Source organism: Lepidochelys kempii, chromosome 14, assembly GCF_965140285.1.
Source record: "Lepidochelys kempii isolate rLepKem1 chromosome 14, rLepKem1.hap1, whole genome shotgun sequence".
In the NCBI taxonomy this organism is placed as follows: Eukaryota; Metazoa; Chordata; order Testudines; family Cheloniidae; genus Lepidochelys; species Lepidochelys kempii.
In genome coordinates this window covers 44,921,313-45,201,271 of record NC_136393.1, presented here as the reverse complement: position 1 = coordinate 45,201,271, position 279,959 = coordinate 44,921,313, and the positions used below count along the sequence as shown (strand labels likewise).

Below are 279,959 nucleotides of genomic sequence, written 5' to 3'. Positions count from 1 at the left end.
TTGCCGGCACCGAGTGCCAGAGGCAAGCAACAGCGGTGGGGGGGTTCGCTCCCCGATGTGCTTCACCCAATAATCACAACGGGGTGGAGAAGCAGAAAAGTTTATTTGAAGCTTCAAAAAGATACAGGGAGATGAGAATCTCAAATCCTGTACACAGAGCAGGAAGTTACAGAGGCTTTTATACATCCTTTCTTCAGCATACTTATCCAATAGCAAGCTGCCCTAAGTATCCATATAACCAGCCAATCCAGTTCCCAGCTAGTTTCCTTGGTTTTGGATCATTTGTTAAACTATACATAAAGCTGCTTTATTCAGCATTGTTCATCCATATCTGCCCTGTTTGACCTTGTTTAGTGTCAGGCAGTCTGACATGTTATCCTCAGCATAACAGCTGCAAGTGCCTCCTGGTGGGGGGGGCCAAGGACAGTTGGGCCTAGTGTGAGGGCGCTTATCCACACTCATGGTCTTCCATTCCCTTGAGTTACCTAGTGGCCATGCCCCAGTGTCCCCAACAGTCTGAAGAGTCTGGGGGGAATCGGGGTGAGACACGGACAGAACCATCTGTAACCTCCCTCTCGCCCCGACAGGCTGAGGAATCAGGTCCACGTTTCACCAAAGATCGGCCAGTCTTCCAGGGGACAGAGAAGGGAAATGGCTGTGATGGAGCCAGCTCAGGTAGGGGAGTCTCAGGGCGCTGCTGGGTGGGGGAGGGAGGAGTCAGGGTTTGATAAACCTACTGATTTACTTAGTAGGCTCGTTGTGGCAGGGAAAGGGGGAGGGGACATTCCCCCATTTCTCAGGCAGGATATCACCACCTTGGCAGGGCTGGGGACATTTTCAGGCTCCCAGCGCTGGAGCCTGACCTCACTTGCCTGGGGCTGCTGTGAAATACGAAGGGAAGCTGTCGGGATTCCTGTCCCTGTCCCCGGCTCAGAGCTCTGCTTCCTGTCCCAGTCTGTGGCTGGCAGGCATGTGGGAAATGAGAAGATCCTGGCGTGCTCCGTGTGCTGGGGCGGACAGGGAGCTCTCACCTTCTCCGCCCCCTGAAGCCTCCTGGCTGCTCTGAGCAGGGTGGGGGTGGGATTCTGCTACTCTGGCCCTCTCACAGCTTCACGTTTTTTTTTCCTTTCCCATGAGTAGTGGGATTGTGTCTGGGGCAGCAGGTGCTGAGTGGGGGACTCTTGGTGTTTCAGATGCCGGTGACCTTCGAGGAGGTGGCTATTTATTTCACCCAGGGGCAGGGGGCTCTGCTGGACCCCGCTCAGAGAGCCCTCTACAGGGACGTCATGCAGGAGAACTATGAGACGGTGACCTCGCTGAGTAAGAGATTCCCGTCCCCTCAGTTATTAAAAACTGTGGGGTCTGTATGTCTTAATGTGGTCAGGTTCTTCCCTGGTCAGTTGGAGCAGCGGCGAATGGGTTCCATAATGCACAGCTGCCATGTGAGAAATACATGCATTTCGGTGCCTCCTCCACTGGGACACGGGAGTCAAAACCCAATGGACAAGCTAAACCATCCCCACCCCTCCAGCTTTCAAGGGGCATAAATCTGCATTGTCTTGTCTGTCTTGTTTCTTGCCTGCACATAGAATCCCTGTTCATCTCCTGCCTTGGGAATAGCTCCAGCCATGGGGAGAGCTCTGGGCTCTGCAGGTTTAGAAAGAGGCAGGGGCTTAAGTGCAGACCTGTGTTTGAGTCAGCAAGGCCCCCAGAGCGCACAGATCCTGGGAACGCCTAGTGAGGGTGTAGTAATAATTCAACTCACCTCCCCAGACACCGTCCTCTGCGCAAGGGGGCTCAGTGACCCTGTTCCCATCCTCTTGGATTCCACGTTCCTCCAGCAGAGCACAGGGACAGGTTCCACTCACGGAACGTCCTTTGTGACAGATCCTCCACCAATGCTCCATGCACCCTGATCCGGAATCATTTCACCCTCTGCACAGGATTTCCCATTCCCAAACCTGAGCTTATCGCCCGGCTGGAACGAGGGGAAGAGCTGTGGGTGTCCGATCTCCAGGATTTGAAGGACAGAAGGCTTCTGAGGTGCACCAGCACAGGTGAGGCCTGACAGAGAAACGGTCTAGGGAATGAAGGAAAAAGTTGAGAATCCCAAAATACGATGTGAGTAACGCCCTCAGTTCTTCTTCATCTCACCGAGAGCAGGGCTGTGGTCAGCAGATATTGCTCACGCCATTCCACCCTTCCCATCTCTCCTTCCTTGTGAATGTTTGGGTGGGATGTGGAGGCAGAATGCAATTGCTCAGTCTTTGTGTTGGCTTTTCCCTCAGTGCTATTCCTCTTTCTCCCCAGCACAATGACTCCTCCCTGGATTGTGTCTTTCCCAGCAGGTGCTGAGCGAGGGAGTGAGAAGAAGGAGGGGAATCATCATGAGGCAGTTCCTGGGGAAGTGGAACCACAGGGGACCTTTTTGGGAAGAGCTGAAGGGAATTTTTCCCCTTGCTGGAATCAGGGAGAAGCCTGGAGAAATTGGCACAGGTCAGAGAGGCTTCTGATAAACCAACCCAGGAAGAAAGTGGATGAATCTGTGAATGGTGGGGGAGGAGACGAGAATCCCAGAGAGCAGCAGACAAATCCCAAGGAAGAGACACCCTGGCACTGCCTTGAGTGTGGGAAAGGATTCATTGTGAGATCACAACTTGTTACACATCAGACAGTCCATACGGGAGAGAAACCATTTCAATGCTTGGACAGTGGGGAAAGCGTCAATAAGCGCACAGATCTTAATGACCATGGGAGAAGCCACACTGTAGACAAGCCCATTCAATGCGTTGAATGCAGGAAATGTTTCAGTTCAAAGTCAGCACTAAATTCACATGAGAAAAGCCACACAGGAGAAAGACCCCATAAATGTTTAGACTGTGGGAAAATTTTCACATGGAGGTCGGCGCTTGTTAATCATCAGGCAATCCACACAGGAGAGAGACCCCATAAGTGCTTCGACTGTGGGAAAAGTTTCACATGGAGGTCGGTGCTTGTTAATCATCAGGCAATCCACACAGGAGAGAGACCCCATAAGTGCTTCGACTGTGGGAAAAGTTTCGTACGAAGGTCAAACCTTGTTCAACATCAGGCAATCCACACGGGAGAGAGACCCCACAAGTGTTTGCACTGTGGGAAAAATTTCATACAGCGGTCAACCCTTGTTAAACATCAGGCAATCCACACAGGAGAGAGACCCCACAAGTGCTTTGACTGTGGGAAAAGTTTCAAGCAGAAATCAGTCCTTGTTCGTCATCAGGCAATCCACAGAGGAGAGAGACCCCACAAGTGCTTGGACTGTGGGAAAAGTTTCATACGAAGGTCACGCCTTGTTCGTCATCAGGCAGTCCACACAGAAGAGAGACCCCACAAGTGCATTGACTGTGGGAAAAGTTTCAAGCAGAGGTCAGACCTTGTAAAACATTGGGCAGTCCACACAGAAGAGAGACCCCACAAGTGCTTTGACTGTGGGAAAAGTTTCAAGCAGAGGTCATACCTTGTAAAACATTGGGCAGTCCACACAGAAGAGAGACCCCACAAGTGCTTTGACTGTGGGAAAAGTTTCAAGCAGAGTTCACACCTTCTTAAACATCAGGCAACCCACAAACGAGAGAGACCCCACAAGTGTTTGGACTGTGGGAAAAATTTCATACAGCGGTCAACCCTTGTTAAACATCAGGCAATCCACACAGGAGAGAGACCCCACAAGTGCTTTGACTGTGGGAAAAGTTTCAAGCAGAAATCAGTCCTTGTTCGTCATCAGGCAATCCACAGAGGAGAGAGACCCCACAAGTGCTTGGACTGTGGGAAAAGTTTCATACGAAGGTCACGCCTTGTTCGTCATCAGGCAATCCACACAGAAGAGAGACCCCACAAGTGCTTTGACTGTGGGAAAAGTTTCAAGCAGAGGTCATACCTTGTAAAACATTGGGCAGTCCACACAGAAGAGAGACCCCACAAGTGCTTTGACTGTGGGAAAAGTTTCAAGCAGAGTTCACACCTTCTTAAACATCAGGCAACCCACAAACAAGAGAGACCCCACAAGTGTTTGGACTGTGGGAAAAATTTCATACAGCGGTCAACCCTTGTTAAACATCAGGCAATCCACACAGGAGAGAGACCCCACAAGTGCTTTGACTGTGGGAAAAGTTTCAAGCAGAGTGCACACCTTCTTAAACATCAGGCAACCCACAAACGAGAGAGACCCCACAAGTGCTTTGACTGTGGGAAAAGTTTCAAGCAGAAATCAGTCCTTGTTCGTCATCAGGCAATCCACAGAGGAGAGAGACCCCACAAGTGCTTGGACTGTGGGAAAAGTTTCATACGAAGGTCACGCCTTGTTCGTCATCAGGCAGTCCACACAGAAGAGAGACCCCACAAGTGCATTGACTGTGGGAAAAGTTTCAAGCAGAGGTCAGACCTTGTAAAACATTGGGCAGTCCACACAGAAGAGAGACCCCACAAGTGCTTTGACTGTGGGAAAAGTTTCAAGCAGAGGTCATACCTTGTAAAACATTGGGCAGTCCACACAGAAGAGAGACCCCACAAGTGCTTTGACTGTGGGAAAAGTTTCAAGCAGAGTGCACACCTTCTTAAACATCAGGCAACCCACAAACGAGAGAGACCCCACAAGTGCTTTGACTGTGGGAAAAGTTTCATGCAGAGGTCACACCTTGTTGAACATCAGGCATACCACACAGGACAGAGACCCCACAAATGCTTGGATTGTGGGAAAAGTTTCATAATAAAGTCACACCTTGTTCAACATCAGGCAATCCACACAGGAGAGAGACCCCACAAATGCTTGGATTGTGGGAAAAGTTTCATAACAAAGTCACACCTTGTTCGTCATCAGGCAGTCCACACAGAAGAGGGACCCCACAAGTGCTTTGACTGTGGGAAAAGTTTCAAGCAGAGATCAGCGCTGGTTAAACATCAGAGAATCCACACAGGAGTGTGACTGTATAAGTGCTTGGACTGTGGGAAAAGTTTCACATGGAGATCAGATCTTGTTCAACATGGAAGAATCTATACAAGAGAGAGACCCCCACAAGCGCTTAGACTGTGGGAAAAGTTTCAGACAGAGATCATACCTCATTAAATATGGGAGAATCCACACAGGATGGACGTGGTCCACTCCCAATGACTGATGAGGAGGGGTCAATACCAACAAAGGGAAAATTGCTTTTGTAGTGAGCCAGCCACTCCTAGTCCCTATTCAGGCCCAAATTGATGGTGTTAAGTTTGCAAATGAATTGTCGCTCTGGAGTTTCTCTCTGAAGTCTGTGTTTGAAGTTTTTTGGTTGAAGGATGGCTACTTTTAAATCTGTTATTGAATGTCCAGGGAGAGTGAAATGTTCTGCTACTGGCTTTTGTTTGTTACCGTTCCTGATGTCATATTTGTGTCCATTTATTCTTTTACATAGAGACTGTCCGGTTTGGCCAATGTACGTGGCAGAGGGGCATTGCTGGCCCATGATGGCATAGATCACATTGATCGATGTGCAGGTGAATGTGCCCCATATGACATGGCTGATATGGTTAGGTCCTATGATGGTGTCGCTAGAGTAGATATGGGGACAGATTTGGCAATGGAATTTGTTGCAGGGATTGGTTCCTGGGTTAGTGTTTCTGTGGTGTGGTGCTGGTGAGTATTTGCTTCAGATTGGGAGCTGTCTGTAAGCGAGGACTGGCCTGCCTCCCACAGTCTGTGAGAATGAGGAATCGTTTTCCAGGATAGGTTGTAGATCGTTGATGATGTGCTGGAGAGGTTTTAGTTGGGGGCTGTACATGATGGCCAGTGGTGTTCTGTTATTTCCCTTGTTGGGCCAGTCCTGTAGAAGGTGACTTCTGGGTCTCCATCTTGCTTTGTCAGTCTGTTTCCTCACTTCCCCAGGGGAGTATTGTAGTTTTAAGAATGCTTGATAAAGATCTTGTAAGTGTTTGTCTCTGCTTGAGGGATTGGAGCAAATGCGGTTGTATCTTGGGGCATGGCTGTAGACAATGGATCGTGTGATGTATCCTGGATGGAAGCTGGAGGCATGTAGGTAAGTATAGAGGTCAATAGGTTTCCAGTATAGGGTGGTATTTATGTGACCATCACTTATTTGCACTATAGTTTCCAGGATCTCTTGTGTGGATTGGTCCAGGCTGAGGTCGATGCTGGGGTGGAAATTGTTGAAATCCAGGTGGAATTCTTCAAGGGCCTCCTTCCCATGGGTCCATAGGATGAAGATGTCATCAATGTAGCGCAAATAGAGGAGGGGGCGCTAAGGGACGAGAGCTGAGGAAGCATTGTTCTAAGTCAGCCATAAAGATGTTGGCATGCTGTGGGGCCATGCGGGTACTCCTAGCAGTCCCGCTGACTTGAAAGTATAAATTGTCCCCAGATCTGAAATGGTTGAGGGTGAGGACAAAGTCACAAAGCTCAGCCACCAGGTGTGCCGTAGCCTCATCAGGGATAATGTTCCTGACAGCTTGTAGACCATCCTCATGTGGAACATTGGTGTAAAGAGCTTCTACATCCATGGTGGCCAGGATGGTGTTTTCAGGAAGATCACCAATACGTTGTAGTTTCCTCAGGAAGTTGGTGGTGTCTCGAAGATAGCTGGGAGTGCTGGTAGCATAGGGTGTGAGGAGAGAGTCCACATCGCCAGATAATCCTGCTGTAAGAGTGCCGATGCCTGAGATGATGGGGCGTCCAGGATTTCCAGGTTTATGGATCTTGTGTAGCAGATAGAATACCCCTGGTCGGGGCTCTAGGGGTGTGTCTGTGTAGATTTGTTCCTGTGCTGTAGCAGAGAGTTTCTTGAGCAGTTGGTGTAGTTTCTTTTAATACTCCTTAGTGGGATGGAGGACAGTGGCCTTTAGAATGTGGTAGAATCCTAGAATACGAGGGTTGGAAGGGACCTCAGGAAGTCATCTAGTCCAACCCCCTGCTCAAAGCAGGACCGATCCCCAATTAAATCGTCCCATCCAGGGCTTTCTCAAGCCCACTCCACTGCTTTCCCTTCATCCACAGAACCAGTTATCTCGTCATAGAAGGCAATTAGATTAGTCAGGCATGACTTGCCCTTGGTGAATCCATGCTGACTGTTCCTGATCACTTTGCTCTCCTCTAAGTGCTTCAGAATTGATTCCTTGAGGACCTGCTCCATGATATTCTACACAACTCAGAGATAGATGTAGGTTTCATTTTTAGAAGGTACACACTATACATTTTAAAACAGTGATTTATTTTGAAAACTTTTCAGGTTAGTTTTACAGCTATATCAGACAATGAATGATTGTTTGGTTATTTCATTTCATTTATTTGCATTTGGTTATTTCATTGTTTGGTTATTTCATTCATGCCACGCGGTGGAGGAGAACATCACCAGACAGATGTTTAAATTGTTTTATTTCACTAAAACAACTACGTTAAGTATTCTGGATTTTTTTCTTCAACAGCAAAGATATAATATTTTAACAGAAAAGCATATGTCCATCGTTTCTCACATTTATCTGCAGACTTCTTCTCCTTGTCCAGATCTATTCCGCCTCCAACATTCTTCTATTCATTCAACTTTTTGAAACTTTGCACTTTTGGAGAGGGGTAAGGGATTGACTCTGTGTACACAAATTTGCAGGGGGACAATAGAGGTGAGGTCTGTTATTTCTCACCTCTCTATATTAATTGATTTTAAAACATTTTGGCTGTTCACAAACATGTTACCTCTGGAGACACAAAGCCACAGTTTGAGAACTGGGAAACTAAGCATCTCTGATGGGATCTTCTAGACTGAGCACTGAGTCCCACTGGGTAGATGGAAAGATTAACCTAAATAATCTATACAGAAGCCTGTGGAACCCCATAAAATTGGGTCCCTAATCCATCAACTATTGGAACTCATGTACAAAACTTTTCTTAAACATTCCATGAATATATTGTCTCATACTATAGAATTAGAATTTACAATCCCTATTCCAGGATGAGATATCTTTGAGCTGTAATGTATCTTAATTAAACGTATCTTTAGATAAGTTTTTTCCTCAAAAAGCATTTTATCAAAAAAAAATCCAATTTAAATAAAAACACTGATTTTTGTTTAACTCATTGATTTTTATCCAGCCTGGGAAGCAGTGTAAAACGTGCCCTGGGATGGAGAATTAAGCAGTTCAACAGTCCAGATTGTACCCTGGGCTATGTCTCACACCCGCTGTCTCCTGGGCCCCAGCATGGCACTGTTGGGCTTTCATCATCCTGGTCTTGAAAGACACGCTCAGCAGGGCAAACCAGAGAAGGGGAGCCAGCGGACATCCTCAACTCCACTGAGTTTGATTTTGGCTAAATCCTGAACTCCCCCTGGTACGTGAGCAGCTGCTGGGAGCTTCGGGCCCTTGAAATCAGGGCAGGAGCAGTAGCTGCAGCGGCAGCCGGGACCCCCGGGGCTCCAGCGGCGATTTAAAGGGCCCAGGGCTCCGCTGTGGCACCGGTGGCCGGAGCCCTTCACATCACCGGCCTGGGGAAGCTGCCCCCTGCCGGTGCAGTCAGCGGTGTCCCGGCTCTTGCCGGGTCCGCCAGACTGGATCAGACCGGCTTACTTTCACCTCTGCCAGTGGTCTAAACAATTATGCCACCCCCACTTCTGCTCTCTCTCCTTTTGCCTTCCCTCGCTCCCCTCTGCAAATCTGGCCCAGTCAGCTCAAACAACCAGAGGTTTTGGGCCAGTAGCCGGTGACCAGAGAGGCGGTGAGAGCAAGGCCTCTGCCAGCCCAATATGGAAAGAAGTTTTCCGCAGACGGGCTGATCAGCCAGCGGCCCGTGCCCGGTCAGTCGTGCAGGGAGGCTGCGAGCGAGACTTTGGAGGGTGAGAAAATCTGGATTTGTGCTGGAAATGGCCCAACTTGATGATTACTTTAGATAAGCTATTACCAGCAGGACAGTAGGGTGGGAGGAGGTATTGTTTTATGATCTCTGTGTGTATATAAAGTCTGCTGCAGTTTCCACGGTATGCATCCGATGAAGTGAGCTGTAGCTCAGGAAAGCTCATGCTCAAATAAATTGGTTAGTCTCTAAGGTGCCACAAGTCCTCCTTTTCTTTTTGCGAAGACAGACTAACAGGGCTGTTACTCTGAAACGTGAATGCTGACAGGAGAAGTTTGGAGGCGGGATGACCCCTTACTGCTGGGAGAAGCACCCCGAGCCCAGGGGCGGTTGGGTCCCCAGGGGGCAGGAGCTGGGCAGGGGGCTGGATTTCTGTGGGTTGATCGCTAGGACCCAGGAGCGGCTGGGGGGCGGCTCTGGGGGGAGCGATCGCGGGGCTCAGCCCGGCCCCAGGAAGTGACTCGCAGCCGCTGCGGGGACTCTGGCTCCCGGCGAGATCCCCGAGCCCCGGCGGCTGGTGCTGGGAGCCCGGATCCCGGAGCCCGGGCTGCAGCCGGGAGAGGGGAACCTCCAGCCGGGCCCTGCCCGCTGCTCCCCGGGAGCCTCTCCCAGGGCAGAGCCCCCAGCCCGGCCAGGGCCCCTTCCCGGCCCGGCCCCTGCCCCGGGGGGCCCCGCTCGGGGGGAAGGTAAGAGAGACCCTCCCATCCCCCCCTTGCAGCGGCCCCCCCCCGTCACATCTGGGCTGCAGGGGGAGGAGGATAAAGAGGGGCCGGAGGCGGGTGCAGGGGATGCCGGGGGCAGGCTGGGATGGGGGCAGGGGTGCACGGAAGGGAAGATGGGGCAATGGAGGAGCATCGGGGACTGTGGGGCTGAGGGGAGCGAGGTCGGGAATGGGGGAGGATGTGAGTGGGGGGCACAGCGAGGGAAAGGGGGGATGTGGGCAGGCGGGCGGAGAGAAGCTCTTCTCAGCTTTGGGAGTGATCAGGGGACTAACCCCTCAGGGTGCAGAAGCTACAAGGAAAAAACCCAACCCCCCCTCAACTCCCCCCCCACGACACACACACCCGGCTCTGAGTGTGTTATTGTCAGACACCCCTGTGGTGGTGGGGTCTGTGTGCCCTGAGTGTTGGGGGCTGCCCAGGGCCGTGGTCTGATTTCCCTGTAGGGTTCAGATCTCAGCCACACCAGAGTCAGACCGGAGTCACTGCTGGCTCAGGCAGAGGGGTGTGCGGATGGACCAATGGGATCAGCCTCTTCCTGCCTGTCCCTGGGGGCTCCCGGGGAGTCCAGGGCAGCTCAATCTTCAGGTGATGCCACCAGAGGGCTCCAGCTATTGGTAAGGGAGAGGGGTTACACTGCAAAGGGGGGAAATCTCCCAAAGTGGCCTTTCCTTTTGGTTCTTTCCTTTTTTTAGCATTTGGCTCAAAGATGCTGTTACTGGGAGGGCCTGAAGAGTCTGGGGGGAATCGGGGAGTGACGTGGACAGAAGTCCCTTCTGTAACCTCCCTCTCGCCCCGACAGGCTGAGGAATCAGGTCCACGTTTCACTAAAGATCGGCCAGTCTTCCAGGGGACAGAGAAGGGAAATGCTGTGATGGAGCCAGCTCAGGTAGGGGAGTCTCAGGGAGCTGCTGGGCGGGGGAGGGAGGAGTCAGGGTTTGATAAACCTACTGATTTACTAAGTAGGCCCATTGTGGCAGGGAAAGGGGGAGGGGACATTCCCCCATTTCTCAGGCAGGATATAACCACCTCGGCAGGGCTGGGAACATTTTCCAGGCTCCCCAGTGCTGGAGCCTGACCCCACTTGCCTGGGGCTGCTGTGAAATACGAAGGGAAGCTGTCGGGATTCCTGCCCCTGTCCCCGGCTCAGAGCTCTGCTTCCTGTCCCAGTCTGTGGCTGGCAGGCGTGTGGGAAATGAGAAGATCCTGGCGTGCTCCGTGTGCTGGGGCGGACAGGGAGCTCTCACCTTCTCCGCCCCCTGAAGTCTCCTGGCTGCTCTGAGCAGGGTGTGGGTGGGATTTTGCTACTCTGGCCCTCCCACAGCTTCATGTTTTTTTTTTCCTTTCCCCTGAGCAGTGGGATTGTGTCTGGGGCAGCAGGTGCTGAGTGGGGGACTCTTGGTGTTTCAGATGCCGGTGACTTTCGAGGAGGTGGCTATTTATTTCACCCAGGGGCAGGGGGCTCTGCTGGACCCCACTCAGAGAGCCCTCTACAGGGACGTCATGCAGGAGAACTATGAGACGGTGACCTCGCTGGGTAAGGGATTCCCGTCCCCTCAGTTATTAGAAGCTGTGGGGTCTGCGTGTCTTAATGTGGTCAGATTCTTCCCTGGTCAGTTGGAGCAGAGGCGAATGGGTTCCATAATGCACAGCTGCCATGTGAGAAATACATGCATTTCGGTGCCCTCTCCACTGGGACAGGGGAGTCAAAACCCAATGGACACGCTAAACCATCCCCACCCCTCAAGCTTTCAAAGGGGCATAAATCCGCATTGTCTTGTCTGTATTGTTTCTTGGCTGCACAAGCTAGTCAGCAAGGCCCCCAGAGCGCACAGATCCTGGGAACGCCTAGTGAGGGTGTAGTAATAATTCAACTCACCTCCCCAGACAACGTCCTCTGCGCAAGGGGGCCCAGTGACCCTGTTCCCATCCTCTTGGATTCCACGTTCCTCCAGCAGAGCACAGGGACAGGTTCCACTCACGGAACGTCCTTTGTGACAAATCCTCCACCGATGGTCCATGCACCCTGATCTGGACTCATTTCACCTTCTGCACAGGATTTCCCGTTCCCAAACCTGAGCTTATCGCCCGGCTGGAACGAGGGGAAGAGCTGTGGGTGTCCGATCTCCAGGATTTCAAGGACAGAAGGCTTCGGAGATGCACCAGCACAGGTGAGGCCTGACAGAGAAACCATCCAGGGAATGAAGGAAAAAGTTGAGAATCCCAAAATACGATGTGAGTAACGCCCTCAGTTCTTCTTCATCTCACCGAGAGCAGGGCTCTGGTCAGCAGATATTGCTCACGCCATTCCACCCTTCCCGTCTCTCCTTTCTTGTAAGTGTTAGGGTGGGATGTGGAGGCAGAATCGAATTGCTCAGTCTTTGTGTTGGCTTTTCCCTCAGTGCTATTCCTCTTTCTCCCCAGCACAATGACTCCTCTCTGGATTGTGTCTCTCCCAGCAGGTGCTGAGCGAGCGAGTGAGAAGAAGGAGGGGAATCATCATGAGGCAGTTCCTGGGGAAGTGGAACCACAGGGGACCTTTTTGGGAAGAGCTGAAAGGAATTTTTCCCCTTGCTGGAATCAGGGAGAAGCCTGGGGAAATTGGCACAGGTCAGAGAGGCTTCTGATAAACCAACCCAGGAAGAAAGTGGATGAATCTGTGAATGGTGGGGGAGGAGACGAGAATCCCAGAGAGCAGCAGACAAATCGCAAGGAAGAGACACCCTGGCACTGCCTTGAGTGTGGGAAAGGATTCATTGTGAGATCACAACTTGTTACACATCAAACAGTCCATACGGGAGAGAAACCATTTCAATGCTTGGACAGTGGTGAAAGCTTCAATAAGCGCAGAGATCTTAATGACCATGGGAGAAGTCACACTGTAGACAAGCCCATTCAATGCGTTGAATGCGGGAAATGTTTCAGTTCAAAGTCAGCACTGAATTCACATAAGAAAAGCCACACAGGAGAGAGACCCCACAGGTGCTTGGACTGTGGGAAAAGTTTCAAGCAGAAATCAGACCTTGTTCGTCATCAGGCAATCCACACGGGAGAGAGACCCCACAAGTGCTTGCACTGTGGGAAAAGTTTCATACGAAGGTCAGCCCTTGTTCAACATGAGGCAATCCACACAGGAGAGAGACCCCACAAGTGCTTGGACTGTGGGAAAAGTTTCATACAAAGGTCATATCTTGTTTATCATCAAGCAATCCACACAGGAGAGAGACCCCACAAGTGCTTGGACTGTGGGAAAAGTTTCATACAAAGGTCATATCTTGTTTATCATCAAGCAATCCACACAGGAGAGAGACCCCACAAGTGCTTGGACTGTGGAAAAAGTTTCATACAGAGATCAGTGCTGGTGAAACATCAGAGAATCCACACAGGAGTGAGACCCTATAAGTGCTTGGACTGTGGGAAAAGTTTCGTACGAAGGTCACGCCTTGTTCGTCATCAGGCAATCCACACAGGAGAGAGACCCCACAAGTGCTTGGATTGTGGGAAATGTTTCATAAGAAAGTCACATCTTGTTCAACATCAGGTAGTCCACACAGAAGAGAGACCCCACAAGTGCTTGGACTGTGGGAAAAGTTTCAAGCAGAGGTCATACCTTGTAAAACATCGGGCAGTCCACACAGGAGAGAGACCCCACAAGTGCTTGGACTGGAAAAAGTTTCATACAGAGATCAATGCTGGTGAAACATCAGAGAATCCACACAGGAGTGAGACCCTATAAGTGCTTGGACTGTGGGAAAAGTTTCAGATGGAGACCGATGCTGGTTCAACATCAGGGAATCCACACAGGAGTGAGACCCTATAAGTGCTTGGACTGTGGGAAAAGTTTCACATGGAGACCGGTGCTGGTTCAACATCAGAGAATCCACACAGGAGAGTGACTCTGTAAGTGCTTGGACTGTGGGAAAAGTTTCAGACAGAGATCATACCCCATTAAAAATGGGAGAATCCACACAGGATGAACGTGGTCCACTCCCAATGACTGATGAGGAGGGGTCAATACCAAGAGAGGGAAAATTGCTTTTGTAGTGAGCCCGCTTCAGGCCCAAATTGTTGGTTTTAAGTTTGCAAATGAATTGTCGCTCTGGAGTTTCTCTCTGAAGTCTGTGTTTGAAGTTTTTTGGTTGAAGGATGGCTACTTTTAAATCTGTTATTGAATGTCCAGGGAGACTGAAATGTTCTGCTACTGGCTTTTGTATGTTACCGTTCCTGATGTCATATTTGTGTCCATTTATTCTTTTACATAGAGACTGTCCGGTTTGGCCAATGTACGTGGCAGAGGGGCATTGCTGGCCCATGATGGCATAGATCACATTGATCGATGTGCACGTGAATGTGCCCCTGATGACATGGCTGATATGGTTAGGTCCTATGATGGTGTTGCTAGAGTAGATATGGGGACAGATTTGGCAATGGGATTTGTTGCAGGGATTGGTTCCTGGGTTAGTGTTTCTGTGGTGTGGTGTTGGTGAGTATTTGCTTCAGATTGGGAGCTGTCTGTAAGCGAGGACTGGCCTGCCTCCCATGGTCTGTGAGAACGAGTAGTCCTTTTCCAGGATAGGTTATAGATCGTTGATGATGCGCTGGAGAGGTTTTAGCTGGAGGCTGTACATGATGGCCAGTGGTGTTCTGTTATTTCCCTTGTTGGGCCTGTCTTGAAGAAGGTGACTTCTGGGTCTCCATCTTGCTTTGTCAGTCTGTTTCCTCACTTCCCCAGGTGAGTATTGTAGTTTTAAGAGTGCTTGACAAAGATCTTGTAGGTGTTTGTCTCTGCCTGAGGGATTGGAGCAAATGCGGTTGTATCTTGGGGCATGGCTGTAGACAATGGATCGTGTGATGTATCCTGGATGGAAGCTGGAGGCATGTAGGTAAGTATAGAGGTCAGTAGGTTTCCAGTATAGGGTGGTATTTATGTGACCATCACTTATTTGCACTGTAGTGTCCAGGATCTCTTGTATGGACTGGTCCAGGCTGAGGTCGATGCTGGGGTGGAAATTGTTGAAATCCAGGTGGAATTCTTCAAGGGCCCCCTTCCCATGGGTCCATAGGATGAAGATGTCATCAATGTAGCGCAAATAGAGGAGGGGGCGCTAGGGGACGAGAGCTGAGGAAGCGTTGTTCTAAGTCAGCCATAAAGATGTTGGCATGCTGTGGGGCCATGCGGGTACCCCTAGCAGTCCCGCTGACTTGAAAGTATAAATTGTCCCCAGATCTGAAATGGTTGAGGGTGAGGACAAAGTCACAAAGCTCAGCCACCAGGTGTGCTGTGGCCTCATCAGGGATAATGTTCCTGACAGCTTGTAGGCCATCCTCATGTGGAACATTGGTGTAAAGAGCTTCTACATCCATGGTGGCCAGGATGGTGTTTTCAGGAAGATCACCAATACGTTGTAGTTTGCTCAGGAAGTTGGTGGTGTCTCGAAGATAGCTGGGAGTGCTGGTAGCATAGGGTGTGAGGAGAGAGTCCACATCTCCAGATAATCCTGCTGTAAGAGTGCCGATGCCTGAGATGATGGGGCGTCCAGGATTTCCAGGTTTATGGATCTTGTGTAGCAGATAGAATACCCCTGGTCGGGGCTCTAGGGGTGTGTCTGTGTAGATTTGTTCCTGTGCTGTAGCAGAGAGATTCTTGAGCAGTTGGTGTAGTTTCTTTTGATACTCCTTAGTGGGATGGAGGACAGTGGCCTTTAGAATGTGGTAGAATCCTAGAATCCTAGAATATGAGGGTTGGAAGGGACCTCAGGAAGTCATCTAGTCCAACCCCCTGCTCAAAGCAGGACTGATCCCCAATTAAATCGTCCCATCCAGGGCTTTCTCAAGCCTGACATTAAAAACTTCTCAGGAAGGAGATTCCACCACATAGAATCATACAATATTAGGGTTGGAAGGGACCTCAGGAGGTCATCTAGTCCAACCCCCTGCTCAAAGCAGGACCAATCTCCCATTTTTGTCCCACATCCCTAAATGCCCCCCTCAAGGATTGAACTCACAACCCTGGGTTTAGCAGGCCAATGCTCAAACCACTGAGCTATCCTTCCCCCCCCAAAGGTACCACCTCCCTAGGTAACGCATTCCAGTGTTTCATCACCCTCCTAGTGAAAAAGTTTTTCCTAATATCCAACCTAAACCTCCCCCACTGCAACTTGAGACCATTACTCCTTGTCCTGTCATCCGCTACCACTGAGAATAGTCTAGATCCATCCTCTTTGGAACCTCCTTTCAGGTAGCTGAAAGCAGCTATCAAATCTCCCCTCATTCTTCTCTTCTGTAGACTAAATAATCCCAGATCCCTCAGCCTCTCTTCGTAAGTCATGTGTTCCAGTCCCCTAATCATTTTTGTTGCCCTCCGCTGGACTCTCTCCAATATTTCCACATCCTTCTTGTAGTGTGGGGCCCAAAACTGGACACAGTACTCCAGATGAGGCCTCACCAATGTCGAATAGAGGGGAACGATCACGTCCCTCGATCTGCTGCCAATGCCCCTACTTATTCATCCCAAAATGCCATTGGCCTTCTTGGCTACAAGGGCACACTGTTGACTCATATCCAGCTTCTCATCCACTGTCACCCCTAGGTCCTTTTCTGCAGAACTGCTGCCAAGCCTTTCGGTCCCTAGTCTGTAGCGGTGCATTGCATTCTTCCATCCTAAGTGCAGGACTCTGCACTTGTCCTTGTTGAACCTCATCAGATTTCTTTTGGCCCAATCCTCCAATTTGTCTAGGTCCCTCTGTATCCTATCGCTACCCTCCAGCGTATCTACCGCTCCTCCCAGTTTAGTGTCGTCTGCAAACTTGCTGAGGGTGCAGTCCACACCATCCTCCAGATCATTCATGAAGATATTGAAGAAAAGCGGCCCCAGGACCGACCCTTGGGGCACTCCGCTTGATACTGGCTGCCAACTAGACATGGAGCCATTGATCACTACCCATGGAGCCCAACAATCTAGCCAGTTTTCTACCCACCTTATAGTGCACTTGTCCAGCCCATACTTCTTTAACTTGCTGACAAGAAGACTGTGGGAGACAGTGTCAAAAGCTTTGCTAAAGTCAAGGAACACTACGTCCACTGCTTTCCCTTCATCCACAGAACCAGTTATCTTGTCATAGAAAAGTTGTAGGAAAGTTGCCTGGCAGTCTCCTGTTCATAATTGTTAGGGGAAATTAACCTAGTTAGCATATGTGACTCCATTTTGGGTTTCCTCTCCGCCGTTAACTAGAAGTGAGCACATCACGTACCAAGGAAGGAGGATCCTTCAGAGTGGACACCTGGACAGTTTCAAGATAAGGGAAACAAAGGAGACAGGAACTAGCGGACATGCCTGAAATAGCTGCTAATTCAGCGTTTTTGCAGGGGCAAGGTGGATTGGTGATAGATAAGGAGAAGGCCTGTTTGTTGGGTTATGTGCCCTGAGGCTCACAGGCAGGATGTTTTGCCAACAGTATCTAATCTTTGTGTAACCTGTAATCGGGGTCCCGCTCTGCTTAAGAGAACGGTACCACCCTTGAGCGTAATAAACCTACAAACGCTGAGACACTCTGCAGTCTGTCTTTATTTGGTTGCCTCAGCCTAGAAACGAACTGTACGTGTCCTAACTGGAATAATTCGTAACAGTTGCTGTGAAATAGGAAGGGAAGCTGTCGGGATTCCTGTCCCCGTCCCCAGCTCGGAGCTCTGCTTCCCGACTCAGCCTGTGGCTGGCAGGCGTGTGGGAAATGAGAAGACCCTCCCATTCTTTGTGTGCTGGTGGGACAAGGCGCTCTCACCGTCTCCCAGCCCCCGGAGCCTCCTGGCTGCTCTGAGCAGGTGCCTGTGGGATTCTGCTACTCTGACCCTTCACTCTTTTCTTTCTTTGCCATGATTAGTGGGACTGTGGCAGGGGCAGCAGGTGCTGAGCGGGGGACTCTTGTTGTTTCAGATGCCGGTGACCTTGGAGGAGGTGGCTGTGTATTTCACCCAGGGGCAGGGGGCTCTGCTGGACCCCGCTCAGCATCTGATGTGTTCTGACCAGTGTTCCCTCAGTTTTAACGTCCAAGTGCGGAATGAATTTGGTTCTACGCACCAGTATGTGACACATCATCTCCATATTGGCGCACAGAACAAAATTCATGGGGTGGGGGTGGGGCTGAGGGATTTGGAGTGTGGGAACTGGCTCAGGACTGGGACAGGGATGAGGTGCAGGGGGTGAGGGCTCTGGATTCAGGTGCGGGCTCTGGGGTGGGGCTGGGGATGTGGAGGTTGACGTGTGAGAGGGGGTTCAGGGCTGGGACAGAGGGATGGGGTGCGGAGGGGTGAGTGCTCTGGCTAGGCATGTGGGGGTTGGGACTGGGGATGAGGGGTTTGGGGTTCAGACTGCAGTGGAGAGAGGACTCCCCCAGCCCTCTCTCACCACAGCAGTTTGGGGCCAGGTCAGAGGCAGCTCTCCCCAGCCACGGCGGCTCCTGTGGTCCTGGGCCGGACTGAGGGAGGGGTTCCACTCCCCAGCAGCTCCAGTGGACCTGGGCCAAGCCTGGGGAGGGGCTCCTCTCCCTGCCTGCCTCCACGGCCCTCCACAGCCTGCAGTGCAGCTGCGTAGCCTGCAGGGAACACAGTTTCTGACCCCCGACCTTCCGTTAGCAGAGTGATTGCTAGTCCCTGAGTTCCCCCTTTGGGGCCAGGTTGTCTCATTCCCAGATAGTCAAGCATTTACTGTTTCTACATTTTATCCCTTATGGGCCAGAATTAACCAGATGCTAAAAAGGTGGGAGAAGGGACAGTAAAATGTGGAGTTTTCGCTTCTGTGCTATTTCAGGGCAACGGGGTGAGTGCGAGAGATTCCCTCCTTCCCCTCTCACTGTCACGCTCCTCTCTCCACACAGCAGCCTCTGTCCCAGCCATGGAAAGTTTAACCTGCCTCCGTTCTATCCCTCCATCTCCCACGGTGTCACGTACCACCCTGTCCCCGGCTCTCCATGCTTAGGAGTCACAGCTTTGATGTCTATGATCTTAGTCAGACTCCGGAGGGCTGGAGAAGGAAGTGTCACAGACACTTGGAGTGGGCAGGGAAATCTCAATGAACTTCAAAGCACAGTTGGACTTTCAGATCTTAGAGCCTCGTTTCCATCTATTGGTAAAATTACTTCCCGGCTTTTTCTAGGTTTGGTCCAGATCATTTGTAGATGGGAAGGTTGTTTTCTCTTTCGTTCTCTTTCTTTTATGATGATGCTAAAACTTTTGTAACTAATACAGCCGAATAATGAGGCTGGTGGCAGAGGGAAACTGGAGCAGCCGGGAGCAGTGAGCGAAGGGGACCCTGGGCAAAGGGCCCAGGGCAGGGAGAGTCCCTCAACCAAGAGGCCTTGCAGGCCAGACTGGGTGGGGGATCATAACCCTGACAGGAAGCAGCTGATGCTAGGAAGAAGGGTCCTACTACCTGGAGCCTGAGGCCAACACCAGAGTTAGTGTCCAACCCTGGGCATACCTGCAGCACAGCCAGGGCCTGGGCAGGAGGCCTTGGATGTGGGAGGGACAGACTGTGAAGTTCCCTGGCATTCCAGAGAGGGTTGTTTGGGGTTCACCCCCACAGAGCGGGGTGACATGTTTTCCTTTCATCTTTCCCACTTTTCTCTTTGTTTTTGTATTACTTGCTGTTTAATGCATTGTATTTGTTCTTAACTCTGTGCAATGATGAAGGAAGCATCCAGAGTGGAGAGAACACCCCACAATGGGGACAGCTGTCCTGAGTGATCCCTGGGCCCATCATTGGGGTTACGGGGGTCCAGAGTGGAAGCGGGCGGGGGGGAGGGGTCCTCGAGGTCATGCAGGCCTCTGGGTAAAGGACTCAGATCCTTTTGCTTGCCATTTCCTCTGGGGCTCGGTAGAAGTCAGAAAAGTTCCCCACACTAGGAGGAGTGTTCCCCCCTCTTACCTCTGTGCATATTTATTGGTTTCTAGTAAATTAATTGGGATTATAGAGGCAAGTGTCAGAGCGGGCACCAGCGAGAGTTGCTGGCCACCCTCTGAGGCCACCAAATTTGGTCGTGAGAATCCCTGGACAAGATGCTCATGATGGTCCCTTCTGACCTTGGAGCCTGTGAGTGTAACAGGAGCTGGGCACAGGGATGCTGATCCTTTCGTCAGTTGATCGCTAGGACCCAGGAGCGGCTGGGGGGCGGCTCTGGGGGGAGCGATCGCGGGGCTCAGGCCTGGCCCAGGAAGTGACTCGCAGCTGCTGCGGGGACTCTGGCTCCCGGCGAGATCCCCGCGCCCCGGCGGCTGGTGCTGGGAGCCCGGAGCCCGGGCTGAAGCCGGGAGAGGGGAATCTCCAGCCGGGCCCTGCCCGCTGCTCCCCGGGAGCCTCTCCCAGGGCAGAGTCCCCAGCCCGTCCAGCCCATACTTCTTTAACTTGCTGACAAGAATACTGTGGGAGACAGTGTCAAAAGCTTTGCTAAAGTCAAGGAACACCACGTCCACTGCTTTCCCTTCATCCACAGAACCAGTTATCTCGTCATAGAAGGCAATTAGATTAGTCAGGCATGACTTGCCCTTGGTGAATCCATGCTGACTGTTCCTGATCACTTTGCTCTCCTCTAAGTGCTTCAGAATTGATTCCTTGAGGACCTGCTCCATGATATTCTACACAACTCAGAGATAGATGTAGGTTTCATTTTTAGAAGGTACACACTATACATTTTAAAACAGTGATTTATTTTGAAAACTTTTCAGGTTAGTTTTACAGCTATATCAGACAATGAATGATTGTTTGGTTATTTCATTTCATTTATTTGCATTTGGTTATTTCATTGTTTGGTTATTTCATTCATGCCACGCGGTGGAGGAGAACATCACCAGACAGATGTTTAAATTGTTTTATTTCACTAAAACAACTACGTTAAGTATTCTGGATTTTTTTCTTCAACAGCAAAGATATAATATTTTAACAGAAAAGCATATGTCCATCGTTTCTCACATTTATCTGCAGACTTCTTCTCCTTGTCCAGATCTATTCCGCCTCCAACATTCTTCTATTCATTCAACTTTTTGAAACTTTGCACTTTTGGAGAGGGGTAAGGGATTGACTCTGTGTACACAAATTTGCAGGGGGACAATAGAGGTGAGGTCTGTTATTTCTCACCTCTCTATATTAATTGATTTTAAAACATTTTGGCTGTTCACAAACATGTTACCTCTGGAGACACAAAGCCACAGTTTGAGAACTGGGAAACTAAGCATCTCTGATGGGATCTTCTAGACTGAGCACTGAGTCCCACTGGGTAGATGGAAAGATTAACCTAAATAATCTATACAGAAGCCTGTGGAACCCCATAAAATTGGGTCCCTAATCCATCAACTATTGGAACTCATGTACAAAACTTTTCTTAAACATTCCATGAATATATTGTCTCATACTATAGAATTAGAATTTACAATCCCTATTCCAGGATGAGATATCTTTGAGCTGTAATGTATCTTAATTAAACGTATCTTTAGATAAGTTTTTTCCTCAAAAAGCATTTTATCAAAAAAAAATCCAATTTAAATAAAAACACTGATTTTTGTTTAACTCATTGATTTTTATCCAGCCTGGGAAGCAGTGTAAAACGTGCCCTGGGATGGAGAATTAAGCAGTTCAACAGTCCAGATTGTACCCTGGGCTATGTCTCACACCCGCTGTCTCCTGGGCCCCAGCATGGCACTGTTGGGCTTTCATCATCCTGGTCTTGAAAGACACGCTCAGCAGGGCAAACCAGAGAAGGGGAGCCAGCGGACATCCTCAACTCCACTGAGTTTGATTTTGGCTAAATCCTGAACTCCCCCTGGTACGTGAGCAGCTGCTGGGAGCTTCGGGCCCTTGAAATCAGGGCAGGAGCAGTAGCTGCAGCGGCAGCCGGGACCCCCGGGGCTCCAGCGGCGATTTAAAGGGCCCAGGGCTCCGCTGTGGCACCGGTGGCCGGAGCCCTTCACATCACCGGCCTGGGGAAGCTGCCCCCTGCCGGTGCAGTCAGCGGTGTCCCGGCTCTTGCCGGGTCCGCCAGACTGGATCAGACCGGCTTACTTTCACCTCTGCCAGTGGTCTAAACAATTATGCCACCCCCACTTCTGCTCTCTCTCCTTTTGCCTTCCCTCGCTCCCCTCTGCAAATCTGGCCCAGTCAGCTCAAACAACCAGAGGTTTTGGGCCAGTAGCCGGTGACCAGAGAGGCGGTGAGAGCAAGGCCTCTGCCAGCCCAATATGGAAAGAAGTTTTCCGCAGACGGGCTGATCAGCCAGCGGCCCGTGCCCGGTCAGTCGTGCAGGGAGGCTGCGAGCGAGACTTTGGAGGGTGAGAAAATCTGGATTTGTGCTGGAAATGGCCCAACTTGATGATTACTTTAGATAAGCTATTACCAGCAGGACAGTAGGGTGGGAGGAGGTATTGTTTTATGATCTCTGTGTGTATATAAAGTCTGCTGCAGTTTCCACGGTATGCATCCGATGAAGTGAGCTGTAGCTCAGGAAAGCTCATGCTCAAATAAATTGGTTAGTCTCTAAGGTGCCACAAGTCCTCCTTTTCTTTTTGCGAAGACAGACTAACAGGGCTGTTACTCTGAAACGTGAATGCTGACAGGAGAAGTTTGGAGGCGGGATGACCCCTTACTGCTGGGAGAAGCACCCCGAGCCCAGGGGCGGTTGGGTCCCCAGGGGGCAGGAGCTGGGCAGGGGGCTGGATTTCTGTGGGTTGATCGCTAGGACCCAGGAGCGGCTGGGGGGCGGCTCTGGGGGGAGCGATCGCGGGGCTCAGCCCGGCCCCAGGAAGTGACTCGCAGCCGCTGCGGGGACTCTGGCTCCCGGCGAGATCCCCGAGCCCCGGCGGCTGGTGCTGGGAGCCCGGAGCCCGGGCTGCAGCCGGGAGAGGGGAACCTCCAGCCGGGCCCTGCCCGCTGCTCCCCGGGAGCCTCTCCCAGGGCAGAGCCCCCAGCCCGGCCAGGGCCCCTTCCCGGCCCGGCCCCTGCCCCGGGGGGCCCCGCTCGGGGGGAAGGTAAGAGAGACCCTCCCACCCCCCTTTGCAGCGCCCCCCCCCGTCACATCTGGGCTGCAGGGGGAGGAGGATAAAGAGGGGCCGGAGGCGGGTGCAGGGGATGCCGGGGGCAGGCTGGGATGGGGGCAGGGGTGCACGGAAGGGAAGATGGGGCAATGGAGGAGCATCGGGGACTGTGGGGCTGAGGGGAGCGAGGTCGGGAATGGGGGAGGATGTGAGTGGGGGGCACAGCGAGGGAAAGGGGGGATGTGGGCAGGCGGGCGGAGAGAAGCTCTTCTCAGCTTTGGGAGTGATCAGGGGACTAACCCCTCAGGGTGCAGAAGCTACAAGGAAAAAACCCAACCCCCCCTCAACTCCCCCCCCACGACACACACACCCGGCTCTGAGTGTGTTATTGTCAGACACCCCTGTGGTGGTGGGGTCTGTGTGCCCTGAGTGTTGGGGGCTGCCCAGGGCCGTGGTCTGATTTCCCTGTAGGGTTCAGATCTCAGCCACACCAGAGTCAGACCGGAGTCACTGCTGGCTCAGGCAGGGGGGTGTGCGGATGGACCAATGGGATCAGCCTCTTCCTGTCTGTCCCTGGGGGCTCCCGGGGAGTCCAGGGCAGCTCAATCTTCAGGTGATGCCACCAGAGGGCTCCAGCTATTGGTAAGGGAGAGGGGTTACACTGCAAAGGGGGGAAATCTCCCAAAGTGGCCTTTCCTTTTGGTTCTTTCCTTTTTTTAGCATTTGGCTCAAAGATGCTGTTACTGGGAGGGCCTGAAGAGTCTGGGGGGAATCGGGGAGTGACGTGGACAGAAGTCCCTTCTGTAACCTCCCTCTCGCCCCGACAGGCTGAGGAATCAGGTCCACGTTTCACTAAAGATCGGCCAGTCTTCCAGGGGACAGAGAAGGGAAATGCTGTGATGGAGCCAGCTCAGGTAGGGGAGTCTCAGGGAGCTGCTGGGCGGGGGAGGGAGGAGTCAGGGTTTGATAAACCTACTGATTTACTAAGTAGGCCCATTGTGGCAGGGAAAGGGGGAGGGGACATTCCCCCATTTCTCAGGCAGGATATAACCACCTCGGCAGGGCTGGGAACATTTTCCAGGCTCCCCAGTGCTGGAGCCTGACCCCACTTGCCTGGGGCTGCTGTGAAATACGAAGGGAAGCTGTCGGGATTCCTGCCCCTGTCCCCGGCTCAGAGCTCTGCTTCCTGTCCCAGTCTGTGGCTGGCAGGCATGTGGGAAATGAGAAGATCCTGGCGTGCTCCGTGTGCTGGGGCGGACAGGGAGCTCTCACCTTCTCCGCCCCCTGAAGTCTCCTGGCTGCTCTGAGCAGGGTGTGGGTGGGATTTTGCTACTCTGGCCCTCCCACAGCTTCATGTTTTTTTTTTCCTTTCCCCTGAGCAGTGGGATTGTGTCTGGGGCAGCAGGTGCTGAGTGGGGGACTCTTGGTGTTTCAGATGCCGGTGACTTTCGAGGAGGTGGCTATTTATTTCACCCAGGGGCAGGGGGCTCTGCTGGACCCCACTCAGAGAGCCCTCTACAGGGACGTCATGCAGGAGAACTATGAGACGGTGACCTCGCTGGGTAAGGGATTCCCGTCCCCTCAGTTATTAGAAGCTGTGGGGTCTGCGTGTCTTAATGTGGTCAGATTCTTCCCTGGTCAGTTGGAGCAGAGGCGAATGGGTTCCATAATGCACAGCTGCCATGTGAGAAATACATGCATTTCGGTGCCCTCTCCACTGGGACAGGGGAGTCAAAACCCAATGGACACGCTAAACCATCCCCACCCCTCAAGCTTTCAAAGGGGCATAAATCCGCATTGTCTTGTCTGTATTGTTTCTTGGCTGCACAAGCTAGTCAGCAAGGCCCCCAGAGCGCACAGATCCTGGGAACGCCTAGTGAGGGTGTAGTAATAATTCAACTCACCTCCCCAGACAACGTCCTCTGCGCAAGGGGGCCCAGTGACCCTGTTCCCATCCTCTTGGATTCCACGTTCCTCCAGCAGAGCACAGGGACAGGTTCCACTCACGGAACGTCCTTTGTGACAAATCCTCCACCGATGGTCCATGCACCCTGATCTGGACTCATTTCACCTTCTGCACAGGATTTCCCGTTCCCAAACCTGAGCTTATCGCCCGGCTGGAACGAGGGGAAGAGCTGTGGGTGTCCGATCTCCAGGATTTCAAGGACAGAAGGCTTCGGAGATGCACCAGCACAGGTGAGGCCTGACAGAGAAACCATCCAGGGAATGAAGGAAAAAGTTGAGAATCCCAAAATACGATGTGAGTAACGCCCTCAGTTCTTCTTCATCTCACCGAGAGCAGGGCTCTGGTCAGCAGATATTGCTCACGCCATTCCACCCTTCCCGTCTCTCCTTTCTTGTAAGTGTTAGGGTGGGATGTGGAGGCAGAATCGAATTGCTCAGTCTTTGTGTTGGCTTTTCCCTCAGTGCTATTCCTCTTTCTCCCCAGCACAATGACTCCTCTCTGGATTGTGTCTCTCCCAGCAGGTGCTGAGCGAGCGAGTGAGAAGAAGGAGGGGAATCATCATGAGGCAGTTCCTGGGGAAGTGGAACCACAGGGGACCTTTTTGGGAAGAGCTGAAAGGAATTTTTCCCCTTGCTGGAATCAGGGAGAAGCCTGGGGAAATTGGCACAGGTCAGAGAGGCTTCTGATAAACCAACCCAGGAAGAAAGTGGATGAATCTGTGAATGGTGGGGGAGGAGACGAGAATCCCAGAGAGCAGCAGACAAATCGCAAGGAAGAGACACCCTGGCACTGCCTTGAGTGTGGGAAAGGATTCATTGTGAGATCACAACTTGTTACACATCAAACAGTCCATACGGGAGAGAAACCATTTCAATGCTTGGACAGTGGTGAAAGCTTCAATAAGCGCAGAGATCTTAATGACCATGGGAGAAGTCACACTGTAGACAAGCCCATTCAATGCGTTGAATGCGGGAAATGTTTCAGTTCAAAGTCAGCACTGAATTCACATAAGAAAAGCCACACAGGAGAGAGACCCCACAGGTGCTTGGACTGTGGGAAAAGTTTCAAGCAGAAATCAGACCTTGTTCGTCATCAGGCAATCCACACGGGAGAGAGACCCCACAAGTGCTTGCACTGTGGGAAAAGTTTCATACGAAGGTCAGCCCTTGTTCAACATGAGGCAATCCACACAGGAGAGAGACCCCACAAGTGCTTGGACTGTGGGAAAAGTTTCATACAAAGGTCATATCTTGTTTATCATCAAGCAATCCACACAGGAGAGAGACCCCACAAGTGCTTGGACTGTGGGAAAAGTTTCATACAAAGGTCATATCTTGTTTATCATCAAGCAATCCACACAGGAGAGAGACCCCACAAGTGCTTGGACTGTGGAAAAAGTTTCATACAGAGATCAGTGCTGGTGAAACATCAGAGAATCCACACAGGAGTGAGACCCTATAAGTGCTTGGACTGTGGGAAAAGTTTCGTACGAAGGTCACGCCTTGTTCGTCATCAGGCAATCCACACAGGAGAGAGACCCCACAAGTGCTTGGATTGTGGGAAATGTTTCATAAGAAAGTCACATCTTGTTCAACATCAGGTAGTCCACACAGAAGAGAGACCCCACAAGTGCTTGGACTGTGGGAAAAGTTTCAAGCAGAGGTCATACCTTGTAAAACATCGGGCAGTCCACACAGGAGAGAGACCCCACAAGTGCTTGGACTGGAAAAAGTTTCATACAGAGATCAATGCTGGTGAAACATCAGAGAATCCACACAGGAGTGAGACCCTATAAGTGCTTGGACTGTGGGAAAAGTTTCAGATGGAGACCGATGCTGGTTCAACATCAGGGAATCCACACAGGAGTGAGACCCTATAAGTGCTTGGACTGTGGGAAAAGTTTCACATGGAGACCGGTGCTGGTTCAACATCAGAGAATCCACACAGGAGAGTGACTCTGTAAGTGCTTGGACTGTGGGAAAAGTTTCAGACAGAGATCATACCCCATTAAAAATGGGAGAATCCACACAGGATGAACGTGGTCCACTCCCAATGACTGATGAGGAGGGGTCAATACCAAGAGAGGGAAAATTGCTTTTGTAGTGAGCCCGCTTCAGGCCCAAATTGTTGGTTTTAAGTTTGCAAATGAATTGTCGCTCTGGAGTTTCTCTCTGAAGTCTGTGTTTGAAGTTTTTTGGTTGAAGGATGGCTACTTTTAAATCTGTTATTGAATGTCCAGGGAGACTGAAATGTTCTGCTACTGGCTTTTGTATGTTACCGTTCCTGATGTCATATTTGTGTCCATTTATTCTTTTACATAGAGACTGTCCGGTTTGGCCAATGTACGTGGCAGAGGGGCATTGCTGGCCCATGATGGCATAGATCACATTGATCGATGTGCACGTGAATGTGCCCCTGATGACATGGCTGATATGGTTAGGTCCTATGATGGTGTTGCTAGAGTAGATATGGGGACAGATTTGGCAATGGGATTTGTTGCAGGGATTGGTTCCTGGGTTAGTGTTTCTGTGGTGTGGTGTTGGTGAGTATTTGCTTCAGATTGGGAGCTGTCTGTAAGCGAGGACTGGCCTGCCTCCCATGGTCTGTGAGAACGAGTAGTCCTTTTCCAGGATAGGTTATAGATCGTTGATGATGCGCTGGAGAGGTTTTAGCTGGAGGCTGTACATGATGGCCAGTGGTGTTCTGTTATTTCCCTTGTTGGGCCTGTCTTGAAGAAGGTGACTTCTGGGTCTCCATCTTGCTTTGTCAGTCTGTTTCCTCACTTCCCCAGGTGAGTATTGTAGTTTTAAGAGTGCTTGACAAAGATCTTGTAGGTGTTTGTCTCTGCCTGAGGGATTGGAGCAAATGCGGTTGTATCTTGGGGCATGGCTGTAGACAATGGATCGTGTGATGTATCCTGGATGGAAGCTGGAGGCATGTAGGTAAGTATAGAGGTCAGTAGGTTTCCAGTATAGGGTGGTATTTATGTGACCATCACTTATTTGCACTGTAGTGTCCAGGATCTCTTGTATGGACTGGTCCAGGCTGAGGTCGATGCTGGGGTGGAAATTGTTGAAATCCAGGTGGAATTCTTCAAGGGCCCCCTTCCCATGGGTCCATAGGATGAAGATGTCATCAATGTAGCGCAAATAGAGGAGGGGGCGCTAGGGGACGAGAGCTGAGGAAGCGTTGTTCTAAGTCAGCCATAAAGATGTTGGCATGCTGTGGGGCCATGCGGGTACCCCTAGCAGTCCCGCTGACTTGAAAGTATAAATTGTCCCCAGATCTGAAATGGTTGAGGGTGAGGACAAAGTCACAAAGCTCAGCCACCAGGTGTGCTGTGGCCTCATCAGGGATAATGTTCCTGACAGCTTGTAGGCCATCCTCATGTGGAACATTGGTGTAAAGAGCTTCTACATCCATGGTGGCCAGGATGGTGTTTTCAGGAAGATCACCAATACGTTGTAGTTTGCTCAGGAAGTTGGTGGTGTCTCGAAGATAGCTGGGAGTGCTGGTAGCATAGGGTGTGAGGAGAGAGTCCACATCTCCAGATAATCCTGCTGTAAGAGTGCCGATGCCTGAGATGATGGGGCGTCCAGGATTTCCAGGTTTATGGATCTTGTGTAGCAGATAGAATACCCCTGGTCGGGGCTCTAGGGGTGTGTCTGTGTAGATTTGTTCCTGTGCTGTAGCAGAGAGATTCTTGAGCAGTTGGTGTAGTTTCTTTTGATACTCCTTAGTGGGATGGAGGACAGTGGCCTTTAGAATGTGGTAGAATCCTAGAATCCTAGAATATGAGGGTTGGAAGGGACCTCAGGAAGTCATCTAGTCCAACCCCCTGCTCAAAGCAGGACTGATCCCCAATTAAATCGTCCCATCCAGGGCTTTCTCAAGCCTGACATTAAAAACTTCTCAGGAAGGAGATTCCACCACATAGAATCATACAATATTAGGGTTGGAAGGGACCTCAGGAGGTCATCTAGTCCAACCCCCTGCTCAAAGCAGGACCAATCTCCCATTTTTGTCCCACATCCCTAAATGCCCCCCTCAAGGATTGAACTCACAACCCTGGGTTTAGCAGGCCAATGCTCAAACCACTGAGCTATCCTTCCCCCCCCAAAGGTACCACCTCCCTAGGTAACGCATTCCAGTGTTTCATCACCCTCCTAGTGAAAAAGTTTTTCCTAATATCCAACCTAAACCTCCCCCACTGCAACTTGAGACCATTACTCCTTGTCCTGTCATCCGCTACCACTGAGAATAGTCTAGATCCATCCTCTTTGGAACCTCCTTTCAGGTAGCTGAAAGCAGCTATCAAATCTCCCCTCATTCTTCTCTTCTGTAGACTAAATAATCCCAGATCCCTCAGCCTCTCTTCGTAAGTCATGTGTTCCAGTCCCCTAATCATTTTTGTTGCCCTCCGCTGGACTCTCTCCAATATTTCCACATCCTTCTTGTAGTGTGGGGCCCAAAACTGGACACAGTACTCCAGATGAGGCCTCACCAATGTCGAATAGAGGGGAACGATCACGTCCCTCGATCTGCTGCCAATGCCCCTACTTATTCATCCCAAAATGCCATTGGCCTTCTTGGCTACAAGGGCACACTGTTGACTCATATCCAGCTTCTCATCCACTGTCACCCCTAGGTCCTTTTCTGCAGAACTGCTGCCAAGCCTTTCGGTCCCTAGTCTGTAGCGGTGCATTGCATTCTTCCATCCTAAGTGCAGGACTCTGCACTTGTCCTTGTTGAACCTCATCAGATTTCTTTTGGCCCAATCCTCCAATTTGTCTAGGTCCCTCTGTATCCTATCGCTACCCTCCAGCGTATCTACCGCTCCTCCCAGTTTAGTGTCGTCTGCAAACTTGCTGAGGGTGCAGTCCACACCATCCTCCAGATCATTCATGAAGATATTGAAGAAAAGCGGCCCCAGGACCGACCCTTGGGGCACTCCGCTTGATACTGGCTGCCAACTAGACATGGAGCCATTGATCACTACCCATGGAGCCCAACAATCTAGCCAGTTTTCTACCCACCTTATAGTGCACTTGTCCAGCCCATACTTCTTTAACTTGCTGACAAGAAGACTGTGGGAGACAGTGTCAAAAGCTTTGCTAAAGTCAAGGAACACTACGTCCACTGCTTTCCCTTCATCCACAGAACCAGTTATCTTGTCATAGAAAAGTTGTAGGAAAGTTGCCTGGCAGTCTCCTGTTCATAATTGTTAGGGGAAATTAACCTAGTTAGCATATGTGACTCCATTTTGGGTTTCCTCTCCGCCGTTAACTAGAAGTGAGCACATCACGTACCAAGGAAGGAGGATCCTTCAGAGTGGACACCTGGACAGTTTCAAGATAAGGGAAACAAAGGAGACAGGAACTAGCGGACATGCCTGAAATAGCTGCTAATTCAGCGTTTTTGCAGGGGCAAGGTGGATTGGTGATAGATAAGGAGAAGGCCTGTTTGTTGGGTTATGTGCCCTGAGGCTCACAGGCAGGATGTTTTGCCAACAGTATCTAATCTTTGTGTAACCTGTAATCGGGGTCCCGCTCTGCTTAAGAGAACGGTACCACCCTTGAGCGTAATAAACCTACAAACGCTGAGACACTCTGCAGTCTGTCTTTATTTGGTTGCCTCAGCCTAGAAACGAACTGTACGTGTCCTAACTGGAATAATTCGTAACAGTTGCTGTGAAATAGGAAGGGAAGCTGTCGGGATTCCTGTCCCCGTCCCCAGCTCGGAGCTCTGCTTCCCGACTCAGCCTGTGGCTGGCAGGCGTGTGGGAAATGAGAAGACCCTCCCATTCTTTGTGTGCTGGTGGGACAAGGCGCTCTCACCGTCTCCCAGCCCCCGGAGCCTCCTGGCTGCTCTGAGCAGGTGCCTGTGGGATTCTGCTACTCTGACCCTTCACTCTTTTCTTTCTTTGCCATGATTAGTGGGACTGTGGCAGGGGCAGCAGGTGCTGAGCGGGGGACTCTTGTTGTTTCAGATGCCGGTGACCTTGGAGGAGGTGGCTGTGTATTTCACCCAGGGGCAGGGGGCTCTGCTGGACCCCGCTCAGCATCTGATGTGTTCTGACCAGTGTTCCCTCAGTTTTAACGTCCAAGTGCGGAATGAATTTGGTTCTACGCACCAGTATGTGACACATCATCTCCATATTGGCGCACAGAACAAAATTCATGGGGTGGGGGTGGGGCCGAGGGATTTGGAGTGTGGGAACTGGCTCAGGACTGGGACAGGGATGAGGTGCAGGGGGTGAGGGCTCTGGATTCAGGTGCGGGCTCTGGGGTGGGGCTGGGGATGTGGAGGTTGACGTGTGAGAGGGGGTTCAGGGCTGGGACAGAGGGATGGGGTGCGGAGGGGTGAGTGCTCTGGCTAGGCATGTGGGGGTTGGGACTGGGGATGAGGGGTTTGGGGTTCAGACTGCAGTGGAGAGAGGACTCCCCCAGCCCTCTCTCACCACAGCAGTTTGGGGCCAGGTCAGAGGCAGCTCTCCCCAGCCACGGCGGCTCCTGTGGTCCTGGGCCGGACTGAGGGAGGGGTTCCACTCCCCAGCAGCTCCAGTGGACCTGGGCCAAGCCTGGGGAGGGGCTCCTCTCCCTGCCTGCCTCCACGGCCCTCCACAGCCTGCAGTGCAGCTGCGTAGCCTGCAGGGAACACAGTTTCTGACCCCCGACCTTCCGTTAGCAGAGTGATTGCTAGTCCCTGAGTTCCCCCTTTGGGGCCAGGTTGTCTCATTCCCAGATAGTCAAGCATTTACTGTTTCTACATTTTATCCCTTATGGGCCAGAATTAACCAGATGCTAAAAAGGTGGGAGAAGGGACAGTAAAATGTGGAGTTTTCGCTTCTGTGCTATTTCAGGGCAACGGGGTGAGTGCGAGAGATTCCCTCCTTCCCCTCTCACTGTCACGCTCCTCTCTCCACACAGCAGCCTCTGTCCCAGCCATGGAAAGTTTAACCTGCCTCCGTTCTATCCCTCCATCTCCCACGGTGTCACGTACCACCCTGTCCCCGGCTCTCCATGCTTAGGAGTCACAGCTTTGATGTCTATGATCTTAGTCAGACTCCGGAGGGCTGGAGAAGGAAGTGTCACAGACACTTGGAGTGGGCAGGGAAATCTCAATGAACTTCAAAGCACAGTTGGACTTTCAGATCTTAGAGCCTCGTTTCCATCTATTGGTAAAATTACTTCCCGGCTTTTTCTAGGTTTGGTCCAGATCATTTGTAGATGGGAAGGTTGTTTTCTCTTTCGTTCTCTTTCTTTTATGATGATGCTAAAACTTTTGTAACTAATACAGCCGAATAATGAGGCTGGTGGCAGAGGGAAACTGGAGCAGCCGGGAGCAGTGAGCGAAGGGGACCCTGGGCAAAGGGCCCAGGGCAGGGAGAGTCCCTCAACCAAGAGGCCTTGCAGGCCAGACTGGGTGGGGGATCATAACCCTGACAGGAAGCAGCTGATGCTAGGAAGAAGGGTCCTACTACCTGGAGCCTGAGGCCAACACCAGAGTTAGTGTCCAACCCTGGGCATACCTGCAGCACAGCCAGGGCCTGGGCAGGAGGCCTTGGATGTGGGAGGGACAGACTGTGAAGTTCCCTGGCATTCCAGAGAGGGTTGTTTGGGGTTCACCCCCACAGAGCGGGGTGACATGTTTTCCTTTCATCTTTCCCACTTTTCTCTTTGTTTTTGTATTACTTGCTGTTTAATGCATTGTATTTGTTCTTAACTCTGTGCAATGATGAAGGAAGCATCCAGAGTGGAGAGAACACCCCACAATGGGGACAGCTGTCCTGAGTGATCCCTGGGCCCATCATTGGGGTTACGGGGGTCCAGAGTGGAAGCGGGCGGGGGGGAGGGGTCCTCGAGGTCATGCAGGCCTCTGGGTAAAGGACTCAGATCCTTTTGCTTGCCATTTCCTCTGGGGCTCGGTAGAAGTCAGAAAAGTTCCCCACACTAGGAGGAGTGTTCCCCCCTCTTACCTCTGTGCATATTTATTGGTTTCTAGTAAATTAATTGGGATTATAGAGGCAAGTGTCAGAGCGGGCACCAGCGAGAGTTGCTGGCCACCCTCTGAGGCCACCAAATTTGGTCGTGAGAATCCCTGGACAAGATGCTCATGATGGTCCCTTCTGACCTTGGAGCCTGTGAGTGTAACAGGAGCTGGGCACAGGGATGCTGATCCTTTCGTCAGTTGATCGCTAGGACCCAGGAGCGGCTGGGGGGCGGCTCTGGGGGGAGCGATCGCGGGGCTCAGGCCTGGCCCAGGAAGTGACTCGCAGCTGCTGCGGGGACTCTGGCTCCCGGCGAGATCCCCGCGCCCCGGCGGCTGGTGCTGGGAGCCCGGAGCCCGGGCTGAAGCCGGGAGAGGGGAATCTCCAGCCGGGCCCTGCCCGCTGCTCCCCGGGAGCCTCTCCCAGGGCAGAGTCCCCAGCCCGTCCAGCCCATACTTCTTTAACTTGCTGACAAGAATACTGTGGGAGACAGTGTCAAAAGCTTTGCTAAAGTCAAGGAACACCACGTCCACTGCTTTCCCTTCATCCACAGAACCAGTTATCTCGTCATAGAAGGCAATTAGATTAGTCAGGCATGACTTGCCCTTGGTGAATCCATGCTGACTGTTCCTGATCACTTTGCTCTCCTCTAAGTGCTTCAGAATTGATTCCTTGAGGACCTGCTCCATGATATTCTACACAACTCAGAGATAGATGTAGGTTTCATTTTTAGAAGGTACACACTATACATTTTAAAACAGTGATTTATTTTGAAAACTTTTCAGGTTAGTTTTACAGCTATATCAGACAATGAATGATTGTTTGGTTATTTCATTTCATTTATTTGCATTTGGTTATTTCATTGTTTGGTTATTTCATTCATGCCACGCGGTGGAGGAGAACATCACCAGACAGATGTTTAAATTGTTTTATTTCACTAAAACAACTACGTTAAGTATTCTGGATTTTTTTCTTCAACAGCAAAGATATAATATTTTAACAGAAAAGCATATGTCCATCGTTTCTCACATTTATCTGCAGACTTCTTCTCCTTGTCCAGATTTATTCCGCCTCCAACATTCTTCTATTCATTCAACTTTTTGAAACTTTGCACTTTTGGAGAGGGGTAAGGGATTGACTCTGTGTACACAAATTTGCAGGGGGACAATAGAGGTGAGGTCTGTTATTTCTCACCTCTCTATATTAATTGATTTTAAAACATTTTGGCTGTTCACAAACATGTTACCTCTGGAGACACAAAGCCACAGTTTGAGAACTGGGAAACTAAGCATCTCTGATGGGATCTTCTAGACTGAGCACTGAGTCCCATTGGGTAGATGGAAAGATTAACCTAAATAATCTATACAGAAGCCTGTGGAACCCCATAAAATTGGGTCCCTAATCCATCAACTATTGGAACTCATGTACAAAACTTTTCTTAAACATTCCATGAATATATTGTCTCATACTATAGAATTAGAATTTACAATCCCTATTCCAGGATGAGATATCTTTGAGCTACAATGTATCTTAATTAAACGTATCTTTAGATAAGTTTTTTCCTCAAAAAGGTTTTTCATCAAAAAAAAAATCCAATTTAAATAAAAACACTGATTTTTGTTTAACTCATGGATTTTTATCCAGCCTGGGAAGCAGTGTAAAACATGCCCTGGGATGGAGAATTAAGCAGTTCAACAGTCCAGATTGTACCCTGGGGTACGTCTCACACCCGCTGTCTCCTGGGCCCCAGCATGGCACTGTTGGGCTTTCATCATCCTGGTCTTGAAAGACACGCTCAGCAGGACAAACCAGAGAAGGGGAGCCAGCGGACATCCTCAACTCCACTGAGTTTGATTTTGGCTAAATCCTGAACTCCCCCTGGTACGTGAGCAGCTGCTGGGAGCTTCGGGCCCTTGAAATCAGGGCAGGAGCAGTAGCTGCAGCGGCAGCCGGGACCCCCGGGGCTCCAGCGGCGATTTAAAGGGCCCAGGGCTCCGCTGTGGTACCGGTGGCCGGAGCCCTTCACATCACCGGCCTGGGGAAGCTGCCCCCTGCCGGTGCAGTCAGCGGTGTCCCGGCTCTTGCCGGGTCCGCCAGACTGGATCAGACCGGCTTACTTTCACCTCTGCCAGTGGTCTAAACAATTATGCCACCCCCACTTCTGCTCTCTCTCCTTTTGCCTTCCCTCGCTCCCCCCTGCAAATCTGGCCCAGTCAGCTCAAACAACCAGAGGTTTTGGGCCAGTAGCCGGTGACCAGAGAGGCGGTGAGAGCAAGGCCTCTGCCAGCCCAATATGGAGAGAAGTTTGCCGCAGACGGGCTGATCAGCCAGCGGCCGGTGCCCGGTCAGTCCTGCAGGGAGGCTGCGAGCGAGACTGAATGCTGACAGGAGAAGTTTGGAGGCGGGGTGACCCCTTACTGCTGGGAGAAGCTCCCCGAGCCCAGGGGCGGTTGGGCCCCCAGGGGGCAGGGGCTGGGCAGGGGGCTGGATTATTGTGGGTTGATCGCTAGGACCCAGGAGCGGCTGGGGGGCGGCTCTGGGGGGAGCGATCGCGGGGCTCAGCCCGGCCCAGGAAGTGACTCGCAGCCGCTGCGGGGACTCTGGCTCCCGGCGAGATCCCCGAGCCCCGGCGGCTGGTGCTGGGAGCCCGGAGCCCGGGCTGCAGCCGGGAGAGGGGAACCTCCAGCCGGGCCCTGCCCGCTGCTCCCCGGGAGCCTCTCCCAGGGCAGAGCCCCCAGCCCGGCCAGGGCCCCTTCCCGGCCCGGCCCCTGTCCCGGGGGGCCCCGCTCGGGGGCAAGGTAAGAGAGACCCTCCCATCCCCCCCTGCAGCGGCCCCCCCCCGTCACATCTGGGCTGCAGGGGGAGGAGGATAAAGAGGGGCCGGAGGCGGGTGCAGGGGATGCCGGGGGCAGGCTGGGATGGGGGCAGGGGTGCACGGAAGGGAAGATGGGGCAATGGAGGAGCATCGGGGACTGTGGGGCTGAGGGGAGCGAGGTCGGGAATGGGGGAGGATGTGAGTGGGGGGCACAGCGAGGGAAAGGGGGGATGTGGGCAGGCGGGCGGAGAGAAGCTCTTCTCAGCTTTGGGAGCGATCAGGGGACTAACCCCTCAGGGTGCAGAAGCTACACGGAAAAAACCCAGCCCCCGCCCTCCCCCCGCCCCACACACACCCCCACCCGGCTCTGAGTGTGTTATTGACAGACACCCCTGTGGTGGTGGGGTCTGTGTGCCCTTGAGTGTTGGGGGCTGCCCAGGGCCCTGGTCTGATTTCCCTGTAGAGTTTAGATCTCAGCCACACCAGAGTCAGACCGGAGTCACTGCTGGCTCAGGCAGGGGGGGTGTGCGGATGGACCAATGGGATCAGCCTCTTCCTGCCTGTCCCTGGGGGCTGCCAGGGGAGTCCAGGGCAGCTCAATCTTCAGGTGATGCCACCAGAGGGCTCCAGCTATTGGTAAGGGAGAGGGGTTTACACTGCAATGGGGGGAAATCTCCCAAAGTGGCCCTTTTGGTTCTTCCCTTTTTTTAGCATTTGGCTCAGAGATGCTGTTACTGGGAGGGTCTTGTTGCCCGCACCCAGTGCCAGAGGCAAGCAACAGCGTTAGGGGAGGGGTTCGCTACCTGGTGTGCTTCACCCAATAATCACAACGGGGTGGAGAAGCAGAAAAGTTTATTTGAAGCTTTAAAAAGGTCCAGGGAGAATAGAATCTCAAATCCTGTACACAGAGCAGGAAGTTACAGAGGCTTTTATACATCCTTTCTTCAGCATACTTATCCAATAGCAAGCTGCCCTAAGTATCCATTTAGCCAGCCAATCCAGTTCCCAGCTAGTTTCCTTGTTTTTTGTATCATTTGTTAAACTCTACATAAAGCTGCTTTATTCAGCATTGTTCATCCATATCTGCCCTGTTTGGCCTTGTTTAGTGTCAGGCAGTCTGACTCTGCAACATACTGTTGCAGATCCTCAGCATAACTGCTGCGAGTGCCTCCTGGCCGGGGTGGGGGGGCAAGGACACTTGGGCCCTGACACATGAGACTGCACAGCATAAGACTGGTCATACAAGCAATACAGGAAAAAGAAGTTTCAATAACAGGCTAAATAAACCACCCAGCCAAAACGACAAACGCCAGCCTGAAAACAAGGTTTGCAACGAATCGCTCTCTGGGGCAGTATAGGCAACCTATGCTCCAGCTCGGGCATGGGCCTCAGCCTGTACCACCTTTTCATAGATCTCTTAACTGCTATCATTTATATATACACACCATCGGGGCGCGACGAGGGCACAAACCCCTCCTTGGGATGCTAAGAGATAGTCCAAAGCCAGCCTGTTTAGGAGGGAAAACGTCCTGAGCTGCTGTACCTCTTTATTTAATGTTTTTACTGCTGACCCTAAATCACTAACCGAGTCCTTTAACTCTAAGGCAACTTTCTCAAGTACCATTTGCAGCCTTACAGTATAGCGGCCTGTGCATGCCATGGCTGGCCCGGTAAACAGTGGCGCTATTCCCAGTACAGAGCACCCTACGAGCTTCTCGGTTGTGAGGGAATTTTTTTATATTGCCCTCCAATGCCATAGTCAGTCGCCGCAGGGTCTTTTCTCGTGACTCAACAGAGGTGTGTCGGGCATTTCCAATCTTTCCTTTGGGCAGTGTGGCAGTTATGGAAAGATGAGGAACTCCACGAGCTATATAACAGCTACCTGTCCAGTTGGCCAGCAGCACCTTGTAAGCCTTTCGGCCACATACAAAATAGTGACCCTGTAGGGCCCAGTAAGGACTGTTTCTTAAGGGGGTTCCTGGGATATTTAAGGCTGCTTTTGGCTGTTTTTCCAAACAGTTCATATGCCCCTAAGGGGGCATCCCATCCTCCTGATTGGGTACAAGTGGGGGCGTTTCTAATTGTGCCGTTCAAATTACGCTCGCCATAGGGACCACTACAAACCCACCATTGGCTTGCTACATTGGAGATATTAACTGGATGGCAAGTTATATTTTCAAACCCTTTTTTTGTGGTAAGATTATGTGTAAGAGTTTCCCTAAAAGGGGAGGAACCATTATACCCACACTGCTGGCCTCTCCTTTTGGTCTTTATCCAATACCCATCAACCCACTGTGTAACAACACAGGAGCTTTTTCCCACAGGACGCCCATAGTGATCAGATTGGTTTCGGGTAAAACATAACACTCCCTCAGTGAGTACTGCAACTGAATACTCCTGGTCCTGATAGGTGGCTTGCTGTAAAGAGGTCTTATTCCAGAACGGGGAGTCCGTTCTTTCCCGCTCTTTGGTGGCGGCTAATTCTGCTAGGGTCAGGGACAGCATGTCAAGGGGCATTCCCGTTTTGGGGGACAGTGGAGTTGGAGCACATACCCAGCAATGAGTCTGGTTTGTTAAAGTAGCAATATGGCGTGCAAGCAAAACAAAGGAGTTATGCTCCCGATATGCACAGTTTGAAAATACCAGTACAGAGAATAACAATGTTACCCAATTAATTATCACCAGAGTCTTCCCAACCCAGGGTCTTCAGTACCTGGGTGGGCCCATTTTAGCGTTAAGGTGCCCGCTATTTGTGTCTTTTAAACAGTAGCTTTAGCCCAAGATTATTACTAGATGAGGAGTCAGCAGGTTGGACGGTCCACTGTTCTGCTGACGAGGGGGCGGGTACTGCCTTCAGACGAGAGTGATGGCTCCAGTTCTTGTGTCCCTCGATCTTTGCCGCTGTATGGGAGACCAGCAGGCCGGTCCTTTCCACTTTTCGTGGAGAGTCTCGTCTTTCCAGGTACGAACAAGCACGGAGTCACCGGGCTGTAAGGAGTGGACGGGAGAGTCCAAGGGGAGAGGCTGGGAATCCTTGGTATACCTGTGAAGAGACAAGAGAACAGCAGACAGGGAACACATATACTGAGACAAAAAACCATTACCCAACTCCCATTCCCCTGACAGAACCGGGGTGCCATTCATAGGCCATGCCCTTCCAAACATAATTCAAAGGGACTAAGCCCTAATCTACCCTTTGGGAGAACGTGGATACGGAGTGGATGAGGGGCAAAGTATCAGGCCATCGCAGTGAGGCTTCTTGGCACACTTTTGAGAGATGCCGTTTAAGGGTCTGATTGGTACGCTCCACGACCCCACTGGCTTGCGGTCTCCAGGGCGTATGGAGTTTCCAGGGGATCTGTGAGGCATGTGAGATGCTTTGGATGATTTTTGACGCAAAGTGTGTCCAGTGGTCAGATTCCATCCACAGAGGGAGTCCAAAGCGAGGAATGATCCATTAACAAACTTGAGGGCCACTGTTCTGGCAGTGCAATTAAAGCATGGGAAGGCTTCTGGCCATCCGCTGAACCGATCCACTATGACAAGGAGTATTTGAACCCCTGGGGTCCGGGGAAACTCAGTAAAGTCTATTTGCCACACTTGTCCGGGGCCCGGAGTGGGTTCTAGGGCAGCTGGTGGCACAGGATGTCCCGGTCGAGGGTTATTCTTTTGGCAGACTAAGCAGTCCGCTTGTACCTGGGCAGCCAGGGGTCGGAGTCCGGAAGTGATAAAGTATTTTCCCATTAGCTGGATAAGTGTTTCCCTGCCAGCATGAGTGGTTTGATGTAGTTTCTGCAGCACTGGCCGGATCAGGCCCTTTGGTAAGAGGACCTTCCCTTCCGGGGAATGGAGCCATCTCTCCTTTTCCCGGAGACCGAGTTTGTCAGTTAGCTGTCTCTCCTCCCCAGAGTACTGAGGAGTTGGAAGCTCCCCTACTGATGGGATAAGGGCATGCATATGGGCGTTCTCAGCCTGAGGGGATGGCAGGGTGGCAGCATGCTTAGCCTCTCTATCCGCCCGGGCGTTACCTCTGGCCACATCTCGATCTTCCCTTTGATGGGCTTTACAGTGTACCACCGCCACTTCCGAGGGGAGTTGTACGGCTTCTAGGAGCTGGAGGATTTGGGGCCCGTACTTGACTGGGGAGCCTTGGGCTGTCAGCATTCCCCTTTGCTTCCATAGGCCAGCATGAGCGTGCAGCACACCAAAAGCATACTTTGAATCAGTAAAAATGTTGACCCGCTTTCCTTTTGACAGTTCAAGTGCACGGGTCAGGGCTATTAGTTCGACAAGCTGGACAGAGGTCCCAGCAGGCAAACCTTCAGCTTCCACAGTGTCATGGAGGGTCACAACAGCATAACCCGCCCTCCTTTGCCCATCTATTACGGTACTGCTACCATCAGTGTACCACTCATAATCTGCATTTGGGAGGGGTACATCCTTTAAATCCGGACGGCTGGAGTAGTGGGCATCTATGATCTCTAAACAGTCATGTTTCTGTTCCTCTGTTTCTGGCAAGAGGGTGGCTGGGCTAAGGGAGGGGCAAGGCCGTAAGGTGACTTCAGAGTTTTCTAACAACTTAGCCTGATACCGAGCAATCCGAGCCTGGGTGAGCCAAAGCCCTCCCTTTGCATCCAATAAGGCTGGGACCATATGGGCAGTATAGATTTGCATAACCCCTCCCAATGTTAGCGTCTCAGCTTCCTCAAGCACTAGGGCAGTAGCTGCGACCGCCCGGAAACATGCCGGCCAACCCTTTGCAACCTGATCCAGTTGCTTAGAGAAATAAGCCACAGGACGTCTCCATGCTCCTAACAGCTCTGTGAGCAATTCTAGGGCCACCCCCTTTCGTTTATGTACATACAACTGAAACGGCTTGGAGAGATCCGGCAGGCCCAGAGGCGGGGCTCTTATTAACTTTTTGTTCAGGATTTCAAATGCCCTGTCAGCCTCTGGGGTCCAATAGAAGGGGTCATGATCTGCTCCTTTTACACAGTCGTACAAGGGTTTAGCCCATAGTCCAAAAATCTGGGATCCATATCCTGCAAAAGCCTGCCATACCCAGAAATGCCCTGAGCCGTTTACGAGGGCTTGGGGTAGGGACTTGAAAGATAACTTCCTTTCTTTCGCTTGAAAGCTGACACTCCCCTTGCCTTAGATGTAACCAGATCCCTCTCCACCTCAGACAACAGGGTTCTCAGGAGGATATTACAGTTGTCCGAGTCTGGCTTGTGACGACTGAGGCACCTCTCAAAGACTGAAATAAACCGGCTTGGGTTCGTGGAGAATTCCCCAGCCCGTGTTTTAAAAGCTGCTAGGTCTATTGGATTGAATGGCACAAGGGTGTAAACTTGCATGGTGGTAGCCTGACATCCATCTGCCCCTGGACAAGTCACAACAGTCTCAGTAAGCAAAGAATAGAGTCCCACCAAGGGGGCAGTCTCTGTAACCTGAGGCATCCTACCCTTATAAGGTGGGGGTGTGGGGGCCGAAGGGGACACCGGCTCTGCCATTACAGTGGGGGTGGGGGTCTGGGGACTAACATTAGCTACTAACGAACCAGTCGGAGTCAAATTAGAGTGCTGTAAAATATCTGGTCGAGTACATAAAGCCAGAAACAAATGCGCATACATATGTTCATTCCACTTTCTTGTTCTCTGACAGAACAGGAGTAACTGGAGGATCGTGTTGTAATTAATTGACCCTCCTGGTGGCCACCACTCCTGGTCCTCTAGTTGATATTGAAGCCAGCCAACTATACAGAATCGTTTTAATTGGCTCTTAGTCATCGGATCTGCACCAAATACCTTCCAGTTTGCTAGAATGTATTCTAGGGGCGTACACTGTGCCCTAACCCCCGAGCTCTGTCCCTGTCCCATACCTACAGGGTAACTCTGGGCGTCCCCAGGTTCCAACAGAGCATACAATCCGGATTTCAAAGGTTCCTACCTTAGCCAAGGGACCGGTTCCTCACTGTCGCCCACAGCTGCTCCTCCCCTATGTCCAACGGACCAGTTCCTCACCGTCGCCCACAGCGGCTTCTCCACTATATGAGTGCGTTGCACCATTGTACACTCCAGAGTCGATCAAATCGCGTCTCCCCCGAGGCCCCCGATAAACTCACCAGTGCACGCTGGGCGTCGGATCTCGCTGCAATCCTCGACCTCCAGGAGGGGTCCGGGCAAGGCTAAATAGCAGCCTCGTCGCCCACCCAGGGACGCCAAAAGCTCTTGCCGGCACCGAGTGCCAGAGGCAAGCAACAGCGGTGGGGGGGTTCGCTCCCCGATGTGCTTCACCCAATAATCACAACGGGGTGGAGAAGCAGAAAAGTTTATTTGAAGCTTCAAAAAGATACAGGGAGATGAGAATCTCAAATCCTGTACACAGAGCAGGAAGTTACAGAGGCTTTTATACATCCTTTCTTCAGCATACTTATCCAATAGCAAGCTGCCCTAAGTATCCATATAACCAGCCAATCCAGTTCCCAGCTAGTTTCCTTGGTTTTGGATCATTTGTTAAACTATACATAAAGCTGCTTTATTCAGCATTGTTCATCCATATCTGCCCTGTTTGACCTTGTTTAGTGTCAGGCAGTCTGACATGTTATCCTCAGCATAACAGCTGCAAGTGCCTCCTGGTGGGGGGGGCCAAGGACAGTTGGGCCTAGTGTGAGGGCGCTTATCCACACTCATGGTCTTCCATTCCCTTGAGTTACCTAGTGGCCATGCCCCAGTGTCCCCAACAGTCTGAAGAGTCTGGGGGGAATCGGGGTGAGACACGGACAGAACCATCTGTAACCTCCCTCTCGCCCCGACAGGCTGAGGAATCAGGTCCACGTTTCACCAAAGATCGGCCAGTCTTCCAGGGGACAGAGAAGGGAAATGGCTGTGATGGAGCCAGCTCAGGTAGGGGAGTCTCAGGGCGCTGCTGGGTGGGGGAGGGAGGAGTCAGGGTTTGATAAACCTACTGATTTACTTAGTAGGCTCGTTGTGGCAGGGAAAGGGGGAGGGGACATTCCCCCATTTCTCAGGCAGGATATCACCACCTTGGCAGGGCTGGGGACATTTTCAGGCTCCCAGCGCTGGAGCCTGACCTCACTTGCCTGGGGCTGCTGTGAAATACGAAGGGAAGCTGTCGGGATTCCTGTCCCTGTCCCCGGCTCAGAGCTCTGCTTCCTGTCCCAGTCTGTGGCTGGCAGGCATGTGGGAAATGAGAAGATCCTGGCGTGCTCCGTGTGCTGGGGCGGACAGGGAGCTCTCACCTTCTCCGCCCCCTGAAGCCTCCTGGCTGCTCTGAGCAGGGTGGGGGTGGGATTCTGCTACTCTGGCCCTCTCACAGCTTCACGTTTTTTTTTCCTTTCCCATGAGTAGTGGGATTGTGTCTGGGGCAGCAGGTGCTGAGTGGGGGACTCTTGGTGTTTCAGATGCCGGTGACCTTCGAGGAGGTGGCTATTTATTTCACCCAGGGGCAGGGGGCTCTGCTGGACCCCGCTCAGAGAGCCCTCTACAGGGACGTCATGCAGGAGAACTATGAGACGGTGACCTCGCTGAGTAAGAGATTCCCGTCCCCTCAGTTATTAAAAACTGTGGGGTCTGTATGTCTTAATGTGGTCAGGTTCTTCCCTGGTCAGTTGGAGCAGCGGCGAATGGGTTCCATAATGCACAGCTGCCATGTGAGAAATACATGCATTTCGGTGCCTCCTCCACTGGGACACGGGAGTCAAAACCCAATGGACAAGCTAAACCATCCCCACCCCTCCAGCTTTCAAGGGGCATAAATCTGCATTGTCTTGTCTGTCTTGTTTCTTGCCTGCACATAGAATCCCTGTTCATCTCCTGCCTTGGGAATAGCTCCAGCCATGGGGAGAGCTCTGGGCTCTGCAGGTTTAGAAAGAGGCAGGGGCTTAAGTGCAGACCTGTGTTTGAGTCAGCAAGGCCCCCAGAGCGCACAGATCCTGGGAACGCCTAGTGAGGGTGTAGTAATAATTCAACTCACCTCCCCAGACACCGTCCTCTGCGCAAGGGGGCTCAGTGACCCTGTTCCCATCCTCTTGGATTCCACGTTCCTCCAGCAGAGCACAGGGACAGGTTCCACTCACGGAACGTCCTTTGTGACAGATCCTCCACCAATGCTCCATGCACCCTGATCCGGAATCATTTCACCCTCTGCACAGGATTTCCCATTCCCAAACCTGAGCTTATCGCCCGGCTGGAACGAGGGGAAGAGCTGTGGGTGTCCGATCTCCAGGATTTGAAGGACAGAAGGCTTCTGAGGTGCACCAGCACAGGTGAGGCCTGACAGAGAAACCGTCTAGGGAATGAAGGAAAAAGTTGAGAATCCCAAAATACGATGTGAGTAACGCCCTCAGTTCTTCTTCATCTCACCGAGAGCAGGGCTGTGGTCAGCAGATATTGCTCACGCCATTCCACCCTTCCCATCTCTCCTTCCTTGTGAATGTTTGGGTGGGATGTGGAGGCAGAATGCAATTGCTCAGTCTTTGTGTTGGCTTTTCCCTCAGTGCTATTCCTCTTTCTCCCCAGCACAATGACTCCTCCCTGGATTGTGTCTTTCCCAGCAGGTGCTGAGCGAGGGAGTGAGAAGAAGGAGGGGAATCATCATGAGGCAGTTCCTGGGGAAGTGGAACCACAGGGGACCTTTTTGGGAAGAGCTGAAGGGAATTTTTCCCCTTGCTGGAATCAGGGAGAAGCCTGGAGAAATTGGCACAGGTCAGAGAGGCTTCTGATAAACCAACCCAGGAAGAAAGTGGATGAATCTGTGAATGGTGGGGGAGGAGACGAGAATCCCAGAGAGCAGCAGACAAATCCCAAGGAAGAGACACCCTGGCACTGCCTTGAGTGTGGGAAAGGATTCATTGTGAGATCACAACTTGTTACACATCAGACAGTCCATACGGGAGAGAAACCATTTCAATGCTTGGACAGTGGGGAAAGCGTCAATAAGCGCACAGATCTTAATGACCATGGGAGAAGCCACACTGTAGACAAGCCCATTCAATGCGTTGAATGCAGGAAATGTTTCAGTTCAAAGTCAGCACTAAATTCACATGAGAAAAGCCACACAGGAGAAAGACCCCATAAATGTTTAGACTGTGGGAAAATTTTCACATGGAGGTCGGCGCTTGTTAATCATCAGGCAATCCACACAGGAGAGAGACCCCATAAGTGCTTCGACTGTGGGAAAAGTTTCACATGGAGGTCGGTGCTTGTTAATCATCAGGCAATCCACACAGGAGAGAGACCCCATAAGTGCTTCGACTGTGGGAAAAGTTTCGTACGAAGGTCAAACCTTGTTCAACATCAGGCAATCCACACGGGAGAGAGACCCCACAAGTGTTTGCACTGTGGGAAAAATTTCATACAGCGGTCAACCCTTGTTAAACATCAGGCAATCCACACAGGAGAGAGACCCCACAAGTGCTTTGACTGTGGGAAAAGTTTCAAGCAGAAATCAGTCCTTGTTCGTCATCAGGCAATCCACAGAGGAGAGAGACCCCACAAGTGCTTGGACTGTGGGAAAAGTTTCATACGAAGGTCACGCCTTGTTCGTCATCAGGCAGTCCACACAGAAGAGAGACCCCACAAGTGCATTGACTGTGGGAAAAGTTTCAAGCAGAGGTCAGACCTTGTAAAACATTGGGCAGTCCACACAGAAGAGAGACCCCACAAGTGCTTTGACTGTGGGAAAAGTTTCAAGCAGAGGTCATACCTTGTAAAACATTGGGCAGTCCACACAGAAGAGAGACCCCACAAGTGCTTTGACTGTGGGAAAAGTTTCAAGCAGAGTTCACACCTTCTTAAACATCAGGCAACCCACAAACGAGAGAGACCCCACAAGTGTTTGGACTGTGGGAAAAATTTCATACAGCGGTCAACCCTTGTTAAACATCAGGCAATCCACACAGGAGAGAGACCCCACAAGTGCTTTGACTGTGGGAAAAGTTTCAAGCAGAAATCAGTCCTTGTTCGTCATCAGGCAATCCACAGAGGAGAGAGACCCCACAAGTGCTTGGACTGTGGGAAAAGTTTCATACGAAGGTCACGCCTTGTTCGTCATCAGGCAATCCACACAGAAGAGAGACCCCACAAGTGCTTTGACTGTGGGAAAAGTTTCAAGCAGAGGTCATACCTTGTAAAACATTGGGCAGTCCACACAGAAGAGAGACCCCACAAGTGCTTTGACTGTGGGAAAAGTTTCAAGCAGAGTTCACACCTTCTTAAACATCAGGCAACCCACAAACAAGAGAGACCCCACAAGTGTTTGGACTGTGGGAAAAATTTCATACAGCGGTCAACCCTTGTTAAACATCAGGCAATCCACACAGGAGAGAGACCCCACAAGTGCTTTGACTGTGGGAAAAGTTTCAAGCAGAGTGCACACCTTCTTAAACATCAGGCAACCCACAAACGAGAGAGACCCCACAAGTGCTTTGACTGTGGGAAAAGTTTCAAGCAGAAATCAGTCCTTGTTCGTCATCAGGCAATCCACAGAGGAGAGAGACCCCACAAGTGCTTGGACTGTGGGAAAAGTTTCATACGAAGGTCACGCCTTGTTCGTCATCAGGCAGTCCACACAGAAGAGAGACCCCACAAGTGCATTGACTGTGGGAAAAGTTTCAAGCAGAGGTCAGACCTTGTAAAACATTGGGCAGTCCACACAGAAGAGAGACCCCACAAGTGCTTTGACTGTGGGAAAAGTTTCAAGCAGAGGTCATACCTTGTAAAACATTGGGCAGTCCACACAGAAGAGAGACCCCACAAGTGCTTTGACTGTGGGAAAAGTTTCAAGCAGAGTGCACACCTTCTTAAACATCAGGCAACCCACAAACGAGAGAGACCCCACAAGTGCTTTGACTGTGGGAAAAGTTTCATGCAGAGGTCACACCTTGTTGAACATCAGGCATACCACACAGGACAGAGACCCCACAAATGCTTGGATTGTGGGAAAAGTTTCATAATAAAGTCACACCTTGTTCAACATCAGGCAATCCACACAGGAGAGAGACCCCACAAATGCTTGGATTGTGGGAAAAGTTTCATAACAAAGTCACACCTTGTTCGTCATCAGGCAGTCCACACAGAAGAGGGACCCCACAAGTGCTTTGACTGTGGGAAAAGTTTCAAGCAGAGATCAGCGCTGGTTAAACATCAGAGAATCCACACAGGAGTGTGACTGTATAAGTGCTTGGACTGTGGGAAAAGTTTCACATGGAGATCAGATCTTGTTCAACATGGAAGAATCTATACAAGAGAGAGACCCCCACAAGCGCTTAGACTGTGGGAAAAGTTTCAGACAGAGATCATACCTCATTAAATATGGGAGAATCCACACAGGATGGACGTGGTCCACTCCCAATGACTGATGAGGAGGGGTCAATACCAACAAAGGGAAAATTGCTTTTGTAGTGAGCCAGCCACTCCTAGTCCCTATTCAGGCCCAAATTGATGGTGTTAAGTTTGCAAATGAATTGTCGCTCTGGAGTTTCTCTCTGAAGTCTGTGTTTGAAGTTTTTTGGTTGAAGGATGGCTACTTTTAAATCTGTTATTGAATGTCCAGGGAGAGTGAAATGTTCTGCTACTGGCTTTTGTTTGTTACCGTTCCTGATGTCATATTTGTGTCCATTTATTCTTTTACATAGAGACTGTCCGGTTTGGCCAATGTACGTGGCAGAGGGGCATTGCTGGCCCATGATGGCATAGATCACATTGATCGATGTGCAGGTGAATGTGCCCCATATGACATGGCTGATATGGTTAGGTCCTATGATGGTGTCGCTAGAGTAGATATGGGGACAGATTTGGCAATGGAATTTGTTGCAGGGATTGGTTCCTGGGTTAGTGTTTCTGTGGTGTGGTGCTGGTGAGTATTTGCTTCAGATTGGGAGCTGTCTGTAAGCGAGGACTGGCCTGCCTCCCACAGTCTGTGAGAATGAGGAATCGTTTTCCAGGATAGGTTGTAGATCGTTGATGATGTGCTGGAGAGGTTTTAGTTGGGGGCTGTACATGATGGCCAGTGGTGTTCTGTTATTTCCCTTGTTGGGCCAGTCCTGTAGAAGGTGACTTCTGGGTCTCCATCTTGCTTTGTCAGTCTGTTTCCTCACTTCCCCAGGGGAGTATTGTAGTTTTAAGAATGCTTGATAAAGATCTTGTAAGTGTTTGTCTCTGCTTGAGGGATTGGAGCAAATGCGGTTGTATCTTGGGGCATGGCTGTAGACAATGGATCGTGTGATGTATCCTGGATGGAAGCTGGAGGCATGTAGGTAAGTATAGAGGTCAATAGGTTTCCAGTATAGGGTGGTATTTATGTGACCATCACTTATTTGCACTATAGTTTCCAGGATCTCTTGTGTGGATTGGTCCAGGCTGAGGTCGATGCTGGGGTGGAAATTGTTGAAATCCAGGTGGAATTCTTCAAGGGCCTCCTTCCCATGGGTCCATAGGATGAAGATGTCATCAATGTAGCGCAAATAGAGGAGGGGGCGCTAAGGGACGAGAGCTGAGGAAGCATTGTTCTAAGTCAGCCATAAAGATGTTGGCATGCTGTGGGGCCATGCGGGTACTCCTAGCAGTCCCGCTGACTTGAAAGTATAAATTGTCCCCAGATCTGAAATGGTTGAGGGTGAGGACAAAGTCACAAAGCTCAGCCACCAGGTGTGCCGTAGCCTCATCAGGGATAATGTTCCTGACAGCTTGTAGACCATCCTCATGTGGAACATTGGTGTAAAGAGCTTCTACATCCATGGTGGCCAGGATGGTGTTTTCAGGAAGATCACCAATACGTTGTAGTTTCCTCAGGAAGTTGGTGGTGTCTCGAAGATAGCTGGGAGTGCTGGTAGCATAGGGTGTGAGGAGAGAGTCCACATCGCCAGATAATCCTGCTGTAAGAGTGCCGATGCCTGAGATGATGGGGCGTCCAGGATTTCCAGGTTTATGGATCTTGTGTAGCAGATAGAATACCCCTGGTCGGGGCTCTAGGGGTGTGTCTGTGTAGATTTGTTCCTGTGCTGTAGCAGAGAGTTTCTTGAGCAGTTGGTGTAGTTTCTTTTAATACTCCTTAGTGGGATGGAGGACAGTGGCCTTTAGAATGTGGTAGAATCCTAGAATACGAGGGTTGGAAGGGACCTCAGGAAGTCATCTAGTCCAACCCCCTGCTCAAAGCAGGACCGATCCCCAATTAAATCGTCCCATCCAGGGCTTTCTCAAGCCCACTCCACTGCTTTCCCTTCATCCACAGAACCAGTTATCTCGTCATAGAAGGCAATTAGATTAGTCAGGCATGACTTGCCCTTGGTGAATCCATGCTGACTGTTCCTGATCACTTTGCTCTCCTCTAAGTGCTTCAGAATTGATTCCTTGAGGACCTGCTCCATGATATTCTACACAACTCAGAGATAGATGTAGGTTTCATTTTTAGAAGGTACACACTATACATTTTAAAACAGTGATTTATTTTGAAAACTTTTCAGGTTAGTTTTACAGCTATATCAGACAATGAATGATTGTTTGGTTATTTCATTTCATTTATTTGCATTTGGTTATTTCATTGTTTGGTTATTTCATTCATGCCACGCGGTGGAGGAGAACATCACCAGACAGATGTTTAAATTGTTTTATTTCACTAAAACAACTACGTTAAGTATTCTGGATTTTTTTCTTCAACAGCAAAGATATAATATTTTAACAGAAAAGCATATGTCCATCGTTTCTCACATTTATCTGCAGACTTCTTCTCCTTGTCCAGATCTATTCCGCCTCCAACATTCTTCTATTCATTCAACTTTTTGAAACTTTGCACTTTTGGAGAGGGGTAAGGGATTGACTCTGTGTACACAAATTTGCAGGGGGACAATAGAGGTGAGGTCTGTTATTTCTCACCTCTCTATATTAATTGATTTTAAAACATTTTGGCTGTTCACAAACATGTTACCTCTGGAGACACAAAGCCACAGTTTGAGAACTGGGAAACTAAGCATCTCTGATGGGATCTTCTAGACTGAGCACTGAGTCCCACTGGGTAGATGGAAAGATTAACCTAAATAATCTATACAGAAGCCTGTGGAACCCCATAAAATTGGGTCCCTAATCCATCAACTATTGGAACTCATGTACAAAACTTTTCTTAAACATTCCATGAATATATTGTCTCATACTATAGAATTAGAATTTACAATCCCTATTCCAGGATGAGATATCTTTGAGCTGTAATGTATCTTAATTAAACGTATCTTTAGATAAGTTTTTTCCTCAAAAAGCATTTTATCAAAAAAAAATCCAATTTAAATAAAAACACTGATTTTTGTTTAACTCATTGATTTTTATCCAGCCTGGGAAGCAGTGTAAAACGTGCCCTGGGATGGAGAATTAAGCAGTTCAACAGTCCAGATTGTACCCTGGGCTATGTCTCACACCCGCTGTCTCCTGGGCCCCAGCATGGCACTGTTGGGCTTTCATCATCCTGGTCTTGAAAGACACGCTCAGCAGGGCAAACCAGAGAAGGGGAGCCAGCGGACATCCTCAACTCCACTGAGTTTGATTTTGGCTAAATCCTGAACTCCCCCTGGTACGTGAGCAGCTGCTGGGAGCTTCGGGCCCTTGAAATCAGGGCAGGAGCAGTAGCTGCAGCGGCAGCCGGGACCCCCGGGGCTCCAGCGGCGATTTAAAGGGCCCAGGGCTCCGCTGTGGCACCGGTGGCCGGAGCCCTTCACATCACCGGCCTGGGGAAGCTGCCCCCTGCCGGTGCAGTCAGCGGTGTCCCGGCTCTTGCCGGGTCCGCCAGACTGGATCAGACCGGCTTACTTTCACCTCTGCCAGTGGTCTAAACAATTATGCCACCCCCACTTCTGCTCTCTCTCCTTTTGCCTTCCCTCGCTCCCCTCTGCAAATCTGGCCCAGTCAGCTCAAACAACCAGAGGTTTTGGGCCAGTAGCCGGTGACCAGAGAGGCGGTGAGAGCAAGGCCTCTGCCAGCCCAATATGGAAAGAAGTTTTCCGCAGACGGGCTGATCAGCCAGCGGCCCGTGCCCGGTCAGTCGTGCAGGGAGGCTGCGAGCGAGACTTTGGAGGGTGAGAAAATCTGGATTTGTGCTGGAAATGGCCCAACTTGATGATTACTTTAGATAAGCTATTACCAGCAGGACAGTAGGGTGGGAGGAGGTATTGTTTTATGATCTCTGTGTGTATATAAAGTCTGCTGCAGTTTCCACGGTATGCATCCGATGAAGTGAGCTGTAGCTCAGGAAAGCTCATGCTCAAATAAATTGGTTAGTCTCTAAGGTGCCACAAGTCCTCCTTTTCTTTTTGCGAAGACAGACTAACAGGGCTGTTACTCTGAAACGTGAATGCTGACAGGAGAAGTTTGGAGGCGGGATGACCCCTTACTGCTGGGAGAAGCTCCCCGAGCCCAGGGGCGGTTGGGTCCCCAGGGGGCAGGAGCTGGGCAGGGGGCTGGATTTCTTTGGGTTGATCGCTAGGACCCAGGAGCGGCTGGGGGGCGGCTCTGGGGGGAGCGATCGCGGGGCTCAGCCCGGCCCCAGGAAGTGACTCGCAGCCGCTGCGGGGACTCTGGCTCCCGGCGAGATCCCCGAGCCCCGGCGGCTGGTGCTGGGAGCCCGGAGCCCGGGCTGCAGCCGGGAGAGGGGAACCTCCAGCCGGGCCCTGCCCGCTGCTCCCCGGGAGCCTCTCCCAGGGCAGAGCCCCCAGCCCGGCCAGGGCCCCTTCCCGGCCCGGCCCCTGCCCCGGGGGGCCCCGCTCGGGGGGAAGGTAAGAGAGACCCTCCCACCCCCCTTTGCAGCGCCCCCCCCCGTCACATCTGGGCTGCAGGGGGAGGAGGATAAAGAGGGGCCGGAGGCGGGTGCAGGGGATGCCGGGGGCAGGCTGGGATGGGGGCAGGGGTGCACGGAAGGGAAGATGGGGCAATGGAGGAGCATCGGGGACTGTGGGGCTGAGGGGAGCGAGGTCGGGAATGGGGGAGGATGTGAGTGGGGGGCACAGCGAGGGAAAGGGGGGATGTGGGCAGGCGGGCGGAGAGAAGCTCTTCTCAGCTTTGGGAGTGATCAGGGGACTAACCCCTCAGGGTGCAGAAGCTACAAGGAAAAAACCCAACCCCCCCTCAACTCCCCCCCCACGACACACACACCCGGCTCTGAGTGTGTTATTGTCAGACACCCCTGTGGTGGTGGGGTCTGTGTGCCCTGAGTGTTGGGGGCTGCCCAGGGCCGTGGTCTGATTTCCCTGTAGGGTTCAGATCTCAGCCACACCAGAGTCAGACCGGAGTCACTGCTGGCTCAGGCAGAGGGGTGCGCGGATGGACCAATGGGATCAGCCTCTTCCTGTCTGTCCCTGGGGGCTCCCGGGGAGTCCAGGGCAGCTCAATCTTCAGGTGATGCCACCAGAGGGCTCCAGCTATTGGTAAGGGAGAGGGGTTACACTGCAAAGGGGGGAAATCTCCCAAAGTGGCCTTTCCTTTTGGTTCTTTCCTTTTTTTAGCATTTGGCTCAAAGATGCTGTTACTGGGAGGGCCTGAAGAGTCTGGGGGGAATCGGGGAGTGACGTGGACAGAAGTCCCTTCTGTAACCTCCCTCTCGCCCCGACAGGCTGAGGAATCAGGTCCACGTTTCACTAAAGATCGGCCAGTCTTCCAGGGGACAGAGAAGGGAAATGCTGTGATGGAGCCAGCTCAGGTAGGGGAGTCTCAGGGAGCTGCTGGGCGGGGGAGGGAGGAGTCAGGGTTTGATAAACCTACTGATTTACTAAGTAGGCCCATTGTGGCAGGGAAAGGGGGAGGGGACATTCCCCCATTTCTCAGGCAGGATATAACCACCTCGGCAGGGCTGGGAACATTTTCCAGGCTCCCCAGTGCTGGAGCCTGACCCCACTTGCCTGGGGCTGCTGTGAAATACGAAGGGAAGCTGTCGGGATTCCTGCCCCTGTCCCCGGCTCAGAGCTCTGCTTCCTGTCCCAGTCTGTGGCTGGCAGGCATGTGGGAAATGAGAAGATCCTGGCGTGCTCCGTGTGCTGGGGCGGACAGGGAGCTCTCACCTTCTCCGCCCCCTGAAGTCTCCTGGCTGCTCTGAGCAGGGTGTGGGTGGGATTTTGCTACTCTGGCCCTCCCACAGCTTCATGTTTTTTTTTTCCTTTCCCCTGAGCAGTGGGATTGTGTCTGGGGCAGCAGGTGCTGAGTGGGGGACTCTTGGTGTTTCAGATGCCGGTGACTTTCGAGGAGGTGGCTATTTATTTCACCCAGGGGCAGGGGGCTCTGCTGGACCCCACTCAGAGAGCCCTCTACAGGGACGTCATGCAGGAGAACTATGAGACGGTGACCTCGCTGGGTAAGGGATTCCCGTCCCCTCAGTTATTAGAAGCTGTGGGGTCTGCGTGTCTTAATGTGGTCAGATTCTTCCCTGGTCAGTTGGAGCAGAGGCGAATGGGTTCCATAATGCACAGCTGCCATGTGAGAAATACATGCATTTCGGTGCCCTCTCCACTGGGACAGGGGAGTCAAAACCCAATGGACACGCTAAACCATCCCCACCCCTCAAGCTTTCAAAGGGGCATAAATCCGCATTGTCTTGTCTGTATTGTTTCTTGGCTGCACAAGCTAGTCAGCAAGGCCCCCAGAGCGCACAGATCCTGGGAACGCCTAGTGAGGGTGTAGTAATAATTCAACTCACCTCCCCAGACAACGTCCTCTGCGCAAGGGGGCCCAGTGACCCTGTTCCCATCCTCTTGGATTCCACGTTCCTCCAGCAGAGCACAGGGACAGGTTCCACTCACGGAACGTCCTTTGTGACAAATCCTCCACCGATGGTCCATGCACCCTGATCTGGACTCATTTCACCTTCTGCACAGGATTTCCCGTTCCCAAACCTGAGCTTATCGCCCGGCTGGAACGAGGGGAAGAGCTGTGGGTGTCCGATCTCCAGGATTTCAAGGACAGAAGGCTTCGGAGATGCACCAGCACAGGTGAGGCCTGACAGAGAAACCATCCAGGGAATGAAGGAAAAAGTTGAGAATCCCAAAATACGATGTGAGTAACGCCCTCAGTTCTTCTTCATCTCACCGAGAGCAGGGCTCTGGTCAGCAGATATTGCTCACGCCATTCCACCCTTCCCGTCTCTCCTTTCTTGTAAGTGTTAGGGTGGGATGTGGAGGCAGAATCGAATTGCTCAGTCTTTGTGTTGGCTTTTCCCTCAGTGCTATTCCTCTTTCTCCCCAGCACAATGACTCCTCTCTGGATTGTGTCTCTCCCAGCAGGTGCTGAGCGAGCGAGTGAGAAGAAGGAGGGGAATCATCATGAGGCAGTTCCTGGGGAAGTGGAACCACAGGGGACCTTTTTGGGAAGAGCTGAAAGGAATTTTTCCCCTTGCTGGAATCAGGGAGAAGCCTGGGGAAATTGGCACAGGTCAGAGAGGCTTCTGATAAACCAACCCAGGAAGAAAGTGGATGAATCTGTGAATGGTGGGGGAGGAGACGAGAATCCCAGAGAGCAGCAGACAAATCGCAAGGAAGAGACACCCTGGCACTGCCTTGAGTGTGGGAAAGGATTCATTGTGAGATCACAACTTGTTACACATCAAACAGTCCATACGGGAGAGAAACCATTTCAATGCTTGGACAGTGGTGAAAGCTTCAATAAGCGCAGAGATCTTAATGACCATGGGAGAAGTCACACTGTAGACAAGCCCATTCAATGCGTTGAATGCGGGAAATGTTTCAGTTCAAAGTCAGCACTGAATTCACATAAGAAAAGCCACACAGGAGAGAGACCCCACAGGTGCTTGGACTGTGGGAAAAGTTTCAAGCAGAAATCAGACCTTGTTCGTCATCAGGCAATCCACACGGGAGAGAGACCCCACAAGTGCTTGCACTGTGGGAAAAGTTTCATACGAAGGTCAGCCCTTGTTCAACATGAGGCAATCCACACAGGAGAGAGACCCCACAAGTGCTTGGACTGTGGGAAAAGTTTCATACAAAGGTCATATCTTGTTTATCATCAAGCAATCCACACAGGAGAGAGACCCCACAAGTGCTTGGACTGTGGGAAAAGTTTCATACAAAGGTCATATCTTGTTTATCATCAAGCAATCCACACAGGAGAGAGACCCCACAAGTGCTTGGACTGTGGAAAAAGTTTCATACAGAGATCAGTGCTGGTGAAACATCAGAGAATCCACACAGGAGTGAGACCCTATAAGTGCTTGGACTGTGGGAAAAGTTTCGTACGAAGGTCACGCCTTGTTCGTCATCAGGCAATCCACACAGGAGAGAGACCCCACAAGTGCTTGGATTGTGGGAAATGTTTCATAAGAAAGTCACATCTTGTTCAACATCAGGTAGTCCACACAGAAGAGAGACCCCACAAGTGCTTGGACTGTGGGAAAAGTTTCAAGCAGAGGTCATACCTTGTAAAACATCGGGCAGTCCACACAGGAGAGAGACCCCACAAGTGCTTGGACTGGAAAAAGTTTCATACAGAGATCAATGCTGGTGAAACATCAGAGAATCCACACAGGAGTGAGACCCTATAAGTGCTTGGACTGTGGGAAAAGTTTCAGATGGAGACCGATGCTGGTTCAACATCAGGGAATCCACACAGGAGTGAGACCCTATAAGTGCTTGGACTGTGGGAAAAGTTTCACATGGAGACCGGTGCTGGTTCAACATCAGAGAATCCACACAGGAGAGTGACTCTGTAAGTGCTTGGACTGTGGGAAAAGTTTCAGACAGAGATCATACCCCATTAAAAATGGGAGAATCCACACAGGATGAACGTGGTCCACTCCCAATGACTGATGAGGAGGGGTCAATACCAAGAGAGGGAAAATTGCTTTTGTAGTGAGCCCGCTTCAGGCCCAAATTGTTGGTTTTAAGTTTGCAAATGAATTGTCGCTCTGGAGTTTCTCTCTGAAGTCTGTGTTTGAAGTTTTTTGGTTGAAGGATGGCTACTTTTAAATCTGTTATTGAATGTCCAGGGAGACTGAAATGTTCTGCTACTGGCTTTTGTATGTTACCGTTCCTGATGTCATATTTGTGTCCATTTATTCTTTTACATAGAGACTGTCCGGTTTGGCCAATGTACGTGGCAGAGGGGCATTGCTGGCCCATGATGGCATAGATCACATTGATCGATGTGCACGTGAATGTGCCCCTGATGACATGGCTGATATGGTTAGGTCCTATGATGGTGTTGCTAGAGTAGATATGGGGACAGATTTGGCAATGGGATTTGTTGCAGGGATTGGTTCCTGGGTTAGTGTTTCTGTGGTGTGGTGTTGGTGAGTATTTGCTTCAGATTGGGAGCTGTCTGTAAGCGAGGACTGGCCTGCCTCCCATGGTCTGTGAGAACGAGTAGTCCTTTTCCAGGATAGGTTATAGATCGTTGATGATGCGCTGGAGAGGTTTTAGCTGGAGGCTGTACATGATGGCCAGTGGTGTTCTGTTATTTCCCTTGTTGGGCCTGTCTTGAAGAAGGTGACTTCTGGGTCTCCATCTTGCTTTGTCAGTCTGTTTCCTCACTTCCCCAGGTGAGTATTGTAGTTTTAAGAGTGCTTGACAAAGATCTTGTAGGTGTTTGTCTCTGCCTGAGGGATTGGAGCAAATGCGGTTGTATCTTGGGGCATGGCTGTAGACAATGGATCGTGTGATGTATCCTGGATGGAAGCTGGAGGCATGTAGGTAAGTATAGAGGTCAGTAGGTTTCCAGTATAGGGTGGTATTTATGTGACCATCACTTATTTGCACTGTAGTGTCCAGGATCTCTTGTATGGACTGGTCCAGGCTGAGGTCGATGCTGGGGTGGAAATTGTTGAAATCCAGGTGGAATTCTTCAAGGGCCCCCTTCCCATGGGTCCATAGGATGAAGATGTCATCAATGTAGCGCAAATAGAGGAGGGGGCGCTAGGGGACGAGAGCTGAGGAAGCGTTGTTCTAAGTCAGCCATAAAGATGTTGGCATGCTGTGGGGCCATGCGGGTACCCCTAGCAGTCCCGCTGACTTGAAAGTATAAATTGTCCCCAGATCTGAAATGGTTGAGGGTGAGGACAAAGTCACAAAGCTCAGCCACCAGGTGTGCTGTGGCCTCATCAGGGATAATGTTCCTGACAGCTTGTAGGCCATCCTCATGTGGAACATTGGTGTAAAGAGCTTCTACATCCATGGTGGCCAGGATGGTGTTTTCAGGAAGATCACCAATACGTTGTAGTTTGCTCAGGAAGTTGGTGGTGTCTCGAAGATAGCTGGGAGTGCTGGTAGCATAGGGTGTGAGGAGAGAGTCCACATCTCCAGATAATCCTGCTGTAAGAGTGCCGATGCCTGAGATGATGGGGCGTCCAGGATTTCCAGGTTTATGGATCTTGTGTAGCAGATAGAATACCCCTGGTCGGGGCTCTAGGGGTGTGTCTGTGTAGATTTGTTCCTGTGCTGTAGCAGAGAGATTCTTGAGCAGTTGGTGTAGTTTCTTTTGATACTCCTTAGTGGGATGGAGGACAGTGGCCTTTAGAATGTGGTAGAATCCTAGAATCCTAGAATATGAGGGTTGGAAGGGACCTCAGGAAGTCATCTAGTCCAACCCCCTGCTCAAAGCAGGACTGATCCCCAATTAAATCGTCCCATCCAGGGCTTTCTCAAGCCTGACATTAAAAACTTCTCAGGAAGGAGATTCCACCACATAGAATCATACAATATTAGGGTTGGAAGGGACCTCAGGAGGTCATCTAGTCCAACCCCCTGCTCAAAGCAGGACCAATCTCCCATTTTTGTCCCACATCCCTAAATGCCCCCCTCAAGGATTGAACTCACAACCCTGGGTTTAGCAGGCCAATGCTCAAACCACTGAGCTATCCTTCCCCCCCCAAAGGTACCACCTCCCTAGGTAACGCATTCCAGTGTTTCATCACCCTCCTAGTGAAAAAGTTTTTCCTAATATCCAACCTAAACCTCCCCCACTGCAACTTGAGACCATTACTCCTTGTCCTGTCATCCGCTACCACTGAGAATAGTCTAGATCCATCCTCTTTGGAACCTCCTTTCAGGTAGCTGAAAGCAGCTATCAAATCTCCCCTCATTCTTCTCTTCTGTAGACTAAATAATCCCAGATCCCTCAGCCTCTCTTCGTAAGTCATGTGTTCCAGTCCCCTAATCATTTTTGTTGCCCTCCGCTGGACTCTCTCCAATATTTCCACATCCTTCTTGTAGTGTGGGGCCCAAAACTGGACACAGTACTCCAGATGAGGCCTCACCAATGTCGAATAGAGGGGAACGATCACGTCCCTCGATCTGCTGCCAATGCCCCTACTTATTCATCCCAAAATGCCATTGGCCTTCTTGGCTACAAGGGCACACTGTTGACTCATATCCAGCTTCTCATCCACTGTCACCCCTAGGTCCTTTTCTGCAGAACTGCTGCCAAGCCTTTCGGTCCCTAGTCTGTAGCGGTGCATTGCATTCTTCCATCCTAAGTGCAGGACTCTGCACTTGTCCTTGTTGAACCTCATCAGATTTCTTTTGGCCCAATCCTCCAATTTGTCTAGGTCCCTCTGTATCCTATCGCTACCCTCCAGCGTATCTACCGCTCCTCCCAGTTTAGTGTCGTCTGCAAACTTGCTGAGGGTGCAGTCCACACCATCCTCCAGATCATTCATGAAGATATTGAAGAAAAGCGGCCCCAGGACCGACCCTTGGGGCACTCCGCTTGATACTGGCTGCCAACTAGACATGGAGCCATTGATCACTACCCATGGAGCCCAACAATCTAGCCAGTTTTCTACCCACCTTATAGTGCACTTGTCCAGCCCATACTTCTTTAACTTGCTGACAAGAAGACTGTGGGAGACAGTGTCAAAAGCTTTGCTAAAGTCAAGGAACACTACGTCCACTGCTTTCCCTTCATCCACAGAACCAGTTATCTTGTCATAGAAAAGTTGTAGGAAAGTTGCCTGGCAGTCTCCTGTTCATAATTGTTAGGGGAAATTAACCTAGTTAGCATATGTGACTCCATTTTGGGTTTCCTCTCCGCCGTTAACTAGAAGTGAGCACATCACGTACCAAGGAAGGAGGATCCTTCAGAGTGGACACCTGGACAGTTTCAAGATAAGGGAAACAAAGGAGACAGGAACTAGCGGACATGCCTGAAATAGCTGCTAATTCAGCGTTTTTGCAGGGGCAAGGTGGATTGGTGATAGATAAGGAGAAGGCCTGTTTGTTGGGTTATGTGCCCTGAGGCTCACAGGCAGGATGTTTTGCCAACAGTATCTAATCTTTGTGTAACCTGTAATCGGGGTCCCGCTCTGCTTAAGAGAACGGTACCACCCTTGAGCGTAATAAACCTACAAACGCTGAGACACTCTGCAGTCTGTCTTTATTTGGTTGCCTCAGCCTAGAAACGAACTGTACGTGTCCTAACTGGAATAATTCGTAACAGTTGCTGTGAAATAGGAAGGGAAGCTGTCGGGATTCCTGTCCCCGTCCCCAGCTCGGAGCTCTGCTTCCCGACTCAGCCTGTGGCTGGCAGGCGTGTGGGAAATGAGAAGACCCTCCCATTCTTTGTGTGCTGGTGGGACAAGGCGCTCTCACCGTCTCCCAGCCCCCGGAGCCTCCTGGCTGCTCTGAGCAGGTGCCTGTGGGATTCTGCTACTCTGACCCTTCACTCTTTTCTTTCTTTGCCATGATTAGTGGGACTGTGGCAGGGGCAGCAGGTGCTGAGCGGGGGACTCTTGTTGTTTCAGATGCCGGTGACCTTGGAGGAGGTGGCTGTGTATTTCACCCAGGGGCAGGGGGCTCTGCTGGACCCCGCTCAGCATCTGATGTGTTCTGACCAGTGTTCCCTCAGTTTTAACGTCCAAGTGCGGAATGAATTTGGTTCTACGCACCAGTATGTGACACATCATCTCCATATTGGCGCACAGAACAAAATTCATGGGGTGGGGGTGGGGCCGAGGGATTTGGAGTGTGGGAACTGGCTCAGGACTGGGACAGGGATGAGGTGCAGGGGGTGAGGGCTCTGGATTCAGGTGCGGGCTCTGGGGTGGGGCTGGGGATGTGGAGGTTGACGTGTGAGAGGGGGTTCAGGGCTGGGACAGAGGGATGGGGTGCGGAGGGGTGAGTGCTCTGGCTAGGCATGTGGGGGTTGGGACTGGGGATGAGGGGTTTGGGGTTCAGACTGCAGTGGAGAGAGGACTCCCCCAGCCCTCTCTCACCACAGCAGTTTGGGGCCAGGTCAGAGGCAGCTCTCCCCAGCCACGGCGGCTCCTGTGGTCCTGGGCCGGACTGAGGGAGGGGTTCCACTCCCCAGCAGCTCCAGTGGACCTGGGCCAAGCCTGGGGAGGGGCTCCTCTCCCTGCCTGCCTCCACGGCCCTCCACAGCCTGCAGTGCAGCTGCGTAGCCTGCAGGGAACACAGTTTCTGACCCCCGACCTTCCGTTAGCAGAGTGATTGCTAGTCCCTGAGTTCCCCCTTTGGGGCCAGGTTGTCTCATTCCCAGATAGTCAAGCATTTACTGTTTCTACATTTTATCCCTTATGGGCCAGAATTAACCAGATGCTAAAAAGGTGGGAGAAGGGACAGTAAAATGTGGAGTTTTCGCTTCTGTGCTATTTCAGGGCAACGGGGTGAGTGCGAGAGATTCCCTCCTTCCCCTCTCACTGTCACGCTCCTCTCTCCACACAGCAGCCTCTGTCCCAGCCATGGAAAGTTTAACCTGCCTCCGTTCTATCCCTCCATCTCCCACGGTGTCACGTACCACCCTGTCCCCGGCTCTCCATGCTTAGGAGTCACAGCTTTGATGTCTATGATCTTAGTCAGACTCCGGAGGGCTGGAGAAGGAAGTGTCACAGACACTTGGAGTGGGCAGGGAAATCTCAATGAACTTCAAAGCACAGTTGGACTTTCAGATCTTAGAGCCCCGTTTCCATCTATTGGTAAAATTACTTCCCGGCTTTTTCTAGGTTTGGTCCAGATCATTTGTAGATGGGAAGGTTGTTTTCTCTTTCGTTCTCTTTCTTTTATGATGATGCTAAAACTTTTGTAACTAATACAGCCGAATAATGAGGCTGGTGGCAGAGGGAAACTGGAGCAGCCGGGAGCAGTGAGCGAAGGGGACCCTGGGCAAAGGGCCCAGGGCAGGGAGAGTCCCTCAACCAAGAGGCCTTGCAGGCCAGACTGGGTGGGGGATCATAACCCTGACAGGAAGCAGCTGATGCTAGGAAGAAGGGTCCTACTACCTGGAGCCTGAGGCCAACACCAGAGTTAGTGTCCAACCCTGGGCATACCTGCAGCACAGCCAGGGCCTGGGCAGGAGGCCTTGGATGTGGGAGGGACAGACTGTGAAGTTCCCTGGCATTCCAGAGAGGGTTGTTTGGGGTTCACCCCCACAGAGCGGGGTGACATGTTTTCCTTTCATCTTTCCCACTTTTCTCTTTGTTTTTGTATTACTTGCTGTTTAATGCATTGTATTTGTTCTTAACTCTGTGCAATGATGAAGGAAGCATCCAGAGTGGAGAGAACACCCCACAATGGGGACAGCTGTCCTGAGTGATCCCTGGGCCCATCATTGGGGTTACGGGGGTCCAGAGTGGAAGCGGGCGGGGGGGAGGGGTCCTCGAGGTCATGCAGGCCTCTGGGTAAAGGACTCAGATCCTTTTGCTTGCCATTTCCTCTGGGGCTCGGTAGAAGTCAGAAAAGTTCCCCACACTAGGAGGAGTGTTCCCCCCTCTTACCTCTGTGCATATTTATTGGTTTCTAGTAAATTAATTGGGATTATAGAGGCAAGTGTCAGAGCGGGCACCAGCGAGAGTTGCTGGCCACCCTCTGAGGCCACCAAATTTGGTCGTGAGAATCCCTGGACAAGATGCTCATGATGGTCCCTTCTGACCTTGGAGCCTGTGAGTGTAACAGGAGCTGGGCACAGGGATGCTGATCCTTTCGTAAGTTGATCGCTAGGACCCAGGAGCGGCTGGGGGGCGGCTCTGGGGGGAGCGATCGCGGGGCTCAGGCCTGGCCCAGGAAGTGACTCGCAGCTGCTGCGGGGACTCTGGCTCCCGGCGAGATCCCCGCGCCCCGGCGGCTGGTGCTGGGAGCCCGGAGCCCGGGCTGAAGCCGGGAGAGGGGAATCTCCAGCCGGGCCCTGCCCGCTGCTCCCCGGGAGCCTCTCCCAGGGCAGAGTCCCCAGCCCGTCCAGCCCATACTTCTTTAACTTGCTGACAAGAATACTGTGGGAGACAGTGTCAAAAGCTTTGCTAAAGTCAAGGAACACCACGTCCACTGCTTTCCCTTCATCCACAGAACCAGTTATCTCGTCATAGAAGGCAATTAGATTAGTCAGGCATGACTTGCCCTTGGTGAATCCATGCTGACTGTTCCTGATCACTTTGCTCTCCTCTAAGTGCTTCAGAATTGATTCCTTGAGGACCTGCTCCATGATATTCTACACAACTCAGAGATAGATGTAGGTTTCATTTTTAGAAGGTACACACTATACATTTTAAAACAGTGATTTATTTTGAAAACTTTTCAGGTTAGTTTTACAGCTATATCAGACAATGAATGATTGTTTGGTTATTTCATTTCATTTATTTGCATTTGGTTATTTCATTGTTTGGTTATTTCATTCATGCCACGCGGTGGAGGAGAACATCACCAGACAGATGTTTAAATTGTTTTATTTCACTAAAACAACTACGTTAAGTATTCTGGATTTTTTTCTTCAACAGCAAAGATACAATATTTTAACAGAAAAGCATATGTCCATCGTTTCTCACATTTATCTGCAGACTTCTTCTCCTTGTCCAGATCTATTCCGCCTCCAACATTCTTCTATTCATTCAACTTTTTGAAACTTTGCACTTTTGGAGAGGGGTAAGGGATTGACTCTGTGTACAGAAATTTGCAGGGGGACAATAGAGGTGAGGTCTGTTATTTCTCACCTCTCTATATTAATTGATTTTAAAACATTTTGGCTGTTCACAAGCATGTTACCTCTGGAGACACAAAGCCACAGTTTGAGAACTGGGAAACTAAGCATCTCTGATGGGATCTTCTAGACTGAGCACTGAGTCCCATTGGGTAGATGGAAAGATTAACCTAAATAATCTATACAGAAGCCTGTGGAACCCCATAAAATTGGGTCCCTAATCCATCAACTATTGGAACTCATGTACAAAACTTTTCTTAAACATTCCATGAATATATTGTCTCATACTATAGAATTAGAATTTACAATCCCTATTCCAGGATGAGATATCTTTGAGCTACAATGTATCTTAATTAAACGTATCTTTAGATAAGTTTTTTCCTCAAAAAGGTTTTTCATCAAAAAAAAAATCCAATTTAAATAAAAACACTGATTTTTGTTTAACTCATTGATTTTTATCCAGCCTGGGAAGCAGTGTAAAACATGCCCTGGGATGGAGAATTAAGCAGTTCAACAGTCCAGATTGTACCCTGGGGTACGTCTCACACCCGCTGTCTCCTGGGCCCCAGCATGGCACTGTTGGGCTTTCATCATCCTGGTCTTGAAAGACACGCTCAGCAGGGCAAACCAGAGAAGGGGAGCCAGCGGACATCCTCAACTCCACTGAGTTTGATTTTGGCTAAATCCTGAACTCCCCCTGGTACGTGAGCAGCTGCTGGGAGCTTCGGGCCCTTGAAATCAGGGCAGGAGCAGTAGCTGCAGCGGCAGCCGGGACCCCCGGGGCTCCAGCGGCGATTTAAAGGGCCCAGGGCTCCGCTGTGGTACCGGTGGCCGGAGCCCTTCACATCACCGGCCTGGGGAAGCTGCCCCCTGCCGGTGCAGTCAGCGGTGTCTTGGCTCTTGCCGGGTCCGCCAGACTGGATCAGACCGGCTTACTTTCACCTCTGCCAGTGGTCTAAACAATTATGCCACCCCCACTTCTGCTGTCTCTCCTTTTGCCTTCCCTCGCTCCCCCCTGCAAATCTGGCCCAGTCAGCTCAAACAACCAGAGGTTTTGGGCCAGTAGCCGGTGACCAGAGAGGCGGTGAGAGCAAGGCCTCTGCCAGCCCAATATGGAGAGAAGTTTGCCGCAGACGGGCTGATCAGCCAGCGGCCGGTGCCCGGTCAGTCCTGCAGGGAGGCTGCGAGCGAGACTGAATGCTGACAGGAGAAGTTTCGAGGCGGGGTGACCCCTTACTGCTGGGAGAAGCTCCCCGAGCCCAGGGGCGGTTGGGTCCCCAGGGGGCAGGGGCTGGGCAGGGGGCTGGATTACTGTGGGTTGATCGCTAGGACCCAGGAGCGGCTGGGGGGCGGCTCTGGGGGGAGCGATCGCGGGGCTCAGGCCCGGCCCAGGAAGTGACTCGCAGCCGCTGCGGGGACTCTGGCTCCCGGCGAGATCCCCGCGCCCCGGCGGCTGGTGCTGGGAGCCCGGAGCCCGGGCTGCAGCCGCGAGAGGGGAACCTCCAGCCGGGCCCTGCCCGCTGCTCCCCGGGAGCCTCTCCCAGGGCAGAGCCCCCAGCCCGGCCAGGGCCCCTTCCCGGCCCGGCCCCTGCCCCGGGGGGCCCCGCTCGGGGGGAAGGTAAGAGAGACCCTCCCATCCCCCCTTGCAGCGGCCCCGCCCCGTCACATCTGGGCTGCAGGGGGAGGAGGATAAAGAGGGGCCGGAGGCGGGTGCAGGGGATGCCGGGGGCAGGCTGGGATGGGGGCAGGGGTGCACGGAAGGGAAGATGGGGCAATGGAGGAGCATCGGGGACTGTGGGGCTGAGGGGAGCGAGGTCGGGAATGGGGGAGGATGTGAGTGGGGGGCACAGCGAGGGAAAGGGGGGATGTGGGCAGGCGGGCGGAGAGAAGCTCTTCTCAGCTTTGGGAGCGATCAGGGGACTAACCCCTCAGGGTGCAGAAGCTACACGGAAAAAACCCAGCCCCCGCCCTCCCCCCGCCCCACACACACCCCCACCCGGCTCTGAGTGTGTTATTGACAGACACCCCTGTGGTGGTGGGGTCTGTGTGCCCTTGAGTGTTGGGGGCTGCCCAGGGCCCTGGTCTGATTTCCCTGTAGAGTTTAGATCTCAGCCACACCAGAGTCAGACCGGAGTCACTGCTGGCTCAGGCAGGGGGGGTGTGCGGATGGACCAATGGGATCAGCCTCTTCCTGTCTGTCCCTGGGGGCTGCCAGGGGAGTCCAGGGCAGCTCAATCTTCAGGTGATGCCACCAGAGGGCTCCAGCTATTGGTAAGGGAGAGGGGTTTACACTGCAATGGGGGGAAATCTCCCAAAGTGGCCCTTTTGGTTCTTCCCTTTTTTTAGCATTTGGCTCAGAGATGCTGTTACTGGGAGGGTCTTGTTGCCCGCACCCAGTGCCAGAGGCAAGCAACAGCGTTAGGGGAGGGGTTCGCTACCTGGTGTGCTTCACCCAATAATCACAACGGGGTGGAGAAGCAGAAAAGTTTATTTGAAGCTTTAAAAAGGTCCAGGGAGAATAGAATCTCAAATCCTGTACACAGAGCAGGAAGTTACAGAGGCTTTTATACATCCTTTCTTCAGCATACTTATCCAATAGCAAGCTGCCCTAAGTATCCATTTAGCCAGCCAATCCAGTTCCCAGCTAGTTTCCTTGTTTTTTGTATCATTTGTTAAACTCTACATAAAGCTGCTTTATTCAGCATTGTTCATCCATATCTGCCCTGTTTGGCCTTGTTTAGTGTCAGGCAGTCTGACTCTGCAACATACTGTTGCAGATCCTCAGCATAACTGCTGCGAGTGCCTCCTGGCCGGGGTGGGGGGGCAAGGACACTTGGGCCCTGACACATGAGACTGCACAGCATAAGACTGGTCATACAAGCAATACAGGAAAAAGAAGTTTCAATAACAGGCTAAATAAACCACCCAGCCAAAACGACAAACGCCAGCCTGAAAACAAGGTTTGCAACGAATCGCTCTCTGGGGCAGTATAGGCAACCTATGCTCCAGCTCGGGCATGGGCCTCAGCCTGTACCACCTTTTCATAGATCTCTTAACTGCTATCATTTATATATACACACCATCGGGGCGCGACGAGGGCACAAACCCCTCCTTGGGATGCTAAGAGATAGTCCAAAGCCAGCCTGTTTAGGAGGGAAAACGTCCTGAGCTGCTGTACCTCTTTATTTAATGTTTTTACTGCTGACCCTAAATCACTAACCGAGTCCTTTAACTCTAAGGCAACTTTCTCAAGTACCATTTGCAGCCTTACAGTATAGCGGCCTGTGCATGCCATGGCTGGCCCGGTAAACAGTGGCGCTATTCCCAGTACAGAGCACCCTACGAGCTTCTCGGTTGTGAGGGAATTTTTTTATATTGCCCTCCAATGCCATAGTCAGTCGCCGCAGGGTCTTTTCTCGTGACTCAACAGAGGTGTGTCGGGCATTTCCAATCTTTCCTTTGGGCAGTGTGGCAGTTATGGAAAGATGAGGAACTCCACGAGCTATATAACAGCTACCTGTCCAGTTGGCCAGCAGCACCTTGTAAGCCTTTCGGCCACATACAAAATAGTGACCCTGTAGGGCCCAGTAAGGACTGTTTCTTAAGGGGGTTCCTGGGATATTTAAGGCTGCTTTTGGCTGTTTTTCCAAACAGTTCATATGCCCCTAAGGGGGCATCCCATCCTCCTGATTGGGTACAAGTGGGGGCGTTTCTAATTGTGCCGTTCAAATTACGCTCGCCATAGGGACCACTACAAACCCACCATTGGCTTGCTACATTGGAGATATTAACTGGATGGCAAGTTATATTTTCAAACCCTTTTTTTGTGGTAAGATTATGTGTAAGAGTTTCCCTAAAAGGGGAGGAACCATTATACCCACACTGCTGGCCTCTCCTTTTGGTCTTTATCCAATACCCATCAACCCACTGTGTAACAACACAGGAGCTTTTTCCCACAGGACGCCCATAGTGATCAGATTGGTTTCGGGTAAAACATAACACTCCCTCAGTGAGTACTGCAACTGAATACTCCTGGTCCTGATAGGTGGCTTGCTGTAAAGAGGTCTTATTCCAGAACGGGGAGTCCGTTCTTTCCCGCTCTTTGGTGGCGGCTAATTCTGCTAGGGTCAGGGACAGCATGTCAAGGGGCATTCCCGTTTTGGGGGACAGTGGAGTTGGAGCACATACCCAGCAATGAGTCTGGTTTGTTAAAGTAGCAATATGGCGTGCAAGCAAAACAAAGGAGTTATGCTCCCGATATGCACAGTTTGAAAATACCAGTACAGAGAATAACAATGTTACCCAATTAATTATCACCAGAGTCTTCCCAACCCAGGGTCTTCAGTACCTGGGTGGGCCCATTTTAGCGTTAAGGTGCCCGCTATTTGTGTCTTTTAAACAGTAGCTTTAGCCCAAGATTATTACTAGATGAGGAGTCAGCAGGTTGGACGGTCCACTGTTCTGCTGACGAGGGGGCGGGTACTGCCTTCAGACGAGAGTGATGGCTCCAGTTCTTGTGTCCCTCGATCTTTGCCGCTGTATGGGAGACCAGCAGGCCGGTCCTTTCCACTTTTCGTGGAGAGTCTCGTCTTTCCAGGTACGAACAAGCACGGAGTCACCGGGCTGTAAGGAGTGGACGGGAGAGTCCAAGGGGAGAGGCTGGGAATCCTTGGTATACCTGTGAAGAGACAAGAGAACAGCAGACAGGGAACACATATACTGAGACAAAAAACCATTACCCAACTCCCATTCCCCTGACAGAACCGGGGTGCCATTCATAGGCCATGCCCTTCCAAACATAATTCAAAGGGACTAAGCCCTAATCTACCCTTTGGGAGAACGTGGATACGGAGTGGATGAGGGGCAAAGTATCAGGCCATCGCAGTGAGGCTTCTTGGCACACTTTTGAGAGATGCCGTTTAAGGGTCTGATTGGTACGCTCCACGACCCCACTGGCTTGCGGTCTCCAGGGCGTATGGAGTTTCCAGGGGATCTGTGAGGCATGTGAGATGCTTTGGATGATTTTTGACGCAAAGTGTGTCCAGTGGTCAGATTCCATCCACAGAGGGAGTCCAAAGCGAGGAATGATCCATTAACAAACTTGAGGGCCACTGTTCTGGCAGTGCAATTAAAGCATGGGAAGGCTTCTGGCCATCCGCTGAACCGATCCACTATGACAAGGAGTATTTGAACCCCTGGGGTCCGGGGAAACTCAGTAAAGTCTATTTGCCACACTTGTCCGGGGCCCGGAGTGGGTTCTAGGGCAGCTGGTGGCACAGGATGTCCCGGTCGAGGGTTATTCTTTTGGCAGACTAAGCAGTCCGCTTGTACCTGGGCAGCCAGGGGTCGGAGTCCGGAAGTGATAAAGTATTTTCCCATTAGCTGGATAAGTGTTTCCCTGCCAGCATGAGTGGTTTGATGTAGTTTCTGCAGCACTGGCCGGATCAGGCCCTTTGGTAAGAGGACCTTCCCTTCCGGGGAATGGAGCCATCTCTCCTTTTCCCGGAGACCGAGTTTGTCAGTTAGCTGTCTCTCCTCCCCAGAGTACTGAGGAGTTGGAAGCTCCCCTACTGATGGGATAAGGGCATGCATATGGGCGTTCTCAGCCTGAGGGGATGGCAGGGTGGCAGCATGCTTAGCCTCTCTATCCGCCCGGGCGTTACCTCTGGCCACATCTCGATCTTCCCTTTGATGGGCTTTACAGTGTACCACCGCCACTTCCGAGGGGAGTTGTACGGCTTCTAGGAGCTGGAGGATTTGGGGCCCGTACTTGACTGGGGAGCCTTGGGCTGTCAGCATTCCCCTTTGCTTCCATAGGCCAGCATGAGCGTGCAGCACACCAAAAGCATACTTTGAATCAGTAAAAATGTTGACCCGCTTTCCTTTTGACAGTTCAAGTGCACGGGTCAGGGCTATTAGTTCGACAAGCTGGACAGAGGTCCCAGCAGGCAAACCTTCAGCTTCCACAGTGTCATGGAGGGTCACAACAGCATAACCCGCCCTCCTTTGCCCATCTATTACGGTACTGCTACCATCAGTGTACCACTCATAATCTGCATTTGGGAGGGGTACATCCTTTAAATCCGGACGGCTGGAGTAGTGGGCATCTATGATCTCTAAACAGTCATGTTTCTGTTCCTCTGTTTCTGGCAAGAGGGTGGCTGGGCTAAGGGAGGGGCAAGGCCGTAAGGTGACTTCAGAGTTTTCTAACAACTTAGCCTGATACCGAGCAATCCGAGCCTGGGTGAGCCAAAGCCCTCCCTTTGCATCCAATAAGGCTGGGACCATATGGGCAGTATAGATTTGCATAACCCCTCCCAATGTTAGCGTCTCAGCTTCCTCAAGCACTAGGGCAGTAGCTGCGACCGCCCGGAAACATGCCGGCCAACCCTTTGCAACCTGATCCAGTTGCTTAGAGAAATAAGCCACAGGACATCTCCGTGCTCCTAACAGCTCTGTGAGCAATTCTAGGGCCACCCCCTTTCGTTTATGTACATACAACTGAAACGGCTTGGAGAGATCCGGCAGGCCCAGAGGCGGGGCTCTTATTAACTTTTTGTTCAGGATTTCAAATGCCCTGTCAGCCTCTGGGGTCCAATAGAAGGGGTCATGATCTGCTCCTTTTACACAGTCGTACAAGGGTTTAGCCCATAGTCCAAAAATCTGGGATCCATATCCTGCAAAAGCCTGCCATACCCAGAAATGCCCTGAGCCGTTTACGAGGGCTTGGGATAGGGACTTGAAAGATAACTTCCTTTCTTTCGCTTGAAAGCTGACACTCCCCTTGCCTTAGATGTAACCAGATCCCTCTCCACCTCAGACAACAGGGTTCTCAGGAGGATATTACAGTTGTCCGAGTCTGGCTTGTGACGACTGAGGCACCTCTCAAAGACTGAAATAAACCGGCTTGGGTTCGTGGAGAATTCCCCAGCCCGTGTTTTAAAAGCTGCTAGGTCTATTGGATTGAATGGCACAAGGGTGTAAACTTGCATGGTGGTAGCCTGACATCCATCTGCCCCTGGACAAGTCACAACAGTCTCAGTAAGCAAAGGATAGAGTCCCACCAAGGGGGCAGTCTCTGTAACCTGAGGCATCCTACCCTTATAAGGTGGGGGTGTGGGGGCCGAAGGGGACACCGGCTCTGCCATTACAGTGGGGGTGGGGGTCTGGGGACTAACATTAGCTACTAACGAACCAGTCGGAGTCAAATTAGAGTGCTGTAAAATATCTGGTCGAGTACATAAAGCCAGAAACAAATGCGCATACATATGTTCATTCCACTTTCTTGTTCTCTGACAGAACAGGAGTAACTGGAGGATCGTGTTGTAATTAATTGACCCTCCTGGTGGCCACCACTCCTGGTCCTCTAGTTGATATTGAAGCCAGCCAACTATACAGAATCGTTTTAATTGGCTCTTAGTCATCGGATCTGCACCAAATACCTTCCAGTTTGCTAGAATGTATTCTAGGGGCGTACACTGTGCCCTAACCCCCGAGCTCTGTCCCTGTCCCATACCTACAGGGTAACTCTGGGCGTCCCCAGGTTCCAACAGAGCATACAATCCGGATTTCAAAGGTTCCTACCTTATCCAAGGGACCGGTTCCTCACTGTCGCCCACAGCTGCTCCTCCCCTATGTCCAACGGACCGGTTCCTCACCGTCGCCCACAGCGGCTTCTCCACTATATGAGTGCGTTGCACCATTGTACACTCCAGGGTCGATCAAATCGCGTCTCCCCCGAGGCCCCCGATAAACTCACCAGTGCACGCTGGGCGTCGGATCTCGCTGCAATCCTCGACCTCCAGGAGGGGTCCGGGCAAGGCTAAATAGCAGCCTCGTCGCCCACCCAGGGACGCCAAAAGCTCTTGCCGGCACCGAGTGCCAGAGGCAAGCAACAGCGGTGGGGGGGTTCGCTCCCCGATGTGCTTCACCCAATAATCACAACGGGGTGGAGAAGCAGAAAAGTTTATTTGAAGCTTCAAAAAGATACAGGGAGATGAGAATCTCAAATCCTGTACACAGAGCAGGAAGTTACAGAGGCTTTTATATATCCTTTCTTCAGCATACTTATCCAATAGCAAGCTGCCCTAAGTATCCATATAACCAGCCAATCCAGTTCCCAGCTAGTTTCCTTGGTTTTGGATCATTTGTTAAACTATACATAAAGCTGCTTTATTCAGCATTGTTCATCCATATCTGCCCTGTTTGGCCTTGTTTAGTGTCAGGCAGTCTGACATGTTATCCTCAGCATAACAGCTGCAAGTGCCTCCTGGTGGGGGGGGCCAAGGACAGTTGGGCCTAGTGTGAGGGCGCTTATCCACACTCATGGTCTTCCATTCCCTTGAGTTACCTAGTGGCCATGCCCCAGTGTCCCCAACAGTCTGAAGAGTCTGGGGGGAATCGGGGTGAGACACGGACAGAACCATCTGTAACCTCCCTCTCGCCCCGACAGGCTGAGGAATCAGGTCCACGTTTCACCAAAGATCGGCCAGTCTTCCAGGGGACAGAGAAGGGAAATGGCTGTGATGGAGCCAGCTCAGGTAGGGGAGTCTCAGGGCGCTGCTGGGTGGGGGAGGGAGGAGTCAGGGTTTGATAAACCTACTGATTTACTTAGTAGGCTCGTTGTGGCAGGGAAAGGGGGAGGGGACATTCCCCCATTTCTCAGGCAGGATATCACCACCTTGGCAGGGCTGGGGACATTTTCAGGCTCCCAGCGCTGGAGCCTGACCTCACTTGCCTGGGGCTGCTGTGAAATACGAAGGGAAGCTGTCGGGATTCCTGTCCCTGTCCCCGGCTCAGAGCTCTGCTTCCTGTCCCAGTCTGTGGCTGGCAGGCATGTGGGAAATGAGAAGATCCTGGCGTGCTCCGTGTGCTGGGGCGGACAGGGAGCTCTCACCTTCTCCGCCCCCTGAAGCCTCCTGGCTGCTCTGAGCAGGGTGGGGGTGGGATTCTGCTACTCTGGCCCTCTCACAGCTTCACGTTTTTTTTTCCTTTCCCATGAGTAGTGGGATTGTGTCTGGGGCAGCAGGTGCTGAGTGGGGGACTCTTGGTGTTTCAGATGCCGGTGACCTTCGAGGAGGTGGCTATTTATTTCACCCAGGGGCAGGGGGCTCTGCTGGACCCCGCTCAGAGAGCCCTCTACAGGGACGTCATGCAGGAGAACTATGAGACGGTGACCTCGCTGGGTAAGAGATTCCCGTCCCCTCAGTTATTAAAAACTGTGGGGTCTGTATGTCTTAATGTGGTCAGGTTCTTCCCTGGTCAGTTGGAGCAGCGGCGAATGGGTTCCATAATGCACAGCTGCCATGTGAGAAATACATGCATTTCGGTGCCTCCTCCACTGGGACACGGGAGTCAAAACCCAATGGACAAGCTAAACCATCCCCACCCCTCCAGCTTTCAAGGGGCATAAATCTGCATTGTCTTGTCTGTCTTGTTTCTTGCCTGCACATAGAATCCCTGTTCATCTCCTGCCTTGGGAATAGCTCCAGCCATGGGGAGAGCTCTGGGCTCTGCAGGTTTAGAAAGAGGCAGGGGCTTAAGTGCAGACCTGTGTTTGAGTCAGCAAGGCCCCCAGAGCGCACAGATCCTGGGAACGCCTAGTGAGGGTGTAGTAATAATTCAACTCACCTCCCCAGACACCGTCCTCTGCGCAAGGGGGCTCAGTGACCCTGTTCCCATCCTCTTGGATTCCACGTTCCTCCAGCAGAGCACAGGGACAGGTTCCACTCACGGAACGTCCTTTGTGACAGATCCTCCACCAATGCTCCATGCACCCTGATCCGGAATCATTTCACCCTCTGCACAGGATTTCCCATTCCCAAACCTGAGCTTATCGCCCGGCTGGAACGAGGGGAAGAGCTGTGGGTGTCCGATCTCCAGGATTTGAAGGACAGAAGGCTTCTGAGGTGCACCAGCACAGGTGAGGCCTGACAGAGAAACGGTCTAGGGAATGAAGGAAAAAGTTGAGAATCCCAAAATACGATGTGAGTAACGCCCTCAGTTCTTCTTCATCTCACCGAGAGCAGGGCTGTGGTCAGCAGATATTGCTCACGCCATTCCACCCTTCCCATCTCTCCTTCCTTGTGAATGTTTGGGTGGGATGTGGAGGCAGAATGCAATTGCTCAGTCTTTGTGTTGGCTTTTCCCTCAGTGCTATTCCTCTTTCTCCCCAGCACAATGACTCCTCCCTGGATTGTGTCTTTCCCAGCAGGTGCTGAGCGAGGGAGTGAGAAGAAGGAGGGGAATCATCATGAGGCAGTTCCTGGGGAAGTGGAACCACAGGGGACCTTTTTGGGAAGAGCTGAAGGGAATTTTTCCCCTTGCTGGAATCAGGGAGAAGCCTGGAGAAATTGGCACAGGTCAGAGAGGCTTCTGATAAACCAACCCAGGAAGAAAGTGGATGAATCTGTGAATGGTGGGGGAGGAGACGAGAATCCCAGAGAGCAGCAGACAAATCCCAAGGAAGAGACACCCTGGCACTGCCTTGAGTGTGGGAAAGGATTCATTGTGAGATCACAACTTGTTACACATCAGACAGTCCATACGGGAGAGAAACCATTTCAATGCTTGGACAGTGGGGAAAGCGTCAATAAGCGCACAGATCTTAATGACCATGGGAGAAGCCACACTGTAGACAAGCCCATTCAATGCGTTGAATGCAGGAAATGTTTCAGTTCAAAGTCAGCACTAAATTCACATGAGAAAAGCCACACAGGAGAAAGACCCCATAAATGTTTAGACTGTGGGAAAATTTTCACATGGAGGTCGGCGCTTGTTAATCATCAGGCAATCCACACAGGAGAGAGACCCCATAAGTGCTTCGACTGTGGGAAAAGTTTCACATGGAGGTCGGTGCTTGTTAATCATCAGGCAATCCACACAGGAGAGAGACCCCATAAGTGCTTCGACTGTGGGAAAAGTTTCGTACGAAGGTCAAACCTTGTTCAACATCAGGCAATCCACACGGGAGAGAGACCCCACAAGTGTTTGCACTGTGGGAAAAATTTCATACAGCGGTCAACCCTTGTTAAACATCAGGCAATCCACACAGGAGAGAGACCCCACAAGTGCTTTGACTGTGGGAAAAGTTTCAAGCAGAAATCAGTCCTTGTTCGTCATCAGGCAATCCACAGAGGAGAGAGACCCCACAAGTGCTTGGACTGTGGGAAAAGTTTCATACGAAGGTCACGCCTTGTTCGTCATCAGGCAGTCCACACAGAAGAGAGACCCCACAAGTGCATTGACTGTGGGAAAAGTTTCAAGCAGAGGTCAGACCTTGTAAAACATTGGGCAGTCCACACAGAAGAGAGACCCCACAAGTGCTTTGACTGTGGGAAAAGTTTCAAGCAGAGGTCATACCTTGTAAAACATTGGGCAGTCCACACAGAAGAGAGACCCCACAAGTGCTTTGACTGTGGGAAAAGTTTCAAGCAGAGTTCACACCTTCTTAAACATCAGGCAACCCACAAACGAGAGAGACCCCACAAGTGTTTGGACTGTGGGAAAAATTTCATACAGCGGTCAACCCTTGTTAAACATCAGGCAATCCACACAGGAGAGAGACCCCACAAGTGCTTTGACTGTGGGAAAAGTTTCAAGCAGAAATCAGTCCTTGTTCGTCATCAGGCAATCCACAGAGGAGAGAGACCCCACAAGTGCTTGGACTGTGGGAAAAGTTTCATACGAAGGTCACGCCTTGTTCGTCATCAGGCAATCCACACAGAAGAGAGACCCCACAAGTGCTTTGACTGTGGGAAAAGTTTCAAGCAGAGGTCATACCTTGTAAAACATTGGGCAGTCCACACAGAAGAGAGACCCCACAAGTGCTTTGACTGTGGGAAAAGTTTCAAGCAGAGTTCACACCTTCTTAAACATCAGGCAACCCACAAACAAGAGAGACCCCACAAGTGTTTGGACTGTGGGAAAAATTTCATACAGCGGTCAACCCTTGTTAAACATCAGGCAATCCACACAGGAGAGAGACCCCACAAGTGCTTTGACTGTGGGAAAAGTTTCAAGCAGAAATCAGTCCTTGTTCGTCATCAGGCAATCCACAGAGGAGAGAGACCCCACAAGTGCTTGGACTGTGGGAAAAGTTTCATACGAAGGTCACGCCTTGTTCGTCATCAGGCAGTCCACACAGAAGAGAGACCCCACAAGTGCATTGACTGTGGGAAAAGTTTCAAGCAGAGGTCATACCTTGTAAAACATTGGGCAGTCCACACAGAAGATAGACCCCACAAGTGCTTTGACTGTGGGAAAAGTTTCAAGCAGAGGTCATACCTTGTAAAACATTGGGCAGTCCACACAGAAGAGAGACCCCACAAGTGCTTTGACTGTGGGAAAAGTTTCAAGCAGAGTGCACACCTTCTTAAACATCAGGCAACCCACAAACGAGAGAGACCCCACAAGTGCTTTGACTGTGGGAAAAGTTTCATGCAGAGGTCACACCTTGTTGAACATCAGGCATACCACACAGGACAGAGAACCCACAAATGCTTGGATTGTGGGAAAAGTTTCATAATAAAGTCACACCTTGTTCAACATCAGGCAATCCACACAGGAGAGAGACCCCACAAATGCTTGGATTGTGGGAAAAGTTTCATAACAAAGTCACACCTTGTTCGTCATCAGGCAGTCCACACAGAAGAGGGACCCCACAAGTGCTTTGACTGTGGGAAAAGTTTCAAGCAGAGATCAGCGCTGGTTAAACATCAGAGAATCCACACAGGAGCGTGACTGTATAAGTGCTTGGACTGTGGGAAAAGTTTCACATGGAGATCAGATCTTGTTCAACATGGAAGAATCTATACAAGAGAGAGACCCCCACAAGCGCTTAGACTGTGGGAAAAGTTTCAGACAGAGATCATACCTCATTAAATATGGGAGAATCCACACAGGATGGACGTGGTCCACTCCCAATGACTGATGAGGAGGGGTCAATACCAACGAAGGGAAAATTGCTTTTGTAGTGAGCCAGCCACTCCTAGTCCCTATTCAGGCCCAAATTGATGGTGTTAAGTTTGCAAATGAATTGTCGCTCTGGAGTTTCTCTCTGAAGTCTGTGTTTGAAGTTTTTTGGTTGAAGGATGGCTACTTTTAAATCTGTTATTGAATGTCCAGGGAGAGTGAAATGTTCTGCTACTGGCTTTTGTTTGTTACCGTTCCTGATGTCATATTTGTGTCCATTTATTCTTTTACATAGAGACTGTCCGGTTTGGCCAATGTACGTGGCAGAGGGGCATTGCTGGCCCATGATGGCATAGATCACATTGATCGATGTGCAGGTGAATGTGCCCCTGATGACATGGCTGATATGGTTAGGTCCTATGATGGTGTCGCTAGAGTAGATATGGGGACAGATTTGGCAATGGAATTTGTTGCAGGGATTGGTTCCTGGGTTAGTGTTTCTGTGGTGTGGTGCTGGTGAGTATTTGCTTCAGATTGGGAGCTGTCTGTAAGCGAGGACTGGCCTGCCTCCCACAGTCTGTGAGAATGAGGAATCGTTTTCCAGGATAGGTTGTAGATCGTTGATGATGTGCTGGAGAGGTTTTAGTTGGGGGCTGTACATGATGGCCAGTGGTGTTCTGTTATTTCCCTTGTTGGGCCAGTCCTGTAGAAGGTGACTTCTGGGTCTCCATCTTGCTTTGTCAGTCTGTTTCCTCACTTCCCCAGGGGAGTATTGTAGTTTTAAGAATGCTTGATAAAGATCTTGTAAGTGTTTGTCTCTGCTTGAGGGATTGGAGCAAATGCGGTTGTATCTTGGGGCATGGCTGTAGACAATGGATCGTGTGATGTATCCTGGATGGAAGCTGGAGGCATGTAGGTAAGTATAGAGGTCAATAGGTTTCCAGTATAGGGTGGTATTTATGTGACCATCACTTATTTGCACTATAGTTTCCAGGATCTCTTGTGTGGACTGGTCCAGGCTGAGGTCGATGCTGGGGTGGAAATTGTTGAAATCCAGGTGGAATTCTTCAAGGGCCTCCTTCCCATGGGTCCATAGGATGAAGATGTCATCAATGTAGCGCAAATAGAGGAGGGGGCGCTAAGGGACGAGAGCTGAGGAAGCATTGTTCTAAGTCAGCCATAAAGATGTTGGCATGCTGTGGGGCCATGCGGGTACTCCTAGCAGTCCCGCTGACTTGAAAGTATAAATTGTCCCCAGATCTGAAATGGTTGAGGGTGAGGACAAAGTCACAAAGCTCAGCCACCAGGTGTGCCATAGCCTCATCAGGGATAATGTTCCTGACAGCTTGTAGACCATCCTCATGTGGAACATTGGTGTAAAGAGCTTCTACATCCATGGTGGCCAGGATGGTGTTTTCAGGAAGATCACCAATACGTTGTAGTTTCCTCAGGAAGTTGGTGGTGTCTCGAAGATAGCTGGGAGTGCTGGTAGCATAGGGTGTGAGGAGAGAGTCCACATCGCCAGATAATCCTGCTGTAAGAGTGCCGATGCCTGAGATGATGGGGCGTCCAGGATTTCCAGGTTTATGGATCTTGTGTAGCAGATAGAATACCCCTGGTCGGGGCTCTAGGGGTGTGTCTGTGTAGATTTGTTCCTGTGCTGTAGCAGAGAGTTTCTTGAGCAGTTGGTGTAGTTTCTTTTAATACTCCTTAGTGGGATGGAGGACAGTGGCCTTTAGAATGTGGTAGAATCCTAGAATACGAGGGTTGGAAGGGACCTCAGGAAGTCATCTAGTCCAACCCCCTGCTCAAAGCAGGACCGATCCCCAATTAAATCGTCCCATCCAGGGCTTTCTCAAGCCCACTCCACTGCTTTCCCTTCATCCACAGAACCAGTTATCTCGTCATAGAAGGCAATTAGATTAGTCAGGCATGACTTGCCCTTGGTGAATCCATGCTGACTGTTCCTGATCACTTTGCTCTCCTCTAAGTGCTTCAGAATTGATTCCTTGAGGACCTGCTCCATGATATTCTACACAACTCAGAGATAGATGTAGGTTTCATTTTTAGAAGGTACACACTATACATTTTAAAACAGTGATTTATTTTGAAAACTTTTCAGGTTAGTTTTACAGATATATCAGACAATGAATGATTGTTTGGTTATTTCATTTCATTTATTTGCATTTGGTTATTTCATTGTTTGGTTATTTCATTCATGCCACGCGGTGGAGGAGAACATCACCAGACAGATGTTTAAATTGTTTTATTTCACTAAAACAACTACGTTAAGTATTCTGGATTTTTTTCTTCAACAGCAAAGATATAATATTTTAACAGAAAAGCATATGTCCATCGTTTCTCACATTTATCTGCAGACTTCTTCTCCTTGTCCAGATCTATTCCGCCTCCAACATTCTTCTATTCATTCAACTTTTTGAAACTTTGCACTTTTGGAGAGGGGTAAGGGATTGACTCTGTGTACACAAATTTGCAGGGGGACAATAGAGGTGAGGTCTGTTATTTCTCACCTCTCTATATTAATTGATTTTAAAACATTTTGGCTGTTCACAAGCATGTTACCTCTGGAGACACAAAGCCACAGTTTGAGAACTGGGAAACTAAGCATCTCTGATGGGATCTTCTAGACTGAGCACTGAGTCCCATTGGGTAGATGGAAAGATTAACCTAAATAATCTATACAGAAGCCTGTGGAACCCCATAAAATTGGGTCCCTAATCCATCAACTATTGGAACTCATGTACAAAACTTTTCTTAAACATTCCATGAATATATTGTCTCATACTATAGAATTAGAATTTACAATCCCTATTCCAGGATGAGATATCTTTGAGCTACAATGTATCTTAATTAAACGTATCTTTAGATAAGTTTTTTCCTCAAAAAGGTTTTTCATCAAAAAAAAAATCCAATTTAAATAAAAACACTGATTTTTGTTTAACTCATTGATTTTTATCCAGCCTGGGAAGCAGTGTAAAACATGCCCTGGGATGGAGAATTAAGCAGTTCAACAGTCCAGATTGTACCCTGGGGTACGTCTCACACCCGCTGTCTCCTGGGCCCCAGCATGGCACTGTTGGGCTTTCATCATCCTGGTCTTGAAAGACACGCTCAGCAGGGCAAACCAGAGAAGGGGAGCCAGCGGACATCCTCAACTCCACTGAGTTTGATTTTGGCTAAATCCTGAACTCCCCCTGGTACGTGAGCAGCTGCTGGGAGCTTCGGGCCCTTGAAATCAGGGCAGGAGCAGTAGCTGCAGCGGCAGCCGGGACCCCCGGGGCTCCAGCGGCGATTTAAAGGGCCCAGGGCTCCGCTGTGGTACCGGTGGCCGGAGCCCTTCACATCACCGGCCTGGGGAAGCTGCCCCCTGCCGGTGCAGTCAGCGGTGTCCCGGCTCTTGCCGGGTCCGCCAGACTGGATCAGACCGGCTTACTTTCACCTCTGCCAGTGGTCTAAACAATTATGCCACCCCCACTTCTGCTGTCTCTCCTTTTGCCTTCCCTCGCTCCCCCCTGCAAATCTGGCCCAGTCAGCTCAAACAACCAGAGGTTTTGGGCCAGTAGCCGGTGACCAGAGAGGCGGTGAGAGCAAGGCCTCTGCCAGCCCAATATGGAGAGAAGTTTGCCGCAGACGGGCTGATCAGCCAGCGGCCGGTGCCCGGTCAGTCCTGCAGGGAGGCTGCGAGCGAGACTGAATGCTGACAGGAGAAGTTTGGAGGCGGGATGACCCCTTACTGCTGGGAGAAGCTCCCCGAGCCCAGGGGCGGTTGGGCCCCCAGGGGGCAGGGGCTGGGCAGGGGGCTGGATTACTGTGGGTTGATCGCTAGGACCCAGGAGCGGCTGGGGGGCGGCTCTGGGGGGAGCGATCGCTGGGCTCAGGCCCGGCGCAGGAAGTGACTCGCAGCCGCTGCGGGGACTCTGGCTCCCGGCGAGATCCCCGCGCCCCGGCGGCTGGTGCTGGGAGCCCGGAGCCCGGGCTGCAGCCGCGAGAGGGGAACCTCCAGCCGGGCCCTGCCCGCTGCTCCCCGGGAGCCTCTCCCAGGGCAGAGCCCCCAGCCCGGCCAGGGCCCCTTCCCGGCCCGGCCCCTGCCCCGGGGGGCCCCGCTCGGGGGGAAGGTAAGAGAGACCCTCCCATCCCCCCCTTGCAGCGGCCCCCCCCCGTCACATCTGGGCTGCAGGGGGAGGAGGATAAAGAGGGGCCGGAGGCGGGTGCAGGGGATGCCGGGGGCAGGCTGGGATGGGGGCAGGGGTGCACGGAAGGGAAGATGGGGCAATGGAGGAGCATCGGGGACTGTGGGGCTGAGGGGAGCGAGGTCGGGAATGGGGGAGGATGTGAGTGGGGGGCACAGCGAGGGAAAGGGGGGATGTGGGCAGGCGGGCGGAGAGAAGCTCTTCTCAGCTTTGGGAGCGATCAGGGGACTAACCCCTCAGGGTGCAGAAGCTACACGGAAAAAACCCAGCCCCCGCCCTCCCCCCGCCCCACACACACCCCCACCCGGCTCTGAGTGTGTTATTGACAGACACCCCTGTGGTGGTGGGGTCTGTGTGCCCTTGAGTGTTGGGGGCTGCCCAGGGCCCTGGTCTGATTTCCCTGTAGAGTTTAGATCTCAGCCACACCAGAGTCAGACCGGAGTCACTGCTGGCTCAGGCAGGGGGGGTGTGCGGATGGACCAATGGGATCAGCCTCTTCCTGCCTGTCCCTGGGGGCTGCCAGGGGAGTCCAGGGCAGCTCAATCTTCAGGTGATGCCACCAGAGGGCTCCAGCTATTGGTAAGGGAGAGGGGTTTACACTGCAATGGGGGGAAATCTCCCAAAGTGGCCCTTTTGGTTCTTCCCTTTTTTTAGCATTTGGCTCAGAGATGCTGTTACTGGGAGGGTCTTGTTGCCCGCACCCAGTGCCAGAGGCAAGCAACAGCGTTAGGGGAGGGGTTCGCTACCTGGTGTGCTTCACCCAATAATCACAACGGGGTGGAGAAGCAGAAAAGTTTATTTGAAGCTTTAAAAAGGTCCAGGGAGAATAGAATCTCAAATCCTGTACACAGAGCAGGAAGTTACAGAGGCTTTTATACATCCTTTCTTCAGCATACTTATCCAATAGCAAGCTGCCCTAAGTATCCATTTAGCCAGCCAATCCAGTTCCCAGCTAGTTTCCTTGTTTTTTGTATCATTTGTTAAACTCTACATAAAGCTGCTTTATTCAGCATTGTTCATCCATATCTGCCCTGTTTGGCCTTGTTTAGTGTCAGGCAGTCTGACTCTGCAACATACTGTTGCAGATCCTCAGCATAACTGCTGCGAGTGCCTCCTGGCCGGGGTGGGGGGGCAAGGACACTTGGGCCCTGACACATGAGACTGCACAGCATAAGACTGGTCATACAAGCAATACAGGAAAAAGAAGTTTCAATAACAGGCTAAATAAACCACCCAGCCAAAACGACAAACGCCAGCCTGAAAACAAGGTTTGCAACGAATCGCTCTCTGGGGCAGTATAGGCAACCTATGCTCCAGCTCGGGCATGGGCCTCAGCCTGTACCACCTTTTCATAGATCTCTTAACTGCTATCATTTATATATACACACCATCGGGGCGCGACGAGGGCACAAACCCCTCCTTGGGATGCTAAGAGATAGTCCAAAGCCAGCCTGTTTAGGAGGGAAAACGTCCTGAGCTGCTGTACCTCTTTATTTAATGTTTTTACTGCTGACCCTAAATCACTAACCGAGTCCTTTAACTCTAAGGCAACTTTCTCAAGTACCATTTGCAGCCTTACAGTATAGCGGCCTGTGCATGCCATGGCTGGCCCGGTAAACAGTGGCGCTATTCCCAGTACAGAGCACCCTACGAGCTTCTCGGTTGTGAGGGAATTTTTTTATATTGCCCTCCAATGCCATAGTCAGTCGCCGCAGGGTCTTTTCTCGTGACTCAACAGAGGTGTGTCGGGCATTTCCAATCTTTCCTTTGGGCAGTGTGGCAGTTATGGAAAGATGAGGAACTCCACGAGCTATATAACAGCTACCTGTCCAGTTGGCCAGCAGCACCTTGTAAGCCTTTCGGCCACATACAAAATAGTGACCCTGTAGGGCCCAGTAAGGACTGTTTCTTAAGGGGGTTCCTGGGATATTTAAGGCTGCTTTTGGCTGTTTTTCCAAACAGTTCATATGCCCCTAAGGGGGCATCCCATCCTCCTGATTGGGTACAAGTGGGGGCGTTTCTAATTGTGCCGTTCAAATTACGCTCGCCATAGGGACCACTACAAACCCACCATTGGCTTGCTACATTGGAGATATTAACTGGATGGCAAGTTATATTTTCAAACCCTTTTTTTGTGGTAAGATTATGTGTAAGAGTTTCCCTAAAAGGGGAGGAACCATTATACCCACACTGCTGGCCTCTCCTTTTGGTCTTTATCCAATACCCATCAACCCACTGTGTAACAACACAGGAGCTTTTTCCCACAGGACGCCCATAGTGATCAGATTGGTTTCGGGTAAAACATAACACTCCCTCAGTGAGTACTGCAACTGAATACTCCTGGTCCTGATAGGTGGCTTGCTGTAAAGAGGTCTTATTCCAGAACGGGGAGTCCGTTCTTTCCCGCTCTTTGGTGGCGGCTAATTCTGCTAGGGTCAGGGACAGCATGTCAAGGGGCATTCCCGTTTTGGGGGACAGTGGAGTTGGAGCACATACCCAGCAATGAGTCTGGTTTGTTAAAGTAGCAATATGGCGTGCAAGCAAAACAAAGGAGTTATGCTCCCGATATGCACAGTTTGAAAATACCAGTACAGAGAATAACAATGTTACCCAATTAATTATCACCAGAGTCTTCCCAACCCAGGGTCTTCAGTACCTGGGTGGGCCCATTTTAGCGTTAAGGTGCCCGCTATTTGTGTCTTTTAAACAGTAGCTTTAGCCCAAGATTATTACTAGATGAGGAGTCAGCAGGTTGGACGGTCCACTGTTCTGCTGACGAGGGGGCGGGTACTGCCTTCAGACGAGAGTGATGGCTCCAGTTCTTGTGTCCCTCGATCTTTGCCGCTGTATGGGAGACCAGCAGGCCGGTCCTTTCCACTTTTCGTGGAGAGTCTCGTCTTTCCAGGTACGAACAAGCACGGAGTCACCGGGCTGTAAGGAGTGGACGGGAGAGTCCAAGGGGAGAGGCTGGGAATCCTTGGTATACCTGTGAAGAGACAAGAGAACAGCAGACAGGGAACACATATACTGAGACAAAAAACCATTACCCAACTCCCATTCCCCTGACAGAACCGGGGTGCCATTCATAGGCCATGCCCTTCCAAACATAATTCAAAGGGACTAAGCCCTAATCTACCCTTTGGGAGAACGTGGATACGGAGTGGATGAGGGGCAAAGTATCAGGCCATCGCAGTGAGGCTTCTTGGCACACTTTTGAGAGATGCCGTTTAAGGGTCTGATTGGTACGCTCCACGACCCCACTGGCTTGCGGTCTCCAGGGCGTATGGAGTTTCCAGGGGATCTGTGAGGCATGTGAGATGCTTTGGATGATTTTTGACGCAAAGTGTGTCCAGTGGTCAGATTCCATCCACAGAGGGAGTCCAAAGCGAGGAATGATCCATTAACAAACTTGAGGGCCACTGTTCTGGCAGTGCAATTAAAGCATGGGAAGGCTTCTGGCCATCCGCTGAACCGATCCACTATGACAAGGAGTATTTGAACCCCTGGGGTCCGGGGAAACTCAGTAAAGTCTATTTGCCACACTTGTCCGGGGCCCGGAGTGGGTTCTAGGGCAGCTGGTGGCACAGGATGTCCCGGTCGAGGGTTATTCTTTTGGCAGACTAAGCAGTCCGCTTGTACCTGGGCAGCCAGGGGTCGGAGTCCGGAAGTGATAAAGTATTTTCCCATTAGCTGGATAAGTGTTTCCCTGCCAGCATGAGTGGTTTGATGTAGTTTCTGCAGCACTGGCCGGATCAGGCCCTTTGGTAAGAGGACCTTCCCTTCCGGGGAATGGAGCCATCTCTCCTTTTCCCGGAGACCAAGTTTGTCAGTTAGCTGTCTCTCCTCCCCAGAGTACTGAGGAGTTGGAAGCTCCCCTACTGATGGGATAAGGGCATGCATATGGGCGTTCTCAGCCTGAGGGGATGGCAGGGTGGCAGCATGCTTAGCCTCTCTATCCGCCCGGGCGTTACCTCTGGCCACATCTCGATCTTCCCTTTGATGGGCTTTACAGTGTACCACCGCCACTTCCGAGGGGAGTTGTACGGCTTCTAGGAGCTGGAGGATTTGGGGCCCGTACTTGACTGGGGAGCCTTGGGCTGTCAGCATTCCCCTTTGCTTCCATAGGCCAGCATGAGCGTGCAGCACACCAAAAGCATACTTTGAATCAGTAAAAATGTTGACCCGCTTTCCTTTTGACAGTTCAAGTGCACGGGTCAGGGCTATTAGTTCGACAAGCTGGACAGAGGTCCCAGCAGGCAAACCTTCAGCTTCCACAGTGTCATGGAGGGTCACAACAGCATAACCCGCCCTCCTTTGCCCATCTATTACGGTACTGCTACCATCAGTGTACCACTCATAATCTGCATTTGGGAGGGGTACATCCTTTAAATCCGGACGGCTGGAGTAGTGGGCATCTATGATCTCTAAACAGTCATGTTTCTGTTCCTCTGTTTCTGGCAAGAGGGTGGCTGGGCTAAGGGAGGGGCAAGGCCGTAAGGTGACTTCAGAGTTTTCTAACAACTTAGCCTGATACCGAGCAATCCGAGCCTGGGTGAGCCAAAGCCCTCCCTTTGCATCCAATAAGGCTGGGACCATATGGGCAGTATAGATTTGCATAACCCCTCCCAATGTTAGCGTCTCAGCTTCCTCAAGCACTAGGGCAGTAGCTGCGACCGCCCGGAAACATGCCGGCCAACCCTTTGCAACCTGATCCAGTTGCTTAGAGAAATAAGCCACAGGACGTCTCCGTGCTCCTAACAGCTCTGTGAGCAATTCTAGGGCCACCCCCTTTCGTTTATGTACATACAACTGAAACGGCTTGGAGAGATCCGGCAGGCCCAGAGGCGGGGCTCTTATTAACTTTTTGTTCAGGATTTCAAATGCCCTGTCAGCCTCTGGGGTCCAATAGAAGGGGTCATGATCTGCTCCTTTTACACAGTCGTACAAGGGTTTAGCCCATAGTCCAAAAATCTGGGATCCATATCCTGCAAAAGCCTGCCATACCCAGAAATGCCCTGAGCCGTTTACGAGGGCTTGGGATAGGGACTTGAAAGATAACTTCCTTTCTTTCGCTTGAAAGCTGACACTCCCCTTGCCTTAGATGTAACCAGATCCCTCTCCACCTCAGACAACAGGGTTCTCAGGAGGATATTACAGTTGTCCGAGTCTGGCTTGTGACGACTGAGGCACCTCTCAAAGACTGAAATAAACCGGCTTGGGTTCGTGGAGAATTCCCCAGCCCGTGTTTTAAAAGCTGCTAGGTCTATTGGATTGAATGGCACAAGGGTGTAAACTTGCATGGTGGTAGCCTGACATCCATCTGCCCCTGGACAAGTCACAACAGTCTCAGTAAGCAAAGGATAGAGTCCCACCAAGGGGGCAGTCTCTGTAACCTGAGGCATCCTACCCTTATAAGGTGGGGGTGTGGGGGCCGAAGGGGACACCGGCTCTGCCATTACAGTGGGGGTGGGGGTCTGGGGACTAACATTAGCTACTAACGAACCAGTCGGAGTCAAATTAGAGTGCTGTAAAATATCTGGTCGAGTACATAAAGCCAGAAACAAATGCGCATACATATGTTCATTCCACTTTCTTGTTCTCTGACAGAACAGGAGTAACTGGAGGATCGTGTTGTAATTAATTGACCCTCCTGGTGGCCACCACTCCTGGTCCTCTAGTTGATATTGAAGCCAGCCAACTATACAGAATCGTTTTAATTGGCTCTTAGTCATCGGATCTGCACCAAATACCTTCCAGTTTGCTAGAATGTATTCTAGGGGCGTACACTGTGCCCTAACCCCCGAGCTCTGTCCCTGTCCCATACCTACAGGGTAACTCTGGGCGTCCCCAGGTTCCAACAGAGCATACAATCCGGATTTCAAAGGTTCCTACCTTATCCAAGGGACCGGTTCCTCACTGTCGCCCACAGCTGCTCCTCCCCTATGTCCAACGGACCGGTTCCTCACCGTCGCCCACAGCGGCTTCTCCACTATATGAGTGCGTTGCACCATTGTACACTCCAGGGTCGATCAAATCGCGTCTCCCCCGAGGCCCCCGATAAACTCACCAGTGCACGCTGGGCGTCGGATCTCGCTGCAATCCTCGACCTCCAGGAGGGGTCCGGGCAAGGCTAAATAGCAGCCTCGTCGCCCACCCAGGGACGCCAAAAGCTCTTGCCGGCACCGAGTGCCAGAGGCAAGCAACAGCGGTGGGGGGGTTCGCTCCCCGATGTGCTTCACCCAATAATCACAACGGGGTGGAGAAGCAGAAAAGTTTATTTGAAGCTTCAAAAAGATACAGGGAGATGAGAATCTCAAATCCTGTACACAGAGCAGGAAGTTACAGAGGCTTTTATATATCCTTTCTTCAGCATACTTATCCAATAGCAAGCTGCCCTAAGTATCCATATAACCAGCCAATCCAGTTCCCAGCTAGTTTCCTTGGTTTTGGATCATTTGTTAAACTATACATAAAGCTGCTTTATTCAGCATTGTTCATCCATATCTGCCCTGTTTGGCCTTGTTTAGTGTCAGGCAGTCTGACATGTTATCCTCAGCATAACAGCTGCAAGTGCCTCCTGGTGGGGGGGGCCAAGGACAGTTGGGCCTAGTGTGAGGGCGCTTATCCACACTCATGGTCTTCCATTCCCTTGAGTTACCTAGTGGCCATGCCCCAGTGTCCCCAACAGTCTGAAGAGTCTGGGGGGAATCGGGGTGAGACACGGACAGAACCATCTGTAACCTCCCTCTCGCCCCGACAGGCTGAGGAATCAGGTCCACGTTTCACCAAAGATCGGCCAGTCTTCCAGGGGACAGAGAAGGGAAATGGCTGTGATGGAGCCAGCTCAGGTAGGGGAGTCTCAGGGCGCTGCTGGGTGGGGGAGGGAGGAGTCAGGGTTTGATAAACCTACTGATTTACTTAGTAGGCTCGTTGTGGCAGGGAAAGGGGGAGGGGACATTCCCCCATTTCTCAGGCAGGATATCACCACCTTGGCAGGGCTGGGGACATTTTCAGGCTCCCAGCGCTGGAGCCTGACCTCACTTGCCTGGGGCTGCTGTGAAATACGAAGGGAAGCTGTCGGGATTCCTGTCCCTGTCCCCGGCTCAGAGCTCTGCTTCCTGTCCCAGTCTGTGGCTGGCAGGCATGTGGGAAATGAGAAGATCCTGGCGTGCTCCGTGTGCTGGGGCGGACAGGGAGCTCTCACCTTCTCCGCCCCCTGAAGCCTCCTGGCTGCTCTGAGCAGGGTGGGGGTGGGATTCTGCTACTCTGGCCCTCTCACAGCTTCACGTTTTTTTTTCCTTTCCCATGAGTAGTGGGATTGTGTCTGGGGCAGCAGGTGCTGAGTGGGGGACTCTTGGTGTTTCAGATGCCGGTGACCTTCGAGGAGGTGGCTATTTATTTCACCCAGGGGCAGGGGGCTCTGCTGGACCCCGCTCAGAGAGCCCTCTACAGGGACGTCATGCAGGAGAACTATGAGACGGTGACCTCGCTGAGTAAGAGATTCCCGTCCCCTCAGTTATTAAAAACTGTGGGGTCTGTATGTCTTAATGTGGTCAGGTTCTTCCCTGGTCAGTTGGAGCAGCGGCGAATGGGTTCCATAATGCACAGCTGCCATGTGAGAAATACATGCATTTCGGTGCCTCCTCCACTGGGACACGGGAGTCAAAACCCAATGGACAAGCTAAACCATCCCCACCCCTCCAGCTTTCAAGGGGCATAAATCTGCATTGTCTTGTCTGTCTTGTTTCTTGCCTGCACATAGAATCCCTGTTCATCTCCTGCCTTGGGAATAGCTCCAGCCATGGGGAGAGCTCTGGGCTCTGCAGGTTTAGAAAGAGGCAGGGGCTTAAGTGCAGACCTGTGTTTGAGTCAGCAAGGCCCCCAGAGCGCACAGATCCTGGGAACGCCTAGTGAGGGTGTAGTAATAATTCAACTCACCTCCCCAGACACCGTCCTCTGCGCAAGGGGGCTCAGTGACCCTGTTCCCATCCTCTTGGATTCCACGTTCCTCCAGCAGAGCACAGGGACAGGTTCCACTCACGGAACGTCCTTTGTGACAGATCCTCCACCAATGCTCCATGCACCCTGATCCGGAATCATTTCACCCTCTGCACAGGATTTCCCATTCCCAAACCTGAGCTTATCGCCCGGCTGGAACGAGGGGAAGAGCTGTGGGTGTCCGATCTCCAGGATTTGAAGGACAGAAGGCTTCTGAGGTGCACCAGCACAGGTGAGGCCTGACAGAGAAACGGTCTAGGGAATGAAGGAAAAAGTTGAGAATCCCAAAATACGATGTGAGTAACGCCCTCAGTTCTTCTTCATCTCACCGAGAGCAGGGCTGTGGTCAGCAGATATTGCTCACGCCATTCCACCCTTCCCATCTCTCCTTCCTTGTGAATGTTTGGGTGGGATGTGGAGGCAGAATGCAATTGCTCAGTCTTTGTGTTGGCTTTTCCCTCAGTGCTATTCCTCTTTCTCCCCAGCACAATGACTCCTCCCTGGATTGTGTCTTTCCCAGCAGGTGCTGAGCGAGGGAGTGAGAAGAAGGAGGGGAATCATCATGAGGCAGTTCCTGGGGAAGTGGAACCACAGGGGACCTTTTTGGGAAGAGCTGAAGGGAATTTTTCCCCTTGCTGGAATCAGGGAGAAGCCTGGAGAAATTGGCACAGGTCAGAGAGGCTTCTGATAAACCAACCCAGGAAGAAAGTGGATGAATCTGTGAATGGTGGGGGAGGAGACGAGAATCCCAGAGAGCAGCAGACAAATCCCAAGGAAGAGACACCCTGGCACTGCCTTGAGTGTGGGAAAGGATTCATTGTGAGATCACAACTTGTTACACATCAGACAGTCCATACGGGAGAGAAACCATTTCAATGCTTGGACAGTGGGGAAAGCGTCAATAAGCGCACAGATCTTAATGACCATGGGAGAAGCCACACTGTAGACAAGCCCATTCAATGCGTTGAATGCAGGAAATGTTTCAGTTCAAAGTCAGCACTAAATTCACATGAGAAAAGCCACACAGGAGAAAGACCCCATAAATGTTTAGACTGTGGGAAAATTTTCACATGGAGGTCGGCGCTTGTTAATCATCAGGCAATCCACACAGGAGAGAGACCCCATAAGTGCTTCGACTGTGGGAAAAGTTTCACATGGAGGTCGGTGCTTGTTAATCATCAGGCAATCCACACAGGAGAGAGACCCCATAAGTGCTTCGACTGTGGGAAAAGTTTCGTACGAAGGTCAAACCTTGTTCAACATCAGGCAATCCACACGGGAGAGAGACCCCACAAGTGTTTGCACTGTGGGAAAAATTTCATACAGCGGTCAACCCTTGTTAAACATCAGGCAATCCACACAGGAGAGAGACCCCACAAGTGCTTTGACTGTGGGAAAAGTTTCAAGCAGAAATCAGTCCTTGTTCGTCATCAGGCAATCCACAGAGGAGAGAGACCCCACAAGTGCTTGGACTGTGGGAAAAGTTTCATACGAAGGTCACGCCTTGTTCGTCATCAGGCAGTCCACACAGAAGAGAGACCCCACAAGTGCATTGACTGTGGGAAAAGTTTCAAGCAGAGGTCAGACCTTGTAAAACATTGGGCAGTCCACACAGAAGAGAGACCCCACAAGTGCTTTGACTGTGGGAAAAGTTTCAAGCAGAGGTCATACCTTGTAAAACATTGGGCAGTCCACACAGAAGAGAGACCCCACAAGTGCTTTGACTGTGGGAAAAGTTTCAAGCAGAGTTCACACCTTCTTAAACATCAGGCAACCCACAAACGAGAGAGACCCCACAAGTGTTTGGACTGTGGGAAAAATTTCATACAGCGGTCAACCCTTGTTAAACATCAGGCAATCCACACAGGAGAGAGACCCCACAAGTGCTTTGACTGTGGGAAAAGTTTCAAGCAGAAATCAGTCCTTGTTCGTCATCAGGCAATCCACAGAGGAGAGAGACCCCACAAGTGCTTGGACTGTGGGAAAAGTTTCATACGAAGGTCACGCCTTGTTCGTCATCAGGCAATCCACACAGAAGAGAGACCCCACAAGTGCTTTGACTGTGGGAAAAGTTTCAAGCAGAGGTCATACCTTGTAAAACATTGGGCAGTCCACACAGAAGAGAGACCCCACAAGTGCTTTGACTGTGGGAAAAGTTTCAAGCAGAGTTCACACCTTCTTAAACATCAGGCAACCCACAAACAAGAGAGACCCCACAAGTGTTTGGACTGTGGGAAAAATTTCATACAGCGGTCAACCCTTGTTAAACATCAGGCAATCCACACAGGAGAGAGACCCCACAAGTGCTTTGACTGTGGGAAAAGTTTCAAGCAGAGTGCACACCTTCTTAAACATCAGGCAACCCACAAACGAGAGAGACCCCACAAGTGCTTTGACTGTGGGAAAAGTTTCAAGCAGAAATCAGTCCTTGTTCGTCATCAGGCAATCCACAGAGGAGAGAGACCCCACAAGTGCTTGGACTGTGGGAAAAGTTTCATACGAAGGTCACGCCTTGTTCGTCATCAGGCAGTCCACACAGAAGAGAGACCCCACAAGTGCATTGACTGTGGGAAAAGTTTCAAGCAGAGGTCAGACCTTGTAAAACATTGGGCAGTCCACACAGAAGAGAGACCCCACAAGTGCTTTGACTGTGGGAAAAGTTTCAAGCAGAGGTCATACCTTGTAAAACATTGGGCAGTCCACACAGAAGAGAGACCCCACAAGTGCTTTGACTGTGGGAAAAGTTTCAAGCAGAGTGCACACCTTCTTAAACATCAGGCAACCCACAAACGAGAGAGACCCCACAAGTGCTTTGACTGTGGGAAAAGTTTCATGCAGAGGTCACACCTTGTTGAACATCAGGCATACCACACAGGACAGAGACCCCACAAATGCTTGGATTGTGGGAAAAGTTTCATAATAAAGTCACACCTTGTTCAACATCAGGCAATCCACACAGGAGAGAGACCCCACAAATGCTTGGATTGTGGGAAAAGTTTCATAACAAAGTCACACCTTGTTCGTCATCAGGCAGTCCACACAGAAGAGGGACCCCACAAGTGCTTTGACTGTGGGAAAAGTTTCAAGCAGAGATCAGCGCTGGTTAAACATCAGAGAATCCACACAGGAGCGTGACTGTATAAGTGCTTGGACTGTGGGAAAAGTTTCACATGGAGATCAGATCTTGTTCAACATGGAAGAATCTATTCAAGAGAGAGACCCCCACAAGCGCTTAGACTGTGGGAAAAGTTTCAGACAGAGATCATACCTCATTAAATATGGGAGAATCCACACAGGATGGACGTGGTCCACTCCCAATGACTGATGAGGAGGGGTCAATACCAACGAAGGGAAAATTGCTTTTGTAGTGAGCCAGCCACTCCTAGTCCCTATTCAGGCCCAAATTGATGGTGTTAAGTTTGCAAATGAATTGTCGCTCTGGAGTTTCTCTCTGAAGTCTGTGTTTGAAGTTTTTTGGTTGAAGGATGGCTACTTTTAAATCTGTTATTGAATGTCCAGGGAGAGTGAAATGTTCTGCTACTGGCTTTTGTATGTTACCGTTCCTGATGTCATATTTGTGTCCATTTATTCTTTTACATAGAGACTGTCCGGTTTGGCCAATGTACGTGGCAGAGGGGCATTGCTGGCCCATGATGGCATAGATCACATTGATCGATGTGCAGGTGAATGTGCCCCTGATGACATGGCTGATATGGTTAGGTCCTATGATGGTGTCGCTAGAGTAGATATGGGGACAGATTTGGCAATGGAATTTGTTGCAGGGATTGGTTCCTGGGTTAGTGTTTCTGTGGTGTGGTGCTGGTGAGTATTTGCTTCAGATTGGGAGCTGTCTGTAAGCGAGGACTGGCCTGCCTCCCACAGTCTGTGAGAATGAGGAATCGTTTTCCAGGATAGGTTGTAGATCGTTGATGATGTGCTGGAGAGGTTTTAGTTGGGGGCTGTACATGATGGCCAGTGGTGTTCTGTTATTACCCTTGTTGGGCCAGTCCTGTAGAAGGTGACTTCTGGGTCTCCATCTTGCTTTGTCAGTCTGTTTCCTCACTTCCCCAGGGGAGTATTGTAGTTTTAAGAATGCTTGATAAAGATCTTGTAAGTGTTTGTCTCTGCTTGAGGGATTGGAGCAAATGCGGTTGTATCTTGGGGCATGGCTGTAGACAATGGATCGTGTGATGTATCCTGGATGGAAGCTGGAGGCATGTAGGTAAGTATAGAGGTCAATAGGTTTCCAGTATAGGGTGGTATTTATGTGACCATCACTTATTTGCACTATAGTTTCCAGGATCTCTTGTGTGGACTGGTCCAGGCTGAGGTCGATGCTGGGGTGGAAATTGTTGAAATCCAGGTGGAATTCTTCAAGGGCCTCCTTCCCATGGGTCCATAGGATGAAGATGTCATCAATGTAGCGCAAATAGAGGAGGGGGCGCTAAGGGACGAGAGCTGAGGAAGCATTGTTCTAAGTCAGCCATAAAGATGTTGGCATGCTGTGGGGCCATGCGGGTACTCCTAGCAGTCCCGCTGACTTGAAAGTATAAATTGTCCCCAGATCTGAAATGGTTGAGGGTGAGGACAAAGTCACAAAGCTCAGCCACCAGGTGTGCCGTAGCCTCATCAGGGATAATGTTCCTGACAGCTTGTAGACCATCCTCATGTGGAACATTGGTGTAAAGAGCTTCTACATCCATGGTGGCCAGGATGGTGTTTTCAGGAAGATCACCAATACGTTGTAGTTTCCTCAGGAAGTTGGTGGTGTCTCGAAGATAGCTGGGAGTGCTGGTAGCATAGGGTGTGAGGAGAGAGTCCACATCGCCAGATAATCCTGCTGTAAGAGTGCCGATGCCTGAGATGATGGGGCGTCCAGGATTTCCAGGTTTATGGATCTTGTGTAGCAGATAGAATACCCCTGGTCGGGGCTCTAGGGGTGTGTCTGTGTAGATTTGTTCCTGTGCTGTAGCAGAGAGTTTCTTGAGCAGTTGGTGTAGTTTCTTTTAATACTCCTTAGTGGGATGGAGGACAGTGGCCTTTAGAATGTGGTAGAATCCTAGAATACGAGGGTTGGAAGGGACCTCAGGAAGTCATCTAGTCCAACCCCCTGCTCAAAGCAGGACCGATCCCCAATTAAATCGTCCCATCCAGGGCTTTCTCAAGCCCACTCCACTGCTTTCCCTTCATCCACAGAACCAGTTATCTCGTCATAGAAGGCAATTAGATTAGTCAGGCATGACTTGCCCTTGGTGAATCCATGCTGACTGTTCCTGATCACTTTGCTCTCCTCTAAGTGCTTCAGAATTGATTCCTTGAGGACCTGCTCCATGATATTCTACACAACTCAGAGATAGATGTAGGTTTCATTTTTAGAAGGTACACACTATACATTTTAAAACAGTGATTTATTTTGAAAACTTTTCAGGTTAGTTTTACAGCTATATCAGACAATGAATGATTGTTTGGTTATTTCATTTCATTTATTTGCATTTGGTTATTTCATTGTTTGGTTATTTCATTCATGCCACGCGGTGGAGGAGAACATCACCAGACAGATGTTTAAATTGTTTTATTTCACTAAAACAACTACGTTAAGTATTCTGGATTTTTTTCTTCAACAGCAAAGATATAATATTTTAACAGAAAAGCATATGTCCATCGTTTCTCACATTTATCTGCAGACTTCTTCTCCTTGTCCAGATCTATTCCGCCTCCAACATTCTTCTATTCATTCAACTTTTTGAAACTTTGCACTTTTGGAGAGGGGTAAGGGATTGACTCTGTGTACACAAATTTGCAGGGGGACAATAGAGGTGAGGTCTGTTATTTCTCACCTCTCTATATTAATTGATTTTAAAACATTTTGGCTGTTCACAAACATGTTACCTCTGGAGACACAAAGCCACAGTTTGAGAACTGGGAAACTAAGCATCTCTGATGGGATCTTCTAGACTGAGCACTGAGTCCCACTGGGTAGATGGAAAGATTAACCTAAATAATCTATACAGAAGCCTGTGGAACCCCATAAAATTGGGTCCCTAATCCATCAACTATTGGAACTCATGTACAAAACTTTTCTTAAACATTCCATGAATATATTGTCTCATACTATAGAATTAGAATTTACAATCCCTATTCCAGGATGAGATATCTTTGAGCTGTAATGTATCTTAATTAAACGTATCTTTAGATAAGTTTTTTCCTCAAAAAGCATTTTATCAAAAAAAAATCCAATTTAAATAAAAACACTGATTTTTGTTTAACTCATTGATTTTTATCCAGCCTGGGAAGCAGTGTAAAACGTGCCCTGGGATGGAGAATTAAGCAGTTCAACAGTCCAGATTGTACCCTGGGCTATGTCTCACACCCGCTGTCTCCTGGGCCCCAGCATGGCACTGTTGGGCTTTCATCATCCTGGTCTTGAAAGACACGCTCAGCAGGGCAAACCAGAGAAGGGGAGCCAGCGGACATCCTCAACTCCACTGAGTTTGATTTTGGCTAAATCCTGAACTCCCCCTGGTACGTGAGCAGCTGCTGGGAGCTTCGGGCCCTTGAAATCAGGGCAGGAGCAGTAGCTGCAGCGGCAGCCGGGACCCCCGGGGCTCCAGCGGCGATTTAAAGGGCCCAGGGCTCCGCTGTGGCACCGGTGGCCGGAGCCCTTCACATCACCGGCCTGGGGAAGCTGCCCCCTGCCGGTGCAGTCAGCGGTGTCCCGGCTCTTGCCGGGTCCGCCAGACTGGATCAGACCGGCTTACTTTCACCTCTGCCAGTGGTCTAAACAATTATGCCACCCCCACTTCTGCTCTCTCTCCTTTTGCCTTCCCTCGCTCCCCTCTGCAAATCTGGCCCAGTCAGCTCAAACAACCAGAGGTTTTGGGCCAGTAGCCGGTGACCAGAGAGGCGGTGAGAGCAAGGCCTCTGCCAGCCCAATATGGAAAGAAGTTTTCCGCAGACGGGCTGATCAGCCAGCGGCCCGTGCCCGGTCAGTCGTGCAGGGAGGCTGCGAGCGAGACTTTGGAGGGTGAGAAAATCTGGATTTGTGCTGGAAATGGCCCAACTTGATGATTACTTTAGATAAGCTATTACCAGCAGGACAGTAGGGTGGGAGGAGGTATTGTTTTATGATCTCTGTGTGTATATAAAGTCTGCTGCAGTTTCCACGGTATGCATCCGATGAAGTGAGCTGTAGCTCAGGAAAGCTCATGCTCAAATAAATTGGTTAGTCTCTAAGGTGCCACAAGTCCTCCTTTTCTTTTTGCGAAGACAGACTAACAGGGCTGTTACTCTGAAACGTGAATGCTGACAGGAGAAGTTTGGAGGCGGGATGACCCCTTACTGCTGGGAGAAGCACCCCGAGCCCAGGGGCGGTTGGGTCCCCAGGGGGCAGGAGCTGGGCAGGGGGCTGGATTTCTTTGGGTTGATCGCTAGGACCCAGGAGCGGCTGGGGGGCGGCTCTGGGGGGAGCGATCGCGGGGCTCAGCCCGGCCCCAGGAAGTGACTCGCAGCCGCTGCGGGGACTCTGGCTCCCGGCGAGATCCCCGAGCCCCGGCGGCTGGTGCTGGGAGCCCGGAGCCCGGGCTGCAGCCGGGAGAGGGGAACCTCCAGCCGGGCCCTGCCCGCTGCTCCCCGGGAGCCTCTCCCAGGGCAGAGCCCCCAGCCCGGCCAGGGCCCCTTCCCGGCCCGGCCCCTGCCCCGGGGGGCCCCGCTCGGGGGGAAGGTAAGAGAGACCCTCCCACCCCCCTTTGCAGCGCCCCCCCCCGTCACATCTGGGCTGCAGGGGGAGGAGGATAAAGAGGGGCCGGAGGCGGGTGCAGGGGATGCCGGGGGCAGGCTGGGATGGGGGCAGGGGTGCACGGAAGGGAAGATGGGGCAATGGAGGAGCATCGGGGACTGTGGGGCTGAGGGGAGCGAGGTCGGGAATGGGGGAGGATGTGAGTGGGGGGCACAGCGAGGGAAAGGGGGGATGTGGGCAGGCGGGCGGAGAGAAGCTCTTCTCAGCTTTGGGAGTGATCAGGGGACTAACCCCTCAGGGTGCAGAAGCTACAAGGAAAAAACCCAACCCCCCCTCAACTCCCCCCCCACGACACACACACCCGGCTCTGAGTGTGTTATTGTCAGACACCCCTGTGGTGGTGGGGTCTGTGTGCCCTGAGTGTTGGGGGCTGCCCAGGGCCGTGGTCTGATTTCCCTGTAGGGTTCAGATCTCAGCCACACCAGAGTCAGACCGGAGTCACTGCTGGCTCAGGCAGAGGGGTGTGCGGATGGACCAATGGGATCAGCCTCTTCCTGTCTGTCCCTGCGGGCTCCCGGGGAGTCCAGGGCAGCTCAATCTTCAGGTGATGCCACCAGAGGGCTCCAGCTATTGGTAAGGGAGAGGGGTTACACTGCAAAGGGGGGAAATCTCCCAAAGTGGCCTTTCCTTTTGGTTCTTTCCTTTTTTTAGCATTTGGCTCAAAGATGCTGTTACTGGGAGGGCCTGAAGAGTCTGGGGGGAATCGGGGAGTGACGTGGACAGAAGTCCCTTCTGTAACCTCCCTCTCGCCCCGACAGGCTGAGGAATCAGGTCCACGTTTCACTAAAGATCGGCCAGTCTTCCAGGGGACAGAGAAGGGAAATGCTGTGATGGAGCCAGCTCAGGTAGGGGAGTCTCAGGGAGCTGCTGGGCGGGGGAGGGAGGAGTCAGGGTTTGATAAACCTACTGATTTACTAAGTAGGCCCATTGTGGCAGGGAAAGGGGGAGGGGACATTCCCCCATTTCTCAGGCAGGATATAACCACCTCGGCAGGGCTGGGAACATTTTCCAGGCTCCCCAGTGCTGGAGCCTGACCCCACTTGCCTGGGGCTGCTGTGAAATACGAAGGGAAGCTGTCGGGATTCCTGCCCCTGTCCCCGGCTCAGAGCTCTGCTTCCTGTCCCAGTCTGTGGCTGGCAGGCGTGTGGGAAATGAGAAGATCCTGGCGTGCTCCGTGTGCTGGGGCGGACAGGGAGCTCTCACCTTCTCCGCCCCCTGAAGTCTCCTGGCTGCTCTGAGCAGGGTGTGGGTGGGATTTTGCTACTCTGGCCCTCCCACAGCTTCATGTTTTTTTTTTCCTTTCCCCTGAGCAGTGGGATTGTGGCTGGGGCAGCAGGTGCTGAGTGGGGGACTCTTGGTGTTTCAGATGCCGGTGACTTTCGAGGAGGTGGCTATTTATTTCACCCAGGGGCAGGGGGCTCTGCTGGACCCCACTCAGAGAGCCCTCTACAGGGACGTCATGCAGGAGAACTATGAGACGGTGACCTCGCTGGGTAAGGGATTCCCGTCCCCTCAGTTATTAGAAGCTGTGGGGTCTGCGTGTCTTAATGTGGTCAGATTCTTCCCTGGTCAGTTGGAGCAGAGGCGAATGGGTTCCATAATGCACAGCTGCCATGTGAGAAATACATGCATTTCGGTGCCCTCTCCACTGGGACAGGGGAGTCAAAACCCAATGGACACGCTAAACCATCCCCACCCCTCCAGCTTTCAAAGGGGCATAAATCCGCATTGTCTTGTCTGTATTGTTTCTTGGCTGCACAAGCTAGTCAGCAAGGCCCCCAGAGCGCACAGATCCTGGGAACGCCTAGTGAGGGTGTAGTAATAATTCAACTCACCTCCCCAGACAACGTCCTCTGCGCAAGGGGGCCCAGTGACCCTGTTCCCATCCTCTTGGATTCCACGTTCCTCCAGCAGAGCACAGGGACAGGTTCCACTCACGGAACGTCCTTTGTGACAAATCCTCCACCGATGGTCCATGCACCCTGATCTGGACTCATTTCACCTTCTGCACAGGATTTCCCGTTCCCAAACCTGAGCTTATCGCCCGGCTGGAACGAGGGGAAGAGCTGTGGGTGTCCGATCTCCAGGATTTCAAGGACAGAAGGCTTCGGAGATGCACCAGCACAGGTGAGGCCTGACAGAGAAACCATCCAGGGAATGAAGGAAAAAGTTGAGAATCCCAAAATACGATGTGAGTAACGCCCTCAGTTCTTCTTCATCTCACCGAGAGCAGGGCTCTGGTCAGCAGATATTGCTCACGCCATTCCACCCTTCCCGTCTCTCCTTTCTTGTAAGTGTTAGGGTGGGATGTGGAGGCAGAATCGAATTGCTCAGTCTTTGTGTTGGCTTTTCCCTCAGTGCTATTCCTCTTTCTCCCCAGCACAATGACTCCTCTCTGGATTGTGTCTCTCCCAGCAGGTGCTGAGCGAGCGAGTGAGAAGAAGGAGGGGAATCATCATGAGGCAGTTCCTGGGGAAGTGGAACCACAGGGGACCTTTTTGGGAAGAGCTGAAAGGAATTTTTCCCCTTGCTGGAATCAGGGAGAAGCCTGGGGAAATTGGCACAGGTCAGAGAGGCTTCTGATAAACCAACCCAGGAAGAAAGTGGATGAATCTGTGAATGGTGGGGGAGGAGACGAGAATCCCAGAGAGCAGCAGACAAATCGCAAGGAAGAGACACCCTGGCACTGCCTTGAGTGTGGGAAAGGATTCATTGTGAGATCACAACTTGTTACACATCAAACAGTCCATACGGGAGAGAAACCATTTCAATGCTTGGACAGTGGTGAAAGCTTCAATAAGCGCAGAGATCTTAATGACCATGGGAGAAGTCACACTGTAGACAAGCCCATTCAATGCGTTGAATGCGGGAAATGTTTCAGTTCAAAGTCAGCACTGAATTCACATAAGAAAAGCCACACAGGAGAGAGACCCCACAGGTGCTTGGACTGTGGGAAAAGTTTCAAGCAGAAATCAGACCTTGTTCGTCATCAGGCAATCCACACGGGAGAGAGACCCCACAAGTGCTTGCACTGTGGGAAAAGTTTCATACGAAGGTCAGCCCTTGTTCAACATGAGGCAATCCACACAGGAGAGAGACCCCACAAGTGCTTGGACTGTGGGAAAAGTTTCATACAAAGGTCATATCTTGTTTATCATCAAGCAATCCACACAGGAGAGAGACCCCACAAGTGCTTGGACTGTGGGAAAAGTTTCATACAAAGGTCATATCTTGTTTATCATCAAGCAATCCACACAGGAGAGAGACCCCACAAGTGCTTGGACTGTGGAAAAAGTTTCATACAGAGATCAGTGCTGGTGAAACATCAGAGAATCCACACAGGAGTGAGACCCTATAAGTGCTTGGACTGTGGGAAAAGTTTCGTACGAAGGTCACGCCTTGTTCGTCATCAGGCAATCCACACAGGAGAGAGACCCCACAAGTGCTTGGATTGTGGGAAATGTTTCATAAGAAAGTCACATCTTGTTCAACATCAGGTAGTCCACACAGAAGAGAGACCCCACAAGTGCTTGGACTGTGGGAAAAGTTTCAAGCAGAGGTCATACCTTGTAAAACATCGGGCAGTCCACACAGGAGAGAGACCCCACAAGTGCTTGGACTGGAAAAAGTTTCATACAGAGATCAATGCTGGTGAAACATCAGAGAATCCACACAGGAGTGAGACCCTATAAGTGCTTGGACTGTGGGAAAAGTTTCAGATGGAGACCGATGCTGGTTCAACATCAGGGAATCCACACAGGAGTGAGACCCTATAAGTGCTTGGACTGTGGGAAAAGTTTCACATGGAGACCGGTGCTGGTTCAACATCAGAGAATCCACACAGGAGAGTGACTCTGTAAGTGCTTGGACTGTGGGAAAAGTTTCAGACAGAGATCATACCCCATTAAAAATGGGAGAATCCACACAGGATGAACGTGGTCCACTCCCAATGACTGATGAGGAGGGGTCAATACCAAGAGAGGGAAAATTGCTTTTGTAGTGAGCCCGCTTCAGGCCCAAATTGTTGGTTTTAAGTTTGCAAATGAATTGTCGCTCTGGAGTTTCTCTCTGAAGTCTGTGTTTGAAGTTTTTTGGTTGAAGGATGGCTACTTTTAAATCTGTTATTGAATGTCCAGGGAGACTGAAATGTTCTGCTACTGGCTTTTGTATGTTACCGTTCCTGATGTCATATTTGTGTCCATTTATTCTTTTACATAGAGACTGTCCGGTTTGGCGAATGTACGTGGCAGAGGGGCATTGCTGGCCCATGATGGCATAGATCACATTGATCGATGTGCACGTGAATGTGCCCCTGATGACATGGCTGATATGGTTAGGTCCTATGATGGTGTTGCTAGAGTAGATATGGGGACAGATTTGGCAATGGGATTTGTTGCAGGGATTGGTTCCTGGGTTAGTGTTTCTGTGGTGTGGTGTTGGTGAGTATTTGCTTCAGATTGGGAGCTGTCTGTAAGCGAGGACTGGCCTGCCTCCCATGGTCTGTGAGAACGAGTAGTCCTTTTCCAGGATAGGTTATAGATCGTTGATGATGCGCTGGAGAGGTTTTAGCTGGAGGCTGTACATGATGGCCAGTGGTGTTCTGTTATTTCCCTTGTTGGGCCTGTCTTGAAGAAGGTGACTTCTGGGTCTCCATCTTGCTTTGTCAGTCTGTTTCCTCACTTCCCCAGGTGAGTATTGTAGTTTTAAGAGTGCTTGACAAAGATCTTGTAGGTGTTTGTCTCTGCCTGAGGGATTGGAGCAAATGCGGTTGTATCTTGGGGCATGGCTGTAGACAATGGATCGTGTGATGTATCCTGGATGGAAGCTGGAGGCATGTAGGTAAGTATAGAGGTCAGTAGGTTTCCAGTATAGGGTGGTATTTATGTGACCATCACTTATTTGCACTGTAGTGTCCAGGATCTCTTGTATGGACTGGTCCAGGCTGAGGTCGATGCTGGGGTGGAAATTGTTGAAATCCAGGTGGAATTCTTCAAGGGCCCCCTTCCCATGGGTCCATAGGATGAAGATGTCATCAATGTAGCGCAAATAGAGGAGGGGGCGCTAGGGGACGAGAGCTGAGGAAGCGTTGTTCTAAGTCAGCCATAAAGATGTTGGCATGCTGTGGGGCCATGCGGGTACCCCTAGCAGTGCCGCTGACTTGAAAGTATAAATTGTCCCCAGATCTGAAATGGTTGAGGGTGAGGACAAAGTCACAAAGCTCAGCCACCAGGTGTGCTGTGGCCTCATCAGGGATAATGTTCCTGACAGCTTGTAGGCCATCCTCATGTGGAACATTGGTGTAAAGAGCTTCTACATCCATGGTGGCCAGGATGGTGTTTTCAGGAAGATCACCAATACGTTGTAGTTTGCTCAGGAAGTTGGTGGTGTCTCGAAGATAGCTGGGAGTGCTGGTAGCATAGGGTGTGAGGAGAGAGTCCACATCTCCAGATAATCCTGCTGTAAGAGTGCCGATGCCTGAGATGATGGGGCGTCCAGGATTTCCAGGTTTATGGATCTTGTGTAGCAGATAGAATACCCCTGGTCGGGGCTCTAGGGGTGTGTCTGTGTAGATTTGTTCCTGTGCTGTAGCAGAGAGATTCTTGAGCAGTTGGTGTAGTTTCTTTTGATACTCCTTAGTGGGATGGAGGACAGTGGCCTTTAGAATGTGGTAGAATCCTAGAATCCTAGAATATGAGGGTTGGAAGGGACCTCAGGAAGTCATCTAGTCCAACCCCCTGCTCAAAGCAGGACTGATCCCCAATTAAATCGTCCCATCCAGGGCTTTCTCAAGCCTGACATTAAAAACTTCTCAGGAAGGAGATTCCACCACATAGAATCATACAATATTAGGGTTGGAAGGGACCTCAGGAGGTCATCTAGTCCAACCCCCTGCTCAAAGCAGGACCAATCTCCCATTTTTGTCCCACATCCCTAAATGCCCCCCTCAAGGATTGAACTCACAACCCTGGGTTTAGCAGGCCAATGCTCAAACCACTGAGCTATCCTTCCCCCCCCAAAGGTACCACCTCCCTAGGTAACGCATTCCAGTGTTTCATCACCCTCCTAGTGAAAAAGTTTTTCCTAATATCCAACCTAAACCTCCCCCACTGCAACTTGAGACCATTACTCCTTGTCCTGTCATCCGCTACCACTGAGAATAGTCTAGATCCATCCTCTTTGGAACCTCCTTTCAGGTAGCTGAAAGCAGCTATCAAATCTCCCCTCATTCTTCTCTTCTGTAGACTAAATAATCCCAGATCCCTCAGCCTCTCTTCGTAAGTCATGTGTTCCAGTCCCCTAATCATTTTTGTTGCCCTCCGCTGGACTCTCTCCAATATTTCCACATCCTTCTTGTAGTGTGGGGCCCAAAACTGGACACAGTACTCCAGATGAGGCCTCACCAATGTCGAATAGAGGGGAACGATCACGTCCCTCGATCTGCTGCCAATGCCCCTACTTATTCATCCCAAAATGCCATTGGCCTTCTTGGCTACAAGGGCACACTGTTGACTCATATCCAGCTTCTCATCCACTGTCACCCCTAGGTCCTTTTCTGCAGAACTGCTGCCAAGCCTTTCGGTCCCTAGTCTGTAGCGGTGCATTGCATTCTTCCATCCTAAGTGCAGGACTCTGCACTTGTCCTTGTTGAACCTCATCAGATTTCTTTTGGCCCAATCCTCCAATTTGTCTAGGTCCCTCTGTATCCTATCGCTACCCTCCAGCGTATCTACCGCTCCTCCCAGTTTAGTGTCGTCTGCAAACTTGCTGAGGGTGCAGTCCACACCATCCTCCAGATCATTCATGAAGATATTGAAGAAAAGCGGCCCCAGGACCGACCCTTGGGGCACTCCGCTTGATACTGGCTGCCAACTAGACATGGAGCCATTGATCACTACCCATGGAGCCCAACAATCTAGCCAGTTTTCTACCCACCTTATAGTGCACTTGTCCAGCCCATACTTCTTTAACTTGCTGACAAGAAGACTGTGGGAGACAGTGTCAAAAGCTTTGCTAAAGTCAAGGAACACTACGTCCACTGCTTTCCCTTCATCCACAGAACCAGTTATCTTGTCATAGAAAAGTTGTAGGAAAGTTGCCTGGCAGTCTCCTGTTCATAATTGTTAGGGGAAATTAACCTAGTTAGCATATGTGACTCCATTTTGGGTTTCCTCTCCGCCGTTAACTAGAAGTGAGCACATCACGTACCAAGGAAGGAGGATCCTTCAGAGTGGACACCTGGACAGTTTCAAGATAAGGGAAACAAAGGAGACAGGAACTAGCGGACATGCCTGAAATAGCTGCTAATTCAGCGTTTTTGCAGGGGCAAGGTGGATTGGTGATAGATAAGGAGAAGGCCTGTTTGTTGGGTTATGTGCCCTGAGGCTCACAGGCAGGATGTTTTGCCAACAGTATCTAATCTTTGTGTAACCTGTAATCGGGGTCCCGCTCTGCTTAAGAGAACGGTACCACCCTTGAGCGTAATAAACCTACAAACGCTGAGACACTCTGCAGTCTGTCTTTATTTGGTTGCCTCAGCCTAGAAACGAACTGTACGTGTCCTAACTGGAATAATTCGTAACAGTTGCTGTGAAATAGGAAGGGAAGCTGTCGGGATTCCTGTCCCCGTCCCCAGCTCGGAGCTCTGCTTCCCGACTCAGCCTGTGGCTGGCAGGCGTGTGGGAAATGAGAAGACCCTCCCATTCTTTGTGTGCTGGTGGGACAAGGCGCTCTCACCGTCTCCCAGCCCCCGGAGCCTCCTGGCTGCTCTGAGCAGGTGCCTGTGGGATTCTGCTACTCTGACCCTTCACTCTTTTCTTTCTTTGCCATGATTAGTGGGACTGTGGCAGGGGCAGCAGGTGCTGAGCGGGGGACTCTTGTTGTTTCAGATGCCGGTGACCTTGGAGGAGGTGGCTGTGTATTTCACCCAGGGGCAGGGGGCTCTGCTGGACCCCGCTCAGCATCTGATGTGTTCTGACCAGTGTTCCCTCAGTTTTAACGTCCAAGTGCGGAATGAATTTGGTTCTACGCACCAGTATGTGACACATCATCTCCATATTGGCGCACAGAACAAAATTCATGGGGTGGGGGTGGGGCCGAGGGATTTGGAGTGTGGGAACTGGCTCAGGACTGGGACAGGGATGAGGTGCAGGGGGTGAGGGCTCTGGATTCAGGTGCGGGCTCTGGGGTGGGGCTGGGGATGTGGAGGTTGACGTGTGAGAGGGGGTTCAGGGCTGGGACAGAGGGATGGGGTGCGGAGGGGTGAGTGCTCTGGCTAGGCATGTGGGGGTTGGGACTGGGGATGAGGGGTTTGGGGTTCAGACTGCAGTGGAGAGAGGACTCCCCCAGCCCTCTCTCACCACAGCAGTTTGGGGCCAGGTCAGAGGCAGCTCTCCCCAGCCACGGCGGCTCCTGTGGTCCTGGGCCGGACTGAGGGAGGGGTTCCACTCCCCAGCAGCTCCAGTGGACCTGGGCCAAGCCTGGGGAGGGGCTCCTCTCCCTGCCTGCCTCCACGGCCCTCCACAGCCTGCAGTGCAGCTGCGTAGCCTGCAGGGAACACAGTTTCTGACCCCCGACCTTCCGTTAGCAGAGTGATTGCTAGTCCCTGAGTTCCCCCTTTGGGGCCAGGTTGTCTCATTCCCAGATAGTCAAGCATTTACTGTTTCTACATTTTATCCCTTATGGGCCAGAATTAACCAGATGCTAAAAAGGTGGGAGAAGGGACAGTAAAATGTGGAGTTTTCGCTTCTGTGCTATTTCAGGGCAACGGGGTGAGTGCGAGAGATTCCCTCCTTCCCCTCTCACTGTCACGCTCCTCTCTCCACACAGCAGCCTCTGTCCCAGCCATGGAAAGTTTAACCTGCCTCCGTTCTATCCCTCCATCTCCCACGGTGTCACGTACCACCCTGTCCCCGGCTCTCCATGCTTAGGAGTCACAGCTTTGATGTCTATGATCTTAGTCAGACTCCGGAGGGCTGGAGAAGGAAGTGTCACAGACACTTGGAGTGGGCAGGGAAATCTCAATGAACTTCAAAGCACAGTTGGACTTTCAGATCTTAGAGCCCCGTTTCCATCTATTGGTAAAATTACTTCCCGGCTTTTTCTAGGTTTGGTCCAGATCATTTGTAGATGGGAAGGTTGTTTTCTCTTTCGTTCTCTTTCTTTTATGATGATGCTAAAACTTTTGTAACTAATACAGCCGAATAATGAGGCTGGTGGCAGAGGGAAACTGGAGCAGCCGGGAGCAGTGAGCGAAGGGGACCCTGGGCAAAGGGCCCAGGGCAGGGAGAGTCCCTCAACCAAGAGGCCTTGCAGGCCAGACTGGGTGGGGGATCATAACCCTGACAGGAAGCAGCTGATGCTAGGAAGAAGGGTCCTACTACCTGGAGCCTGAGGCCAACACCAGAGTTAGTGTCCAACCCTGGGCATACCTGCAGCACAGCCAGGGCCTGGGCAGGAGGCCTTGGATGTGGGAGGGACAGACTGTGAAGTTCCCTGGCATTCCAGAGAGGGTTGTTTGGGGTTCACCCCCACAGAGCGGGGTGACATGTTTTCCTTTCATCTTTCCCACTTTTCTCTTTGTTTTTGTATTACTTGCTGTTTAATGCATTGTATTTGTTCTTAACTCTGTGCAATGATGAAGGAAGCATCCAGAGTGGAGAGAACACCCCACAATGGGGACAGCTGTCCTGAGTGATCCCTGGGCCCATCATTGGGGTTACGGGGGTCCAGAGTGGAAGCGGGCGGGGGGGAGGGGTCCTCGAGGTCATGCAGGCCTCTGGGTAAAGGACTCAGATCCTTTTGCTTGCCATTTCCTCTGGGGCTCGGTAGAAGTCAGAAAAGTTCCCCACACTAGGAGGAGTGTTCCCCCCTCTTACCTCTGTGCATATTTATTGGTTTCTAGTAAATTAATTGGGATTATAGAGGCAAGTGTCAGAGCGGGCACCAGCGAGAGTTGCTGGCCACCCTCTGAGGCCACCAAATTTGGTCGTGAGAATCCCTGGACAAGATGCTCATGATGGTCCCTTCTGACCTTGGAGCCTGTGAGTGTAACAGGAGCTGGGCACAGGGATGCTGATCCTTTCGTCAGTTGATCGCTAGGACCCAGGAGCGGCTGGGGGGCGGCTCTGGGGGGAGCGATCGCGGGGCTCAGGCCTGGCCCAGGAAGTGACTCGCAGCTGCTGCGGGGACTCTGGCTCCCGGCGAGATCCCCGCGCCCCGGCGGCTGGTGCTGGGAGCCCGGAGCCCGGGCTGAAGCCGGGAGAGGGGAATCTCCAGCCGGGCCCTGCCCGCTGCTCCCCGGGAGCCTCTCCCAGGGCAGAGTCCCCAGCCCGTCCAGCCCATACTTCTTTAACTTGCTGACAAGAATACTGTGGGAGACAGTGTCAAAAGCTTTGCTAAAGTCAAGGAACACCACGTCCACTGCTTTCCCTTCATCCACAGAACCAGTTATCTCGTCATAGAAGGCAATTAGATTAGTCAGGCATGACTTGCCCTTGGTGAATCCATGCTGACTGTTCCTGATCACTTTGCTCTCCTCTAAGTGCTTCAGAATTGATTCCTTGAGGACCTGCTCCATGATATTCTACACAACTCAGAGATAGATGTAGGTTTCATTTTTAGAAGGTACACACTATACATTTTAAAACAGTGATTTATTTTGAAAACTTTTCAGGTTAGTTTTACAGCTATATCAGACAATGAATGATTGTTTGGTTATTTCATTTCATTTATTTGCATTTGGTTATTTCATTGTTTGGTTATTTCATTCATGCCACGCGGTGGAGGAGAACATCACCAGACAGATGTTTAAATTGTTTTATTTCACTAAAACAACTACGTTAAGTATTCTGGATTTTTTTCTTCAACAGCAAAGATATAATATTTTAACAGAAAAGCATATGTCCATCGTTTCTCACATTTATCTGCAGACTTCTTCTCCTTGTCCAGATCTATTCCGCCTCCAACATTCTTCTATTCATTCAACTTTTTGAAACTTTGCACTTTTGGAGAGGGGTAAGGGATTGACTCTGTGTACACAAATTTGCAGGGGGACAATAGAGGTGAGGTCTGTTATTTCTCACCTCTCTATATTAATTGATTTTAAAACATTTTGGCTGTTCACAAGCATGTTACCTCTGGAGACACAAAGCCACAGTTTGAGAACTGGGAAACTAAGCATCTCTGATGGGATCTTCTAGACTGAGCACTGAGTCCCATTGGGTAGATGGAAAGATTAACCTAAATAATCTATACAGAAGCCTGTGGAACCCCATAAAATTGGGTCCCTAATCCATCAACTATTGGAACTCATGTACAAAACTTTTCTTAAACATTCCATGAATATATTGTCTCATACTATAGAATTAGAATTTACAATCCCTATTCCAGGATGAGATATCTTTGAGCTACAATGTATCTTAATTAAACGTATCTTTAGATAAGTTTTTTCCTCAAAAAGGTTTTTCATCAAAAAAAAAATCCAATTTAAATAAAAACACTGATTTTTGTTTAACTCATTGATTTTTATCCAGCCTGGGAAGCAGTGTAAAACATGCCCTGGGATGGAGAATTAAGCAGTTCAACAGTCCAGATTGTACCCTGGGGTACGTCTCACACCCGCTGTCTCCTGGGCCCCAGCATGGCACTGTTGGGCTTTCATCATCCTGGTCTTGAAAGACACGCTCAGCAGGGCAAACCAGAGAAGGGGAGCCAGCGGACATCCTCAACTCCACTGAGTTTGATTTTGGCTAAATCCTGAACTCCCCCTGGTACGTGAGCAGCTGCTGGGAGCTTCGGGCCCTTGAAATCAGGGCAGGAGCAGTAGCTGCAGCGGCAGCCGGGACCCCCGGGGCTCCAGCGGCGATTTAAAGGGCCCAGGGCTCCGCTGTGGTACCGGTGGCCGGAGCCCTTCACATCACGGGCCTGGGGAAGCTGCCCCCTGCCGGTGCAGTCAGCGGTGTCTTGGCTCTTGCCGGGTCCGCCAGACTGGATCAGACCGGCTTACTTTCACCTCTGCCAGTGGTCTAAACAATTATGCCACCCCCACTTCTGCTGTCTCTCCTTTTGCCTTCCCTCGCTCCCCCCTGCAAATCTGGCCCAGTCAGCTCAAACAACCAGAGGTTTTGGGCCAGTAGCCGGTGACCAGAGAGGCGGTGAGAGCAAGGCCTCTGCCAGCCCAATATGGAGAGAAGTTTGCCGCAGACGGGCTGATCAGCCAGCGGCCGGTGCCCGGTCAGTCCTGCAGGGAGGCTGCGAGCGAGACTGAATGCTGACAGGAGAAGTTTCGAGGCGGGGTGACCCCTTACTGCTGGGAGAAGCTCCCCGAGCCCAGGGGCGGTTGGGCCCCCAGGGGGCAGGGGCTGGGCAGGGGGCTGGATTACTGTGGGTTGATCGCTAGGACCCAGGAGCGGCTGGGGGGCGGCTCTGGGGGGAGCGATCGCGGGGCTCAGGCCCGGCCCAGGAAGTGACTCGCAGCCGCTGCGGGGACTCTGGCTCCCGGCGAGATCCCCGCGCCCCGGCGGCTGGTGCTGGGAGCCCGGAGCCCGGGCTGCAGCCGCGAGAGGGGAACCTCCAGCCGGGCCCTGCCCGCTGCTCCCCGGGAGCCTCTCCCAGGGCAGAGCCCCCAGCCCGGCCAGGGCCCCTTCCCGGCCCGGCCCCTGCCCCGGGGGGCCCCGCTCGGGGGGAAGGTAAGAGAGACCCTCCCATCCCCCCCTTGCAGCGGCCCCCCCGTCACATCTGGGCTGCAGGGGGAGGAGGATAAAGAGGGGCCGGAGGCGGGTGCAGGGGATGCCGGGGGCAGGCTGGGATGGGGGCAGGGGTGCACGGAAGGGAAGATGGGGCAATGGAGGAGCATCGGGGACTGTGGGGCTGAGGGGAGCGAGGTCGGGAATGGGGGAGGATGTGAGTGGGGGGCACAGCGAGGGAAAGGGGGGATGTGGGCAGGCGGGCGGAGAGAAGCTCTTCTCAGCTTTGGGAGCGATCAGGGGACTAACCCCTCAGGGTGCAGAAGCTACACGGAAAAAACCCAGCCCCCGCCCTCCCCCCGCCCCACACACACCCCCACCCGGCTCTGAGTGTGTTATTGACAGACACCCCTGTGGTGGTGGGGTCTGTGTGCCCTTGAGTGTTGGGGGCTGCCCAGGGCCCTGGTCTGATTTCCCTGTAGAGTTTAGATCTCAGCCACACCAGAGTCAGACCGGAGTCACTGCTGGCTCAGGCAGGGGGGGTGTGCGGATGGACCAATGGGATCAGCCTCTTCCTGCCTGTCCCTGGGGGCTGCCAGGGGAGTCCAGGGCAGCTCAATCTTCAGGTGATGCCACCAGAGGGCTCCAGCTATTGGTAAGGGAGAGGGGTTTACACTGCAATGGGGGGAAATCTCCCAAAGTGGCCCTTTTGGTTCTTCCCTTTTTTTAGCATTTGGCTCAGAGATGCTGTTACTGGGAGGGTCTTGTTGCCCGCACCCAGTGCCAGAGGCAAGCAACAGCGTTAGGGGAGGGGTTCGCTACCTGGTGTGCTTCACCCAATAATCACAACGGGGTGGAGAAGCAGAAAAGTTTATTTGAAGCTTTAAAAAGGTCCAGGGAGAATAGAATCTCAAATCCTGTACACAGAGCAGGAAGTTACAGAGGCTTTTATACATCCTTTCTTCAGCATACTTATCCAATAGCAAGCTGCCCTAAGTATCCATTTAGCCAGCCAATCCAGTTCCCAGCTAGTTTCCTTGTTTTTTGTATCATTTGTTAAACTATACATAAAGCTGCTTTATTCAGCATTGTTCATCCATATCTGCCCTGTTTGGCCTTGTTTAGTGTCAGGCAGTCTGACTCTGCAACATACTGTTGCAGATCCTCAGCATAACTGCTGCGAGTGCCTCCTGGCCGGGGTGGGGGGGCAAGGACACTTGGGCCCTGACACATGAGACTGCACAGCATAAGACTGGTCATACAAGCAATACAGGAAAAAGAAGTTTCAATAACAGGCTAAATAAACCACCCAGCCAAAACGACAAACGCCAGCCTGAAAACAAGGTTTGCAACGAATCGCTCTCTGGGGCAGTATAGGCAACCTATGCTCCAGCTCGGGCATGGGCCTCAGCCTGTACCACCTTTTCATAGATCTCTTAACTGCTATCATTTATATATACACACCATCGGGGCGCGACGAGGGCACAAACCCCTCCTTGGGATGCTAAGAGATAGTCCAAAGCCAGCCTGTTTAGGAGGGAAAACGTCCTGAGCTGCTGTACCTCTTTATTTAATGTTTTTACTGCTGACCCTAAATCACTAACCGAGTCCTTTAACTCTAAGGCAACTTTCTCAAGTACCATTTGCAGCCTTACAGTATAGCGGCCTGTGCATGCCATGGCTGGCCCGGTAAACAGTGGCGCTATTCCCAGTACAGAGCACCCTACGAGCTTCTCGGTTGTGAGGGAATTTTTTTATATTGCCCTCCAATGCCATAGTCAGTCGCCGCAGGGTCTTTTCTCGTGACTCAACAGAGGTGTGTCGGGCATTTCCAATCTTTCCTTTGGGCAGTGTGGCAGTTATGGAAAGATGAGGAACTCCACGAGCTATATAACAGCTACCTGTCCAGTTGGCCAGCAGCACCTTGTAAGCCTTTCGGCCACATACAAAATAGTGACCCTGTAGGGCCCAGTAAGGACTGTTTCTTAAGGGGGTTCCTGGGATATTTAAGGCTGCTTTTGGCTGTTTTTCCAAACAGTTCATATGCCCCTAAGGGGGCATCCCATCCTCCTGATTGGGTACAAGTGGGGGCGTTTCTAATTGTGCCGTTCAAATTACGCTCGCCATAGGGACCACTACAAACCCACCATTGGCTTGCTACATTGGAGATATTAACTGGATGGCAAGTTATATTTTCAAACCCTTTTTTTGTGGTAAGATTATGTGTAAGAGTTTCCCTAAAAGGGAAGGAACCATTATACCCACACTGCTGGCCTCTCCTTTTGGTCTTTATCCAATACCCATCAACCCACTGTGTAACAACACAGGAGCTTTTTCCCACAGGACGCCCATAGTGATCAGATTGGTTTCGGGTAAAACATAACACTCCCTCAGTGAGTACTGCAACTGAATACTCCTGGTCCTGATAGGTGGCTTGCTGTAAAGAGGTCTTATTCCAGAACGGGGAGTCCGTTCTTTCCCGCTCTTTGGTGGCGGCTAATTCTGCTAGGGTCAGGGACAGCATGTCAAGGGGCATTCCCGTTTTGGGGGACAGTGGAGTTGGAGCACATACCCAGCAATCAGTCTGGTTTGTTAAAGTAGCAATATGGTGTGCAAGCAAAACAAAGGAGTTATGCTCCCGATATGCACAGTTTGAAAATACCAGTACAGAGAATAACAATGTTACCCAATTAATTATCACCAGAGTCTTCCCAACCCAGGGTCTTCAGTACCTGGGTGGGCCCATTTTAGCGTTAAGGTGCCCGCTATTTGTGTCTTTTAAACAGTAGCTTTAGCCCAAGATTATTACTAGATGAGGAGTCAGCAGGTTGGACGGTCCACTGTTCTGCTGACGAGGGGGCGGGTACTGCCTTCAGACGAGAGTGATGGCTCCAGTTCTTGTGTCCCTCGATCTTTGCCGCTGTATGGGAGACCAGCAGGCCGGTCCTTTCCACTTTTCGTGGAGAGTCTCGTCTTTCCAGGTACGAACAAGCACGGAGTCACCGGGCTGTAAGGAGTGGACGGGAGAGTCCAAGGGGAGAGGCTGGGAATCCTTGGTATACCTGTGAAGAGACAAGAGAACAGCAGACAGGGAACACATATACTGAGACAAAAAACCATTACCCAACTCCCATTCCCCTGACAGAACCGGGGTGCCATTCATAGGCCATGCCCTTCCAAACATAATTCAAAGGGACTAAGCCCTAATCTACCCTTTGGGAGAACGTGGATACAGAGTAGGATGAGGGGCAAAGTATCAGGCCATCGCAGTGAGGCTTCTTGGCACACTTTTGAGAGATGCCGTTTAAGGGTCTGATTGGTACGCTCCACGACCCCACTGGCTTGCGGTCTCCAGGGCGTATGGAGTTTCCAGGGGATCTGTAAGGCATGTGAGATGCTTTGGATGATTTTTGACGCGAAGTGTGTCCAGTGGTCAGATTCCATCCACAGAGGGAGTCCAAAGCGAGGAATGATCCATTAACAAACTTGAGGGCCACTGTTCTGGCAGTGCAATTATAGCATGGGAAGGCTTCTGGCCATCCGCTGAACCGATCCACTATGACAAGGAGTATTTGAACCCCTGGGGTCCGGGGAAACTCAGTAAAGTCTATTTGCCACACTTGTCCGGGGCCCGGAGTGGGTTCTAGGGCAGCTGGTGGCACAGGATGTCCCGGTCGGGGGTTATTCTTTTGGCAGACTAAGCAGTCCGCTTGTACCTGGGCAGCCAGGGGTCGGAGTCCGGAAGTGAAAAAGTATTTTCCCATTAGCTGGATAAGTGCTTCCCTGCCAGAATGAGTGGTTTGATGTAGTTTCTGCAGCACTGGCCGGATCAGGCCCTTTGGTAAGAGGACCTTCCCTTCTGGGGAATGGAGCCATCCCTCCTTTTCCCGGAGACCGAGTTTGTCGGTTAGCTGTCTCTCCTCCCCAGAGTACTGAGGGGTTGGAAGCTCCCCTACTGATGGGATAAGGGCATGCATATGGGCGTTCTCAGCCTGAGGGGATGGCAGGGTGGCAGCATGCTTAGCCTCTCTATCCGCCCGGGCGTTACCTCTGGCCACATCTTGATCTTCCCTTTGATGGGCCTTACAGTGTACCACCGCCACTTCCGAGGGGAGTTGTACGGCTTCTAGGAGCTGGAGGATTTGGGGCCCGTACTTGACTGGGGAGCCTTGGGCTGTCAGCATTCCCCTTTGCTTCCATAGGCCAGCATGAGCGTGCAGCACACCAAAAGCATACTTTGAATCAGTAAAAATGTTGACCCACTTTCCTTTTGACAGTTCAAGTGCACGGGTCAGGGCTATTAGTTCGACAAGCTGGGCAGAGGTCCCAGCAGGCAAACCTTCAGCTTCCACAGTGTCGTGGAGGGTCACAACAGCATAACCCGCCCTCCTTTGCCCATCTATTACGGTACTGCTACCATCAGTGTACCACTCATAATCTGCATTTGGGAGGGGTACATCCTTTAAATCCGGACGGCTGGAGTAGTGGGCATCTATGATCTCTAAACAGTCATGTTTCTGTTCCTCTGTTTCTGGCAAGAGGGTGGCTGGGCTAAGAGAGGGGCAAGGCCGTAAGGTGACTTCAGAGTTTTCTAACAACTTAGCCTGATACCGAGCAATCCGAGCCTGGGTGAGCCAAAGCCCTCCCTTTGCATCCAATAAGGCTGGGACCATATGGGCAGTATAGATTTGCATAACCCCTCCCAATGTTAGCGTCTCAGCTTCCTCAAGCACTAGGGCAGTAGCTGCGACCGCCCGGAAACATGCCGGCCAACCCTTTGCAACCTGATCCAGTTGCTTAGAGAAATAAGCCACAGGACGTCTCCGTGCTCCTAACAGCTCTGTGAGCAATTCTAGGGCCACCCCCTTTCGTTTATGTACATACAACTGAAACGGCTTGGAGAGATCCGGCAGGCCCAGAGGCGGGGCTCTTATTAACTTTTTGTTCAGGATTTCAAATGCCCTGTCAGCCTCTGGGGTCCAATAGAAGGGGTCATGATCTGCTCCTTTTACACAGTCGTACAAGGGTTTAGCCCATAGTCCAAAAATCTGGGATCCATATCCTGCAAAAGCCTGCCATACCCAGAAATGCCCTGAGCCGTTTACGAGGGCTTGGGATAGGGACTTGAAAGATAACTTCCTTTCTTTCGCTTGAAAGCTGACACTCCCCTTGCCTTAGATGTAACCAGATCCCTCTCCACCTCAGACAACAGGGTTCTCAGGAGGATATTACAGTTGTCCGAGTCTGGCTTGTGACGACTGAGGCACCTCTCAAAGACTGAAATAAACCGGCTTGGGTTCGTGGAGAATTCCCCAGCCCGTGTTTTAAAAGCTGCTAGGTCTATTGGATTGAATGGCACAAGGGTGTAAACTTGCATGGTGGTAGCCTGACATCCATCTGCCCCTGGACAAGTCACAACAGTCTCAGTAAGCAAAGGATAGAGTCCCACCAAGGGGGCAGTCTCTGTAACCTGAGGCATCCTACCCTTATAAGGTGGGGGTGTGGGGGCCGAAGGGGACACCGGCTCTGCCATTACAGTGGGGGTGGGGGTCTGGGGACTAACATTAGCTACTAACGAACCAGTCGGAGTCAAATTAGAGTGCTGTAAAATATCTGGTCGAGTACATAAAGCCAGAAACAAATGCGCATACATATGTTCATTCCACTTTCTTGTTCTCTGACAGAACAGGAGTAACTGGAGGATCGTGTTGTAATTAATTGACCCTCCTGGTGGCCACCACTCCTGGTCCTCTAGTTGATATTGAAGCCAGCCAACTATACAGAATCGTTTTAATTGGCTCTTAGTCATCGGATCTGCACCAAATACCTTCCAGTTTGCTAGAATGTATTCTAGGGGCGTACACTGTGCCCTAACCCCCGAGCTCTGTCCCTGTCCCATACCTACAGGGTAACTCTGGGCGTCCCCAGGTTCCAACAGAGCATACAATCCGGATTTCAAAGGTTCCTACCTTATCCAAGGGACCGGTTCCTCACTGTCGCCCACAGCTGCTCCTCCCCTATGTCCAACGGACCGGTTCCTCACCGTCGCCCACAGCGGCTTCTCCACTATATGAGTGCGTTGCACCATTGTACACTCCAGGGTCGATCAAATCGCGTCTCCCCCGAGGCCCCCGATAAACTCACCAGTGCACGCTGGGCGTCGGATCTCGCTGCAATCCTCGACCTCCAGGAGGGGTCCGGGCAAGGCTAAATAGCAGCCTCGTCGCCCACCCAGGGACGCCAAAAGCTCTTGCCGGCACCGAGTGCCAGAGGCAAGCAACAGCGGTGGGGGGGTTCGCTCCCCGATGTGCTTCACCCAATAATCACAACGGGGTGGAGAAGCAGAAAAGTTTATTTGAAGCTTCAAAAAGATACAGGGAGATGAGAATCTCAAATCCTGTACACAGAGCAGGAAGTTACAGAGGCTTTTATATATCCTTTCTTCAGCATACTTATCCAATAGCAAGCTGCCCTAAGTATCCATATAACCAGCCAATCCAGTTCCCAGCTAGTTTCCTTGGTTTTGGATCATTTGTTAAACTATACATAAAGCTGCTTTATTCAGCATTGTTCATCCATATCTGCCCTGTTTGGCCTTGTTTAGTGTCAGGCAGTCTGACATGTTATCCTCAGCATAACAGCTGCAAGTGCCTCCTGGTGGGGGGGGCCAAGGACAGTTGGGCCTAGTGTGAGGGCGCTTATCCACACTCATGGTCTTCCATTCCCTTGAGTTACCTAGTGGCCATGCCCCAGTGTCCCCAACAGTCTGAAGAGTCTGGGGGGAATCGGGGTGAGACACGGACAGAACCATCTGTAACCTCCCTCTCGCCCCGACAGGCTGAGGAATCAGGTCCACGTTTCACCAAAGATCGGCCAGTCTTCCAGGGGACAGAGAAGGGAAATGGCTGTGATGGAGCCAGCTCAGGTAGGGGAGTCTCAGGGCGCTGCTGGGTGGGGGAGGGAGGAGTCAGGGTTTGATAAACCTACTGATTTACTTAGTAGGCTCGTTGTGGCAGGGAAAGTGGGAGGGGACATTCCCCCATTTCTCAGGCAGGATATCACCACCTTGGCAGGGCTGGGGACATTTTCAGGCTCCCAGCGCTGGAGCCTGACCTCACTTGCCTGGGGCTGCTGTGAAATACGAAGGGAAGCTGTCGGGATTCCTGTCCCTGTCCCCGGCTCAGAGCTCTGCTTCCTGTCCCAGTCTGTGGCTGGCAGGCATGTGGGAAATGAGAAGATCCTGGCGTGCTCCGTGTGCTGGGGCGGACAGGGAGCTCTCACCTTCTCCGCCCCCTGAAGCCTCCTGGCTGCTCTGAGCAGGGTGGGGGTGGGATTCTGCTACTCTGGCCCTCTCACAGCTTCACGTTTTTTTTTCCTTTCCCATGAGTAGTGGGATTGTGTCTGGGGCAGCAGGTGCTGAGTGGGGGACTCTTGGTGTTTCAGATGCCGGTGACCTTCGAGGAGGTGGCTATTTATTTCACCCAGGGGCAGGGGGCTCTGCTGGACCCCGCTCAGAGAGCCCTCTACAGGGACGTCATGCAGGAGAACTATGAGACGGTGACCTCGCTGGGTAAGAGATTCCCGTCCCCTCAGTTATTAAAAACTGTGGGGTCTGTATGTCTTAATGTGGTCAGGTTCTTCCCTGGTCAGTTGGAGCAGCGGCGAATGGGTTCCATAATGCACAGCTGCCATGTGAGAAATACATGCATTTCGGTGCCTCCTCCACTGGGACACGGGAGTCAAAACCCAATGGACAAGCTAAACCATCCCCACCCCTCCAGCTTTCAAGGGGCATAAATCTGCATTGTCTTGTCTGTCTTGTTTCTTGCCTGCACATAGAATCCCTGTTCATCTCCTGCCTTGGGAATAGCTCCAGCCATGGGGAGAGCTCTGGGCTCTGCAGGTTTAGAAAGAGGCAGGGGCTTAAGTGCAGACCTGTGTTTGAGTCAGCAAGGCCCCCAGAGCGCACAGATCCTGGGAACGCCTAGTGAGGGTGTAGTAATAATTCAACTCACCTCCCCAGACACCGTCCTCTGCGCAAGGGGGCTCAGTGACCCTGTTCCCATCCTCTTGGATTCCACGTTCCTCCAGCAGAGCACAGGGACAGGTTCCACTCACGGAACGTCCTTTGTGACAGATCCTCCACCAATGCTCCATGCACCCTGATCCGGAATCATTTCACCCTCTGCACAGGATTTCCCATTCCCAAACCTGAGCTTATCGCCCGGCTGGAACGAGGGGAAGAGCTGTGGGTGTCCGATCTCCAGGATTTGAAGGACAGAAGGCTTCTGAGGTGCACCAGCACAGGTGAGGCCTGACAGAGAAACCGTCTAGGGAATGAAGGAAAAAGTTGAGAATCCCAAAATACGATGTGAGTAACGCCCTCAGTTCTTCTTCATCTCACCGAGAGCAGGGCTGTGGTCAGCAGATATTGCTCACGCCATTCCACCCTTCCCATCTCTCCTTCCTTGTGAATGTTTGGGTGGGATGTGGAGGCAGAATGCAATTGCTCAGTCTTTGTGTTGGCTTTTCCCTCAGTGCTATTCCTCTTTCTCCCCAGCACAATGACTCCTCCCTGGATTGTGTCTTTCCCAGCAGGTGCTGAGCGAGGGAGTGAGAAGAAGGAGGGGAATCATCATGAGGCAGTTCCTGGGGAAGTGGAACCACAGGGGACCTTTTTGGGAAGAGCTGAAGGGAATTTTTCCCCTTGCTGGAATCAGGGAGAAGCCTGGAGAAATTGGCACAGGTCAGAGAGGCTTCTGATAAACCAACCCAGGAAGAAAGTGGATGAATCTGTGAATGGTGGGGGAGGAGACGAGAATCCCAGAGAGCAGCAGACAAATCCCAAGGAAGAGACACCCTGGCACTGCCTTGAGTGTGGGAAAGGATTCATTGTGAGATCACAACTTGTTACACATCAGACAGTCCATACGGGAGAGAAACCATTTCAATGCTTGGACAGTGGGGAAAGCGTCAATAAGCGCACAGATCTTAATGACCATGGGAGAAGCCACACTGTAGACAAGCCCATTCAATGGGTTGAATGCAGGAAATGTTTCAGTTCAAAGTCAGCACTAAATTCACATGAGAAAAGCCACACAGGAGAAAGACCCCATAAATGTTTAGACTGTGGGAAAATTTTCACATGGAGGTTGGCGCTTGTTAATCATCAGGCAATCCACACAGGAGAGAGACCCCATAAGTGCTTCGACTGTGGGAAAAGTTTCACATGGAGGTCGGTGCTTGTTAATCATCAGGCAATCCACACAGGAGAGAGACCCCATAAGTGCTTCGACTGTGGGAAAAGTTTCGTACGAAGGTCAAACCTTGTTCAACATCAGGCAATCCACACGGGAGAGAGACCCCACAAGTGTTTGGACTGTGGGAAAAATTTCATACAGCGGTCAACCCTTGTTAAACATCAGGCAATCCACACAGGAGAGAGACCCCACAAGTGCTTTGACTGTGGGAAAAGTTTCAAGCAGAAATCAGTCCTTGTTCGTCATCAGGCAATCCACAGAGGAGAGAGACCCCACAAGTGCTTGGACTGTGGGAAAAGTTTCATACGAAGGTCACGCCTTGTTCGTCATCAGGCAGTCCACACAGAAGAGAGACCCCACAAGTGCATTGACTGTGGGAAAAGTTTCAAGCAGAGGTCAGACCTTGTAAAACATTGGGCAGTCCACACAGAAGAGAGACCCCACAAGTGCTTTGACTGTGGGAAAAGTTTCAAGCAGAGGTCATACCTTGTAAAACATTGGGCAGTCCACACAGAAGAGAGACCCCACAAGTGCTTTGACTGTGGGAAAAGTTTCAAGCAGAGTTCACACCTTCTTAAACATCAGGCAACCCACAAACGAGAGAGACCCCACAAGTGTTTGGACTGTGGGAAAAATTTCATACAGCGGTCAACCCTTGTTAAACATCAGGCAATCCACACAGGAGAGAGACCCCACAAGTGCTTTGACTGTGGGAAAAGTTTCAAGCAGAAATCAGTCCTTGTTCGTCATCAGGCAATCCACAGAGGAGAGAGACCCCACAAGTGCTTGGACTGTGGGAAAAGTTTCATACGAAGGTCACGCCTTGTTCGTCATCAGGCAATCCACACAGAAGAGAGACCCCACAAGTGCTTTGACTGTGGGAAAAGTTTCAAGCAGAGGTCATACCTTGTAAAACATTGGGCAGTCCACACAGAAGAGAGACCCCACAAGTGCTTTGACTGTGGGAAAAGTTTCAAGCAGAGTTCACACCTTCTTAAACATCAGGCAACCCACAAACAAGAGAGACCCCACAAGTGTTTGGACTGTGGGAAAAATTTCATACAGCGGTCAACCCTTGTTAAACATCAGGCAATCCACACAGGAGAGAGACCCCACAAGTGCTTTGACTGTGGGAAAAGTTTCAAGCAGAAATCAGTCCTTGTTCGTCATCAGGCAATCCACAGAGGAGAGAGACCCCACAAGTGCTTGGACTGTGGGAAAAGTTTCATACGAAGGTCACGCCTTGTTCGTCATCAGGCAGTCCACACAGAAGAGAGACCCCACAAGTGCATTGACTGTGGGAAAAGTTTCAAGCAGAGGTCAGACCTTGTAAAACATTGGGCAGTTCACACAGAAGAGAGACCCCACAAGTGCTTTGACTGTGGGAAAAGTTTCAAGCAGAGGTCATACCTTGTAAAACATTGGGCAGTCCACACAGAAGAGAGACCCCACAAGTGCTTTGACTGTGGGAAAAGTTTCAAGCAGAGTGCACACCTTCTTAAACATCAGGCAACCCACAAACGAGAGAGACCCCACAAGTGCTTTGACTGTGGGAAAAGTTTCATGCAGAGGTCACACCTTGTTGAACATCAGGCATACCACACAGGACAGAGACCCCACAAATGCTTGGATTGTGGGAAAAGTTTCATAATAAAGTCACACCTTGTTCAACATCAGGCAATCCACACAGGAGAGAGACCCCACAAATGCTTGGATTGTGGGAAAAGTTTCATAACAAAGTCACACCTTGTTCGTCATCAGGCAGTCCACACAGAAGAGGGACCCCACAAGTGCTTTGACTGTGGGAAAAGTTTCAAGCAGAGATCAGCGCTGGTTAAACATCAGAGAATCCACACAGGAGCGTGACTGTATAAGTGCTTGGACTGTGGGAAAAGTTTCACATGGAGATCAGATCTTGTTCAACATGGAAGAATCTATACAAGAGAGAGACCCCCACAAGCGCTTAGACTGTGGGAAAAGTTTCAGACAGAGATCATACCTCATTAAATATGGGAGAATCCACACAGGATGGACGTGGTCCACTCCCAATGACTGATGAGGAGGGGTCAATACCAACGAAGGGAAAATTGCTTTTGTAGTGAGCCAGCCACTCCTAGTCCCTATTCAGGCCCAAATTGATGGTGTTAAGTTTGCAAATGAATTGTCGCTCTGGAGTTTCTCTCTGAAGTCTGTGTTTGAAGTTTTTTGGTTGAAGGATGGCTACTTTTAAATCTGTTATTGAATGTCCAGGGAGAGTGAAATGTTCTGCTACTGGCTTTTGTATGTTACCGTTCCTGATGTCATATTTGTGTCCATTTATTCTTTTACATAGAGACTGTCCGGTTTGGCCAATGTACGTGGCAGAGGGGCATTGCTGGCCCATGATGGCATAGATCACATTGATCGATGTGCAGGTGAATGTGCCCCTGATGACATGGCTGATATGGTTAGGTCCTATGATGGTGTCGCTAGAGTAGATATGGGGACAGATTTGGCAATGGAATTTGTTGCAGGGATTGGTTCCTGGGTTAGTGTTTCTGTGGTGTGGTGCTGGTGAGTATTTGCTTCAGATTGGGAGCTGTCTGTAAGCGAGGACTGGCCTGCCTCCCACAGTCTGTGAGAATGAGGAATCGTTTTCCAGGATAGGTTGTAGATCGTTGATGATGTGCTGGAGAGGTTTTAGTTGGGGGCTGTACATGATGGCCAGTGGTGTTCTGTTATTTCCCTTGTTGGGCCAGTCCTGTAGAAGGTGACTTCTGGGTCTCCATCTTGCTTTGTCAGTCTGTTTCCTCACTTCCCCAGGGGAGTATTGTAGTTTTAAGAATGCTTGATAAAGATCTTGTAAGTGTTTGTCTCTGCTTGAGGGATTGGAGCAAATGCGGTTGTATCTTGGGGCATGGCTGTAGACAATGGATCGTGTGATGTATCCTGGATGGAAGCTGGAGGCATGTAGGTAAGTATAGAGGTCAATAGGTTTCCAGTATAGGGTGGTATTTATGTGACCATCACTTATTTGCACTATAGTTTCCAGGATCTCTTGTGTGGACTGGTCCAGGCTGAGGTCGATGCTGGGGTGGAAATTGTTGAAATCCAGGTGGAATTCTTCAAGGGCCTCCTTCCCATGGGTCCATAGGATGAAGATGTCATCAATGTAGCGCAAATAGAGGAGGGGGCGCTAAGGGACGAGAGCTGAGGAAGCATTGTTCTAAGTCAGCCATAAAGATGTTGGCATGCTGTGGGGCCATGCGGGTACTCCTAGCAGTCCCGCTGACTTGAAAGTATAAATTGTCCCCAGATCTGAAATGGTTGAGGGTGAGGACAAAGTCACAAAGCTCAGCCACCAGGTGTGCCGTAGCCTCATCAGGGATAATGTTCCTGACAGCTTGTAGACCATCCTCATGTGGAACATTGGTGTAAAGAGCTTCTACATCCATGGTGGCCAGGATGGTGTTTTCAGGAAGATCACCAATACGTTGTAGTTTCCTCAGGAAGTTGGTGGTGTCTCGAAGATAGCTGGGAGTGCTGGTAGCATAGGGTGTGAGGAGAGAGTCCACATCGCCAGATAATCCTGCTGTAAGAGTGCCGATGCCTGAGATGATGGGGCGTCCAGGATTTCCAGGTTTATGGATCTTGTGTAGCAGATAGAATACCCCTGGTCGGGGCTCTAGGGGTGTGTCTGTGTAGATTTGTTCCTGTGCTGTAGCAGAGAGTTTCTTGAGCAGTTGGTGTAGTTTCTTTTAATACTCCTTAGTGGGATGGAGGACAGTGGCCTTTAGAATGTGGTAGAATCCTAGAATACGAGGGTTGGAAGGGACCTCAGGAAGTCATCTAGTCCAACCCCCTGCTCAAAGCAGGACCGATCCCCAATTAAATCGTCCCATCCAGGGCTTTCTCAAGCCCACTCCACTGCTTTCCCTTCATCCACAGAACCAGTTATCTCGTCATAGAAGGCAATTAGATTAGTCAGGCATGACTTGCCCTTGGTGAATCCATGCTGACTGTTCCTGATCACTTTGCTCTCCTCTAAGTGCTTCAGAATTGATTCCTTGAGGACCTGCTCCATGATATTCTACACAACTCAGAGATAGATGTAGGTTTCATTTTTAGAAGGTACACACTATACATTTTAAAACAGTGATTTATTTTGAAAACTTTTCAGGTTAGTTTTACAGCTATATCAGACAATGAATGATTGTTTGGTTATTTCATTTCATTTATTTGCATTTGGTTATTTCATTGTTTGGTTATTTCATTCATGCCACGCGGTGGAGGAGAACATCACCAGACAGATGTTTAAATTGTTTTATTTCACTAAAACAACTACGTTAAGTATTCTGGATTTTTTTCTTCAACAGCAAAGATATAATATTTTAACAGAAAAGCATATGTCCATCGTTTCTCACATTTATCTGCAGACTTCTTCTCCTTGTCCAGATCTATTCCGCCTCCAACATTCTTCTATTCATTCAACTTTTTGAAACTTTGCACTTTTGGAGAGGGGTAAGGGATTGACTCTGTGGACACAAATTTGCAGAGGGACAATAGAGGTGAGGTCTGTTATTTCTCACCTCTCTATATTAATTGATTTTAAAACATTTTGGCTGTTAACAAGCATGTTACCTCTGGAGACACAAAGCCACAGTTTGAGAACTGGGAAACTAAGCATCTGTGATGGGATCTTCTAGACTGAGCACTGAGTCCCATTGGGTAGATGGAAAGATTAGCCTAAATAATCTATACAGAAGCCTGTGGAACCCCATAAAATTGGGTCCCTAATCCATCAACTATTGGAACTCATGTACAAAACTTTTCTTAAACATTCCATGAATATATTGTCTCATACTATAGAATTAGAATTTACAATCCCTATTCCAGGATGAGATATCTTTGAGCTGTAATGTATCTTAATTAAACGTATCTTTAGATAAGTTTTATCCTCAAAAAGCATTTTATCAAAAAAAAATCCAATTTAAATAAAAACACTGATTTTTGTTTAACTCATTGATTTTTATCCAGCCTGGGAAGCAGTGTAAAACATGCCCTGGGATGGAGAATTAAGCAGTTCAACAGTCCAGATTGTACCCTGGGCTATGTCTCACACCCGCTGTCTCCTGGGCCCCAGCATGGCACTGTTGGGCTTTCATCTTCCTGGTCTTGAAAGACACGCTCAGCAGGGCAAACCAGAGAAGGGGAGCCAGCGGACATCCTCAACTCCACTGAGTTTGATTTTGGCTAAATCCTGAACTCCCCCTGGTACGTGAGCAGCTGCTGGGAGCTTCGGGCCCTTGAAATCAGGGCAGGAGCAGTAGCTGCAGCGGCAGCCGGGACCCCCGGGGCTCCAGCGGCGATTTAAAGGGCCCAGGGCTCCGCTGTGGTTCCGGTGGCCGGAGCCCTTCACATCACCGGCCTGGGGAAGCTGCCCCCTGCCGGTGCAGTCAGCGGTGTCCCGGCTCTTGCCGGGTCCGCCAGACTGGATCAGACCGGCTTACTTTCACCTCTGCCAGTGGTCTAAACAATTATGCCACCCCCACTTCTGCTCTCTCTCCTTTTGCCTTCCCTCGCTCCCCCCTGCAAATCTGGCCCAGTCAGCTCAAACAACCAGAGGTTTTGGGCCAGTCGCCGGTGACCAGAGAGGCGGTGAGAGCAAGGCCTCTGCCAGCCCAATATGGAGAGAAGTTTGCCGCAGACGGGCTGATCAGCCAGCGGCCGGTGCCCGGTCAGTCCTGCAGGGAGGCTGCGAGCGAGACAATGCTGACAGGAGAAGTTTCGAGGCGGGATGACCCCTTACTGCTGGGAGAAGCTCCCCGAGCCCAGGGGCGGTTGGGTCCCCAGGGGGCAGGGGCTGGATTACTGTGGGTTGATCGCTAGGACCCAGGAGCGGCTGGGGGGCGGCTCTGGGGGGAGCGATCGCTGGGCTCAGGCCCGGCCCAGGAAATGACTCGCAGCCGCTGCGGGGACTCTGGCTCCCGGCGAGATCCCCGAGCCCCGGCGGCTGGTGCTGGGAGCCCGGAGCCCGGGCTGCAGCCGGGAGAGGGGAACCTCCAGCCGGGCCCTGCCCGCTGCTCCCCGGGAGCCTCTCCCAGGGCAGAGCCCCCAGCCCGGCCAGGGCCCCTTCCCGGCCCGGCCCCTGCCCCGGGGGGCCCCGCTCGGGGGGAAGGTAAGAGAGACCCTCCCATCCCCCCCTTGCAGCGGCCCCCCCCGTCACATCTGGGCTGCAGGGGGAGGAGGATAAAGAGGGGCCGGAGGCGGGTGCAGGGGATGCCGGGGGCAGGCTGGGATGGGGGCAGGGGTGCACGGAAGGGAAGATGGGGCAATGGAGGAGGATCGGGGGACTGTGGGGCTGAGGGGAGCGAGGTCGGGAATGGGGGAGGATGTGAGTGGGGGGCACAGCGAGGGAAAGGGGGGATGTGGGCAGGCGGGCGGAGAGAAGCTCTTCTCAGCTTTGGGAGTGATCAGGGGACTAACCCCTCAGGGTGCAGAAGCTACAAGGAAAAAACCCAACCTCCCCTCAACTCCCCCCCCACGACACACACACCCGGCTCTGAGTGTGTTATTGTCAGACACCCCTGTGGTGGTGGGGTCTGTGTGCCCTGAGTGTTGGGGGCTGCCCAGGGCCGTGGTCTGATTTCCCTGTAGGGTTCAGATCTCAGCCACACCAGAGTCAGACCGGAGTCACTGCTGGCTCAGGCAGGGGGGTGCACGGATGGATCAATGGGATCAACCTCTTCCTGCCTGTCCCTGGGGGCTGCCTGGGGAATCCAGGGCAGCTCAATCTTCAGGTGATGCCACCAGAGGGCTCCAGCAATTGGTAAGGGAGAGGGGTTTACACTGCAATGGGGGGAAATCTCCCAAAGTGGCCTTTCCTTTTGGTTCTTTCCTTTTTTTAGCATTTGGCTCAGAGATGCTGTTACTGGGAGGGCCTGAAGAGTCTTGGGGGAATCGGGGAGTGACATGGACAGAAGTCCCTTCTGTAACCTCCCTCTCGCCCCGACAGGCTGAGGAATCAGGTCCACGTTTCACTAAAGATCGGCCAGTCTTCCAGGGGACAGAGAAGGGAAATGCTGTGATGGAGCCAGCTCAGGTAGGGGAGTCTCAGGGAGCTGCTGGGCTGGGGAGGGAGGAGTCAGGGTTTGATAAACCTACTGATTTACTTAGTAGGCTCCTTGTGGCAGGGAAAGGGGGAGGGGACATTCCCCCATTTCTGAGGCAGGATATCACCACCTCGGCAGGGCTGGGAACATTTTCCAGGCTCCCCAGTGCTGGAGCCTGACCCCACTTGCCTGGGGCTGCTGTGAAATACGAAGGGAAGCTGTCGGGATTCCTGCCCCTGTCCCCGGCTCAGAGCTCTGCTTCCTGTCCCAGTCTGTGGCTGGCAGGCGTGTGGGAAATGAGAAGATCCTGGCGTGCTCCGTGTGCTGGGGCGGACAGGGAGCTCTCACCTTCTCCGCCCCCTGAAGTCTCCTGGCTGCTCTGAGCAGGGTGTGGGTGGGATTTTGCTACTCTGGCCCTCCCACAGCTTCACGTTTTTTTTTTCCTTTCCCCTGAGCAGTGGGATTGTGGCTGGGGCAGCAGGTGCTGAGTGGGGGACTCTTGGTGTTTCAGATGCCGGTGACTTTCGAGGAGGTGGCTATTTATTTCACCCAGGGGCAGGGGGCTCTGCTGGACCCCACTCAGAGAGCCCTCTACAGGGACGTCATGCAGGAGAACTATGAGACGGTGACCTCGCTGGGTAAGGGATTCCCGTCCCCTCAGTTATTAGAAGCTGTGGGGTCTGCGTGTCTTAATGTGGTCAGATTCTTCCCTGGTCAGTTGGAGCAGAGGCGAATGGGTTCCATAATGCACAGCTGCCATGTGAGAAATACATGCATTTCGGTGCCCTCTCCACTGGGACAGGGGAGTCAAAACCCAATGGACACGCTAAACCATCCCCACCCCTCCAGCTTTCAAAGGGGCATAAATCCGCATTGTCTTGTCTGTATTGTTTCTTGGCTGCACAAGCTAGTCAGCAAGGCCCCCAGAGCGCACAGATCCTGGGAACGCCTAGTGAGGGTGTAGTAATAATTCAACTCACCTCCCCAGACAACGTCCTCTGCGCAAGGGGGCTCAGTGACCCTGTTCCCATCCTCTTGGATTCCACGTTCCTCCAGCAGAGCACAGGGACAGGTTCCACTCACGGAACGTCCTTTGTGACAAATCCTCCACCGATGGTCCATGCACCCTGATCTGGACTCATTTCACCTTCTGCACAGGATTTCCCATTCCCAAACCTGAGCTTATCGCCCGGCTGGAACGAGGGGAAGAGCTGTGGGTGTCCGATCTCCAGGATTTCAAGGACAGAAGGCTTCGGAGATGCACCAGCACAGGTGAGGCCTGACAGAGAAACCATCCAGGGAATGAAGGAAAAAGTTGAGAATCCCAAAATACGATGTGAGTAACGCCCTCAGTTCTTCTTCATCTCACCGAGAGCAGGGCTCTGGTCAGCAGATATTGCTCACGTCATTCCACCCTTCCCGTCTCTCCTTTCTTGTAAGTGTTAGGGTGGGATGTGGAGGCAGAATCGAATTGCTCAGTCTTTGTGTTGGCTTTTCCCTCAGTGCTATTCCTCTTTCTCCCCAGCACAATGACTCCTCTCTGGATTGTGTCTCTCCCAGCAGGTGCTGAGCGAGCGAGTGAGAAGAAGGAGGGGAATCATCATGAGGCAGTTCCTGGGGAAGTGGAACCACAGGGGACCTTTTTGGGAAGAGCTGAAGGGAATTTTTCCCATTGCTGGAATCAGGGAGAAGCCTGGGGAAATTGGCACAGGTCAGAGAGGCTTCTGATAAACCAACCCAGGAAGAAAGTGGATGAATCTGTGAATGGTGGGGGAGGAGACGAGAATCCCAGAGAGCAGCAGACAAATCGCAAGGAAGAGACACCCTGGCACTGCCTTGAGTGTGGCAAAGGATTCATTGTGAGATCACAACTTGTTACACATCAAACAGTCCATACGGGAGAGAAACCATTTCAATGCTTGGCCAGTGGGGAAAGCTTCAATAAGCGCAGAGATCTTAATGACCATGGGAGAAGTCACACTATAGACAAGCCCATTCAATGCGTTGAATGCGGGAAATGTTTCAGTTCAAAGTCAGCACTGAATACACATAAGAAAAGCCACACAGGAGAGAGACCCCACAGGTGCTTGGACTGTGGGAAAAGTTTCAAGCAGAAATCAGACCTTGTTCGTCATCAGGCAATCCACACGGGAGAGAGACCCCACAAGTGCTTGCACTGTGGGAAAAGTTTCATACGAAGGTCAGCCCTTGTTCAACATGAGGCAATCCACACAGGAGAGAGACCCCACAAGTGCTTGGACTGTGGGAAAAGTTTCATACAAAGGTCACGCCTGGTTCAGCATCAGGCAGTCCACACAGGAGAGAGACCCCACAAGTGCTTGGACTGTGGGGAAAGTTTCATTTGCAAGTCAGATCTTGCTGATCATCAGGCAATCCACACAGGAGAGAGACCCCACAAGTGCTTGGACTGTGGGAAAAGTTTTGTACGAAGGTCACGCCTTGTTCGTCATCAGGCAATCCACACAGGAGAGAGACCCCACAAGTGCTTGGACTGTGGGAAAAGTTTCATGCAGAGGTCATACCTTGTTAAACATCAGGCAATCCACAAAGGAGAGAGACCCCACAAGTGCTTTGACTGTGGGAAAAGTTTCATGCGGAGGTCACACCTTGTTCATCATCAGGCAATCCACACAGGAGAGAGACCCCACAAGTGCTTGGACTGTGGGAAAAGTTTCATTCAGAGGTCACAACTTGTTCATCATCAGGCAATCCACACAGGAGAGAGACCCCACAAGTGCTTGGACTGTGGGAAAAGTTTCATACAAAGGTCATATCTTGTTTATCATCAAGCAGTCCACACAGGAGAGAGACCCCACAAGTGCTTGGACTGTGGAAAAAGTTTCATACAGAGATCAGTGCTGGTGAAACATCAGAGAATCCACACAGGAGTGAGACCCTATAAGTGCTTGGACTGTGGGAAAAGTTTCGTACGAAGGTCACGCCTTGTTCGTCATCAGGCAATCCACACAGGAGAGAGACCCCACAAGTGCTTGGATTGTGGGAAATGTTTCATAAGAAAGTCACATCTTGTTCAACATCAGGTAGTCCACACAGAAGAGAGACCCCACAAGTGCTTGGACTGTGGGAAAAGTTTCAAGCAGAGGTCATACCTTGTAAAACATCGGGCAGTCCACACAGGAGAGAGACCCCACAAGTGCTTGGACTGGAAAAAGTTTCATACAGAGATCAATGCTGGTGAAACATCAGAGAATCCACACAGGAGTGAGACCCTATAAGTGCTTGGACTGTGGGAAAAGTTTCAGATGGAGACCGATGCTGGTTCAACATCAGGGAATCCACACAGGAGTGAGACCCTATAAGTGCTTGGACTGTGGGAAAAGTTTCACATGGAGACCGGTGCTGGTTCAACATCAGGGAATCCACACAGGAGAGTGACTCTATAAGTGCTTGGACTGTGGGAAAAGTTTCAGACAGAGATCATACCCCATTAAAAATGGGAGAATCCACACAGGATGAACGTGGTCCACTCCCAATGACTGATGAGGAGGGGTCAATACCAAGAGAGGGAAAATTGCTTTTGTAGTGAGCCCGCTTCAGGCCCAAATTGTTGGTTTTAAGTTTGCAAATGAATTGTCGCTCTGGAGTTTCTCTCTGAAGTCTGTGTTTGAAGTTTTTTGGTTGAAGGATGGCTACTTTTAAATCTGTTATTGAATGTCCAGGGAGAGTGAAATGTTCTCCTACTGGCTTTTGTATGTTACCGTTCCTGATGTCATATTTGTGTCCATTTATTCTTTTACATAGAGACTGTCCGGTTTGGCCAATGTACGTGGCAGAGGGGCATTGCTGGCCCATGATGGCATAGATCACATTGATCGATGTGCACGTGAATGTGCCCCTGATGACATGGCTGATATGGTTAGGTCCTATGATGGTGTTGCTAGAGTAGATATGGGGACAGATTTGGCAATGGGATTTGTTGCAGGGATTGGTTCCTGGGTTAGTGTTTCTGTGGTGTGGTGTTGGTGAGTATTTGCTTCAGATTGGGAGCTGTCTGTAAGCGAGGACTGGCCTGCCTCCCATGGTCTGTGAGAACGAATAGTCCTTTTCCAGGATAGGTTATAGATCGTTGATGATGCGCTGGAGAGGTTTTAGCTGGAGGCTGTACATGATGGCCAGTGGTGTTCTGTTATTTCCCTTGTTGGGCCTGTCTTGAAGAAGGTGACTTCTGGGTCTCCATCTTGCTTTGTCAGTCTGTTTCCTCACTTCCCCAGGTGAGTATTGTAGTTTTAAGAGTGCTTGACAAAGATCTTGTAGGTGTTTGTCTCTGCCTGAGGGATTGGAGCAAATGCGGTTGTATCTTGGGGCATGGCTGTAGACAATGGATCGTGTGATGTATCCTGGATGGAAGCTGGAGGCATGTAGGTAAGTATAGAGGTCAGTAGGTTTCCAGTATAGGGTGGTATTTATGTGAGCATCACTTATTTGCACTGTAGTGTCCAGGATCTCTTGTATGGACTGGTCCAGGCTGAGGTCGATGCTGGGGTGGAAATTGTTGAAATCCAGGTGGAATTCTTCAAGGGCCCCCTTCCCATGGGTCCATAGGATGAAGATGTCATCAATGTAGCACAAATAGAGGAGGGGGCGCTCGGGGACGAGAGCTGAGGAAGCATTGTTCTAAGTCAGCCATAAAGATGTTGGCATGCTGTGGGGCCATGCGGGTACCCATAGCAGTCCCGCTGACTTGAAAGTATAAATTGTCCCCAGATCTGAAATGGTTGAGGGTGAGGACAAAGTCACAAAGCTCAGCCACCAGGTGTGCTGTGGCCTCATCAGGGATAATGTTCCTGACAGCTTGTAGGCCATCCTCATGTGGAACATTGGTGTAAAGAGCTTCTACATCCATGGTGGCCAGGATGGTGTTTTCAGGAAGATCACCAATACGTTGTAGCTTCCTCAGGAAGTTGGTGGTGTCTCGAAGATAGCTGGGAGTGCTGGTAGCATAGGGTGTGAGGAGAGAGTCCACATCTCCAGATAATCCTGCTGTAAGAGTGCCGATGCCTGAGATGATGGGGCGTCCAGGATTTCCAGGTTTATGGATCTTGTGTAGCAGATAGAATACCCCTGGTCGGGGCTCTAGGGGTGTGTCTGTGTAGATTTGTTCCTGTGCTGTAGCAGAGAGATTCTTGAGCAGTTGGTGTAGTTTCTTTTGATACTCCTTAGTGGGATGGAGGACAGTGGCCTTTAGAATGTGGTAGAATCCTAGAATATGAGGGTTGGAAGGGACCTCAGGAAGTCATCTAGTCCAACCCCCTGCTCAAAGCAGGACCGATCCCCAATTAAATCGTCCCATCCAGGGCTTTCTCAAGCCTGACATTAAAAACTTCTCAGGAAGGAGATTCCACCACATAGAATCATACAATATTAGGGTTGGAAGGGACCTCAGGAGGTCATCTAGTCCAACCCCCTGCTCAAAGCAGGACCAATCTCCCATTTTTGTCCCACATCCCTAAATGCCCCCCTCAAGGATTGAACTCACAACCCTGGGTTTAGCAGGCCAATGCTCAAACCACTGAGCTATCCTTCCCCCCCCAAAGGTACCACCTCCCTAGGTAACACATTCCAGTGTTTCATCACCCTCCTAGTGAAAAAGTTTTTCCTAATATCCAACCTAAACCTCCCCCACTGCAACTTGAGACCATTACTCCTTGTCCTGTCATCCGCTACCACTGAGAATAGTCTAGATCCATCCTCTTTGGAACCTCCTTTCAGGTAGCTGAAAGCAGCTATCAAATCTCCCCTCATTCTTCTCTTCTGTAGACTAAATAATCCCAGATCCCTCAGCCTCTCTTCGTAAGTCATGTGTTCCAGTCCCCTAATCATTTTTGTTGCCCTCCGCTGGACTCTCTCCAATATTTCCACATCCTTCTTGTAGTGTGGGGCCCAAAACTGGACACAGTACTCCAGATGAGGCCTCACCAATGTCGAATAGAGGGGAACGATCACGTCCCTCGATCTGCTGCCAATGCCCCTACTTATTCATCCCAAAATGCCATTGGCCTTCTTGGCTACAAGGGCACACTGTTGACTCATATCCAGCTTCTCATCCACTGTCACCCCTAGGTCCTTTTCTGCAGAACTGCTGCCAAGCCTTTCGGTCCCTAGTCTGTAGCGGTGCATTGCATTCTTCCATCCTAAGTGCAGGACTCTGCACTTGTCCTTGTTGAACCTCATCAGATTTCTTTTGGCCCAATCCTCCAATTTGTCTAGGTCCCTCTGTATCCTATCGCTACCCTCCAGCGTATCTACCGCTCCTCCCAGTTTAGTGTCGTCTGCAAACTTGCTGAGGGTGCAGTCCACACCATCCTCCAGATCATTCATGAAGATATTGAAGAAAAGCGGCCCCAGGACCGACCCTTGGGGCACTCCGCTTGATACTGGCTGCCACCTAGACATGGAGCCATTGATCACTACCCATGGAGCCCAACAATCTAGCCAATTTTCTACCCACCTTATAGTGCACTTGTCCAGCCCATACTTCTTTAACTTGCTGACAAGAAGACTGTGGGAGACAGTGTCAAAAGCTTTGCTAAAGTCAAGGAACACTACGTCCACTGCTTTCCCTTCATCCACAGAACCAGTTATCTTGTCATAGAAAAGTTGTAGGAAAGTTGCCTGGCAGTCTCCTGTTCATAATTGTTAGGGGAAATTAACCTAGTTAGCATATGTGACTCCATTTTGGGTTTCCTCTCCGCCGTTAACTAGAAGTGAGCACATCACGTACCAAGGAAGGAGGATCCTTCAGAGTGGACACCTGGACAGTTTCAAGATAAGGGAAACAAAGGAGACAGGAACTAGCGGACATGCCTGAAATAGCTGCTAATTCAGCGTTTTTGCAGGGGCAAGGTGGATTGGTGATAGATAAGGAGAAGGCCTGTTTGTTGGGTTATGTGCCCTGAGGCTCACAGGCAGGATGTTTTGCCAACAGTATCTAATCTTTGTGTAACCTGTAATCGGGGTCCCGCTCTGCTTAAGAGAACGGTACCACGCTTGAGCGTAATAAACCTACAAACTCTGAGACACTCTGCAGTCTGTCTTTATTTGGTTGCCTCAGCCTAGAAACGAAGTGTAAGTGTCCTAACTGGAATAATTCGTAACAGTTGCTGTGAAATAGGAAGGGAAGCTGTCGGGATTCCTGACCCCATCCCCGGCTCAAAGCTGGACCTGGGCCAAGCCTGGGGAGGGGCTCCTCTCCCTGCCTGCCTCCACGGCCCTCCATAGCCTGCAGTTCAGCTGCGTAGCCTGACGGGAACACAGTTTCTGACCCCCGACCTTCCGTTAGCAGAGTGATTGCTAGTCCCTGAGTTCCCCCTTCGGGGCCAGGTTGTCTCATTCCCAAATAGTCTCGCATTGCTCCAGGCCGTGCTGAAAAGCATTTAGTGTTTGTACATTTTATCCCTTATGGGCCAGAATTAACTAGATGCTAAAAAGGTGGGAGAAGGGACAATAAAATGTGGAGTTTTCGCTTCTGTGCTATTTCAGGGCAACGGGGTGAGTGCGAGAGATTCCCTCCTTCCCCTCTCACTGTCACGCTCCTCTCTCCACACAGCAGCCTCTGTCCCAGCCATGGAAAGTTTAACCTGCCTCCGTTCTATCCCTCCATCTCCCACGGTGTCACGTACCACCCTGTCCCCGGCTCTCCATGCTTAGGAGTCACAGCTTTGATGTCTGTGATCTTAGTCAGACTCCTAAGGGGGGACTCACCATCTACTAAGTAGCACTCGCTAGGCACGGGTCATGGGTTCCAAAACTCTGTGAATGGAGAGAGGCTGGGGATAAGTATTAATACTTGGTGGTATGGGCTCCTTTGTGAGGGCCTTACATGCTAATTGCACTTCCTCCTCGCTCCACTGGGGAATATCAGAGCTCATTTTGATTCCATTAGGAGTCTAGTTCCAGGCCGCTGAGCTCACTTGGGGCTCATGGTGCACCAGCCCTGAGGCTCCCCTCCTACAGGCTGAATTCACCAAAGAGCTGAACTGACTAAGAGCTGAAATCGCTGAGCGCTGTGTTAAGTAGTGGGGGAGCCTGACGATCTATTGTGGAGCAGTTTGCGGGAGTGCCTTGTGGACAGGCTGGTGGAGCAGTTCATAGGACGGCGGGAGCTGCTGGTGGGCTGCAGAGCGGAGCTGAGCGAAGCAGTTCGTGGGGCGGCGAGCGAGCGGAGCGGAGGCCTATGGAGCTGTGGGGTGCTCAGCTTCAGATCATGTAAGGTGCCTCTTACCCCCGCCCCCATCTCCACCCAGGTTGGGAGGTAAAGCTCTGCAGATAAACTTTCGAACTCTGGAGCTGCCCTGACCAGGGACAGAGACTTTTGGGTTATTGGGCTTTTGGGACTTTGGGTGATTCGGGGTTGCTGGACTCAAGAACCAAAGGGAAAGGGCATGCCCCAATTTGCTTGGGGTGGGTTTTTTTGCTCATGGGTTGTGTTACGAATCCTGTTGGTGGTGTTTCCCCAACATAATGCCACATTGTTTCTCTCTGTTATTAAAAGGCTTTTTGCTACACTCAGACTATGTGCTTGCCAGAGGGGAAGTATTGCCTCTTGGAGGCGCCCAGCGGGGGTGGTATATATTTGTCCCAGGTCACTGGGTGGGGGCTCGAGCCGGTTTGCATTGTGTTATTGGAATGGATCCCCTAGATACTGAACCCGGCCCTTGTTGCTGCCAACTCTGACGGGCCAAGGGTTACATGAGTCTAACCCACCTGCCCCCTGGTTCCTTCCTCCTCCATCGGAAAGCAGAACTTGTCCCTGACGCGTTCCCAGCACTTCTGGCACAGTGGGTGCTGTTAGGGTGGCCACGTGCCCGGTTTTCAACCATGAAGTCCAGTGGAAAAGGGGACCTGACAGTGTCCGATCACATCTACTGACCGGACAGCCAAAGTCGAGTTACTGTGGGTGGGAAGGCACTGGGTCATCACTCCCATCAGAGCCGACTCAGCCGGGGCTGCCTCCTACCTGCACTGGGCAGCTGCAGCTCCCAGCCCCGGCTCCACAGACAAGCCCTTCCTGACCTAGGCAGGGAAGGGGGAAAGAGAAGTGGAGGGCGGGTAGACCCTTGGAGGAAGAGGTGGAGTTGGAGCAGGGCCTTGGAGGGAAGAGGTGGGGCAGGGATGGGACCTTGGGGGGAAGAGGCGGGGCAGGGGAGGTTGCAGCACTCCGACTTGAGTGTCCATTTTTAAAATATTCCCAAATTGGCAACCCAAGTCGCTAGCTGAGAGGTTGTCAAATTTTTTAGCAAATATAGAAATACCCTTTTTCACAGCAGCGGATTTACTAACTACCAATAAAAAATTAGGATTTTCATGTTTATCGGAGAAAGGGGATTGTTGGCCCCTTACTGAAACTTAAGGGGTTGGCCATTAGTTAGGCCGTCTCCTAACACCAAAAGAAAGGGGATTAATAAATTGTATTTGTTCTTAACTCTGTGCAATGATGAAGGAAGCATCCAGAGTGGAGAGAACACCCCACAATGGGGACAGCTGTCCTGAGTGATCACAAGATTGGGGGTCGAGCGCCTCAGGAGCCCTGGGCCCAGCCTTGGGGTTACGGGGGTCCAGAGTGGAAGCGGGCAGGGGGAGGGGTCCTCGAGGTCATGCAGGCCTCTGGGTAAAGGACTCAGATCCTTTTGCTTGCCAGTTCCTCTGGGGCTTGGTAGAAGCCAGAAAAGTTCCCCACACTAGGAGGAGTGTTCCCCCTTCTTACCTCTCTGCATATTGATTGGTTTCTAGTAAAGTTAATTGGGATTATAGGGGCAAGTGTGAGAGCGGGCACCAGCGAGAGTTGCTGGCCACCCTCTGAGGCCACCAAATTTGGTGGTGTGAACCCCTGGGCAAGATGCTCATGATGGTCCCTTGTGACCTTGGAGCCTGGGAGTGTAACAGGAGCCGGGCACAGGGATGCTGATCCTTCGGTGAGTTGATCGCTAGGACCCAGGAGCGGCTGGGGGGCGGCTCTGGGGGGAGCGATCGCGGGGCTCAGGCCCGGCCCAGGAAGTGACTCGCAGCCGCTGCGGGGACTCTGGCTCCCGGCGAGATCCCCGCGCCCCGGCGGCTGGTGCTGGGAGCCCGGAGCCCGGGCTGCAGCCGCGAGAGGGGAACCTCCAGCCGGGCCCTGCCCGCTGCTCCCCGGGAGCCTCTCCCAGGGCAGAGCCCCCAGCCCGGCCAGGGCCCCTTCCCGGCCCAGCCCCTGCCCCGGGGGGCCCCGCTCGGGGGGAAGGTAAGAGAGACCCTCCCATCCCCCCCTGCAGCGGGGCCCATCCCCGTCACATCTGGGCTGCAGGGGGAGGAGGATAAAGAGGGGCCGGAGGCGGGTGCAGGGGATGCCGGGGGCAGGCTGGGATGGGGGCAGGGGTGCACGGAAGGGAAGATGGGGCAATGGAGGAGCATCGGGGACTGTGGGGCTGAGGGGAGCGAGGTCGGGAATGGGGGAGGATGTGAGTGGGGGGCACAGCGAGGGAAAGGGGGGATGTGGGCAGGCGGGCGGAGAGAAGCTCTTCTCAGCTTTGGGAGCGATCAGGGGTCTAACCCCTCAGGGTGCAGAAGCTACACGGAAAAAACCCAGCCCCCCCTCAAACCGCCCCCCCACGACACACACACCCGGCTCTGAGTGTGTTATTGACAGACACCCCTGTGGTGGTGGGGTCTGTGTGCCCTTGAGTGTTGGGGGCTGCCCAGGGCCCTGGTCTGATTTCCCTGTAGGGTTCAGATCTCAGCTGCACCAGAGTCAGACCGGAGTCACTGCTGGCTCAGGCAGGGGGGTGTGCGGATGGGCCAATGGGATCAGCCTCTTCCTGCCTGTCCCTGGGGGCTGCCGGGGGAGTCCAGGGCAGCTCAATCTTCAGGTGATGCCACCAGAGGGCTCCAGGTATTGCTAAGGGAGAGGAATTTACACTGCAATGGGGGGAAATCTCCCAAAGTGGCCCTTTTGATTCTTCCCTTTTCTTTAGCATTTGGCTCAGATACGCTGTTACTGGGAGGGTCTGAAGAGTCTGGGGGGAATCGGGGTGTGACAAGGACAGAAGCCCCTTCTGTAACCTCCCTCTCGCCCCGACAGGCTGAGGAATCAGGTCCACGTTTCACTAAAAATCGGCCAGTCTTCCAGAGGAGAGAGAAGGGAAATGGCTGTGTTGGAGCCAGCTCAGGTAGGGGAGTTTCAGGGTGCTGCTGAGCGGGGCAGGGAGGAGTTAGGGTTTGATAAACCTACTGATTTACTAAGTAGGCCCATTGTGGCAGGGAAAGGGGGAGGGGACATTCCCCCATTTCTCAGGCAGGATATAACCACCTCGGCAGGGCTGGGACCATTTTCCAGGCTCCCAGTGCTGGAGCCTGACCCCATTTGCCTGGGGCTGCTGTGAAATAGGAAGGGAAGCTGTCAGGATTCCTGCCCCTGTCCCCGGCTCAGAGCTCTGCTTCCTGTCCCAGTCTGTGGCTGGCAGGCGTGTGGGAAATGAGAAGATCCTGGCGTGCTCCGTGTGCTGGGGCGGACAGGGAGCTCTCACCTTCTCCGCCCCCTGAAGCCTCCTGGCTGCTCTGAGCAGGGTGTGGGTGGGATTCTGCTACTCTGGCCCTCCCACAGCTTCACGTTTTTTTTTCCTTTCCCATGAGTAGTGGGATTGTGTCTGGGGCAGCAGGTGCTGAGTGGGGGACTCTTGGTGTTTCAGATGCCGGTGACCTTCGAGGAGGTGGCTATTTATTTCACCCAGGGGCAGAGGGCTCTGCTGGACCCCGCTCAGAGAGCCCTCTACAGGGACGTCATGCAGGAGAACTATGAGACGGTGACCTCGCTGGGTAAGGGATTCCCGTCCCCTCAGTTATTAGAAGCTGTGCGGTCTACGTGTCTTAATGTGGTGAGGTTTTTCCCTGGTCAGTTGGAGCAGAGGCGAATGGGTTCCATAATGCACAGCTGCCATGTGAGAAATACATGCATTTCGGTGCCCTCTCCACTGGGACACGGGAGTCAAAACCCAATGGACAAGCTAAACCATCCCCACCCCTCCAGCTTTCAAAGGGGCATAAATCCGCATTGTCTTGTCTTGTCTGTGTTGTTTCTTGGCTACACATACAATCTCTGTTCATCTCCCTCCTTGGGAATAGCTCCAGGCATGGGGAGGGCTCTGGGCTCTGCAGGTTTAGAAAGAGGTACGCTGAAGTCGAGACCTGTGTGTGAGTCAGCAAGGCCCCCAGAGCGCACAGATCCTGAGAACGCCTAGTGAGGGTGTAGTAATAATTCAACTCACCTCCCCAGACAACGTCCTCTGCGTAAGGGGGCTCAGTGACCCTGTTCCCATCCTCTTGGATTCCACGTTCCTCCAGCAGAGCACAGGGACAGGTTCCACTCACGGAACGTCCTTTGTGACAAATCCTCCACTGAGGGTCCATGCACCCTGATCTGGACTCATTTCACCTTCTGCACAGGATTTCCCATTCCCAAACCTGAGCTTATCGCCCGGCTGGAACGAGGGGAAGAGCTGTGGGTGTCCGATCTCCAGGATTTCAAGGACAGAAGGCTTCGGAGATGCACCAGCACAGGTGAGGCCTGACAGAGAAACCATCCAGGGAATGAAGGAAAAAGTTGAGAATCCCAAAATACGATGTGAGTAACGCCCTCAGTTCTTCTTCATCTCACCGAGAGCAGGGCTCTGGTCAGCAGATATTGCTCACGCCATTCCACCCTTCCCGTCTCTCCTTTCTTGTAAGTGTTAGGGTGGGATGTGGAGGCAGAATGCAATTGCTCAGTCTTTGTGTTGGCTTTTCCCTCAGTGCTATTCCTCTTTCTCCCCAGCACAATGACTCCTCTCTGGATTGTGTCTCTCCCAGCAGGTGCTGAGCGAGCGAGTGAGAAGAAGGAGGGGAATCATCATGAGGCAGTTCCTGGGGAAGTGGAACCACAGGGGACCTTTTTGGGAAGAGCTGAAGGGAATTTTTCCCATTGCTGGAATCAGGGAGAAGCCTGGGGAAATTGGCACAGGTCAGAGAGGCTTCTGATAAACCAACCCAGGAAGAAAGTGGATGAATCTGTGAATGGTGGGGGAGGAGACGAGAATCCCAGAGAGCAGCAGACAAATCCCAAGGAAGAGACACCCTGGCACTGCCTTGAGTGTGGGAAAGGATTCATTGTGAGATCACAACTTGTTACACATCAAACAGTCCATACGGGAGAGAAACCATTTCCATGCTTGGACAGTGGGGAAAGCTTCAATAAGCACAGAGATCTTAATGACCATGGGAGAAGTCACACTGTAGACAAGCCCATTCAATGCGTTGAATGCGGGAAATGTTTCAGTTCAAAGTCAGCACTAAATTCACATGAGAAAAGCCACACAGGAGAGAGACCCCACAGGTGCTTGGTCTGTGGGAAAAGTTTCAAGCAGAAATCAGACCTTGTTCGTCATCAGGCTATCCACACGGGAGAGAGACCCCACAAGTGCTTGGATTGTGGGAAAAGTTTCATAACAAAGTCACACCTTGTTCAACATCAGGCAATCCACACAGGAGAGAGACCCCACAAGTGCTTGGATTGTGGGAAAAGTTTCATACAAAGGTCACACCTTGTTCAACATCAGGTAGTCCACACAGAAGAGAGACCCCACAAGTGCTTGGACTGTGGGAAAAGTTTCAAGCAGAGGTCATACCTTGTAAAACATCGGGCAGTCCACACAGGAGAGAGACCCCACAAGTGCTTGGACTGTGGGAAAAGTTTCAAGGAGAGGTCATACTTTGTAAAACATCGGGCAGTCCACACAGGGGAGAGACCCCACAAGTGCTTTGACTGTGGGAAAAGTTTCATAACAAAGTCACACCTTGTTCAACATCAGGTAGTCCACACAGAAGAGAGACGCCACAAGTGCTTGGACTGTGGGAAAAGTTTCATTCATAGGTCACACCTTGTTCATCATCGGGCAATCCACACAGGAGAGAGACCCCACAAGTGCTTGGACTGTGGGAAAAGTTTCATACAAAGGTCATATCTTGTTTATCATCAAGCAATCCACACAGGAGAGAGACCCCACAAGTGCTTGGACTGTGGAAAAAGTTTCATACAGAGATCAGTGCTGGTGAAACATCAGAGAATCCACACACGAGTGAGACCCTATAAGTGCTTGGACTGTGGGAAAAGTTTCGTACGAAGGTTACGCCTTGTTCGTCATCAGGTAATCCACACAGGAGAGAGACCCCACAAGTGCTTGGATTGTGGGAAAAGTTTCATAAGAAAGTCACACCTTGTTCAACATCAGGTAGTCCACACAGAAGAGAGACCCCACAAGTGCTTGGACTGTGGGAAAAGTTTCAAGCAGAGGTCATACCTTGTAAAACATCGGGCAGTCCACACAGGAGAGAGACCCCACAAGTGCGTGGACTGTGGGAAAAGTTTCATACAAAGGTCAGGTCTTGTTTATCATCAAGCAATCCACACAGGAGAGAGACCCCACAAGTGCTTGGACTGTGGAAAAAGTTTCATACAGAGATCAATGCTGGTGAAACATCAGAGAATCCACACAGGAGTGAGACCCTATAAGTGCTTGGACTGTGGGAAAAGTTTCACATGGAGACCGGCGCTGGTTAAACATCAGAGAATCCACACAGGAGTGAGACCCTATAAGTGCTTGGACTGTGGGAAAAGTTTCACATGGAGACCGGTGCTGGTTCAACATCAGGGAATCCACACAGGAGAGTGACTCTATAAGTGCTTGGACTGTGGGAAAAGTTTCAGACAGAGATCATACCCCATTAAAAATGGGAGAATCCACACAGGATGAACGTGGTCCACTCCCAATGACTGATGAGGAGGGGTCAATACCAAGAGAGGGAAAATTGCTTTTGTAGTGAGCCCGCTTCAGGCCCAAATTGTTGGTTTTAAGTTTGCAAATGAATTGTCGCTCTGCAGTTTCTCTCTGAAGTCTGTGTTTGAAGTTTTTTGGTTGAAGGATGGCTACTTTTAAATCTGTTATTGAATGTCCAGGGAGACTGAAATGTTCTGCTACTGGCTTTTGTACGTTACCATTCCTGATGTCGTATTTGTGTCCATTTATTCTTTTACATAGAGACTGTCCGGTTTGGCCAATGTACGTGGCAGAGGGGCATTGCTGGCCCATGATGGCATAGATCACATTGATCGATGTGCACGTGAATGTGCCCCTGATGACATGGCTGATATGGTTAGGTCCTATGATGGTGTTGCTAGAGTAGATATGGGGACAGATTTGGCAATGGGATTTGTTGCAGGGATTGGTTCCTGGGTTAGTGTTTCTGTGGTGTGGTGTTGGTGAGTATTTGCTTCAGATTGGGAGCTGTCTGTAAGCGAGGACTGGCCTGCCTCCCATGGTCTGTGAGAACGAGTAGTCCTTTTCCAGGATAGGTTATAGATCGTTGATGATGCGCTGGAGAGGTTTTAGCTGGAGGCTGTACATGATGGCCAGTGGTGTTCTGTTATTTCCCTTGTTGGGCCTGTCTTGAAGAAGGTGACTTCTGGGTCTCCATCTTGCTTTGTCAGTCTGTTTCCTCACTTCCCCAGGTGAGTATTGTAGTTTTAAGAGTGCTTGACAAAGATCTTGTAGGTGTTTGTCTCTGCCTGAGGGATTGGAGCAAATGCGGTTGTATCTTGGGGCATGGCTGTAGACAATGGATCGTGTGATGTATCCTGGATGGAAGCTGGAGGCATGTAGGTAAGTATAGAGGTCAGTAGGTTTCCAGTATAGGGTGGTATTTATGTGAGCATCACTTATTTGCACTGTAGTGTCCAGGATCTCTTGTATGGACTGGTCCAGGCTGAGGTCGATGCTGGGGTGGAAATTGTTGAAATCCAGGTGGAATTCTTCAAGGGCCTCCTTCCCATGGGTCCATAGGATGAAGATGTCATCAATGTAGCGCAAATAGAGGAGGGGGCGCTAGGGGACGAGAGCTGAGGAAGCGTTGTTCTAAGTCAGCCATAAAGATGTTGGCATGCTGTGGGGCCATGCGGGTACCCCTAGCAGTCCTGCTGACTTGAAAGTATAAATTGTCCCCAGATCTGAAATGGTTGAGGGTGAGGACAAAGTCACAAAGCTCAGCCACCAGGTGTGCTGTGGCCTCAGCAGGGATAATGTTCCTGACAGCTTGTAGACCATCCTCATGTGGAACATTGGTGTAAAGAGCTTCTACATCCATGGTGGCCAGGATGGTGTTTTCAGGAAGATCACCAATATGTTGTAGTTTCCTCAGGAAGTTGGTGGTGTCTCGAAGATAGCTGGGAGTGCTGGTAGCATAGGGTGTGAGGAGAGAGTCCACATCGCCAGATAATCCTGCTGTAAGAGTGCCGATGCCTGAGATGATGGGGCGTCCAGGATTTCCAGGTTTATGGATCTTGTGTAGCAGATAGAATACCCCTGGTCGGGGCTCTAGGGGTGTGTCTGTGTAGATTTGTTCCTGTGCTGTAGCAGAGAGTTTCTTGAGCAGTTGGTGTAGTTTCTTTTGATACTCCTTAGTGGGATGGAGGACAGTGGCCTTTAGAATGTGGTAGAATCCTAGAATCCTAGAATATGAGGGTTGGAAGGGACCTCAGGAAGTCATCTAGTCCAACCCCCTGCTCAAAGCAGGACCGATCCCCAATTAAATCGTCCCATCCAGGGCTTTCTCAAGCCCACTCCACTGCTTTCCCTTCATCCACAGAACCAGTTATCTCGTCATAGAAGGCAATTAGATTAGTCAGGCATGACTGGCCCTTGGTGAATCCATGCTGACTGTTCCTGATCACTTTGCTCTCCTCTAAGTGCTTCAGAATTGATTCCTTGAGGACCTGCTCCATGATATTCTACACAACTCAGAGATAGATGTAGGTTTCATTTTTAGAAGGTACACACTATACATTTTAAAACAGTGATTTATATTGAAAACTTTTCAGGTTAGTTTTACAGCTATATCAGACAATGAATGATTGTTTGGTTATTTCATTTCATTTATTTGCATTTGGTTATTTCATTGTTTGGTTATTTCATTCATGCCACGCGGTGGAGGAGAACATCACCAGACAGATGTTTAAATTGTTTCATTTCACTAAAACAACTATGTTAAGTATTCTGGATTTTTATCTTTGCTGTTGAAGAAATAATATTTTAACAGAAAAGCATATGTCCATCGTTTCTCACATTTATCTGCAGACTTCTTCTCCTTGTCCAGATCTATTCCGCCTCCAACATTCTTCTATTCATTCAACTTTTTGAAACTTTGCACTTTTGGAGAGGGGTAAGGGATTGACTCTGTGTACACAAATTTGCAGGGGGACAGTAGAGGTGAGGTCTGTTTTTTCTCACCTCTCTATATTAATTGATTTTAAAACATTTTGGCTGTTCACAAGCATGTTACCTCTGGAGACACAAAGCCACAGTTTGAGAACTGGGAAACTAAGCATCTCTGATGGGATCTTCTAGACTGAGCACTGAGTCCCATTGGGTAGATGGAAAGATTAGCCTAAATAATCTATACAGAAGCCTGTGGAACCCCATAAAATTGGGTCCCTAATCCATCAACTATTGGAACTCATGTACAAAACTTTTCTTAAACATTCCATGAATATATTGTCTCATACTATAGAATTAGAATTTACAATCCCTATTCCACGATGAGATATCTTTGAGCTATAATGTATCTTAATTAAACGTATCTTTAGATAAGTTTTTTCCTCAAAAAGCATTTTATCAAAAAAAAAAATCCAATTTAAATAAAAACACTGATTTTTGTTTAACTCATTGATTTTTATCCAGCCTGGGAAGCAGTGTAAAACATGCCCTGGGATGGAGAATTAAGCAGTTCAACAGTCCAGATTGTACCCTGGGGTATGTCTCACACCCGCTGTCTCCTGGGCCCCAGCATGGCACTGTTGGGCTTTCATCATCCTGGTCTTGAAAGACTCGCTCAGCAGGGCAAACCAGAGAAGGGGAGCCAGCGGACATCCTCAACTCCACTGAGTTTGATTTTGGCTAAATCCTGAACTCCCCCTGGTACGTGAGCAGCTGCTGAGAGCTTCGGGCCCTTGAAATCAGGGCAGGAGCAGTAGCTGCAGCGGCAGCCGGGACCCCCAGGGCTCCAGCGGCGATTTAAAGGGCCCAGGGATCCGCTGTGGTTCCGGTGGCCGGAGCCCTTCACATCACCGGCCTGGGGAAGCTGCCCCGTGCCGGTGCAGTCAGCGGTGTCCCGGGGGGTCCGCCAGACTGGATCAGACCGGCTTACTTTCACCTCTGCCAGTGGTCTAAACAATTATGCCACCCCCACTTCTGCTCTCTCTCCTTTTGCCTTCCCTCGCTCCCCTCTGCAAATCTGGCCCAGTCAGCTCAAACAACCAGAGGTTTTGGGCCAGTAGCCGGTGACCAGAGAGGCGGTGAGAGCAAGGCCTCTGCCAGCCCAATATGGAGAGAAGTTTGCCGCAGACGGGCTGATCAGCCAGCGGCCGGTGCCCGGTCAGTCCTGCAGGGAGGCTGCGAGCGAGACTGAATGCTGACAGGAGAAGTTTGGAGGCGGGATGACCCCTTACTGCTGGGAGAAGCTCCCCGAGCCCAGGGGCGGTTGGGCCCCCAGGGGGCAGGGGGCTGGATTACTGTGGGTTGATCGCTAGGACCCAGGAGCGGCTGGGGGGCGGCTTTGGGGGGAGCGATCGCGGGGCTCAGGCCCGGCCCAGGAAGTGACTCGCAGCCGCTGCGGGGACTCTGGCTCCCGGCGAGATCCCCGAGCCCCGGCGGCTGGTGCTGGGAGCCCGGAGCCCGGGCTGCAGCCGGGAGAGGGGAACCTCCAGCCGGGCCCTGCCCGCTGCTCCCCGGGAGCCTCTCCCAGGGCAGAGCCCCCAGCCCGGCCAGGGCCCCTTCCCGGCCCGGCCCCTGCCCCGGGGGGCCCCGCTCGGGGGGAAGGTAAGAGAGACCCTCCCATCCCCCCCTTGCAGCGGCCCCCCCCCGTCACATCTGGGCTGCAGGGGGAGGAGGATAAAGAGGGGCCGGAGGCGGGTGCAGGGGATGCCGGGGGCAGGCTGGGATGGGGGCAGGGGTGCACGGAAGGGAAGATGGGGCCATGGAGGAGGATCGGGGGACTGTGGGGCTGAGGGGAGCGAGGTCGGGAATGGGGGAGGATGTGAGTGGGGGGCACAGCGAGGGAAAAGGGGGATGTGGGGAGGCGGGCGGAGAGAAGCTCTTCTCAGCTTTGGGAGCGATCAGGGGACTAACCCCTCAGGGTGCAGAAGCTACAAGGGAAAAACCCAGCCCCCCACCACCACCCGGCTCTGAGTGTGTTATTGTCAGACACCCCTGTGGTGGTGGGGTCTGTGTGCCCTGAGTGTTGGGGGCTGCCCAGGGCCGTGGTCTGATTTCCCTGTAGGGTTCAGATCTCAGCCACACCAGAGTCAGACCGGAGTCACTGCTGGCTCAGGCAGAGGGGTGTGCGGATGGACCAATGGGATCAGCCTCTTCCTGCCTGTCCCTGGGGGCTGCCGGGGGAGTCCAGGGCAGCTCAATCTTCAGGTGATGCCACCAGAGGGCTCCAGCTACTGGTAAGGGAGAGGGGGTTACACTGCAATGGGGGGAAATCTCCCAAAGTGGCCTTTCCTTTTGCTTCTTTCCTTTTTTTAGCATTTGGCTCAGAGATGCTGTTACTGGGAGGGCCTGAAGAGTCTTGGGGGAATCGGGGAGTGACATGGACAGAAGCCCCTTCTGTAACCTCCCTCTCGCCCCGACAGGCTGAGGAATCAGGTCCACGTTTCACTAAAGATCGGCCAGTCTTCCAGGGGACAGAGAAGGGAAATGCTGTGATGGAGCCAGCTCAGGTAGGGGAGTCTCAGGGAGCTGCTGGGCGGGGGAGGGAGGAGTCAGGGTTTGATAAACCTACTGATTTACTAAGTAGGCCCATTGTGGCAGGGAAAGGGGGAGGGGACATTCCCCCATTTCTCAGGCAGGATATAACCACCTTGGCAGGGCTGGGAACATTTTCCAGGCTCCCCAGTGCTGGAGCCTGACCCCACTTGCCTGGGGCTGCTGTGAAATATGAAGGGAAGCTGTCAGGATTCCTGCACCTGTCCCCGGCTCAGAGCTCTGCTTCCTGTCCCAGTCTGTGGCTGGCAGGCGTGTGGGAAATGAGAAGATCCTGGCGTGCTCCCTGTGCTGGGGCGGACAGGGAGCTCTCACCTTCTCCGCCCCCTGAAGTCTCCTGGCTGCTCTGAGCAGGGTGTGGGTGGGATTTTGCTACTCTGGCCCTCCCAGAGCTTCACGTTTTTTTTTTCCTTTCCCCTGAGCAGTGGGATTGTGGCTGGGGCAGCAGGTGCTGAGTGAGGGACTCTTGGTGTTTCAGATGCCGGTGACTTTCGAGGAGGTGGCTATTTATTTCACCCAGGGGCAGGGGGCTCTGCTGGACCCCACTCAGAGAGCCCTCTACAGGGACGTCATGCAGGAGAACTATGAGACGGTGACCTCGCTGGGTAAGGGATTCCCGTCCCCTCAGTTATTAGAAGCTGTGGGGTCTGCGTGTCTTAATGTGGTCAGATTCTTCCCTGGTCAGTTCCAGCAGAGGCGAATGGGTTCCATAATGCACAGCTGCCATGTGAGAAATACATGCATTTCGGTGCCCTCTCCACTGGGACATGGGAGTCAAAACCCAATGGACATGCTAAACCATCCCCACCCCTCCAGCTTTCAAAGGGGCATAAATCCGCATTGTCTTGTCTGTATTGTTTCTTGGCTGCACAAGCTAGTCAGCAAGGCCCCCAGAGCGCACAGATCCTGGGAACGCCTAGTGAGGGTGTAGTAATAATTCAACTCACCTCCCCAGACAACGTCCTCTGCGCAAGGGGGCTCAGTGACCCTGTTCCCATCCTCTTGGATTCCACGTTCCTCCAGCAGAGCACAGGGACAGGTTCCACTCACGGAACGTCCTTTGTGACAGATCCTCCACCGATGGTCCATGCACCCTGATCTGGACTCATTTCACCTTCTGCACAGGATTTCCCATTCCCAAACCTGAGCTTATCGCCCGGCTGGAACGAGGGGAAGAGCTGTGGGTGTCCGATCTCCAGGATTTCAAGGACAGAAGGCTTCGGAGATGCACCAGCACAGGTGAGGCCTGACAGAGAAACCATCCAGGGAATGAAGGAAAAAGTTGAGAATCCCAAAATACGATGTGAGTAACGCCCTCAGTTCTTCTTCATCTCACCGAGAGCAGGGCTCTGGTCAGCAGATATTGCTCACGCCATTCCACCCTTCCCGTCTCTCCTTTCTTGTAAGTGTTAGGGTAGGATGTGGAGGCAGAATCGAATTGCTCAGTCTTTGTGTTGGCTTTTCCCTCAGTGCTATTCCTCTTTCTCCCCAGCACAATGACTCCTCCCTGGATTGTGTCTTTCCCAGCAGGTGCTGAGCGAGGGAGTGAGAAGAAGGAGGGGAATCATCATGAGGCAGTTCCTGGGGAAGTGGAACTACAGGGGACCTTTTTGGGAAGAGCTGAAGGGAATTTTTCCCATTGCTGGAATCAGGGAGAAGCCTGGAGAAATTGGCACAGGTCAGAAAGGCTTCTGATAAACCAACCCAGGAAGAATGTGGATGAATCTGTGAATGGTGGGGGAGGAGACGAGAATCCCAGAGAGCAGCAGACAAATCCCAAGGAAGAGACACCCTGGCACTGCCTTGAGTGTGGGAAAGGATTCATTGTGAGATCACAACTTGTTACACATCAAACAGTCCAGACAGGAGAGAAACCATTTCAATGCTTGGACAGTGGGGAAAGCTTCAATAAGCGCAGAGATCTTAATGACCATGGGAGAAGTCACACTGTAGACAAGCCCATTCAATGTGTTGAATGCGGGAAATGTTTCAGTTCAAAGTCAGCACTGAATTCACATAAGAAAAGCCACACAGGAGAGAGACCCCACAGGTGCTTGGACTGTGGGAAAAGTTTCAAGCAGAAATCAGACCTTGCTCGTCATCAGGCAATCCACACGGGAGAGAGAGCCCACAAGTGCTTGCACTGTGGGAAAAGTTTCATACGAAGGTCAGCCCTTGTTCAACATGAGGCAATCCACACAGGAGAGAGACCCCACAAGTGCTTGGACTGTGGGAAAAGTTTCATACAAAGGTCACGCCTTGTTCAGCATCAGGCAGTCCACACAGGAGAGAGACCCCACAAGTGCTTGGACTGTGGGGAAAGTTTCATTTGCAAGTCAGATCTTGCTGATCATCAGGCAATCCACACAGGAGAGAGACCCCACAAGTGCTTGGACTGTGGGAAAAGTTTTGTACGAAGGTCACGCCTTGTTCGTCATCAGGCAATCCACACAGGAGAGAGACCCCACAAGTGCTTGGACTGTGGGAAAAGTTTCAAGCGGAAGTCAGACCTTGTAAAACATCGGGCAGTCCACACAGGAGAGAGACCCCACAAGTGCTTGGACTGTGGGAAAAGTTTCATGCAGAGGTCATACCTTGTTAAACATCAGGCAATCCACAAAGGAGAGAGACCCCACAAGTGCTTTGACTGTGGGAAAAGTTTCATGCGGAGGTCAAACCTTGTTCATCATCAGGCAATCCACACAGGAGAGAGACCCCACAAGTGCTTGGACTGTGGGAAAAGTTTCATTCAGAGGTCACACCTTGTTCATCATCAGGCAATCCACACAGGAGAGAGACCCCACAAGTGCTTGGATTGTGGGAAAAGTTTCATACAAAGGTCATATCTTGTTTATCATCAAGCAATCCACACAGGAGAGAGACCCCACAAGTGCTTGGACTGTGGAAAAAGTTTCATACAGAGATCAGTGCTGGTGAAACATCAGAGAATCCACACAGGAGTGAGACCCTATAAGTGCTTGGACTGTGGGAAAAGTTTCGTACGAAGGTCACGCCTTGTTCGTCATCAGGCAATCCACACAGGAGAGAGACCCCACAAGTGCTTGGATTGTGGAAAAAGTTTCATAACAAAGTCACATCTTGTTCAACATCAGGTAGTCCACACAGAAGAGAGACCCCACAAGTGCTTGGACTGTGGGAAAAGTTTCAAGCAGAGGTCATACCTTGTAAAACATCGGGCAGTGCACACAGGAGAGAGACCCCACAAGTGCTTGGACTGTGGGAAAAGTTTCATACAAAGGTCAGGTCTTGTTTATCATCAAGCAATCCACACAGGAGAGAGACCCCACAAGTGCTTGGACTGTGGAAAAAGTTTCATACAGAGATCAATGCTGGTTCAACATCAGAGAATCCACACAGGAGTGAGACCCTATAAGTGCTTGGACTGTGGGAAAAGTTTCAGACAGAGATCAATGCTGGTGAAACATCAGAGAATCCACACAGGAGTGAGACCCTATAAGTGCTTGGACTGTGGGAAAAGTTTCACATGGAGACCGGCGCTGGTTAAACATCAGAAAATCCACACAGGAGAGTGACTCTATAAGTGCTTGGACTTTGGGAAAAGTTTCAGACAGAGATCATACCCCATTAAAAATGGGAGAATCCACACAGGATGAACGTGGTCCACTCCCAATGACTGATGAGGAGGGGTCAATACCAAGAGAGGGAAAATTGCTTTTGTAGTGAGCCCGCTTCAGGCCCAAATTGTTGGTTTTAAGTTTGCAAATGAATTGTCGCTCTGGAGTTTCTCTCTGAAGTCTGTGTTTGAAGTTTTTTGGTTGAAGGATGGCTACTTTTAAATCTGTTATTGAATGTCCAGGGAGAGTGAAATGTTCTCCTACTGGCTTTTGTGTGTTACCGTTCCTGATGTCGTATTTGTGTCCATTTATTCTTTTACATAGAGACTGTCCGGTTTGGCCAATGTACGTGGCAGAGGGGCATTGCTGGCCCATGATGGCATAGATCACATTGATCGATGTGCACGTGAATGTGCCCCTGATGACATGGCTGATATGGTTAGGTCCTATGATGGTGTTGCTAGAGTGGATATGGGGACAGATTTGGCAATGGGATTTGTTGCAGGGATTGGTTCCTGGGTTAGTGTTTCTGTGGTGTGGTGCTGGTGAGTATTTGCTTCAGATTGGGAGCTGTCTGTAAGCGAGGACTGGCCTGCCTCCCACAGTCTGTGAGAATGAGGAATCGTTTTCCAGGATAGGTTGTAGATCGTTGATGATGTGCTGGAGAGGTTTTAGTTGGGGGCTGTACATGATGGCCAGTGGTGTTCTGTTATTTCCCTTGTTGGGCCAGTCCTGTAGAAGGTGACTTCTGGGTCTCCATCTTGCTTTGTCAGTCTGTTTCCTCACTTCCCCAGGGGAGTATTGTAGTTTTAAGAGTGCTTGATAAAGATCTTGTTAGTGTTTGTCTCTGCTTGAGGGATTGGAGCAAATGCGGTTGTATCTTGGGGCATGGCTGTAGACAATGGATCGTGTGATGTATCTGGATGGAAGCTGGAGGCATGTAGGTAAGTATAGAGGTCAATAGGTTTCCAGTATAGGGTGGTATTTATGTGACCATCACTTATTTGCACTATAGTTTCCAGGATCTCTTGTGTGGACTGGTCCAGGCTGAGGTCGATGCTGGGGTGGAAATTGTTGAAATCCAGGTGGAATTCTTCAAGGGCCTCCTTCCCATGGGTCCATAGGATGAAGATGTCATCAATGTAGCGCAAATAGAGGAGGGGGTGCTAAGGGACGAGAGCTGAGGAAGCATTGTTCTAAGTCAGCCATAAAGATGTTGGCATGCTGTGGGGCCATGCGGGTACTCCTAGCAGTCCCGCTGACTTGAAAGTATAAATTGTCCCCAGATCTGAAATGGTTGAGGGTGAGGACAAAGTCACAAAGCTCAGCCACCAGGTGTGCCGTAGCCTCATCAGGGATAATGTTCCTGACAGCTTGTAGCCCATCCTCATGTGGAATATTGGTGTAAAGAGCTTCTACATCCGTGGTGGCCAGGATGGTGTTTTCAGGAAGCTCACCAATACGTTGTAGTTTCCTCAGGAAGTCGGTGGTGTCTCGAAGATAGCTGGGAGTGCTGGTAGCATAGGGTGTGAGGAGAGAGTCCACATCGCCAGATAATCCTGCTGTAAGAGTGCCGATGCCTGAGATGATGGGGCGTCCAGGATTTTCAGGTTTATGGATCTTGGGTAGCAGATAGAATACCCCTGGTCGGGACTCTAGGGATGTGTCTGTGTAGATTTGTTCCCATAATGTATCAGGGAGTTTCCTGAGCAGTTGGTATAGTTTCTTTTGGTACTCCTCAGTGGGATCGGAGGACAGTGGCCTTTAGAATGTGGTAGAATCCTAGAATATGAGGGTTGGAAGGGACCTCAGGAGGTCATCTAGTCCAACCCCCTGCTCAAAGCAGGACCGATCCCCAATTAAATCGTCCCAGCCAGGGCTTTGTCAAGCCTGACCTTAAAAACTTCTAAGGAAGGAGATTCCACTACCTCCCTAGGTAACGCATTCCAGTGTTTCACCACACTCCTAGTGAAAAAGTTTTTCCTAATATCCAACCTAAACCTCCCCCTCTGCAACCTGAGACCATTACTCCTTGTCCTGTCATCCACTACCACTGAGAATAGTCTAGATCCATCCTCTTTGGAACCACCTTTCAGGCAGTTGAAAGCAGCTATCAAATCTCCCCTCATTCTTCTCTTCTGTAAACTAAATAATCCCAGATCCCTCAGCCTCTCCTCGTAAGTCATGTGTTCCAGTCCCCTAATAATTTTTGTTGCCCTCCGCTGGACACCAATATCCACATCTCCAATATTTCCACATCCTTCTTGTAGTGTGGGCCCCAAAACTGGACACAGTACTCCAGATGAGGCCTCACCAATGTCGAATAGAGGGGAACAATCACGTCCCTCGATCTGCTGCCAATGCCCCTACTTATTCATCCCAAAATGCCATTGGCCTTCTTGGCTACAAGGGCACACTGTTGACTCATATCCAGCTTCTCATCCACTGTAACCCCTAGGTCCTTTTCTGCAGAACTGCTGCCTAGCCATTTGGTCCCTAGTCTGTAGCACTGCATTGCATTGTTCCGTCCTAAGTGCAGGACTCTGCACTTGTCCTTTTTGAACCTCATCAGATTTCTTTTGGCCCAATCCTCCAATTTGTCTAGGTCCCTCTGTATCCTATCGCTACCCTCCAGCGTGTCTACCTTTCCTCCCAGTTTAGTGTCGTCTGCAAACTTGCTGAGGGTGCAATCCACACCATCCTGCAGGTTATTTATGAAGATATTGAAGAAAACCGGCCCCAGGACCGACCCTTGGGGCACTCCGCTTGATACTGGCTGCCAACTAGACATGGAGCCATTGATCACTACCCGTTGAGCCCAACAATCTAGCCAATTTTCTACCCACCTTATAGTGCATTCGTCCAGCCCATAGTTCTTTAACTTGCTGACAAGAAGACTGTGGGAGACAGTGTCAAAAGCTTTACTAAAGCCAAGGAACACCACGTCCACTGCTTTCCCTTCATCCACAGAACCAGTTATCTCGTCACAGGAAAGTTGTAGGGAAGGTGCCTGGCAGCCTCCTGTTCATAATTATTAGGGGAAATTAACCTAGTTAGCATATGTGACTCCATTTAGGGTTTCCTCTCGGCCATTAACTAGAAGCGAGCACACCACGTAGCAAGGAAGGAAGGAAGGATCCTTCAGGGTGGACAGCTGGACAGTTTCAAGAGAAGGGAAACAAAGGAGACAGGAACCAGCCGACATGCCTGAAATAGCTGCTAATTTAGCGTTTTTGCAGGGGGAAGGTGGCTGCAGGGGATTGGTGATAGATAAGGAGAAGGCCTGTTTGTTGGGTTATGCGCCCCGAGGCACACAGGCAGGATGTTTTGCCAACAGTATATAATCTTTGTGTAACCTGTAATCGGGGTCCCGTTCAGCTTAAGAGAACGGTACCACGCTTGAGCGTAATAAACCTACAAACTCTGAGACACTCTGCAGTCTGTCTTTATTTGGTTGCCTCAGCCTAGAAACGAAGTGTAAGTGTCCTAACTGGAATAATTCGTAACAGTTGCTGTAAAATATGAAGGGAAGCTGTCGGGATTCCTGACCCCATCCCCGGCTCAAAGCTGGACCTGGGCCAAGCCTGGGGAGGGGCTCCTCTCCCTGCCTGCCTCCACGGCCCTCCATAGCCTGCAGTTCAGCTGCGTAGCCTGACGGGAACACAGTTTCTGACCCCCGACCTTCCGTTAGCAGAGTGATTGCTAGTCCCTGAGTTCCCCCTTCGGGGCCAGGTTGTCTCATTCCCAAATAGTCTCGCATTGCTCCAGGCCGTGCTGAAAAGCATTTAGTGTTTGTACATTTTATCCCTTATGGGCCAGAATTAACTAGATGCTAAAAAGGTGGGAGAAGGGACAATAAAATGTGGAGTTTTCGCTTCTGTGCTATTTCAGGGCAACGGGGTGAGTGCGAGAGATTCCCTCCTTCCCCTCTCACTGTCACGCTCCTCTCTCCACACAGCAGCCTCTGTCCCAGCCATGGAAAGTTTAACCTGCCTCCGTTCTATCCCTCCATCTCCCACGGTGTCACGTACCACCCTGTCCCCGGCTCTCCATGCTTAGGAGTCACAGCTTTGATGTCTGTGATCTTAGTCAGACTCCTAAGGGAGGGACTCACCATCTACTAAGTAGCACTCGCTAGGCAAGGGTCATGGGTTCCAAAACTCTGTGAATGGAGAGAGGCTGGGGATAAGTATTAATACTTGGTGGTATGGGCTCCTTTGTGAGGGCCTTACATGCTAATTGCACTTCCTCCTCGCTCCACTGGGGAATATCAGAGCTCATTTTGATTCCATTAGGAGTCTAGTTCCAGGCCGCTGAGCTCACTTGGGGCTCATGGTGCACCAGCCCTGAGGCTCCCCTACTACAGGCTGAATTCACCAAAGAGCTGAACTGACTAAAAGCTGAAATCGCTGAGCGTTGTGTTAAGTAGTGGAGGAGCCTGACGATCTATTGTGGAGCAGTTTGCGGGAGTGCCTTGTGGACAGGCTGGTGGAGCAGTTCATAGGACGGCGGGAGCTGCTGGTGGGCCGCAGAGCGGAGCTGAGCGAAGCAGTTCGTGGGGCAGCGAGCGAGCGGAGCGGAGGCCTATGGAGCTGTGGGGTGCTCAGCTTCAGATCATGTAAGGTGCCTCTTACCCCCGCCCCCATCTCCACCCAGGTTGGGAGGTAAAGCTCTGCAGATAAACTTTCGAACTCTGGAGCTGCCCTGACCAGGGACAGAGACTTTTGGGTCATTGGGCTTTTGGGACTTTGGGTGATTCGGGGTTGCTGGACTCAAGAACCAAAGGGAAAAGGGCATGCCCCAATTTGCTTGGGGTGGGTTTTTTTGCTCATGGGTTGTGTTACGAATCCTGTTGGTGGTGTTTCCCCAACATAATGCCACATTGTTTCTCTCTGTTATTAAAAGGCTTTTTGCTACACTCAGACTATGTGCTTGCCAGAGGGGAAGTATTGCCTCTTGGAGGCGCCCAGCGGGGGTGGTATATATTTGTCCCAGGTCACTGGGTGGGGGCTCGAGCCGGTTTGCATTGTGTTATTGGAATGGATCCCCTAGATACTGAACCCGGCCCTTGTTGCTGCCAACTCTGACGGGCCAAGGGTTACATGAGTCTAACCCACCTGCCCCCTGGTTCCTTCCTCCTCCATCGGAAAGCAGAACTTGTCCCTGACGCGTTCCCAGCACTTCTGGCACAGTGGGTGCTGTTAGGGTGGCCACGTGCCCGGTTTTCAACCATGAAGTCCAGTGGAAAAGGGGACCTGACAGTGTCCGATCACATCTACTGACCGGACAGCCAAAGTCGAGTTACTGCGGGTGGGGAGGCACTGGGTCATCACTCCCATCAGAGCCGACTCAGCCGGGGCTGCCTCCTACCTGCACTGGGCAGCTGCAGCTCCCAGCCCCGGCTCCACAGACAAGCCCTTCCTGACCTAGGCAGGGAAGGGGGAAAGAGAAGTGGAGGGCGGGTAGACCCTTGGAGGAAGAGGTGGAGTTGGAGCAGGGCCTTGGAGGGAAGAGGTGGGGCAGGGATGGGACCTTGGGGGGAAGAGGCGGGGCAGGGGAGGTTGCAGCACTCCGACTTGAGTGTCCATTTTTAAAATATTCCCAAATTGGCAACCCAAGTCGCTAGCTGAGAGGTTGTCAAAATTTTTAGCAAATATAGAAATACCCTTTTTCACAGCAGCGGATTTACTAACTACCAATAAAGAAATTAGGATTTTCATGTTTATCGGAGAAAGGGGATTGTTGGCCCCTTACTGAAACTTAATGGGTTGGCCATTAGTTAGGCCGTCTCCTAACACCAAAAGAAAGGGGATTAATAAATTGTATTTGTTCTTAACTCTGTGCAATGATGAAGGAAGCATCCAGAGTGGAGAGAACACCCCACAATGGGGACAGCTGTCCTGAGTGATCACAAGATTGGGGGTCGAGCGCTTCAGGAGCCCTGGGCCCAGCCTTGGGGTTACGGGGGTCCAGAGTGGAAGCGGGCAGGGGGAGGGGTCCTCGAGGTCATGCAGGCCTCTGGGTAAAGGACTCAGATCCTTTTGCTCGCCAGTTCCTCTGGGGCTTGGTAGAAGCCAGAAAAGTTCCCCACACTAGGGGGAGTGTTCCCCCTTCTTACCTCTCTGCATATTGATTGGTTTCTAGTAAAGTTAATTGGGATTATAGGGGCAAGTGTGAGAGCGGGCACCAGCGAGAGCTGCTGGCCACCCTCTGAGGCCACCAAATTTGGTGGTGAGAACCCCTGGGCAAGATGCTCATGATGGTCCCTTGTGACCTTGGAGCCTGTGAGGGTAACAGGAGCCGGGCACAGGGATGCTGATCCTTCGGTGAGTTGATCGCTAGGACCCAGGAGCGGCTGGGGGGCGACTTTGGGGGGAGGATCGCGGGGCTCAGGCCCGGCCCAGGAAGTGACTCGCAGCCGCTTCGGGGACTCTGGCTCCCGGCGAGATCCCCGAGCCCCGGCGGCTGGTGCTGGGAGCCCGGAGCCCGGGCTGCAGCCGGGAGAGGGGAACCTCCAGCCGGGCTCTGCCCGCTGCTCCCCGGGAGCCTCTCCCAGGGCAGAGCCCCCAGCCCGGCCAGGGCCCCTTCCCGGCCCGGCCCCTGCCCCGGGGGGCCCCGCTCGGGGGCAAGGTAAGAGAGACCCTCCCATCCCCCCCTGCAGCGGGGCCCATCCCCGTCACATCTGGGCTGCAGGGGGAGGAGGATAAAGAGGGGCCGGAGGCGGGTGCAGGGGATGCCGGGGGCAGGCTGGGATGGGGGCAGGGGTGCACGGAAGGGAAGATGGGGCAATGGAGGAGCATCGGGGACTGTGGCGCTGAGGGGAGCGAGGTCGGGAATGGGGGAGGATGTGAGTGGGGGGCACAGCGAGGGAAAGGGGGGATGTGGGGAGGCGGGCGGAGAGAAGCTCTTCTCAGCTTTGGGAGTGATCAGGGGACTAACCCCTCAGGGTGCAGAAGCTACACGGAAAAAAACCCAACCCCCCCTCAAACCGCCCCCCCACGACACACACACCCGGCTCTGAGTGTGTTATTGTCAGACACCCCTGTGGTGGTGGGGTCTGTGTGCCCTTGAGTGTTGGGGGCTGCCCAGGGCCCTGGTCTGATTTCCCTGTAGGGTTCAGATCTCAGCTACACCAGAGTCAGACCAGAGTCACTGCTGGCTCAGGCAGGGGGGTGTGCGGATGGGCCAATGGGATCAGCCTCTTCCTGACTGACCGTGGGGGCTGCCGGAGGAGTCTAGGACAGGTCAATCTTCAGGTGATGCCACCAGAGGGCTCCAGGTATTGCTAAGGGAGAGGAATTTACACTGCAATGGATGGAAATCTCCCAAAGTGGCCCTTTTGATTCTTCCCTTTTCTTTAGCATTTGGCTCAGATATGCTGTTACTGGGAGGGTCTGAAGAGTCTGGGGGGAATCGGGGTGTGACAAGGACAGAAGCCCCTTCTGTAACCTCCCTCTCGCCCCGACAGGCTGAGGAATCAGGTCCACGTTTCACTAAAAATCGGCCAGTCTTCCAGAGGAGAGAGAAGGGTAATGGCTGTGTTGGAGCCAGCTCAGGTAGGGGAGTTTCAGGGTGCTGCTGAGCGGGGCAGGGAGGAGTTAGGGTTTGATAAACCTACTGATTTACTAAGTAGGCCCATTGTGGCAGGGAAAGGGGGAGGGGACATTCCCCCATTTCTCAGGCAGGATATAACCACCTCGGCAGGGCTGGGACCATTTTCCAGGCTCCCAGTGCTGGAGCCTGACCCCACTTGCCTGGGGCTGCTGTGAAATACGAAGGGAAGCTGTCAGGATTCCTGCCCCTGTCCCCGGCTCAGAGCTCTGCTTCCTGTCCCAGTCTGTGGCTGGCAGGCGTGTGGGAAATGAGAAGATCCTGGCGTGCTCCGTGTGCTGGGGCGGACAGGGAGCTCTCACCTTCTCCGCCCCCTGAAGCCTCCTGGCTGCTCTGAGCAGGGTGTGGGTGGGATTCTGCTACTCTGGCCCTCCCACAGCTTCACGTTTTTTTTTCCTTTCCCATGAGTAGTGGGATTGTGTCTGGGGCAGCAGGTGCTGAGTGGGGGACTCTTGGTGTTTCAGATGCCGGTGACCTTCGAGGAGGTGGCTATTTATTTCACCCAGGGGCAGAGGGCTCTGCTGGACCCCGCTCAGAGAGCCCTCTACAGGGACGTCATGGAGGAGAACTATGAGACGGTGACCTCGCTGGGTAAGGGATTCCCGTCCCCTCAGTTATTAGAAGCTGTGCGGTCTACGTGTCTTAATGTGGTGAGGTTTTTCCCTGGTCAGTTGGAGCAGAGGCGAATGGGTTCCATAATGCACAGCTGCCATGTGAGAAATACATGCATTTCGGTGCCCTCTCCACTGGGACACGGGAGTCAAAACCCAATGGACAAGCTAAACCATCCCCACCCCTCCAGCTTTCAAAGGGGCATAAATCCGCATTGTCTTGTCTTGTCTGTGTTGTTTCTTGGCTACACATACAATCTCTGTTCATCTCCCTCCTTGGGAATAGCTCCAGGCATGGGGAGGGCTCTGGGCTCTGCAGGTTTAGAAAGAGGTACGCTGAAGTCGAGACCTGTGTGTGGGTCAGCAAGGCCCCCAGAGCGCACAGATCCTGAGAACGCCTAGTGAGGGTGTAGTAATAATTCAACTCACCTCCCCAGACAACGTCCTCTGCGCAAGGGGGCTCAGTGACCCTGTTCCCATCCTCTTGGATTCCACGTTCCTCCAGCAGAGCACAGGGACAGGTTCCACTCACGGAACGTCCTTTGTGACAAATCCTCCACCGATGGTCCATGCACCCTGATCTGGACTCATTTCACCTTCTGCACAGGATTTCCCATTCCCAAACCTGAGCTTATCGCCCGGCTGGAACGAGGGGAAGAGCTGTGGGTGTCCGATCTCCAGGATTTCAAGGACAGAAGGCTTCGGAGATGCACCAGCACAGGTGAGGCCTGACAGAGAAACCATCCAGGGAATGAAGGAAAAAGTTGAGAATCCCAAAATACGATGTGAGTAACGCCCTCAGTTCTTCTTCATCTCACCGAGAGCAGGGCTCTGGTCAGCAGATATTGCTCACGCCATTCCACCCTTCCCGTCTCTCCTTTCTTGTAAGTGTTAGGGTGGGATGTGGAGGCAGAATGCAATTGCTCAGTCTTTGTGTTGGCTTTTCCCTCAGTGGTATTCCTCTTTCTCCCCAGCACAATGACTCCTCTCTGGATTGTGTCTCTCCCAGCAGGTGCTGAGCGAGCGAGTGAGAAGAAGGAGGGGAATCATCATGAGGCAGTTCCTGGGGAAGTGGAACCACAGGGGACCTTTTTGGGAAGAGCTGAAGGGAATTTTTCCCCTTGCTGGAATCAGGGAGAAGCCTGGGGAAATTGGCACAGGTCAGAGAGGCTTCTGATAAACCAACCCAGGAAGAAAGTGGATGAATCTGTGAATGGTGGGGGAGGAGACGAGAATCCCAGAGAGCAGCAGACAAATCCCAAGGAAGAGACACCCTGGCACTGCCTTGAGTGTGGGAAAGGATTCATTGTGAGATCACAACTTGTTACACATCAAACAGTCCATACGGGAGAGAAACCATTTCCATGCTTGGACAGTGGGGAAAGCTTCAATAAGCACAGAGATCTTAATGACCATGGGAGAAGTCACACTGTAGACAAGCCCATTCAATGCGTTGAATGCAGGAAATGTTTCAGTTCAAAGTCAGCACTAAATTCACATGAGAAAAGCCACACAGGAGAGAGACCCCACAGGTGCTTGGTCTGTGGGAAAAGTTTCAAGCAGAAATCAGACCTTGTTCGTCATCAGGCTATCCACACGGGAGAGAGACCCCACAAGTGGTTGGATTGTGGGAAAAGTTTCATAACAAAGTCACACCTTGTTCAACATCAGGCAATCCACACAGGAGAGAGACCCCACAAGTGCTTGGATTGTGGGAAAAGTTTCATACAAAGGTCACACCTTGTTCAACATCAGGTAGTCCACACAGAAGAGAGACCCCACACGTGCTTGGACTGTGGGAAAAGTTTCAAGCAGAGGTCATACCTTGTAAAACATCGGGCAGTCCACACAGGAGAGAGACCCCACAAGTGCTTGGACTGTGGGAAAAGTTTCAAGGAGAGGTCATACTTTGTAAAACATCGGGCAGTCCACACAGGGGAGAGACCCCACAAGTGCTTTGACTGTGGGAAAAGTTTCATAACAAAGTCACACCTTGTTCAACATCAGGTAGTCCACACAGAAGAGAGACCCCACAAGTGCTTGGACTGTGGGAAAAGTTTCATTCATAGGTCACACCTTGTTCATCATCAGGCAATCCACACAGGAGAGAGACCCCACAAGTGCTTGGACTGTGGGAAAAGTTTCATACAAAGGTCATATCTTGTTTATCATCAAGCAATCCACACAGGAGAGAGACCCCACAAGTGCTTGGACTGTGGAAAAAGTTTCATACAGAGATCAGTGCTGGTGAAACATCAGAGAATCCACACACGAGTGAGACCCTATAAGTGCTTGGACTGTGGGAAAAGTTTCGTACGAAGGTTACGCCTTGTTCGTCATCAGGCAATCCACACAGGAGAGAGACCCCACAAGTGCTTGGATTGTGGGAAAAGTTTCATAAGAAAGTCACACCTTGTTCAACATCAGGTAGTCCACACAGAAGAGAGACCCCACAAGTGCTTGGACTGTGGGAAAAGTTTCAAGCAGAGGTCATACCTTGTAAAACATCGGGCAGTCCACACAGGAGAGAGACCCCACAAGTGCTTGGACTGTGGGAAAAGTTTCATACAAAGGTCAGGTCTTGTTTATCATCAAGCAATCCACACAGGAGAGAGACCCCACAAGTGCTTGGACTGTGGAAAAAGTTTCATACAGAGATCAATGCTGGTGAAACATCAGAGAATCCACACAGGAGTGAGACCCTATAAGTGCTTGGACTGTGGGAAAAGTTTCACATGGAGACCGGCGCTGGTTAAACATCAGAGAATCCACACAGGAGTGAGACCCTATAAGTGCTTGGACTGTGGGAAAAGTTTCACATGGAGACCGGTGCTGGTTCAACATCAGGGAATCCATACAGGAGTGAGACCCTATAAGTGCTTGGACTGTGGGAAAAGTTTCACATGGAGACCGGCGCTGCTTAAACATCAGAAAATCCACACAGGAGAGTGACTCTATAAGTGCTTGGACTGTGGGAAAAGTTTCAGACAGAGATCATACCCCATTAAAAATGGGAGAATCCACACAGGATGAACGTGGTCCACTCCCAATGACTGATGAGGAGGGGTCAATACCAAGAGAGGGAAAATTGCTTTTGTAGTGAGCCTGCTTCAGGCCCAAATTGTTGGTTTTAAGTTTGCAAATGAATTGTCGCTCTGGAGTTTCTCTCTGAAGTCTGTGTTTGAAGTTTTTTGGTTGAAGGATGGCTACTTTTAAATCTGTTATTGAATGTCCAGGGAGACTGAAATGTTCTCCTACTGGCTTTTGTATGTTACCGTTCCTGATGTCGTATTTGTGTCCATTTATTCTTTTACATAGAGACTGTCCGGTTTGGCCAATGTACGTGGCAGAGGGGCATTGCTGGCCCATGATGGCATAGATCACATTGATCGATGTGCACGTGAATGTGCCCCTGATGACATGGCTGATATGGTTAGGTCCTATGATGGTGTTGCTAGAGTGGATATGGGGACAGATTTGGCAATGGAATTTTTTGCAGGGATTGGTTCCTGGGTTAGTGTTTCTGTGGTGTGGTGCTGGTGAGTATTTGCTTCAGATTGGGAGCTGTCTGTAAGCGAGGACTGGCCTGCCTCCCATGGTCTGTGAGAACGAGGAATCGTTTTCCAGGATAGGTTGTACATCGTTGATGATGTGCTGGAGAGGTTTTAGTTGGGGCTGTACATGATGGCCAATGGTGTTCTGTTATTTCCCTTGTTGGGCCTGTCTTGTAGAAGGTGACTTCTGGGTCTCCATCTTGCTTTGTCAGTCTGTTTCCTCACTTCCCCAGGTGAGTTTTGTAGTTTTAAGAATGCTTGATAAAGATCTTGTAGATGTTTGTCTCTGCCTGAGGGATTGGAGCAAATGCGGTTGTATCTTGGGGCATGGCTGTAGACAATGGATCGTGTGATGTGTCCTGGATGGAAGCTGGAGGCATGTAGGTAAGTATAGAGGTCAGTAGGTTTCCAGTATAGGGAGGTATTTATGTGACCATCACGAATTTGTACTGTAGTGTCCAGGATCTCTTGTGTGGACTGGTGCAGGCTGAGGTCGATGCTGGGGTGGAAATTGTTGAAATCCTGGCAGAATTCTTCAAGGGCCTCCTTCCCATGGGTCCATATGGTGAAGATGTCATCAATGTAGCGTAAATAGAGGAGGGGGTGCTAGGGGACGAGAGCTGAGGAAGCTTTGTTCTAAGTCAGCCATAAAGATGTTGGCATGCTGTGGGGCCATGCGGGTACTCCTAGCAGTCCCGCTGACTTGAAAGTATAAATTGTCCCCAGATCTGAAATGGTTGTGGGTGAGGACAAAGTCACAAAGCTCAGCCACCAGGTGTGCCGTGGCCTCATCAGGGATAATGTTCCTGACAGCTTGTAGCCCATCATTGTGTGGAATATTGGTGTAAGATCACCAATAGGTTGTAGTTTCCTCAGGAAGTCGGTGGTGTCTCGAAGATAGGTGGGAGTGCTGTTAGCATAGGGTCTGAGGAGAGAGTCCACATCGCCAGATAATCCTGCTGTAAGAATGCCGATGGCTGAGACGATGGGGCGTCCAGGATTTCCAGGTTTATGCATCTTAGGTAGCAGATAGAATACCCCTGGTCGGGACTGTAGGGGCGTGTCTGTGTAGATTTGTTCCCGTGCTGTAGCAGGGAGTTTCTTGAGCAGCATAGTTTCTTTTGATACTCCTCAGTGGGATTGGAGGACAGTGGCCTGTAGAATGTGGTGTTGGAAGGTTTCCTGGCAGCCTCCTGTTCATAATCCAGCCTGTTCATGATGACTACAGCACCTCCTTTGTCAGCCCCTTTGATTAGAATGTCAGGGGTGTTTCTGAGCCTGTGGATGGCATTGTGTTCTGTATGGCTGAGGTTATGGGTTGTGCGGACAATTTCTCAGGCCTAAACTTGATCTATAGAGAGGAAAGCTTATTATATGGAAATGCTGTAACGCAAGAAACCTACAGGCCTGTGTCCTGTATGACTTAGGCCAGCATAGTAAAGTGCAGTTGGCCTGTGTCTGTTGACACAGATAATCAGTTAAGCCACTTTGGGTATGTGGGAAGGGGCTGGAAGGGGGACTGAGGGGGACCAAGCAGTGTCCGAAAGATCCCCAACTGTATGTTATTGCACCAGCCAGCTCTGTAAAAACCCCCAGCTGTAATATTGTGCTAGGTAACTGCAGATTTTGTTCACGCTGATAAACAACTTTGCTGTACTAATATGGAGTTGTTTTCCTATATTCCTTATAAGGCATTATTAATGAGGCTTGAGTGTTTTTGTTGTTTATTGATTTTATGTACAATATGGGGAGTGGGTTAATTTTTTATGTTTTTGTTTTTAAAGACTGTTGGTGTGCAAATTGTAATACCAATTTTTTTAATTGAAAGATTTGGCCAATGAAATTTTTTTTTGTTTTACTTAAGCAAATGTATTAGACTTTAGTATATTATATTTTTTTGATATTAAACACTTTGTATTTTAAGTTGAATAAAACAAACATTTGCCTTTTGATTTAACTTTTTTATTTGATTTTGAACTAGACTGTTTTATGAAAATATTACACATAACAATTTTGGCCCAGCCAATGAGAGGAGGGCTTGCAGAGAGAGCCAATGGAAAGAAGACTTGATGGAGCAGCCAAGAAGGGCCAGTGAGAGCCATATAAAAAGGACTGTTCAGGAGAGCAGGGAGCAGTCTCTTTCTCCAGCCTGAGGGAAAAGGACTAGCTGTCTATAAAGGGAAGTGTGAGGGGAAGAGCAGTGCGGGGTGGGGTCAGGAGAGCAAGTGGACCTCCAGCCTGACTGCCCGCCAGACTGAAGCCCGGATAGGGGGCAGCGAAGGTGCTGGGGCTATGGGAAAGTGGCCCAGGGATAAAGAGGTAAGCACGAGAACTTGGAGGAGAGGCAGTAAGTGCTGGCCCTAGAGGGTCCTGGGAGTGGAGCCCAGAAAAGCAAGTGGGTCTGTCCCACTTGCTGCAAAAGAGTGGCCCATCCAAGAACTGCAGTTTGCCCCTGAGGGAAGGGCTAGACTAGGGGCTGCAGTCTGTCACCACAGCAAGAAGCTGGGAGCAAGGACAAAGGACTGCTGTGTCCCCTGTATGACGTGATCTGATTAAAATATGAACATATAGATCATTTTTGCAACCACTGTTCTATGTTTGCAACAAACCTGTGCAAAAGTGGTCTTGGGAGGTGCCTAGGGAAACAATATCAATACCTGGGTATGATTATGCTATTGGTATGCATGTGTTATTTTTGTATTTGAAATCATGAGTATTGGCTACATGTATTTCTATGAGTTTAATTCTGAATAGGACCAGTGAAGCAGTTGGCCAGCATATTGCGAAGGGACTATTCAAATTGAGTGGCCCATCAAGAAGTACATGGCTGACAATGGGCCTTTGGAGACCCCAATCCACATCTGATGAGCCTTAGAATCATAGAATCCCAGGGTTGGAAGGGACCTCAGGAGGTCAACCCTGCTCAAAGTAGGGCCAATCCCCAATTTTTGCCGCAGATCCCAAATGGCTCCTCAAGCATTGAACTCACAACCCTGGGTTTAGCAAGCCAATGCACAAACCACTGAGCTGTCCCTTCCCAGCCTTCCTGGGAACATTTAAACTCACCTGTGGGCAATGGCTTCTACCTGTAAAGAACTGAGTCATGGAGGGGTGATTTGCCCATGTGCTGGCTCATGTGACTGGACACCATCTTGTTACTGTTCTTTTCCACAGTAAGAACAATGGGATTCCCTCCACATGGCAAAAGAAGATATAAAAGGCCCTGGAAACATCTCCATCTTGCCTCTTTCCTCCTCCAGCTTCTCTGCTGCTCAAACCTCTGGACTATGCACTTATCCCAAGGGGAGTGTTCCAACCAGGGAACAGAGGTCCTTCTAATGATTTGGAAGTAACCAGAAACTTGACTTAAGCCAGCAGTTTATTCCATCACTGCTATAAGCCTGAATCAAGAGTTTTGTGATTATTGTATGTATTTGAGTCCTTGGACCAATTTTAACTCTTACCTTTCTTTTTATTAATAAACCTTTACATTTTAGATACTAAAGGATTAGCAACCGCATGATTTCTGAGTAAGATCTGATTTGTCTATTGACCTGGGTGTGTAGCTGATCCTTTGGGATCAGGAGAACCTTTAATTGGGGACACATGTTTAAATAACCACTCATCCCGCTGCCCCAGGAAGCAGTGTCCCCCTCCACACACATGCACCTGGGCTGTAGGGGGAGGAGGATAAAGAGGTGCGGGGAGAGTGGAGTGGGGGCAGGAGGCAGGTGCTGGGGATGCAGGGGACAGGCTGGGATGGGGGCAGGGGTGCATTGAAGGGAAGATAGGGGCATCCGGGGGATTGTGAGGCTGAGGGGAGCGAGGCTGGAATGGGGGAAGATGTGAGTGGGTGGCACTGCAAGGGAAAGGGGGGATGTGGGGAGGCAGGAGAGGGGAGTTGCCAAGGCAGCTTCTCCACCCCATCCGACACAAGGCTGGGGAGGAACGGAGAGAAGCTCTTTTCCTCCTGGAACTGGTCAAACCACGTTTGGGAGTGATCGGGGGACTAACCCCACAGGGTGCAGAGGCTAAGAGGCAAAAACCCAACCTATCCCCCCTCCCGCCCACACACACACGGCTCTCAGTGTGTTATTGTCAGACACACCCATGCTGGTGAGGTCTGTGTCTGATAAGTTGTGGAGTCTGCCCACGGCCCTGCTCTGATTTCCCTGCAGGACTCGGATCTCAGCCACACCAGAGTCAGACCGGAGTCACTGCTGGCTCTGGCAGGGGGGACCACGGATGGGCCAATGGGATCAGCCTCTGCCCGCCTGTCCCTGGGAGATGCTGGGGGAGTCCAGGGCAGCTCATTCTCACGTGATGCCACCAGAGGGCTCCTGCTGCTGCTAAGGGAAAAGGGTTTACACTGCAGTGGGGGGCAATCCCCACAAATGGCCCCTTTGGTTCTTCTCTTTTTCTAGCATTTGGCTCTGAGTTCCTGTTACTGGGAGGGTCTAAAGAGCCTGGAGGGAATCTGGGGGTGACATGGACTGAAGCCCCTTCTGTAACCTCGCCCATCGCCCCTGTCGCCCTGACAGGCTGAGGAATCATGTCCATGTTTTGCTCCAGATCATCCTGCCTTCCAGGAGACAGGGAAGGGAAGTGGCTGTAATGGAGCCAGCTCAGGTAGGGGATTTTCAGGGAGCTGCTGGGCGGGGGGGAGGGAGAGGCAGGGAGGAGACAGGGTGTGAGAAACCTGCTGAGTTTCTGAGTAGGCCCATTGGTGGCAGGGGAGGGGAGAGGGGACATTCCCCCATTTCTCATACAGGATATAAACCCCCTCGGCAGGGCTGGGAACATTTTCAAGACTCCCAGTGCTGGAGCCTGACCTTACTGGCCAGAGGCTGCTGTGAAATACGAAGGGAAGCTGTCAGGATTCCTGTCCCGTCCCCAGCTCAAAGCTCTGCTTCCCGTCTCCTCCTGTGGCTGGCAAGTGTGTGGGAAATGAGAAGACCCTGCTCTGCTCCCTGTGCAGGGGCGGACAAGGAGCTCTCACCTTCTCCACCCCCTGAAGCCTCCTGGCTGCTCTGAGCAGGGTGAGGGTGGGATTCTGCTACTCTGACCCTCCCACAGCTTTACAGTTTTTTTTCCTTTCCCGTGACTAGTGGGATTGTATCTGGGGCAGCAAGTGCTGAGTGAGGGACTCTTGGCGTTTCAGATGCCGGTGACCTTCGAGGAGGTGGCTATTTATTTCACCCAGGGGCAGGGGGCTCTGCTGGACCCCGCATAGGGAGCCCTTTACAGGAACGTCATGCAGGAGAACTACGAGACGGTGACCTCGCTGGGTAAGGGATTCCTGTCCCCTCAGTTATTAGAAGCCTTGGGACCTGCGTATCTGAATGTGGTCCGGTTCTTTCCCGGTCAGTTAGATCAGAGCCAAATGGGTTCCATAATGCACAGCTGCCATGTGAGAAATACTTGCATCTCCTTGCCCTCTCCAGTGAGACAAGGTTGTCAAAACCCAATGGACAAGCTAAACCATCCCCACCCCTCCAGCATTTAAGGGGCATAAATCCAGCATTGTCCTGTCTTGTTTCTTGGCTGCACATACAATCACTGTTCACTTCCCTTCTTGAGACTAGCTCCATGCATGGGGAGGGCTCTGGGCTCTGCAGGTTTAGGAAGAAGCAGGGTCTTAAGTGCAGACCTGTGTGTGAGTCAGCAAGGCCCCCAGAGCGCACAGATCCTGGGAACGCCTAGTGAGGGTGTAATAATAATTCAACTCACCTCCCCAGACAACTTCATCTGTGGAACGGGGCTCAGTGATAATTTCCCAATCCTCTTGGATTCCACGTTCCTCCAGCAGAGCACAGGGACAGGTTCCCCTCACGGAATGTCCTTAGTAACAAATCCTCCACCAATGCTCCATGCACCCTGATCTGGTCTGATTTCGCCTTCTGCACAGGATTTCCCATTCCCAAACCTGAGCTGATCGCCCAGCTGGAATGAGGGGAAGAGCCGTGGGTGCCCGATCTCCAGGCCTGGAAGGAAGGAAGGCTTCTGAGATGCACCCACACAGGTGAGGACTGACACAGAAACCATGTGGAGAAATAAGAAAAAAGTTGAGAATCCCAAAATGAGGTGTGAGTAATGCCCCCAGTTCTTTCTCATCTCAGCCAGGACAGGGCTGTAGTCAGCAGTTATCGCTCAGGGCATTCCACCCAGCCTCTTAGCTGCAGGAGTTTGCTTCCTAGCTTTCCTGCCTTGTCAGTGTTTGGGTGGGATGTGGAAGCAGAATCCAATTGCTCAGTCTTTGTGTTAGGTTTTCCCTCGGTGCTATTCCTGTTCCTCCCCAGCACAATGACTCCTGTCTGAATTGTGTCTCTCCCAGCAGGTGCTGAGAACAAGTACCGGAATCATCATCAGGAAGTTCCTGGAGAAGTGCAACCACAGGGGACCTTTTTGGGAGGAGCTGAAGGGAATTTTTCCCATTCCTGGGAGCAGGGAGAAGCCTGGGGATATTGGCAGAGGTCAGAGAGGCTTCTGGGAAACCACCCCAGGAACAAAGTGGATGAATCTACTAATGGTGGGGGAGGAGCCAAAGATCCCAGAGCGCAGCAGACAAATCCCAAGGAAGAGACACCCTGGCACTGTCTGCAGTGTGGGAAAGGATTCATTGTGAGATCACAGCTTGTGACACGTCGGACAATCCATACTGGAGAGACACCCCTTCAATGCTTGGACCATGGCAAAAGCTTCAATAAGCTCTCAGATCTTAATAACCATGGGAGAAACCACTATGGAGAGAAACCCTCTCAATACCTCAAATGCGGGAAATGTTTCATTTGGAAGTCACAACTAATTAGACATCAGTTAAGCCACAGAGGAGAAAGACCCCGTAAGTCAGGGGTCTCAAACACGCGGGGTTATTTTCTATGGCCTGCCAGCTCCCCGTGGACCCCCCCCCCCGCCTATCTGCCCTGCCCCCGCACCGCTCCAGGAAGTTGCCCGGACCTGAGGGAGGGAGAGCACAGGGATCCAGTTACCTCCCCCGAAGCTCCCATTGGCCGCGGTTAGTGTTTTGTCTGGACCTGTGTGTTTTCATTGAAGTGTTTGGGGGATAAGAGTTGAGAGAACAAGACTGTGGCCTAATCCGACCCCTTTGTGGGGGGGATGACCCACTAATTATTGAGTTTGTCCAGCAAAGTGAACAGACTGAGCAGTCCAAGATGCAGATTCCCGGGGTGCAAGGCTGGGAGTAGAAAACTGGCTGATGTTGCTGTGTCCTTTAGTAACTTCATAAGTGTCTGGCTAGTCACACTCAGTACAGTGCAGTCAGGAGTGAGTTTGGATGCTAGTGGCTGTGTGTGAGCAGAGCACGGAGGGGTTTGTTGTTCACACAGGGAAGCAGCAGGGTGGATTTGATTTCATCATGGTGTTCTACATAAAAGTGCATTCTTGTTGGTTGTAATAACCTTAATACATATTCTTCACAACTCAGAGCTAAATGTAGGTTTCATTTTTAGAAGGTACACACAATACATTTTTAAACAGTGATTTATTTTGAAAACTTTTCAGATGAGTTTTACAGTTATATCAGACAATGAATGTTTGGTTATTTCATTTCATTTATTTTCATTTGGTTATATCATTGTTTGCTTATTTCATTCGTGTCATGCTGTATTAGGAGGAGAACATCACCAGACAGACATTTAAATTGTTTTATTTAAATAAAAAAACAACAACGTTAAGTATTCTGGATTTTTTTCTTTAACAGCAAAGATATAATATTTTAACAGAAAAGCATATGTCCATCACATCTCACATTTATCTCCAGACATCTTCTCCTTGTCCAGATCTATTCCGCCTCCAACAGTCTTCTATTCATTCAACTTTTTGAAACTTTGCACTTTTGGAGAGAGGTAAGGGATTGACTCTGTGTACACAAATTTGCAGAGGGACAATAGAGGTGAGGTCTGTTATTTCTCACCTCTATATATTAATTTATTTTAAAACATTTTTGCTGTTAACAAGCATGTTACCTCTGGAAACACAAAGCCACAGTCTGAAAACTGGAAAACTAAGCATCTCTGACTGGATCTTCGAGACTAAGCACTGGGTAGATGGATAGATTAGCCTAAATAATCTATACAGAAGCCTATGGAACCCTGTAAAATTGGGTCCTTAATGAATGAACTATAGGAGCTCATGTACAAAACTTTTCTTAAACATTACATGAATATATTGTCTCATACTATAGAATTAGAATCTATAATCCCTATTCCCTGATGAGATACATTATAGCTCAAAGATATCTTAATTAAAACTATCTTTAGATAAGTGTTTTCCTCAAAAAGCATTTTATCAAAAAAATCCAATTTAAATTAAAAAACTGATATATTTGATTTTTATTCACCCTGGGAAGCAGAATGAAAGATGCCCTGGGATGGAGAATTAAGCAGTTCAACAATCCAGATTGTACCCTGGGGTATACCTCACACCCCCTGACTTCTGGGACCCAGCATGGCACCATTGAGCTTTCATCACCCTGATCTTGAAAGACAAGCTAAGCAGGGCAAACCAGAGAAGGGGAGCCAGCCGACATCCTCAATTCCACCGACTTTGATTTTGGCTAAATCCTGAACTTCCCCAGGCATGTGAAACATGAGGTTCTGCTGCCAGCCTTCCCCACATGCATCTGTTTCCTTCCCAATGGTCAGGGGTGAAAGTAACTTAAAGGACTTAGCGGTATGCCAGAATCCTGAGCAGGGGGCGGGGCCTCAACTGGAATTGGCGGGGTCTTTAAATCCCTGGGCCCTTTAAATTGAGATTTAAAGGGCCCAGGACTCCGGCTGCTGCAGTAGCAGGGACTGGGAGCCCCAGGCTCTTTAAATCATGGCAGGAGCAGTAGCTGCAGCAGTGGCCTGGAGCCCTGGGGCTCCGGCATCAATGTAAAGGGCCCAGGGCTCCGCTGCAGTAGCGGTGGCCAGAGCCCCTGGCCCTTTAAATCAATGCCCGAGCCCCACTGCCAGAGCCCTGGATTTCAGGCAGTGATTTAAAGGGCCCAGAGCTCCAGCCACTGCCAGGAGCCTCAAGCCCTTTAAACCGCTGGCCCAGGGAAGCTGCCCCGTGCCGGTGCGGCCAGTGTACCAGCTCTTGCCAGTATGCCAGACCAGCCTGGCTTATTTTCACCTCTGCCAGTGGGCTAAACTATTATGCCACCCCCAAGTTCTGCTCTCTCTCCTTTTGCCTTCTCTCTCTCTCCCCTACAAATCTGGCCCAGCCAGCTGAGACACCCAGATGTTTTTCACCAGTGCCAGTAGCCTGTGACCAGAGGGGCGGGTTAGAGCAAGGCCTTAGCCAGCCCAGTGCAGAGAGAAGTTTGTCACAGACGGGCTGATCAGGTTTTATCCTACAGGGAGGCTGCAAGCAAGGCTGAACGGTGACAGGAGAAGTTTCTACAGAGGACTGGGAGAAGCTGCAGGAGCCCGGGGAGATGGGTCCCCAGGGGGCAGGGTCTGGGGCAGGAGGCTGCAGCGCGGTGGGTTGATCGCTAGGACCCAGGAGCGGCTGGGGGGCGGCTCTGGGGGGAGGATCGCGGGGCTCAGGCCCGGCCCAGGAAGTGACTCGCAGCCGTTGCGGGGACTCTGGCTCCCGGCGAGATCCCCGCGCCCCGGCGGCTGGTGCTGGGAGCCCGGAGCCCGGGCTGCAGCCGCGAGAGGGGAACCTCCAGCCGGGCCCTGCCCGCTGCTCCCCGGGAGCCTCTCCCAGGGCAGAGCCCCCAGCTCGGCCAGGGCCCCTTCCCGGCCCGGCCCCTGCCCCGGGGGGCCCCGCTCGGGGGGAAGGTAAGAGAGACCCGCCCCCCCCGTCACCCCCGGGCTGCAGGGGGCGGGTTTGGCCCCGGGCTGCTCCCCGCGGAGCCGGCTGCGATTCCCTGCCCCGGGCCCGGGAAAGCTGCCGCCAGCTCCCGGTGTGTGCGGGGCGGGGGGAGCCAGCCCGGCTCACGTTGGGGGTTGGGACAGCGACATCTAGGGGGGTTGAGGGGGAAGAACCGGGGCACAGGCCCCGCCAGGCAGGCTGGAGGGGGAAACCCAGGAATAATGAGGGGCAGAGGGGATAAAAGTTCCCCCAGATGGGCTGAGCCAGCTGCAGTGGTTGCAAAAATGTGTGTGTGGGGGGAGGGGGGGCCACTGGGGCTTTTCCTCTCCCCTTTCCTAGGATTTTAGTGCCCATTTCCCAGGGCCGTGTCCTTAAAGGCCTTGTACATTGTGGTGCCCGGACAGGGCTGCTCTCCCCCTGCATAAGATGTGACTGAGGTGCTAGAGGGGACTTGATCCAGTGAAATATTTACAGACACCCCCACACAGATCTCACGGTCACACCTGCTTTGAGTGTTTAAAAGAATCCCGGTCTCAGTTCCTGTGTCTGTGTCAAGCCGCCCAGCGCTTCATCCATGTGTCCTCGCCCCTGTCCCTGTCCCTCTGAGTTTGACTCCCCTTGGAATCCAGTCTGGGCAGTTTCACTCCTTTACATTAGTTCCTTCTGAAAATATTCTTTGTATTACTCTGAGCTCTTCATCCTACACTTCATTAGCATTGTGCGGAGGGACATCATTCTGCCATGGTATTCCTATTTTAATGGCATATAATCTTGGGAAATATTAATAGTTGTTCTCACATCTCACTGTGATACTGTAACAGTTCCTGTTTCTATTGCAATGTTCGCAAAAAGAAAAGGAGGACTTGTGGCACCTTAGAGACTAACCAATTTATTTGAGCATAAGCTTTCGCTGACTGATTTCATGGGCTGGTCTGTAAACTCTTTCACTTGCCTTTGCTTTAGCCAATTGTTACTTTTTCTCTCTATCCAGCACCCTAGTGCTTTATCCCATGTCCCATTTATGTACAGAATTTGGTTCCCAAATATTCACTAACGGCCAGAAGTTTCAAGGTTCAAGGCTCCTAGATACTTTGTAATATTCCACTAGTGGCCGAAATCCTTTCAAAAATATGCCCCTAAGGGCCTTAGAGTGTCTCCTATACAGGGCTTCTCAAAAGGAACTTTCTGTTTTTTGTTTTTTTTTTTACTAAGCATAGATATGCAACCCCAAGATAGATTGACAACCCCAAGAATTCAAACCCTGTGAGTTATGAACCCAACAGTCTAGAACTGAAAGAAAGAAAGAAAGAAAGAAAGAAAGAAAGAAAGAGGCTTTTCTTTTATTACCTTTCTGTGTTTGAGCCTTTGGGGTGTACTAGCTACATAGGTTTACTGCTTCCAAAGGGTCCATACATCTAGAATGGTTGTCCAACCCTGTAACATTCAGTGCCATTTTACACTTCTGGGAACATGTGATTCCCCTCCCCCACTTGCAATTGAAAATTGATTTTAAAACCTTATTTCTGTAAGTAACCCTCCATCCTGCACACTCTGAAGTGCCCACTTTACTTTCCTGAGTTCATTTATTGCGTGCATTCATGTGGATTTTTCAACCACATCGTTTATACTTCTAATGGCCTACGTTTTACCATTTTTGTTGTGATCCATTTCAGGGATGTTCTTCGTTTTGACACGTGTACTGGTTTGTACGGCCAAAGTTGAAGAATTTTTAAAATGAATTATTCTATGTGTCCTTTGCCTTGGTCAGGCCGGGGGACACAGTGTGCTGACCTGACCCTTTCCTTTATGTTTTCGCAGTGGGCTAGCTAATGCAGGGGAGGTACCCCATGGGAATAACACCCATTTGCTTCTAGACACAGACTGTGCTGCTGACTCTGATGTTAAATGACCCGTTATTGTTCATGGGCTGAAAACTCTGATGCTGATTGTGTCTCTCCTGCTTCTGCTCCTGTGCCAGGTGCTGCCTCTGAATGTCTACGTCCATTTGTGGGGGTGTCACGGAAAACAAATTAAATCTTTTAAAAGTAAAAGAATTAGCAGAGTCTCCCTTAGCCCCCCTAACCAATTTCTCTTATTCCCTTCCCTTTACTTCTTCAGGGCTTGTCTGCGTGGTCTGATGTTAAAGGTGTGAAGTTAATCCACATGAATTCCAGAGCTTTAAATCCCTATATGGACGCTCTCATTCAGAAGTCAGGTGGCCTTAATTTTGACTTTGGCAGTCAGGACAGCCACAGACCAGTGCCGGAGACCTTCCCCCCCAACACTATAAATGATGAGGTCTTTGATCACTTCTTGAACATTTTTTAAGTACTCTATAGTCCAGGTGTAACCCACATGCAATTTTGCAAGTCCAAAGAGAAGCAGTTGGGCGCTCATCTCATCTTCCCTGAATGTTCCCTTGTGTAGAAACGCCATTAGGATATTTCCCAAGTATCAGCTTTGGTCTGACAGAATTTCAGTACATGGGTTGAGGTGGAAATGTAAGGTGATCTCGCTCCTCTTCTCTCTTCTGCAAAGGACAGGACACCCTTCATGAGCAGGAGGGCGAAGGCCGGATAGTGTCACGGTAGGTCCTGCTGTGCGCACAGAGGGTGTTGGCCTGGCTGCTCGGTGATCCCCTTTGTAAGGAACACAGACCAAATGGCGGCACTCTTGTTCCATGGGAGTGAACTATAAAGACTCCTTTGATCTCTTGCCCTGGTGAGAGTGTGCCCTGAGGGAGACACACTGCACCAGAGTCTTGCCTGGCTTCATTCAGAGCCGTTCTAGAGCATGGAGACTGTGACTGTCCTAAATACCTATCTCCCCTCCAAGCTCTGATTGCCTCAGCTCTCAGGTGAGTAAAGAGGGAGCGGCCGTGCCAGGTGCCATGTCCCCAATGAAAACATCCGATGCAGCTTTGGAAACAAATTCAGAACATGTCTGATAACTGCCCCACCCTACTTCTGGATGCTTTGGAGCAAGATCAGCCCTACGCTCTGCACCTGTGCTGAGACAAGACATGACAATTTGTAAAGTGAGCTTAATATATTTTTGTTACAACTGCCAGACTGTGCCTCACACCTTTGTGAGCATCACACTCACAGACACAGATATGACCATCCTCACAGGGGCAGCTCATCCATATAGGTGAAATAGGTGGTCGCCTAGGGTGCCAAGTTAAATGGGGCGCCAAATTCGAGGAAAAAAATAAAATTTAAAAAAAAAATGAAACCCCCCCCCAAAAAGATGGAAAAAAATACAAATAAAATAATGAAGATGTCATTAGTTCAATTCCCGTTCGTGTACGGACGGAATATGACTGATAATTCATTTCTCTAAATTTTTGAGAATAAAATATTTGACATATTAATATATTTACTGCAAAAATAAAGAATATTTTAGTTAATTTTTTTCCAATTTGCGATATAGGGTCAGGATGACCCACTCCGCAATCTTGATAAGCAATAACTCAGCCACAATGAAACACTTCCGCCAGCCGCAAGAGCTGCAATGCTAGTGACAGCTAACTGGAATATACATGAAGGTCACATAGCCAGAAATTCATGTAGAGCGGTGATATCGCAAGTTGATACATGTCAAACGGTCATTTTAACACGTTGCAGGTAGATGGCTAAGAATTGAGCAAATACTGTGGAAATTTGTGTTTCTTGGTGCCAAAGAATAAAGAATAACGTCTTTCAGCATTATAAATCCAAAATGTGAGTATCTTTAAGCATTATTAAACGTTAGAACTTTTCTTTGTTTTAACTGGTTCACATGTAATAAGGTCTACAAAAGAAAAGTAACAACGGTAATGCTTAATAGACTACGAAAGTGATGACATCACGCTCCAAGCGGGTAACCGTGAGGAAGGGGATTACTTTCCAAACAATCAGTGTCGGGTTATAACGTCGAAAAAGGTCATTTTGTTTCCATGTAAACGCTGTAACTAGCTGTTTTAATAGGTGAGTGAGTGTATGTTACTAATCATTGAACCTTTAAGCAGTGAAAAGACGCGTTGGGATGGCTGCAATGTGGTTTAAATCGCCAGCCATGTGGTGGATGTGTCAGCCATCCTTAACGCTATCATGCTTGCAGTGGGGAGCACAGTACATAACAATATTCAAATGCCCCATGGCAGAAAGAGGAAAAAGAAAACCCTCAGGAGTTGAGTATTGGAAACGAAAGGCTGAGAAGGAAAAGGACCAAGCGAAATAGCAGGGATCCTTCCAGAAATATTATCTCTTTAATCCAAATAAAGATGGAAGTAGTTCACAGCATCCAGCTGAAGGTCTTTTACTTGGAGAGGAGGTTAGTTCACATCCATGAAAAGCATGAAAGCAGTTTGGAACATCAAGATGAAGGTATATTACTTCGAGATGAGGGTAGCTCACAGCATCAGACTGATACAGAAGTGGAGAAAATTTATTCACCTTCAGAGAGACATGTAGAAATTGAAGTAAATGAAGTAGAAGAAAGAAAGGATGAGGAAGTTACAAACAAGTTACAATTTGGGGAGCCAGTTTCATTGCCCACATGTGATGACAGGGTGTGGCAAATTCTCGTGGAACATGGACCCGAACAAGTTCATGAATTTCCCTTCCCTAAGGATGGAAATAAAAAAAAAAAATTCTCTGCTCAGCATTACAAGAGGAAACTCATTCATGGGGAAGAAATTCATCGAAAGTGGTTACAATATTTAGTGTCGAAGGACTCTGTGTTTTTCTTTTGCTGCAAGTTGTTTAGAAATCAAGCAATTGGTATACCACTTACTGAAAATGGTTCGAAGGACTGGGAAAACATATCTTCAATTCTCTCTTCACATGAAAGAAGTACAGAACATTTGGAATGTTTTCAAAATTGGAAAGAACTTGAATTACGATTGAAAAAAGGAAAAACTGTCGATGAAGAAAATTTATGTGTGATCAAGGAAAAAGAAGAATATTGGCAACAAATATTAGAGCGTCTCATTGCTTTAGTGAGATTTCTCAGTGGGCAAAATTTAGCATTCTGCGGCCACGGTAGAAATGAAAAATTATAACTCCAGGTAATGGAAACTTTTTAAAATGTGTTGAATACCTAGCTTTGTTTGATCCAGTCATGAAGGAGCATCTACGTAAAATAACTGATCATGAAACACAGGTTCATTACTTAGGAAAAAATATGCAGAATGAACTGATTCAAGTCCTAGCAAATGCCATTAAAAAGAAAATTATAGAAGCTGCCCATTCTGCAAAATACTTTGCAATAATACTGGACTGTACACCCGATGTGAGTCATATTGAACAAATGACGATAATCATTCGTTTTGTGGATACGGAAAAGTCTGCAGATGAAGATAATGTTGAAGTGCTCATAAAGGAACATTTTTGTGGTTTCGTACCACTGAAGGAGATGACTGGAGCATTTATGACTGAAACGATTCTTGAAACAATGTCATTATCTGTTGAAAACTTACGTGGCCAAGGCTATGGTAATGGGAGTAATGTGAAGGGTAAAGACAATGGTGTACAAAGGAGAATGATGGAAATCAGTCCTAGGGCCTTTTTCATTCCTTGCAATGCGCATTCTCTGAATTTGGTTGTCAATGATGCTGCTAGATGCTATTTGGAGGCAAGGAGTTTCTTGGACCTGGTGCAACGTGTTTATGTGTTTTTTCTCAGGCTCAACATGCCGTTGGGAGATTCTGATTTGCCATGTGAATTCTCTAACTGTGAAACCACTTAGTCAGATCAGATGGGAGAGTTGCATTGATGCTTTGAAGACTCTTCGCTATGAACTTGGAAACATTTACGATGCCCTAATTGAAATTTCTGATGATACTACCTTTACTGGATCATCTGCAAAACGTTCAGATGCAGAAGCTCTTGCAAATGGCCTTTCCAAGTTCAAATTTATGACTTCACTTATTTTGTTGTATAATATCCTTTTCGAGATTAACCTCAGTAGTAAGCAGCTTCAGGAAAAGAACCTGAACATACATTCTGCTATCAAAAACTGCAGAAAACTAAAAATATTCTGGAGGAATTCAGAAGTGATGAAGGATTCGAAAGAACACTGGTAGATTCTCTCGAGCTTGCTGAAGAAATAGACTTTCCGACAGAATTTGAGGCAGAGCCCGTTCGTATTCGGCAAAAGAAACAGCAGTTTTCATATGAAGGACGAGACACACCCATTCAGAACCCAAAGCAAAGGTTCAAAGTGAATTTCTACTTCACAGTCCTTGATACTGCTATTGACTTGGTTGACGAAAGATTTCAACAGATGCAGCAGCTAGAGTCAGTATTTGGCTTTCTGTATGATATCCACAGCTTGCAAAAGAAAACAGAAAAACAGATAAGAGAATTTTCCATAAAACTGGAGTTGGCATTGACTCATGAAAATTCAAAAGACATTGATGCTACAGATTTGTGTAGTCAGCTTCAGGCTTTTCAAGACAACTTAAGAAACATTACACTCCTTTAGAAGTACTGAACTTTGTTTGTGAAAATAAACTCTCAGGCAGTTTTCCAAACACTTTAATAGCTCTATGCATTATTTTAAGTTTGCCAGTTTCCATAGCTAGTGGGGAACCTAGCTTCTCAAAGTTAAAATTGATCAAAACATATCTGCTTTCAACAATGCAAGAGAGACTTGTTGGACTTTCAACAATGTCTACAGAGCGTGAAATAGCTAGAAAACTGGATCTAAGGGTATGTCTACCCGCCAGATTGGCGGGTAGTGATCTATCGGGGGTCGATTTATCACGTCTAGTCTTGATGCGATAAATTGATCCCCGATTGCTCTTGGAAGTGGAGTCGACGGGGGAGCAGTGGCCGTCGACCCAACGCCATGAAGATGCCGTGGTAAGTCGATCGAGGTATTCATGTAGCTGAAGTTGTGTACCTTACATCGCCCCCCCCCCCCCCCCAGTTTAGACCAAGGCTAAAAGAACTAGTGTCTGAATTTTCAAAACTTAAAAGCAAGAAAAGTCATGTTTTAAGAGCACAGAGTGTTTCTTATTTAGAGTGTTTTGTAAATACTGGTTAAAGTTCATTGAAGAGTTTTCTTACTTCTTTCTATATTGGATGTGGTGGTAATGGCAGTTAAAGCAGGATAGTGTAATGGATGATCTCGGATTTCTAATAATAAATAATTATAATTAACATTTTTAATACATTTTTATTTGAAATCAGACTGAAATATCATCTAGCTGTCATGTACAAATCTATTCTGAAAATGTTGAGTCTCTATTTTATCTGATCTCAGAAACATTGGTTGGATAGAAGGACAGACGGACAAACCGAATAATTAAGCCTCTGTTTAAAAGAAAACGCTTAAAAAACGTTAAAAGGAAAAAAGGGGCAAAATGTTTACCAAAGGCCCAGTTTACCAAAAACCTCAGCCTAGATCTGCCGTGGGCATTTGCGGGTGGGGGTGCTGATTGCATGGTTTGCCTAGGGCATCAGTTGCTGGCAGCTAGTCTAGGGCTGCCCCTACATCCTCATGTACAACAGGGGTAAAAGACAATGATGTCTGTCTAAGTTACATTTCCCTGGCAGAGCCTAGTTACAAGGGAAATGTCCATGGGCAACCCCCTCCCTTCCCGCACACACACTGCTCCCAGCTTCCGTTGGATTTTTTTTAAAAAGGGACAAACTCATGATCTTTGGGGCTCTGATTCTTGAGTGTTCAGGGCTATGCTAGGCCTTGGCCTGATTTCCAGGCAGGTTTTAGATCTCAGCCACACTGGAATCAGACCAGAGTCACTGCTGGCTCTGGCAGGGGGTGAGTGCGGATGGGCCAATGGGATCAGCCTCTGCCTGGTTCTCCCCAGGGGCTGCCGGGGGAGTCCAGGGCAGCTCATTCTTCAGGTGTTGCCACCAGAGGGCTCTGGCTATTGCTAAGGGAGAGGGGTTTACACTGCAATGAGGGCCAATCCCTCAAAATGGCCCCTTTGATTCTGCTCTTTTTCTAGTATTTGGCTCAGAGGTGCTGCTACTGGGAGGGTCTGAAGAGCCTGGGGGGAATCGGGGTGTGACACGGACCGAAGCCCCTTGTGTAACCTCCCCATCGCCCTTCTTACCCCAACAGGCTTAGGAATCACATCCACATTTCGCTCCAGATCGTCCCGTCTTCCAGGGGACAGGAAAGGGAAATGGCTGTGATGGAGCCAGCTCAGGTAGGGGATTTTCAGGGAGCTGCTGGGCGGGGGAAGGGAGAGGCGGGAAGGAGACAGGGTATGAGAAACCTGCTGATTTTCTGAGTAGGCCCATTGTTGGTGGGGAGGGAGGGACCTTCGCCCATTTCAAAAACGGGACACAACCCCCCTGCACAGGGCTGGAGCCTGAACCAGCTAGCCAGAGGCTGCTGTGAAATACGAAGGGAAGCTCTTGGGATTCCTGTCCCCGGCTCAGAGCTCTGCTTCCGATATCAGACTGTGTCTGTCAGGGATGCCCTACTCCATGTGCTGCGGGGGACAGGGAGCTCTCACCTTCTCCCACCCTCTGAAGCCTCCTGGCTGCTTTGAGCAGGGTGGGGGTGGGATTCTGCTACTCTGGCCCTCCCACAGCTTCACTTTTTTTTTCTTCGTTTCCCATGACTAGCGGGATTGTGGCTGGGGCAGCAGGCGCTGAGTGCGGGACTCTTGTTGTTTCAGATGCCGGTGACCTTCGAAGACGTGGCCATTTATTTCACCCAGGGGCAGGGGGCTCTGCTGGACCCCGCTCAGAGAGCCCTCTACAGTGATATCATGCAGGAGAACTACGAGATAGTGACCTCGCTGGGTAAGGGATTCCCATCCCCTTGGTTATTAGAAGCCATTGAGTTTGTATGTATGAATCTCGTCAGGTTCTTCCCTCATCAGTTAGATCAGAGGGGAATGTTTTGCATAATGAACAGTTGCTCTGTGCGAGAGACTTGCATCTCCTTGCCCTCTCCAGTGAGACACCTCCCCAGACATCTGCCTCTTCCAAGGGGGCTCAGCGACCATGTTTCTGTCCTCTTGGGTTCCATGTTCCCCAGCAGAGCACAGGGACAGGTTCCGCTCACAGAATGTCCTTCATGACAGACGCGCTCTCAATCCTCCACGCACCCTGATCTGGTCTGATTTTCCTTCCCCCCCGCATAGGATTCTCCCTTCCCAAACCTGAGCTCATCTCCCGCCTGGAACGAGGGGAAGAGCCGTGGGTCCCGGATCTCCAGGCCTGCGAGGAAAGAGAGAGCCTGAGAGGGGCCCGCACAGGTGAGGACTGACACTGAAATCATCTGGGGAATGAAGAAAAAGTTGAGAATCGTAAAAATGTGGTGTGAGTAAGCACCCTCAGTTCTTCCTCATCTCGCCCAGGGCAGCGCTGTAGTCAGCAGATATTGCTCACGGCTTTCCACCTGTCCTGTTAGCTGCAGGAGTTTCCATTCTGTCTCTCCTTCCCTGTGAGTGTTTGTGTGGGATGTGGAGGCAAAATCCAATTGCTCAGTATTCGCAACTGTAGTGTGTCGCGTTTTCCCTCGGTGCTATTCTTCTTTCTCCCCAGCACAATGACTCCTGTCTGAATTGTCTCTCTTTCCTGGCAGGTGATGAGAGAGTGGGTGAAAACAAGGAGGAGAATGATCATGAGGAAGTTCCCGGGGAAGTGGAACCACAGGGGACCTCTGTGCAAAGAGCTGAAGGGAATTTTTCCCAGTGCTGGGAACAGGGAGAAGCCTGGGGAAATTGGCACAGGTCAGAGATGCTTCAGGGAAACCACCCAAGGAAGAAAGTGGATGAATCTATTAAATGTGGGGAAGGAGACAATAATCCCACAACCCAGCAGACAAATTCCAAGGAAGACAAACCCTATGAATGCCTCGGTTATGGGAAAGGATTTATTCTGAGATCACATCAGACAATCCATATTGGAGAGAAACCACTTCAATGCGTGGACTGTGGGGAAAGCTTCAATACTCGCTCAGCCCTGAATAACCATGGGAGAAGCCACAGAAGAGAGAAACCCTCTCAATGCCTCGAGTGCGGGAAATGTTTCATTTGGAAGTCAGAACTAATTAGACATCAGCTAAGCCACACAGGAGAGAGACCCCATAAGTGCTTGGACTGTGGGAAAAGTTTCAAACAGAGGTCAGACCTTTTTAATCATCAGGCAATCCACACAGGAGAGAGACCCCATAAGTGCTTCAACTGTGGGAAAAGTTTCAGTCGGAGGTCAGTCCTTGTTAATCATCAGAGAATCCACACAGGGGAGAGACCCCATAAGTGTGTGAACTGTGGGAAAAATTTCATACAGAGGTCAGACCTTATTCAACATCAGAGAATCCACACAGGAGAGAGACCTCACAAGTGCTTGGACTGTGGGAAAAGTTTCAGTCGGAGGTCAGCTCTTTTGAAACATCATGCATTCCACACAGGAGAGAGACCGCATAAGTGTTTAGTCTGTGGAAAAAGTTTCATATGGAGGTCAGACCTTGTTAAACATCAGGCATTCCACACAGGAGAGAGACGCCATAAATGTTTAGACTGTGGGAAAAAATTCATACGGAGGTCAGACCTTGTTAAACATCAGAGAATCCACACAGGAGAGAGACCCCATAAGTGTGAGGACTGTGGAAAATGTTTCATACAGAGGTCAGACCTTCTTAAACATCAGAGAATCCACACAGGAGAGAGACCCCACAAGTGTTTTGTCTGTGGGAAAGGTTTCATATGGAGGTCACACTTTGTTAAACATCAGAGAATCCACACAGGAGAGAGACCTCACAAGTGCTTAGACTGTGGGAAATGTTTCATACAGAGCTCAAACCTTGTTAGACATCAGGCAATCCACACTGGAGAGAGACCCCACAAGTGCTTGGACTGTGGGGAAATTTCACACATAGATCACACCTCATTAAACATGAGAGTATTCACACAGGATCTAAAGTTCTCTGACACAGGGACAGAAAGTGTTAAGGAAATTGCACGTCATTGACCTAGATTCAACCTTTAGAGACATATTAGAAAAGTGTGTCCTCGTTAGATAAACTAGAGCTTCGAAAGGTAAACGTGTATTGTTAAAGACATGGAAGAAAATGGTAACTGTAGTAGTCGTTGTTTAGCTATATCTTGTTAGAGGTTAACAATGGAAATACGGTTCCTGTCTAGGGCTATATTCTGTTAATTCAGAGATCAAAAGGAATTATAAAGGTTTAGTTGGTTGGTTGTAATAATGTCATTGTTTGTCTATGAACTGCTTTATGGAGCATCACCTTATGTTAAGCCATGTAATTAATTACCAGTGATGTTTAGGAAATAGAAGGTTACTTCAAAAGCCTCTTGTTCAGCCAAGGACTGTGTGCTGTTGAGACGCTGCAAAAATGATCCTTTCTTACCTGATCTGCCTAAGCTTTATTTTGGGGGGGAGTGTGAATCATAAGACTGAGATCTCCAGTCCCCTCTGGACTGCCCTGACATTGAAATTTGGACATTGGACTAGGACTGGATTAAATGATTCTGTAAAGGACTTTTTGCAATTCTAAAGCATCAGTTGTACAGTGAAACTGACCTAAGGACTCTATGCGTGTCTGAGGGTATGTCTACACTACGAAATTAGGTCGATTTTATAGAAATCGATTTTTAGAAACCGATTTTATACAATCGATTTTGTATGTCCACACGAAGCGCATTAAGTCGGTGGAGTGTTTCCTCACTACCGTGGCTAGCATCGACTTACAGAGCGGTGCACTGTGGGTAGCTATCCCACAGTTCCCGCAGTCTCTGCTGCCCATTGGAATTCTGGGTTAAGCTCCCAGTGCCTGATGGGGCAAAAACATTGTCACGGGTTTTGGGTATGTGTCGTCAGGCCCCCCTCCCTCCCTCAAAGCAACAGCAGAGAATCGTTTTGCGCCTTTTTTCCTGGGTTACCCGTGCAGACGCCATACCACAGCAAGCATGGAGCCCGCTCAGCTCACCGTATGTCACCACACAGCAGCAGCTCCTTGCCTTCGTGGCAGATGGTGTAGTAGGACTGATAGCTGTCATAGGTCTCCTGGGTGCTCCTGGCAGACCTCGGTGAGGTAGATCAGGGACGCCTGGACAGACATGGCTATTCTCCTCTTAGAGCACCGAATGGGAGCCAGAGACTCCAGGTCATTCTCTTCTTTAAGTTTTGTCTCATGGAGATTCAGTCCTGCCTGGAATATCATGCGAGCTGGAGGCTTCTGCCTCAGGCTGCTCTCCCAGCCTGCAGCACTGTGCGGTCGCACTTACCCTTTGCTCCCATGGCTCATGAAGCCTGGACAGTAGTAAGGAGCAGGCCAACTACAGGCTGAGCAAGTGGTGGAATGTGCCTTTGGACGTTTAAAAGCTCGCTGGTGCTCTTTGCTGACTAGGTCAGACTTCAGTGCAACCAACAGTCCCATTATTATTGCTGCTTGCTGTGTGCGTCATAATATCTGTGAGAGTAAGGAGGAGACGTTTATGGTGGGGTGGGAGGTTGAGGCAAATTGCCTGGTGTCTGATTTTGAGCAGCCAGACACCAGGGCGATTAGAAGAGCGCAGCAAGGCGCGCTGTGCATCAGAGAGGCTTTGAAAACCAGTTTCATGACTGGGCAGGCTATGGTGTGACAGTTGTGTGTGGTTCTCCTTGATGCAAACCCGCCCACTTTGTTGATTTTAATTCACTGTAAGCCAACCACCCTCCCCCCCGTGAAATAAAGTAACTATTGTTTTGAAACCAGGCATTCTTTCTTTATTAATTAATAAAAAATGAGATAACGGACAAGGTAGCCCAGGTGGGGTTGGGGAGGAGGGAAGGCCACAGTGCTTACTGCAGCCACACTAAAAATCAAACTGTTTGAATGACAGCCTTCTGTTGCTTGGGCCGTCCTCTGGAGTGGAGTGGCTGGGTGCCTGGACCCTCCCCCACCGCATTCTTGGGCATCAGGGTGAGGACGCTATGGAACATGGGGAGGAGGATAGGCGATTATACAGTGGATGCAGCGGGGGTCTGTGCTCTTGTTGACTTTCCTGCAGCTCCAACAGACGCTTCACCATCTCCGTTTGCTCCCCCATTAGCCTCAGCATCGCATCCTGCCTCCGCTCTTCACGCTCACTTAATTCTTTCCTGGCCTGTGCCACTCAATGCCTCCATGCATTAAGCTGTGCCCTATCCATGCGGGAGGACTGCATGAGCTCAGAAAACATGTAATCACGAGCGCGTTTTTTTCGCCTTTTAATCTGCGATAACCCCAGGGACGGAGACGATAGGGGGAGCCGAGAAACATTCTACGCTTTACGATTCTGGGGGGACTGCATGGTCACCTGTGCTGCTGAGTTGGCCACGCTGACCAAACAGGACATGAAATTCCAAAGTTCCCAGGGCTTTTCCTGTGTACCTGGCTAGTGCATCGGAGTGCAAAGTGCTCTCCAGATCAGTCACAACGGAGCACTCTGGGATAGCTCCCGGAGGCCAATACCATAGATTTGCGTCCGCACTACCCCAAATTTGACCCAGCAAGGTCGATTTTAGCGCTACTCCCCTCGTCGGGGAGGAGTACATAAATTGATTTTAAGAGCCGTTTAGGTCCACGGAATGGGGTTGGCTGTGTGGATGCAGTCATTTTTAAATCGACCTAACGTGGCTAAATTTGACCTAACCCCATAGCGTAGACGAGGTTGGTCTTTTAACCAACATGCTCTCTCTTTTCTTCTTTTAATAAATCTTAGTTGAGTTAATAAGACTTGGCTGTAAGCGTGTATTTGGGTAAGAACTGAAGTATTTCTTAACTTGGTGCGTAATGTATTGGCTCCTTTGGGATTGGAACTTTTTAATATTATTAATAAGATTTTCAGTAATCCACATCATATTTCACTGGGCTGTCTGGGAGGGAGCCGAAGGCTGGGCTGCTTCAAGGGACCTGTGCTTTAGCCTCTGTGTAGCCCAGTAAGGTTTTGTAGAAGCTGTTTTGTTGCTGGCTTGGGGAATCAAAGTATTGGAATAGCCACCAGTTTTGAGGAGTGTCGGCCCCATTCTTTACAGTTTGCCCTAATGGAGCAATCTTGTTCAGTAAGTTCACACTTACTTCTTGTTCAGGCAATCACTTAGAGAAACAAGTTTGTTTACATTTATGGAAGATAATGCTGCCCTCTTCTTTTTACAATGTCACATGAAAGTGAGAACAGATGTTTACAACATGGTGAGCTGCAGGAGATCCCCCACCTCCAGAGGACTGGGGAGCTCTTGGGGATTGCTTCTCCTAGGCTGGGGAGCTGTGGGGGTTACCCTGCTGCCTGCAAGGGCTAGGGAGCACCAGGGTCCCCCACATCCTGGGGGACTGGAGAGCTCTGGGGCTCCCCCAAACTGGCAGCGACTGGGGAGCTGTGGGGGATGCCCCATCTGCTGGGGCTGGGGATCTGTTGGAATTCTTCCCAGGCTGGGGAGCTGCTGGGATTACCCTGACACCTGTGGTGGCTAGCGAGCTCCATGGGTCCCTCTCATCCATGGGCCCTGGGGAGCTCTGGGAGATCCTGTGAAGATGGGGGAGCTGCAGAATGCCCCTGTCTGCGATGGCTGGGGAGCCACAGGGCATTCCCCCATGCCCAGAGGTCCAGGGGTCCCCCACACTTGCAGCTGAGGGGATTCCCCCCACAAGCTGGGAGCTGCAGGGGTTTCCCAGGTGCCTGCAGTGGCTAGGGAGCTCCCAGGGTCCCCCTAAATCATGGGGACTGCAGATCAGTGGGGTATCCCCTGAACTTGCAGGATCATGGGGGATATCCCATGGGGAGTGCAGAGCCACAGGGGGATCCCCAATGGCCATGGAGACTGGATTCCCCCACACAAGTGAGGAATAGGGAGCTTCAAAGGATTTCCACCTTGCACTGGGGGCGGATTCCCAAGGGCGATTCCCAACTCCCCGGCCTCCGGGGAGGCTTAGGGGGTATTCACCCCCATTCACAGGGCCTGGGGAAGGGGAGCCATTTCCTCCCTGCCCCCAGGGAAATTCCCCAATGCCCCCAACCCCTGGGGAGCTACTCGGGATTCCTCCCGCATCTGTGGGTCCTTGGGAACTCCAGAGGTCCCAGGCACGCATGGTGACTGGGGAACTGAGGGGTATTCCACAATGCCCACGGGTTGTGGGGAACCGCAGGGCATTCCCCAATGCCTGGGAAGAGTGGGAAGCCATGGGCCCACGAGGACTGGTGGTGGCTTGCGAGCTGCGGGGGTGTTTCCCCACCAGCTGAAGCGGTTGCAGAGCTGCAGGGGATTTTTCCCTGACACCATGGGCTGGAGAGCACCGGGGCATGACCCCATGGAGACTGGGGAAATGCAGGGCATTCCCCGCCGCCATCAGCAGTGGCTGGAGTCAGAGCGATGGGGGAATCCCCTCACCCCCGAGGACTGGGGAGCCCTGAGTCACTCTCTTCCCAGGCTGGGGTGCCGCTGCAGATTCCTGCCTCGCCCACACAGGCTGGGCAGCTGGGGATTATTCACCCGTGCCTGGGGCAACTGAAGGTCCCACAGGGGAGGGTAGCCACAATGCATTCCCCCTGTCCATGCGGGCTAAGGAGCCACGATGGTTGAATGAAACTTTTCCCACAGGCAAGGCATTTCTGAAGTTGTGACCAGGGTCCCACAATGAGATTGCTCAATTAGGGCAAACTGCAAAGAATGGGGCCGACAATCCTCAAAACTGGTGGATATTCCAGTACTTAGATTCACCAAGCCAGAAACAAAACAGCTTCTACAATACCTTATTGACTGCACAGCTCCCTTAAGGCCTTGGACTCCCTCCCAGACAGCTCACTTCAACATGATGGGGATTACTGAAAATCTTCTTCATCATATTAAAAAGTTTCACCAATCCCAAAGGATTCAATACATTACCCACCAAGTTAAGGAATACTTCAGATCTCACCAAAATACACGCTTACAGCCAATTCTTATTAACTCAACTAAGATTTATTAAAAGAAGAAAAGAGAGAGTGTTGGTGAAAAGATCATTGTACATACAGCCACGCATAGAGTCCTTAGGTCAGTTTCACTGTAGGGATGATGCTTTAGAATTGCAAAGAGTCCTTTTCAGAATCATTTCATCAAGTTATAGTCCAATATCCAAATTTCAATGTCAGGGCGGTCCAGATGGGACTGGAGATCTCCGTCTTCCGACTCACACTCCCCACCAAATAAAGCTTAGGTAGATCAGAGAAGAAAGGATCATTTTTGCAGCATCTTGACAGCACACAGTCCTTGGCTAAACAAGAGGCTTTTGAAGTAACCTTCTATTTCCTAATCATCACTGGTAATTACATAGATTAACATCAGGTAATTCTCAATAAAGCAGTTCATAGACAGTTTATCACAAACTTTCAGAAGACAAACAATGACATTATAACAATCAAGTTTTATCTAAATGTTAATATTCCCTTTTGATCTTTGAATTCACAGAATACAGCCCTAGACAGGGACCGTTTATTACCATTGTTAACCTCTAATAAGATATAGCTAAACAACGACTACTACAGTTACCATCTTCTTCCATGTCTTTAACAATACACGTTTACCTTTCGAAGCTCTAGTTTATCTAACGAGGACTTTTCTAACATGTCTCTAAAGGTTGAATCTAGGTCAATGATGTGCAATTTCCTTAACACTTTCTGTCGCTGTGTCAGAGAACTTTAGATCCTGTGTGGATTCTTTCATGATTAATGAGGTGTGATCTCTGTGTGAAATTTCCCCACAGTCCAAGCACTGGTGGGGTCTTTCTCCTGTGTGGATTCTCTGACGTTTAACAAGGCGTGACCTCCATATGAAACCTTTTCCACAGACTAAACACTTGTGGGGTCTCTCTCCTGTGTGGATTATTTGATGTTTAAGAAGGTCTGACCTCTGTATGAAACTTTTTCCACAGTCCACACACTTATGGGGTCTCTCTCCTGTGTGGATGGCCTGATGTTTAACAAGGTCTGACCTCCGTATGAATCTTTTTCCACAGTCTAAACATTTATGGTGTCTCTCTCCTATGTGGAATACCTGATGTTTAACAAGGTCTGACCTCCATATGAAACTTTTTCCACAGACTAAACACTTATGGGATCCCTCTCCTGTGTGTAATGCCTGATGTTTAAAAAGAGCTGACCTCCGTCTGAAACTTTTCCCACAGTCCAGGCACTTGTGAGGTCTCTCTCCTGTGTGGATTTTCTGATGTTGAATAAGGTCTGACCTCCGTATAAAACTTTTCCCACAGTCCAAGCACTTGTGAGGTCTCTCTCCTGTGTGGATTCTCTGATGATGAGTAAGGTCTGACTTCCGTATGAAACTTTTCCCACAGTCCAAGCACTTATGGGGTCTCTCTCCTGTGTGGATTGCCTGATGATTAAAAAGGTCTGACCTCTGTATGAAACTTTTCCCACAGTCGAAGCACTTATGGGGTCTCTCTCCTGTGTGGATTGCCTGATGTTTAAGAAGGTCTGACCTCTGTATGAAACTTTTCAGACAGTCAAAGCACTTATAGGGTCTCTCTCCTGTGTGACTTAACTGATGTCTAAGTAGTTCTGACTTCCAAATGAAACATTTTCCACACTTGAGACATTGAGAGGCTCTCTCTACTGTGTGGCTTCTCCCATGGTTAGTCAGGTTTGAGCGATTCTTGAAGCTTTCCCCACAGTCCAAGCATTGAAGGGATTTCCCTCCATTATGGATTGTCTGATGTGTAAGAAGCCGTGATCTCGGAATGAATCCTTTTCCACACTGCAGGCAGTGACAGGATGTCTCTTCCTTGGGATTTGTCTGCTGGGTTGTGGGATCCTTGTCTCCTCCCCCACATTTAATAGATTCATCCAGTTTTTTCCTTGGATGGTGTCCCTGAAGGTTCTCTGACCTGTGCCAATTTCCCCAGGCTTCTCCTTGTTCCCTGCACTGGGAAAAATTCCCTTCAGCTCTTCCCACAAAGGTCCCCTGTGGTTCCACTTCCCCAAGCACTTCCTGATGAGGATTCCCCTCCTCCTTCTCACTCACTCGCTCAGCACCTGCTGGGAGAGAGACAATCCAGACAGAAGTCATTGTGCTGGGGAGAAAGAGGAATAGCACCGAGGGAAAACCCGAAACAAACACTGAGTGATTGGATTCTGCCTCCACATCCCACCCAAACACTCACAGGGAAGGAGAGATGGGAAGGAAACTCCTGCAGATAACAGGACAGATGGAAAGCCGTGAGCAATTTCTGCTGACTACTGCGCTATCCTGGGTGAGATAAGGAAGAACTGAGGGCGTTACTCTCACCATATTTTTCAGATTTTCAACTTTTTCCTTCATTCCCCAGATGGTTTCTGTGTCAGTCCTCACCTGTGCGGGTGCCTCTCAGGCTCTCTCTTTCCTCGGAGACCTGGAGATCCGGGACCCATGGCTCTTCCCCTCTTTCCAGGTGGGAGATCAGCTCAGGTTTGGGAAGGGGGAATCCTGTGCAGGGGGCGGAAATCAGACCAGATCAGAGTGCATGGAGGATTGAGAGCACGTCTTGTCACAAAGAACATTATATCCCTGTGCCCTGCTGGGGAACGTGGAACCCAAGAGGACGGGAACATGGTTGCTGAACCCCCTTGGGAGAAGCAGACATCTGGAGAGGTGAGGAGAATTTTTACACCCTCACTAGGAGTTTCCAGGATCTGTGCCGTCTAGGTGCCTTGCTAATGCACACAGCTCTGGCGTTAAACCCCTGCCTATTTCTAAGCCTTCTCAAGAGCTGGAGTTATTCCCAAGAAGGGAGGTAAATAAGGATTGTGTGTGAATGGGAATCAATACAGAAAGAACAATGGATGATTTCTGCCCCTTTGAAAGCTGGAGGGATGGGGATGAGCTAACATGTCCATTAAGTTTTGACACCATGTCTCACTGGAGAGGGCACTGGGATGCAAGTCTCTCTCACACAGCAGCTGTACATTACGCAAAACATTCCCCTCTGATCTAACTGACGAGGGAAGAACCTGACCAGAATCATACATACAGACTCCACGGCTTCTAATAACCAAGGGGACGGGAATCCCTTACCCAGCGAGGTCACCGTCTTGTAGTTCTCCTGCATGACGTCCCTGTAGAGGGCTCTCTGAGCGGGGTCCAGCAGAGCCCCCTGCCCCTGGGTGAAATACACAGCCACCTCCTCGAAGGTCACCGGTCCCTGAAACAACAAGAGTCCCCCACTCAGCATCTGCTGCCTTAGCACAATGTCACTAGTCACAGGAAAGGGGGAAAAACTCGAAGCTCTGGGAGGCCAGAGTAGCAGAATCTGACCCCTATTGTTCAGAGCAGTCAGGAGGCTTCAGGGCATGGGAAGAAAGTGAGAGCTCCTTGTCCCCCAAGCACACGGAGCAGGCCAGGGTTTTCTCATTTCCCACATGCCTGCCAGCCACAGGCTGAGACGGGAAGCAGAGCTCTGATCTGGGGACAGGGACAGGAATCCTAACAGCTTCCCTTCGTATTTCACAGCAGCCTCTGGCCAGTGGGTTCAGGCTCCAGCACTGTGCAGGGGGGTTGTGTCGTGTTTTCAGATATGGGGAATGTCCCTCTCCCCTTTGCTGCCAAGGGTCCTACTCAGAAAATCAGCAGGTTACTCACACCCTGTCTCCTCCCTGCCTCTCCCTCCCCCCATGCAGCAGCTCCCTGAAAATCCCCTACCTGAGCTGGCTCCATCACAGACATTTCCCTTCCCTGTCTCCTGGAAGACAGGCCGATCTGGAGAGAAATATGGACGCGATTCCTCAGCCTGTTGGGGTGAGAGGGGCGATGGGGGAGGTTACAGAAGGGGCTGGAGTCCATGTCGCACCCCGATTCCCCCCAGGCTCTTTAGACCCTCCCAGTAACAGTATCTCTGAGCCAAACGTTAAAAAAAGCAGAATCAAAGAGGCCACTCTTGGGGATTACCCCCCATTGCAGTGTAAACCTCTCTCCCTTAGCAATAGCCGGAGCCCTCTGTTGACAACACCTGAAGAATGAGCTGCCCTGGACTCCCCCGGCAGCCCCTGGGGACAACCAGGCAGAGGCTGATCCCATTGGCCCATCTGCACTCACCCCCTGCCAGAGTCAGCAGTGACTCTGGTCTGATACCGGTGTGGCTGAGATCTAAAACCTGCCTGGAAATCAGACCAAGACCTAGGGCAGCCCTGAACACTCAAGAATCAGAGCCCCAAAGTTCATGAGTTTGTCTCTTTTAAAAAAAATCCAATGGAAGCTGGGAGCAGTGTGTGTGCGGGAAGGGAGGGGGTTGCCCGTGGATATTTCCCTTGTAACTAGGCTCTGCCAGGGAAATGTAACTTGGAGAGACAGCATTGTCTGTTACCCCGTCATACATGGGGATGGTCATGTCGGTGTCTGTGAGTGTGATGCTCACAAAGGTGTGAGGCACAGTCTGGCAGGTGTAATAAAAATATACTAAGCTCACTTCACACATTGTCATGCTGTGTCTCAGCACAGGGCTGATCTTGCTCCAAAGCATCCAGAAGTAGGGAGGGGCGGTTACCAGACATGCTCTGTATTTGTTTCCAAAGCTGCATCGGATGTTTTCACTGGGCACATGCCACCTGGCCCGGCCGCTCCCTCTTTATTCACCTGAGAGCTGAGGCAATCAGAGCGTGGACAGGAGACAGGTGTTTAGGGCAGTCACCATCTCCATGCTCTGGAATGGCTCTGAATGAAGCCAGGCAGGACTCTGGTGTAGTGTGTCTCCCTCAGGGCACATTCTCACCAGGGCAAGAGACCAAAGGAGTCTTTATAGTTCACGCCCATGGGACAAGAGTGCGGCCATTTGGGCTATGTTCCTTACAAACGGGATCACTGAGCAGCCAGGCCAACACTGTCCGTACTCATAGCAGGATCTGCCATGACACTATCTGACCTTCACCCTCCTGCTCATGAAGCATGTCCTGTCCTTTGCAGGAGACAGCAGAGGAGCGAGATCACCTTACATTTCCACCTCAACCCATCTACTGAAATTCTGTCAGGCCAAAGCTGTGAAATATCGTAATGGCGTTTCTACACAAGGCAACACTCAGAAGATGAGATGAGCGCCCCACTGTTTCGCTCCTTCTCTTTGGACTTGAAACATCGCATGTGCATTACACCTGGACTATACAAAACTTAAAAATGTTCAAGAAGTGATCAAAGACCTGATAATTTGTAGTGTTTGGGGGAAAGTCTCTGTCTGGCTGTCCTGACTGCCAATGTCAAAATTAAGGCCACCTTACTTCTGACTGAGGGCATCCACACAGGGGTTTAAACCTCTGAAATTCATGTGGATTAACTTCACACCTTTAACAGCAGACCACGCAGACAAGCCCTGAAGAAGTAAATGGAAGGACATAAGAGAAAGTGGTGAGAGGGACTGGAGGATATAGATATTCAGGCCTGTCTGTAAAGGCCTATACTCTAAGAATTTAGGTGTATTCTTATCACTTGGCGAGTTATAGAGGTATAAAAGAAAGAATCAAAATCACTGTCTGCGGGTGTAAGGGCCTTCTCTCACTGTGACAGTCTGAGGCCCTGTGCTTAGGCTAAGGCCTTTGGCTAAGCAGCAAAGGCAGCCATAAGCTGGGACGCGAACGGTCACCTCCTCACACTCCAACCTAGTCACATTGAAATCAGGTGCTATTGGTGCAGAATACAATCCCGTCCTGATAATGGCCATCGCCTCCAGAGAAAGGGAAGTGCCTAGAAGATGCAAAAGGAAATTTAGTTTGACAGCATCCTGTCTGGCAAGAACTCACTTATCAATAGCTGGGATGTAAAATCCTCATTTCTTTGTTGTTCTATCACTGTAGTCCCCATTTCCCTATTGTTTGGCTGCATAATCTCTGTCTGGTTCTGTGATTGTTCCTGTCTGCTGTATAATTAATTTTGCTGGGTGTAAACTAATTAAGGTGGTGGGATATAATTGGTTACATAATCATGTTACAATATGTTAGGATTGGTTCGTTAAATTTCAGTAAAATGATTGGTTAAGGTATAGCTAAGCAGAACTCAAGTTTTACTATATAGTCTGCAGTCAATCAGGAAGTGGGGTGTGTGTGGGGGGGGGAATGGGAACAGGGAATGGGGGTGGGGAAATAGGAATCATGTTTTGCTAAGGGGGGAGAAATGGGAACAGGGACACAGGTAAGGCTCTGTGATGTCAAAGCTGGGAAGGGGGACACTAAGGAAGGAAACTGGAATCATGCTTGCTGGAAGTTCACCCCACTAAACATCGAATTGTTTGCACCTTTGGACTTTGGGTATTGTTGCTCTCTGTTCATGTGAGAAGGACCAGGGAAGTCGCAAAAACAGAGCAGAGGCAAAGTACCTTCGTTTCCCCAAAAGGTAAACAAGGTGAGGTCAGCACGGTGTCCCCTGACCTGACCAATGCAAAGGAGAAACAGAGCAATTCGTTTTAAAAATTCTTTGACTTTGGCCGTACAAATCAGTACACGTGTCACAACGAAGAACATCCCTGAAATGGAACACAACAAAAAATGGAAAACATAGGGAATGAGAAGCATAAACAATGTGGTAGAAAAATCCACATCAATGCATACAATCAATGAAGTCATAGGAAAGTCAAGTGGGCTCTTCAGAGTGTGCAGGATGGGGGGTTACTTACAGAAACAAGATTTCCAAATGAATTTTCAATTTTAAGTGGTGGTGGGGAATCACATGTTCCTGGGAGTGCAAAATGGCATTGAATGTTACAGGACTGTACAACCATTCTAGATATATGGATCCTTTGGAAGGGGTAGCAGTAAAACTATGAAGCTAGTACACCCCAAAGGCTCAGACACAAAAAGGTAATAAAAGAAAGACAAAATGTATTTATTTCTTTATTTAAATTGTAGACTTTTGGGTGCATAACTCACGGGGTTTGAATTTTTGGGGTTTCAGTCTATCTTGGGGATGTATATCTAACCTTAGTAAAAAAAAACAAACAAAAAAAACCTCACAGAAATTTATTTTTGAGAAGCATTTTTATACAAGACACTCTAAGGCCCTTAGGAACGGATTTTTAAAATGATTTAGGCCACTAGTCGCATATTTCAAAATATCTAGCTGCCTTCAACCTTGAAACTTTTGTCTGTTAGCTAATATTTGGGAACTAAGTTCTCGACACAAATGGGACATGAGAAAAAACACTAGGGTGCTGGATAGAGAGACAAAATAACAATTGGCGAAAGCAAAAGGAAATTGAAGGAGTTTTCAGACCAGCTCATGGAATCAGTCAGCAGTGAACTCAAATTACAACAGACCCTGAGATGTGATTGCTGAAGCTCCTCACAACTATTAATATTTCCCATGATTATTTGCCATTAAAAAGATGTATTCCAGGGCACAAAGACGTCCACCCGCACAACACTAATGAAGTGTAGGATGAAGAGCTCAGAGTAATACAAAGAATATTTTCAGAAGGAACTAATGTAAAGGAGTGAAACTGCCCAGACTGGATTCCAAGGGGAGTCAAACTCAGAGGGACAGGGACTAGGACACATGGATGAAGCGAGGGGCGGCTTGACACGGACACAGAAACTGAGACCCGGATTCTTTTAAACACTCGAAGCAGGTGTGACAGATCTGTGGGGGGGGTGTCTGTAAATATTTCAATGGACCAAGTCTCCTTTGGCAGCTCAGTAACATACAGGGGGGAGAGCGGCCCTGTCCAGGCTCTGCGAGGCACTGAGCCTTTAAGGACACGGCCCTGGGAGCGAAGATCCTTGGAAAGGGGGGAGAAAAAGCCCCCTCGGGGGGGGGGGGACTTTTATCCCCTCTGTCCCCGATCCCTGTCCACCGCACGTGTCTCTGTCCCAGCCTCCTGCAGGGCCCGGGCTGGCTCCCCCGCCCCTCTGCAGCTGGCTCAGCCCATCTGGGGGAATTTTTATCCCCCCGCCCCCCACATCCCTGGGTTTCCCCCCCGCCCCGCACACACCGGGGGCTGGCGGCGGCTTTCCCGGGCCCGGGGCAGGGAATCGCAGCCGGCTCCGCGGGGAGCAGCCCGGGGCCAAACCCGCCCCCTGCAGCCCGGGGGTGCCGGGGGGGGCGGGTCTCTCTTACCTTCCCCCCGAGCGGGGCCCCCCGGGGCAGGGGCCGGGCCGGGAAGGGGCCCTGGCCGGGCTGGGGGCTCTGCCCTGGGAGAGGCTCCCGGGGAGCAGCGGGCAGGGCCCGGCTGGAGGTTCCCCTCTCCCGGCTGCAGCCCGGGCTCCGGGATCCGGGCTCCCAGCACCAGCCGCCGGGGCGCGGGGATCTCGCCGGGAGCCAGAGTCCCCGCAGCGGCTGCGAGTCACTTCCTGCGGCCGGGCCTGAGCCCCGCGATCGCTCCCCCCAGAGCCGCCCCCCAGCCGCTCCCGGGTCCTAGCGATCAACCCACCGCTCTAGGCTTCGCCTCTCTCTGTCCGGCTTGTTACAGGCGCAGGCTTTGGGGTCCTATTGGGATCCTCATGGGTGTAGAAGGCGGGATGCTTCTAAATCACTTCCTCGTTAGTATAGTGGTGAGTATCCCCGCCTGTCACGCGGGAGACCGGGGTTCGATTCCCCGACGGGGAGGAAAAAGTCCTTTTGATGGAACAAAGAAGCAATGGTCTCAAGTTGCAGCGGGGGCGGTTTAGGTTGGATATTAGCAAACACTATTTCACTGGGAGGGCGGTGAAGCACTGGAAGGGGTTCCCTAGGGAGGTGGTGGAATCTCCTTCCTTAGAGGTTTTTAAAACCTGGCTTGGCAAAACCAATAAATATGCACTTAGCTAAGGGGTGGGGAGGAACTATTGTGGGGAGCTTTCCTGGCTTATACACACACCCCCCCCCCCGTGGACTCTAATAGCAGAAGGATCTGAGTCCTCGCTCCCACTCCCTTCACCTAGATGCCCGCCTGACCTCAAGGACTAGTCCCCAAAACTCTGAGGATGCTGGACCCAGGATTCCGGAGGGGACTTCACCCCCAATCTTGTTGCGATCACTGAGGACGGAGACTAGGGCGTCCCCACTCCGGGGTGCTCTCCTCGCTTTGGATGCTTCCCTGACCAGTGCATTGAGTTCAGAACAAATGCAATTTATTAAACAGCAAGTAATAAAAAAAAATAAGGAAAAAATGGGAAAGGCGAAAGGAAAACACGTCACCCCGCTCTGTGAGCAGGGCCGGATTAACCCTCCTGTGGGCCGGGTCTATTAGATTTTATGGGGCCCTCTTGGCTGGGGGTATCTCCCTGCTCTAGGGTCTAGGCTCTAGGGTCCCCCCTCGCCCTCCCCAGCTGCTCACTGCACCCAGCTCCGGACTGCTCCAGTTTCCCTCTGGCTCAGCACTGCTGCTCAAGGCGCCGACTTCCGCTCTGGCCGGTGGATGCTCGACCTCCCTCCTCCCCAACCCCTTGCCCCAAGCCCCCGCCCGCCTTTCCCATTCTCCCGCAGGCAGCTGCAGCTCACACCAAGGGTGGCACCCCAGGCCCCGACTCCCTCATTGGCTGCCTGCCCTGTCAATGGGGCTGACCTAGAGCCTTGGCCTCTCCCCATTGGCACTGGTGACTAGTCTCAGGTTCTTCATTTCTCATTGGCCCTTCCCCTGTTTTTTGGTACTGGGAGAGGGCCACTCAACACCCCCCCCCCCGCCCACTAAGTTTCAGTGGGGGGCCAACAGTCCCCTTATCCATAGACACATCAAAATCATTGTAATTTATTTATTGCTAGCTAGTAAGTCTGCTGCTGGGAAAAGTGATATTTGTATGTTTGTTAATATTTTTCACAGCCTCTCAGCTAGAGACTTGCGTTGCCAACCAGGTAATATTTAAAACCAGACCCTACAGTAGGAGTGCTGGAACTTCTTCTGCCCCAACTTTTCCCCACGAGCCCCTGCCCTGAGCCCCCGCCACACCCTGCACCCCCGTGCACCCCAACCTCCTGCCCTGAGCCCCTGCCTGCACCTCGCACCCTTACTGCACCCCAACCCACTGCCCTGAGCCCCTTGCTGCACCCCACACCCCTCCTGTACCCCAACCCCCTGTCCTGAGCTCCCTCCTGCAGTCTGCACCCCTCCTGCATCCCTGCCCTGAGCCTCCTCCTGCACATTGCACCCCTTCCCACACCCCACACTCCCTTCCGCACCCCCAACCCCCTGCACTGGCCCTGCATACAATTTCCCCACCCTGATGTGACCCTCGGACCAAAAGGTTTGCCCACCCCTGAACTAGACTTTGGGTGTCCGGTCAGTAGATCTGATCAGACACTGTCAGGTTCCCTTTTTAACTGGACTTTCCAGTCGAAAACTGGGCACCTGGCCACCGTAACAGCACCCAATGTGCAATAAATGTTGGGAATGCATCGGGGACAACTTTGGCTTTCCAAAGTTGAGGGAAGTAACCAGGGGGCAGCCGGGTTAGACTCGGCTCTGACCAGCAGGGACGAATTCATTGGTCTAGATGAAATTACTATAAGGTGGGTGCACAACTGGTTGAAAGACTGTACTCCGAGACAGAGTAGTTATCAGTGGTCTGGTGTCAAACTGGGAGGGGACCGGTGGAGGAGGGGAGAAGCCCCATGTGGCTTCCCCTGCTCTTTACTGGGAACAGGGAGCATAGGCGCCAACTTCCCTGCTTTCCCCTAGGTGCTTGAACCCCTGTCTGCACCTGGCCCTGCCCCCACTCCACCCCTTCCATGAGGCCCCACCCCTACCCCACCTCTTCCCACCCCTACCCTGTCTCCATTCCAACCCCTTCCCCAAAGTCCCCACCCTGGCCCCGCCTCTTCCCCGCCTCCTCCCCTGAGTGCACCATGTTCCCACTCCTCCCCACCCTCCCAGGGCATGCTAATGCCACCAAACAGCTGTTTGGCAGTGGTCGGGTGGGAAGCGCTGGAGGTAGGTGGAGGAGCAGGGACGCGGTGTGCTCAGGGCGGGAGGAGGAGGTGGGGCAGGGGAGAGGGAAGCTTGGCTGCCAGTGGGTGCAGAGCACCCACTAATTTTTCCCTGGGGGTGCTCCAGCACCCAAGGAGTCGGCACCTATGAGAGGGAGTGTGTGTCGTGGGGGACAGAGAACATGGAGTGGGAGAGGGGCAGCCCACCCAGAGCTTGTGGGGAAGCCAGGCTCCTGGGAGGGAGCAACCACTGGGGCTGAGAGATCAGGCTCTCCGCTCCACACATTGTGCCTTTTAGGTCAGTGGAAGTGCTCCTGGTGAGGTCAGGCCCCCCACCCCAAGGAGGGTAGTGTGGACATCGCTTACTGCAGTAATTCCTGTGGTGGCTCAAAGTCAACCTAATAGAGCTCGACTTAGGTTTGGTATATAGATGTCCCCTTACAAGCAAAAGGATTTCTCTCACCCAAGAGCTTTCAGGAGTCCATGCTCACTGGAAAGCCTTCCAGCTAGGACCACTCCTCAATGATGCTCCTATTGTCTTTCAAGCGATCCTGCTTCACAAGTCACTTCCTGCTGCCCAGGCTGAGTCCAGCCAATGATCGCTCCCACAGCCAGAGTGGGTTTGGGGGGTGGAGGGAGAGAAAACCTGGATTTGTGCTGGAAATGGCCCAACTTGATTATCATACACATTGTAAGGAGAGTGATCACTTTAGATAAGCTATTACCAGCAGGAGAGTGGGGTGGGGGGAGGTATATTTTCATGCTTTGTGTGTATAAAAAGATCTTCTACACTTTCCACAGTATGCATCCGATGAAGTGAGCTGTAGCTCACAAAAGCTTATGCTCAGATACATTGGTTAGTCTCTAAGGTGCCACAAGTCCTCCTTTTCTTTTTGCGAATACAGACTAACACGGCTGCTACTCTGAAACCTAAACAACATAGCAACATCAGCCAGTTTTCTACTCCCAGCCTTGCACCCCGGGAATGTGCATCTTGGATTGCTCAGTCTGTTCACTGTGCTGGACAAACTCAATAATTTGTGGGTCATCCCCACAAAGGGGCCTGATTATCCACAGCCTTGTTCTCTCAAGTCAAATCCCCCAAACACTTCAATGAAAACACACAGCTCCAGACAAAATACTAAGAGCAGTTTATTAACTTGAGCAAGGGGGATTTTCAGGGATTGCAAGGGAGAAAGATGTAAAAGATCACAACTAGTTAAAAAAATAACATTTAAAAATGCATTTTAAATCCTAAATTTTACCAAGCTAAGGAAACAGGTTTTCCCACCTCACCTGCTGTTGCAGGCAGTTCACAGTTCTTAGTACCCAGGCTGGATTTCCTTCCAGTCTTGATCCACCCTCGCCAGTCCAATGCCCCTGTTGCCTTTCAAGCCTCTTGTTTCCTTCTGTCAAAATGGGAGAGGAGGGGTAAAAATGGAGGCAATTCTCCCTTGTTCTTTTGTACCACTCTCCTTTTTGAGGTTTACCCACCCCCAGTCAGTCTGAGGCCTAAGTGAACTACCAGCCTTTGCAACTCTCTTGTTCACAACTCACCTACTGGTGAATGGCCAGCTAAGCAATTAAGGGCCACTTAGCACCTAGCTGGTCTGCAGGTACCATTGTCTCTAAAGAGCTAGTCTGTGGGCGTTTTCCAGCTTTCCAGCATGTAACAAACATACAGCAAACTCTCATGGCTCCATGGACAGCGCTGATAGACACATTTTAACAGGACAATAATATTCTGCAGACGATGGCTTTTCCTAGGATACTTCACAAGACATACTTTGGAGAAGATTTATCATTTTGTAAACGTGGTGCCCATAAGAGTGTAGACCAGTGGTTCTCAAATGTTTCATTGGGCCCCCCCTTCTTTGTATCTGTGGTCATTTAGGCCCCCACTCTCACAAGCACATATATGGCCACCCAGCTCTAAAGACAGAGTCGTTGCTGGGGAGGCGCCCAGCTCTGAAGGCCTCCAATAGGAGCACAGAAGGAAGGGTGACGGAGTGAAAAGTGATATTCGTCAATATCGCTGTTCACAGCAGACTTATCACCCCATTGCCACCCTGACTTCTGCCCTGCTGCTCCACCTGGCTTTTGAGAGCCTGAGCCTGAGCCCACCTCCCACATAGGCCTGTTCCTTCTTCATCAGCCCCAGCCACCTGGGACCCACAGCCAGTGCTCTTTAAAGAAAACCCAAACAACCCACAGAGGTCACGCCTCTCTTGACACATTCCTCTGCCTCCCTTCGGAGGCCTGCCCCATAGTTTGAGAATTGCTAGTGTAGACAGTCACCATTGGGATTGGTAGCCAAGATGGTAACACCTACTCTTTTCTGTGTCTGGGATCCCCAGAGAAAATGTCCAAGCATGAGAGCGGAATAGATCCCATTAACATTAACCTTACAAAACAGTTTGGGGATTTCAGCTATACACATTCCCTCCATCCTTCAGCCCCTACCCGCAGCAATTTCAATGAGACTGGGCTAGAATTGGGCAGGTGGCATGGGCGACGGGTATAATGTCTGAATTATTGATATCTGAATTAACAGAATACAGGAACCCTTAGGATAAATTGTTAACCTCTAACAAGATATAGCTAAACATAGACCACTACAGTTACCCCTCTTCTTCCAAGTGTTTAACAATACATGTTTACATTTCAAACTCCAGCTTATCTAAGGTGGACACACTTTTATAAAGGTTAAATCTGAATCAATTACATGCGAGTTGTTTAACACTTTCTTGCAATGTGTGACAGAAGTTTAGATCCTGTGTGGATTCTCCCATGTTTAATGAGGTATGATCTCTGTGTGAAACTTTTCCCACAGTCCAAGCACTTAGAATATCAGGGTTGGAAGGGACCTCAGGAGGTCATCTAGTCCAACTCCCTGCTCAAAGCAGGACCAATCTCCAATTTTTGCCCCAGATCCCTAAATAGCCCCCTCAAGGATTGAACTCACAACCCTGGGTTTAGCAGGCCAATAGCACTGAGCTATCCCCCCACTCCCCCAAAATGAATCTGGCAGTGGTGGAATTTGAAGCCACGCCGCCAAAGAGACTGGAGCCTTAATCCAGTGCCTTAGACCGCTCGGCCACGCTACCTTCTGGGGGGTCTCTCTCCTGTATGGATTGCCTGATGTTTAACAAGGTCTGACCTCTGTATGAAACTTGTCCCTCAGTCCAAGCACTTGTGGGGTCTCTCTCCTGTGTGGATTGCCCGATGTTTAACAAGGTGTAGGAGGGGAACTGTGTGTGTGTGGTGGGGGAAAGGCCCAACTGGCATTCCCGGCAGGAATGGGGAGGGGAGAAGCTCCAGGTGGCTTCCCCGGCTCTTTCCATGGAATGGAGTATAGAGGGGGGCAGCTCACCCAGAGCCTGTGGGGCAGCCAGGCTCCCGGGAGGGACCTGCTGCTGGCGCTAAGAGACCAGGCTCTCAGCTCTTCCCATGGCCCCTCTTAGGTCAGTGGAAGCGCTCCTCATGAGGATGCACCCCACCGACCCAAGGAGGATAGTGTGGGCATTGGCTACCGCAGTCATTACGGTTGTGGCTGTAAATCAACCTAATATGAGTTAAGTTAGGTTTGGCGCACAAGCAAAAGGATTTCTCTCACCCAAAAGCATTCAGCAGCCTGAACTCACTGGAAAACCCTCCAGCCAGGATCACTCCCCCCCAAGTTCAATGATGCACTTTCAAGGTATCTTGCTGCCATGAATTGAAATAGGGGAGGGGAGATGACCAGAGGCCTTTTTTCCTCCTTCTCATACTCCGATCCTTGTTACTGGAAAAGTCTTTGCTGGGTCATGGGGTCAGGCAACTCCATGGCGTACAAGAGCTCCACACTGTGTGACAGCTGAATTGTAAATTTCTTTGTTTACCCCCCTTCTTCCTATTGGTGGACGGCCAGATAATAGATTTCTAACACCAATGGTCAATCCTTAGTCATCGCTGAGGAGTTAGTCTGTGGGCGTTCCCCAGAACGACGACATATTTCAGTAACAAGTAGGGTTACTATATGTCCGGGTTTTTCCAGAGAGAGCCTCATGAGCGGGGTTTTCCCATAACACCAAATGTCTGGGGGGGGTTTACAGAGCAGATGCACTGCAGCTCAGAACCGGCCCTAATTGGTCAGCTTCCCAACGGGTCCATGCCCCTGCATCCACAACTCATTGTTCCATTCCCCAGCATCTGCAGCTGATTGATTGCTGCCGGATCCCACCCACGGAGGCCCTAATTCCCAGCCTAGGGGAGGAGTCCCACAGGTAGGCGCTGACTGACAGCTGTCGCTGCGTTCTGGGCTTGTGACCGCCCCTTGCCACTGTGACTGTGACCAACGCTGCCCTCACCTTGTGAGTACCCCCACCGCACCCCCTCCAAAACCCCTCACTCTACCCCCCCCAGATCTCCATCCCCCCCAGTTCCCACCCCTCATCAGTGTCCCCTTTTTGGGCACCTGGAATATGCTCACCCCAGTAACAAACATAGAGTGAAAACTCCGCATTCTACATGCACTGGTCTTACACACATTTCAATGGCACAATATTCAACAGATCACGAGTTTTCCAATGATACCTCACCGGGCATACATTGTTCACAATACAGTATAACTGTGTATAAGTGGTGAAGATGGGGCACCAGGGGTTTAGTCACAAGAGGGATGAGTGTGGGATGAATGGGGCAAAGAGAGTCTCTGTCATCCCAACTCAGGACACGGTGGTACACGGGGAGGGGGTGACCAGCTGGGCTGTCAGGTTCCTCATCTCCCTCTGGCCTCATCGATGGGGGTTGGCCTGGCTTCAAGGCTGCCTCAGTCTATTGACATCCTCGGCTCCCTTCTTCCCTGTGCCCAAACTCGGCATCTCAGCAATAGGGAGATGCTGACTCCTTCCCCTATCATTTTTGGGGTGTCATTCATGGTCCTTTAGGTTTCAGGGGCAGCTTCACATGAAACTGACAAGCCAAGTGTAGTCACTCTGTGGCTGTGATGCAGTGAGTTCACAGCCTTAGCCATTTGGCTCTCAGGAGCAAATCCAGCAGTTTCCCAGCTCTGTTATTCCTGTCTTCTTCCTCTCCTAGCAGTATCTCACATCACTGCAGGGATCAGGCAGTAACTTTATTCTCCATTTCAGTCTCTGCCTCTTGCACTCTGCATCTAACTTGCACCATCCATGTCTGTGCTGAGATATTGATCACTCTCATTCTTTAAACAACACAAAAATATCTCCTGACAAAGTGTTAGATAAAAATTAAAATTAAATCTAATAAAGGACAATTCCAACAAACGATCATTTGTTTCCTGAAGTCCTCAATAAATCTGAGCTACATCCTGTCCAACTAAACTAATATCAAAGTATGTGACCTCATGGCCTTCACGAAGAGAGAAAAAACCACAGTCCAGGGTGGGTTATAAAACACTTTCACAGTCATAAAGTGAAATCTCAAAGAATCCTTTAAGGCTCAAAATCAGGAAAATAAATGCACCCATTTTCTTCTGTAGTGGCTAAACCGGCTTAATTTCTCATCTCATTATTCGGTTGTATTAGTTGCATCATTATAATAAAAGAAAGAGAAAGAAAGAAAAATCTTCCCATCTACAAATGATCTGGACTAAGCCTAGAAAAAGTCAGGAAGCAATTTTACCAATAGATGGAAACAGGGCTATAAGATCTGAAAGGTCAAACTGTGCTTTGAGGTTCATTGGGATTTCCCCACCCACTCTCAGGTCTGGGACACTTTCTTCCCAAGCCCTCAGCAGTCTGACTTAGGATCACAGACATCAAAACTGTGATTCCAAACATGGAGAGCCATGGACATGGTGCTAAGTGACACTGGGATGCGGAGGGGTAGAATTGGGTCAGGATAAAACTCTGCATTGCTGAGACAGAGGCTGATGTGTTGAGAGTGGAGTGCGACAGTGATGGGGGAAGGAGGGAAACCCTCGGACTCACCCCATCGCCCTGAAATAGCACAGAAGGTAAAACACCATATTTCACTGTCCCTGCTCCTATTCTTTTAGCATCTAGTTAATTCTGCTCCATAAGGAAGAAAATGAACAAAAACTAAATGCTTTTCAGCATGGCCCGGAGTAATGTGAGACTATCTGGGAATGAGACAATCTGGCCCCAAAGAGGAAACTCAGGGACTAGTGATCACTCTCCTAATGGGAGAGAGTTAGAACACATAAGTAAGCAGTCAAGGGACACCAGACCCAAGCAGCGATATGTGCTGGAGCCTTCTCCCTCCCCATTTTGTCACTGATATTTTTAATAAAACTCATGGAGAGATCATGGGATTCTGTGAATTTTTATTACCTGTGATCTATCCATGAGTTTTACTAAAAATATCCATGACAAACTCTTAGCCTTACACATAAGATGCTCGGGGTGAATTTACACTAGGAAATCTGGTGGAGGGTCACAGAGATGCGCTGGCTAATCCTGACCACGATTCCTACCATAGACAGATGCTCAGGAGCTGATGCTGCGGAGGTAGATGTGGGATCTCCAGGCTTCCCGCAAAAGGCCCTGTAGGAATCAGCCCCTCTCAGTGGCACTTTCTGAATGCAGAAGGGGCAGGGGGAAGAGGCAGAGGGGGTGAGTGAGGAGAAGCAGCACCTCTCTATCCCTGTGCTCTCCCTCACCTCCTATCTCGTGATCCCCAAACACTCGATAGCCCCAACACCCAGCTCCCCCTGCTTCCCAGCTCCACCAGCCCCAGCCATTCAATCCCCAGTGTCCTCCCCAGAACCCATTGCCCTGATGCCTTAATGTTGGATCCCCCAGAACCCAGCGCCCTGGGGGAATTCAGTGAGGGGAGCAGTTACCAGTCCCCAGGGACACTCCCCCTGCAAGGAACAGCGCCATGTAAGTGTGGGAGCCCATCTCAGGGGCTGGGGACAGGGGTATAGAGCGAAGGTGGGGCCTTGCCCAAGTGTCTTTCTCCTCATCTCCATATCAGGGGGATCCCGGCTGGGAAGGGAGAGGGGGGAACTTCAGCCAGGCAGAGGAAGCGGCTGAAGGAGTTTGTCTCTCTCCCTTCCCCCATCTGTGACCCATCAGCTCAGCAGCCAGGGCGGCAGCAAGGAAGAGGGGCTGATCTGGGCTTCTCCTCCTCTGCTTGGGGTTTGCTTAGACCAGGCAGAGCCAGAAGGTCACTGACCAGCTGATGATCAGCTGATGCTGGATCCTCACCCCAGCGATGGGCAGCTGGTTCTTTGGGAGCCAAACACCCCTGATATGTGTGGGAATGAGGAAATGGGTGTCACCATGGCCCTAGTCAGGGCCCTGAGAGAATTTCCCAGCTGTGTGGAGGAGTCTCTAATGTCCACTGTGTTTTAGCTCCACTTGGAGCATTTTCCACACTGAGAACATCGGAGAGGTTTTTTCCCTGTGCGGATTTTCAGATGCCTGATACTCCGGGAGCACCAAATGAAGCTTCTCCCACATTCAAGCTCTCTGTTTTGTGGATCACTGAAGTGTGAAGTCAAATTGAATCTTTTCCAGCAGTCAGGCTATTTCTGGGGTCTCTCACCCTTGTGGATCTTCTGATGTTTGGTGAGCTCTGAGCTCTTACTGAAGCTTTTCCCACACTCAAGGCATTTATAAGGTCTCTCCCTCATGTGGATTCTCCCATGTCGAGTAAGGTATGAGCGCTGACTGAATTTTTTCCCACAGTCCAAGCATTTATGGGGTTTTTCTCCCGTGTGGGTTTTCTGATGATTACTAAGTTTTGTTCTGTAAACAAAACTTTTCCCACAGTCAAGGCATTTGTAGGGTTTGTCGCCTGTGTGGATTCTCTGATGAGTAATAAGGTGTGTGTGCTGCCTGAAAGTTTTCCCACAGTCAAGGCATTTAAAGGGTCTCTCTCCTGTATGCACTCTCTGGTGTCTAATAAGTTGTGACTTCTGAATGAAGTTTTTCCCACAGTCCAAGCATTTATGGGGTCTGTCTCCTGTATGGGTTGCCTGATGTGTAATAAGTTTTGTTCTGTCAAGAAAACTTTTCCCACAATCAAGGCATTTATAGGATTTCTCACCGGTGTGGATTCTCTGATGCTTAATAAGGTTTGAACGGCAAATGAAACTTTTCCCACACTCAGGGCATTTATAGGGTCGTAATCCTGTGTGGATTCTCTGATGTGCAATAAGGTGTGAGCTCTGACTAAAACTTTTCCCACACTCAGAGCACTTGTAAGGTGTTTCTCCTGTGTGGATTCTCCTATGTTTAGTAAGGGATGAACCTTCCTTAAAATCTTTCCCACAGTCAAGACATTTATACGGTCTCTCTCCTGTGTGGATTCTCCCATGTTTAGTAAGCTGTGAGCTCTGACTGAAAGTTTTCCCACAGTCAAGGCATTTATGGGTTTTCTCGCCTGTGTGGGTTTTCTCATGTGTATTAAGGGTTGATTTCAAACTGAAACTTTTCCCACACTCAAGGCATTTATAGGGTCTCTCTCCTGTGTGGGTCCTCTGATGTGCAATAAGGTTTGAAGTTTGACTAAAACTTTTCCCACACTCAAGGCATTTATAGGGTTTTTCTCCTGTGTGCAGTCTCTGGTGCCTAAAAAAGTTTGACTTCTTACTGAAGCTTTTCCCACAGTCTAAACATTTATGGGGTCTCTCTCCTGTGTGGATTGCCTGATGTCTAGTAAGTTTTGTTCTGTCAACAAAACTTTTCCCACAGTCGAGGCATTTATAGGGTTTGGCCCATGTGTGGATTCTCTGATGCTTAATAAGGTGTGAGCGGCTAATGAAATTTTTCCCACACCCAAAGCATTTGTATGGTCTCTCTCCTGTATGGATTCTCCTATGTTTAGTAAGCTGTGAGTGCTGACCGAAAGTTTTCCCACAGTCCAAGCATTTATGGGGTTTCTCTCCTGTGTGGGTTTTCTGATGTGTTTTAAGGGTTGATTTCAAATTGAAACTTTTCCCACACTCAAGGCATGTATAGGGTCTCTCTCCTGTGTGCAGTCTCTGGTGTGTAATAAGGTGTATCTTCTGAATGAAGCTTTTCCCACAGTCCAAGCATTTATGAGGTCTCTCTCCTGTGTGGATTGCCTGATGTCTAATAAGTTTTGTATTGTCAATGAAACTTTTCCCACAGTCGAGGCATTTATAGGGTTTGGCACCTGTGTGGATTCTCCTGTGTTTAGTAAGGTGTGAACGACAAATGAAATTTTTCCCACACTCAAGGCATTTATACGGTCTCTCTCCTGTGTGGATTCTCCTATGTTCAATAAGGTATGAGTTCTGACGGAAAGCTTTCCCACAGTGCAAACATTTATGGGGTTTCTCTCCCTTGTGGGTTTTCTGATGTGTGTTAAGAGTTGATTTCAAACTGAAACTTTTCCCACACTCAAAGCATTTATAGGGTCTTTCTCCTGTGTGGATTCTTGCATTTTTAATAAGGAATGAACTTTTGGTAAAACTTTTTCCATTGTCAAGGCATGTATTGGGTCTCTTTCCTGTGTGCAGTCTCTGGTGTATAATAAGACTTGGCTTCTCACTGAAGCTTTTCCCACAGTCCAGGCATTTATAGGGCTTCCCTCCTGTGTGGGTTCTCTGATGTGTACTAAGTTTTGCACTGAAACGGAATCTTTTCCCACAGTCAAGGCATTTGTAGGGTTTCTTTTCATTGTGACTTGTCTGCTGGACTGTGGTTTCCTTGGGATCCTTGCATCCTCCGCCATGTTGAATGGATTCATCAAGTTGCATCCCGGGATAGTTTCCCAGCTGCATCTCTGATCTGTGTCGATCTCCCCAGGCTTCACCCTGTTCCAAGCACTGGGAAAAATTCCCTTCAGCTCTTCTCAAAAATGTCTCCTGCAGTTCCACTTTCTCAGGACCTTCCTGCTGCTGATTCTCCTCCTTGTTCTCACTCACTGTCCTATCACCTGCTGGGAGAGAGAGAATCCAGACAGGAGTCACTTCCTGAGCTGGGGAGAAAGAACAGAAAGGGGAATAGAAAACAGGGAAAACACAACACAGTGACTGTTGGGGAGATAGAGACATTGAATTCTGCCTCCACATCCCTCCCCAACACTCCCAGGGAAGTCAAGTCAGGGAGGAAATTCCCGACAGCTAACAGGATGGGTGGGAAGCTGTGACTGATCTTTGCCTTCATGATACGACACCTGCTGACTGCAGCCCTGACCTGGGTGAGAAGGGGCAGAACTGGGGGCTCCCGCTCACTGCACAGTTTGGGAGTCCCAGCTTTTTCCTTCACTCACCTGATGGTTTCTCTGCCAGTTTTCCTGACGCCTCACCTGTGTGGGTGCCTCTCGGGTTCTCCCTTTCCTTGGAGTCCTGGAGATCTGGGACCCACGGCTCTTCCCCTCGTTCCAGCCGGGCGATCAGGTCCGGTTTGGGAATGGGGACTCCTGCGCAGGGGGTGAAATCAGGCAAGGTCAGGGCGCAGAGAGCACTGGTAGACTATTTGCCATTAGGAACATTCCTTGAGTTTAACCTGACTCTACATGGGACTGTGGTAACCCAGACCCTTTGGGAGAAGCAGAAATCTGGGGGCACAGGGTTCTTGTTATACCCGCACCCGGAGGTCTCAGGATAGATGTGCTGAGGGGACTCGTTGACACACACACAATTTGGGTGCTAAGCTTCTGCCTATTTCCAAGCCTGCAGAACTGAGAGCCCTCCCCACGGCTGCAGCTAGTCCCAAGAGGGCAGGTGAAAGGTGTTTGAAGGAGAAATAATAAAGGCAGGACAATACCCTTCTTCTGGCCCCTTGAAAGCTGGAGAGATGGGGATAAATTAGCCTGTCCATTAGGTTTCTGATTCCCCTGTTCCCTTGAATGGGGTATGGAGATGCAAGTCTCTCTCTCACTGCAGCTGTGGTCTACACGACCCTCCCCCCCAATCCAACTGACCAGGGAAGAACCTGACCAGATTCAGACACGCAGACCCCACGGCTTCTAATAACCGAGGGGACAGGAATCCCTTACCCAGCGAGGTCACTGTCTCATAGTTCTCCTGCATGACGTCCCTGTAGAGGGCTCTCTGAGCGGGGTCCAGCAGAGCCCCCTGCGCCTGGGTGAAATACACAGCCACCTCCTCGAAGGTCACTGGCCCCTGAAACAAGAGTCCCCCACTGACTACGTGCTGCCCCTGCCAGAATCCCACTAGTCACAGTGGGGAAAAAACAAAACATTGAAGCTCTGGGAGGGCTGGAGAAGCAGAAACCCACCCCTTCCCTGCTCAGAGGAGCTATGTGGCTTCAGCAGGGTGGGAGAAGGTGAGAGCTCCTTGTCCCCCACAGCACACGGAGCAGGGCAGGGTCTTCTCATTTCCCACACACCTGCCACCCACAGGCAGATACGGGAAGCAGAGCTCCGAGCCAGGGACAGGGACAGGAATCCCGACAGTTTCCCTTCGTATTTCACAGCAGCCTCTGGCCAGTGGGGTCAGGCTCCAGCACTGGGAGTCTGGTCAGTTTTCCCAGCCCTGCCCAGAGGGCTTGGGTCTTGTTTTAGAAATGGGGGAATGTTTATAACACCCTTCTCCTCCCTGCCTCTCCCTCACGTCATCCAGCTGCTCCCTGAAAATCCCCTACCTGAGCTGGCTCCACCACAGCCATTTCCCTGCCCTGTCTCCTGGAAGACGGGAACCATCTGGAGCGAAACGTGGATGCGATTCCTCAGCCTGTCAGAGGAGCAGGGAGATTGGGCAGGTTTCATGAGAGGCTGGAGTCCATGTCACTCCCCGATTCCCCCCAGGCTCTCTCCCTGCAGACAGACGCTCTGATTCTATGATTCTGCCATGCTGGGAACAAACCCAGTTAGTTTATTACCACCCCAGCCAGGCCCCCACCCCCCATGAGAACTTAACCCTCCGGGGACCCTTTTAATCCTCCCCATAACAGCATCTCTGCATGAAATGCTGGAAAAAGAGCAGAATCAAAGGAGTCACTTCAGGGTACTGCCCCACAGTGTATTGTGACCCCCTCTAGCTCTCCCCTGTCTCCCTAAGTAGCGCGGTGCTCAGCAGAGTGAGCAACTGGCTTTTCCTCTCTCAGCTCCTGCCCTTGTTCCCAGGAGAGTCAGTCTGCTCAGGTGGATGCAGGGAATAGATCTGGGCAGAGCTGGGAACCTCCTCCCCACTTGTTGCTCCTACTGCCCCTTACAGTCTCTCCACTGTCCCTTTTTATCTTCTTCCCTCTCCCTGGGAGAATGGGTGACTGCCCCACTGACATGGACCTTTGTCTCATTAGGCAGATCAGCCCCTGACACTGGTAACGGGGGGTTGAACCTGGCTGTGTCACTGAGGGCAGCAGCTCTGGGACTTGCAGACCCAGGGAGCTCCCTCTCCTTGTAGGCCAAACTCACCAGCCAGTCCCTGAAAGGCGCCCTTTGTGCAGAGTCATTTCCCTGCCTGGCTCCAGCTCTTTCCCCAGGTCTCTCCATCACCTGCAGGCTCAGGCTCAGGTACCCTAGAGGCTGGTTCCAGCGGGGTATGAGGAAGCGGGAATGCTCTTAACGTTTTTTTCTGAATACTGTGTGTGCCTCACTTTCCCCATGTGTTACTCAAGTATTGGGGGTGGGATACGGGTGGGATACAGGTGATTGTGGACATCCCTAGAGGGCAGGTGTGACTGGAGACTGGCTGCCTGGGCACAGAGACACTCTGTGGCTGACACTCTGTATCCTGACAAGCAATAGCTGGAGTCCGTCCTTTGCAAGAAGCCAGCTGAAGGTGGTGGAGAACAATCAGAGAGGGGGAGGCCAGGTGACCTGTTTTCCTGGGAAGGAGAGAAAGCACGGAGGAGGGGCAGCTGGGCATCACTGAGGATGGGGGGCTGAAATCGGGTCAGTCTCCTGTTTTAGGACTCTGTGGGGAGAGCCCAGGGCTCTGGACTCTGGATTCCCTTTGAGCCAGACTTTGCTGAATGCTCCTGATTTCTGTGCTAACAAGCTCTGTTCTACGCTGTCTTCTCAGCGACCAACAAACCCTTCTGTTTTCGAAGCCAGCTGAGAGTCACCATGGTGGGGTGCATGGCCCCTGTGAGGGGTGTGTCAGGCTTCCCCAGGTATCCCATCCAGGTGGACTCCCTGCGGGGAGCTCGCAGTGTGAACAGGGGTGCTGAATACTACGAGGTCAGACCCAGGAAGCTTCTTGTCCTGGTGAGAGTGTGCTCCGAGGGGTGACACACTGCACCAGAATCCTGCCTGGCTTCATTCAGAGCCATTCCAGAGCTCCGAGACTGTGACTGTGTGACACAGGGCTGTCGTGAACACCTACCTCCCCTCCAAGCTCTGATTGCCTCAGCTCTCAGGTGAGTAAAGAAGGAGTGGCCATGCCAGGTGGCTGGCCTGCAATGAAAACATCCGATGGAGCTCTGGAAACAATTTAATACTGTACACAGCAATGATGATTGTGAAGCTTGGTTGAGGTGGTGAAGTCAGAGGGTGGGATATTTCCCAGGGAATGCCTTACTGCTAAATGATGAAGTAGCACTCGGCTGAGCCCTCAAGATTTAACAACACTGTTGCTAATGTAGCCTCACACTCTACAAGGCAGCACGAATGAAGGGAGGAGAGACAGCGTGGAAGACAGAGACACACACCGTGTGTGTGAGAGAGAGATGTGCATTGCCCCTTTAAAGTAGGCTGACCGCATTCTAAGTACATTGCCTTTTTAAGTAGATCAGCAAGTTGATATAGCAGCTGCTGCCAGCAAGCTCCCTCCATCCTGAGCCCTGTCGTGTCCCCCACACTGCTCTGTGGAGGTAGGGGGGCAGAAGCAGGGGAGGGGGACACCCTGACATCAGCACCCCTCTTCCGCCCCCTGCACAGCAAGTAGGAGGTTCACGGGAGCAGCTCCAAGGCCACACAGGGAACTCAGGGGAGCTGATGGGGGGCTGCTGGTCTACCCTGGTTCCAAGCTCCCAACGCTAGCTCCAATGGGCTGCTCTTTCTGCAAGCAGTGGACAAAGCAGGTGGCTGCCAAACAACGTTATAAGGGAGCCTTGCGGAACTTTAAATGAGCATGTTCTCTAATTCAGAGGTTCTCAAATTGTGGTCCATGGACCATCAGTGGTCCACGAGCTCCATTCAGGTGACCCGGGGATAGTTCCCTCTAAGGTGCATGCCTGGGCAGCCGTACATGAGAAAATGAAGGGCCAGCCACCTAATTAGTGGAGCTGCGCAGACGTGGCTCCACTAATTAGGTGCCTGGACCCTGGAGAAGATGCACATGTAAGCTCAGGTGGTGGCCTTGGGGAGAATAAGAGGTGGGTGGGAGGGGGCAGTGGTGAGAGAAGAAGGGGTGGGGGAATTTGGGACATACAGGGCTGCAGCGGCTCCAGGGCTCCAGCTGCCGGGGAGAGAGCCTCCTTCTTCCCAGGCCCAGGTTGGGAGCTGCTGCGGTGGGGGAGAGAGGGAGAGATCCGCCCTCCTTCCCAGTCCCAGCTCAGGGGCTGCCACGGCAGGGGAGAGAGGGCACATCCATCGCATTAGAAAGGTTAAAGACGACTGATATTAAAATATGGGTTGTGTACTTTTATGTGTAGAGCAAAAAAGCATTAATTATTATTAAGGGTTTTTTATATATATAGCACTTTTATCCAAAGCGCTTTACAATAGTTAGCTAATGGGACAAGCAACATTTGGAAAGATCATTACGTGGTCCACCGAGACCCTCAGCAATTTTCAAGTGGTCTGCGAAAAAGAAAGTTTGAAAACCACTGCTCTATTGATTAGCAATGTAACAACAAAACAATGTTAACCAGGACGACTTTAAGTGAGGAGTTACTGTATATTGGCTTACAAGGCAGGTGTGTGGAGGGGGAGTGCGGGGGGGGGGGCAGAACTTGGATCTGTTCTGGGAACAACCAAAAAAATATACAAACCCCTGAATGCTGTCTGTCCAAGTTACATTTTCGTGGCAATGCCTAATTCGGAAGAGATACAGTTTAGCTACCCTGTGGTTAGCGAGCAGGGAGATGCTGAGCTCAGAGAGTCTTTACGGTTTAAAGCACCAAAACTGTGGATCAATCGGCTCATTCTCCTAGGACAAGAGTGCCCCCACTTGGTCTGGGCAAGTTGCTTATAAAGGGGATCCCTGCACAGTACAGCACAGCAGGATCTGCCATGACACTATCCGGCCTTTGCTCTCCTGCTCATGAAGGATGTCCTGTCCTTTGCAGGAGAGAGAGAGAGGAGGAGCAACATCACCTTAAATTTCAACCTCAACCCCTTTCATAAAATGCTGACAGGCCAAAGCTGTGAAATATCATCATGCCGTTTCTACACAAGGCAACACTCAGGGAAGATGAGATGAGCGCCCTGCTGCTTCGCGCCTTCTCTTTGGACTTGAAACATCGAATGTGGGTTGCACCTGGACTATCCAAGCTTTAAACATGTTCAAGAAGAGATCAAAGGTCTGACGATTTACAGTATTGGGGGGAAGGTCTCCTGCACTTGTCTGTGGTTGCCCTGACCGCCACTGTCAAAATTAAAGCCACCTTACTTCTGAATAAGAGCGTCCACACAGGGGTTTGAAGCCCTGGGATTTATTGGCATTAACTTTACACTGTTAGCATACAGACAAGCTGTGAGGAAGGAAAGGAAAGGGAACATGGGAGGTGGTGGGAGAGTGCTAACTTTTTAGGTTTTGGTGCTAACTCTTTAGTTTTAAATGTTTTCATTTCTTTTCCAGGACGCCCCCACAAACAGGCGCAGACATTCAGAGGCAGCGCTTGGCAAAGGAACAGGAGTAGTAGCCACCCAATCCAGATCAGAGTTTTCAGGCCATGAACAATAATGGGTCATTTACCATCAGAATCAGCGGCAGAGTCTGCGTCCATAAGAAAATGGGCGTATTTACCATGGCGCAATTAACCTGTATTAGCGTAGCAGCCGTGTTAGTCTGTATCCGCAAAAAGAAAAAGAGGACTTGTAAATTTGTTAATCTCTAAGGTGCCACAAGTCCTCCTTTTCTTCTAACCTGCATTAGCTATCCCGTTGCAAAACCATAAAAGAAAGGGTGAGGTGAGCACTGTGTGTGTCCTGACCAATGCAAAGGAGAAACAGAGCGATTCCTTTTTAAAATGATTTGACTTGGGCCGTACAAATCGGTACACGTGCCAGAAGGAAGAACATCCCTGAAGTGGATCACAACAAAGAATGTAGCATCCATAAAAGGCTGGGAACTTAAATAGGCCATTAGAAGTACAAACAATGTGGTAGAAAAATCCACATCAATGATGCATGCAATAAATGAAGTCAGAGAAAAGTGAAGTGGGCACTTCCGAGTGTGCAGGATGGGGGGTTACTTACAGAAATAAGGTTTTAAAATCAATTTTCAATTGCAAGGGGGTGCTGGGAAATCATGTTCCCAGAAGGAGGGATAGCTCAGTGGTTTGAGCATTGGCCTGCTAAACCCAGGGTAGTGAGCTCAATCCTTGAGGGGGCCATTTGGGGGATTGGTCCTGCTTTGAGCAGGGGGTTGGACTAGATGACCTCCTGAGGTCCCTTCCAAGCCTGGTATTCTATGATTCTAAGGGTAAAATGGCATCATATGTTACAGGATTATACAACCAGCCTAGATATATGGACCTTTTGGAAGGGGTAGCAGTAAACCTATGAAGCTAGTACACCCCAAAGGCTCAGACACAAAAAGATAATAAGACAAAAACAAAATGTATTCATTTCTTTATTTAAATTCTAGACTGTTGGGTGCATAACTCACGGGGTTTGAATTCTTGGGGTTGTCAATTTGTCTTGGGGTTGCATATCTATGCTTAGCAAAACAAAAAAACACAGAAAGTTCCTTTTGAGAAGCCCTGTATAGGAGAGGTTTCAGAGTAACAGCCGTGTTAGTCTGTATTTGCAAAAAGAACAGGAGGACGTGTGGCACCTTAGAGACTAACCAATTGATTTGAGCATGAGCTTTCGTGAGCTACAGCTCACTTCATCGGATGCATACTCTAAGGCCCTTAGGGACAGATTTTCAAAAGGATTTAGGCCTCTAGTGGCATATTACAAAGTATCTAGGTGCCTTGAAACTTCTGGCCTTTAGTGAATATTTGGGAACCAAGTTCTGTAGACAAATGGGACATGGGATAAAGCACTAGGGTGCTGGACAGAGAGACAAAGAAATTGGCTAAAGCAAGACCCACTGGTGGAGCAAAGGAGACTGAAGGGGGTTTGAGCCAGCACTGAACTCGAATTACAACACTGCAATAGAAACAGGAACTGTTACACTAGACACACGGGGAGATGTGGTAGCTGATCGGGATGTAAAAGCGTAGCCGGTAAACATTAGGCTGACCGGTTAACCGGCCTTAACCATTAACTCCGGCAGCCCCATGCGAGCCGGAGGGAGCCCAGCGCCCGTCTCGGCCACGTGGCCGCGGCAGACCCTCAGACGGATCCCAGCCCCCTTCCAGCGCCTCTGCTCCCATCCCCGCACCCCGCAGGCCCTGACTGTGCCCCTGGGCCCCTCTCCTTCCCCTGCCCCCAGCTGGGGCACCCCACAGTCCATCCAGTTTGGCCTCTGCCCACCTTCTGCCCCTCCCTATTTGCCCCCCTCGGATCTCCCTGAGCTGCAGGCTCTGTCCACAGCAGCGCGGCCAGGGAAACAAAGCAGCTGGGGGGGGGGGGGCGGTAACGTGATCCTGCCCCCGCCCCGCACACACCGGGAGCTGGCGGCAGCTTTCCTGGGCCCGGGGCAGGGAATCGCAGCCAGCTCAGCTGGGAGCAGCCTGGGGCCAAACCCGCCCCCTGCAGCCCGGGGGTGACGGGGGGGGCGGGTCTCTCTTACCTTCCCCCCGAGCGGGGCCCCCCGGGGCAGGGGCCGGGCCGGGAAGGGGCCCTGGCCGGGCTGGGGGCTCTGCCCTGGGAGAGGCTCCCGGGGAGCAGCGGGCAGGGCCCGGCTGGAGGTTCCCCTCTCGCGGCTGCGGCCCGGGCTCCGGGCTCCCAGCACCAGCCGCCAGGGCTCGGGGATCTCGCCGGGAGCCAGAGTCCCCGCAGCGGCTGCGAGTCACTTCCTGGGCCGGGCCTGAGCCCCGCGATCCTCCCCCCAGAGCCGCCCCCCAGCCGCTCCTGGGTCCTAGCGATCAACTCACCGAAGGATCAGCATCCCTGTGCCCGGCTCCTGTTACACTCACAGGCTCCAAGGTCACAAGGGACCATCATGAGCATCTTGCCCAGGGGTTCTCACCACCAAATTTTTCGTGGTCTCAGAGTGTGGCCAGCAACTCTCGCTGGTGGCGGTTCTGACACTTTTTCTTAAAATACTTAATTAACTTTAGGACAAACCAATAAATATGCCCTCGGGTAAGTGTGGGGGGGACACAGTCCTGCTATTGTGGGGAACACAGCCCCGGTGGAATTGGCGAGCGAAAGGATCTGAGTCCTCGCTCCCACTCCCTTCACCCAGAACTTCTCTCCGCATCGGGCTCGCTAAGGCCTTGCTTTAACCTGCCCCCCTGGTCACAGGCTACTGGCACTAATTCAAAATGTCTGGTTGTCTCAGCTGGCTGGGCCAGATTTGTAGGGGAGAGAGAGAGAAGGTAAAAGGAGAGAGAGTAGAAGGGGGAGGGAGGGAGGGTGGCATAGTAGTTTAGACCAGTAGGAAGGAAACAGATGCGTGAGGGGAAGGCTGGCAGCAGAACCTCAAGTCTCACATCCCAGGGGGAGTTCAAGATTTAGCCTAAGACGAAGGAGTTGAGGATGTCAGCTGGTTCCCCTTCACTGGTTTGCCCTGCTTAGCTTGCCTTTCAGGATCAGGATGATGAAAGCCCAACGGTGCCATGCTGGTGGGTCCCAGGAGACAGCGGGTGTGAGACATACCCCAGGGTACAAATCTGGACTGTTGAACTGCTGAATTCTGCATCCCAGGGCATGTTTTACACTGTTGCCCTGTGCGAACAACAAACCCCTCCACGCTCTGCTCACACACAGCCACCAGCCTTCAAACTCACTCCTGGCTGCACTGTACTGAGTGTGACTAGCCAGACACTCATGAAGTTACTAAAGGACTCAGCAACATCAGCCAGTTTTCTACTCCCAGCCTTGCACCCCGGGAATCTGCATCTTGGACTGCTCAGTCTATTCACTGTGCTGGACAAACTCAATAATTAGTGGGTCACCCCCCCCCACACACACACAAAGGGGTCGGATTAGGTCATAGCCTTGTTCTCTCAAGTCAAATCCCCCAAACACTTCAAGGAAAACACACAGGTCCAGACAAAACACTAAAATGCATTTATTAACTGGAACAAGGAGGTTTTCAGGGCTTACAAGGGAGAAAGATGTAAAAGGTCAGAACTGGTTAAAAAATAAAATTAAAACATGCATTTTAAATCCTAAATTCTACCAGTCTAAGGAAGATGCGAAGCAAGCAGGTTTTCCCACCCCACCTGCTGTTGCAGGCAGCTCACAGGATCCAGGCTGGATTTCCTTCCTGCCTTGGTCCGCCCTCCCCTGTGGCCTTTCAAGCCATCTTGTTGCCTTCTGTAAAGATGGGAGAGGAGGGGTAAAAATGGAGGCAATTCTCCCTTGTGCTTTTATACCACTCTCCTCTTTGAGGTTCACCCCACAGCCGGGGGGCAGGTGACAGTCAGTCTGTGGCCTAAGTAAGCATCCAGCCGTCTTTCACATCTGGGGTTTTCAACCTTTTTCTTGCTGACGCCCCCTTCTGCATCCTATAAAAACGCCAGGGTGCATGTGGGGGGGGAGGGGGGGAGGAGTGTGGGGCTCCGGGCCGGGGGGACACCCTTGGGCATAGCCATAGTTTTACTTCTATTGGGGGGGGGGTCAAGGGCTGGCGGGGCTCCAGGGAGGAGGCAGCACCTCCACCCCCTTACTCACTCAGGAGGCCACCCACCTGTCTGGGTAGTGGGGGGATGCAACCAAAAAACATAACTCAGTGGAGGGGACTCAGCTCAAAAAGTTAGAAAACTGCTTAGGGTTCAAGCAGGAGGTAGCTAGGGGCTGTGTGGAGGCAGGGGGTAGCTATGGGTGCAGGAAGGAGGTAGCTAGAGGCTGGGTACTGGCAGGGGGGGTTCCCAGTACAACTCACAGCTTCAGGGGGCATTGGGGGTCCCAGCTTCAGCCTCCCCACTGCTCCGAGATTTGGAGATGCTGGGGGCCACACCGGCTTCTGCCTCCCCCCTGCTCCCGGCTTCAGGGATAGGGGGCCTGCCAGCTTCAGCTCCACACTGCTCCCGGCCGGGGTAAGGGGGGGCCCCCGGCTTCAACTCTGCGACGCTCCTGGCCGGGGCGGGGGAGCCCAGGAATGTTGACAGACACATTTTAACCAGACAATAATATTCAGCAGATGACGACTTTTCCTACGATACCTCACAAGACATACTTTGTAGATTTCTCATTTTGTAAATGTGGTGACCATAAGAGTGTAGACCAGTGGTTCTCAAATGTGTTTCAGTGCCCCCCCCTTCTTTGTGTGTGTGGTCATTTACGCCCCCACCCTCACAGGCACATACATCGCCATTGAGCTCGAAAGGCAGAGTCGTTGCTGGCAAGGCCCCCAGCTCTGAAGGCCTCCAGCAGCAGCACAGAAGGAAGGGTGGCCACGTGAAAAGTGATATTCCTCAATATCGCTGTTCACCGCAGACTTATCACCCCATTGCCACCCTGACTTCTCTGCTGCTGCTCCACCCGGGTTTTGAGAGCCTGAGCATTTATCCCCACCTCCCACATAGGCCTGTTCCTTCTTCATGAGCCCTAGCCACGTGGGGCTGACAGCCCGTGCTCTTTCAAAAAAAAAAAAACAAAACCCTCACAGATCATGCCTCCCTTGGGAGGCCTACCCCATAGTTTGAGAATTGCTAGTGTAGATCGTGACCGTTGGAACTGGCAGCCAAGATGGTAACACCTACTCCTTTCTGTCTCCGGGATCCCCAGAGAAAATACCCGAACAGGAGAGTGGAGCAAATCCCATTAACATTAACCTTGCAAAACACATTTTGGAGATTTCAACTATTAACATTCCCTCCATCCTTTAGCCCCTACCCCCAGTGATTTCAATGTGACTGAGCGAGAATTGGGCAGGTCACAGGGACGATGGATATAATCTCTGAATTATTGATCCCTGAATTAACAGAATACAGGAACCCTTTGGATAAATTGTTAACCTCTAACAAGATATAGCTAAACATAGACCACTACAGTTACCCCTCTTCTTCCAAGTCTTTAGTAATACACGTTTACATTTCAAACTCTAGCTTATCTAAGGTGGACACACTTTTAAAATATCTCTCTAAAGGTTGAATCTGAGGGTAAATCTCAGTCAGTTACATGCAAGTTGCTTAACGCTTTCTTGCCATGGATTCTCCCATGTTTAATGAGGTCTGACCTCCGTATGAAACTTCTCCCACAGTCCAAGCACTTGTGCGGTCTCTCTCCTGTGTGGATTGCCTGATGATTAACAAGGTCTGACTTCCTCTTGAAACTTTTCCCACACTCAAAACACTTGTGGGGTCTCTCTCCTGTGTGGATTGCCTGATGTTTAACAAGGGTTGACCTCTGTATGAAACTTTTCCCACAGTCGAAGCACTTGTGTCTCTCTCCTATGTGGGTTGCCTTATGTTTCACAAGGGTTGACCTCTGTCTGAAACTTTTCCCACAGTCCAAGCACTTGTGGGGTCTCTCTCCTCTGTGGGTTGCCTGATGTTGAACAAGGTTTGATCTTTGTATGAAACTTTTCCCACAATCCAAGCACTTGTGGGGTCTCTCTCCTTTGTGGATTGCCTGATGTTGAACAAGGTTTGACCTTCGTAGAAAACTTTTCTCACAGTCAAAGCACTTGTGGGGTCTCTCTCCTGTGTGGGTTTCCTGATGATTAGCAAGATCTGACTTTCGTTTGAAACTTTTCCCACAGTCCAAGCACTTATGGGGTCTCTCTCCTGTGTGGATTGCCTGATGATTAACAAGCACCGACCTCCATTTGAAACTTTTCCCACAGTCTAAGCACTTATGGGGTCTCTCTCCTGTGTGGATTGCCTGATGATTAACAAGCACCGACCTCCATTTGAAACTTTTCCCACAGTCTAAGCACTTAAGGGGTCTCTCTCCTGTGTGGCTTTTCTCATGTGAATTCAGTGCTGACTTTGAACTGAAACATTTCCCACATTCAATGCATTGAATGGGCTTCTCTCCAGTGTGGCTTCTCCTACGGTTATTAAGATCTGAGCGCTTACTGAAGCTTTCCCCACTGTCCAAGCATTGAAGAGGTTCCTCTCCAGTATGGATTGTCTGATGTGTCGCAAGCTGTGATCTCACAATTAATCCTTTCCCATACTGCAGGCAGTGCCAGGATGTCTCTTCTTTGGGATTTGTCTGCTGCACTCTGGGATCCTCGTCTCCTTCTCCACCATTAATAGATTCATCCACTTTCTTCCTTAGGTAGTTTCCCAGAAGCCTCTCTGACCTGTGCCAATTTCCCAAGGCTTCTCCTTGCTCCCAGCAATGGGAAAAATTCCCTTCAGCTCCTCCTAGAATGGTTCCCTGCGGTTCCACTTCGCCAGGAACTTCCTCATGATGATTCTCCTCCTTGTTCTCACTCCCTTGCTCAGCACCTGCTGGGAGAGAGACAATCCAGACAGGAGTCATTGTACTGGGGAGAAAGAGGAATAGCACTGAGGGAAAACCCAACACAAAGACTGAGCAATTGGATTCTGCCTCCACATCCCACCCAAACACTCACAGGGAAGGAGAGTCGGGAAGGAAATTCCTGCAGCTAAGAGGCTGGGTGGAAAGGCGTGAGCTATATCTACTAACCACAACCCTGCTCTGGGTAAGATGAGGAAGAACTGGGGGCGTTACTCACACCATATTTTGGGATTCTCAACTTTTTCCTTCATTCCCTGGATGGTTTCTCTGTCAGGCCTCACCTGTGCGGGTGCATCTACGAAGCCTTCTTTCCTCACAGGCCTGGAGATCAGGCACCCACGGCTCTTCCCCTCGTTCCAGCAGAGCGATCAGCTGAGGTTTGGGAACGGGAAATCCTGTGCAGAAGGTGAAATGAGTCCGGATCAGGGTGCATGGAGCATTGGTGGAGGATTTGTCACTAAGGACATTCCGTGAGTGGAACCTGTCCCTGTGCTCTGCTGGAGGAACGGGGAATCCAAGAGGAAGGGAACAGGGTCGCTGAGCCCCGTTGCACAGAGGACATTGTCTGGGGAGGTGAGTTGAATTATTGCTACACCCTCACTAGGCGTTCCCAGGATCTGTGCGCTCTGGGGGCCTTGCTGGCTCACACACACCTCTGGACTTAAACCCCTTCCTCTTTCTAAACCTGCAGAGCCCAGAGCCCTCCCCATGCCTGGAGCTATTCCCAAGGAGGGAGGTGAACAGGGACTGTGTGTGCAGCCGAGAAACAACAGGATAATGATGTATTTATGCCCCTTTGAAAGCTGGAAGGGTGGGGAAGGTTTAGCTTGTCCATTGGGTTTTGACACCCTTGTCCCACTGGAGAGGGTACGGAGATGCAAGTCTCTCTCATGGCAGCTGTGCATTATGAAACCCATTTGCCTCTGATCTAACTGACAAGGGAAGAACCTGACCAGATTAAGACACGCACACCCCACGGCTTCTAATAACTGAGGGGACGGGAATCCCTTACCCAGCGAGATCACCGTCTCATAGTTCTCCTGCATGACATCCGTGTAGAGGGCTCTCTGAGCGGGGTCCAGCAGAGCCCCCTGCCCCTGGGTGAAATACACAGCTACCTCCTCGAAGGTCACCGGCATCTGAAAAAACAAGGGTCCCCCACTCAGCACCTGCTGCCCCAGGCACTATTCACAGGGAAGGAGGACCATAAAAGCTGAATTCCCCCACCTCCCTCAGTCCCTGCTCAGAACAGCCAGGAGGCTTCAGAAGGTGAGAGTTCCTTGTCCCCACCAGCACATGGAGCAGGGCAGGGTCTTCTCATTTCCCACACGCCTGCCAGCCACAGGCTGATATGGGAAGCAGAGCTCTGAGCTGGGGACAGGGACAGGAATCCTAACAGCTTCCCTTCGTATTTCACAGCAGCCTTTGCCCAGTGGGTTCAGGCATCGGCAGTGGGAGTCTGGTTTGTTTTCCCAGCCCCGCCCTGAAAATCCCCTACCTGATCTGGCTCCAAGACAGCCATTTCCCTTCCTGGTCTCCTGGAAGACGGGCCAATCTGGAGCGAAACGTGGACGTGATTCCTCAGCCTGTCGGGGCAATGGGGGGAGGTTCCAGAAGGGGCTTGTGTCCATGACACACCGCGATTCCCCCCAGGCTTTCTCCCTGCAGACAGACACTCTGGGCTCTGCCAGGCTGGGAAAACCCTCAATCACATTATCACAACACAGACATGGATCCTCCCCCCAGCACTGAACCCCTGAGACATTTTCAACCCTCCCAGGGACAGTCTCTCAGACAAATGCTAGAAAAGAGCTGAATCAAAGAAGCCACTTTGGGGCTCCCCCCTGACATTGGCCCCAAGGGCAGCATGTCGGCCAGGGCAGGAACTGACTTCTCCTCCATCTAACTCTCCTGGACACAAGGGGAGGAGCTGTCTGCCCTGGGGTGATGCAGGGAAGGGATCCAGGCAGGGCTGGGAGCTGGGAACCTCCCTCCCCACTTCCTGCTCCTGCTGCCCCTTTCAGGTTTCCCCTCTGCCCTTTCTGTCTCCTTCCCTCCCTCCTCTGCTTGGGAGAACTGGGGACTGTCCCGTTCCCATGGGCGTTTGCTCTCCAGGGTGAGCCGGGCTGGGTCACTGAGGGCAGCAGCTCGGGGACCCCGCAGACCCATGGGGAGCCCCTCCCCCTCTGGTACAAACTCACGAGCAGGTCCCTGAAAGGGGCCCTTTGTGCAAAGTCACTATCCTGCCGGGCCCCAGCCCTGTCCCCCCGGGACTCCCCATCCCCTGCAGGCTGCGGCTCAGGGGCTGGTGTGGGCAGAGCCCGCGGCAGCCACGGGGGCTGGTTCCAGGCTCAGTGAAAGTCCCCACCCGGGCTGGGCCCAGAGGAGGGGGGGGGCGTTAATGAAGGTCTGTCCCTGGCCCAGCCACATAGCGGGAGCAGCAGTTTCACACTCTGGGCTCTCAGGTAGACAGCAGTGTCTGAGCCAGGGAGCTCAATTCAAGGGCTCTGACATCAGGAGCAGAGACAGGTATCAACCTCCTCCTCTCCCTCAGCCAGACCAGGAGCCCTCTGCTGGCAGCAGCTCATGCCTTGAGCCTCCCTGTCCTGCCCCTGCAGCCCCCAGGGACAGGCAGGCGGAGGCAGATCCCATTGGCCCATCCATGCTCAGAGCCAGCAGTGACTCCGGTCTGACTCCGGTGTGGCTGAGATCTGGATCCTGCCTGGAAATCAGACCAGGGCCCTGGGCAGCCCCCAACACTCAAGAGACACGGACCCCACCAGCGTGGGTGTGTTGGACAATAATACACTGGGAGCCGGGTGCGTGGGGGGGGGGGGGTAAGAGGGGCCTGGATATTTGCCTTGTAGCTTCTGACCCCGTCTGGTTGCTGGGTGGGGCAGCCCCTCCCCCTCTCCTGCCCCATGGGGTGGGGGAGCTGCCTTGTCTCTCTCCCCATCCCTTCTCCCCGACCTCTACCCCTACCCTCTATCCCTCCGGTCCCCAGCCTCCCCTTTCCACATCCCCCCATTTCCCTCGCAGTGACCCCCCCTCAGAGTTTCCCTCTATTGCAGCCCTGTTCCCATCCGCCCCATAAGTCTCCCCGATTCCCCTCCATCGCCCCATCCTCCCTTCAGCCACCCCTGGCCCCATCCCATCGTACCCCTCACACACCCCTGTTCCCCCTTATCTACACCCCTGCTCCTCTTCCCGCTCCCACCCCTTCAGCCCCCCAAGAGTGGCTCCCCCCGCCCCGCACACACCGGGAGCTGGCGGCAGCTTTCCTGGGCCCCGGGCAGGGTATCGCAGCCAGCTCAGCTGGGAGCAGCCTGGGGGGCGGCTGGTCTCTCTTACCTTCCCTCTGAGCGGGGCCCCCCTGGGGCAGGGGCCGGGCCGGGAAGGGGGCTGGGGGCTCTGCCCTGGGAGAGGCTCCCGGGGAGCAGCGGGCTGGGCCAGGCTGGAGGTTCCCCTCTCCCGGCTGCAGCCCGGGCTCCGGGCTCCCAGCACCAGCCGCCGGGGCGCGGGGATCTCGCCGGGAGCCAGAGTCCCCGCAGCGGCTGCGAGTCACTTCCTGCGGCCGGGCCTGAGCCCCACGATCGCTCCCCCCAGAGCCGCCCCCCAGCCGCTCCTGGGTCCTAGCGATCAACTCACCAAAGGATCAGCATCCCTGTGCCCGGCTCCTGTTACACTCACAGGCTCCAAGGTCACAAGGGACCATCATGAGCATCCTGCCCAGGGGTTCTCACCACCAAATTTTTTGTGGTCGCAGAGTGTGGCCAGCAGCTCTCGCTGGTGGCGGTTCTGACACTTTTTCTTAAAATACTTAATTACCTTTAGGACAAACCAATAAATATGCACTGGGTTAAGCAGGGGAAGGTTCCTGCTATTGTGAGGTTTCAGAGTAACAGCCGTGTTAGTCTGTATTCGCAAAAAGAAAAGGAGGACTTGTGGCCCCTTAGAGACTAACCAATTTATTTGAGCATGAGCTTTCGTGAGCTACAGCTCACTTCATCGGATGCATGCCGTGGAAACTGCAGCAGACTTTATATACACAGAGAATATGAAAAAATACCTCCTCCCACCCCACTGTCCTGCTGGTAATAGCTTATCTAAAGTGATCATCAGGTTGGGCCATTTCCAGCACAAATCCAGGTTTTCTCACCCTCCACCCCCCCACACAAATTCACTCTCCTGCTGGTGATAGCCCATCCAAAGTGACAACTCTTTACACAATGTGCATGATAATCAAGTTGGGCCATTTCCTGCACAAATCCAGGTTCTCTCACCCCCTCACCCCCCTCCCAAAAACCACACACACAAACTCACTCTCCTGCTGGTAATAGCTCATCCAAACTGACCACTCTCCAAGTTTAAATCCAAGTTAAACCAGAACATCGGGGGGGGGGGGAGGAAAAAACAAGAGGAAATAGGCTACCTTGCATAATGACTTAGCCACTCCCAGTCTCTATTTAAGCCTAAATTAATAGTATCCAATTTGCAAATGAATTCCAATTCAGCAGTTTCTCACTGGAGTCTGGATTTGAAGTTTTTTTGTTTTAAGATAGCGACCTTCATGTCTGTGATTGCGTGACCAGAGAGATTGAAGTGTTCTCCAACTGGTTTATGAATGTTATAATTCTTGACATCTGATTTGTGTCCATTTATTCTTTTACGTAGAGACTGTCCAGTTTGACCAATGTACATGGCAGAGGGGCATTGCTGGCACATGATGGCATATATCACACTGGTGGATGTGCAGGTGAACGAGCCTCTGATAGTGTGGCTGATGTTATTAGGCCCTGTGATGGTGTCCCCTGAATAGATATGTGGGCACAATTGGCAACGGGCTTTGTTGCAAGGATAAGTTCCTGGGTTAGTGGTTCTGTTGTGTGGTATGTGGTTGTTGGTGAGTATTTGCTTCAGGTTGCGGGACATTCCTGGCTTATACACAGCCCCAGAGGAATGGGCTTGCAAAAGGATCTGAGTCTCCTCTCCCACTCCTTTCACCCAGAGGCCTGCTTGACTTTGCGGACTCCCCTTCCACTTGGGTCCCCGTAACCCCAAGGCTGGAGCCCTAGGGGGCTCGGCCCCCAATCTTGTTGTGATCACTCAGGCCAGCTGTCCCCATTGAGGGGTGCTTCCCTGGATGCTTCCTTGACCATTGCACAGAGTTCAGAACCAATACAATTTATGAAACAGCAAGTAATAAAAAAAGATGAGAAAAGTGGGAAAGATTAAAGGAAAACACTTCATGCCGGTCGGGGGGGGGGGGGGGGGGAGGAATCACAAACAGCATCTCTGGAATGTCTGTTTTAGTCTGCATTTGCAAAAAGAAAAGGAGTACTTGTGCCACCTTAGAGGCTAACCAATTTATTGCAGCATAAGTGTTCATAAGCTACAGCTCACTTCATCAGATGCATTTAGTGGAAAATACAGTGGTGAGATGTATATACCTAGAGAACATGAAACAATGGGTGTTACCATACACACTGTAAGGAGAGCTATTACCAGCAGGAGAGTGGGGGAGTTGGGGGGGGAAGAAGAGAGAAGGAACCTTCTGTAGTGATAATCAAGGTGGACCATTTCCAGTGGGGGAGGGGAGAAAATAAACATGGGGAAATAGTTTTACTTTGTGCAATGACCCATCCACTCCCAGTCTTTATTCAAGCCTCAGTAATTGTATCCAGTTTGCAAAATTAATTCCAATTCTGCAGTCTCTCGTTGGAGTCTGGTTTTGAAGTTTTTGTTGGTGAAAAATTGCAACTTTTAGGTCTGTAATTGAGTGACCAAAAAGATTGAAGTGTTCTCCGACTGGTTTTTGAACGTTATAATTCTTGATGTCTGATTTGTGTCCATTTATTCTTTTACGTAGAGACTGTCCGGTTTGACCAATGTCCATGACGGAGGAGCATTGCTGGCACACGATGGCATATATCACATTGGTGGATGTGCAGGTGAACGAGCCTTTGATAGTGTGGCTGATGTGATTAGGCCCTGTGATGGTGTCCCCTGAATAGATATGTGGGTACAGTTGGCAACGGGCTTTGTTGCAAGGATAGGTTCCTGGGTTAGTGGTTCTGTTGTGTGGTATGTGGTTGTTGGTGAGTATTTGCTTCAGGCTGGGGGGCTGTCTGTAGGCAAGGACTGGCCTGTCTCCCAAGATCTGTGAGAGTGATGGGTCATCCTTCAGGATAGGTTGTAGATCCTTGATAATGCATTGGAGGAGTTTTAGTTGGGGGCTGAAGGTGACGGCTAGTGGCGTTCTGTTATTTTCTTTGTTGGGCCTGTCCTGTAGTAGGGGACTTCTGGGTACTCTTCTGGCTCTGTCAATCTGTTTCTTCACTTCAGCAGGTGGGTAGTGTAGTTGTAAGAATGCTTGATAGAGATCTTGTAGGTGTTTGTCTCTGCCCGTTGTAAGTTTCACTTTCAATAATCCAACTGCTACTTAAATCACTGAAATTTACACTGCTTCAGCATTGTAACTTCTGCTCACTGTTTGAGTCACAATATAGACAAGTGTAAGGAATGACAAACTCCATTTTAAAATGCTTACTCCATTTTGTAAAAGCTTGTTGCAACCTTCATTTTTGCAAAACTCTGCTGTAATCTTATTAGTTTAAATGTGGGAATGAGGTATGTATGGATGATGGAATCAACCTCCAGCCCCAGTCCGTCCTGATAAAATAAAGGGTAAACATGCAAGGGCTGAAGATGCAGACAACAGCCCTGACAAAGGAAGAGGAGTCCACCCTCAGAAGAAAAGAACAAAAGTACAATTGAAGAAACATCAAAGCCAGGTCCTAGGCTGAAAGTCATGCCTGCAATTGACGGGTGATCAATCACACGGAACCCAGAGGCAGCGTGACACAGCAAGACCTATAGACTCTTGATTCAAACTGAAGCCTACAAAAAAGATGGATGAGATGGAAGACTTTGGAGGGTAATATTCTGCTGCCAACACGGAAGGGCATCGGTGCATGCCCAACAGAGACCCAGCCCTTCCTTGTGCCCGGCTTTCCTGGCCAGTTAGCCGTCACAGGCATCGAACCCAAGCAACGAACTCAACCTACATTCAGGACTGGTAACTATACAGCAGCTGCAGAACATTGTGTGTACACACACACACAGGTATTAGATATTAGTTATTGGTCATAAATCAAATTGTGTTCCAGTAAATGTGACATCTTCTCTTGTCCCCTGAAATGACCCTGTGTGGTTTTGTCTGAATAACGCTAGGGGAAGCCTATAGGGTCAGACTACACGGCAACTCCAATTACCATGATGGAGGGGAGGATCTCCTGCACGTTCATGGAGGAGCTGGGGTTGGAGCCCTGAGGGCTTTTGACGGCCCCCATGCTCCCCATCAGGTTGGCCAGCACTGGGGGGCAGCTTGGAGGCCCCGGCTCCATCAGGAGACTGCGAGGCGGCGGCTGGGTCGAGTCCTTCCTGGTAGGCAGCCTCGTCCATGGTGCATTCCTGAGAGAGGGGACAGAGGAGACACTGGAGTCAGGACAGGCTGAGGGCGAGGACGACGCCCCAGCCTTTGGGGCTGGGGTCAAGGCTAGGCGCTCGGGTTCCTGGGTCTTTGCCCTTCTCTAGCCCATCCCTGTTTATACACGGGAGACAGAGACAGAGCGGGGGAGGGCCCCCAGTGAGCTGGGAAATTAACCCCCTGCTCTAACCCCTAGACCCCTTCCACAGTGAGGAGCGAACCCAGGAGTCCTGACTACCAATCCCCCTGCTCTAACCCAACAGGCCCTCTCCTTCTGTACCCCAAAGCAGGGTAGAGAACCCAGGGCCCTGGGCTAAATGTACCTCATTGAGCAGGATGAGTTTGGGGGGGGGTCAGGTTCATGGGGACTGTCTGGAAGGCTATGGAAAGGAGAGATGCCCATCAGATCTCAGTTCCAAGAGATGTGGTCGTAGCCCCAACATTATGGGACTCAGCACAGCCTGATTGCCCCCCACACTCTGCCCCTTAGCTCCCAGCACAACCCCACAGGCCAGGTCTACACACCCACCCTGCATCCATGGGAAGCAAAGATAGCAGGGTCAGAGAGGGATCCTGGTGCCCAGGAACCTAGAGAGGCCCCTGGTGGGGTCATCTCCTGGGACCTCTGGAGCTGAAATCAGGGTCTGTGCTCCCTGAATCTAACCACCAGGTCAACAGGCTCAGAGGCAGCAGCCGGCTTATATGCTGCTAGAGAGGGACAGAGCCATGCTGAATTCAGGTGGGTGGCCTTAAATTTGATACACTGGTCGTTGCATGGTGCAGCCATTAGAGGGGGACAAAGAGCCTACATTGCGCAACTGGGAAATGGTGCCCCGGCTTTGCCCCCAGTATCCTTCCAACCCCTCGCACTGCTCCCCAGGGCCACGCCCACCTCTCCTTGGACAGGAAGATCTCCTGCAGGACGCCCTTCTCCCTCTCAGCCTGGATGAACTGCTCACGGCTGCCGCTGCCCAGCTGCACCGGGGGCTAGGCAGGTCGATGAGCTTGGGGTAAACCCAGGGCACCACCTCTTCCATGGCGTCGTGGCTGAGCCGGCGTGCCATCTCAAAGGCCTCCCTATCCTTCAGCATCTCCCACTTGGCTGCCTCGCCAAAGTCCTTGGTCTGGTTCACCTTGACTGCCGGGGGGAGAAGAAACAGGGAGGGGTTTAGTCAGGGGACAGACAGGCCACTGCCGTACAGCCGATGGGAAGGGTGACACCCCCCTCCTCCCCCACTCCATAATCGGAGTTCAAAGGCCTCGTATCCCCTTTTCCCACCTGCAGAATCCAGGTAGTCTCCTGGTGCCGGAGCAAAGCTGGCAGCCCCTAGAGGGAAAGGCCCCATGACCCAGTCTCCTGGTGATAGATGGGAGCTGGTGCCCCCTAGAGGGAAAGGCCCCATGTCCCATACCCCAAGTGCCGGACTGGAGCTGGTGCCCCCTAGAGGGAAAGGCCCCTTCCCCAGTACTCACCCTGCTCAGTCTCGTCCAGGTCGAAGTAGAAGTACTCCCGCAGCTTGCTCTCTTCAGGCCAGCTCACTGTCTTCTTCTTCTTGCCCTTCTTGGTGAGCTACGTGGAGCCAGCGGCACTCTTGGGTGGCTTGGCGTCCGAGTTCTGCCTGGACGGGACGCAGAGCGGCTCAGCAATCAGACAAACACACCCACGGAGCCTGGATCTACCAGCTGGCGCCAATGCCTCCTGAGCCCAACCCAGGACCCCCAGTGAAGACAGCCCTGCCAGCCCCACAGTTGAGCTGACACAGGGGCTGCCCCCTCCGCCAAGGCAGCTGTACCCCAGCCAGCATGGCACGCCCGGCCACGTGCATTATGGGGTTTTACGGCCTCCTGGGTGGCAACACCAGGTCTGATCCAACACAGCCAGGGTGTTGGGCTGACACCTACTACCTGCCCAGGGTTAGCACAACAGAACCCGTTGGCTCCAACGCCTTCCTCATCCTTACCGGTCTCCATCAGCTCTGGGACCTCTACTGCCGGGCCGATCCACCTCCATGGGCTTGGATGCAGTACTGGGTTCTGGTGAGGACGGTTTAGCAGCGCTCGCTTCTGGGGCTGGCTTCTCTTCAAACAGGCTCGCCTGGGACACAGAGAGAAATGTGGGATCAGCGTAATGGGAAGTGAACCAGTGACTCCCAGCCCCTGCACCAGATTCCCCTCCCCTCTCATTGCTGATGTCAGAACCCAGGGGTGCTGCCTCCCAGCCCCCTGCTCTAACCCACCAGACCCCCCACCCCCTGAGCTGGGGACAGAACCCAGGAGTCCTGCCTCTCAGCCTCCCTCCCCCACACCCAGAGATGTTTGTACCTTGGTTGCCGTAGGAGACAAGACTTTCTTTTTGATCGTGATCCCTGGGATGGGGGCAGAGTTAAGGGCATCCAGGAAACCCAAGCTCCCCATTGCTGTGGCAGGGGTTGGGGGGAGGGAAGAAAGAGGTTTCACAAACTGAAGCACCTGCAACTTCATGTGTTATCCCGCCCCTCCCCCATGCTACACCCCACTCGCCTCCCAGAACGAGGGGTAGAAACCAGGAGTCCTGACTCTCAGTCCTACTCCTATGCTCACCAACTAGACCCCACTCACCGCCCAATGATGAGGACCGAACCCAGGCATCCTGACTACCAGGGACTCCATGTACTCACGTTGCACGGCGATGATCTTGAATTTGATTTCCTCGGTGCTGTTGGGGGTGGTGTTCAGAGACTTGTATTTCTTCTCTACTGGTGGGTTGTCTCCAGAGGGGGCGGACATGCTGTGAGAGGGAAAAGCAGACATGGTACTGAGGCCATGGCCCAGGAAAGGGATCAGGCAAGGAACAGGCAAGCCCAGCTCACGTGGCGATCTGGTGTGAAGAGCATAGGAAGCACAGCACAACCCTGGAGCTGATTTGCAGAGGGCTGAAAGGGTAAGCAGGGGTGGCTTAGGGGAACGTTACCAATGCTGGGCCCATACTACGCACAGGGCCTCAGGCAAATCCCCTCAGCACTCAGTCCTGCCTCCCACCACTCTAACCCACTAGATCCAACTCCCCTCCCAGATCCAGGGATAGAACCCAGGAGTCCTGCCTCCCAATTCTACACAGAGTGCTTCCGAGGACTGAGGAACAGAGTGGAAAGGTGAGGCAGACAGAGGAAGCCACAGGCCCAAGGTCTGGACACTTTCCCCAGAGCAGGGCGGGATGCTCAGACCAACCTCTGCCTCTTTATCAGCATCTGCTTCAAGTTGTATTTTTCAGACATCACTACAGCGTTGGGGTTCTTCTTTAAAGGAACCAGTGAGGGAGTCTCTATTTCCAACCCTATGGAAAAGCAAAACTCAGGTTAGCAGAATACAGCAAGCTGATGAGGTACTATGGAAATGTGTGGGGCTTATCTGCAAGGATCCTGAAGGATTTTTATGTTGGGATTGGTCACCCAGAGGAGAAATGCAGCGACCAATTGGCCATGTGTTCTGTCCAGGTGGCAAGCCTCATGGAAAATAACTCGGGTAACCCTCATAAGTGAAAAGAAAAGGAGTACTTGTGGCACCTTAGAGACTAACCAATTTATTTGAGCATAAGCTTTCATGAGCTACAGCTCACTTCATCGGATGCATACCGTGGAAACTGCAGCAGACATTACATACACACAGAAATCATGAAACAAATACCTCCTCCCACTCCGCTGTCCTGCTGGTAATAGCTTATCTAAAGTGATCATCAAGTTGGGCCATTTCCAGCACAAATCCAGGTTTTCTCACCCTCCACCCCCCCACACACAAACTCACTCTCCTACATACAGCATCCGATGAAGTGAGCTGTAGCTCACGAAAGCTTATGCTCAAATAAATTGGTTAGTCTCTAAGGTGCCACAAGTACTCCTTTTCTTTTTGCGAATACAGACTAACACGGCTGTTATTCTGGAGCCTCTGATAGTGTGGCTGATGTTATTAGGGCCCATAATGGTGTCCCCTGAATAGATATGTGGGCACAGTTGGCAACGGGCTTTGTTGCAAGGATAGGTTCCTGGGTTAGTGGTTCTGTTGTGTGGTATGTGGTTGTTGGTGAGTATTTGCTTCAGGCTGTGGGGCTGTCTGTAGGCAAGGACTGGCCTGTCTCCCAAGATTTGTGAGAGTGCTGGGTCATCCTTCAGGGTAGGTTGTAGATCCTTAATAATGCATTGGAGGGGTTTTAGTTGGGGGCTGAAGGTGACGGCGAGTGGCGTTCTGTTATTTGTTAGGCCTCTCCTGTAGTAGGTGACTTCTGGGAACTCTTCTGGCTCTATCAATCTTTTTCTTCACTTCCGCAGGTGGGTATTGTAGTTGTAAGAATGCTTGAGAGAGATCGTGTAGGTGTTTGTCTCTGTCTGAGGGGTTGGAGCAAATGCGGTTGTATCGCAGAGCTTGGCTGTAGACGATGGATCATGTGGTGTGGTCAGGGTGAAAGCTGGAGGCATGTAGGTAGGAATAGCGGTCAGTAGCTTTCTGGTATAGGGTGGTGTTTATGTGACCATTGTTTATTAGCACTGTAGTGTCCAGGAAGTGGATCTCTTGTGTGGACTGGAACCATCCCAAATGTATAAAAGGGAATGTAATCTATGTACAGTTATCTAAAAATAAAGCAATATAAAAAAGTTAAAAAAGAAAAAGATTTGCAATGTATATTATAAAAAAATGTAAACATACAATCCTATTAGGCACCAAGGGGCTACAATAAATGGTGTTTTCTTTTTCAAATCGCTGTGTGTTTTAAAAGCAAAAATTAAAAATAAAAAGGAATCAAAACTGATAAAAGTGAATGCTGGCCCTTTTAAGTAAAAGTCTAAGTTGCTCATGGCTTTAAATCCAAAGCAAGCCAAAAGGCATCTGGCTTAATTCATATTACCTAACTAATAAAGGTAGAAGCCACTAAAACCTGGCCTGCCTATAAAACAAATACAAAAAATATGGGGGTAATTCCTCTGTTTTGCCTGCAATCAACAAGGGTATTTATATAAAAAAAATTTAAGCAATAACTTGTCACCCCCCAAAAAAAAAAAAATGTTTGTCTTTCAAAAAACCCCAAAAATCTAATGCTCACTAAAAAGCAACCCCAAAAATACCATAAATCTACTGGCACAATAAAAATTGTGTTTTGCATTCCACATCCTGTCTTGTGGTGTTTGTATCGTAACTAAAACGGTTGGGTTTAATTTTTCTCCATAACAGCCTAATTTAAAACCAAATAAAAAAATTAAACCAAAAATGCAAATACTTGCTTTATCCAACTTGGAACACAAAATGTTTTAAATACTAAAATTTTAATACACTGGCTAAAGCAAAAAAATATCACTAATACTTATCAGTACAAATAAATGCAGTCCATTTTTAATACAATAAAACCAAACTTTTTAATTAAAAAAATTGTTGTTAAAAGCGCACACCAAAAGCAAAACCATAAAAAGTTAGCCCCATATTGCACATAAAATCCTTCTGGCTACCCTGAATCTCAAGCCAGTGGACTAAAACAAAAGAACAAACACTATTAAACACCCAAGGTTGTACCAAGTAAACTACTCAAAAGTGGTATTCTTGTCCTTAACTGTTGCTCCAAAGATCTGTAATAAAAAGACTTCACTAAAATAATGTATATAAAATAAATTAAAAAATAAAACCAACTGATTTCTTACAACAAGAAAAGTGTATGGGTTAAAAGATCATGCAGAGATGACTAGAGTCCTTAGGACAGTTTCACTGTAGAGATGGTCCACTAGAATTGCAAAGAGTCTTTCAGATTCACTTCATCAGGTGAACAATAGGCTTTTCAAGTAACCTTCGATTTCCTAATCACCACTGGTAATTCCTTACATGGATTAAAATAAGGTAACGATCCATAAAGCAGTTAATACACAGTTTACCACAAACTTTACAGAGAGACATGTAGGCAACGACAGTATTACACTCAAGTTTTATCTATATGTTAATATGTTCTTTCCATCTCAGATTTAACATACAACCCTAGACAGGAACCCTTTCGTTACATCTTGTTAGAGGTTCACAGTGTAAGTAAACATAGAATGGTACAATTAATATCTTCTTCCAGTTCTTTAACCATAAAAGTTTACATTTCAAAGCTCTAGCTTTTCTAATGTGGAATGGCCCCAATTTCCATTTACACACATTTCTAACATGAGTCTAAAGGGTGAATCTGGGTCAGTTAGCCTGCAAGCTGCTTAATTAACCCTTTCTGGCCATGTGTCACAGAAATTGAGATCTTGTGTGGATTCTCCCATGTTTAGTGAGGTGTGATCTCCGTGTGTAACTTTTCCAACATTCCAAACGCTTGTGGGTTCTCTCTCCTGTGTGTATTGCCTGATGTTTAAAAAGATCTGACCTCTGTATGAAACTTTTCCCACAGTCCAAGCACTGATGGGGTCTCTCTCCTGTGTGGAATCTGATGTTTAACAAGGCCTGACCTCCACATGAAACATTTCCCACACTTGAGGCACTGAGAGGGTTTCTCTTCTGTGTGGCATCTCCCATGGTTATTAAGGTCTAAGCGGTTATTGAAGCTTTCCCCACGGTCCAAGCATTGAGAGGGTTTCTCTCCTGTATGGATTGTCTGATGTGTTCCAAGCTGTGAGCTCAGAATGAATCTTTTCCCACACTGCAGCTAGTGCCAGGGTGTCTCTTCCTTGGGATTTGTCTGCTGCACTCTGGGATCCTCGTTACCTCTTCCAGTTAATAGATTCATCCACTTTCTTCCCTGGGTGGTTTTCCAGCAGCCTCTCTGGGTGGTTTCCCAGCAGCCTCTCGGACCTGTGACAATTTTTCCAGGGTTCTCCCTGTTCCAAGCAGTGGGAAAAATTCCATGCAGCACTTCCCAGAAAGGTCTCCTGTGGTTCCACTTTACCAGGAACTTCTGCACCTCTTCATTCTCACTCACTCGCTCATCACCTGCTGGGAGAGAGACAATCCAGACAGGAGACATTGTGCTGGAGAGAAAGAGGAATAGCACCAATGGAAAACCCAACAAAGCCTGAGCAATTGGATTCTGCCTCCACTTCTCACCCAAACACTCACAGGGAAGGAAACCTGGAAAGGAAACTGCTGCAGCTAACAGGGTGGGTGGAAAGGCATGAGCGATATCTGCTGACTACAGCCCTGTCCTGGGTGAGAGGAGGAAGAACTGAGGGTGCTTACTCACATCACATTTTTGGGATTCTCAGCTTTTTCCTTCATTCACCAGATGGTTTCTGGGTCAGTCCTCACCTGTGTGGGTGCCTCTTGGGATCTCTTTTTCCTTGCAGGCCTGGAGATCGGACACCCACGGCTCTTTCCCTCATTCCAGCCAGACGATCAGCTCAGGTTTGGGAATGGGAAATCCTGCGCAGGAGTGAAATCAGACCAGATCAGTGTGTGCCATATGCTGAAAATATGCTTATGAATATGACATAACTGGAACATACCTTAAAGGGGACCTTTTGCATAAAGTATCATTGGAAAAGTTGTAACTTACTGAATATGGGTTTCCTATTTGGATGTATGTATCATTCTTATATTTAAAGTTAGGTGAGGAGACCCCTGCTTATCACCCAAGATGTCCGCTGGAACTAAGAGATACTGAACAGGGGAAGGGATTGGGCCCAGATTAGAAATAAGTCTAGTCTGTGAAAGAAATTTACTAGAAATAACTAGCTTCTTAGTGCATGAAGCTTAGCCTTGCATGTTTGCTTTATTTTGCTTTGTGACTTTCTGTGTTCTATTACTTAAAACCACGACTTTTTATACTTAATACATTTTGCTTATTAATAAACCCAGTGTAAGTAATTATTACTGATTGGGAGAGGGCAAACAAGTTGTGCATATCTATCTTTTAGTGATAAAGAGGGCGAACACTTAGGAAGTTACCCTATATAACCCTTATACAAAGCACGATGGATTTATATGGGATTTAGATCCGATTGGGTCTGGGTAACTGGAGATAGGGATCTTGCTGTGTTGTTTTCAGTTAAGATTTGCAGCTTGGGGGCATGGCCTGGACCCTGAATCTGTGCTGAAGCAGGTTAGCATGTCTGGTTCAACTAGAGAGGGTACTTTTCCCAAGCTAGCAGGGAAAACAGGCTCAGTGGTCATTTCAGCACATCAGGTACAGTTCCCAAGGGGGTCTCTGTGACCGAACTCTTCGCACAGGGTTCATGGAGCATTAGGGGAGTGTCTGTCACAAAGGGCGCTATGTGAATTTAACCTGTCCCTGTGCTGTGCGGGTGGGAATATGGAACCTAAGAGGACAGGAACATGGTCACTGAGCCGTCCTGGGGGAGGCAGGTATCTGGGGAGGCAACAGGAATTTTTACACCCTCACTAGGAGTTCCCAGGATCTGTGCTCTCTAGGGGACTGGCTGACGCACACCCAGCTCTGGTGTTAAACCTCTGCCTATTTCTAAACCTGCAGAGCCCAGAGCCCTCCCCATGGCTGGAGCTATTTCAAAGAAGGGAGGTGAACAGGGATTCTGTGTCTGACTGGGAATCAATACAGACAGGACAATGAATGAATTCTGTTCCTTTGAAACCTGGAGGGATGAGGATGAGCTCGCATGTCCATTAACTTTTGACACCAGTATCCCATTGGAGAGGGCAGGGAGATGCAAGTCTCTCTCACGGCAGCTGTGCATTATGGAACCTGTTCACCTCTGATCTAACTGACCAGGGAAGAACCTGACCAGAGTCTGACACGCAGACTCACAGCTTCTAATAACTGAGGGGACGGGAATCCCTTACCCAGCGAGGTCACCATCTCGTAGTTCTCCTGCATGACGTCCCTGTAGAGGGCTCTCTGAGCGGGGTCCAGTAGAGCCCCTTGCCCCTGGGTGAAATAAATAGCTATGTCCTTGAAGGTCACCGGCTCCTGAAACAAGAGTCCCCCACTCAGCATCTGCTGCCCCAGCTACAAACCCACTATTCACAGGGAAAGGAAATAAAAACTCAAAACTCTGGGAGGGCCAGAGTAGCAAAATCAGACCCCTACTGTTCAGAGCAGCTAGGAGGCTTCGGGGGCGGAGAAGGTAAGAGCTCCTTGTCCCCCCAGCACACGGAGCAGGGCAGGGTCTTCTAATTTCCCACACGCCTGCCAGCCACAGGCTGAGACGGGAAGCAGGGCTCTGAGCTGGGGACGGGGACAGGAATCCCAACAGCTTCCCTTCGTATTTCACAGCAGCGTCTGGCCAGTGGGTTCAGGCTCCAGCCCTGTGCATGGGGGGTTTGTCCTGTTTACAAAATGGGCTGCCACAGGGTCCACGCAGGTTTCCACCCTCTGATGCCTGCACCCTGTGTTCAGGCTGGTGTAATAAAGAGTCCTCCCCACCTTCTTTTGCTGGTTCACCCAAGTGTCTTTATTTACAGTGCTCATGCAGTTCCCAGATCCCCCGACAGATAGTGACCCGCAGACCCTCCCCCATGGTCTCCTGGCCTTTGAGGCTTCCTTACTTGGTAAGGAGACAGCAAAACTGCCCTCCTGTCTCCTCTCCAGCTAGCCTCCGGGCTGAGGTTTGCCCAGGGCTTTTATAGCCCTCCTGGTGCCTCAGCCCAGCTGTCAGCACTTAGCTCAGCATGTTCCTCTGAGCCAGCCCTTGTTAGGGCTTGCAGCCGGGCTCCCTGCTGGATACCCGAGACTGCCCCTGGTCTCCTGGCCAGAAAGCAGGCCACAGCCAGCATTTTGGCAGGGCTCTGAAGGGGTTTACCCCTGCCCTGCCACACACCTCCTCTCTTTAAGGAGCAGCCAGGCTCACTCTGCCCCTCCTCGGGGGGATGAATCCGGCCCTCGGTGGGAGTGCCTGTACCCCGGCTGGGGGTCCTGTGGGCCGTCCTGGGGACATCCAGGCCCTCCTCCGCATCCCCGGTAGGGGCAGGCCTCTCCTGTATGCCCCTTGGCGTGGCAGAGACCACAGACCTGGTCTGGCGGCGCCTGCTGGCCCGGGTAGCCCCCCTCTGGGTTCTGTTCCCCAGTCTTTATCTCCCTAGGGCCCCCCGGAGCCACACTCCTGCCCAGAGGGTCCTTTGGTGCCACATAGCCAGCACTCCTTGAGGTGCTCAGCTTGTTGTCTAGGAGTTGTGTTTCCCTTCTCCCCCCAGTACCGCATGGGGGGGAGGTCCTTGCACTTGTTGGGGTTCAACCATCTCTTCACCCACCTCTGCTCCCTCTATTGGGTGCCCTCTGCCCCCTTCCTCCAGCTCCCCATGCCGGCTCTGGGCTTCACCCAATGGGGGTCCCCAATCGCCCCCCAGTAGGACAGGGTAGGGCAAGTTCTTTACTAATCCTACCCATTGCCACCAGAAGCACCCCTGAGCCTCCCTAGGCACCTGGGCCACCTGACACCTCCAGGTGTCCCCACAGATGCACAGCAGGGCCACTTTTGCCCCTGGAATCACCCAGTGAGGCTTAACTAATCCCTTCCGCACCAGCAGGCTGGTGGAGGTGTCTACCAACCCCCTCCGGGGCTCCCCACTAACACTGGTCTCGTAGTTAAGGGCTGTCTCCCTGATCGCCTCCATCCCCCAGTCCACCCACAAAAGTCCGCCAGCCCACACTCCATTTGTGGACAGTCCTGTTTCTTATGGCCTGGGCCAACAAGTCAGTTCTCGACTGCGGGCGGGCCCCAGGTCAGACCCCCTCTTGGGAGCAGCATCTGGTGGACTTCTTCTGGGTCCTGCCCCCTTACTGGGCTTCAACACCCACCTGGGCCCCTCTGCTTCCACATATTCTTCTGTTAGCCGGATGGCATCTGCCACCTGGGACAGCTGATGTCTTTGGACCTGCACTGGGTTCGGGAACCCCAGGAGGAATTGTTCCAAGATTATTTGATCCATTACCTCCTCCGTGGTTTGGGCTGTGGGCCTCAGCCAGTAGGTGGCCCAATTGGTCAATCTCTAGGCAAATGCCCTGGGCCACAGTGGACTCACTGACAGGATTTCTCAGTTGAGAGTCCTACCCAGTCCAGCATTGCAGCCTTTACCGCATTGTAGTCTCCCCGCCAGGTACAGGGCTAGCCTCAAGGCCCAAGTTGCCTGCTCCCAACCGGCCACCTGTTCAAATGTCCCCAGGAACGCATCGGGGTTGTCTGTGGGGCCCATCTTGCAAAGCCCCCACCCTGGCAGCCTGGTTCCATCCCCGGGTGCCGGACTCACCGCCCTCTGTAGCATCTACTGCTAGGCCGCCGACTGCTTCCTGATGAGCTCCTGAAGGGCCCGTTGCTGGTCCTCCTGCCACGTCATCAGGGCCTGTCTGTCTGCCTGCTAGATCTCCTACACAGTGCTCACCAGCCACTTCAAGGTCTCCCACACGGCAGCCACAAATAGCGGTGACTAGGGAGATCCCAGACAAGCCCCCAGTAGTTTCCACCCTCTGGTGCCTGCACCCGGTGTTTGGGCTGGAGTAATAAAGAGCCCTCCACACCTTCTTTTGCTGGTTCACCCAAGTGTCTTTATTTACAGTGCTCGTGCAGTTCCCAGATCCCCTGACAGATACTGACCCACCCCAGCGTCTCCTGGCTTTCGAGGCTTCCTTACTTGGTAAGGAGACAGCAAAACAGCCCTCTTGTCTCCTCTCAGGCTAGCCTCTGAGCTGAGATTTGCCCAGGGCTTTTATAGCCTTCCTGGTGCCTCAGCCCAGCTGTCAGCACTTAGCTGAGCATGTTCCTCTGAGCCAGCCCCCGGTTAGGGCTTGCAGCCGGGCTCCCTGCTGGATACCCGAGACTGCCCCTGGTCTCCTGGCCAGAAAGCAGGCCACAGCCAGCATTTTGGCAGGGCTCTAAAGGGATTTACCCCTGCCCTGCCACATGGGTGAATGTCCCTCTCCCGCACTGTCGCCAATGGGCCTACTCAGAAAATCAGCGGGTTTCTCACACCCTGTCTCCTCCCTGCTTCTCCCTCCTCCTGACAAGCAGCTCCCTGAAAATCCCCTACCTGAGCTGGCTCCATCACAGCCATTTCCCTTCCCCATCTCCTGGAAGAGGGGACGATCTGGAGCGAAATGTGGACATGATTCCTTAGCCTGTTGGCGCGAGAGGGATGATGGGGGAGGTTACAGAAGGGGCTGGAGTTCATGTCACCCCCCGATTCCTCCCAGGCTTTTCAGACCCTCCCAGTAACAGCATCTCTCAGCCAAATGCTAGAAAAAGAGCAGAATCAAAGGAGCCACTTTGGGGGATTTCCCCCCATTTCAGTGTAAACCCCTCCCCCTTAGCAACATCAGGAGCCCTCTGGTGGCATCACCTGAAGAATGAGCTGCCCTGGACTCCCCTGGCAGCCTCCAGGGACAGGCAGGCGGAGGCTGATCCCATTGGCCCATCCGCACTCACCCCCTCCTTCCAGAGCCAGCCGTGCTGTGGCTGAGATCTGAATGCTGCCTGGAAATCAAAGCAAGACCCAGGGCAACCCTGGGAACCCTTTCACACTCAGGAATCAGAGCCACAAATACGGTGAGTTTGTCTCTTTGTTTAGTGTGGCTTTGTGGCCTTTCTGGGCTAACGCTTGCAGTAAAACAAGGGAATCGGTTATAGAAGCCTCAAGCGAAAGTGATGCCAGAAGCAGGTCATCTATATACTGGACCAGAATGGACCCCGCTGGGAATTTGATGTCATTAAGATCCCTTTTGAGGATCTGGGAGAACAAGGTGGGTGACTCGGTGTAATCTTGGGGTACTCTGGTCGAAGTATATTGAAGGCCTTGGTAGGTGAAGGCAAACAGATACTGGCTGTCCCTATGAATAGGGATGGAGAAGAAAGCCGAGCAGAGGTCTACAACTGTGAAGTAGGTAGCAGAAGGGAAAATGCAGGAAAGGATAGTAGCAGGGTTAGGGACAACAGGGAAAGTGGGGAGAACAGCAGCATTGACGGCACGGAGATCCTGGACAAAACACCAAGCCTGTTTGCCAGGTTTTTTTTACAGGTAAAATGGGGGTGTTACACTCACTGACCGGAGGAACAATGACCCCTTGCTGGATTAAGGAAGTGATTACTGGCCTGATTCCTTCCTCGGCCTGCTTTGAGAGAGGGGATTGTTGCACTCTGGGAAGGGGTTTTGCTGGGTTTAGGTGAATTCTGACCAGTTGGGCAGTTCCAATGCATCCAACCTCATTGGCATGATTAGACCACAAGCAGGGAGGGACCTTGGCCAGCAACAAGGAAGGGCTGGGGTCTGGTTCCTCCCTCGGAGCATCCATCTGTACGACTGCTAGGACCTCATTGTGACTGTGACCAGGGATGTCCAAATACATGCTGTCTGGGGTGCAATAGATTGTACATTTCAATTTACACAGCAAGTCTCTTCCCAAAAGGTTAACAGGTGAACAAGGACTGAGGAGGAAAGCATGTTGGCCAAACAGAGGACTGATGGAGATGGTCAGAGGTGAAGAGATGGGGTGGGGAAGAGGAGTATTGCCCACCCCGGCTGCATTTACTATCTCAGCAATCACAGGGAGGGAGGGGAAGTCACTGGTGCGGAGAGTAGATCGCGAAGCGCCTACTAGTATCTAGCAAGCAAGAGGAAGGAGTGCCATTCATCATGCAGATTACATATGGTCCAGTTTGGTCCAAAGGAATAAGCGAAGCGATGATGTTACCAGTCTCCTGGCTACCCTAACAGCTTTGAGGGAGCAAGGGAGCAGGGGTAGAAAGTCAGGATAAGTGGGTTGGCCAGGATGGTAGAGACATTCACTTTTCCAGTGGCCTACTTGCTTGCAATAGTGACAAGCCCCATTACTTTGTTCCTGGGAAGGTGGATGTTGGGGCTCTCAGTTTGGCCTTCCCCCTTTTCCCCGTGATGGGCGGTTGTTGCGGGGTCCCTGTGTGTTCTCAACCTGGAGGGCCATTCACTTAGTTTCAGGGGCATCCTTTTTCTTTTCCAACTGGCGGTGGTAATGTTGGGCAGCTGCTAAAATCTCAGCTAGGTTTTTTCCTTCCCAGTCTACCATGCCAATTTTAATTGGTCTCCCAGCCATGGATTGAGTCCCTGGACAAAAGCAGCTCCCACGGCTTGTTTGGCACCTTGCTCTGCATTGTCTATGCCTGAGTGTCTTTCAAAAACTTGCTTAAGGCGCTGCATGTAATCAGCAGGGTTTTGGCCTTTGTTTTGTTCACAAGCACTAACTTTGACCCAGTCTGTTTTTTGGGGGCAGACTGTGAGAACCACTTCCAACAGTTTCTCTCTAAGCCTATTTAATTGTGCCTGCTTGTGGCCTGGCTCATCCGCGGGCCACTGGACTTCCTGATAAATGCAGTCCAACTCCTCTTAGGAGTTGGTTTAGGTCTGCCGAGGTGGGGTTGTAACAGTTTATGACTGTTCTTAATTCTTCTTGGAATTTAACAGGGTCTTCTCTTATTTTGGGAATTTTTTCAGTCAAATTATACAAATCTGTGGGAGACCAGGGTGCGTGTACAGACATTAGGGTTCCCCCACCCGAGGCACTTATGCCCGGGAGTTGGCATAAGGGAAACATCCCGTGAGGGGTGGACATGAAGGGCCTCTGGTGCCTAGTATTCCTCGCCAGCCCAGTTAAATTCATAGCCTCTTTAATTCTTCCAGTCGGCTCATCTGTCACAGGATCGAATCCTCTACGGGTCTGACTGGACTTCCGATAGGTGGGAAAACAGAAGCCTATGGTGGCGTTTCTGCCCAGGCTAGGGAACCCGGGATGGTGGAGTCGGCTTCCTGGTTATATGGCGGAGGTGGTGATTGTTCGGTGGCCACTCGAACAGCCCCGCCTGGGCTGAACCGGGCTGGGACTTGGTGCCTCTGGCCTGAGGTCTGCCTGTGGAGGTGGAGCAGGGGCAGCCAGTTGTCTGCAGTCCGTATATAAGTCTATAAGATCTTTGGATGGAGCCGATGAGGTACCCTGAAAAGGTCTTGAAGGGTAGAGAGATGTCTGCTGGCCGGCAGAGGTTTGGGGAATAGCCAATTTCTCTTTTCCTCTCTTAATTGTATTTTAAGTTTCTCTTGGGAGTCCTTAAGACTCCTCATTGGAGATTCATGGCGCCGTTTTTCCATTTCTCCATACCAATCGAAATATGCATTAAACTGGCCTTGCCTGACCTTATTGGCTAGAAGTGCGCCTCTGAGGTGCACAATCTTGTCAAGGTCAAAACTTTCCTCTGAGGGAAACTGTAATTTTGGGTCATCTCTGGTATACCAGATTCCATTTCTCCAGAACCTTGCAAGTGAAAGGACAGTAATGTGTGTGTATACGGGTGTGCCTTTTGGTGGGATGGGGATCATTTTGGACCCACCACCTCCCATTTTCACTCGGGTCACTCACACAGGAAAGGCTTATTGAGGATGTCCATGACCCTCCTACACCCTCCTATCAGCAAAGAGCGTCGGCTAGTCTCAGAGAGAACGGCGCAGCTTACTCGGATGCTTCAGGCAAGATGGTCAGACCAGTCAGGGGCTCATAGACAGCCTTCAGGCGGGGAGGGGAAAGGGAGGAAAGAGGTTACGGAAAAGGACGTCTCCCCCAATCTTGGTTCTGGAGCGGATAATGCTCCTTACTCTAGTCCAAAGGATTGAACAGAGCTCATGGACTGTCCGAGGATGGGGAAAAGGATAGGGTCACACAATCCCAGGCCCAGCCAGGCCCCTCACTGGTCAGGCCATGCAGAGCCAGCCTGCCTCGGGGAGGGCCCTTTTTTTGGCCCTACTAGTTGCAGTCACAGGGCTTGCTTTAGAGACATCTCAGGTCATGAGCTTGTGGGCTTCACAGAGAGCTCTGGGTGTCTTCCTGTGACCCTCACTCACACTGGCACACACAAACAAACAAAGTCCTACCTAGCCGCACCTGTGGCTCTTCCCGGGGCAATACAGGAGGGCGTCAGGCGTGTCTGGCAGCAAAAGGGTCTGGATCCAGCACGCAACTCACCCAAACCCAGAGCCTATGGGCAGTCCTCCACCAGAAACCCAAAATAGAGATTTAAAAGGTCTCTCACCTTTCAGATGGCGCCTGGGTCCTGTGGGGAATGGTCCGCAGCCCTCCAGTTCGGTGGCACCAGAAATTGTTGTGGAAATTAACCGCGCGTTGTGTTTAGATCAGAACAGTCTGAGACTCCTTTACTATAATACAAGCATGCAGGGAGAGACAGCTGAGAAGCAACGCTTCAAGCTGTTCCACAAAGAAAAAAAGAACACAGAAGCTTAGCTAGATCTATAGCAACATCCAGATGAGCACACTTCCTCATTAATGTTTCCTTGTTAAAAGAACAGGAGGATGTGTGGCACCTTAGAGACTAACCAATTTATTAGAGCATAAGCTTTTGTGGGCTACAGCTCACTTCACTGGATGCGTAGAATGTTCCATTCTATGTTCCATTCTATGCATCTGATGAAGTGGGTTTTAGCCCATGAAAGCTTATGCTCTAATAAAGTTGTTAGTCTCTAAGGTGCCACAAGTACTCCTGTTCTTTTTGTGGATACAGACTAACACGGCTGCTACTCTGAAACTTCCTTGTTAGTAACACAGCAAAAACAAGTTTTTTCCAGTCTAAACAGGTGGGGTTTTTGTTGTTGTTGCGGGTCATGGCTTTCTTATGGTTAGCTGTTGCAATTGCATTTCTTGGAACTTCCTCATCACCCCTCCCGTCCTTTTATTATGTACACAGTTATCTTGATCAGAGTTTAGGCCCGCTTGACTTTGCTTTTACAAGCAGTTTTAGTCTTTATCAGCAAAAACACCCAGGAGTCCTCGTGGCACCTTAGAGACTAACCAATTTATTTCATGGGCTAGAACCACGAAAGCTTATCCCCAAATAAATTTGTTAGTCTCTAAGGTGCCACAAGGACTCCTGGTTGTTTTTGCTCTCTTTTTAATAAATCCAGTGGAAGCTGGGAGCAGTGTGTGCACAGGAAGGGCGGGGCTTGTGTGTGGATATTTGCTGTGTAACTAGGCACTGCCAGGTAAATGGAACTTGGACAACCAGCATTGTCTGTTACCCCTGTCGTACATGGGGATGGTCATATTGGTGAGTCTGTGACTGCCATGCTCACAAAAGTGGGAGGACGCAGTCTGGCAGGTGTAACAAACACATATTAAGCTCACTTCATTCGTGTGATGAGTTTTGAGAACAGCATATGAAATCCGTCAGCACTGCCCTCACATTACAACATTGACATAGAAACAGGAACAGTTACGGTGTCACCGTGAGATGTGAGTGCTGAAGCTACTCGCAACTATTCATATTTTCCGTGATGATTTGCCATTAAAAATAGGAATTCCATGGCAGAATGATGTCCCTCCGCACAATGCTAATGAAGTGTAGGATGAAGAGCTCAGAGTAATACAAAGAATATTTTCAGAAGGAACTAATGTAAAGGAGTGAAACTGCCCAGACTGGATTGCAAGAGGAGTCAAACTCAGAGGGACAGGGACAGGGGCGAGGACACATGGATGAAGCGCTGGGCGGCTTGACACGGACACAGGAACTGAGACGTGGATTCTTTAAACACTCAGAGTAGGTGTGACAGTGAGATCTGTGTGGGGGTGTCTGCAGGGCCGGTGCAAGGATATTTTGCGCCCTAGGTGAAACTTCCAGCTTGCGCACCCCCTCCGATGTCCAGCCCCCACCTTCCTATGGCCAAGTTCCCCCCAGGGACCCAGATGTTCACAAAGTGCAGGGGGCACGGGGGGGGGGGCTGCAAAGAGGGGGATCATATGGGGGCTCTTCCAGGGGGTGAAGGTGGCAGAGAGGGGTGTGCATGGGATTGTTGCAGGGGGGTGAAGGTGGCCAAGAGGTGGAGGGGGCGGGGGTGTAGTGGCAGGGAAGAGATTGCACAGAGGCAAAAGGGGCTCGTTGCAGGGGGTGCAGTGGCAGGGAGGGAGTGGCACAAGGGAGAAGTGGGCAGGAGGGGGTTGTTGCAAGGGGCTGGCAGGCGGGGGGGTTTTGTCTGTGCCCCAGGTTGTTGCAGGGGGGGTGAAGGTGGCAGGGAGGGGTTTGCACAAGGGAGTGGGCAGGAGGGAGATGGCAGGTGGCGGAGGGGGAGCCCGAGGTTGATGCAGGGGTGAAGGTGACGGGGGGGGGTTGGCGGGTGGAGGTTGCCCAGAGGCAAAACTGGCAGGACAGGGTGGGCTGTTGGGGCCGGGGGTGCACAGGGGTGAAGGTAACTGGGTGTTGGAGGGGGTGGTGCTGGCTGGGGAAGGGGTGCCCAAGTTGCCCCCCAGGCCAGGGACTGGACCTGCCCACCCCCGGCGCTCAGCGGGCCCGTGGGGCTCCCTGCGGCCCAGCTAAGTACCTGGCAGGCGGAGTAGACGGCCAGCTCCTTGGCCCGAAGAGCAGAGCGCAGATGTGCCACCTTCCCCGTGCCGCGGGCCGAGCCGGGCTCCCCGCCACCCCCGGGGCTCTCAGCGGCAGCAGCGCGGGCCGGTCCGCAGCCAGCCAGCCAGCCCCCCCCCCCCCTGCAACCCCTGCACTCTGAGTCTCCCCTCACCCTAACCCCGCATCCCCCTCCTGCCCCCACGTGGGGAAACTGCCCTGGATGCGTAAGGCAGCGGGCATCGCTGCTGGCTGACCTGCTGCTCCTCCACCCTGTGAGGCCGGGGAGCCAGGAGCCCCCTCAGGGCTCCCTGCCTCCAGGTCACTTTCCCCAGAGGGCAGGAGAGCAACAGCTGCTGTTGCCTCATAGCACAGCCCAGGTGGGAAGTAACCTGGATGCAGGGAGCCCCAGTGTTGGGGGTGGGGGAGCATGTGTCTGCCTGAGTGAGTGTAGGAGTGCACTGTCTCTTTAAGAAACCAGTCTGAGTTAGGAACCTGAAGGCCCCTTCGGACACAAGCAGCTGCCAGCAGCTCCAGACCCAGGGAGGCTGCAGCACCCACAGATCCCCCTGTGCCGTCACCCCAGCTCATTGGAGACCAGTACCCAGGTGGGGGGTGACACCCTGACTTCAAACACACAGCAGACAGGAGGGGCTCCCAGCCCAGAGTGGCCAGGGGCTCCAGTGAGGAAGAGGGCAAAGGCAGGAGCAGTTGAGCAGGGAAGGGGCGGAGTGGGGTACCCCTGCTTCCAGATGAATCACCTGGCTCAGCTCCTCATCCAACAGCCCCCTGCAACTGGGGTCTCTCCCCGCTCTCCAGACACTGCTGCTCACCTGTTGCCCCCAACCTCAGCCCAGCCGGCTCTCAGCAGGACAGGTGGGAACCAGGGAAACCCAGCACAGGGTGTCCTTTTTGGTGGGCCGCCTGCCCATACCGTCCCCCCCAAAGGGCGCCTTGAACCCTGCCCCAGATCCTGCCCCTTGGAGCTCCACCTCCCCTGGGTTTGGGCAGTGTGATGTGATTAAAATATGACCATGTAGATCACTGTTGCAACTGGTTATATATTTGCCACAAACCTTGTACAATGTGTGGCATGTGAGATGTCTACGGAAAGGTTATCATTTGCTGAATACGATGATGCTATTTGTATGCATGTTTCATTTCTCTATCTGAAGATATAAATGTTAGCTGTGCACCTGTATTTCAAATGTTGGTCCCTGTGGTACTTAGCCAGCACATTATGAAGGGACTATTCAAGTGGAATGACCCATCTAGGTATACTTAGCTCACAAGGGACCATGGAAGACACCCCACTGCACCTAATGGACTTTCCTGTGAAGGTTCAAACTAGAGTGTGGGTAATAGCTTCTGCTGTGATTAAGCAAAGTTATGCACGGACGTGTGACTCCATACTCCACTTTTAGCTGTCACATTCCACAAAAGAACTATGGGATTCCCTCCACATGGCAGAAGCTATAAAAGGCCAGGGAATTTTGTGAATCACCTCCATCTGGCCTCTTTCCTGCTCCGGCCTCTTTCCTGCTCCAACCTCTGGACTATGCACTTCTACGAAGGGGAGCATTCTAACCGGGGAATGGAGGACCTTCCAAAGATTTGGAAGCAACCAGAGACCTGACTTAAACCAGACCTGAACCACGAACTTTGCAATTATTGTATGTATTTGATTCCTTTAACCAATTTTAACTCTCACCTTTCTTTCTTTCGTTCGTTCGTTCGTTCGTTCGTTCGTTCGTTCGTTCCAGGGCCATCCCTAGGGGGATATGGGGCCAGGGACAACCTTCCTCTCACCTCCATCCCAGGCCCTGTCCCTACCCTGCCTCTTCCCACCTCTGCTCTACCCCTCCCAAACCTTCCCCGAAACCCCCTCCACAGAGTGACATGGCTGGGAGCCAGGGGAGCAGAGTGGGCTGGGACTGGTTCGTTCCATTTCCCACCGCCGCCAGCATTACCTCAAAGGGGAACCAAGGTAACTCTATATGTATAGTGGTGTAGGTATCAAGAGCTAAGACAAGCCCCTTTTACGCAGAAGAGCAGACCGCCCTCTGCCATATCTGTCGCTGGTGGACTGGTACACAGATGGATCTCCCTCCCGCTTCTCTATGTTGTAGAGGAAAAATCTAGTAGGCCTAAACTAATAGGCCTAAAACTTTGGTCAAGCTAACTGTGTATATAAAGCATAAGAAGAGAGTGAGGAAAATTCCATTGAGGGGCAATTGCAACAGCACAGCTTAAGAAATGTAACCATAACCGCTAGAAGTTAGAAAAGACTGTTAACCGCAAAGGAAACACCTGTCAATAACAGGTAACACTTGTTTTGCTATATTCCAAGTAAGGCAAAGCTACTGTTAAAGCTTGCACTATATGCCCAATAAGGAAAAATGCTGTTAAAGGAAGTGTGCTTAACAAATTGTGGTTTTCAGCTATATAAACTCCTGTATTTTCTCTTTACACCAGAGCAGCTCTGGCTGACTCTCCCCGTATGCGCATGCTTGAATAAAGCTGGCCTCAGGCTTGTTCTGAACCAAACACAACGCGAGGTTAATTTTCCACCACAATGTGTAGTGTGAGAAATAAAGACTGATTATAAGTAAAGTTAGAAAACAACAGGTAAGTGTAGTGAGGGAATCAGTACAATAAGGGGAAGGGGATAAGCATGAAATAAACAGTAGCTACAGAAACTAACACAAACCAGTGAAACAGCAGCTTAGAACAGGAGCATGAAGCTCAGGCCCAAAATACAAAATCACCCTGGCAATAACCATATAAAACCCCGATGAAAGAACCCTAATTATCTCACTACCAGCACATCTGCGGCAGCGGTGAAGTCCAGGACCTGCCCTCGTTGGGTAGCTGGTACCCGAAGAGGAGGAGCACTGGAGAGTCCCTCGACAGCGACCGGGATGGAAGAAGTGGATCGGGAACCCTCCGGTGATGTCGTCCCCAGGAACAGGAGCAGGAAAGGTGGTATCCTTCAATGACACACTGATGCTGCGAAGGCCTGAACCGCGCACGGACAGTCACTAGGATGGACTGCACCACTTGCCTGTGGTCACGGTTCTTTTATGCAGTCTCTGGCGGGAAAACATGGTACGGTCCCAGCAAAGGCAGGAAATAATCTGAGGTTAAATTGTTCTTGAGATCGCCCAGTGGCAGGAAAAAACAGTTTGAACAAGTTACAACTAGGTCAGGCTGACAGGGCACAAAGGGGGTCACAAGATGGAGTTTACAAAACGGTGGTTCAGACTCCATTTTGAATTGCTGCTATGTCCTTACAAATAACATATTGAGATTAACATACACATATTTTAATAAACTATAACAGTATAACACATCACACCCAACACCCGTGAGTGCGGAAGTGGGCCCGACCTCTGCTGCCAGCACCAGGCCCCCCGCTAATCCCCCAGCCTGCCCTTCTTTCTTTCTTTCTTTCTTTCTTTCTTTCTTTCTTTCTTTCTTTCTTTTTATAAATAAACCTTTAGATTTTATATACCAAAGGATTGGCAATGGTGTGATTTTGGGGTAAGATCTGAGTGTGTGGTGGGTCCTTTGGGATCAGAAGAACCTCTTATTTGAGGAGACTGGTTTTAAAGAACCACTCATCTTTCAATCCAGTGCTTTGGGGGGTGATACAAAGACTGGAATGTCGCAGAAAGCTGCTTTCATCACTTCTTGTTAGCAAGTGGGGCAAGACAGAAGTTTACTGTTGTGGTGGTTTGGTATATCTTTTGGGAGAAAAAACACCAGCATTTTGGGGTGTATTTACCCTGTTTCTCAGCAGTGTGACCTGAATGTGGTATTCTCAGTTGTGACCCACAAAGGCACGGTTACAGGTGGGCAGCTTTTCTCAGAATTAAGGGTGCATGATGCATACAAGTTTCTGCTACCAGAGCTGAGTCTCACTTGCAGCCTCCCTGCAGGAGAATCCCGGGCATGGCCCACCGGCTGATCAGCCCCTCTGAGACTTGAAAAACTTCTCTCCGTGTTGGGCTGCTTAAGGCTTTGCTTTGAGCTGCCTCTCCAGTCACAGGCCCCTGCACTGGTGAAAAACATGGCATTGTCTCCACTGGCTGAGCCAGACTTATAGGAGACAGAATCATAGAATATCAGGGTTGGAAGGGACCCCTGAAGGTCATCTAGTCCAACCCCCTGCTCGAAGCAGGACCAATTCCCAGTTAAATCATCCCAGCCAGGGCTTTGTCAAGCCTGACCTTAAAAACCTCTAAGGAAGGAGATTCTACCACCTCCCTAGGTAACGCATTCCAGTGTTTCACCACCCTCTTAGTGAAAAAGTTTTTCCTAATATCCAATCTAAACCTCCCCCACTGCAACTTGAGACCATTACTCCTCGTTCTGTCATCTGCTACCATTGAGAACAGTCTAGAGCCATCCTCTTTGGAACGCCCTTTCAGGTAGTTGAAAGCAGCTATCAAATCCCCCCTCATTCTTCTCTTCTGCAGGCTAAACAATCCCAGCTCCCACAGCCTCTCCTCATAAGTCATGTGTTCTAGACCCCTAATCATTTTTGTTGCCCTTCGCTGGACTCTCTCCAATATTTCCACATCCTTCTTATAGTGTGGGGCCCAAAACTGGACACAGTACTCCAGATGAGGCCTCACCAATGTCAAATAGAGGGGAACGATCACGTCTCTCGATCTGCTGGCTATGCCCCTACTTATACATCCCAAAATGCCATTGGCCTTCTTGGCAACAAGGGCACACTGCTGACTCATATCCAGCTTCTCGTCTACTGTCACCCCTAGGTCCTTTTCCGCAGAACTGCTGCCTAGCCATTCGGTCCCTAGTCTGTAGCTGTGCATTGGGTTCTTCCGTCCTAAGTGCAGGACCCTGCACTTATCCTTATTGAACCTCATCAGATTTCTTTTGGCCCAATCCTCCAATTTGTCTAGGTCCTTCTGTATCCTATCCCTCCCCTCCAGCGTATCTACCACTCCTCCCAGTTTAGTATCATCCGCAAATTTGCTGAGAGTGCAATCCACACCATCCTCCAGATCATTTATGAAGATATTGAACAAAACCGGCCCCAGGACCAACCCTTGGGGCACTCCACTTGACACCGGCTGCCAACTAGACATGGAGCCATTGATCACTACCCGTTGAGCCCGACAATCTAGCCAGCTTTCTACCCACCTTATAGTGCATTCATCCAGCCCATACTTCCTTAACTTGCTTACAAGAATACTGTGGGAGACCGTGTCAAAAACTTTGCTAAAGTCAAGAAACAATACATCCACTAAAAGAAAAGGAGTACTTGTGGCACCTTAGAGACTAACCAATTTATTAGAGCATATCACTTGTGAAAAGTGATATTCATCAATATCGCTGTTCACAGCAGACTTATCACCCCATTGCCACCCTGACTTCTGTGCTGCTGCTCCACCTGGGTTTTGAGAGCCTGAGCATTTATCCCCAACTCCTAGCTAAGCCTGTCCCTTTTTCATGAGCCCTAGCCAACTGGGGCCAACAGCCAGTGCTTTTTTAAAAAAACCCAAACAACCCACACTGATCACTCCACTCTTGACACATTCCTGTGCCTCCCTTTGGAGGCCTGCCCCACAGTTTGAGAATTGCTAGTGTAGACAGTCACCATTGGGATTGGTAGCCAAGATGGTAACGCCTGCTCCTTTCTGTCTCCGGGATCCTCAGAGAAAATGTCCGAGCAGAAGAGCGGAACAGATCCGATTAACACTAACCTTGCAAAACAAATTTTGGTGATTTCAGCTATTAACATTCCCTCCATCCTTCAGCCCCTACCCATAGCGATTTCAATGTGACTGAGCTAGAATTGGGTAGGTAGCATGGGCGAGGGTATAATCTCTGAATTATTGATCCCTGAATTAACAGATTTCAGAGTAACAGCCGTGTTAGTCTGTATTCGCAAAAAGAAAAGGAGGACTTGTGGCACCTTAGAGACTAACCAATTTATTAGAGCATAAGCTTTCGTGAGCTACAGCTCACTTCCTCAGATGCATATCGTGGAAACTGCAGCAGGCTTTATATATACACAGAGAATATGAAACAATACCTCCTCCCACCCCACTGTCCTGCTGGTAATAGCTTATCTAAAGTGATCATCAGGTGGGCCATTTCCAGCACAAATCCAGGTTTTCTCACCCTCCACCCCCCCCCACAAATTCACTCTCCTGCTGGTGATAGCCCATCCAAAGTGACAACTCTTTACACAATAAGAAAAGGAGGACTTGTGGCACCTTAGAGACTAACCAATTTATTAGAGCATAAGCTTTCCTGAGGAAGTGAGCTGTAGCTCACGAAAGCTTATGCTCTAATAAATTGGTTAGTCTCTAAGGTGCCACAAGTCCTCCTTTTCTTTTTGCGAATACAGACTAACACGGCTGCTACTCTGAAACCTGTCTTTACACAATGTGCATGACAATCAAGTTGGGCCATTTCCTGCACAAATCCAGGTTTTCTCACATCCCCCCCACCCCCATACACAGAATACATGCTTGTTACATGCCGGAAAAAGCCCACAGACTAGCTCCTCAGAGACAATGGTACCCGCACACCAGCTAGGTGCTAAGTGGCCATTAATTGTTTAGCCGGCCATTCACCTGTGGCCATTCACCAGCTGTGGAGCTGTGAACCAGAGAGTTACAATTTTACAATTCACCAGAAGGAGGGCTGGACGCTCACTTAGGCCACAGACTGATTATCACCTGCCACCCAGCTGGAGGGTGAACTTCAAAGTGGAGAATGGTATAAAAGCACAAGGAAGAATTGTCTCCATTTTCACCTCTCCTCTCCCATCTTTACAGAAGGCAACAATATGCCTTGAAAGGCCACAGGGGCCTTGAACTGGGGAGGACGGTCCAAGGCAGGAAAAGAATCCAATCTGGGTACTTAGAACGGTAAACTGCCTACAACAGCGGGTGGGGTGCGAAAACCTGCTTGCTTCGCATTTTACTTAGATTGGTAAAATTTACGATTTAAACTGCATGTTTTAATTTTATAGTTTTAACCAGTTCTGACCTTTTATATATTTCTCCCTTGTAATCCCTGAAAACCTCCTTGTTCCAGTTAATAAACTGATGTTAGTGTTTTGTCTGGACCTGTGTGTTTTCACTGAAGTGTTTGGGGGATTTGACTTGAGAAAACAAGACTGTGGTCTAGTCAGGTGGGGGATGACCCACTAATTATTGAGTTTGTCCAGCACAGTGAACAGACTGAGCAGTCCAAGATGCAGATTCCCGGGGTGCAAGGCTGGGAGTAGAAAACTGGCTGATGTTGCTGTGTCGTTTAGTAACTTCATGAGTGTCTGGCTAGTTGCACTCAGTACAGTGCAGCCAGGAGTGAGTTTGAATGCTGGTGGCTGTGTGTGAGCAGAGCATGGAGGGGTTTGTTGTTCACACAGGGATGCAGCAGGGCGGATTTGATTTAAATCACAAGTCAGGAAGACTCGATTTAATCATGGTATTCTACATAAAAGTGCATTCTTGTTGGTTGTTATAACCTTAATACATATTCTTCACAACTCATAGATCGATGTAGGTTTCATTTTTAGAAGGTACACACTATACATTTTAAAACAGTGATTTATTTTGAAAACTTTTCAGATGAGTTTTACAGCTATATCAGACAATGAATGATTGTTTGGTTATTTCATTTACCAAAGGTAATTGAAGCAGATATTTATGAAGTCATTGGGAGGTGAACTATCTCCAATTCAACAGGTTAATCACTAATACTTGGATGATTTTCTTGCCATACTGTATTAGGAGGAGAACACCACCAGACAGACGTTTAAATTGTTTTATTTAACTAAAACAACAACATTAAGTATTCTGGATTTTTTTCTTCAACAGCAAACATATAATATTTTAACAGAAAAACATATGTCCATCGCTTCTCACATTTATCTCCAGACTTCTTCTCCTTGTCCAGATATATTCCGCCTCCAACAGTCTTCTATTCATTCAACTTTTTGAAACTTTGCACTTTTGGAGAGAGGTAAGGGATTGACTCTGTGTACACAAATTTGCAGAGGGACAATAGAGGTGAGGTCTGTTATTTTTCACCTCTATATATTAATTTATTTGAAAACATGCTGTTAACAAGCATGTTACCTCTGGAGACACAAAGCCACAGTTTGAGAACTGGAAAACTAAACATCTCTGATGGGATCTTCTAGACCAGTGGTCTCCAAACTGGGGTGATGATCCCAGGGGGTGCGTGGCAGCAGGAGCGCCACCGGAGGGCACTCCACTGTTTTTTTTCTTTGGCGGCAGCTCTGCACGTCCACGGCTGGTGTTCCCCTCCGGCAGCCCGCCTGTGGTAAGTCTTCCGTTCTTTTTCCGTCGGCGGCGCGTCTGCAGTAGGTCTTCTGGTCTTCTTCCATCGGCGGTGCACCTGCGGCTGGTCTTCTTCTGTTGGTGGCGCATCTGCAGCAGGTCTTCTGCTCTTCACCCTGGGGGTGCGCGAGCCAAAAAGTTTGGAGACCACTGTTCTAGACTGAGCACTGAGCCCCACTGGGTAGAACTTTTGGAACTCATGTACAAAACTTTTCTTAAACATTACATGAATACAGTGTCTCATACTATAGAATTAGAATTTAAAATCCCTATACCATGATGAGATATCTTTGAGCTATAATGTATCTTAATTAAAACGATCTTTAGATAAAATGTTTTTTGTGGAAAAAGTTATCAAGAAAATCAGATTTTTTTTATTTAAATTGGATTTTTTAAATTAAAAAAAACAACACATTGATTTCTATCCACCCTGGGTTGGAGAATTAAGCAGTTCAAAAGTCCAGATTGTAACCTGGGTTATGTTTCACATCCGCTGACTTCTGGGACCCAACATAGCACCATTGGGCTTTCATCATCCTGCTCCTGAAAGGCAAGCCAGGCAGGGCAAACCAGAGAAGGGGAACCAGATGACATCATCAACTCCACTGACTTCAGCTAAATTTTGAACTCCCACAGAGATGTGAGATTTGAAATTCTGCTGCCAGCCTTCCCTTCATGCGTCTGTTTCTCTCCAGTGTGGTTTCTCCCATGGTTATTAAGATCTGAGCGCTTATTGAAGCTTTCCCCATGGTCCAAGCATTGAAGGGGTTTCTCTCCAGTATGGATTGTCTGATGTGTCACAAGCTGTGATCTCAGAATGAATCCTTTCCCACACTGAAGGCAGGGTGTCTCTTCCTTGGGATTTGTCTGCTGTGCTCTGGGATCCTCGTCTCCTCCCCCACCATTAATAGATTCATCCACTTTCTTCCCTGGGTGGATTCCCAGAAGCCTCTCTGACCTGTGCCCATTTCCCCAGGCTTCTCCCTACTCCCAGGAATGGGAAAAATTCCCTTCAGGTCCTCCCACAAAGGTCTCCTGTGGTTCCACTTTTCCAGGAACTTCCTCATGATGATTCCCCTCCTTGTTCTCACTCCCTCGCTCAGCACCTGCTGGGAGAGAGACAATCCAGACAGGAGTCATTGTGCTGGGGAGAAACAGGAATAGCACCGAGAGGAAACCCGACACAAAGACTGAGCAATGGATTCTGCCTCCACATCCCACCCAAATACTTACAAGGAAGGAGAGACGGGAAGGAAACTCCTGCAGGTAAGAGTCTGGGTGGAATAGCGTGAGCGATATCTGTTGACTAGAGCCTTGCTCTGGGTGAGATGAGGAAGAACTGAGTGCGCTTACTCATACCATATTTTGGGATTCTCAACTTTTTCCTTCATTCCCTAGATGGTTTCTGTGTCAGTCCTCACCTGTATGGGTGCATCTCGGAAGCCTTCTTTACTTGCTGGCCTGGAGATCGGGAACCCACAACTCATCCTCTCGTTTCAGCTCAGGTTTGGGAATGGGAAATTCTGTGCAGATGGTGGAATCAGACCAGATCGGGGTGCGTGGAGCATTGGTGGAGTATTTGTCAGAAAGGACATTCCATGAGTGGAACCTGTCCCTGTGCTCTGCTGGAGCAACGTGGAATCCAAGACGATGGGAACAGGGTCACTGAGCCCCCTTGCACCCCTGCCTCATCCCAGCCTGCCCCCTGCATCCCCAGCACCCGCCTTCTGCCCCCCACCCCTGCAGCCCAGTGTGACAGGGGGGCACCGCTCCCTGGGGGGGATCTCTCTTACCTTCCCTCCGAGTGGGGCCCCCCTGGGGCAGGGGCCAGGCCCGGAAGGGGGCCCTCGCCAGGCTGGGGGCTCTGCCCTGGGAGAGGCTCCCAGGGAGCAGCGGGAAGGGCCCGGCTGGAGAGTCCTCTCTCCCGGCTGCAGCCAGGGCTCCGGGCTCCCAGCACCAACCGCTGGGGCTCAGGGATCTTGCCAGGAGCCTGGGAGCCAGAGTCATCGCAGCGGCTGCGAGTCACTTCCTGCCGCTGAGACTGACCCCAGCGATCGCTCCCAGCCCCTCCTGGGTCCTAGCGATAAACCCATCACTCTGCAGCATCTCTGTGTCTGACTTCTGTTACAGCCACAGGCTCCCTTCTTGCCTGAGCCAAGTTTGGCATCTAAAGAACAGGGAGTCGCTGCCTATCATTATTTGGGGTATCGTTCATGGACCTTTAGAGTTCTGGGGCAGCTTCACACGACACTCACAGTCGAAGTCTAGTCGTTCTCTGGCACCCATGCAGCGAGTTCACAGTTCTCAGCCTCAGCTGCCAGGCTCTGAGGAGTAAACCCAGCAGTTTCCCAGCTCTGTTCCCACAATTTCTCCCCCTCCCAACAGTATCTTACATCTCTGCAGAGATCAGGCAGTGTCATGGAAATTAACCACACGTTGTGTTTGGATCAGACAATCTGAGGCTTGTTTATTATACTACAAGCATGCAGGGAGAGACAGCTGCACCGAGCAGCTCTGCAAAGATGAAAAAACAAAAGCTTACATAGATTTGTAACAATATTCAGATAAGCACACTTCCTCATTAATATTTCCTTATTAGGAACACAGCAAAAACAAGTTGTCTGGTTTTAACAAGTTGTTTTTTACGGTTAACGGCTTTCTTAAGATTAGCTGTTGCAATTATGTTTCTCGGTGCTCCCTCATTCCCCCCCGCCCCTCAGCTCTTTATCACGTACATAGTTAACTTGACCAAAGTTTGCGCCCACTTAATTTTGCTTTTACAGGCAGTAACTTCATTTCCATTTCAGTCTCTGCTTCTCACCTTCTGAATCTAGTTCTCACCATCAGTGTTCCTGCTGTGAGATACTGATCACGGTCATTGTTCAAACCACACACAAAAATCTCACAACAAAGGGTTAGATAAACATTAAAATAAAATAAAATCTAAAAAAGGACAATTCTGGCAAATGACCATTTGTTTCTTGAAATCTGCAATAAATCTGAACTACATCCTGTCAAACTAAACTAATATCAAAGTAGGTGACCTCACGGCCTTCACAAAGAGAGAAAAATCCACAGTCCAGGGTGGGCTATAAAATGATTTCACATTCATAAAGTGAAATCTCAGACAATCCTTTAAGACTTAAAATCAGGGGAAGAAATTTACCCATTTTCTTCTGAAGTGGCTAAACCGGCTTCATTTCTCACCCCATTATTCAGCTGTATGAGTTACAAAAGTTTAGCATCATCATAACAAAAGAAAGAGAAAGAAAAACAAAAAAACCTTCCCATCTATAAATGATCTGGACCAAACCTAGAAAAAGCCAGAAAGCAATTTTACCAATAGATGGAAACAGGGCTATAAAATCTGAAGGTCCAACTGTGCTTTGAAGCTCATTGAGATTTCCCTGCCCACTCCAGGTCTGTGACACTTCCTTCTCCAGCCCTCCAGAGTCTGACTAAGATCATAGACATCAAAGCTGTGACTCCTAAGCATGGAGAGCCAGGCACAGGGTGGTACGTGACACCTTGGGAGGCGGAGGGATAGAACGGAGGCAGGTTAAACTTTCCATGGCTGGGACAGATGCTGCTGTGTGGAGAGTGGAGCGTGACAGTGACAGGGGAAGGAGGTTTCAGAGTGGTAGCTGTATTAGTCTGTATCCACAAAAAGAACGAGGAGGACTTGTGGCACCTTAGAGAGCAACACATTTATATGGGCATAAGCTTTCGTGGGCTATGACCCACTTCATCAGATGCATAGAGTGGAGCAAACAGTAGGAAGATGTTCTCTGTATATATCTCGGGAGTCTGTCCTATCTGGGGGACTCTCTTTCCCCCCCGCCATGATACAGATCTGGAAGCCTACTTTCATCGTCTCCGACTCAAGGGATATTTTCAACACACCACTGATCAGAGTACTGGCCCACAGGAACCCTCCTACCAACACTACAAGGAAAAGAATGCCACGTGGGCTCCTCCTGAGGGTAGAAATGACAGACTAGACTTCTACACAGAGTGCTTCTGCAGACGTGCACAGGCTGAGATTGTGAACAAACAGCATCACTGGCCCCTGTTGTGGAAAAAACCACCACGCGTTGTTTTTTGGATCAGAACAGCCTGGGGCTCCTTTATTAGGATACAAGCATGCAGGGAGAGAAACAGCAGGCCACACGCAGGTGCCAAGCTGCTCTCTGGCTCTCCTCCAATAACACACAAACTTATATAGGTTCGTAATTGCTTTCAAGCAAATATAATTCCCCATCAATATTATTCCAACACTCAAGCCTCATTAATAATGCCTTGTAAGGAATATAGCAAAACAACTCCATATTAGTACAGCAAAAACTTGTTTATCAGCGGTAATAAAATCTGCGGTTAATTGGTGCAATATTGCGGCTGGGGGTTTTTACAGAGCTGGCTGGTGCAATAACGTGCAGTTGGGGACTTTTCGGACGCTGCTTGGTCCCCCTCAGCCCCCCTTCCAGCCCCTAGTCACGTACCCACAGTGGCTTAACTGATTATCTGTGTCAACAGACACAGGCCTACTGCACTTTATTATGCTGGCCTAAGTCACACAGGACACAGGACTGTAGGTTTTTTGCATTACAGCATTTCCATATAATAAGCTTTCCTCTCTATAGATCAAGTTTAGGCCTGAGAAATTGCCCGCACACCCCATAACCTCAGCCACACAGAACACAACGCCATCCACGGCCTCAGAAACAACCCTGACATTCTAATCAAAGGGGCTGACAAAGAAGGTGCTGTAGTCATCATGAACAGTCGGATTATGAACAGGAGGCTGCCAGGAAACCTTCCAACACCACATTCTACAGGCCACTGTCCTCCGATCCCACTGACGGGATCAACTGCTCAAAAAACTCCCTGCTATAGCATGGGAACAAATCTACACAGACAAACCTCTAGAGCCCTGACCTAGGGTATTCGATCTGCTACCCAAGATCCATAAACCTGGAAATCCTGGACGCCCCATCGTCTCAGGCATCGGCACTCTTACAGCAGGATTATCTGGCGATGTGGACTCTCTCCTCACACCCAACTCTACCAGCATTTTCGAGACACCACTGACTTCCTGAGGAAACTACAACGTATTGGTGATCTTCCTGAAAACACCATCCTGGCCACCACGGATGTAGAAGCTCTTTACACCAGTATTCCACACGAGGATGGGCTACAAGCTGTCAGGAACATTATCCCTGATGAGGCCATGGCACATCTGGTGGCTGAGCTTTGTGACTTTGTCCTCACCCACAACCATTTCAGATTTGGGGACAATTTATACCTTCAAGTCAGTGAGACTGCTATGGGTACCCGCATGGCCCCACAGCATGCCAACATCTTTATGGCTGACTTAGAACAACGCTTCCTCAGCTCTTGTCCCCTAGCGCCCCCTCCTCTATTTGCGCTACATTGATGGCATCTTCATCATACGGACCCATGGGAAGCAGGCCCTTGAAGAATTCTGCCAGGATTTCAAAGATTTCCACCCCAGCATCGACCTCAGCCTGGACCACACAAGAGATCCTGGACACTACAGTGCAAATAAGTGATGGTCACATAAATACCACCCTATACTGAAAACCTACTGACTTCTATACTTACCTACATGCCTCCAGCTTCCATCCGGGACACATCACATGATCCATTGTCTACAGCCATGCCCCAAGATACAACTGCATTTGCTCCAATCCCTCAGGCAGAGACAAACACCTACAAGATCTTTATCAAGCATTCTTAAAACTACAATACTCACCTGGGGAAGTGAGGAAACAGACTGACAAAGGAAGATGGATACCCAGAAGTCACCTACTACAGGACAGGCCCAACAAGGGAAATAACAGAACACCACTGGCCATCATGTACAGCCCCCAGCTAAAACCTCTCCAGTGCATCATCAACGATCTACAATCTATCCTGGAAAACGATTCCTCATTCTCACAGACCATGGGAGGCAGGCCAGTCCTCGCTTACAGACAGCTCCCAATCTGAAGCAAATACTCACCAACACCACACCACAGAAACACTAACCCAGGAACCAATCCCTGCAACAAATCCCATTGCCAAATCTGTCCCCATATCTACTCTAGCGACACCATCATAGGACCTAACCATATCAGCCATGTCATCAGGGGCACATTCACGTGCACATCGATCAATGTGATCTATGCCATCATGGGCCAGCAATGCCCCTCTGCCACGTACATTGGCCAAACCGGACAGTCTCTATGTAAAAGAATAAATGGACACAAATATGACATCAGGAACGGTAACATACAAAAGCCAGTAGGAGAACATTTCACTCTCCCTGGACATTCAGTAACAGATTTAAAAGTAGCCATCCTTCAACCAAAAAACTTCAAACACAGACTTCAGAGAGAAACTCCAGAGCGACAATTCATTTGCAAACTTAACACCATCAATTTGGGCCTGAATAGGGACTGGGAGTGGCTGGCTCACTACAAAAGCAATTTTCCCTCTCTTGGTATTGACCCCTCCTCATCAGTCATTGGGAGTGGTCCACATCCACCCTGATTGAATTGGCCTTGTTGGCATTGGTTCTCCACTCGTAAGGTAACTCCCTTCTCCTCATGGGCCAGTATATTTCTGCCTGTATCTGTAATTTTCACTCCATGCATCTGAAGTGGGTTTTTTTACCCACGAACGCTTATGCCCAAATAAATCTGTTAGTCTTTAAGATGCCACCAGACTCCTCCTTTTGTTATGAAGGGCTGATTTCCAATGGAAACCATTCCTGCAGTCCAGGCATTTATAGGGTCTCTCTTCTGTGTGCATTCTTCAATGATTATTAAGGTTTCTGCTGTTATTGAAGCTTTTCCCACATGCCAAGCATTTATAAAGTCTTTGTCCTGTGTGGCTTGCCTGATGTGTAACAAGGCCTGATCTGAGTCAATTACATGCAAGCTGCTTAACCCTTTCTTGTCATGTGTCACAGAAGTTTAGATCCTGTGTGGATTCTCCCATGTTGAATGAGGAATGATCTCCATGTGAAACTTTTCCCACAGTCCAAGCACTTATAGAGTCACTCTCCTGTGTGGATTCTCTGATGTTTCACCAGGGTTGATCTCCGAGTGAAACTTTTCCCACAGTCCAAGCACCTGTGGGGTCTCTCTCCTGTGTGGATTGCCTGATGTTTAACAAGGTCTGACTTTCGTATGAAACTTTTCCCACAGTCCAAGCACTTGTGGGGTCTCTCTCTTGTGTGGATTACCTGATGTTGAACAAGCTGTGACCTCTTTATGAAACCTTTCCCACAGACCAAGCACTTGTTGGGTCCCTCTCCTGTGTGGATTGCCTGATGATAAACAAGCTCTGACCTTCGTATGAAACTTTTCCCACAGTCCAAGCACTTGTGGGGTCTCTCTCCTGTGTGGATTGCCTGATGTTGAACAAGGTGTGACCTTCTTAGGAAACTTTTCCCACAATCCAAGCACTTGTGGGGTCTCTCTCCTGTGTGGAATGCCTGATGACAAACGAGGTCTGGCCTTCGTATGAAGCTTTTCCCACAGTCCAAGCACTTGTGGGGTCTCTCTCCTCTGTGGAGCGCCTGATGTTCAACAAGGTTTGACCTTCTTATGAAACTTTTCCCACAGTCCAAGCACTTGTGGGGTCTCTCTCCTGTGTGGATTGCCTGATGTTTAACAAGATGTGACCTCTGCATGAAACTTTTCCCACAGTCCAAGCACTTGTGGGGTCTTTCTCCTGTGTGGCTTGCCTGATGATTAACAAGCGCCGACCTCCATGTGAAACTTTTCCCACATTGTAAGCACTTATGGGATCTCTCTTCTGTGTGGATTGCCTGATGTTGAACAAGGTCTGACCTTTGCATGAAACTTTTCCCACAGTCCAAGCACTTGTGGGGTTCCTCTCCTGTGTGGCTTTTCTTATGTGACTTTTGTGCCGACTTGGAACTGAAACGTTTCCCGCACTCAAGGAACTGAATGGGCTTCTCTCGAGTGTGGCTTCTCCCATGGTTATTAAGATCTGTGCGCTTATTGAAGCTTTTCCCACGGTCCAAGCATTGAAGGGGTTTCTCTCCAATATGGATTGTCTGATGTGTCACAAGCCGTGATCTCACAATGAATCCTTTCCCACACTGAAGGCAGTGCCAGGGTGTCTCTTCCTTGGGATTTGTCTGCTGCACTCTGGGATATTTGTTTTGTCCCCCACCGTTAATAGATTCATCCACTTTGTTTCTGGGGTGGTTTCCTGGAAGCCTCTCTGACCTGTGCCAATTTCCGCAGGATTCTCCCTCAGAGCACTGGGAAAAATTCCCTTCAGGTCCTCCCACAAAGGTCCCCTGTGGTTGCACTTTTCCAGGAACTTCCTGATGATGATTCCCCTCCTGGTTCTCACTCCCTCGCTCAGCGCCTGCTGGGAGAGAGACAATCCAGACAGGAGTCACTGTGCTGGGGAGAAAGAGGAATAGCACCGAGGGAAAACCCAAAAGAAAGACTGAGCAATTGGATTCTGCCTCCACATCCCACCCAAACACTGACAGGGAAGGAAAGCTGGGAAGCAAACTCCTGCAACTAAGAGGCTGGGTGGAATGCCGTGAGCGATAACTGCTGACTACAGCCCTGTCCTGGCTGAGATGAGGAACAACTGAGGGCATTACTCACACCTTATTTTGGGATTCTCAACTTTTCTCTTCATTCCCTTGATGGTTTCGGTGTCAGTCCTCACCTGTGCGGGTGCATCTACGAAGCCTTCCTTCCTCGAAGGCCTGGAGATCGGGCACCCACGGCTCTTCCCCTTGCTCCAGCCAGGCGATCAGCTCGGGTTTGGGAATGGGAAATCCTGTGCAGAGGGTGAAATCAGACCAGATCAGGGTGCATGGGGCATTCGTGGAGTATTTGTCACTAAGGACATTCCCTGTGCTCTGCTGGAGGAACGTGGAATCCAAGGGGATGGGGAAATTATCACTGAGCCCTGTTCCACAGAGGAAATTGTCTGTGGAGGTGAGTTGAATTATTACTACACCCTCACTAGGCGAACGCAGGATCTGTGCGCTCTGGGGGCCTTGCTGACTCACACACAGGTCTGCACTTAAGACCCTGCCTCTTTCTAAACCTGCAGAACCCAGAGCCCTCCCTATGCCTGGAGCTATTCCCAAGGAGGGAGGTGAACAGGGATTGTATGTGCAGCCAAGAAACACAGACAGGACAATGCTAGATTTATGCTCCTTTGAAAGCTGGAGGGGTGGGGATGGTTTAGCTTGTCCACTGGGTTTTGACACCCTTCTCCCACTGAAGAGGGCACGGAGATGCAAGTCTTTCTTACATGGCAGCTGTGCATTATGGAACCCATTTGCCTCTGATCTAACTGACCAGGGAAGAACCTGACCACATTCAGATACGCAGGTCCCACGGCTTCTAATAACCGAGTGGATGGGAATCCCTTACCCAGTGAGGTCACCATCTCGTAGTTCTCCTGCATGACGTCCCTGTAAAGGGCTCTCTGAGCGGGGTCCAGCAGAGCCCCCTGCCCCTTGGTGAAATAAATAGCTACATCCTCAAAGGTCACTGGCATCTGAAACAGCAAGAGTCCCTCACTCAGCACGGGCTGCCCCAGATACAATCCCACTAGTCATGGGAAAGGAAAAAAAACGTGAAGCTGTGGGAGGGCCAGAGTAGCAGAATCCCACCCCCACCCTGCTCAGAGCAGCCAGGAGGCTTCAGGGGGTGGGGAGAAGGTGAGAACTCCTTGTCCTCCCCAGCACACGGAGCAGGGCAGGGTTTTCTCATTTCCCACACACCTGCCAGCCAGAGGCTGATACGGGAAGCAGAGCTCTGAGCTGGGGACAGGGACAGGAATCCCGACAGCTTCCCTTCGTATTTCACAGCAGCCTATGGCGAGTGGGTTCAGGCTCCAGCACTGGGAGTCTGGAAAATGTTCCCAGCCCCGCCGAGGGGGGTTATATCCTGTTTCAGAAATGGGGGAATGTCCCCTTTCCCCTCCCCTGACACCAGTGGGCCCACTCAGAAAATCAGCAGGTTTCTCACACCCTTTCTCCTACCTGCCTCTCCCTCCTCCAGCTCAGCAGCTCCCTGAAAATCCCCTACCTGAGTTGGCTCCATCACAGCCATTTCCCTTCCCTGTGCCCTGGAAGATGGGATGATCTGGAGCGACACGTGGACGTGATTCCTCAGCCTGTCGGGTCGAGAGGGGTGGTTACAGAAGGGGCTTCTGTCCATGTTGCCCCCAGATTCCTGTGGAAGAAACAGACTCTTCACTCTTGTGTTTGTTAGCAGCAAGTCAGAGGCAGTGTATTTCAAGCAATTGCAGGGGGAGCCTAGGGACAGGGGGGTTCCCTTCCTTCGGCAGGTCTCCAAAGTACAACAGTGTAAGGCATGTATTTATAGGTTCCCGTCACCAGGGCCGGCTCTAGTCACCAGCCAAGGAAGCAGGTGCCTGGGGCGGCCAGTCTGAAGGGGTGGCTTTCCGGCCGTTCTGCGGGGGGGGCACTCGGGCCACTTTTTGTTCCTTCTTTTGGCGGCACGGCTGTGGCAGGTTTCTTTTTTTTTGCTTCGCCACTTGGGGTTGCAAAAAGCTCGAGCTGGCCCTGCCCATCACATATGTCAACAGATACAGCTGTTCCGTGTTTATACATTTTCCTTTCCATTATCTCAGTCAGCACTCCATTCTTATCTTAAAGCAAGCTTAGAAAACAGCTTCCCATGTGGTTTTCCCATCCGCCTCGCACAATCCCCGTGTCTACAAATCTCGCAATGTTAGGATTAAGATTAGCCTGTCTTCTGCTCTGTCTGTTAATAACAGTAAGATGGCTGCTGCAAATCCCCTTTTCACACTTCCACATTCCCCCCGTGATCTTCAGACCCTCCCAGTAACAGCAACTCTGAACCAAATGCTAGAAATAGAGAAGAACCAAAGGGGCCACTTTCGGGAATTGCCCCCCATTGCAGTGTAAACCCCTCTCCCTTAGCAATAGCCGGAGCCCTCTGGTGGCATCACCTGAAGAATGAGCTGCCCTGGACTCCCCCAGCAGCCCCCAGGGACAGGCAGGAAGAGGCTGATCCCATTGGCCCATCCGCACTTCCCCCATGCCAGAACCAGCAGTGACTCTGGTCCGACTCCGGTGTGGCTGAGATCTGAATCCTGCAGGGAAATCAGACCAGGGCCCCGGGCAGCCCCCAACACTCATGAGACACTGACCCCACCAGCGCGGGTGTGTCTGACAATAACAGACTGGGAGCCGGGGACGGGGGCTGGGTTGGGTTTTTGCCTTGTAGCCTCTGGGCCCTGAGAGGTTAGTCCCCTGATCACTCCCAAAGCTGGTTTGACCAGTTCCCAGCCTACCCCCGGCATCCCCTGCACCCGCCTCCGGCCCCTCTTTATCCTCCTCCCCCTGCAGCCCAGATGTGACGGGGGGGGGCCGCTGCAAGGGGGGGATGGGAGGGTCTCTCTTACCTTCCCCCCGAGCGGGGCCCCCCGGGGCAGGGGCCGGGCCGGGAAGGGGCCCTGGCCGGGCTGGGGGCTCTGCCCTGGGAGAGGCTCCCGGGGAGCAGCGGGCAGGACCCGGCTGGAGGTTCCCCTCTCCCGGCTGCAGCCCGGGCTCCGGGCTCCCAGCACCAGCCGCCGGGGCTCGGGGATCTCGCCGGGAGCCAGAGTCAGTTCCTGGGCCGGGCCTGAGCCCCGCGATGCTCCCCCTAGAGCCGCCCCCCAGCCGCTCCTGGGTCCTAGCGATCAACCCACCGCCTTGCGCTTCGCCTCTCTGTGCTTGGCTGTTAACTCACAGACTTTAAGGTTAGAAGGGACCATCATGAGCATCGAGCCCAGGGATTCTCACAACCAAATTTATGGTGGCCTCAGAGTGTGGCCAGCAGCTCTGGCTGGTGCCCGCTCTCACACTTTCTCCTATAATCAGAACTAACTTTAGGAGAAACCAATCAATATGCACAGAGGTAAGAGGGGGGAACACTCCTCCTAGTGTGGGGAACTTTTCTGGCTTCTACCAAGCCCCAGAGGAACTGGCAAGCAAAAGGATCTGAGTCCTTTACCCAGAGGCCTGCATGACCTCAAGGACCCCTCCCCCCGGCCCGCTTCCACTCTGGACCAGTAACCCCAATGCTGGGCCCAGGGCTCCTGAGGCGCTCCACCCCCAATCTTGTGATCACTCAGGACAGCTGTCCCCATTGTGGGGTGTTCTCTCCACTCTGGATGCTTCCTTCATCATCACACAGAGTTAAGAACAAATACAATTTATTAAACAGGAAGTAATACAAAAATAAGGAGAAAAGTGGGAAAGATTAAAGGAAAACATGTCACCCCACTCTGTGGGAGGGAACCCCAGACAACCCTCTCTGGAATGCCAGGGCAGTTCACAGTCTGTCCCTCCCACATCCCAGGCCCTGGCTGTGCTGCAGGCATGCCCAGGGTTGGACACTAACTCTGGTGTTGGCCACACGCCCTCAGGCTCTAGGTGGTAGGATCCTTCTTCCTAGCGTCAGCCTCTTCCTGTCAGGGTTATGATCCCCCACACAGTCTGGCCTGCAAGGCTTCTTGGCTGAGGGTCTCTCCTTGCCCAGGGCCCTTTGCCCAGGGTCCCCTTCGCTCACTGCTCCTGGCTGCTCCAGTTTCCCTCTGCCTCCAGCCCAGCCCAGCCCAGCCCTCCTCTCTCCTTAGCCCCTCCTGCTCTGCTCTAGCCCAGCCAGCTCCAGCTGACACAAAGGAGAGGACCCAGCTGCTGACTCCCTCATTGTCCTGCCTGCCCTGTCAATCAGGCTGACCCACAGCATTGCCCCCCCACACCCCTTGTCAGTCTCAGGATCTTCATTTCTCATTGGTCCTTCCCCTTTCTTTTGATATTAGGAGACGGCCAACCAATGGCCAGCCCATTAAGTTTCAGTCAGGGGCCAACAATCCCCTTACACCTATAAACATGAAAACCAAAATTTATTTATTGCTAGCTAGTAAATCTGCTGCTGTGAAAAATGGTATTTCTATATTTGCTAAAATTTTTCCACAACCTCTCAGCTAGCGACTCGGGTTGCCAACTTGGTAATATTTAAAAAATGGACACCCAAGCAGGAGTGCTGCAACCTCCCCTGCCCCGCCTCTTCCCCCCCCACCCGAGGTCCCATCCCCACCCCACCTCTTCCCACCAAGGCCCTGTTCCGACTCCACCTCTTCCTCCAAGGATCTACCCACCCTCCATTTCTCCCCCCCCCCCCCCGCCGCCCAGGTCAGGAGGAACTTGTCTGTGGAGCCGGGGCTGGGAGCTGCAGCTGCCCAGTGCAGGTAGGAGGCAGCCTCGGCTGAGTCGGCTCTGATGGGAGTGATGACCCAGTGCCTCCCCACCCGCAGTAACTCGACTTTGGGTGTCCGGTCAATAGATGTGATCAGAGACTGTCAGGTCCCCTTTTCCACTGGACTTCATGGTTGAAAACCGGGCACGTGGCCACCCTAACAGCACCCAATGTGCAAGAAGTGCTGGGAACGTGTCAGGGACACCTGTAACCAGGGGGCAGGTGGGTTAGACTCAGTTCTGACCAGCAGAGAAAAATTCATTGCTCTAGCTGAAATTACTGTAAAGTGGGCTTCAGAGTAGCAGCTGTGTAAGTCTGTATTTGCAAAAAAAAATAAAAGGGGGTACTTGTGGCACCTTAGAGACTAACAAATTTGCCACAAGTACCCCCTTTTATTTTTTTTGAAAAGTGGGTGCACAACTAAAGACTGCACTCAGAGTAGTTATTTATGGTCTGGTGTCAAACTGGGAGGGGAATGGAGCAGAGGAGGGAGAAGCCCCAGGTGGCCTCCCTCACTCTTTATGGGGAAGAGGGCGCGGAGGGGGGGCAGCCCAGCAGGGAACGGGGCCTAGATGGGGGGCAGTTCACATAGAGCTTGTACGGCAGCCCCGTTCCTGGGAGAGAGATGCTGCTGGAGTTGAGAGCCTGGGCTCTTAGCTCCCCACGCTGCCCCCAGTGGAAGTGCTCCTGGTGAGGACACACCCCACCGACCCAAGGAGGGTAGTGTGGACACAGTCTACCGCAGTCATTACTGCGGTAGCTATAAGTGAACCTAATACAGGTCAACTTAGGTTTGGAGTGTAGACGTACCCTTACAAGCAAAAGGATTTCTCACCCCCAAAAGCTTTCAGCAGTCCATGCTCATTGGAAAGCCTTCCAGCTCGGACCACTCCGCCAGCTCAATGATGCTGTTATCTTTGAAGCAATTTTGCTGCTGGGAGTAGAGAGAGGGGAGGGGAGGTGGACAGAGCCCTTCCCCTTCTTATACTCAAAAAGAAAAAGGAGGACTTGTGGCACCTTAGAGCCTAACCAATTTATTTGAGCATAAGCTTTTGTGAGTTACAGCTCACTTCGGATGTATAAAAGTGGAAAATGCAGTGAGGATGTTTTTATATATACAGACCATGAAAAAATGGGTGTTTATCACTTCAAAAGGTTTCTCTCCCCACCCCACTCACCTGCTGGTAATAGCTTCTCTAAAGTGATCACTCTCCTTACAATGTGTATGATAATCAAGGTGGGCCATTTCCAGCACAAATCCAGGGTTTAACAAGAATGTTGGGGGCAGGGGGGTAGGAGACAACAAGGCAAAATAACCATTCCCAGTCTCTACAAGCCTATGGCATATATCAGTAACAATCATGGTTACCCCATGTCTGGGTTTTCCCAGAGAGTGCCTCTTTTTTGAGTCTGCTGAGTACAGATTTCCACTAACAGCAAATGTCCCCATAATTTGCAGAGCAGACACTCTGCAGCTCAAAAAGAAGCCCTGATTGGTCCACTTCCCAACTGGTCCATTCCTCACATCCAGCCAATTGGTGCATTCCCCTGCACCTGATTGATTGCTGCCAGGTCCTGCCCACCCAGGCCTCAGCTCCCAGTCCTGGGGAGGGGGTCCCGCAGGTAGGTGTTGATTGACTGCTGTTGCTGCGTTCTGGGCTTGTGCCAGCCCCCTGCCACTGTGACAGGGACTGACACTGCCCTCATGTCACCGGGTGCAGACTCACCACTGCGGTGCCTCCTGCTGGTTGTCCAGGGAATTCTCAGTCCATCAGCAGGGCATTTTCCTCTGGTTGGGTCTCACGCTCTGTCACTGCTTCGCTGTCTCCATCTCTTCGGTATCTGGATCTGCATCGCTCCTGGACCACAGTGTCCTCTTCAGGGTATGGCCCTCCAGCTGTGCCCCAAACTCCGTTCTCCCCCTTCTGGGGTGTAAATGTTTGCTGTAGTGGGATACTACTGTGAGTATCCAATTCAGGATGAACTGTTGAGAGAAAGGGCAGGCACAGCCCAAGACTGGTAGTCATTCACTCACAAGGTACACGAAACCAGCCAAAAAAAGAGAACTTCTGACTTCATTAGCCAGAATGATGACACAGGGAAGCAATTCCCTCAAAGTACTACAGTCCCATTGTATCACCACTAGAAGCATTGCTTATAGGGATGAGTGGTTATTAAAACCAATGTCCCCAGTTAAAGGTTCTCCTGATCCCAAAGGATCAGCTACACACCAAGGTCAATATAAAGATCAGATCTTACCCAGAAATCATGCTGTTGCCAATCCTTTAATACCAAAAATTTAAAAGTTTATTAATTAAAAGAAAGGTGAGAGTTCAAATTGGTCCAAGGAATCAAATACATACAATAATCACACAGTTCTTGATTGAGGCTTATAGCAGTGATGGAATAAACTGCTGGCTTAAGTCAAGTGTCTGGTTCCTTCCAATGATTTGGAAGGACCTCCGTTCCCTGGGTAGAACGCTACCCTTGGGATAAGTGCATAGTCCAGAAGTTTGAGCAGCAGAGAAGCTGGAGCAGGAAAGAGGCAAGATGGAGATGTTTCCAGGGCCTTTTATATCTTTTGTCATGTGGAGGGAATCCCATTGTTCTTACTGTGGAAAAGAACAGTAAGAAGTGGTGGTTCATGTGACTGGACACCATCATAGGCAAATCACCTGTCCAGGCATGATTCAGTTCTTTACAGGTAGAAGCCATGGCCCACAGGCTAGTTTGAATGTTCCTAGGAAGCATCATCAGATGTGGATTGGCGTCTCCAAGGCCCATTGTCAGTCATGTACTTCTTGATGGGCCACTCAATTTGAATAGTTCCTTCACAATATGCTGGCCAACTGCTTCACTGGTGCTACTCAGAATCAAACTCATGGAAATACAAGTACGTAGCCAATACTCTTAATTTCAAATACAAAAACACATGCATACAAATAGCATAATCATAACCAGCTATTGATATCCTTTCTATAGGCACCTATCTTGACCACCTTTGCACAAGACTTGTTTCAAACACAGAACAGCAGTTGCAACAATGTTCATATTTTAATCAGATTACATCATACAAGGGAACCAGCAGCCCTTAGGCCTTGCTCCCATCCTCTTGCCGTGGTGACAAATTGCAGCCCCTAGTGTAGCCCTTCCCACAGGGGCAAACTGTGGTTCTTGGATAGACCACTCTCTTTGGACAGGGACAGGCCCACTTACTACTCTGGGCCCCACCGCCAGGACCCTCTAGCAGAAGCACTTACTGCCCCTCCTCCAAGTTCTCCTACTTCCCTCTTTATCCCTGGGCCACTTCCCCATGGCCCCAGCACTTTCCCTGCCCCCTATCAGGGCTTCAGTCTGGCAGCCAGTCAGGCTAGAGCACAGCTTGCTGACCTGACCCCACCCCACCCCACCCCACACTGCTCTTCCCCTGACACTTCCCTTTACAGACAGCTAGTCCTTTTCCCTCAGGCTCCAGAAAGACTACTCTCTGCTCTGCTGAACAGTCCTTTTTATATGGCCCTCACTAGCCCTTATTGGCTGCTCCATCAAGCCTTCTTTCCATTGGCACTTCTGCAAGCCCTCCTCTCATTGGCTGGGCTTTGCACAGCCTCTCCAAGGGCTGCTTTAACCCCTCTTCTCCCAGAGTGGGCAACTGCACCACTAAACCTCACCTTGTGAATGCCCCTACCGCATCCTCCCCAGCTCCAACCCTCCTCCGTGTCCCCTTTTTGGGCACCTGTGATATGGTCTCCCTAGCAACAAACAAAGTATAATCTCACCATTCTGCATACACTGCTGTTTCATGATCTACCATTGAAATGCATGTTTTCCAATGATCCCTCACCAAACCTACATTGTATATGGTATATCAGAACCATACATGAGTGGTGAACATGGGGCCTGGGGAGAGGGGGGCAAAGAGAGTCTCTGCCATCCCAACACAGGACACTGAGGTAGATGGGGAGTGGATGACCAGGTGGGCTGTCAGGTTCCTCATCTCCCTCTGGTCTCAGTGATGGGGAGTCAGCCTGGCTTCAAGGCTGCCCTGGTCTGTTGACATCCCCGCGCCCTTCTTGCCTGAGCCCAAGTTTGGCATCTCAAGAACAGAGAGAAGCTGCTGCCTCCCCATCATTGTTTGGGGTATCGTTCATAGTCCTTTAGAGTTCAGGGGCAGCTTCACACGACACTCACAGTCCAAGTCTACTCATTGTCTGGCACCCGTGCAGCGAGTTCACAGTTCTCAGCCTCAGCTGTCGGGCTCTGAGGAGCAAACCTAGCAGTTTCCCAGCTCTGCTCCCCCAACTTCTCCCCCTCCCAACGGCAGCTCACATCTCTGCAGGGATCAGGCAGTAACTTCATTTCCGTTTCAGTCTCTGCCTCGCAATCTGAATCTAGCTCTCACCATCAGTGTTCCTGCTGAGAGATACTGATCACTGTCATTGTTCAAACCACACAAAAATCTCACAACAAAGGGTTAGATAAACATTAAAATAAAATCTAAAAAAGGACAATTCTGGCAAATGACCATTTATCTCTTGAAATCTGCAATAAATCTGAGCTACATCCTGTTGTGGAGGAAAAATTCAGTGGACCCAAGTAGGCATAAAACTTTGGTCAAGCTAACTGTGTATATAAAGTATAAGAAGGGAGTGTGGAAAATTCCATTAAGAGGTGATTGCAAACAACACAGCTTAAGAAATGTAACCATAACTGCTAGAAGTTTAAAAAAAAAAAAATGAAGCATTAACTGCAAAGAAAACACCTGTCAATAACAGGAAAAGCTTGATTTTGCTAAACTCCAAATAAGGGAAAGCTACTGTTGAAACTTGCACTATATGCCAAATAAGGAAAAGTGCTGTTAAAAAAAGTGGGTTTAAGAAATTGTGGTTTTCAGCAAGAGAAGCTCCTGTATTTTCTGTTTATGCCACAGCAGCTTTGGCTACCTCTCCCTGTATGCACATGCTTGAATAAAGGGACGTCAGGCTTTGTTCTGATCCAAACACAATGAGTGGTAAATTTTTCCACGATGCTATCAAACTAATATCAAAGTATGTGACCTCACAGCCTTCACAAAGAGAGAAAAATCCACAGTCCAGGGTGGGCTATAAAATGATTTCACATTCATAAAGTGAAATCTCAGAGAATCATTTCAGACTCAAAATCAGGAAAAGAAACATACTCATTTTCTTCTGAAGTGGCAAAACCGGCTTTACTTCTCGCCTCATTTTTCGGCTGTATGAGTTACAAAAGTTTTAGAATCATCATAATGAAAGAAAGAGAATGAAAGACAAAACAACCTTCCCATCTACAAATGATCTGGACCAAACCTAGAAAAAGCCGGGAAGCAATTTTACCAAAAGATAGAAACGGGGCTATAAGACGTGGAGCCAAAAGGTGAAGTGGCCCAGGGAACTAGGCACTGAGTTGTTTGCTCAGCCAGGCGTGGAGTGCTCTCAGCGCATCTTTCCAGGTGACCATGCCTCCACGCGCCAGGCAAGCCCCAATATGGAGCAATGGCAAGGTGCTGGACCTCATCAGCGTTTGTGGGGAGGAAGCTGTCCAGTCCCAGCTGTGCTCCAGCCGTAGGAATTATGATATCTATGGGCAGAGATCAAGGGCCATGATGGAAAGGGGCCATGACCGGGACACAGTGCAGTGCCGGGTTAAAGTAAAGGAGCTGCAGAATGCCTACCGCAAAGCCTGTGAGGCAAACGGCTGCTCTGGTGCTGTCCCCGCGACCTGCAGATTCTACAAAGAGCTGGATGCCATACTTGGGGGCGACACCACATCCACTCCGAGGACCACCATGGACACTTCACAGCCCAGTGCAACAAGGAGGGAGGAGGAAGAGGAGGAAAGCAGGAGCGAGGGTGCTGAGGTGGGAGGAGACACCCCAGAATCTCTGGAGGCACGCAGCCAGGAGCTCTTCTCGAGCCAGGAGGAAGGGAGCCAGTCGCAGCTGCCAATGCTTGGTGAAGGTCAAACACAAGAGCAGGTTCCCAGTAAGTGGCTTTTTTTTTTGGGAAGGAATTTTTTCGGTGCGGGCTCTTGGGGCAAGGAGGGTTTGGACTGCATGCATGCCTAGATGTGGAATAGGGCACAGTGTTTTTCCCAGCAATTGAAATTAGCGGGGGGTGCTGGAATATTCGAGAGGGGGTGAGGGCCGATGAGGGCTGAGACCGTGAGGCCAAAGGTGGGCTATATGGCACCATAGTAGAAACTGAAGAATGTTTCACGACCATTTTATTAGATTTAACTCATGTTTTAAAATCATCACAAAAATTAAAGTTGGCTACTCAAGCCTACGATGAAGCACTACATCTACACCTGTCTTGGTTTCTTGTTGTAATTAGGTACTCTTTGGTGTCTTCTTGTGTGTCCGTTACTTCCAGTCCTTCATGATATGCTCATGATCAGGCAGAAGGCGACTCCCTTCAGAACACAAAATTCTATTCAATGAGGAAAAAATATGCTCAACTGCAGCTATTGTGACTGGGAGTAGCAAGAGATGAATCCCTACTTTCATCCCAGGAAACACAGCACAAAGATTGGGTCCAACCACTAGTAATGATAAAGAAGTTGAAGTTAAATCTTCATTCGTTCGTCGTATGATATTCCACTCTGTGTTCAAAATTCTCTATTCTGTCCTGATCACATGGCAGCCCCATTGCTGGGAGTGCCTCACTCCACTCAACTGCAGGTGTTTTATAAGACAGGCATCTGTAAAAGCTACGTGGAGGTTGAATAGAATCCAGAAATCTCTATTGTAGATTTGTAAGAATCAAGTCTGTGTACTTTTTCAGCTGGCTTAACAAACACTTCTTGTCCTTTTCACTTATGGAATCAATATAAGTACCTTCATTAGTCAATTTCTGGACTGAAGTCTTTGCTTCTTGGAGTACATTTTCAATGGATATCTCTGATTGATCCAAGGATCGCTTCTATTGCCGAACAAAGATCTACTACTGTTGTAGTAGATGCCTGGATGACATTGTTTAATGACTCAAATGGTTGCAACAGTAGACTTACAGGAGAGAGAATGGCGAGATCTTCTCTGAACTTAGTAACAAAAGTAGTCCACCAGCCTCACGACTTAGATCTGTCCTATCTTCGTGGATACTTTCCAAAGCCAGTAATAACGGTTGCAGTAATTGTAAGACAACTACCAAGAATCACTCATGAGAAAGCCAGCAGGTTTTCCCAGGTTGGACTCATTTGAACTTCAGTCCCACTGTATCTTCTATTTGTTTCCAAAATGTTCTGTTCTTTTGGACTCTTGCTGAAAAAAGAGTATAAATAAGGCATTAAATTTGTGGCTTTTTAATGTCTTTTGAAGATTCTGCAGCTTGTACTAATGCTAGCTGGAGTAGATGGCCTCTACAGTGCGTATAGGAAAGATTAGGGTTACACTTTTCTCTGAGCAAAGCTTGTACTCCACTATGTCTTCCAGAGAAGTTTGTAGCTCCATCAAGTGCACAAGCAGCCATCTGTTTGGGGTTCAATTTACAAGCATTTATCTCTTCTAAGATGTCACAGATGCAGCTGATGTGTCTTCTATAATCTGAACATCTAGAATGCATCTACTGGCCTACCACAGACATCAAGATAACATACGTAATGACTTAATACTTGATTCCTATTTGCATTGGTGCATTCGCCGGCCATGTATGGACATATTTTGAATATAGGAGAGAATTCTTCACTTTTTCCACTCCTGAGTCTTTCACTGTTGGATCACATGTTCCAAGAGAGTCAGCTGAGCTTTTTGCAGAAAGAGAGTGAGCATTTGCCAGTCTTGTTCGGAACCAGTGTCCAAATGCAGGATTAACAAGTGACAATGCACTTAGATAGGCCTCTAGTTTGTAGTGTGTGGTATCTCATGCTTAAATAGAAAGTATGATGCCACAGCCATGTTGGTTTACATAAACTGAGTTGTGTCTCCAGCATTCTTAACAGCCTCATTAAGTTCTTCTAAAATTGGCTTTGACAGTGACTGGCTTATGAGGCTTTCTGCATGTTGATGAAGTCCAGAGACATGGTGTTTTGCAGTCTTTTCATATAGATTGTCAGTATTGGCGTAGCTGATCAGTCTAGCAAACCAAGCTCCTCCACTTTTACTATATAAATCCATGACATGCCCACATCTTAAATACGGCGTGTAGTTCTGGTCACCCCATCTCAAAAAAGATATATTGGAACTGGAAAAGGTACAGAGAAGGGCAACAAAAATGATTATGGGTATGGAACCAGATTCCATATGAGAAGAGAAGACTAGGCCTTTTCAGCTTGGAAAAGAGACCACTAAGAGTGGATAAGATAGAGTCTTATAAAATCTTGATTGGTGTGGAGAAAAGAATAAAGAAATGTTATTTATCCCTTCACTTAACACAAGGACCAGGGGTCTCCCAATGAAATGAATAGTCAGTAAGTTTAAAAGAAACAAAAGGAAGTATTTCTTCACACAACGCACAGTCACCTGTGGAAATTTTTGCCAGGGATCTTGTGAAGGCCAAAATTATAACAGGGTTCAAAAAAGAACTAGATAAGTTCAGGGAGGATAGCTCCATCAGTGGCTATTAGCCAGGATGGGCAGGGATGCAACATCATGATCTGAATGTCCCTAGCCTCTGTTTGCCAGAAGCTGGGAGTGGATGACAGGGAATGGATCAATCGATGATTCTCTGTTCTGTTCATTCCCTCTGAAGCACCCGGAACAGTCACTGCTGGAAGACAGGATATCTAACCCAATATAGCCGTTCTTACATAAATAATAATAATAATAACAATAATTAATAATAAAGTTTAGTACAGGAACTCCCCAAGATAATGACCTCTTGAGATAGCGATGATGTGAGATAATAACTTTGGCAAATAACGCATTTTAAAATTTTTGGCCTACTAGGAAACATATATTTATATAAGTTTCCCAGTCACAAATCTAGCTTCTGGAGAAAAGTCACTAAAACATAGTCCAATGCTCTGGCCGCTGTTTGTCATGCCAGCGTTCGCTCTGTTGCTCTGCCCCAAAGGCCCTGTGCTGTCACCTTCTGCTGCCACCTGCCACTGTGACCTCTGAGAGTCGATCTCTCGCAGTTCCACCCGACTCTCAGTGATTTCAGCTCTCGGTGGGGGGAACCTGGGCCGTCTCTTCCACAGAAACACTGTCCCACAGCGGGTCTAAGCACTTAGACCGGATTATCAGAGATTTCCGCTCTAGTGGTCCCTTAACAAACCAAAAGACTCTCTATGAAGCCTAATCAGCTCCGTCTTTAAACAGGGGAGAGGGGCAGGTCAAATAGTACTGGTGACTCAGGTGGACCATCAAGCAAAACACCTGTCCCCACCCTCTCCCTTGATGCCCTCAATGAAAACAGGCTAAGGACAGTTCTACTGCTCTTTACTGAGACAATAAAAATAACAACATTTCATTACCCCCCACCCCCGCATTCAAGTGATTTGTAACCCAACCCCAGCTAAAAGCTATCACTTGGGCAACACAGCTCTGTTTGCTGGATACCGAGGTAGATTAGGTGTGAACGTAAAGACAATCTGGTCCTGAAGCCTTCCCCCCCAGTCCCCAGCTGGGACTGGCTGTCAGGGGGAGCTCATTTAGACTTTGCTTACAAATCATAATTTGAAATTACTAGGTTGGCCAACATCACCGAAATGAATGCACTGATGTCATAAAAAACAAAAGCTGTGTAAGGAAGCTAGTCTGTGTTCATACTTTTCAAATCTATGATACTTTTTCACATACACGTATTTTATCATACACTTTATATGCTTTTAAAGTGTGTATTAATGTTTCAATTTCAATTCAAATTTCCAAACAATCACTAAAGTGGTAACACTGCATGTAACTAACTAGTTCACAAAACGGGGGAGGGGGAGGGGGGGGCTGTGAAAATTCAATTCAGGGCGGGTATAACACCCTCCCTGGGGGGGGGGGGGGGGGAATCCCTCAGCCTCTCCAGCTGCCCCCGCTGCCACAGCGACACTGGCCTTTTTAGCTCACAAGCTCAGTCAAAGCTTACGGGGTACGTCCACCCCAGCTGGAAATTCCACCTTCAGCTGCAACGTAGACGTCCCCAGGGAGAGAGAGAGCTGGGGTGTGTGTGTGGGATTCAGTGTGAGGGCAGAAGCAGAGCCGCTGAGCAGGGCAGCGGGCAGGGCAGTAGCAGGAGAGAGAGACAGCTGGTAGTGAAGGAAACTCACATGGTCACCGGGCTTCCTCCGGAAAGCTCCACGGCATGCGAGTGATCAGGAGGAAGGAGATGCCGACTGTCAGCCGGGGCCTTAAGCAACAGTGGCAGGATTCTCCCCTGCCCTGCCCCTCCTGCTGCCATTTACGCCTGGGCAGGGTGGGGGGTAAACCCTGCCAGCCAGAGTTCTCCTCTCACTTACACCAACAGTGGCATTTAAACTAAATTGGCCCTCACTTTGCACAGGGGTGAACGCCGACGCAAGGGGACAGGCAGGGGAGAATCAGGCCTGATGTGCACTCGGACAATGCTTCTCGAGCTATCTGATGTGGGGGACCAGCAAATTTTTTTCCCAGTGTGCGCAGACCGGCAGCCGATGGCTCACGGGCCGGCACCGGTCCACGGACCACCACTTTGAGTAGCACTGCACTGGAGGGAACAGGGCGGTGGCCAGGGGCACTAAAAGGGCCACCACCCCTTCCTCCTGCCCCAGCTTTCAACCACTGCCAGGGACTGCTGCCCTTAGCTCCACTTTGTTCTAGTCACTAACGTTTTGGCCACTTACTCACTTAATTTCTGTCTTTCCTCCTGGTTTCTGCTCTCCACAGGACACCTTGTGGGCTGTTGTCATCAGTCTGGGATCACAGAATCATAGAAATACAGGTTGGAAGGGGCCACAAGACCTCATCAATCCAGAACCTGATCTGTGGCAGGACCAAGTAAACCGAGACCATCCCTGCCAGGTGTTTGTCCAACCTGTTCTTAAAACCCTCCGGTGATGGGGATTCCACAACCTCCCTTGGAAGCCTATTTACAGTCCTCTTTGGAGCAGCCCAGGCAGATTGGAAGGCTGTTCTCAGATCCCCTCTCAGCTTCCTTTTCTCAGGACTAAACATGCCTAGTTGTTTTTTAACCTTTCAGGTCAGGTTTTCTGAACCTTTGATCATTTTTTGTTGCTCACCTCTGGACTCGTCTTTCCTAAAGAGGGGCACCCAGGATTGCACTCACTACTCCAGCTGAGGCTTCAATGCGGGACAATTACATCCCATGTCTTACACAGAACACTCCTGTTAATACGTCCCACACTGATATTAGCCTTTTTCACAGTTCCGTTACATTGTTGACTCCTAGTACTATTTGTGATCTACTATGACCCCCAGATCCTTTGCAGCCATACTACCTCCTAGCCAGTTATTCCCCATTCTGTAGCTGTGCATTTGACTTGTCCTTCCTGAATGAAATACTTTGCACTTGAGTTAATTGAATTTCATTTTGTTGAATTCGGACCAATTCTCAGCCTTGGTGTCTTGTAAGCGGAAGCTGCAGAGGAAGCAAAGGCTGGCTGTAGTTCAGAGCGTGAGCCGCAGAGCTATAAATTCTCTTTTAGCCCTGTCACATCCTGTGCAAGGGCTTCGGAAACAAACGAAACAATTCTACAGTTAAAAACAGCCACCACCCAAAATCCCGCTGCAACTGTGCACTTATGGTGCAGAGTCACTTTAACTCGCTGAGAGTGACCTGAAAGAGCTGGAGATCAGTGACACAGTCACTGCAGCCAAGTGCAATGAGACCTTCAGCCTTGATACTCTCAGGGAGAACCCAGGCCTCCCTTAAGTCAGCGGCAGAATTCCCCTTTGCTCTCAGTACTTTGCTGTGATAGGCAGCTGGAGGAGAGATAATGGCTTATCCCAGTGGTGTCCCCAATGCATCTCTGAAAGGACCTAGCCACAAGCATCCCACTCTGTTTGTCCTGGTTTTGTACAGCACCTAGCACAATGGGGCCCTGGTCTATGAGTGGGGTCCCTAGGCACTACTGTAAAACTATTACTCCTCCTCTTCCCCTCCTCACAGTCTATGCACCTCAGCTTTACTCCACACCTCCCCTCCTCCCTTTTGCCTCTGCGCCTTATCTCTGGGCAATCTCATTAAAAGCCATGGCTTTCATTATCATCTTTATGCTGACAACTTCTAGATCAGCCTATCCACTCTGGGCCTGTTTCTGTCAGTCCAAATTAAAACCTCCAGTCTGTCTCCCTATCTCTGTCCTCACTGGTATCCCACCATCAGTTTAAACTCAACACGGTTGAAACAAAGCTCCTAATGTCCCCACATCCACCCTCCCACTCACCCTCCTTTCTCAGTCACCATGGGCAGCCCCATAAGGGTGGTCACTCAGGCCATGAACTAGGCGTTGTCTTCAATTCAGCCCTCTCTGTAGCCCCACACTTCCCACTCATGTCTGAATCTTACCACTTCTTCCTTTACAAAATGTCTTCAAGATCTGGCCTTTCCAATCTGGTAATACAATTGACAGAGTTCAGCAGAAAAAGAGCAGTCTGAACTCGCCCCTTGCCTAACCATTGCCAGATAGTAATGGCTGGATGGCACCTTGGTGCAGGTAGATTAACTATGCAGGGGAGTGTCAGACTTTAGGGTTTCTGCAGCCAGACACCATGTCTGCTTTAGAAACACTACAGCAGCACAACAGGAAATCCACCTCCCGAGGTCGACAGAAGCAATCTACCATGGACCTAGCGCTGTCTTCGCCGGGGGCTAGGTTGGCTTAGCGCCATCTCTCAGGGGTGTGGATTTTTCACACCCCTGAGCAACGTAGCTGGATCGACCTAATTTTCAAGTGCAGACCTGGCCTGTGGCTGTGGGCCTGTTCGAACTCCCACCAACCTGGAAACTCCATGAGCAAACACTCATTTATAGAGTCCTCCCCCATAAACTTGCACAGGACATACAGATGGTCCATTGGGGTGGGGGTGAGAGGTTGGTGGGGCTGGCACAGGACAGAACCTGGGTTGTTTGGTGACCTAACTGTGCATTGGCAGACTGTCCAATGTTGGGATTTGTTTAGAAAGTGTCGCCTTAACTTAGAATCTCCAGGCTTCTGAACCTTGGTGGGTTTTGAGAAAACTACAGAATTCCCTTAGTACGGGGAGTTTTCCCTTCCAGTGACACTTCTCTCCCCTGCAGCCTTTAGCTCCAGTTTAACAAAAGCGCTCCCCTCCCCCCAGTCTAGAAGTTTCCTCAGGTCTTTGAGAATGGTGTGGCGGGGGAGGGCCTTTTCAAGGTTTGTTCTGGAGCAGGAATTTTTGCAGGGTTTTACTGTCCAGATCAGGCCCAGATGGGGCTGAAAATGTCTCCCCTGGACTCTGCCCTTGACCCTTCCCTTCAGGTCCTGCTGAAAAAGCAGCTCAGCCTGGCCCAAGACTCTGGCCCTTTGTGCTCCAGAGTGGGCGGTGAGTGAGCTAGTATCTGCAGCAGCTGAAGGGTTAAAGGAAACCATCTCTCGTGTGTGGGGAGCTGCAGCCCCGGCACTTCCGCAGGGAGGGTGTTTGTGAGAAGAGGGGAAGTGTCCCAGCAGCAGAAAACAGCACAGCAAGAGCTGGGACTGGCAGAGTCTCTTTCCCTATAGAATAAACGTATGGGCTCAAAGTTTCAGAACGGAGGATGGAGCTTCATGTGCTGAAAATGGGAGCTCAGCTCTGTACCTGCTTCTGCCCTGGAGACTGCAGAATGTGCCTCCGAAGGGCCTTGCTGCACTGGCTCATTGTGGGCATAGATCCCCCCTGGGCCCCATCCTGCAGCCCTGGGTCAGGAGAGAATGAGAGCTGCCCTGCCGGTGGAGAAGCACGTGGCGATTGCACTGTGGAAGCTGG

The 279,959-nt window shown here is 50.7% G+C and overlaps 13 protein-coding genes, 1 long non-coding RNA gene, 1 other non-coding gene and 1 pseudogene across 26 annotated transcripts; 11 read left to right on the top strand and 5 right to left on the bottom strand.

Moving 5' to 3' along the window:
- The first annotated feature begins 1,286 nt into the window (after nt 1–1,286).
- LOC140897877 (uncharacterized) lies at nt 1,287–5,035 on the top strand. The gene is made up of 3 exons (XM_078848372.1): nt 1,287–1,320; nt 1,842–2,057; nt 2,349–5,035. The coding sequence occupies exons 1-3, from the start codon at nt 1,287–1,289 to the stop codon at nt 4,958–4,960; spliced, it is 2,862 nt and encodes a 953-aa protein (XP_078704498.1). The 3' UTR covers nt 4,961–5,035.
- A 5,134-nt stretch (nt 5,036–10,169) lies between these two features.
- On the top strand, nt 10,170–30,168 carry LOC140897444 (uncharacterized; annotated as a pseudogene).
- LOC140897443 (zinc finger protein 621) lies at nt 23,227–25,076 on the top strand. Its single transcript, XM_073310133.2, has 3 exons — nt 23,227–23,513; nt 24,035–24,161; nt 24,682–25,076. The coding sequence occupies exons 1-3, from the start codon at nt 23,334–23,336 to the stop codon at nt 24,804–24,806; spliced, it is 432 nt and encodes a 143-aa protein (XP_073166234.1). The 5' UTR covers nt 23,227–23,333; the 3' UTR covers nt 24,807–25,076.
- A 12,718-nt stretch (nt 30,169–42,886) lies between the features above and the next one.
- On the top strand, nt 42,887–46,635 carry LOC140897515 (uncharacterized). Its single transcript, XM_073310234.1, has 3 exons — nt 42,887–42,920; nt 43,442–43,657; nt 43,949–46,635. The coding sequence occupies exons 1-3, from the start codon at nt 42,887–42,889 to the stop codon at nt 46,558–46,560; spliced, it is 2,862 nt and encodes a 953-aa protein (XP_073166335.1). The 3' UTR covers nt 46,561–46,635.
- A 5,131-nt stretch (nt 46,636–51,766) lies between these two features.
- Nucleotides 51,767–75,410, top strand: LOC140898329 (uncharacterized). Its single transcript, XM_073312012.2, has 5 exons — nt 51,767–52,065; nt 52,587–52,713; nt 53,234–53,347; nt 53,636–54,717; nt 73,077–75,410. Exons 1-5 carry the CDS (start codon nt 51,886–51,888, stop codon nt 75,027–75,029), a joined length of 3,456 nt encoding a protein of 1,151 aa, XP_073168113.1. The 5' UTR covers nt 51,767–51,885; the 3' UTR covers nt 75,030–75,410.
- Nucleotides 75,411–86,870: 11,460 nt separating this feature from the next.
- On the top strand, nt 86,871–90,636 carry LOC140897514 (uncharacterized). The gene is made up of 3 exons (XM_073310233.2): nt 86,871–86,904; nt 87,426–87,641; nt 87,933–90,636. Exons 1-3 carry the CDS (start codon nt 86,871–86,873, stop codon nt 90,542–90,544), a joined length of 2,862 nt encoding a protein of 953 aa, XP_073166334.1. The 3' UTR covers nt 90,545–90,636.
- Nucleotides 90,637–95,471: 4,835 nt separating this feature from the next.
- On the top strand, nt 95,472–119,394 carry LOC140897467 (uncharacterized). The gene is made up of 5 exons (XM_073310193.2): nt 95,472–96,049; nt 96,571–96,697; nt 97,218–97,331; nt 97,620–98,701; nt 117,061–119,394. Exons 1-5 carry the CDS (start codon nt 95,870–95,872, stop codon nt 119,011–119,013), a joined length of 3,456 nt encoding a protein of 1,151 aa, XP_073166294.1. The 5' UTR covers nt 95,472–95,869; the 3' UTR covers nt 119,014–119,394.
- Nucleotides 119,395–123,629: 4,235 nt separating this feature from the next.
- Nucleotides 123,630–142,154, top strand: LOC140897583 (uncharacterized). The gene is made up of 5 exons (XM_073310366.2): nt 123,630–124,228; nt 124,750–124,876; nt 125,397–125,510; nt 125,799–127,356; nt 137,563–142,154. The coding sequence occupies exons 1-5, from the start codon at nt 123,851–123,853 to the stop codon at nt 138,953–138,955; spliced, it is 3,570 nt and encodes a 1,189-aa protein (XP_073166467.2). The 5' UTR covers nt 123,630–123,850; the 3' UTR covers nt 138,956–142,154.
- A 616-nt stretch (nt 142,155–142,770) lies between these two features.
- LOC140897513 (uncharacterized) lies at nt 142,771–162,727 on the top strand. Its single transcript, XM_073310232.1, is given in 4 exon segments — nt 142,771–142,813; nt 145,226–145,339; nt 145,628–147,544; nt 157,585–162,727. Coding segments are annotated over 4 exon segments (3,441 nt in total). The 3' UTR covers nt 158,952–162,727.
- A 6,310-nt stretch (nt 162,728–169,037) lies between these two features.
- On the top strand, nt 169,038–181,980 carry LOC140898043 (uncharacterized). 6 transcript variants are annotated; one of them, XM_078848527.1, is made up of 6 exons: nt 169,178–169,260; nt 170,512–173,016; nt 177,371–177,458; nt 177,936–178,062; nt 178,407–178,520; nt 178,850–181,980. In XM_078848527.1, coding segments are annotated over exons 2-6 (1,719 nt in total). In that variant the 5' UTR covers nt 169,178–169,260; nt 170,512–173,014; the 3' UTR covers nt 180,238–181,980. The 6 variants fall into 6 exon arrangements, with proteins under 6 accessions (XP_073167570.1, XP_078704653.1, XP_078704654.1 ...); XM_078848528.1 differs by having other exon boundaries at nt 169,187–169,260; nt 170,507–173,016; XM_078848529.1 differs by having other exon boundaries at nt 169,189–169,260; nt 171,413–173,016.
- A 3,218-nt stretch (nt 181,981–185,198) lies between these two features.
- On the bottom strand, nt 185,199–193,548 carry LOC140898045 (uncharacterized). 7 transcript variants are annotated; one of them, XM_078848524.1, is made up of 6 exons: nt 193,306–193,536; nt 189,677–191,716; nt 188,914–189,001; nt 188,290–188,416; nt 187,588–187,701; nt 185,199–187,274 (listed from the first exon to the last, which is right to left on the bottom strand). In XM_078848524.1, exons 3-6 carry the CDS (start codon nt 188,935–188,937, stop codon nt 185,872–185,874), a joined length of 1,668 nt encoding a protein of 555 aa, XP_078704650.1. In that variant the 5' UTR covers nt 188,938–189,001; nt 189,677–191,716; nt 193,306–193,536; the 3' UTR covers nt 185,199–185,871. The 7 variants fall into 7 exon arrangements, with proteins under 7 accessions (XP_078704650.1, XP_078704651.1, XP_078704647.1 ...); XM_078848525.1 differs by having other exon boundaries at nt 190,998–191,716; XM_078848521.1 differs by having other exon boundaries at nt 188,914–190,941; nt 191,489–191,716.
- A 174-nt stretch (nt 193,549–193,722) lies between these two features.
- On the top strand, nt 193,723–193,794 carry TRNAD-GUC (transfer RNA aspartic acid (anticodon GUC)). Its single transcript has one exon. It is a non-coding gene; the product is annotated as a tRNA-Asp (tRNA).
- Nucleotides 193,795–203,326: 9,532 nt separating this feature from the next.
- LOC140898031 (uncharacterized) lies at nt 203,327–207,169 on the bottom strand. Its single transcript, XM_073311426.2, has 3 exons — nt 207,049–207,169; nt 206,320–206,469; nt 203,327–205,986 (listed from the first exon to the last, which is right to left on the bottom strand). The coding sequence occupies exons 1-3, from the start codon at nt 207,080–207,082 to the stop codon at nt 203,603–203,605; spliced, it is 2,568 nt and encodes an 855-aa protein (XP_073167527.2). The 5' UTR covers nt 207,083–207,169; the 3' UTR covers nt 203,327–203,602.
- An 8,147-nt stretch (nt 207,170–215,316) lies between these two features.
- Nucleotides 215,317–264,465, bottom strand: LOC140898079 (uncharacterized). Its single transcript, XM_078848545.1, is given in 8 exon segments — nt 215,317–218,327; nt 232,432–232,592; nt 232,594–232,765; nt 259,785–261,194; nt 261,507–261,620; nt 262,226–262,352; nt 262,886–263,032; nt 264,252–264,465. Coding segments are annotated over 7 exon segments (3,090 nt in total). The 5' UTR covers nt 263,018–263,032; nt 264,252–264,465; the 3' UTR covers nt 215,317–217,353.
- On the bottom strand, nt 227,648–235,027 carry LOC140898069 (serine/threonine-protein phosphatase 1 regulatory subunit 10). The gene is made up of 7 exons (XM_073311527.2): nt 234,920–235,027; nt 233,411–233,524; nt 229,376–229,481; nt 228,826–228,935; nt 228,491–228,585; nt 228,130–228,263; nt 227,648–227,787 (listed from the first exon to the last, which is right to left on the bottom strand). Exons 3-7 carry the CDS (start codon nt 229,420–229,422, stop codon nt 227,739–227,741), a joined length of 435 nt encoding a protein of 144 aa, XP_073167628.2. The 5' UTR covers nt 229,423–229,481; nt 233,411–233,524; nt 234,920–235,027; the 3' UTR covers nt 227,648–227,738.
- On the bottom strand, nt 252,230–254,829 carry LOC144929320 (uncharacterized). The gene is made up of 2 exons (XR_013634575.1): nt 254,576–254,829; nt 252,230–253,891 (listed from the first exon to the last, which is right to left on the bottom strand). It is a non-coding gene; the product is annotated as an uncharacterized LOC144929320 (long non-coding RNA).
- Nucleotides 264,466–279,959: the final 15,494 nt, after the last annotated feature.

Bases quoted from the DNA above. Each gene is read 5' to 3' on its own strand.
- LOC140897877 (XM_078848372.1), top strand. From the start codon at position 1,287: ATGCAGGAGAACTATGAGACGGTGACCTCGCTGA. The intron at 1,321-1,841 runs GTAAGAGATTCC...ACGTTCCTCCAG, and splicing joins TGAGACGGTGACCTCGCTGA to CAGAGCACAGGGACAGGTTC. The intron at 2,058-2,348 runs GTGAGGCCTGAC...CTTTCCCAGCAG, and splicing joins TCTGAGGTGCACCAGCACAG to GTGCTGAGCGAGGGAGTGAG.
- LOC140897443 (XM_073310133.2), top strand. From the start codon at position 23,334: ATGCTGTTACTGGGAGGGCCTGAAGAGTCTGGGGGGAATCGGGGAGTG. The intron at 23,514-24,034 runs GTAGGGGAGTCT...TTGGTGTTTCAG, and splicing joins CTGTGATGGAGCCAGCTCAG to ATGCCGGTGACTTTCGAGGA. The intron at 24,162-24,681 runs GTAAGGGATTCC...CCTTCTGCACAG, and splicing joins TGAGACGGTGACCTCGCTGG to GATTTCCCGTTCCCAAACCT.
- LOC140897515 (XM_073310234.1), top strand. From the start codon at position 42,887: ATGCAGGAGAACTATGAGACGGTGACCTCGCTGA. The intron at 42,921-43,441 runs GTAAGAGATTCC...ACGTTCCTCCAG, and splicing joins TGAGACGGTGACCTCGCTGA to CAGAGCACAGGGACAGGTTC. The intron at 43,658-43,948 runs GTGAGGCCTGAC...CTTTCCCAGCAG, and splicing joins TCTGAGGTGCACCAGCACAG to GTGCTGAGCGAGGGAGTGAG.
- LOC140898329 (XM_073312012.2), top strand. From the start codon at position 51,886: ATGCTGTTACTGGGAGGGCCTGAAGAGTCTGGGGGGAATCGGGGAGTG. The intron at 52,066-52,586 runs GTAGGGGAGTCT...TTGGTGTTTCAG, and splicing joins CTGTGATGGAGCCAGCTCAG to ATGCCGGTGACTTTCGAGGA. The intron at 53,348-53,635 runs GTGAGGCCTGAC...TGTCTCTCCCAG, and splicing joins TCGGAGATGCACCAGCACAG to CAGGTGCTGAGCGAGCGAGT.
- LOC140897514 (XM_073310233.2), top strand. From the start codon at position 86,871: ATGCAGGAGAACTATGAGACGGTGACCTCGCTGA. The intron at 86,905-87,425 runs GTAAGAGATTCC...ACGTTCCTCCAG, and splicing joins TGAGACGGTGACCTCGCTGA to CAGAGCACAGGGACAGGTTC. The intron at 87,642-87,932 runs GTGAGGCCTGAC...CTTTCCCAGCAG, and splicing joins TCTGAGGTGCACCAGCACAG to GTGCTGAGCGAGGGAGTGAG.
- LOC140897467 (XM_073310193.2), top strand. From the start codon at position 95,870: ATGCTGTTACTGGGAGGGCCTGAAGAGTCTGGGGGGAATCGGGGAGTG. The intron at 96,050-96,570 runs GTAGGGGAGTCT...TTGGTGTTTCAG, and splicing joins CTGTGATGGAGCCAGCTCAG to ATGCCGGTGACTTTCGAGGA. The intron at 98,702-117,060 runs GTAGTCCACACA...GTTAATCATCAG, and splicing joins CACATCTTGTTCAACATCAG to GCAATCCACACAGGAGAGAG.
- LOC140897583 (XM_073310366.2), top strand. From the start codon at position 123,851: ATGGATCAATGGGATCAACCTCTTCCTGCCTGTCCCTGGGGGCTGCCT. The intron at 124,877-125,396 runs GTAAGGGATTCC...CCTTCTGCACAG, and splicing joins TGAGACGGTGACCTCGCTGG to GATTTCCCATTCCCAAACCT. The intron at 127,357-137,562 runs GCAGAGGTCATA...GAAATGTTTCAG, and splicing joins GACTGTGGGAAAAGTTTCAA to TTCAAAGTCAGCACTAAATT.
- LOC140898043 (XM_078848527.1), top strand. The intron at 177,459-177,935 runs GTAGGGGATTTT...TTGTTGTTTCAG, and splicing joins CTGTGATGGAGCCAGCTCAG to ATGCCGGTGACCTTCGAAGA. The intron at 178,063-178,406 runs GTAAGGGATTCC...CCCCCCGCATAG, and splicing joins CGAGATAGTGACCTCGCTGG to GATTCTCCCTTCCCAAACCT.
- LOC140898045 (XM_078848521.1), bottom strand. From the start codon at position 189,054: ATGGACTCCAGCCCCTTCTGTAACCTCCCCCATCGCCCCTCTCACCCC. The intron at 187,702-188,289 runs GTAAGGGATTCC...CCCCCTGCACAG, and splicing joins CAAGACGGTGACCTCGCTGG to GATTCCCCCTTCCCAAACCT. The intron at 187,275-187,587 runs GTGAGGACTGAC...TCTCTCTCCCAG, and splicing joins CCTGAGAGGCACCCGCACAG to CAGGTGCTGAGCGAGTGAGT.
- LOC140898031 (XM_073311426.2), bottom strand. From the start codon at position 207,082: ATGCAGGAGAACTATGAGACAGTGACCTCGCTGG. The intron at 206,470-207,048 runs GTAAGGGATTCC...CCCCCTGCGCAG, and splicing joins TGAGACAGTGACCTCGCTGG to GAGTCCCCATTCCCAAACCG. The intron at 205,987-206,319 runs GTGAGTGAAGGA...TCTCTCTCCCAG, and splicing joins ACTGGCAGAGAAACCATCAG to CAGGTGATAGGACAGTGAGT.
- LOC140898069 (XM_073311527.2), bottom strand. From the start codon at position 229,422: ATGTCTGAAAAATACAACTTGAAGCAGATGCTGATAAAGAGGCAGAG. The intron at 228,936-229,375 runs GTTGGTCTGAGC...TCCCTCTCACAG, and splicing joins ATGCTGATAAAGAGGCAGAG to CATGTCCGCCCCCTCTGGAG. The intron at 228,264-228,490 runs GTACAAACATCT...TCTGTGTCCCAG, and splicing joins TGTCTCCTACGGCAACCAAG to GCGAGCCTGTTTGAAGAGAA.